The 205,301-nt window shown below is 38.7% G+C and overlaps 4 protein-coding genes across 7 annotated transcripts; 3 read left to right on the top strand and 1 right to left on the bottom strand.

Annotated features, from left to right (window-relative positions):
• Positions 1-4,822: 4,822 nt before the first annotated feature.
• LOC309959510 (high mobility group protein B2) lies at positions 4,823-5,751 on the top strand (the record flags this gene model as incomplete). The annotated part of the gene is made up of 1 exon (XM_082835836.1): positions 4,823-5,751. The coding sequence occupies exon 1, from the start codon at positions 5,326-5,328 to the stop codon at positions 5,749-5,751; it is 426 nt and encodes a 141-aa protein (XP_082691962.1). The 5' UTR covers positions 4,823-5,325.
• Positions 5,752-17,444: 11,693 nt separating this feature from the next.
• On the bottom strand, positions 17,445-21,073 carry SERF1B (small EDRK-rich factor 1B). Its single transcript, XM_082837501.1, has 3 exons — positions 20,892-21,073; positions 19,986-20,094; positions 17,445-17,712 (listed from the first exon to the last, which is right to left on the bottom strand). The coding sequence occupies exons 1-3, from the start codon at positions 20,896-20,898 to the stop codon at positions 17,640-17,642; spliced, it is 189 nt and encodes a 62-aa protein (XP_082693627.1). The 5' UTR covers positions 20,899-21,073; the 3' UTR covers positions 17,445-17,639.
• Positions 21,074-25,403: 4,330 nt separating this feature from the next.
• Positions 25,404-113,707, top strand: BDP1 (BDP1 general transcription factor IIIB subunit). Of its 3 annotated transcripts, XM_082835238.1 has the most exons (39): positions 25,404-25,796; positions 28,495-28,771; positions 30,404-30,513; positions 31,738-31,797; positions 33,505-33,633; positions 35,353-35,486; positions 36,465-36,559; positions 45,213-45,267; positions 48,156-48,299; positions 50,746-51,024; positions 52,124-52,271; positions 55,880-56,038; positions 58,894-59,053; positions 60,723-60,814; positions 62,831-63,026; positions 63,949-64,082; positions 66,405-67,449; positions 68,151-68,338; positions 68,791-69,013; positions 71,213-71,391; positions 72,109-72,313; positions 73,617-73,753; positions 75,579-75,780; positions 76,038-76,228; positions 77,060-77,447; positions 81,851-81,976; positions 86,548-86,584; positions 87,068-87,160; positions 88,473-88,695; positions 89,045-89,196; positions 94,672-94,822; positions 95,031-95,211; positions 97,354-97,408; positions 97,799-97,976; positions 98,727-98,931; positions 103,640-103,679; positions 105,146-105,410; positions 107,154-107,400; positions 111,029-113,707. In XM_082835238.1, the coding sequence occupies exons 1-39, from the start codon at positions 25,585-25,587 to the stop codon at positions 111,158-111,160; spliced, it is 7,227 nt and encodes a 2,408-aa protein (XP_082691364.1). In that variant the 5' UTR covers positions 25,404-25,584; the 3' UTR covers positions 111,161-113,707. The 3 variants fall into 3 exon arrangements, with proteins under 3 accessions (XP_082691364.1, XP_082691363.1, XP_082691365.1); XM_082835237.1 differs by lacking the exon at positions 111,029-113,707 and having other exon boundaries at positions 107,154-108,510; XM_082835239.1 differs by lacking the exons at positions 98,727-98,931; positions 103,640-103,679; positions 105,146-105,410; positions 107,154-107,400; positions 111,029-113,707 and having other exon boundaries at positions 97,359-97,408; positions 97,799-97,910.
• Positions 113,708-120,893: 7,186 nt separating this feature from the next.
• Positions 120,894-184,870, top strand: MCCC2 (methylcrotonyl-CoA carboxylase subunit 2). Of its 2 annotated transcripts, none has more exons than XM_082835244.1 (17): positions 120,894-121,136; positions 124,506-124,572; positions 131,979-132,063; positions 134,353-134,454; positions 136,609-136,736; positions 139,689-139,801; positions 151,046-151,159; positions 157,897-157,961; positions 162,891-162,990; positions 163,101-163,196; positions 167,050-167,122; positions 170,057-170,133; positions 172,994-173,060; positions 176,485-176,641; positions 177,524-177,638; positions 179,471-179,556; positions 182,259-184,870. In XM_082835244.1, the coding sequence occupies exons 1-17, from the start codon at positions 121,008-121,010 to the stop codon at positions 182,374-182,376; spliced, it is 1,692 nt and encodes a 563-aa protein (XP_082691370.1). In that variant the 5' UTR covers positions 120,894-121,007; the 3' UTR covers positions 182,377-184,870. The 2 variants fall into 2 exon arrangements, with proteins under 2 accessions (XP_082691370.1, XP_082691371.1); XM_082835245.1 differs by having other exon boundaries at positions 170,057-170,137; positions 172,998-173,060.
• Positions 184,871-205,301: the final 20,431 nt, after the last annotated feature.

The raw sequence follows: 205,301 nt of genomic DNA, 5'->3' as shown, positions 1-205,301 counted from the left end.
GGAATTAGCTTTAATGAATTGTCAGCTGTTTTAAATGGCAAGTTCTTTGTTGGAAAAGTATTTCTACTTATCAGGAAGTAGATAAGTAGATTTCCACCTACCTTGTTCCTCAACAAAAATGAACCTATGGCATTTTTGTCCTCAAAGAAAACATGTTCTTTTTTTCTTGATGGTGACATCCAGATTTGAATCACCATACGTATTTTACAGTTATTCCATATGATAGACAAAGCACTCAAAGCATAATGTAGAGGATTTCCAAAGGAAACCGTTTCATCAGATTTGAAGGCACTTACGTAAACATTAAATTTAACTGTATGATCATGGGGGGTTGCCAATCTGAGTACCATGCCTGGCACCTGGCAGGTCCCCCATACACATGGCTGAATGTGTAAGTCCCCCAGCTGCAGGAACAGCTCCATTTTCTGAGGGCCCCCCCCCGCAGGATTCTTACAGGCTAGTCCTTATGGTTCTGCCTTGTACACACAACACTTTATTTTCGTATTCTGTTTTCCCTGCTAGCAGCCCCTGTGACCAGGCGTCTTCATGTTGTTATCTCTGTACCTCCTACAAGGCCAGACCAGAGTAAGTGGTGCCAGAAAAGTTTGGTAAATCAATGAATTGTGGGAACCCAACCCAGCTCTAGCACTTTTGTCTGCAGGCTAGTCTACCAGATTCAAAAAGAGGAAGGTTATTCACAAGTGCATAAATTGCACTTGCATAAGAAAGAATCTCATTAAGTAGACCTCCATAACGTTCAAATTTTGATGATCTGGCCATATCCGAGGTGAAGCTTACCCAGCTTTATAATGAATTTGCTGGAAAGTCACGTAGATAGTCCAGAATATTTTTTAGAAAGCACTTATCTGCCCCCAGGCGAGCAGGAAAGGAAGCTGGGAGGTACAAGAGAGGCCCCAAAGAGGGTCTGTTGGGCCATTTCTTAGCATCTGATCCAATTGGTGAGGAAAGTGACAGCAGTCCAAAGAAGACTCAAAGAAACAGAAGTTTTGGGTTTCCCTGGTGGAGCAGTGGTTGGGAGTCCGCCTGCCGATGCAAGGGACATGGGTTCGTGCCCCGGTCCGAGAAAATCCCACGTGCCGCGGAGCGGCTGGGCCCGTGAGCCATGGCCGCTGAGCCTGCGTATCCGGAGCCTGTGCTCCGCAACGGGAGAGGCCACAACAGTGAGAGGCCCGCGTACCGCAAAAAAAAAAAAAAGAAAGAAACAGAACTCTCTGCTGGCAATAGCTCTTTTGCCTAAAGTAGCCTTCCCACTGTCACATGGTGCAGTTTTAAAGGTATGGTGAAATGCTAACAGGCAGTTTGGATTAAAGTTAACAGCAAATCATGGCTTCACAGATTAATTGCTGCACAAATAAATTGATGTATAAGTATTTGCTTTTAAATCTTACATGGCAAGAAGTAAATTAGAAGTCAAACCATTTTTTTCTCCGAAGACTAAAAGGACAGAATGTCTTTGATGACCTTGAGAACAGCATACTGGTTTCAAGGCAGACTGTTGTTGTGTAATCTAACCAACAATGATGTAGAACGTTTTAAAATTTTATTTATTTTATTTCTGGATGTGCTGGGTCTTCATTGCGATGTGGAAGCTTCTCAGTGTGGTGGCTTCTCTTGTTAAGCACGGGCTCTAGAGCGCGGGCTTCAGTAGTTGTGGCACACGAGTTTAGTTGCTCTGTGGACTGTGGGATCTTCGCGGACCAGGGCTCGAACCCGTGTTCCCTGTGTTGGCAGGCAGATTCTTAACCACTGTGCCACCCTGTGAAGTCCCTGATGTAGAACTTTTCTTAACACGGTTATAAAATAAATCTTAGAAGAAAAAAAAAATAACTTCATGAACTGGAACCAATCTTTGCGCATATGGAATTCTCATACCAAAAACCTACATTCGGCGACTCTTGGAACTTGCTGATGATAAAGGATTCAAATGACTAGTGATCAAGTTTCCAGTTAGGATAATATATATTGGTACTGTCATGTAGAATAGCGAATAAACAAAAGAGAAGGCCAAAACTAATTAGTTCCTTACCCTTACCTTACCTTCAGAGTCTAGGGTCAGGAGATTAGAGATGTGTCAGTGATTTGTGGACAAGAATGCTCACTGATTGGGACTGACATACGTACACTACTGTGTATAAAACAGATAACTAATGAGAACCTACTGTATAGCACAGGGAACTCTACTCAATGCTCTGTGGTGACCTAAATGGGAAGGAAATCCAAAAAAGAGGGGATATACGTAAACGTATAGCTGATTCACTTTGCTGTACAGCAGAGTGAATACAACACAATACTGTAAAGCAACTATACTCCAAAAAAAAAAAAAGACTGCTCACTGAACTATTACTGCAGCAGAAAGCTGAAAATTCCAAATGATGTTTTGGAAGAATATTTGAATGATATTATGGACAAATGGTAGTATAATTCATAAATGACATAGATCTAATTAGTCATCCAATATGTAAGGCTTGGATTCATTACCCTCACATCATATACCAAAAGACATTCTGGGTGACTTTTATAAACTTGGGATGGAGGAGATTTTAAGATAGAAATAAGAAACTATGCAAGGATTGAAAACTCGAATACATTTTGGGGGTCAGGCAGGTAAAGGAGATGAGTTAAAGAGGAGTAAGCAATAAGGGGTGGTGGGTACTGTAATCAGTTACCTTGAGACTATCCCTCCACACACCCCCCAACTCATTCCACCCACTCCCTGCCCAAAGGCATTCAAGTTCATATTAAAAATTCTAGAGGGGGGGGGAGGGATGGAGTGGGAGTTTGGGTTTAGCAGAAGCAAGCTATTATATATAGAATGGATAAACAACAAGGTCCTACTACTGTATAGCACAGGAAACTATATTCAATATATTGTGATAGACCATAATTGAAAAGAATATGTATATATGTATAACTGAATCACTTTGCTGTACAGTAGAAATAAACACAACATTGTAAATCAAGTATACTTCAATTTAAGAAAAAGTGGAAAAAATTTTTTTAACATGTCAGGACAAGTCTGTGGGCTGTCAGTCTGCATCTTCAGTTAATAAAGAAACTAGGCATTTAATTAAAAATTACGATGAGGTATCACCTCACACTGGTCAGAATGGCAATTATCAAAAAGTCTACAAATAATAAATGCTGGAGAGGGTGTGGAAAAAGGGAAACCTCCTACACTGATGGTGGGAATGTAAATTGGTACAGTCATTATGGAGAACAGTATGGAGGTTTCTTAAAAAACTAAAAATAGAGCTACAACATGATCCTGCAATCCCACTCCTCCTGGGCATATATTTGGAGAAAACCATAATTTGAAAAGATACATGCACCCCAAAGTTCATTGCAGCACTATTTACAATAACCAAAACATGGAAGCAACCTAAATGTCCATGGACAGATGAATGGATAAAGAAGATGTGGTATAGGGCTTCCCTGGTGGCACAGTGGTTGGGAATCCGCCTGCCAATGCAGGGGACACGGGTTCCAGCACTGGTCCGGGAAGATCCCACATGCCACAGAGCAACTAAGCCCGTGTGCCACAACTATTGAGCCTGCACTCTAGAGCCTGCGAGCCACAACTACTGAGCCTGTGTGCCACAACTACTGGAGCCCGTGCTCCGCAACAAGAGAGGCCACCGCAGTGAGAAGCCTGCGCGTGGCAACGAAGAGCAGCGCCCCCCCGGGCCACAACCAGAAAAAAGCCCGTGTGCAGCAATGAAGACCTAACACAGCCAAAAATAAAATAAATAAAATTAAAAAAAAATAGATGTGGCACATATACACAATGGAATACTACTCAGACATAAAAAAATGAAATAATGTCATTTGCAGCAACATGGATGGACCCAGAGATTAACATACTAAGTGAAGCCAGAGAAAGACAAATATCACACGATATTGCTTATATGTGGAATCTAAAAAAAAAACCAAACAAATGAACTTATATACAAAACAGAAACAGACCCACAGACATAGAAAACAAACTTATGGTTACCAAAGGGGAAAGGGAGGGGATAAATTAGGAGTTTGGGATTACCATATACACACTATTATGTAAAAAACAGATAACCAACAAGGACCTATTGTATAGCACAGGGAACTATACTCAATATTTTGTAATAACCTATAAGGGAAAAGAATCTGGAAAAGAATAGGTATATATATGTTTAACTGAATCACTTTGCTGTACACCTAACACAATACTGTAAATCAACTATACTTCAATTAAAAAAAAGAAAAAAAAAAGAAACTAGGCATTTGATCATGTGAATAAAAATTCTGGCAAAAGCAACATAAATAAAATGAAAGGACAAACAATAGTTTAGAAAATATTTGTAACGTAAGAGAAACGAATATTCTTTTATATTAAAGAAAAACTCTGTCAAATAAAAATAACAGTAAAGCAAGCTATTCATAGAAGAAAAAACCAAAAGGGCCAATAAATATGAAGATATGCCCATACTCTGGAAGCTCTGTATTCTGTCTGCTTGGATTTATATCCTTAACCTGCCATTTACTAGCTGAGTGACCTTGGGTAAATTCCTTAACCAAAATCTCAATTTGTATAAAATCTATAAAAATGGACATAACTGTAGTACCTATATGTGAAGACTAAGTGAAACAAAAAGCATAAAGTAGAGAGAAAAAACATAGGTATTTCACAAAAGGGAAAATCCATGGGACTCCCCTGGTGGTGCAGTGGTTAAGAGTCTGCCCCCAATGCGGGGGGCCTGGGTTGGATCCCTGGGCAGGGAACTAGATCCCATATGCATACCACAACTAAGAGTTTGCATGCCACAACAAAGGAGCCCACGTGCCACAACTAAGACCCTGTGCAACCAAATAAATAAATGTTAAAATATACATATATACCCCCCCCCCAAAAAAAAAGGAAAATCCAGGGAATTAATTCCTTGGCAGTCCAGTGGTTAGGACTCAGTGCTTTCACTGCCAGGGCCCAGGTTCAATCCCTGGTCGGGGAACTAAGATTCTGCTAGCCACATGGCCAATCAATCAATCTGATAATAAAAATAAATAAAAATTTAAAAAGAAAGAAAATCCAAATGTCCAATAAATATATGAAAAAATGCTCAACCTCTCTGGTCAGAGAATTGCAAATTAAAAACTAAGATACCAGGCGCGGAGAAGTCTGCAAAACAAGAGGTGGAAGATTGGGTTAGCGACGGAACAGTTCGCGCCGGAGCCACGGGCAGCAGTGTCGAGGTCTGACCTGGCCACTGCGCAGTACTCTGAGGAAAAGCTACCGCCAGGTGGACGCGCCACCGCCGCAGCAGCAGCACCATCATGGGAAAGGGCGACCCCAACAAGCCGCAGGGCAAGATGTCCTCATACGCCTTCTTTGTGCAGACTTGCCGGGAGAAGCACAAGAAGAAACACCCTGACTCCTCGGCCAACTTCACCGAGTTCTCCAAGAAATGTCCTGAGAGATGGAAGATCATGTCTGCCAAGGAAAAATCCAAGTTTGAAGATATGGCAAAAAGTGACAAAGCTCGCTATGACAGGGAGATGAAAAATTATGTTCCTCCCAAAGGTGACAAGAAGGGAAAGAAAAAAGATCCCAATGTGCCTAAAAGGCCTCCATCTGCCTTCTTCCGGTTTTGCTCTGAACATCACCCAAAGATCAAAAGTGAACACCCTGTCTTATCCATTGGAGATACTGCAAAAAAAGTGGGTGAAATGTGGTCTGAGCAGTCAGCCAAAGGTAAATAACCCTATGAACAGAAAGCAGCTAAGCTAAAGGAGAAATATGAAAAGGACATTGCCACATACCGTGCCAAGGGCAAGAGTGAAGTGGGAAAGAACAGGCTCCAAGAAGAATGAACCAGTCCAATGTTCATAGCACCACTATTTACAATAGCCAAGATATGGACACAATCTAAGTGTCCATCAACAGATAAATGGGTAAAGAAGATGTGGTCTGTGTGTATACACACACACAATTAAATACTCAGCCATAAAAAAGAATGAAATGTTGCCATTTGCAACAAGTATGGACTTAGAGGGTATTATGCTGAGTGAAATAACTCAGACAGAGAAAGACAAATACTTATGTTATCACTTATATGTGGAATCTAAAAAATAAAGTAAATTAGTGAATATAACAAAGGAGAAACAGACTCACAAATATAGAGAACAAACTAGTGGTTACCAGTAGGGAGTGGGAAGGAGGGAGGGGCAAGATGGAGGTAGGGGATTAAGAGGTACAAACTACTATGTATAAAAGGAATAAGCTATAAGTATATATCACAGGGGATATAGCCAATAATTTATAGTAACCAGTTTTTTTTTGGCTGCACTGCGCAGCATGCAGAGCTTCCCTGACCAGGGATCGAACACTTGCCCCCTGCATTGGAAGCACAGTCTTAACCACTGGACCACCAGGGAAGTTCTATAATAACTATTAATGGAATATAATCTTTAAAAATTGTGAATCACTATGTTGTACACCTCAAATTTATATAATATTGTAAATAAACTATATCGCAATTAAAAAATAAAAACATAAAATGTGGGAGGGGGAGAAAAAATGTAGTGTTTTTAGAATGTGTTCAAACTTAACCACAAACCAAAAACTTAAAATAGATACACAAGCTATAATACTAAAGAAATATAGTTTATATATCGTTATATAGAATATATATAACTCTATACAAAATCATCAAACTACAAGGGAACAGACAAAGAGAAAAATAGGGAACAGAGAAGAACTACAAAAACAACCAGAACAATTAACAAAATGGCAATAAGCATGTAACTATCATTTATCACTTTAAATGTAAATGGACTAAAGACACAGGGTGGCTGAATTGATTTAAAAAAAAAAGACCAATCTATATGCTGCCAACAGGAGATTCACTTCAGATTTAAAGACACACTGACTGAAAGTGAAGGGATGGGAAAGGATATGCCATGCAAATAGAAACAAAAAGAAATCTGTGGTAGCAATACACATATAAAACAAAACAGACTGTAAATAAAGATTATAATAAGAGACTAAGAAGAGCTTTTCATAATGATAAAGGGGTCAATCCAAGAAGAGGATATAACATTCATAAATACCTATGCACTCAACATAGGAGCACCTAAATACATAAAGCAAATATTGACATAAAGGGAGAAATTGATAGTAATACAATAATAGCAGGGGACTTTCATATCCCACGTGTATCAAATGGATAGATTATCTGGACAAATCAATAAGGAAACACTGGCTTTAAACAACACATTAAACCAGATGTACTTAATACATATATACCGAACATTCCAAAACTGCAGAAGGGGTGGAATCAAGATGGCGTACTAGGAGGATGCGGAATCTACGTCTCTGCACAACTAGGGCACCTAGCAGGCACCAGTGGGGGACCACGGACACCAAAGGGGATGGGAGGAACCCCCACGTTGGGCGTGGGGGGAGTGAAAGGGGAGAAGTGGAGGTGGGACAGGACTGGTGCCCCTGAGGGGCGGCTGGGGGAGGGGAAGGGATCCCACGCCTGAAGGGGGAAATTGGGGAACCATTGGGAGGGCAGAGGATCAAAAGGGAGCGTGGTCAGGTTTCCCCTGCCCACTTGGACCCCCAGGAACCTGTTCAGATCCTGGGCCTGATCCTCTGCCCACCTAGGTCCCGTCCAGCCATGCGGGCCCTGAGGGAGTGGGAGGGAGGGAAGGGGGAGCAAAAGTAAAGGCTGGACCTCCGGGACTGGCACCCCTGAGGGATGGCTGGGGAGGGAAGGAGTTCCTACAACCAGCAGGACCCACCCATGGTCAGGGGTCCAGCGGCAACGGGGTAGACGCTGGGGGAGAAGGTGGGGGAGGGGCACGAAGGAAAGGAAGGGAACGCGGCCAGTGCTTTCCCTGTCCACTTAGGCACTGGGGAGCCTGTTGGGCCCCTGGGCCTAATCCTCTGTCCTCGGAGTTTCCCTCCTGCCATGCAGAACCCAAGCCTCGCCCCTACACGCCCACCCAGGGCCCTACTTTTACACTTGGAGACCCCCTTCAACGAGCTGGGCCTAAACCCCACCCACACACCCTCACTCAAGGCCCCAAACTCCAGAACTCAACACTCTAGAGACCCTCCTTTAGACATGCTGCCTCTCCCCTTCTGCGCAGGTCCTAAGCAGAGGCACTGTCCCATGCCTGAACGTCACCCCGCCTAGGCCCTGCCGCATGCTCAAACGTCACACCCCTCCCGCCTAGGTTCTGCCCCACCCTAAACCCCACCCCTGCCTAAGTTCCACCCCTTGTCTAAACTTCACCAGCAGAGACAAGGCTTTTTCTTTCTTCCTTTCTTAGATTGGGGTTCTGTTTTGCCTTGTTGATTCACTGCTGTTGATTCTTTCATATTTTTAATTTTCCTAATAAATCTTTTATTTTTCTAATTTTATTTTATTCCTTATACTTTTTTAGTGATCTCTCCTTTTGGCTTGTTCCCACCCCCCTTTTTTTTTTCTTTCCTCTGTTGTGGTTTTATTTTACCTTGTTGCAGTTGTTTCAATTATAATTTTTCCTAATATATTTTTTATCTTTATAATTTTATTTTATTTTTTATTCTTTGATATTGTACTTTTTTTTTTTTTTTTTTAACCCCACCACAAAGCTTGCATGATCTTGGTTCCCAGGCCAGAGGTCGGGCCCAGGCTCCTTTGGTGGGAGCTCCAAGTCCAAACTGCTGGACTAATGAAGAACCTCAGACCCCAGGGAATATCAATCAGAGTGAGGCCTCCCAGAGGTCCTCATCTCAGCACCAAGACCCAGCTCTATCCAACTGCCTGCAAACTCCAGTGCTGGACATCTCAGGCCAAACAACCAGTAAGACAGCAATACAGCACCACCCATCAAAAAAAAAAAAAAAAGAAATGACAAAAAAATATGTTACAGATGAAGAAGCAAGGTAAAAACCTACAAGACCGAATAAATGAAGATGAAATAGACAACCTACCTGAAAAAGAATTCAGAGTAATCATAGTAAAGATGATCCAAAATCTCGGAAAAAGATTGGAGAAAATACAAGAAACATTTAACAAGGATCTAGAAGAACTAAAGAGCAAACAAACTGATGAACAACACAATTACTGAAATTAGAAATACTTTAGAAGGAATCAATAACAGAATAACTGAGGCAGAAGAACGGATAAGTGAGCTGGAAGATAAAATGGTGGAAATAACTGCCAGGGAGAAGAATAAAGAGAAAAGAATGAAAAGTATTAAGGACAGTCACAGAGACCCCTGGGACAATATGAAACACACTAACATTTGAATTATAGGGGTCCCAGAAGAAGAAGAGAAAAAGAAAGGGTCTGAGAAAATATTTGAAGAGATTATAGTCGAAAACTTCCCTAACATGGGAAGGGAAATAGTCAATCAAGTCCAGGAAGCACAGAGAGTACAATACAGAATAAACCCAAAGAGAAACACGCTGAGACACTTATTAATCAAACTATCAAAAATCAAATACAAAGAAAAAATATTAAAAGCAGCAAGGGAAAAGCAACAAATAACATACAAGAGAATCCCCATAAGGTTAACAGCTGATCTTTCAGCAGAGACTCTGCAAGCCAGAAGGGAGTGGCAAGACATATTTAAACTGATGAAAGGAAAAAACCTACAACCAAGATCACTCTACCCAGCAAGGATCTCATTCAGATTCAATGGAGAAATTAAAACCTTTACAGATAAGCAAAAGTTAATAGAATTCAGCACCACCAAACCAGCTTTACAACAAACGCTAATGGAACTTCTCTAGGTAGGAAACACAAGAGAAGGAAATGACTTACAAAAACAAACCCAAAACAATTAAGAAAATGGTAATAGGAACATACATATCAATAATTACCTTAAATGTAAATGGATTAAATGCTCCAACCAAAAGACACAGACTGGCTGAACGGATACAAAAACAAGACCCGTACATATGCTGTCCACAAGAGACCCACTTCAGACCTAGGGACACATACAGACTGAAAGTGACGGAATGGAAAAAGATATTCCATGCAAATGGAAATCAAAAGAAAGCTGGAGTAGCAATTCTCATATCAGACAAAATAGACTTTAAAATTAAGACTATTACAATAGACAAAGAAGGACACTACATAATGATAAAGGGATCAATCCAAGAAGAAGATATAACAATTGTAAATACTTATGCACCCAACACAGGAGCACCTCAATACAATACACCTCAATACATAAGCCCATACATAAGGCAAATACTAACAGCCATAAAAGGGGAAATAGACAGTAATACATCAGAGTAGGGGACTTTAACACCCCACTTTCACCAATCGACAGATCATCCAAAATGAAAATAAATAGGAAACACAAGCTTTAAAGGATACATTAAACAAGATGGACTTAATTGATATTTATAGGACATTCCATCCAAAAACAACAGAATACACTTTCTTCTCAAGTGCTCATGGAACATTCTCCAGAATAGACCATATCTTGGGTCACGAATCGAGCCTTGGTAAATTTAAGAAAATTGAAATCATATCAAGTATCTTTTCTGACCACAATGCTATGAGACTAGATATCAATTAGAGGAAAAAATCTGTAAAAAATACAAACACATGGAGGCTAAACAATACACTACTAAATAACCAAGAGATCACTGAAGAAATCAAAGAAGAAATTTAAAAATACATAGAAACAAATGACAATGAAAACATAGCAACCCAAAACCTATGGGATGCAGCAAAAGCAGTTCTAAGAGGGAAGTTTATAGCAGTTCAATCTCAACTCAAGAAACAAGAAAAATATCAAACAAAAAATCTAACCCTATACTTAAAACAACTAGAGAAAGAATAACAAAGAAAACCCAAAGTCAGTTGAAGGAAAGAAATCATAAAGATCAGAGCAGAAATAAATGAAATAGAAATGAGAAACAATAGCAAAGGTCAATAAAACTAAAAGCTGGTTCTTTGAGAAGATAAACAAAATCCATAAACCATTAGCCAGACTCATCAAGAAAAAAGGGAAGAGACTCAAATCAACAGAATTAGAAATGAAAAAGCAGAAGTAACAACTGACACTGCAGAAATACAAAGGATCATGAGAGATTACTATAAGCAACTATATGCCAATAAAATGGACAACCTGGAAGAAATGGACACATTCTTAGAAAAGCACAACCTTCTGAGACTGAACCAGGAAGAAACAGAAAATATAAATAGACCAATCATAAGCAGTGAAATTGAGACTGTGATTTAAAATCTTTCAACAAACAAAAGCCCAGGACCAGATGGCTTCAGAGGCAAATTCTATCAGACATTAAGAGAAGGGCCAACACCAATCCTTCTCAAATTCTTCCAATATATTTCACCGTGAAGAACACTCCCAAACTCATTCTATGAGGCCACCATCACCCTGATACCAAAACCAGACAAAGATGTCACAAAGAAAGAAAACTACAGGCCAATATCTCTGATGAACATAGATGCAAAAATCCTCAACAAAATACTAGCAAACAGAATCCAATGGCACATTAAAAGGATCATACACCATGATCAAGTGGGGTTTATCCCAGGAATGTAAAGATTCTTCAATATATGCAAATCAATCAATATGATACACCACATTAACAAATTGAAGGATTAAAAACCATATGATAATCTCAGTAGATGCAGAAAAAGCTTTTGACAAAATTCAATACCCATTTATGATAAAAACTCTCCAGAAAGTAGGCATAGAGGGAACCTACCTCAACATAATAAAGGCCATATATGACAAACCCACAGCCAACATCATTCTCAATGGTGAAAAACTGAAACCATTTCCTCTAAGATCAGGAACAAGACAAGGTTGCCCACTCTCACCACTATCATTCAACATAGTTTTGGAAGTTTTAGAAACAGCAATCAGAGAAGAAAAAGAAATAAAAGGAATCCAAATCGGAAAAGAAGAAGTAAAACTGTCACTGTTTGCAGATGACATGCTTCTATACATAGAGAACCCTAAATATGCTACCTGAAAACTACTAGAGCTAATCAATGAATTTGGTAGAGTAGCAGGATACAAAAGTAATGCACAGAAATCTCTTGCATTCATATACACTAATGATGAAAAATCTGAAAAAGAAATTAAGAAAAAACTCCCATTTACTACTACAACAAAAAGAATAAAATACCTAGGAATAAACCTACCTAAGGAGACAAAAGACCTGTATGAAGAAAACTATAAGATACTGATGAAAGAAATTAAAGATGATACAAACAGATGAAGAGATATACTATGTTCTTGGAGAGGAAGAATCAACATTGTGAAAATGACTCTACTACCCAAAGCAATCTACAGATTCAGTGTAATCCCTATCAGACTACCAATGGCATTTTTCACAGAACCAGAACAAAATATTGCACAATTTGCATGGAAACACAAAAGACCCCGAACAGCCAAAACAATCTTGAGAAAGAAAAATGGAGTGGGAGGAATCAGGCTCCTGGACTTCAGACTATACTACAAGGCTACAGTAATGAAGACAATATGGTACTGGCACAAAAACAGAAAGATAGATCAATGGAACAGGATAGAAAGCCCAGAGATAAACCCACGCACTTAAGGTCATCTTATCTTTGATAAAGGAGGCAAGAATATACAACGGAGAAAAGACAGCCTCTTCAATAAGTGGTGCTGGGAAAACTGGACAGCTGCATGTAAAAGAATGAAATTAGAACACTCCCTAACACCAAACCCAAAAATAAACTCAAAATGGATTACAGACCTAAATGTATGGCCAGACACTATAAAACTCTTAGAGGAAAACACAGGCAGACACTCTATGACATAAATCACAGCAAGATCCTTTTTGACTCACCTCCTAGAGAAATGGAAATAAAAAGAAAAATAAACAAATGGGACCTAATGAAACTTAAAATCTTTTGCACAGCAAAGGAAACCATAAACAAGACAAAAAGACAACCATCAGAATGCGAGAAAATATTTGCAAATGAAGCAACTGACAAAGGATTAATCTCCAAAATATACAAGAAGCTCATGCAGCTCAATATCAAAAAAACAAACAACCCAATCCAAAAACGGGCACAAGGCCTAGACATTTCTCCAAAAAAGATATACAGGTTGCCAACAAACACATGAAAGAATGCTCAACATCACTAATCATTAGAGAAATGCAAATCGAAACTACCAGACAGAGTGGCCACTGACAAAAAAATCTACAAACAATAAATGCTGGAGAGGGTGTGGAGAAAAGGGAACCCTGTTGCACTGTTGCTGGGAAAGTAAATTGATACAGCCACTATGGAGAACAGTATGGAGGTTCCTTAAAAAACTAAAAATAGAACTACCATATGACCCAAAAATCCCACTATTGGGCATATACCCTAAGAAAACCATAATTCAAAAGGAGTCATGTACCACTATGTTCATTGCAGCACTATTTACAATAGCCGGGACATGGAAGCAACCTAAGTGTCCATCGACAGATGAATGGATAAAGAAGATGTGGCACATATATACAATGGAATATTACTCAGCCATAAAAAGAAATGAAATTCAGTTATTTGTAGTGAGGTGGATGGACCTAGAGTCTGTCATACAGAGTGAAGTAAGTCAGAAAGAGCGAAACAAATACTGTATGCTAACACATATAGATGGAATATAAAAAAAAAATGGTTCTGATGAACCTAGGGGCAGGACAGGAATAAAGACACAGACATAGAGAATGGACTTGAAGACACGGGGAGGGGGAAGGGTAAGCTAGGACGAAGTGAGAGTAGCATTGACAATATATTCACTACCGAATGTAAAATAGATAGCTAGTAGGAAGCAGCTGCATGGCACAGGGAGATAAGCTTGGTGCTCTGAGACCACCTAGAGGGGTGGGATAAGGAGGGTCGGAGGGAGATGCAAGAGGGAGGGGATATGGGGATATACGTATACATATAGTTGATTCATTTTGTTATACAGCAGAAACTAACACAACACTGTAAAGCAATTACACTCCAATAACGATGTTAAGAAAAAAAACAAAAAAAAAAAACCCCAAAACTGCAGGGCATGCATTCTTTTCAAGTGCACATGAAACACTGTTTAGGAGAGATCACGTTAGGCCACAAAACAAGTCTCAATAAATATAAGGAGACTGAAATCATATCACACATCTTTTCCAACCACAACAGTATGAAACCAGTAATCAGTTGTAAGAAGAAAACTGGAAAACACACAACATGTGGCGATTAAACAACTTTTCAGTAAACCACCAATGGTTTAATGAAGAAATGAAAAAGGAAATAAAAAAATACCTTTAGACAAATGAAAATGGAAACACAATTTTCCAAAATCTATGGGACACAGCAATAGCAATTCTAATTGGGTAGTTCATAGCAATACAGGCCTGCCTCAAGAACAAGAAAAATCTCAAATAAACAATTTAACTTTCCATCTAAAGGAATTAGGAAAAGAAGAACAAAGCCCAAAGTTAGTAGAAGTCAGGAAATAATAAAGATTAGAGCTGAAATAAATGAAATAGAGGCTAAAAAAATCAATTAAAAAGATCCGTGAAACTAAGAGCTGGTTCTTTGAAAAGATAAACAAAATTTATAAACCTTTAGCAAGACTCATCAAGAGAAAGAGGGGCCCCAAATAAAATCAGAAATGAAAGGGCAGAAGTTACAATTAATACCACAGAAATACAAAGAATCATGAGACTACCACAATTACACCAACAAACTGGACAGCACAGAAGAAATGGATAAATTCCTAGAAATGTACAATTTTCCAAGAATGAATCAGGAAGAACAGAAAATCTGAACAGCCTGTTTACTAGTAATGAAATTGAATCAGTAACCAAAAACTGCCAACAAATAGAAGTCCAGGATCAGACAGCTTCACAGGTAAATTCTACCAAACATATAAGGAACAGTTAATTAATACCTACCCTTCTCAAACTGTTCTGAAAAACAGAAGAATAAGGAATGCTTCCAAATTCATTCTATGAGTCCAGCATTAACCGATCCAAGCCAGACAAAGACAGTATAAAAAAAGAAAATTATAGGCCAATATCACTGATAAACAAAGATGCAAAAATCCTCAACAAAATATTAGCAAACTGAATTCAACAATACATTAAAAGGATTATACACTATAACCAAGTGGTATTTACCCCAGGGATGCAAGGGTGGTTCAATATCTACAAATCCATCAATGTTATATATCATATTAACAAATTGAAGAATAAAAATCATATAAGTAGCTGCAGAAAAAGCTGTTAAGAAAAATTCAATGATATGTCCAATAAGGGGTTAATATAAAAAATACAGAGAGAACTTACACAACTCAGTATAAAAAAAAAAAGAAACAATCTGATTAAAAAATGGTCAGAGGATCTGAATAGATATTTTTCCAAAGACATACAGATGGCCAACCAGTCCATGTAAAGAAGCCTACCACCACTAATCATCAGGGAAATGAAAATCAAAACCACAATGAGATATCACCTCACACTTGTCAGAATGACTTTTATCAAAAAGAAATAATGAGCGTTGGTGAGGATGTGGAGAAAAGGGAACTCTTGTGTACTGTTGGTGGGAATGTAAATTGGTATAGTCACAATGCAAAACAGTATGGAGGTTCCTCAAAAAATTAAACATATCTGAAGAAAACAAACACACTAATTTGAAAAGATTTATCTATCCCTATGTTCATTGCAGCACTTACAACGGCCAAGATATGGAAGCAACCTAACTGTCCCTTGAGAGATGAATGGATAAAGGAGCTGTGGTGTATATGTACACATATACAATGGAATATTACTCAGCAATAAAAGAGAATGAAATCTTACCATTTGTGACAACATGAATGGACACAGAGAGTATATGCTAAGTGAAATAAGCCAGACGGAGAAAGACAAATACCATATGGTTTCACTTACATGTGGAATCTAAAAAACAAAACAAATGAACAAACATAAACAAAACAGAAATTCACTCACAGGTACAGAGAACAAACTGGTGTCACCAGAGTGGAGGAAGGTGGGAAAATGCACAAAATAAGGGAAAAAGATTAAAAGATACAAACTTAGCTATAAAATAAAAAAGTCACGGGGATATAATGTACAGCATAGGGAATATAGTCAATAATACTATAGTAACTTTTTGTGGTGATGGTGACTAGACATTGTGGTGATCACTTTGTAATGTATAAAAACATTGAATCACTATGTTGCACACCTGAAACTAATATTCTTTTTTTTTTTTTTTGTGGTACACGGGCCTCTCACTGCCATGGCCTCTCCCGTCGCTGAGCACAGGCTCCGGACGCGCAGGCTCAGCGGCCATGGCCCACGGGCCTAGCCGCTCCGCGGCATGTGGGATCCTCCCGGACCAGGGCATGAACCCGTGTCCCCCGCACCAGCAGGGGGACTCTCAACCACTGCGCCACCAGGGAAGCCCGAAACTAATATTCTAAGTCAATTATACTTCAACTAAAAACAAAAAACATTAACATATCCACACACACAAAAAAAAGGCACTCTTAGAAGGCAAAGAGTGAATCCTAATGTAAACTATGTACTTTGGGTGATAATGATGTGTCAATGTAGGTTCATCAGTTACAGCAAGGGTACTACTCTGGTAGGGGATGTTCATAATGGGGAGGCTATGTATGAGTAGGGCCAGGGGGTAGATGAGAAATCTAAATTTTTTTGTGACCCTAATTTTGCTCTATAAAATAAACTCTATTAAGAAAAAAAAAGGCAGGGGCTCCCCTAGTGGTGCAGTGGTTAAGAATCCACCTGCCAACTCAGGGGACATGGATTCGAGCCCTGTTCTGGGAAGATCCCACATGCAGCAGAGCAACTAAGCCCATGTGCCATAACTACTGAGCCTGTGCTCTAGGGCCCGCGAGCCATAACTACTGAGCCCACATGCCACAACTACTGAACCCGCATGCATAGAGCTCATGCTCTGCAACAAGAGAAGCCACTGCAATGAAAAGCCGGCGCACCACAACAAAGAGGAGCCCCCATTCGCCGCAACTAGAGAAAGCCCACATGCAGCAATGAAGAACCAACACAGCCAAAAATAAATAAATTTCTTTAAAAATAAAAAAGAAATTCTTTTTTAAAAAAAGGCACTTATTCCAGAAAATTTTAAAGCTGTAAGTAGAACTCTTACTGAGACCTCATTTAGTTTATGTTCATTTAGTTGCTATTCCAGGTGGGTTTTACTATTTTTTGTAAATTTTTCAAGCAAACTAGTTGATTACAAAGCAAAATTAGATAAATGTATCTTAAATTCTATTATACAATAAAGTTGACTTTAAAGATATACTTTAACAAAGTTTATGACAAAGATTCTAGATTTATATACAATATCCTGTTACCTGATATTACCTCTCTAATAAATTGTATAAATGCTCACTGGTGATAAAAAACAATGTTCACCAATATGTCACATGCACGGTTAGTGTTTTATTCTTTGAAGAATGGTTCTGAAACATCACACTAAGTCAGGCTGAAAGGTAAAGTTTAAAATAGTTTTACAAGGATATAACATATGTACTGGCTGTTCACTCTACAAAAATCTTGATCATAGAGCTTATGATACACTTAGTTAGCAGCAGCACCCAGGTTTTCCAAATAGTCATCATTTTTCTCTTGTCTGCATAGACTTCTTCTCATTGGCTGCCTTCTGCTTTTGTTGCATGATCTCAGAGTCCCTATATGGGGGGAAAAGGCTGTAAGTTGTTACAGGAAAACTGATTTTTATGTTCTCATTTGTTTTCTACAATAATCCATTCAGTATATTAGAAAACAATTTAAAAGAAGATATAAACTTTCATGTCTTTCCATTTTCATGGACGGAGATAGAATGGTGAAGATAGAAGGTGAAGAATGGAAAGGCTTTGAAGTCAGATCTTATTTTGAATACAATCTGTACTGTTGTCATGACCTTGGATAAATGACCTCCAAGTCTTTTCAAAATTAGAGTAATACATATCAGGTTGTTCTGAGGAACACATACACATACACATACACACACACACACACACACACACACACACACACACACACACACACACACACGCACACCATCTGACATGAGGCAGCTATATGTAGAAATAATGGCAATTAATCTTGGTTGTCAACAAAGTTAATTCACAATAAATTTTTTCGTGAATGAAGGGGCATTTCAGAAGTCTTCTAGATATCCTAAGTGGTACCTAGGGTTAGAACATAGATGTTATGAATCAATTCAGTTTCTTACAAGCCAAAAAGCAGGATATTCAGGGCATTTTCTTAACCCTTTGTGTCTCTGGCTGAACCTTCACAGACTGTGAACTAAAACCAGATTACCTGGGCTGGATGGTCCATGAGCCCATATTAAAAAATATATTAAATGGCTATGTATTCAACAGCTACTATGTGCCAGGCACTTTGCTGGCTCTGGATTAAGTCCCACGACAACTTTGAGTTATTGTCCCTATGTTTCAGATTTAAAAAAAAAGTTAAAGGCTTAGAGCTAAATAATTTGCCCCAAATCACACAAAAAACTAAGGTCTGTCCAATTTCAAAGACCAGGCTCTTTCCTATGTTATTATTGCATATATTTAGTATTAGATTTTAATTCAGGATGAGTAGCTCTGTCCATGTTAGTAAGACATTTCTGAGAGGCCAATAGCAAAAACAAGGAATGAGAAGGAAGGAAAAACAAGACAGCTACAAAAAAAATGAGGTGTCCTGAATAAAAACAGTAATAGTTATTTTTCTGTTTGTAACCAAACTCTGCTGTGCTTGCTGTGTGATCTTAGTAATGTTACTGAAGTTCAGAGCCCCAGTCTCTCATTGCATGTATTGGGGCTAATAGCACTTTTCACAATTATGATGAATAGAGGTAATAAATATAGAGCATCTAGCACAGAGCTTTGTAAGCAGTGGGTAGTCATTAAGCAGTGACTATCACTGAGCCAAACTACACTAAGTTTCTCAATAAAAATATTATTTCAGGGTTACTGATCTGTACCATTCCACTGATTGGTTCACTTCTACTCCAATGTAAGTAAACAAATTTAAAGCAAAGCTTATCACTTTAACAATAAATGTCAATAGAAAGACAGTGTGAAGTGGTAATGAAGGGCTTCAACTTCATTAAATTCTGACTGCATATCAGAATCACCTGGGGAGCTTTTAAAGTCAGGTTTAACTTAAGTATAATAAAATTTACCTAGAGCACCTTTTAATGTCCAGCCCCACACCAATTAATTCAGGGCTGGGTGTAAGGCACAGGCTTGAGCAGACATCAAGTTTTCCCAGGTAATTCTAATGTGCAGCCAGCCTTGAGGACCACAGAGAAGCCACGATGGAGCCTGTGTAGTCAATTCTTCACCTGGCCTCCGAGTTTCACATGAACAACAAAATTTGATTTTAGAATAAAATGAAATTTGGCTAACTTTTTTTAGAAACATGAATGCTTTTTTTTAAAAAACTTAAGCTGTAGTCTCAAAGTATTGATATTTCTGTAGCAGTTTTGTATTGTCACTTGTATGTCAAGGCAGTGCACCTGCATTCTCTCCAATCCAATGGATCTTCAGAAGTCAGTATAACTACATATACTTTGTGTCTCTTTCAGAAGTTATCAATATAATTGGTGACCTGTCACCCAGAGTAGTATGAGTAGGATGTCTGCTTACAAAATGTTTACCCTCAGCACCTAACAATGCCTTGCACATGGAAGCTAAATGAAATTCTTATGGTTGTGGTGGAGTTGCATGAGATTCTCTGCAAGACAAATTATAGCTTGAGAGCTTTAAATTCTTCATCCATGGGTTGGGATAATGACTATCGCTTATAATTTTAGTATGCCTGGCACACAACAGATATGCAGCTGTTACCCCTTCCTTGCAGGCCTAGTTCTACTAAGGATTTTAAAACTGCTTTCCATTCTCCAAAATGAAAACTTCTGTGACTTGAGAATTCCTTTAGCATAACTCACCTCTGTTTCCTCTGAGAGGCAGTCAAGCTATCCTCTTTTCTTTTTCCCTTACTAATTTCCTGGGATTTCTTCATGTTTTTCTGGCGGGCAAGTTCTCGTTGATTTCCACCTACAAAGAGAAATAGTGATGTTATTTTTCCATCTCCAAAATTAATAATTCCATTCTAAGGGTCTTATTTAAATGCATCTGAAGTTTCCTTTTTAAGAGATAAGCCAGCAGAGTACTGCACTGAATGGTGTTCCAGGGATCTGATGACAAGGAGGAAGCTTAAACGTAAACACTAAAGTTCCTAACAGTATTATGATACCAGTTAAGGTGTTCACTGGCTATAAACACCAGATCTCTTAAAGGAGGCGTTCCAATCGTCTGTCTCTATGGGCCAGTATTCCAAAATAAGTTCTGGCTTTTGAGAGGTGTGGGTGAAGAGAGAAAGATACACCACAGATTACACCTCGCACACACACGTTGGCCCATCATAATTCAACTGTTAAGCGAGCATTACAGATGCTTGTAAAACATTACCTTCGAGGGCCAAACAAAAGAACTAGAGAGGAGACTTAGAGTTCCCTGTCCTCGTTAGGCCTCACGACCTTAATTAAGTATTAAGTACCAGCTATAAACCACCTCCAGACCAGGATCCCTCCCGGGGCTCCACACACCTCACCACCGGGGAGGTGTTCCTTACCGTGTAAACTCGCACCCTAGGGGCAGGCACCTGCCCGACCTTTCAGGCCGGACCGGAGCCAACCGTCCCTCTCCCTCTGCTGACTAAAAACCGGGTCACCACCGCGCCGGACGGAAGGGGTTTCACCAGCTGGCCCCAGTCTGCCCGCCCGCCGCGCCTTGGAGCTCGACTTCCTCGCCGGACGCTCCCCGCCGCTTCCCCTACCCGTCCGCATACTCACGGGCCATGTTGACCACCGGACCGAGCCTGGAAAAGAGCGACTCGGAAAAGCAAAGACTTGTTCGCACGCTCAGCGGCCGTCCCCACGCGTCGATCTGGAAGCCTAAGCCCGCGCGGGCCCTCAGCAGGGACACGCCTGTGCTCGGTGGACGGCCCAGCCCAACGAAGCCAGACAACAGCAGTCGCCGTGGCCGGCGAGTGACTGCGCGTGCGTGGCTGGTGGGGGCGGGGGCGGGGGCGGGGCGGGGCGGGGCGGTGCCCGACTAGGGCCCAGGAGCCGCAGCTCCGGGGTTAGTCATCCGTCCCCGGGGCGTTTCGGCCGTTTAAGTTTGCTAGAGTCGAGAAAGCGGGCCCTGTGTCTGAGCGAGGCATAGACGTGTGTGGATTTTCCCTGTGTATACCGGTCACTGGGACTTAGCCAGCCCCTATTTTTTTGATAACGACGTTAAACGCTACAATATCTAACTTTTCGAAAAGGAAAGTTAGCATTTTTACATCCCGTTGCAGAGGCGGGGACAGAACAGATTGAGGGTTAACTCTTTGAAAGCCAGTGTTGGCCCTTCATAGTTTCCTTCTTTTTTTTTTTTTTTTTTTTTTTGCGATACGCGGGCCTTTCACTGTTGTGGCCTCTCCCGTTGCGGAGCACAGGCTCCGGACGCGCAGGCTCATTGGCCATGGCTCACGGGCCCAGCCGCTCCGCGGCATGTGGGATCTTCCTGCACCGGGGCACGAACCCGTGTCCCCTGCATCGGCAGGCGGACTCTCAACCACTGCGCCACCAGGGGAAGCCCCATATTTTCCTTCTTTATTCACGCACCAAGCCTGCAAGGTAGACTTCATTGTTCTCATTTTACGAAACAGGCGACTGAGACTCTGAGACCAGAAGCGCTGACCTAATAGGTAGGGACGGGTAGAAATAAGATTCAAATTTAAAACGGACTCTAAAGTCTGTTCATTTCCCGTTTGATCCCAGTGCGCTTGTCACGGTCGACAGTACTTTAGGAGTTCTGTGGCTCTGTGCCTGGGTTGTGTGATGGGGAGAGAATGCTAGGGAATGCAGTCTTACCACGAATTCAGAATAGCCCAGAATAACCTTAAACCTATGTAAAAGCTATGGAGCTATCTGCCATTGCTAGAAACAGACGTGTAAAGATGCTTGATACTTATTTTCTTCATCTATTCCGTTAATTATTACAAACTGAGAAATGTGTAGAGTTAGTCTGGACACCCTGAAATCACCCTTTTTTTTTTTAAGTTTTTAATTTGGAAGATTTCAAACATATACAAAAGTATAGAAAATACTATAATGGACCTCCAAGTATATAAGACCAAGCTTCAACAATTTTTATTTCATCTCATAAAAATTACCTGAGGGTGTTGGAGATGGAATGTCTGGGTTGAAAGCCCAGCTCTCCCAATGAGTAGTTGTGTGAACTTGGGAATGTCATTTCATTGCATTAAAGCTTCCTTACTAGTAAAATGGGGAGGTAACTGTACCTCCTTCATTAATCAAATTAATATATGTGAAGTAGTAAGTGCCCAGCACAGGATAGCACTCAACATATTAGCTATACTTGTCATCATTCTTTCAACCTCAGAGAGCCTTTCATGCTTATCACTCTCCCTATGTCCCACCCCTCCTCCTCAATACTGCTTACAGGCCAGGTGTCTCCACTTAGGGACCTCTTCTGCAGTAACTTGAGCAGGGGAAAAGATTGACTTTCTGGCCAGGCTCTTTATAGAGATAAAGAGACCATCTAAAGAGGAAGGGAGGGAAGGAGTTTGGGATTGAACTTAAGTAGAGTTGTTTCTGTATGTGGTCTTAAGAGTCTAACTGAGCTTTTTCTTTGCAACTGAAAATACAGGTTTTGAGTTGTAGGGATACACATGATGTATCCCATGTATACAAGAAATGTTGGGTGTGTCTGCCAGAGAAAACTAGAGACTTTTAAAATTACTATGATGCCGTTAAGACTGTACAAACTAGGAGGAATTATGTGACCGCCCAAGGTCACACAGCTAGCCGTGAGCTGAGCCACGATCAAAACGCGAGTCTCAGAATTATTTTAAAATGATGAATTGGGCGATTGGGATTGACATGTATACACTGATGTGTATAAAATTGATGACTAATAAGAACCTGCTATAAAAAAGTAAATAAAATAAAATTCAAAAATTCGAAAAAAAACACTGCACAAACTTGGGATGTGTAACAAATAGCTTATGATTTTATGTTAAATAGTAAAATTGAATCTGACTCTGTTCCCATCCCTTTACAAATAGGAAATTAAATCCTAGGCATTATTTACTTCTTTACCTGCAGAAATGTGGGAATACCATGGACTCTTAGGTGAAACAGAGCATTTGGGGAAAGGCCTTATGTCTTCAGTCTATACTGGAATATGTTGTTCAAAGCTGTACGGTTCTGGCAGTAGCGCCAAGATTCCTGAGATATCTGCAGCAGGGGTTATTTTTCTCAGGTCCTTGAGCTTCCTTGGCTGTGTTTGAGGTCCTATTCCCTCTCCAGAGTACTGGAGGGAGCCCACAAACCTCCATTTCCTTCCCAGTCTTGAAAGAATCTTTTCTCTCTGTACTTTCAGCCTTGCTTTCCTACTCTTAAAAACACTTGTCTCTCTTCTTTCTCCTTCTGGACCTAGCAATCTCTTCAATCAGTTCGGGATTTTATTCCTTTGACATTTTGTCATTAATGTAGCAGGATGTTCTTGTAGAATTTTCTTCTCCTTCCAAGGAGGAAGTCAGGCCTTTGTTTTCTATGCATCAGGGGAATTGTACTACTGGTTCAAACACTGGCCCATAATCTCTAGAGTCAGCCTCATCTCTGGACATTTTTCCTCTCATCATAGAGGACTTCCCTAACCACCCTACATAAAGTAAACCAGCCTCCCATTAACCTCTGTCATATCACCCTATAAATTTCTTTCATGGCATTTAATAATTCTTAAATTATCTTGTTCATTTGTTGAATTTTCCTTTCCCACACAGAATGTCTTATTGCTCAGTTGCTCTCTCCTGAAGCAGATTAAGAATGCTCACGTTAATTTACAAAGTTTTGGGACTAGCCTGGTGGTCCAGTGGGTAAGACTCTGAGCTCCCACTGCAGGGGGCCCGGGGTTCGATCCCTGGTCAGGGAACTAGATGCTGCATGCATGCCACCAGTTAAGATCCCGCATACCACAATGACGATCCCGAGTGCAGCAACTAAGACCCAGTGCAGCAAAATAAATTAGAAATATATATTTAAAAAGTTCCATGTTTCTCCCAAAATGAGCCTAATAACATATTTTTTAAAAAATTTACAAAGTTTTAACCATATTTTTTTCCTTTTTTTCTTCTTTTTAAACTTTTGGCTGTGCCGCAGGGCTTGCGGGACCTGTTTCCTGATCAGGGATGGAACCCATACCCTCAGCACTGAAAGCGCGTTGTCCTAGCCACTGGACCGCCAGGGAATTCCCATTAACTATAATAATTTTTGAACAGGTATTACATTCACATTAAAAAGTAAACAAGGATATACAGTGAATGTTCTTTTTTCCCACGATGTGTTTCCCAGGAACTCAGTTCCCTTCCTAGGAGTTATCTATTATCACTTTCTTCACACTTTAATTTCTAATCTATGTTCTACTCATTTTAGAATTTTTAAAAATATATATTTATTTATTCATGGCTGTGTTGGGTCTTCGTTGCTGTGCTTGGGCTTTCTCTAGTTGGCGGTGAGCGGGGTCTACTCTTCGTTGTGGTGTGAGGGCTTCTCTTGTTGCGGAGCACGGGCTCTAGGTGCGCGGGCTTCAGTAGTTGTGGCACAGGGGCTCAGTAGTTGTGGCTCGCGAGCCCTAGAGCTCAGGCTCAGTAGTTGTGGCGCACAGGGATCTTCCCCCGCCAGGGCTCAGGGCTCGAACCCGTGTCCCTTGCATTGGAAGGCAGATTCTTAACCACTGCGCCACCAGGGAAGCCCCTCGTTTTAGAATTTTTAAGCCTTAGGGATGCACTGATGAACAGGCAGCGTTCTACCGGACCCTCTTAAAAAAAAAAAAAAGCCAGCAATTTGTTTTTGTTTTTGCCTGCATTCTCATCCCCCCCACCCTCAGCCCCCCCTCGCCGCGCAGCTTGAGGGATCTTAGTTCCCAACCAGGGATGGAATTCGCACCACCCCCAGTGGACGCGCGGAGTCTTAACCACTGGACAGCCAGGGAAGTCCTACGGCCAGGGATTTTAATAGTTCCTGTAAAAGTTTGGACTGAAGGACTGCCTACCTCCTTCTGCTCTTTTGAACAAATCCTAAGGAGCCCTGGAGAAGGAAGAGTACACCGTCTGGCGTCTCAATTTCCGGTTCACCGGTAACCCAGGCTCCATAACTTGACGGTTACCATGGCTCCGGTGCTGTGCGTCATTCCGCGGCGCTGGATGATGACGTAATCAGTTCCGGCGCCCTCTGAGGGCGGGGGAACGAGGTACCGGGGGAAACTTAGCTATTAGTGTAGCAGGGTCATGAAGAAGAGGCGGCGGCGGGAGATCGGAGGCGGCGGCGGGGGAGTAAAACTGCGGTAGCTGCCCGCTGGGCTGTTGGTGTGGCTTTGTGGGAAGGGCGTAGTTCCTAAAGCCCTCTCCAGGCAGCGGTCGGGGCTCGGGGTTGAGAGCGGCCGTGGGGTCGCCTCCCCGGGCCCCCTGGCTCCGCCATGTTCCGCAGGGCACGCCTTAGCGTGAAGCCCAATGTCAGGCCTGGAGCAGGCGCCAGGGGCTCCACCGCCCCCAATCCACAGCGTGAACGAGAGGCTCCCAGGCCGCCGGAGCCTGCAGCGGCCTCTGTCCCAAAGCCAGCGGAATCCACAGATGTGCCCCCGGTGGATTGTGGGGAAAAGGAGCTCCGAGAAAAGACTCCCAAGAGCAGGTAAGTACTTGCAGAGGGGAGCATTTTCATCTGCCCCGCCTCTCCGGGCGTGTCACCTGGAAGCTGAGCAAAGAAACTTTACCGTAGAAGTACCCCCTCGCTTGTACTAAGCCTGACAGTTGAGGCCGAGGAACACACTGCCAACTGTAGTTGGTCCCTCTAACCACGGTGAGGCAAGTGTGGATTTTGTTACAGCGTGTAGATTCTCGGGGAGGCGACCATGTCTTCAAGTGGTGGTGGGAGGAATCCAGGTCTAGCAATCTTCAAGAAAATCCACACGTGGTACTATTCATTAGAGCATTTAGATTACCGCAGTTTTCATTCTTTTGGAGTACTTTACGGGAGTAAGTTGTTTTTTTTAAATCTTGAAAACATTTTTTTTTTAAAAGAAGAGCAGTGTTACTTTGATTCTGCTGATTTATGTCAATGGAAAGGAACTGGTTACTTGTTTTGATTTGAGGGTGTGCCCCTTTAACTATGGTGACCATGTTTTCTGAACAGAAAAGCATGTGTCATGTACCACATTTAGATTCAGGATTCTTCTACTTAAGTTAACAGTTTATGGACTTTGCCCAGGCAGAATGTACTCATCTGCAAAATGGGGATAATGTAACTCTTTATTGTGGAGATTAGAAATAACTGATATAAACTGTCTTGCACGGGACATGACAGAATAGTTGCCTACCTTTAGGTGTTTAAAGGTGATGGAGCAAAGTAGTTAAAGTTAAGACATGTTGAGCTAATAATGGCCTCTGTTTTTATACTATAAATGTGAGGAAACCAATGAAAATCAACCCTATTAAATAACAGTGAGATGGTATAAATTTATACTGTGACAGGAAGGTGACAATTTTATTCTTTTCTCTTTTGGCTTGGCTTCTGTTGACCTCAGCTGGTGCTTAGTATAGAGTATTATTTTGATAGCTTAATTATGCTTAGTAATTTCCAAGTTTCTTACATGAATTTGTTTCAGAATTTCTCCCAACAGTGGAATAGAAATACCAGTTACTGTTAAATTAATAAAGTTCACAGAGATCCTGTTAACTTCATGTGAATGTATGATTATTGATAATTTAGTAAATTACTTATTCTGTAGTCTTGAGACATTTAAGCTCAAGGATATTGCTTTCTTAGACTTGACATTTAGGGACTATACTTGGTTTTTTATCATGTGTTTCCTTTTTTTTTTGGTGGGTCTTTGCTAATTGTAAAAATCCATAGGGTAGGGCTTCCCTGGTGGCGCAGTGGTTGAGAGTCTGCCTGGCGATGCAGGGGACACAGGTTCGTGCCCCGGTCTGGGAAGATCCCACATGCTGTGGAGCGGCTGGGCCCGTGAGCCATGGCCGCTGAGCCTGTGCATCCGGAGCCTGTGCTCCGCAACGGGAGAGGCCACAACAGTGAGAGGCCCACGTACCGCAAAAAAAAAAAAAAAAAAAAAAAAAAAAAAATCCATAGGGTATATGTTCTGTCCTTATGCATTCATGTTGATTGGGTGAAATGCAAATGGCACATGTATCACATTATAAGGGCTGAGATAAGAATTTAAATTGGATACTTTTTGGAAAAGTTATTCTATAGTTTAGGCATTTTTTCACTTTTATTTTAAAACTAATCATAACATATGAAAAAAGTAGACTGCTTTTAATTCTTGACTTACACCCTCTTAATTTGCTTTCAGGCCATTCCTGAAATATTTATATCCAATCTGAATTTGGATATGTAATTTGAAGTGACTGAGTACTTTTTTTTTTTTTTGCGGTACGCGGGCCTCTCACTGCTGTGGCTTCTCCCGCCGCGGAGCACAGGCTCCGGAGGCGCAGGCTCAGCAGCCACGGCCCACAGGCCCAGCCGCTCCGCGGCACGTGGGATCCTCCCGGACCGGGGCACGAACCCGTGTCCCCTGCATCGGCAGGCGGACTCCCAACCACTGCGCCACCAGGGAAGTCCCTACTGAGTACTTTTTTTGAGTGAAGAGTTTATTTTGATAGCTGAATAAGTAGAGTTATACCTGACAAAAGATAAATGATTTTTGCCTCAAACAGAATTTGGTTTGATTAATGTAGCTAAATGAATGTCTTCAAATACTGCAATACAAATATTTCAGAGGTTTGATATTTTGTTTGGTTTAACTGATCTCAAGTTGATAATTAAAGTAAAATGCCAAAAATTTAGATCACTTTAGAAAGTGTCAATGTGGATTATAAACTTAATTTTAAAAAACAACTCTCATTTAATGGTGTACAGTCTGTAAAAATACTGAATCACTATGCTGTGCACCAGAAACTAATATAATATTGTAAATCAACTATATACTTCAATTAAAAAAATTTTTTTTAGAACTATCAAAAGAAAAAAACCTCTCAGTTATCGAATAATTCAAATTAGGCAAATTAAGCTTTGTTTTGTAACTTAGGTTTTTTTTGTTTGTTTTTTGAGGTACCTAGCATGAGCATAAAATTATGTGCTATAATGTTCTTAGGGATTTGAAGTTTGAAAAGGATCATCAGTCTTCATTAGAATTCCATATCTGTTAAAAAGATGTACTGAACAAAAATTTTATTGCAACCTCTGTTGAAGTCATTGATTATTAATAATGAGATTTTGCTCTTTTGGGTTTTTGTCAGACTAGTTGTTAAGGCTCAAATATTTAAAAGAAGATCCATGGTGCCCTTATTTTTTTCTTTTAAAATTTCAACAGTGATGAAAAGACTGATGGTGGGAAGGATGTTGAAGAATCCAGTAAATCTTCCTCTACTGTTTCACAGAGAAGAAAGCGAGTATCAAGTACTTTTAGTCTGGTTAAACCTAGTGTCAGTGTTCCTTCAGAACCTCATCCTTTATCTACAGTTAATCAAGAAGCTCCACAGCCAAACCCTGTTCCAACAAAAGAGAAACAGCCATGCTCAGACAGATACCGAATATATAAAGCCCAGAAACTGAGAGAAATGTTAAAAGAAGAATTGAGGAAAGAGAAGGTATGGTAGAAAAATCAGAATTTTGACTGTTGCCTGCTAGATTTCTGTTTTTATGTTAGGCATCATTTGGAGGAAGAACAAGCATCTGTAGCATTTTGATGAGGGAAACAAAACCAAGTAACATCCCTCATGGTAATAGAATATCCCCTTTTGTTTGTTTGTTTGTTTGTTTTTTGGCTGCTGGATCTTTCCCAGCCAGGGATTGGACCCGTGCCCCCTGCAACGGAAGCGCAGAGTCTTAACCACTGGACTGCCAGGGAAGTCCCAGAATATCCCCTTTTGTTAACAGAACGATTGAGAAGCACTATAGAGTTAATAAGCTATTTTTTCCACGATATTAATTTTTGTATATTTTTTTCATCTATATCTTTCATTGTTTTTGGCGGAGGCCACAAATAGAAGTTTCACATGTGTGCACACACATATACAGATACGCCTACAGATGTATTTATAAACTAAACCTTCAGTGAGATTTTTCCTGAAGATGTCCAATTGACGCAAGTTATATTCATTTGAATTAAGACAAGTGTAGTTGAGCAAAATGAATTGATGTTTTCTAAATTGACAAATTTAAACTAGTGTCTAGCAAATAGTAAGAGCCCGACAAATGTCAGCTCTTATTATTAATTTATAGAATGCCCTCCTTTTTTTAACTAAGAGGAAGGCACTTATCTTGGTGCTTTTTTTTTTGGCCGTGCCGCACAGCTTGCAAGATCTTAGTTTCTTGGCAGTAAAGCATGGAGTCCTAAGCACTGGACTGCCAGGGAATTCCCCCTTGGTGCTTTATATTCGTTATCTCGTTTAAATATCTCAGCTGTGCGAAGTGGCTATCACTATTTACACAGGAGGAGGAGGAAATAAGCTCAGAGAGGTTGTTTGCTTTGTGTCAAACATCAGTGGAGGATATGGGATTTGAATTCATATCTTCTAAAATCTAAGCCTCTAAAAATGTTCTCTGTTTTTTAGAATCTGCTTAGTTAGATTTATTTGGGGGAATTAAAAATTAAACATTTGCTTCAAGATTTTTATAAAATATACAGAATTCCAACTCACTACAGGGCAAATAAAAGCTATATATAAATTTTCAGTACACTATTGTAGTTAGTCATCATCAGTAAGCATGATTTTATACATTGAGCTTTTATGCAGTCCCAGTCACTTTATTTATTATTTTTTAGCTGTGCCACGTGGCACACGGGATCTTAGTTACCTGACCAGGGATCGAACCCCGGCCCCCTGCAGTGGAAGCCTGGAGTCCTAACGACTGGACCGCCAGGGAAGTCCCAAGTCCCAGTCACTTTAGTGTTTTAAAATTCCTTTATGTGCTACAGCTTTTTAATATAAGTTTATAAATTTTTTCCTCAAATTAATCATAATTGTGATAGGAATAATCTTCAAGCATTTGCAATGAATACAGCAGTAGGCTGTATACTTAAATATATACATGTAAAATTCTTCTTTTTTAAAATTTTTTAAAATTTATTTTTATTTTTTTTATTTTTAAAAATAAAATATTTTTTAAAATATTTTTATTTTTTAAAATAATATTTTTATTATTTTGGACTGCCAGGGAATTCCCCTAAAATTCTTCTATATTTATAGAAGCGTATCTCTGTGTGTTTGTGTATCTAGAAGCAATGGAAAAACAAATATGCTGTAAATGAAAGTCAGAGGCCACCAGATCGGTCCAAAATGACTATGAGAGACTTCATATACTACCTGCCAAATAACAATCCAATGACGTAAGTAAACTTTATTTCTATTTTACTTTCTTTGAGTATATAGTGATTTAAGTAAGTATCACTTTTAAAGTATGGTTTCATGTTTTCCAACAACATGTTGACAAAATTTATAGCACATATGATGTCCTTTGGATAAGAATTTTATAACAAAAATTAGTGCTATTTTGGACTTCCCTGTGGCTCAGTGGTTAAGAATCCGCCTGCCAATGCAGGGGACACAGGTTCGATCCCTGGTCCAGGAAGATCCCACATGCCACGGAGCAGCTAAGCCCGTGTGCCACAAATGAGCCTGCGCCCCAGAGCCCATGAGCCTGCGCCCCAGAGCCCGTGAGCCACAACAAGAGAAGCCCATGTGCCTAGAGCCTGTGCTCCGCAACAAGAGAAGCCACTGCAGTGAGAAGCCCGCGCACCACAATGAAGAGTAGCCCCACTCGCCGCAACTAGAAAAAGCCCGCACAGCAATGAAGACCCAATACAGGCAAAAAAACCAAAAAAACAAAAAAAAAAATTAGTGCTATTTCAAGTAACTGTTTTCTTGGGATGGTAAAGATGCCCTTTACCTCTGAGATTAAAAAAAATTTTCTTTTGTTTTATTACCGAGATGCAGTAAAACCAACTAAACAACTTTTCTCTAATCAAGTTTGCCATTTACATTTCTTACATACTATAAGGTGATCTAAAGGGGTGATCTTATTTTTATATCCTACCTCCTCGTTAAATACAGTGACATTTGATTAACAAATCCTCCAAGAACAAAGCTTCTTTAGTCAAAGTTAGCCTGGGGAGGCAGAGAGTTTATAATAAATCTCCTCACTGTGTTGTTGATGGTGTAGCAGGTGGATGTAGGAGTAATGGCATATTTTCAGTGTAGTCTTTTTCAGGCTCAGTACATCTTTGGCTTAGTTAAGAGAAGAGCCAGAAACCTAGGTTTTGAGTTGTTTGACATCTAGGAGTTGGAAACAAGCCACTTAGGTTGTTTCATGCCTTCACTGAGGAATTAGAGGGAAGAGTATTCCCTACTTAGGGCCTAACAAATTATTTATATTGATGACAAAAGTTTTTGACTGAAAAATGGAGTGTTGGACCACACCATCATTAATGGTAGTGTTATGGTATATCATAAAAAAATTGCAAGTTAAAATTATTTGCTTCTTCCTCAGATAGAATTGACAAAATGTAAATTACTTATTTATTAAAAGGTATGTTTTGACTTGTGTTTAATAGTTCTTCACTGGAGCAAGAAAAGAAAACTGAAAAATCATTGACACCAGTCCAGACAAGAGAGTAAGCATCTCATCTGTTTTGAATATATTCTGTTATGGGTAAATTTAAAACAAAATGAAATCAGGGCTTCCCTGGTGGCGCAGTGGTTGAGGGTCTGCCTGCCGATGAAGGGGACGCGAGTTCGTGCCCCGGTCCGGGAGGATCCCACATGCCGCGGAGCGGCTGGGCCCGTGAGCCATGGCCACTGAGCCTGCGCGTCCGGAGCCTGTGCTCCGCAACGGGAGAGGCCACAGCAGTGAGAGGCCCGCGTACCACAAAAAAAAAAACAAAAAAACAAATGATGCTTCCTGTTTTAGTTAAATTACATGTGATAGGAATTTTTAAATGGAATCACAAGAATAAAAGTTACTGCTTGATTTAAGTCAACATGAAAGCCTCACACTCCTTGTGTATTACATGTATAAATAGAGTTATGATTTTAAATTAAAGCATTTAGAATTAAAAAGAGTTTTGTTTCAGAATAATAATATTCACATGGTACAAAATTCAAAAGGAACAAAAGTGTACTGAGAAAAGTTTTCCAACTTTGTATTTCTGCCGTCTAGTCCGTCTTCCTGGAGGCCACAAATGTTACCACATTTTTAACTTATCTTTCTAATTCTAGTCTATGTCTATCCAAGCAAACATATAGGTCTTTTCTATTTCCTCCTTTTTCTTTCCTTTCTCCTTTCCCCTTCCTTTTCTTTTTTTTTAAGCATTTTGTATACACTTTCCTTCAGTAGGTATAGTTTTGTTTTTTGTTTTTTGTTTTTTCAGTAGGTATAGTTTTGATGCCAGTTAGAGAGTCTCTTTTTGTGTTCAAGCCTTCACTGTCATATATTAGTTTATTCCTAAGAAATCCCTCCAAGAGACCTCCTAGGAAGTTATTGTAGACTTGTAATTCAAGGTAGGGAATTGTGGAAAATTAGCAGAAACATTGGGACTTTCTGGTTGTTGCTTCAAGTAACAATCATTAAGTAATGATTACTCTTTTTTTTTTTTTTCCACACCGTGTGGCTTGCCGGATCTTAGTTCCCCAATCAGGCATTGAACCCGGGCCACGACAGTGAAAGCGCCAAGTCCTAACCACTGGACTGCCAGGAAATTCCCTGTAATAATTACCCTTTCTTAGAATCCACATTGTTTTAAAGCAGAACTCACAAGCTTCAGAAATAGGTTATGTTTTTACAGATTTATAGGTTATGTTTCTTTCAATAAGACCTTAAGGAGATAATGTAATTGAATGGAAAGTATATGGAATTTGGAGTCATTATTTGGAAAACTGTTTGGCTTCTTGGTCTGTTCTTACTGTTGTGTAATCTAGAGCAAAAGTAATTTATCTTCTCCAAGTTTCAAATGGGCATGAAAAACTAACCCCCAAGGGTTGTTCTGAAGAGGTAATAACATGATCTGGAAACTAATGCTGTAAGGGTTATTTTTGTTAATTCCATACTATTGGACGGTTTACTCTTATACTCTATTGAGATAGAAAAGATGAGCATTTATTTCTCTTTAATAGAGTAAAGACTCCTATTAAATGCTACTAGATAAAATTTGAGAAAATCTTATAACCATGGCCTTAACAACACATAGTATTTTCAATTAGGTTATAGGGAAAGTGGGAAATAGCTAGAAGGTTGAAAGTGCAGTAATTTGTTTTAGAAGTTCATAATGTTCAGGGAATATTTCTCATAGCTGTATGAATTAACCTACCTTTACATTTGGTAGGCAAGAAGGTAAGAGTACTCCTGATGGTGAAGATAATGAAGAAATAGAAGAGGAGATGGATGATGGGCCATTGCTGGTTCCTCGAGTAAAAGTGGCAGAAGATGGTTCTATTATTTTGGATGAAGAAAGGTAAGTTAAAAAAGAGAGAGAGATAGATTGTGGTTTTATGAGAACAAATGAGCTTTGTCTAATGAGACATTGAGTTTCTGTATTTGTCACTGTCACTTAGACTCTAATGTTTATATTTGCATAATGGATGTTATAAATAGAAAGATGGGTTACATTCATTTATAATTTTCAGAAATTTTTATAATGCTGTCCTTTATATGAGAAGATGGTACTACTGACCTGCCACCCACTAACCTACTACCATTGTTTTACTAATTTTACTGGTAATTGAGATGAGCTATTGAACTAATCACATGATGTCCTCCACTGAGAATATATTTCGAAGATTGACTCAGCCTTGATGTCAATATTCAAGCTATGTATTATTAACTAATACCATATTCTGGTGTGTGGTGTTAACTATTGAAAATACAATGAAACATAGGTTTAACATATTTTATGATTTTTAATTGACTTTCTGGCTTAATTTCTTAGTTATAACATTAAATTTCTCAAATTTGGCATTGTGGAATTTAGTTGTCTTTCCAATGTGGTTTTTTTTTTTTTTTCTTATGTGTGTTTTTAAAAAAAGAAGATAAGGGACTTCCCTAGTGGACCAGCAGTTAAGACTCCGTGCTCCCAATGCAGGGGGCCCAGGTTCGATCCCTGGTCGGGGAACTAGATCCTGCGTGCCGCAACTAAAAGATTCTTGCGTGCCACAACTAAAGATCCCGTTCGAGGGTAAGAAGATCTGTGTGCTGCAACTAAGACCTGGTGCAGCCAAATAAATAAATATTTTAATTTATAAATTTATTTATTTGTTTTTGGCTGTATTGGGCCTTTGTTGCTGCACACAGGCTTTCTCTAGTTGTGGCGAGCGGGGGCCGCTCCCTGCTGCGGTGCGTGGGCCTCTCACCATGGTGGCTTCTCTCGTTGCAGAGCACGGGCTCTAGGTGTGTGGGCTCTAGGCGTGCGGGCTTCAGTGGTTGCGGCCCGTGGGCTCAGTAGTTGTGGCTTATGGGTTCTAGAGCACAGGCTCAGTAGTTGTGGTGCACGGGCCTAGTTGTTCCGCAGCATGCAGGATCCTCCCGGACCAGGGATCGAACCCGTGTCCCCTGCATTGGCAGGAGGACTCTCAACCACTGCGCCACAAGGGAAGCCCCAAATAAATATTTTTAAAAATAAAAAAAGTTAAATTAGTAAGGAAATAAAAAAGAGGGATGGAAAGTCTTCTGACAGTTTTATTAGTAATAAATTGTTTTATACTATGTAAATTCTATGATAAACGTAAATGTAATGCTATTAATGATAATTGTTTTTGCATATTGTTTCCACTATTTGGTGATGATGATTTTATTGGTAATTAAATTCTTAAAAGCATATTTAACTGCTTTGTGTGCAGGAATATAAAATGTAAATATAAAGTGCTTATATTTCGCAGTATCCCCTGTTGGGTATTGCATGATAAGATAATATATATTAAATATAGGGGGCATGCAGAAGTCAGTAAAAAAACAATTATTTAGGTGGCCTAAAGATATTTTGTAAATTTTATATTGCTGTTAAGGATTTTGAAAAAAAGTTGACATTTCTTTTTGCTTCCTAGAGTGAAAATCTGCAGATTCTTGGAAAATATGCGTACTTCAAATGTATATTATACTTTTGATATGATTTTACCATGGTAAATTTCAAAATATAGCTATTAAAATCTCACTGTTTGTTTCCTTACTTGTTTTTCAGTTTAACTGTAGAAGTTTTAAGGACCAAAGGCCCCTGTGTTGTTGAGGAAAATGACCCCATATTTGAGCGTGGTTCTACAACTACATACTCCAGCTTTAGGAAAAACTATTACTCTAAACCATGGTCAAATAAAGGTAACTGATTTTCATTTTAAATTGTGTAGATTATTTATTGGAAATAAGGTGAATTATTTTCTCGGTTTCTGAATTAAACCAGGTCTCCCCTAAGTAAAAAAAAAAAACAAAAAAAACCAAACTAGCAAATTTTTTTCTCTAGCTAGTTTTATTGGCACCTTTCCCCTGCCCCCCACGATGGGACTATACCTCTGACTTTATCTTAGAAATCTTTTGAGGAGTTAGCATTATGGTCATTTTGGCTGGAATATTCTTTGTCAAATCCCGGTACAACAAATACCATTTTAATGAAAAATGAACAATATTTTTAATGCTCCTAATAATGTTCTACCTCAGTATTGTGTAACACAGTCTTAATGATAAAAAGTACACAGTTAGAAAAGTATATATTACCTATTGCAAGCTGTTGCTTAGTACTTACTTTTATTATAAAAATAATACAGTTTATTTTGGGAAAAAATTCAGACACAACAGAATGAAAAGAAAGATTCACTTCTTTGACTTCCCCAATCCTGTTCTCTTGAGGTTACTTCTATTAGCAGTTTCTTGTGTATTTTTCTAGCTACTTTCTTTCACATACTACTTAGAACGTCTTAGTTGCCTACATAACAGCAGTATTATACTGGTTATGACTGACAGTTTTCTTCAAGGCACTTGAGACCAGATAGGCAGAATGTCTTTTTAAAAACTCCAGCTGCTTTGGTTTGAACATGCAAATTTCTTAAACCATGTTTCTATATAAAAGTTTAAAGAAGGTGTTTATAGATCCATGAGGTTCCTTGCAGTAAAACTGAGATATGTCTATGTACGTGTATGTAGATATATATTTCTATGATAAAAGATTTACTGGACTTTAATAAAAAACTTAAGTACTGTCAAATTTATTTTTAACTCAAAATATATACTTCGGTAAGATTTTTTTCCTCTGAAATATTTAGAAGATTATTCTCAGTCTTTCTAAATCTTTTACTTTTACAGAAACAGATATGTTTTTCTTAGCCATCAGCATGGTAGGAACTGACTTTTCTATGATTGGACAGCTTTTTCCTCACAGAGCAAGGATAGAAATTAAGGTAAAGTAAACCCATTATGTTTGTTGATCGAAAAGAGACTAAAAATTACTATTTTTTTAACCTTTGGTTGAAATGTCAGTCCATCCTTTTTCACTACTGTGTTTTTGGTACATCTGTCCTTCTTTATAGCTCAAAAAGTAATGTAGTATTTCTCAATTCTAAAATGAGTACAGGGCTTCCCCGGTGGCGCAGTGGTTAAGAATCCGCCTGTCAATGCAAGGGACACAGGTTCGAGCCCTGGCCTGGGAAGATCCCACATGCCGCGGAGCAAGTAAGCCCGTGTGCCACAACTACTGAGCCTGCACTCTAGAGCCCGCAAGCCACAACTACTGAGCCTACGTGCCACAACTACTGAATCCTGCATGCCTAGAGCCTGTGCTCCGCAACAAGAGAAGCCACTGCAATGAGAAGCCCGTGCACCGCAACAAAGAGTAGCCCCTGCTCACCACAACTAGAGAAAGCCGGCGCGCACCAACACAACCAAAAATAAAAGAAACAAATAAATAGATAAATTTTAAAAAATAATAAAATAAAATGAGTACAATCTCTTTAACCTCAGTATTATATTTTCTTATTTATATTTTCCTATTTCTAAAATGGATTTAAGGGAGTACCAATAAAGCCAGTGAAACTAAGATAAAAGAAGAGTTAGGTAATGAAAAAGGTAGATAAATGTACCAGAACTTTTGGGTTAAGGGTATATTTTGAACACAAAATATATCTCTGAATTTCCTAGGAAGAGAACATGCTGAGTTATATAGTTCTCAATATCTGGTCTAACTGTTGCTTTCCTAGGCCACCTTAACTTTGGGGGCAACCAGTGATACTATTTTTCTTTTTTCCAGTGATACTATTAACAACAGCAATGATGTTAATCAATTAGTGCTTTAATATGCCTAAAAGAATGATCTTTCTCTATCTTATAGTTCCTTTTGTTGAGAAACTTCATTACAAGTTTCCTGGGTTGGAGTGCATTTGAGTGCACACCATGTTGCTCTAGTGCATTTCTAATTCATAGTGAGATTTTTATCTAACCATGGGCTTTTTCTTTCATTAATTAAAGGGACCATTAAGAAAGATTTTTTTTTTTCTTGAACTAGACTAGGCATGGACTGATTTACTGGGAACCAGTGTACAGTGTAATAGTCATTCTATTTCTGCAAAAGATGAGGGATTTTTTATATTCTTTATGTTCCTTTTCAAATGTTGATCTCTGATATAAGGAGAACAGAATGTTAAAGTTCTGTGAAGGCTAGAAGTTGATCGTATAGGGGAGCCCTCATATGTGACTAATGATAAGTTTGTCAGTAGACTATTTCTTTTAGAAGCAGTTTAGACTCTTCCAGTAAAAGTTTAGTGTAGTCCCAGCAGGTCTTTGGGCAAAGTATAGAAAAGTAAAAATGGACTAGTGAATTACATCGACTTTCAATTTTTTAAAAAAAATTTATTTATTCATTTTATTTTTGGCTGTGTTGGGTCTTCGTTGCTATGCATGGGCTTTCTCTAGTTACGGTGAGTGGGGGCTACTCTTCGTTGCGGTGCACAGGCTTCTCATTGTGGTGGCTTCTTTTGTTGCGGAGCACGGGGCTCTAGGCACGCGGGCTTCAGTAGTTGTGGCACATGGGCTCAGTAGTTGTGGCTCACGGGCTTAGTTGCTCCGTGGCATGTGGGATCTTCCCGGACCAGGGCTCGAACCCATGTCCCCCTGCATTGGCAGGCGGATCCTTAACCACTGCGCCACCAGGGAAGTCCTTGATTTTCAAATTTTGAACCAACCTTGTATTCTTGTGATAAATCCCAATTAGTCATACTGTATTCTTCTTTTTATATGTTGCTGATTTTTGTTATATTTTCTTGAGGATTTTTTGCATCTTTGTTCATGAGAGTATTGGTTCATAATTTTCTTTTAGTGTCTTTGTGTTTTTGGTACCAAGGTTATGGTGGTCATAGAAAATGAGTTAGAAAGTGTTCCCTCTTGTTATCTGAGAAAATTTGTTTAAGATTAGTATTATTCCTGCTTTTAATGTTTGATAGAATTTACCAGTGAAACCATCTGGGCCTATGGTTTCCTTTGGAGGAAGGGTTTTGATTATAAATGCAATTTCTTTAATACATACAGGGGTATTTATAGTTTCAGTTTCTTCTTGTGTCAGTTTAGATGCTAAGTTGTTGAATTTATAGGCATAAAAATTTCATACTATTCACTTACTATTTTAATGTTTGTAGGATTTATAGTGATATATCTCATTGATTAATGATTTTTCTTTCTCTTTTCTTTTTTCTTGTCTTGCTAAAGGTTTTTGACTTCCAAAAGTCTTTTAATGAGCCAGCTTTTAGCTATGTTAAGTTTTCAATTGTTTGTGTGTTTTCATTGGTTTTTAAAAAACTCTTTAGCATTTCTTTCCTTCTTCAGGCATACCTCGTTTTATTGCACGTCACAGATACTGCGTTTTTTTTTACAAATTGAAGGTTTGTGGCAAACCATCTGCATTGTCAGATGATGGCTAGCATTTTTTAACAATAAAATATTTTTTAATTAAGTATGTACATTGCTTTTTTTAGACATAATGCTATTGTACACTTAATAGACTACTTCACTGTAATGTAAATGTAACTCTTGTGTGCACTGGGAAACCAAAAAAAAAAGAAAAAAAAAAAACCTGTGTGACTTACTTTATTGCGATATTCACTTTATTGCAGTGGTCTGGAACTGAACCTGCAATATCCTCAAGGTATGCCTGTATTTACTTTGGGTTTAATTTTCTCTGGTTTTTTCTAGCTTCCTTAGATGAAAACTTAGAACATAGATTTTAAACCCTTCTTTTTTAATGTAGACATTTAAAGCTATACATTTTCATCTAAGCTGTAAATGTATCCCATAATATTGATACACTGTTTTCATTATCATTCTGTTAAAAATATTTTCTAGTTGCCCTTAGATTTCTTTTTTTTAAAATTTTAATTAATTAACTATTTTATTTTTGTCTGCATTGGGTCTTCGTTGCTGCGTGTGGGCTTTCTCGAGTTGTGTTGAGTGGGAGCTACTCTTCGTTGCAGTGCACCTGCTTCTCATTGCGGTGGCTTCTCTTGTTGCAGGGCATGGGGTCCAGGCACATGGGCTCAGCAGTTGTGGCGCATGGGCTTAGTTGCTCCACGGCATGTGGGATCTTCCCAGGCCAGGGCTTGAACCTGTGTCCCCTGCATTGGCAGGTGGATTCTTAACCACTGAGCCACCAGGGAAGTCCTTCCCTTGTGATTTCTTCCTTGACATGTCAATTGTTTAGAAGTGTGTTTAATTTCCAACATTGGGACATTTCTAAATATCTTACTGTTATTGTTTCTTTGACATTCTGAATGTCAAAGGACATAATCTGTAAGATTTCAAGCTTTTTGAAATTTGTTGAGATTTATTTTAAACCCTATCATACTTGCAGCACTTCTTTGGTGGTCCAGTGGTTAAGATTCTGCACTTCCACTGCAGGGGGTGTGGGTTCGATCCCTGGTCGGGTTATAAGATCCCACATGACACACCACATGGCCCCCAAAAATAAATAAGTAAAGCCTATCATACTCTCACCTTGGTCAGTGTGCACTTGAAATGAATGTATGTTCTGCAGTTGTTGGGTGTGGGGTCATCTAGTTCTGTCAGTTACTGAGAGAAGAGTTGACACATCTAACCACAATTACAGATTTGTGTTTCTCTCTTTAGATTGATCCATTTTTTTCCTTTCCTTTTCTTTTCTTTTTTGGCACGGATCATTTATTTTTATTTTTTAAATTAAAGTATAGTTGATTTACAATGCTGTGCCAATCTTTGGTGTACAGCAGTGACTCAGTTATACACATAGAGACATTCTTTTTTTATATTCTTTTCCATTATGGTTTATTATCACAGGATATTGAATATAGATCCCTGTGCTATACAGTAGGACCTTGTTGTTTATCCATTCTAAATGTAATAGTTTGCATCTACCAACCACAGACTCCTAGTCCATCCCTCTCCCCACCCTCCAACCCCCCAGGCAACCACAAGTCTGTTCTCTATGTCTATGAGTCTGTTTCTGTTTTGTAGATAGGTTCATTGTATCTACAGGAAATGTTCATTGTATTCTTATGTTGCCCCCGATAAAAATAAAACAAAATGTCTGTTTTACATTTCTGTTAACAACTTAGTTCATTTATGTTTAATGTGATAATTGATATGGCTCTGTTTAAGTCTACCATCTCACTATTTCCCATTCATTCCATCTGTTTTTTACTCATCTTTTCCTGCTTTAAATGGGGTTAATCAAATTTTTTTAGTATTTTATTTGTTGTACCTTTTTACTCTTTACATAATATCCTCTTAGAAGAAGAATTCTATTTACCTTCCATCCTTCATTCTATTACATGTTTTACTTCTGCTTATAAACCCCACTACCCATGAACTTATTTTAGCTTAGAGAGTCTTTTGTTTTTAACGGAAATTTAGTAGATTAAAGATACTACAGTTAACCCTTGAATAATGCAGGGGTTAGGAGTGTCAATCCTCCTTGCAGTGAAAAATCTGAGTATAACTTATAGTTGGCCTTTCATATCTGCGATTCCTCTGTATCTGCAGTTACGTATTCATGGATTCAGCCAAACTCGGATTGTGTAGTACTGTAGTATTTACTATTGAAAAAAATTCACATATTTAAGTGGATCCACACAGTTCAAAGTTAGGTTGGTTGTTCAAGAGTCAACTGTAGTCTTTAATATTTAGCCACATGTTTACCATTTCTGATGCTTTTCACTCCTTGTAGTTCTGAATACCCTATCTGTTGTTGAAAAATTCTTTCAGCTTTCATTTTTCTGAAAGACTTTTTTGAGTCTCATTTTTGCTAGGTATACAAGTCTGGTTGGATAGTTTTTCCTTTCAGTGCTTTTAAAATGTCATTCCATTGTCCACTGGCCTCCAGTGTTTCTGATGAAAAGTCAGCCATCACTCATGTCATGAATTGCTTTTCTTTTTTGTTTTTAAGGTTTTCTTTTTTTTTCTTTTTTTTTTTTTTGCGGTACGCGGGCCTCTCACTGCCGCGGCCTCTCCCGTTGCGGAGCACAGGCTCTGGATGCGCAGGCTCAGCGGCCATGGCTCACGGGCCCAGCCGCTCTGAGGCATGTGGGATCCTCCCAGACCGGGGCACGAACCTGTGTCCCCTGCATCAGCAGGCGGACTCTCAACCACTGCGCCACCAGGGAAGCCCGGTTTTCTTTTTTTTTTCAATTTATTTTATTCAAGTATAGTTGATTTTCAGTGTTGTGTTAATTTCTGCTGTACAGCAGAGTGATTCAGTTATACATATATATGAATTGCTTTTTATGACTGCTTTCAAGATTTTTTCTTTAACTTTGGTGTTCAGCAGTTTGTTTATGATTTGCCCAAGAGTTGTTTTTTAAAATGTTTTTTCTGCTTTGTTCCCTGCTTCTAGTACTCCGCTTACCTGTGTTAGTTTGCATGACATTGTACTACAGATTACCAAAGCTCTGTCCATTTTTTTTCCCAGTCTTTTTTCTTTATTTCAGTTTGGTTAGTTTCTGGTATCATGTTTATAAGTTCACTGATCCTGTCTTCTGCTATCTTCAGTCTGCTGTTAAGCCCATTCAGTGAATGTTTCATTTCTGATATTATACCTTTCATTTCTGTGATTTCACCTTGGTTATTTTTCTTAGTTTCCATTCCTCTGCTAAGATTTCTGTATCTGCTCATTCCATATTTTCCTTCAAATCCTTGAACATATAACAGGTGCTTTAACTTTCTTGTCTGCTAATTTCAACATCAGGGTCATATTGGGATCTGTTTCTGTTGACTCTTCATTTCCTTGACTGCCTCACATTTTCCTGTCTTTTCTCATGTCTGTGAATTTTTTTTTTCAGTTGCATGTTGGACATTGTGGATATGTCGCACAGTGTCTGGATTATGTTTGTTTTTATTTTGTATTTTTTTCCTTTAAAAAGTGTTTAGTTCTAGAAGGCAGTTAATATATTGCCAACTCTCCTTCTTCTTCCCAAGGCTTGATTTTAGGCTTTATTAAGACTGGTCCTTACTCTAGGTTTCTCATCTGAACTACAGAAAATAATTTGTGTTACTGTTTTCTAATTTTTTCTAAGGGTGGTCATATTACACCATTCTAGGTGTACAGGAAAGAAGGTGATTCATTACATGTAGTATATCCCTTAGGGCATTAGGGCTTAATTCTCATGCTAGAACCTCAATTGAGAAAGGCTACTCTAGGGTGTGATCCCTGTCTCTAAGTGGTGGTTGTTCTGGTGTCTGAGGTGAATGTTTGGATGTTAACAAAATCTTTCCATTCATGTGGGAAGAACCCTGTCATCTCACTATGTTACGTGACCTCTAGTATCGTCTTTTTGCTCCTGTCCCTGAAGTAGCTGTTCTCCACTAGAGCTTATGCTCTGGGCATATGGAACCCAGACCAACAGCCTATGGGATACTGCTACCAGGCTTGTGAGACTCCTCTTTAAATAGCTCTCTTCTCTGTAGAACTCTGCCCCTAAAGATTATCTACTTCCTCATCTCAGTAGGATCTCTGTTCTCTATTTGGCCTTTTTCTCTCTTTCATTGGTTAGGAAATTTAGCCCAGGCAGACAGCCAGTGTGAACGTTGGTACATCTTTTGTGTTTCCCTTCTCTCTGGGATTGTGGGATTGTAGTCTTGCTCTGCCTATTGTCTAGTGCTTGAAAATAGTTGATGCATTTATTTTGTTTGGTGTTAAAATTATTTACGTTGGGTTGGATATGTGGAAAAAGCTCGTTACCAGTTTTTGTCAGGGCCAGAGATGGAAATTATGGGATTTATTTTATAATTGTGGAATTTTGCCTACAGTGGTTCCTGCCTATGAATTCAATGATTAATATCCGGGAATTCCCTGGTGGTCCACTGGTTAGAATTCTGCACTTTCACTGCTAGGGCCTGGATTTGATCCCTGGTCCAGGAACTAAGATCTCACAAGCTGTGTGGGGTGGCCAGAAAATAAAAATGATGAACATCAATACATTCTTCAAAAATATTTTAACTTGTTCTGGATTATATTCTCAATGAAGTAAAATATGATGTAGCAATGTTTTAGAATTGAATAATGCCTAAAGCCTACTGTTATTTCTCTCAGGATGTTTAATTTAGTAATTGTAGTCTGTCACTTTTTATGTGACTTTTGTTACATGTGGACCTGACTTTTGTTAACTTTTGAGGAAATGTTTAAAGAATAATATGATCTTTTAAGGGAGAAAGATGATCTTCCTTGAAAACTTCTATACTACTTGGTAATAAGTTTTATGAGGAAAAATAAAGAATGGAATAGAGGGATAATCTGTAGGTTGAAAGATGTTAGTCACATGAAGTTTTAAAAAAATAGGAAAGGCTAAATTATAGAGCTTAAGGATGTACGCTTGGATGATAAACAGTGAGGAAATGTAAGAAAGTGATTGCTTTAAAGTCAGGTTAGGACTTCCCTGGTGGCGCAGTGGTTAAGAATCCACCTGCCAATGCAGGGGACTGTGTCCCTGGTTTGATCCCTGGTCTGGGAAGATGCCACATGCTATGGAGCAAGTAAGCCTGTGTGCCACAACTACTGAGGCTGTGCTCTAGAGCCTGTGAGCCACAACTACTGAGCCCACGTGCTGCAACTACTGAAGCTGGAGCGCCTAGAGCCTGTGCTCTGCGACAAACGAAGCCACCGCAAGGAGAAGCCTGTGCACTGCAGCGAAGAGTAGCCCCCACTCGCCGCAACTAGAAAAAGCCTGCGCGCAGCAACAAAGACCCAACACAGCCAATAAATAAATAAATTAATTAATTAATTAATAAAAAAATATAAAGTCAGGTTAGTGGGTAGTTTCTTTTGGAGGGAAGAACGGGGCCATGAAGAGGTTCTTTATTTTGTGTGATTTTTCTTTTTTTTCAATAAAACAATATTTGTATTTTTAATAAAAGCTTTCAGACCACTGATCTGTAGAAGGGAGAGATTGGCTGATCGTTCCCTCCTGCAGGGTGTGTTTGTGTATGTGTATGCCCTCAGACTTTCTAATGACCTTAGGATGCATTGAACCCTAAACCTTAACCATCTCCATCTTAAAGGAGGTAATCTGGAGTGGAATTGGGAATGGGGCTCTTCGGTGCTCAGAAAAGCATGAGGAAATGTTCTTAATATAAAGAAGTTTCTAAACATAAACTTGGCCTGCTTCAAAATTTTGCTTAGTTGTTTCTTTACAGTTTCCCCTCCATGCCATTAAAAACAGAATAATAATGTAAGAGGTTTAACCTGATATGAATATACTAGTTTTTAAAGAGTTAATACTGGTTAGCTTAATTGATTACTGTTTGATCTGTTTCCACGCTAGTTGACTTTATTTTTTTTTCTATCCTCTGTAAATCCAGTTTTCATTGCTAATTCATGTTATTGATCATAAGGAGGAGCACAGAGCTCAGTATAAATCTTTCATTTCTATTTTTTAAAAGCTAAGGGTTTAAGTAACTCGCCTATTAGCAAAGACGTATTATTTATTAGAGAATCATATGTTATTATAAGAATTTTATTTTGATGCTTTTTTTAAGACATAATCTGCACTTGTTTAATGGGAGAAAATTACCAAAGAGTTTTTGTTTTTGTTTTGTTAACAGAATAAATTTAAACGTGAAGAGAAAACAAATGGATGGAGAATAGACAAAGCATTCCGTAAGTATTAAGACCTCTTTCATGAGGAATCATTTGGAGATTCTAAAAAATGACCAATGTTTTGTCTTTGGTTCCAGTGTGTTTTAGATTTGTTTCATCCCTATATTGTCATAGGAAGAGTAAGACTGGAAATTTTTCTCTTTAGCAGTTCAGGTCTGGCAGTTCATATAGATCTATAGGCAAGGGAATAGCTAAAACATCAAGAAGCAAGTAAACAGAGTTCTGAGTCCAAGAAATTAGGGAGACTGAAGATACTATTTCTTTTTTTTTTTTTTTTTTTTTTGCAATACGTGGGCCTCTCACTGTTGTGGCCTCTCCCGTTGCGGAGCACAGGCTCCGGACGCTCAGGTTCAGCGGCCATGGCGCACGGGCCAAGCCGCTCCGCGGCATGTGGGATCTTCCCGGACTGGGGCACGAACCCTTGTCCCTTGCATCGGCAGGCGGACTCTCAACCACTGCGCCACCAGGGAAGCCCCGAAGATACTATTTCTAAGTGCTCTTTATTCTGGGGGAATTGTACTGAAGAAGAGGTTAATTGTTTCTGGAAGATATTACACTATAGATGATTCCTTACCTACTGTGGTAAGTCTGTCATTCAGTCAGTAATACAGACCACCTGCTGTGTGCTAGTCACTGTTGTTGGCATTGAGGATATCATGGTGAACAGGGCAGATGGAGAATCCTGCTTTTAGAGCCTTAAGTCTAATTGGGTGGAGGAGGAATATAATTGGTAAGCAGGATAATTTCAGATAGTGATTAATTTCTAAGAAGAAAAAAGAGGGAGTTAGGGGGTGGGTGTTTAGATTGGGTATTAAGGGAAGTTCTGTCTGAAGACGTGATTTTTTTTTTAAATAAATCTATTTGTTTTATTTATTTATTTTTGGCTGCATTGGGTCTTCGATGCTGCTCACGGGCTTTTCTCTAGTTGCGGCGAGTGGGGGCTACTCTTTGTTGCAGTGTGCTGGCGTCTCACTGCCGTCGCTTCTCTTGTTGCGGAGCATGGGCTCTAGGCGCATGGGCTTCAGTAGTTGTGGCTCGCAGGCTCAGTAGTTGTGGCTCGTGGGTTCTAGAGCACAGGCTCAGTAGTTGTGGCACACGGGCTTAGCTGCTCTGCAGCATGTGGGATCTTCCCGGACCAGGGCTCGAACCTGTGTCCCCTGCATTGGCAGGCAGATTCTTAACCACTGTGCCACCAGGAAGTGCCTGAAGAGGTGACGTTTGAATTTAGACCTGATTTGAAGAAATGATGTATAACTTTCAGCTTTTAACTAATAGCCTTATTAAAATGAACGTTGTTTCTTTTTAAGTCCAGAGAACTACATCAAGGGACCTGTAAAGAAAAACAGAGTTAAATGTACTATTTAGCGTAGTTCCTGTATTCTTTGTTTGGAATATAATTACCGACGTTTCATGATTAATAGGTGTATTCAGTGTTCATTTGCCATAGTGCTAATCTTAGAAAAAAATTCTAAAGAGAAGTACTTAGATTGTATAGCATGTACATTTATTTTATGAGTAGACACAAAGGTGGATGAGTGGACCCTATACCTTACAAATGTGGTATTGAGTCCTCAGGAAAACCACTTCTAGGAATGGCTTCTGGAAGATCTGGAATATTTTAGTCCTCAACCCTCTCCATTTTAGAGAAGTGGTCTTGAAACTTTTCGTTATGTTTAATGCATTATAATCAGAAAAGAGTCCATAAATCTATAAACAGTTTATGGGGTGTGGAGCCATTGTTAAAACCATTATAATAGAACCTTTAAAATTCACTGTTTGATGCTTTGTAGTGGAAATTGTTAAAACACAAACACAAAAAAACCCAAATGGTATTTTTTAGAACTTATATTTTAATTCCTCTGAGAACTTTATGGATTATTTTCGTGCTGTGGTTTTCAGAATCATTTGTGTGGAAGGTCAGAACAGATGAAAAGCTGGATCCACAATAAAATAGGGCTTTCAAGAATCTCAGGTTTGGGCTTAGTTTCCTGAGGCTAATTTACTTTTGTTTTGGTATATACCTCTTTTTCTGAGGCCATCTTGTAATCAAAACAGTCTTGGAGCACCATTTTCCCTGTATTCACTTCTCTGTATTCACTGTATTTGTAGACACAGCTGAGGCAAGGATTGACTCCTGGAGTGGATTCATTTTGGTTTGTTCATAGATTACTCTTTCTGATATAATACTGTTAATGGGTATTTAGTGAGAGTGGTCCTGATCAATACTCATTTACTATCCTCTTCGCTGATATTTGGAAGAGTAAGAGTTAATAGTGAAAGAGCTGTAATAAAGTGAGGACATAAAGTGGTGGATAGGCTTTTGCAGACTTCTTAATCATCCTAGCCTTTTAAAAAAGTGTATTTATAATTATGGACAGTGCAATTTATAGTTTGAGTTTTGACAAAGAGTACACCTGTGTAACCACCACACAAAACAAGCCATGGAACATTTTCATCACTCCAGCGAGGCCACTTCTTTCCCTTTCTAGTCAATCTCCACTCCTAATCCTGACCCAGGCAACTACTATTTTCATTTGAATCATCATAGGTTAGTTTATCTTGTTCTAGAACGTCTTATTCATAGAATCATACAGTATATACTCATTTGTGTTTGGCTTCTTTCACTCAGCATGTTTTTGAGATTCACCAATATTATTGCTTGTATCAGTAGTTCCTTTTCTTTATTTTTTAAACTAATATAGTTTGTTCCTTTTTATTGCTCAGTGATCTTCTGTTGTGTGACTGTACTATAGTGATTAGAGTTCTTTGTCCATTCTGCTGCTAAGCCCATTCGCTTTTGGTATTACACTTAAGAAAAATTAAAACTTGCAAGTTCTTTTCCTTTTTTTAAAATAAAAACTTGAAGTTTCTTTTTTTTTTTTAAACAGAGGAAAAGCGCCCTTTTGACTTCGATTTTTTTGCTCATTTGCTTCAGAAAGTTCTTGCTGAAGAAGAGAAAAGAAAACAAAAATCTGTTAAAAATCAGACTTTAAAGGAGAAGAAGTCCTCTAAATCACGGAAAAATGTAAAAGGTATTTATTTAAAAGAAAGTGTGTTATTTTACTTAATAATAATAGGCTTGCAATATTGTCCCTCAAGTCTTAGGGTGTTCATATGTAGTTCAGGTAGTTGAGATCATCAGGACATCCGATTGGAGGGAACTGATTTTTCTTCAATATTCTAGTTATCTGGCCCCAAACAGCAGCTCCCTTTTACATTTTATAATTGGATGGCTAGGCTATTTAACATCTTTCTTGCATTGAGGGCATAGTTATAGCTAATAAAGGAGCATCGGAATATTGGGGTGTCATGTTTGGTTACTTATTATCATTTTTCTCTGTAAAACAAATCTGGCACAAAAGTCTAAAAAAAAAAAAAAAAAAAAAATGGAACTCTAATACTTTGGGCTTGTGACTCAACTGTATTGTTTGAGCACACCTTATTTCTGAAGGTTAATGTTGACTTGTACCAGGTAGGAAATTGTTCATATGTGAGTATTTCTATTTTTAGGCTTATATTTTCTTAACTATTTGAATTCTGATCTGAGGACAATGTTTAGCTATAATCACATAATTTAAAGAATCTTTGAACTACAGGGAACCTTATATATTAGTTATACATTCCAGCCCCTTTCCTTTTGTTTTAATAACCCAGAAATAACCTCAGAGATCCTAAGTCATTTTTTCCTAAGGTCTCACAGTGTTAGTAGTGGTAGAGGCAGGACTCAAGCTAGGACTGTGAGAGCCTGTGTAGGGGGACCCCAAGAGCACCCCCAGGTTCAATTATTTGCTAGGACTCACGGGATTCAGCATATAGTTGTACAGACAACGAGATTTATTACAATGAAAGTATACAGAGCAAAATTGGCAAAGGGAAAGGCACATAGGTCAATGTCTAGGGAAAAGAAGTAAAGCTTCCAAGAGTCCTCTCCCAGTAGAGGCACACAGGATGTGCTTAATTCCCCAACAACAAGTAGGAATGAGGTATGTAAAAAGCTGTCTACAAAAAAAAAAAAAAAAAAAAAAAAAAAAAGCTGTCTACCAGGGAAGCTTGTTAGAAACTCAGCACCCAAGATTTTTATTAGAGGTTGGTCATGTAGACACCTTCTTCCTGGAATGTACCAGAATTCAAAACTCCCAAAAGGAAAGCATTTGTTCAGCATAAACCACATTGTTTATTTAAACAATTTAGGTGTAGCGAGCCACTTTTGTCAGTTAGGCTGGTGGGAACTCTCCCCAAACCCAAGTTTCCAGACGCAGCCCAAGGGCCAACCTTTTTAAACAATTTTTTTTTTTTTTTGCGGTACGCGGGCCTCTCACTGCTATGGCTTCTCCCATTGCGGAGCACAGGCTCCAGATGTGCAGGCTCAGCGGCCATGGCTCACGGGCCCAGCCGCTCCGCGACAAGTGGGATCCTCCCGGACCGGGGCATGAACCCATGTCCCCTGCATCGGCAGGCGGACTCCCAACCACTGCGCCACCAGGGAAGCTGAGGGCCAACCTTTTAAGCAGGCCTTTCAAAGGAGAGCAGTGAGGTCTGCTTTGTTAACTCCTTCTGCACAGAGCCAATATAGAACTTCTTTTTCTAGAGCATAGTGCCCCTATCTTTTTAAAAGTAGTATTGATAACTGCAAAGTTATTTCATTCTTTAGTCAATTTTTTAACTTACATAGCCTTGGGAAATTAAAATAGATATATTAATCTATCACTAGTCTTGTGGTTATTATGTTACAGTGATAGCATAAGTAACTCACTGTATCTTATTTAATGTGAGAACTTTTCAGGTACTTTGTTACAAGTCTCAGAATTTAAAAATTGCTGATGATTATTCTGATAAAGAATAAATCCAGCATATTTTCTTAGTTTTAAAATCTTGTTTTGACTTTTTTTGAATAAAAATAAGTAACATTTTATTATTTTTGTTTTTTAAAATGTAATTCATTATTTTCATCTTTTGATACAGTTAACTATTAATATGCCTTCAAAAAAAGGCACTAGAAATTGTTTAAAAATATTTGTTAATAAGGTTGTTCATTGAAAAACAAAGGATACAGAAAATAAAATACTTGAACTCTCTCTTGTACCCTGCCCTCAAAGTCTTAGCTTTCTTAGGGATGATTGTTAGTAAACTCTTTTCTATGCCTATAAATGTGTATGTGTCTTAGAGTATATGTAATTGTTTTTCTTAAAATAAAAGTGTGGTAATACTGTATATATTGTTCTGCAACTTGATTTTTTTTTAAGGCAACAATATTTTTTGAAATCTTGTACATGACTACGTACAAACCTACCTCATTGTTATTTGCTGCATGGATTTCTATAGCATAAATATATTATAACTTATTTAGTCATTCTCTATTGAACAGTTTAGGTTGTCTTTAAATTTTCGCTCAGACATCCTTACGTGTTTATCTTCTCCACCTTTAAGAATTTTTCTGTAGGCTGTTTTTATATTTATAACAATTTCTCTTACTTTAAGTGAAAAAAGTCTCCAGTGAAAGAGTGACTGATAATCCAGATGAGTCTGTGAGCACTAGAATTTCAGACACAGAAGGATCTCAAAAGGATGCTCAGACAGTTGAAGAAGAACAGTCTCTGACTTTATCAGGACAGGATTCAGAACAGAATGCATTAGAACAAGATATAAATCAAAAGAAAAGGAGAAGAAAGAATCAGGATGAAAGTAGTGAACAAGAGGTAAATCTTTCAGGAAATGCCACTGTTCAGCCAGGCTCTTCTAAAGGAGAAAACCACAAAAGTAAGTGTATTACATATGTTAATAGCCCCTATATTACTTGTGAAGACACGTACACTAATATGATGTATAACTTAACTACTTTTCTTCTGGATAGTAGCAACTACTAATGCTTATTAATTGGTTCTGTATTCCTGGTACTGGGTTAAACCCTTTTACTTTTAATTTAAAGAAAAAATGTTTATTAAAAAAAGAGTGAAATAGGGAGATATTTCTCTCAAGTTTGTCTCTGAGATGTGTTACCTCCTATGTGTTCACATTAACAATTATTCTAAGTCACGTGCATATAATTAAACATGTATTGTGTTTGTTAATAAATCACAGGTTTTCATGTTCTGCCTCTACAGAGCACCTCTATGAACCCAAAATAAGTTGTTTAATTTGTATAAAAGGTACTAGAATAAGTATTCCTCTCATTTTTCTTTCTTTTTTTTTTTTTTTTTGTGGTACGCGGGCCTCTCACTGCTGTGGCCTCTCCCATTGCGGAGCACAGGCTCCGGACATGCAGGCTCAGCGGCCATGGCTCACGGGCCCAGCCGCTCTGCGGCATGTGGGATCCTCCCGGACCGGGGCATGAACCCATGTCCCCTGCATCGGCAGGCGGACCCCCAACCGCTGCGCCACCAGGGAAGCCCTCATTTTTCTTTTTTAAAGCTCCCTAGAATACAGACATTTTGACACTTGTGAGTCACTAGGGAATGAGAGCTAAGAGTTTAGGGAAGTCGCGGTCTCTTTCTTGAAGAATTCACATATAGATTACTTAAAGCAGATAACCAAGTAAACAGAGGAGAAAAAATAGTAACAGATCAGAACAACCTTTCTGTAGAATTTAAGTTTTATGTGGTTCAACTTCACCAATAAGATTTTAATAAGTGAATCCTGATAGATAGCATAGTGTGATTTATAAGCATCATAATATGCTCTTTGTGGCTTACTAGTAAAGACATTACATATAAAGCAGAATAGCTCAACTTGTAAGAAATTGGACTTTGGGATAATTTCTTAATCATTACATGACAGTGTTATCTGTAAATTCCTTTGTGCTTTAAATATATATGTTTTTGCTATCATTTTTATAATAATATGCATTTTGTATTAATAGATAAATGCCTGTCTTTAAGTCCTGAGATAAATGAAGATGAAAGCCATAAGGAACAAAAGCTTCCCTGTGTACAGAACACAGATGACATTGTGGATCTATCCTCTAATGAAAAGGCTGAGAAAAGAACTGACCCTGCTCTTTCACCAAGGTATTTTATGTCTTTACTCACTTTGTCTACATCTTCTATCAGTTACCAAAGGAGTGGGAAATCTCCACCTGTAATTGTGAATTTGCTTATTTCTCTTTTCAGTTCTATTTGTTTTTCTTCATGTCTTTTGAAGCTCTTTTGTTAGGTGTATACATATCTAGGATTGTTGTATCTTCTTGGTGAAATCACCCTTTTACCATTTGTGTGATATCATTCTGGTATTGCTCTTTGTTCTGATGATTGCTATGCCACTACAGTTTTCTTGTGGTTAATGTTTGCATGGGTTCATCATTTTCTATAAAGGTTTTCTCTTGATTTTTGGTTTTCAGCAATTTGAATGTGATGTATCCTGCTGAGGTTTTTTTGTTTGTTTGTTTTTACTTGTGGTAAAAAACATAACATGAGATCTGCTCTTCTTACGAGTTTTTAAAATGTACAGTGTTGTTAACTATGAGCACAGTGTTGTACAGCAAATCTCTAGAACATTTTCATCTTGCATGACTGAAACTCTGTATCTTTTGAACAGTAACTCTTTATTTCCTCCTTACCCCAGCCCCTGGTAACCACCATTCTACTTTCTATGAGCTTGGTTACTTTAGATACTTCATGTAAGTGGAATCATAAATATTCATCCTTCTATGAGTGGCTTATTTCACCTAGTATGATGTTTTCAAAGTTCATCCATGTTGTAGCATATGAAGGATTTCTGTTTTTATGGTCGAATAATATTCCATTGTAAGTATATAGCACATTTTGTTTATTCATTTATCTGTCAATGGACATTTAGGTGGTTTCCATCTCTTGGCTATTATGAATAATGCTGCAGTAAACATGGAACTGAAGATATTTCTTTGAGACCCTGTTTTCAGTTCTTATGGGTAGATACCCAGAAGGGAAATTGCTGGATCATATGATAATTCTGTTTTAAATTTTTTGAAGAGCCTCCATACTGTTTTTCGTTGTGGCTGCATTTTACATTCCTACCCACAGTTCATAAGAATTCCAGTTTTTCCATACTCTTGCCAGCATTTATTATTTTCTGTTTTTCTAAAAAATTAATATATATATTTTAATTAATACATATTTTTAATTACATATATATTTTTAAAAAGTAATGTTAGTATAATATAACAGTTCCTAACAGGTGTGAGTTTTGATTTGCATTTCCCTGATGATTGTGATGTTGAGCATCTTTATTTTATTTTATTATTTATTTATTTATTTACTTTTGGCTGCGTTGGGTCTTCGTTGCTGCACGCGGGCTTTTTTTAATTGCGGCGAGTGGGAGCTACTCTTCGTTGTGGTGTGCGGGCTTCTCATTGCAGCGGCTTCTCTTGTTGCAGAGCATGGACCCTAGGTGTGTGGGCTTCAGTAGCTGCGGCATGTGGGCTCAGCAGTTATGGCTTGCAGGCTCTAGAGCACAGGCTCAGTAGTTGTGGCACACGGGCTTAGTTGCTCCACGGCACGTGGGATCTTCCTGGACCAGGGCTCAAACTCGTGTCCCCTGCATTGGCAGGCGGATTCTTAACCATTGCGCCACCAGGGAAGTCCCTTGAGCATCTTTAAATATTACTTGTTGGCCATTTGCATGTCTTCTTGTGGAGAAATGTCTATTCAATTCCTTTTCCAGTTTTTTAATTGAGTTATTTGTTTTTCTGTTACTGAGTTCTAGGAGTTCCTTTTATATTTTGGATATTAAGCCCTTATCCAGTATATGGTTTTTTCTCCCATTTCATAGGTTGCCTTTTGACTCTTGATTGTTTCCTTTGCTGTACAGAAGGTTTTTGGTTTGATATAGTCCCACTTGTCTATTTTTACTTTTCCTGCCTGTGCCTTTTGTGTCATGTCCAAGAAATTATTACCAATACCAATCTTATGAAGCTTTCCCCCATGTTTTCCTTTAGGAATTTTATACTTTAAGGCGTTACCTTTAATGCGGTGGGCCTGGGTTCAATCCCTGGTTGGGGAACTAAGATCCCACAAGCCACGTGGCATAGCTGAAAAAGAAAAAAATAAAAGGTGTTACCTTTAAATCTTTATTCCATTTTGAGTTGATTTTTGTGTATGGTATAAGGTAAAGGTCCAGTTTCTCTTTTTTTGCTTATGGATATCTAGCTTTCCCAGCATCATTTGCTGAAGAGATTATCCTTTTCATATTGTATAGTTTCGGCACCCTGTCAAAGATCATTTGACTGGGTGCATGGGTCTGTTCTGTTCCATTGGTTGGCATGTACCCTCTTCTGAAAATTTTGATGAAAACCATTTATTTTCATGTAGAAAAATACCTATATGCACCTGTGCCAATTTATTCACACAATACAGAAGATTAATAATTTCTTTGAAGCCAAGCCATAGACCTCAGGCCCTTAACTTGCTGGGTGACAGACATCTAAATTCTGACCTCAGAGACACAACTAATTTCATAGACTATGCACAAAACAATACTGATGACTTTTTTAGGGGGGAAAGCTACCCTGTAATGATTGTTAAAATACCAGTTGGTTTTGTAAAACAGTGAGCTGATTCTTATTCTAAAGTTAGAGTAATTAAAAGAGTGTGGTACTGGAAAAGGCCAGACAAATTGACTGAGAGGAAAATTGGATGTAGAATCTAGGAAGAGAAATTTAGGCATCATTTAGATGGCAGAGGTAGCATTAGAAATTAGTGGGAAAGACTGAATTAACCATTCATTAAATGGTGCTTAGATATGAAAAAGATAATAGTAGATCCCTATTTTACCCTATGCACTAAGCTCCTCATAGATTAAAGGCTACATATATAAAGCAAATCTTTAAAACTTTTAGGAGAAAATGTAGAAAAATAGTTTTGTGATGTCAAGGATTTCTTAAGACATAAAAAGCACAAACTTTAAAGGATGAAATTGATAAATTCAACTGCAGTAAAATTAAATACTTCTGTTGACAAAAGGCTCCATGAAGAAAGTAAAAGGCAAGCTATTGATTGGGAGGTTTTATATGTAACATCTAGCCAAAAAAGAATATAGAAAGAGCGCTGGGAAAAGACAAACACCCAGTAGAAAAAAAAGAACAAAAAAACAAAGCATGGCTGAATGTGAATTTGCGTTGAAACTGAGTGCTCGTTAGTACATGGCCATCATTTATATTATTGTTAGTTGAAGTATTTCCTAATGCAGCAGTCCTCTCTTTGCACGCTACAGCATTAACTGCAACTTGTGCATGTTGCAGCTGTGTCTTCGATTTCCATGGCTCTTGAGTAACAGTACCATGCAAAGCAAAGACTGCCAATACAAAATTTTAATGAAAGATAATTCCTAAACATTACTATGATTTTACACATACATTTGATTTGTGAACCCCATGTAGTTATGAGTTTTTCATTTTGTGACTTCTTGAGCACTTTCCCTATTCATTTGTGACTGTTATTATCTCCTAAGATACAGTGTTTTAATAACATGGTGCAAGGAGGATCATAGAGAAACCAAAATATCCATTTTGATTATTCCGTGATATGAAGGATCATCTTCCAGAGTTTTGGCTTTGTATATTTTAAAAAAATCTTTTAAATAATTAGTATAAAATGTGCATTACTAAGAGTTCTTTTCCCCTGATATATTTTCATTTCCGTAGTAGTCAACAAGATGCCGTATCAGTAGCAACTGAGACTTCAGAATCAAGCACTTCATATTTGCCTTCATCAGAAGGTGGAATTAGAGCATTGTGTGAGGTGAATAATGCTGAGAGTAGTTGTACAGAAGAAGGAAATGTTGACCTAAAAGATAAAGCACTGTAAGTATTTTACATGGTAGGATTTTAAAATTTGTTTTCAAAATTTTGATAATTTATTATCATTTAAAAAATGATAATAATGTTGCTTCCTTTAGGAATTAGGAGAGGACTGTAGACCATTTAATATGTAATTGTACTGTGGTCTTAGTGACATTAAGGTTTTTCACTTTATATTTCATTATGGAAAGATTATCTTAGTGATACGAGTTATAGCAAACTGGTAACTTACGATAAAATTCTAAAATAATTTGGAAGCCTAAATATTTGCTATGAGATTTAACTTTTACTTGGTTTGAGTTATTTTTCATACCTGTTGTCAAAGTAGTAGATTTTGATATTGATGACTTTAAAGAGATTATGTATTATGTTTTCTAGTATGAAAATACTGATTAAATTAATATCTTCACTAAAAACAGTAGAAGCACCACAAGAATCTCCCTTTGAAAAGATATCTCAGAAGTTCAGACTTTCTTTTTATCTCCTTCATAACTCCTCATGTGGGCTTAAAAGTTTAGTTTATGAATTCTTATTTTCAGTAAAGCATAGTCACATTGAGAATCAAACTTTTTTTTTAAAGATGATTTTTAAATTTATTTATTTATTTTTGGCTGCGTTGGGTTTTCGTTGATGCGCATGGGCTTTCTCTAGTTGCAGTGAGTGGGGACTACTCTTCCTTACGGCGCACGGGCTTCTCATTGTGGTGGCTTCTCTTGTTGCGGAGCACAGGCTCTAGGCATGTGGGCTTCAGTAGTTGTGGCATGTGGGCTTCAGTAGTTGTGGCACGCGGGCTCAGTAGCTGTTTCTTGCGGACTCTAGAGCGCAGGCTCAGTAGTTGTGGAGCACGGGCTTAGTTGTTCTGCGGCTTTTGGGATCTTCCCAGACCAGGGCTTGGACCCTGTGTCCTCTGCATTGGCAGGTGGATTCTTAACCACTGCGCCACCAGGGAGGTCCCAGAGAATCAAACTTATTTTTTTTAATAAAAATTTAAACTAGTCTTTGGAATAGGCAATATATTCCTGTGGTTCAAACATCCAAAATTGTAAGAAGGTATAGAGTGAAGTATCCCTCCTGTCATGTCCCCATTTACTCTAACAAGTTACCAGTGTTATTTATTTCTTAGTCTTTCAGAGATTAAAAAAAAAAAAGACATTAAAGCTAATACAAATACATAAAGTTTATATATATCTTACTCTTTTTAAAACTCTAATGGTAGCATAGTATAATACCATTTTGTAATTTTTTTATCTTATATCGTCATATCTTTACTTAAAGACCTTTATTCTTTTTTAGTTGCATAGTGTTCTGTTGTATGGATGAATCACACTTTATATTATCGGTGCCCTGTTGATGGCTATATATGTTGTTTTTACAAACAATGCTTAGAAACTTATACCTCTATCTATCACCTTTGTGCCAGTCTATTTGTAGGGAAAGTTCCTAAAATGAAATTGCTAGCCCAAAGGACACATTTGTATGTGAGTGTGTGTACATTTATACATTTATGATTTTGATAGATACTTCCAAAATGCTCTCCATAGGAGTTACTCTAGTTTATATTCCCACTAACAATGTAAGAAATGGCTCCCTACCAACAGTGTTTTCAAACTTGGATTTTTGCTAGTCTTGATAGATTATAAAATAAAATAATATCACAGTATAGTATATATACCCCAGTCCTCCTTTTCTGACAGGGGTAGATAATTCTATTTTTTTCCCCTTCAGTTGCTTACTTAAAAATTTTCTAACCTAAGGAAAAGTCAAAAGAACAATGCACATCTGTATATAATTCCCCTTAGATTCTCTGATTCTTAATATCTTTTCACATTTGTGCTTGCTCGCTCTACTTTTTTTTTTTTTAATCTTTTTTTTCTTTTTTGGCTGTGCTGTGCGGCATGTGGGATCTTAGTTCCCCGACCAGGGATCGAACCTGCACCCACTGCGTTGGAAACACAGTGTCTTAACCACTGGACTGCCAGGGAAGTCCAGCTCGCTCTACTTTTAATTTGTACATTTCTTATTGGGAGTGAAGCTGAGCATCTCTTCACATTTAAAACCTATTTTTTTTTTGTTTTTTTGTGAGTTCGTATCCTTTGTCCAGTTTTCTAATGAATTACTGGTATTGTTCTGTAGGAGGTCTTTACATTTTAGAGAGGTTATTAGCCTTGTGATATGAGTTGTAAAACATGTTTTCTTGGTTTGTAGTTTGACTTATGACATATGTTTTGGCCATGTAAAAGTTTTTGATTTTTATGTTGTCAGATCTCTCTCCTTTTTTTTTTTCTTTTATGGCTCCTGATCTTTTAATCAAGTTTTAGAAAGGCTTACTCTACCTCAAAGTTACAAAAGAATTCATTCATGTTTTCTCTATGGTTTCACTTAAATCTTTGATTCATTTAGAATATATTGTGAGTACAGTGCAAGGAATGGAGCTAATTTTATTTTATTCCCCAGTATTACTAGTTTTCCCATCACCGTTAATTTAATTTAACATTTATTTTAAAAAATATATTATTTTTGTGGTCATCTTATTCTATTTTGAAATGACAACTTTATTGTATACTAAAATCATGTATTTTGGAGTCATCATCTCAGTTTTCTTTTGTGTTTCATTTATCTGTTATTCATGTGTTAGTACCACAATATTTTAATTATTGCTGCTAAGTAGTATATTTTTAACATCTGATAAATTAGTTACCCTTCATTGCTCTTCTTGTTCAGTCTTCTTTGCTACGTTTATTGTAAGTAAGCTTAAAGGAGTTCTTTTCTAGCTGTGAATGGATTTTTAAAGAATTTTCCAGAATTTCTTTTGAATATGCCTGCATGTTGGTACAATTTAAATAATGTTAATTTTCTAGGGAAACTGATCAAACAGAAAGTATTAAACCGAAGACAAGAGGACGACTCCAGAGACCTAAACCCAATTTATCAAGGGCAGTTGGGAAGAAATCAGTTCTTTCACAAGGGAAAACAGATGCAGAGAACAAGAGTTTACATACAGAAACTTCAGTTGAAAAGGTATGGAGTAAGAGACTTAATGGAGATTAAAATTATAAAGTATTTTTTCTAAATAGTTGGGAATAAAAATGTTTAACTTATAATTACAAAGTAATGTTACCAATAGTAAAGCCAAGATATGAGAACTTCAAACATTAATATTAAATTTGTCTTACTAGTCTCATGTTGTATACATTTTCTTTAGAATATAGGATATATCATTTCGAACATCCTTAGCAGTAACAAATATGTCTTTTGTTTACTTATATAAAATATTTATTCAAAATATTTTATATTAAATAAATAAAGCCCGTGCAATAATAAAATTATAACCACAACCCTCTTATCTATATACAGAATATTCCTTTGTTTGTCCTTCATAAACTTTATTTCTCTTTTTATGGAAGTAAACATTTTTGTAGTTTTTAGCCATATATAACATTTAAAACATCTTTCTCTGAAACTATCCATTTACCTTTCTTGGGGTTAATTGATCTTTTTAATGGCTGCATCAGGTTAACATTATTATTAATTTACCTAACCATTTCTCTAATGTTTAGGTTTTTTCCATTTTTTTAACCGTTGTAAATAAAAGCAAACAATTTTGTAAATAGGCAAAGAATAAATTTCCAGAGGTGGTGGGATTAATGTGCCAAAGTATTTTAAATATTTTTTGGCTCTTGTTAGGCATTGTCAAACTGTCAAAAAAAGGAATCTTGGGAATTCCCTGGAGGTCCAGTTGTTAGGACGCTTTTACTGCCTGGGCCCGGATTCGATCCCTGGTCGGGGAACTAAGATCCCACAAGCCCCGTAACCAAAAAAAAAAAAAAAAACCAGAATCTGTTTACATTGCTTTAAGCATTAAATGAATGTTCCTGTTTCCTTATATCCTTGCCAGCATTATATTGTTAAAAATGTTTTATTTTTGCTAAAATAATTTTTTAAATTTTAGTCTTTTTTCCTCTTATGTGAAATCTTTTTAATCTTAATAATATAACTATATTATTATAATCTTATGAGATGTTTTTAAATTCTAGAAAATTGGGAAAATACAGATTCATGTAAAAGTTAAAACAAAAGTTAATTTTATTATCTATATGCAACCAACCTTTTAGACTATATCCTTCCAGCTTTTCTTTTACATTCTTGAGTAGTAGTATTAATTCACTTTTGTATCCTTCTCTGGTATTTTAACATTTCATAAATATATTTCCACATCATTAAATATCTTTTGAAAACATGGTTTTTAGTGACTTCATAATATTCTATCAATGGGTATAACTGAATTTATTTAACCGTTTATTCATTATTGGATATTTTGTCAGTTTGCAGTGTTTGCTGTTTTGCATAATGTTCCAGGGAACAACCTTGTACTTAAATCTTTGTCTAGATATTTTTTTAGAATAGAGTCTTAGAAATGATATTACTGGGTCAAAGAATATGAACATTATTAAAGTTCTTGATTCATGTTGGCAAAAGGCTTTCCAGAAAGGATATACCAATTTGTGCTTCTATCAGTGACGTACGAGATTATATGTTTAAAAGGTTCTCATCTGCCTTTATGATTTTAACAACTCTCTTTTAATAATTAGAAGTACAAAAAAGTGAAATTTTATTGTTTTAATTTCCATTTATTACAAAGTTTGAACTTTATGTTAAGTAGATTAAATATAAAAAATTAAATTCGTAGAATCATATGGAAAAGGATAAAATGAATACACTTGGTATTTCTGCAATGGAGAATAAAGAGAAAGAGAATCCAGAAGCTGACACTGCATCTAAGTAAGTATTTAGGAAATAGAATAAAAATAGTAACTCTTTGGAATGATTGTAATGACTTATTTTCTACCTAATGTCTGCATTTTATTTTCAGCTAGTGTATTTAAGTCCATTTTTAACTATAGGGATTGTTGAAACATTTTAATAATGATCTTTATGCTTGGTATTGTAGAAATAAATTATAGTATGGATCCACTGGTGAGCAATTACATTTCTCCCTCAACTTACTAACAAGATTTTAACAAAGTCTTGTTAGATGAATTATTGGTTAAGATATATGTTTCTGGATAATTTTATTTATAGCAAGGGGTTTCCAAAGGGAATATTTAGGGGAATTCCCTAGTGGTCCAGTGGTTAGTGCTCCATGCTGCTACTGCTGGGGGCACAGGTTTGAGCCCTGGTTGGGGAACTACGATCTCACATGCTGTGCAGTGCGACCAGGAAAAAAGGGTGGTGGGGAATCTTTAACTTGGAGTAGAGATCTAGAATAGGCCTGCTCCAATATAAATCTGAACCAGTGGATTCTGGACTGTATGTTTATTCCATAATCTGTGTCCAGTGCCCTGGAGGTGTATGTACACAATGGTGTCCTGAGTGGGGAATAGTATTCCATGCTTGTCAGGTATAGATTTTTCCCATTTTGTGGTGACAATTTGATTTTAAAATGCTTTTTTTATAGTCATGCTTTTAGGACTATGTCTGTTCTAGAGGGTTAAGGTATAGAGGTGTGTGTTTCTTTGAGGGTGTTCTTAAAGACACTTGTGAATTATTATTATTATTTTAAACATATTTATTGGAGCATAATTGCTTTACAATGGTGTGTTAGTTTCTGCTTTACAACAAAATGAATCAGTTATATATATACATATGTTCCCATATCTCTTCCCTCTTGCGTCTCCCTCCCTCCCACCCTCCCTATCCCACCCCTCTAGGTGGTCACAAAGCACCGAGCTGATCTCCCTGTGCTATGCGGCTGCTTCCCACTAGCTACCTACCTTACGTTTGGTAGTGTATATATGTCCATGCCTCTCTCTCGCTTTGTCACAGCTTACCCTTCCCCCTCCCCATATCCTCAAGTCCATTCTCTAGTAGGTCTGTGTCTTTATTCCTGTCTTACCCCTAGGTTCTTCATGACATTTTTTTTTCTTAAATTCCATATATATGTGTTAGCATATGGTATTTGCCTCTCTCTTTCTGACTTACTTCACTCTGTATGACAGACTCTAGGTCTATCCACCTCATTACAAATAGCTCAATTTCGTTTCTTTTTATGGCTAATATTCCATTGTATACATGTGCCACATCTTCTTTATCCATTCATCTGTTGATGGACACTTAGGTTGTTTCCATCTCCTGGCTATTGTAAATAGAGCTGCAATGAACATTTTGGTACATGACTCTTTCTGAATTATGGTTTTCTCAGGGTATATGCCCAGTAGTGGGATTGCTGGGTCATATGGTTGTTCTATTTGTAGTTTTTTAAGGAACCTCCATACTGTTCTCCATAGTGGCTGTACCAATTTACATTCCCACCAAGAGTGCAAGAGTGTTCCTTTTCTCCACACTCTCTCCAGCATTTATTGTTTCTAGATTTTTTGATGATGGCCATTCTGACTGGTGTGAGATGATATTTCATTGTAGTTTTGATTTGCATTTCTCTAATGATTAGTGATGTTGAGCATCCTTTCATGTGTTTGTTGGCAGTCTGTATATCTTCTTTGGAGAAATGTCTATTTAGGTCTTCTGCCCATTTTTGGATTGGGTTGTTTGTTTTTTTGTTATTGAGCTGCATGAGCTGCTTATAAATTTTGGAGATTAATCCTTTTTCAGTTGCTTCATTTGCAAATATTTTCTCCCATTCTGAGGGTTGTCTTTTGGTCTTGTGAATTATTTTGTATTCCAAATGGTTTACTTATTTATACCTGGGAGAAGAGAATACTGAAGACAAGCATGTATGTGATATACAAGTAATCTGACTTCAGAATAACCATTGATTTTATTCCTTTGTAATTACTCTAGTTTGAGTGAAAAAATTTGTCTGCAGGAAGATGATCAACTAAAGGCTTTCAGACCTGCACGCCTAATGAGGGGCTTATTGCAAAGGCCAAAGCCAAATGTAGGTAAAGCTGCTGAAACAAAAGAAACTGTTACATCACAGGAAAAAATTGGGGCCAGTGTAGAAAAGAATGAAAATGAGTCCTGTATCGATAGAGATGTAAGTACTCTGATGCCCTCCAGTTTTTTGTTAAACAAATACATAAGCCTCCTTTCATCCCCCGTTTTAAACAGCAATACTGTATACAATTATGTATATTGTTCTTTAAATTTAATGCCCAAATCTCATAGCCAGCAGCTTTGCTAATTGTGAAGGCACTTAGCTCTCTGCTCTGTGGATTTTAAGCATTTATATGATGAATCATCTGCTTTCACCTTACTCATGTTTGGACTTGCCTTCCCCCATCACTCAGCAGGTGTTTGAATTCTACTTCCTTTCTGAAAATATAGCTATGTATATGAATTTGAATACTGACTTAAACAAAATAAAATGTTAAAAGCTCCCTACTAAAGTGTTCCAACAACAAAGATGATAAATTTTAGATTATTTACATAGTAACTGGTCTTTCTGATAAGAGTAAGAGTTGGCATGATTTGAGATTTGAATTTCTTCTATTATGATTCCCAGGGTCTATAATGTGATTGTAATAATCAAAAAGATTTAGAAAGTTAGACCCCAAGGGATAATTTTAACAGATCAGACTGAAGCAGTTACTTGCTTTCTGATTAGGAGGAAAAGAATGGGGGCTTTGAGATGAGGTAAAAGGTGTGGCTTGTGAAATTTCCTATATCTAAAGAACAAACATTAAAAAGTGCCCCTTAGGGAATTCCCTGGTGGTCCAGTGGTTAGGACTCCGTGCTTCCACTGCAGGGGGCCCGGGTAAGATTCCGCAGGCTGCATGTCGTGGCACCACCCCACACCCCTGTCAAAAAAAAGTGTCTCTTGAGTATCATTTTATAATTTTGAAATGTTTACCATTTTCCTTGTACTCAAGTCATACATAATTTTCAATGAAGTCTTTTATAAATGTGTGTTACATTGTGAGACCTAAAACTTTTTTTAAAATGTGTTTGTTATTAAGACTCCTGAACAAATAGAAGATCAGGCATTTAAAAATTTTGATTGTGAAGACATCACATCACAATCTGAAAAAAAAGATACTTCTTTTCAAAATGTGCAGTCCGATGAGCCCAAGGTGCTTAATGAATGTCTGAGGTAAGCATCATCTTATTAATGATATAATAGTTGAATTATGTGTAAAGTTTTAGAAATTCTTAATCATTTTTTAAAAATAGCAAATCAGACTGATTTTGTTATCTGTATATCAAGTTACATAATATTTACAAGTGTAAATTCACCTTTCAAGGCAGTTTATGTCATTGCCTTCGTGTTGATTTCTCACTTTTTGGTGTTTTAATGAATTGATTTACCCATCGCAAATTAGACCTTGAGTTAACATGGGTAGTATTATCACTTCACATGCATAGTAAATTACATGTTCATATCCAGATGTGAAAATGTTTGTTTAATATTTGTTTCTTTGGGATTAGATTGATTAGATTGTTTCTTTGGGATTAGATTGATCACATATTACCTTTATTTAAGGTTTATGTAAATTTTAAGTAAAACTCATACTTCCCATAGCCAAAGCTCTCTGAATTTGTTGTTTCCCCTCTGCAGGATATTAAACCAGATCAACGGAATTATTAGTGTGCTTTTAAAACTTTTTTCCTTTTGGGAATATTCAATGCACAAAAGTACTGAGAACAAAATAACAGACTCCCATGTACCTACTATCTAGTTTCAACAATTATTTATACTTTACCAATCTTTACATTTAATTTTCTTTTTTTTTTTTGTGGCATGTGGGCCTCTCACTGTTGTGGCCTCTCCCGTTGCGGAGCACAGGCTCCGGACGCGCAGGCTCAGCGGCCATGGCTCACGGGCCCAGCCGCTCCGCGGCATGTGGGATCTTCCCGGACCGGGGCACGAACCCGTGTCCCCTGCATCGGCAGGCGGACTCTCAACGAATCTTTACATTTAAAGTCTGGCCTATTGTATACTTTATTACAGCTGTATGAGCCTGTTTAAATACTACCCAACCTGAGAGTGAAAGCTAGGTTTCCTGAACTACTCAAAAGATCTTTATTAGAAGACAGAAGAATTCCTTTATTCCTCTCTTCTTTCTCTATTCCTTTGTACCCCCTCCCTACACCCCCAACCTATTTTACTTCTCTGCCACACAAACTCTGGGTAGAAGCCTGTACAACTGCATTACTGCATTGTTGCATATCTCTGATACAAATATTAATTACGGATACCTGACAATTTGGATATTTTGTTTGTATTTTTTTAGTTTAAACCAGACTCCATTTTCATGTGGCTTAGTAGAAAACCAAGTTTTCCCTGAGTGGCCTTTGGGTTTTAGAACCCTGCTGGATTGTTCATAACTAATATCCAGTCTGATATCAACAACTTTCCTCTCCAAAGGCAGTGACCTTTCTGGCCTTTGAATCTCCAGTATTCACAGAAACAATTCTAAGATTCTGTGTTTTATCAAATCATATTCCTGTTTATATCCAGTAGGCAGTTTCCCTCCTCCCCAGTCTCAAACACTTTGAACTGTTCAAGATGCTATGTAAGAAACTGAAAGAAGAGAAATATCTACACAAGAAAAGGGCCTCAGAGGTCAAAATCTTAACCAGTCACTAAGTGCTCTTTCATTCATTTGTATATTTTTATTGGTTGTACTTTCTGTTATTATGATAAAGCACAAAGGAGAGCATGCTGCTGCTGTTTTGAAGAACAAGGTGCTTATACTAGATAGTGATTGTTGTGTGCCCAGTAACATTCAACAGACTGCAAAATGTTGTTGTTTATTTACTCTTTTCTTTCATTCCCACAATGTATTATGAAATCACAAGCTTTTAGAAAAGTGACTGTACAGGAAATCTCATTTTTAATTGTTTTAAAAAGTGAGGAGGGGCAGACCTAGTTTTTAGTCATAAGACTGTACCTTATTCAAATTATACCTCCACCCAGCTATTTGAGATCCTGGTTAGTTCTGGCCATATAAATGAGTTCTTTAACTCTTACAGCAAGACATATGTCTGGATAAAGGAGAGTAGGAGCAAAAAGGTAGGAATAGCAGCCACAGATTGGTCTAGCTCCGATGTAGAAGACTTGGAGAGTCTTTCTCAGCCAGTATTTGCCAAGGTTGATGTGGATGACAATTAGAAAGAGACTATTTAGGCCTGATTAGCTGCTACTGTAACTGACCTTATTGATAGATTTCTCTGTATATATGTCTCTATGTAATAAATATATTTAATTTTTTAAAAAATTTACTGTAATTTCCAAGGATAGAATTTTTTCTCTACTTTAATTTTTAAATTTTGCCCAGAGGTTCCTGGTGCTTCATTAATTTTTTTTTTTTTTTGAGAATTCCTGGTTTTTCAGTAGTGACTTCTCAACCATATCTCTTCAGTTGGCAGTCTAGTTTACAATTTGATTGTGTATCTTTTTTTTTTTAAATAGTATTCAAGAGGATAATAAAGCAAATAAACAAGTTCAAATTCTGAAGACTCGATTTCAGAAACCAAAGCCAAATATAAGAAGAAGAACTGGAAGAAGAGAAATTTTCTCAAAGGAAGAAGAGGTACCAAAGGAGGTTCTTGCCTCTGAGGAGATGACAACAGCTTTGAGAGAAACTGCAAGATTGGAAACCTCGCCAAGGGAAAAGGTACCTGTGGAGACTAACACTGCTAAGGAAATGGAGTCAGATTTAAAAGAAACTGAAAGGAAAGATATCTCTCCCAGGGAGAAAATACCAGAAATGATTGATGTCACTGTGGAAATGGAGACAGATTTGAGAGAGACTGGAAGAGAGATTTTCCCAAGGGAGAAGATAACAAAGGTGACTGATGCCACTGAGGAAAGAGAGACAGATTTGGAAGAGACTGAACGAAGAGAAATATCTCTACAGGAAAATGCCCCAGAGGAGGTCGATACTATTGGTGAAGTGAAGACAGGTTTGAAAGAAACTGGAAGAGAGATTTCCCCGAGGGAGAAGATACCGGAGATGATTGATGCCGCTGAGGAAGTAGAGACAGATTTAGAAGAAACTGAAAGAAGAGAAATACCTACACAAGAAAAGGCCTCAGAGCTCAAAACTATAGATGATGAAATGGAGACAGATTTGAACAAAATTGGAATAGAAATTTCCCCAAGGGAAAAGGTACTAGTGGGGATCAGTGCCACAGGGGAAAGGGAGATTGATTTGGAAGAAACTGGAAAAAGAGACATTTCCCTGATGGAAAAGGTATCAGGAAAGATGACTGCCATTGAGGAAACAGAGGCAGATTTGAAAGAAACTGGAAGAGAAATTTCCTTTAGGAAAAGCCGATCAGAAGAGATCAGTGCTTCTGAGGAAAAGGTGGCAGATTTGGAAAAAACTGGAAAAATAGACATTTCTCTAAGGGAAAATGAACCAGAGGAGACTGGGACCTCAAGACAAACTGAGACAGATTCATTGCAGAGGGGTAGTAGTGACTGCAGTGCTGTGCCTTCACTAAATATTAAAGTATGTATTTTTCTGTCCTTTAAAAATATTTTTTGAATACTTTTTCAGAGAGAAAAATATCAAAATAATTCCAGGATTATTGCCCTTAAGTCCAACAACATTTAAAGTCTCTAAAAGCATAATGTCTTTCCCAGCCCTAAATTCTGTGTTTCAGGACCTTAAAGAAATTATATATATATATTTTTTAATAATTGAAAACATTTTATACTTGTAGAAAAGTTACTGTTCTTAATGTCAGTTTAAAGTTACTTTTAGATAAAAGAAATACAAGAGATTGGACTGAATTTGTGCTAATTCTAGTATGAACATACCCTGGAATTATTTCTTTTGACCATATCTGTATCAGTTTTTCTCTTTATTTCCTGTTCCACCCCACTTCACTCCACTTTTAAAAGTTCATCTTATTAAAAGTTTCCAGTTAATTGAAGTTGAAGCAATTCTAACATTTTCCAGTTTTCTAACTTTTTTTTGGATAGGCAATGGCATTTGTAGTTTGGAAAAAACATATAATAATATGCAATATAGAAAGAAGAGTTTTCCAAATTCTGTGTTTTAGCATTTGTAAATTAAATTTTATTTTACTTAAAAATTAAAACCCCCCAAACTTCTGGATTTTTAAAAACAGTGTGAAGAATATAGGCTTTTGTTTGAAATGTATGACATGCTTAAGGAGTATTTTATATGTGCTGATTTATTTCCAGGACATTAGCAGTGAAGTACAATCCGTGGTGGATGTATCTGTAGAAGAAAAAAGAAATTCTGAAAAGGAAATATCAAGTCAGTTGAGTCATTTGAACATTTCTTCGCAGACTTCTGAACTTGATAAAATAGAAGACCAGAGGATGCGATCTCCAGATGTTCCAGAGCAGTTTTCAGATATTAATTTAAGGTACAAGTATATAGGTCTGTGTGCTTGTAAAGAGGAAGCATATAAAGTTATATTTGCAGATTATGTTAAACTAAATAAGGTTTTAAGACATATCATCTATAGCATAGTGTTGAAAATTTTAAGCTGGTTTGGGGAAGACTGGGAGAGATTTGAGGTCCTTCTGACAGTAGATTGTGAGAATTACTAACATACAAAATTGTGTACAACACATACTTTTAAGTCAGTACAGGTGTGACAAACCTGTATTTTCTTTGTGCGAAGATGATATAATTCCTAGGCTTATACCTGGATTGTACCACTCATGTTTTTCAGGATCTACCAAATAGTCTGATCTGTTTTCCTGTTAAGAATTAGAATTAAATATTTACTGCCAGTCTCTAAGGTTGTGCTAAGACTCCGCTCCCACTGCCCCTTCATTTCATCCTAAAGCTTGATAATCCTTGTTCCAAAAGCAAATCTCTTCCTCAAGAACAGAAGCCATTTGAAGTGAAACCAGCACCTTTTGTGAGAAGTAGATTCAAAAGACCAAAACCAAACTTAGCAAGAGCAGCTTCAAAAAGAGAGACTATAGAAGCAGAAAAACATGCACCTGGGAAGAAAGTGGAAGCTGATAAAAAAGGGACTGTTGTGATACAGCAGAATGGGGAACAAATGAGAACTCTCCCTTCTCAACGTGTGAGTGTTATTTAAGATGGAGGTTTTCTGTTTTAGTTATTATAATTACTAAGGTAAAACACTTGGAATTAAAAATTCATAAATATTTCCTTATGTAATTTTTGCTGTGTGTGATATTGGTGCTGTACTTAATGTACCTCATTGTTCCATGTGGTTTGTGTAAGAATCTTGAATCTCTGATGGTGGGCAAATGTGTCATGGAAAGGATTTTAAGAGGCCCAGGCTCTAGTTCAAGTCCTGACCTTTATTCATTATGTGACCATAGCTAAATGATGCAACTAGTTTCTTCACAGGAAAAATGAGAATGAGAGTCTGTCTTTATTTCACTCTGTTGTGAAGGTGAAATAAAAAGTTAAAAGCTTTATATGAGTTAAAAGGAGATTATTTTATTTACTTGATTAACTTGGTCTATAAGAGATTAAGATGTGTGATACAGCATCAAAAACCTTGAAATGAAACGTTAACACTCATAAGTTGAGCGTTTAAACATATGAAGTACTTTTTGAATTAAAGTTCTTCTTTTACATCTTAGCTCAGTTCTTACTGTGCTTGAACATTTGTACTTTTTCCTCCTAATCTTATGTTTAAAAAGGATAAACCATGGGAATTCCCTGGTGGTCCAGTTGTTAGGAATCTGCACTTTCACTGCCGAGGGCCTGGGTTCAGTCCTTGGTTGGGGAACTAAAATCCCACAAGCTGCGAGGCATGGCCAAAAAAAACAAAAACAAAAAAACCCACCACTTTCATTTATTTATTTAATTTAATTTAATTTAATTTAATTTATTTATTTTTTGGCCATTCCATATGGCATCTTAGTTCCCTGACCAGGGATTGAACCTGTGCCCCCTGTGGTGGAAGCACAGTCTTTTTTTTAAATTTATTTTTTTCGTTGCATTGGGTCTTCGTTGCTGCGTGTGGGCTTTCTCTAGTTGCGGTGAGCAGGGGCTACTCTTCGTTGTGGTGCATGGGCTTCTCATTGTGGTGGCTTCTCTTGTTGCGGAGCACGGGCTCTAGGTGCACGGGCTTCAGTAGTTGTGGCACGCGGGCTCAGTAGTTGTGGCGCACGGGCTTAGTTGCTCTGCGGCATGTGGGATTTTCCTGGACCAGGGATTGAACCCGTGTCCCCTGCATTGGCAGGTGGATTCTTAACTACTGTGCCCACAGGGAAGGCCTAAGCGCAGAGTCTTAACCACTGGACTGCCAGGGAAGTACCCAAAATCACGTTTTATTGATTATTTTAAATGATTATAAAAATTGCAAATTGGGAAAAATATGTCATCTAAAAAGTTAGAGTCCTTTATAATATTCCATCTTTCCCTCCCAAGTTAGTCCATCTCTCCCTCCCAAGTTAGCAATTTTAAATATGTCCACCTAAACTTTTCTGTATACTTATTTATATAAATAATAAAATGTGCGGGTATTTATTTTCATTGTTTTACAAAAATGGCATCATATCCTGCCTTCTGTTTTTTTTTACTAAACACAGTATTGTAAACATCTTTTTTTTTTTTTAATAATTTATTTATGGCTGTGCTGGGTGTTCGTTGATGCACACGGGCTTTCTCTAGTTGTGGCGAGTGGGGGCTACTCTTCGTTGCGGTGCAGGGGCTTATTGTGGTTGCTTCTCTTGTTGCAGAGCATGGGCTCTAGGCGCATGGGCTTCAGTAGTTGTGGGCTCAGTAATTGTGGCACACGGGCTTAGTTGCTCCGCAGCATGTGGGATCTTCCCGGACTAGGGCTCGAACCCATGTCCCCTGCATTGGCAGGCAGATTCTTAACCACTGCGCTACCAGGGAAGTCCATGAACATCTTTTTGGATCAGTATATAGAAATTAAACTTCTTTTAAATGACTCTGTACTGTTTCATTGTAAAGAAATTATAATTTATTCAGTTCCCTACTGATTTGTCTTGTTTCCAATTTTTTGTTTTTCCTTTTCTTTTTCTTTCCTTTTTTGGGGGGCTATTATATTGCTGTAATAAATATCCTTGTGTATAATTTTCTAGATAGTTATTTGAGTGTTTTTATAAGATATATTTCTAGAAGTAGAATTGCTGGAAATTAAAATTCTTGATAGATATTGCCCTGTTGCCTACAAAGACCATATCAGTTTATTTTTCTAACAGTTCATTAAAGTTTCTATTTCCCTATACTTTTACCAACCCTCGATGAAATTTTTTTTTTCTAATCTACCTTCTAGGATGTGGCTTCCCTAATGGCATCAACAGAAAAAGACAAATCAGATCACAGTCAAGAGGAGGCTGTGATATTACCATATGTACAGACTGAAAAGGACCTTTCCCCTTCGAGTTCTTGTGAACCTATAGAGGAGTCTCAGTCTACACAAGCCCAGGAAAAGGAGTTAGTTGTCTCTATGGGGTAAACAGTGATAGTTTTATTAAAATCTAAAATAGGAGAATTATTTCAAATGGTTCTTCATTTTTTTTTAAGAAATGTGTTAATGTATTTTGAAAGTGAGTATCAAGAATACTTGGTTTATTTTTATTCATATGGCCTAAAATACAAAATCAGGTTGAGTTCAACACCTTTTAACACTTGCCTGCTTATATTCACTGTTAGCTGCTTAAGATCTTATACAAAGCAATGCATTTAAAAATATATGTATATAAGGTATGTATTCATTACCTTTTTAAAAATTGTAGTAAGATACATATAACATAAAATTTACTATTTTAACCATTTTTAAGTGTACAGTCCAATGGCATTAAGTACATTCACATCGTTGTACACCATTACCACCTTTCATCTCCAGAACATTTTTCTTCCCAAACTGAAACTCTGTACCCATTAAACAATAACTTCCCATTCCCCCTACCTCCAGTCCCTGGCAGCCACCATTGTGCTTTCTATTATTATGAATTTGAATATTGTAGATACCTCATATAAGTTCAGTACCTTTTGAGAATTGAAATAACTTTTTTTATAAAATGAGGTATAATCAGAAAGTAATTTAATTTTCCTTTAATGTACAAAATATTTTTACAGAGTTTATTGGATTCAAATTTTATATTTTTATAGTAGTTTTCATCTTTTTACAATCAAGCTTTCTGTCTTTTCTCCTGTCCCCTTTTCTAGGACTTATCATACAAACACTTGCGAACAAGAAATGAAGGAAAGCGCTATCCAAACTGCTCCACCAGTAAGGGGCCGACTTCAGAGACCCAGTCCAAACTTAAGAAAGGTTGGACAGAGGCAAGTAATAGAAAAAAATGAAGCCAAAGAAACAATTAAGGAAGAAAGGACACTACAAAAAGATGAAACTAAAAAATTCCTGACTGTGGTGAGTTATTGCTATGTAATTAAATCAAGCCTTTTAATGCATATTAAAATATCAAATGGTAGCTCAGACTTGGCTTAGAATATAGGCATCTGATACTTACTCTACTTCATACATAATGTGGCTAGTTTTGTTTCAGATTTACCATTGTAGATATTTTTTTAATGAAAATAGATTTTTTTTTCCTAACTAATGAACCTATTCATTGTGAAAATGTTCAATCAGTACAAAATAATATAATAATTACCCTTAGTCTCACCACTCTGAAGTAACCACTGAAAACCTTTTGACATATCTTACCGGATATATCTCCATGCATGCATGTGTGCATACTCATGTAAATTTAAATAATAAAATCATTGTAGTCATGTTATTTTGTGACTTACTGTTTTTCACTTATTATATTAAGTGGCTTTCCATGGCATGAAATATGGAGATACATCATTTTTAACTGCTGTGTAACATACTGCTATTTGGAATGATGGTTTAATCTCTTATTGATGGATCTTTTGATATTAGAAGCAAATCTAAGTAGTTTAATGCCCATTTCAACAGATCTTGTTTTTCTGTCCTTTTCTCTACCAAGGGAAAATCTACATTTAAAATAAAGTGATTGTAATCCTTATTTGACCCCCCCCCAAATTAAAAAAAACACATTGAACTTTTTGGGAGGGAGGTTCACAACAGATGGTTATTGTAGTTTTTAAAGCATTGTGTGAACATATTACTGCAGTAATCTTTGAAACTTTCTCTGTGAATAGGAAATTTTGTTTTGGGCAGCAAAACATGAACATTGCATACTCAAGTTTGAGACTTCATTTTAAAAAACTAAATACCTTTCTTTTTTATTATTAATTAATTTACTTATTTATCGCTGCGTTGGGTCTTCGTTGTTGCGCGTGGCCTTTCTTTAGTTGCGGCGAGCAGGGACTACTCTTTGTTGTTGTGCACGGGTTTCTCATTGCGGTGGCTTCTCTTGTTGTGGAGCATGGGCTCTAGGCGCATGGGCTTCAGTAGTTGTGGCACGCGGGCTCAGTAGTTGTGGCACACGGGCTCAGTAGTTGTGGCTCACAGGCTGTAGAGCGCAGGCTCAGTAGTTGTGGCACATGGGCTTAGTTGCTCCGCGGCATGTGGGATCTTCCTGGACCAGGGATTGAACCCGTGTCTCCTGCATTGGCAGGTGGATTCTTAACTACTGTGCCACCAGGGAAGTCCCTAAATACCTTTCTTAATGATTAAAATATTTTAGGAGGTATGTTCTGTTGTTAAAAAAAAAAAAAACAACTAATATAGTTTTGCATTTCAGCCAAATTCTCAAATTGCAATGGAAATTGAAGTTGTATCCTCCAAAGTTTCAGAAGGCAGAATGTATGAAAACCAGAGTCACGTTCTTTTAGAAAACCTTCATGTTAACAAAATAAATGTTTCAGATGAAAAGACGAGGTGAGTTTGCTTTTAATCAGAAAAGCATAAAACTTTTCAAAGATAAAGGTTGGATATTTGAATAATCGATTTTATGTAATTTCACATTTAGTAAGTTTTATGAAAGAAAAAAGTAATTATGAAACTAGAATAGTTTAAATCTGCTGAACAGCAAAGGGGGCCAGTGTGAAACAGGGGAAGAGAGGAAGAGTCGTAGATATATGACAGGTAAAGGCTGAGTGGGGGGAAGCGCAGATTATGTAGGATCATTCTAAGGATTTTGAGTTTTACTCTAATTGAGCCTTTAAAGACCAGTGACCTTTGAGGTCAGCCTTTCCTAATGCCTTCATTTATAATTGACTTTATGAATCTGGAGGATTTAAATGGCTTGCTCAAAGTAACATTGGCAGTTTAGTTTTTAAACTTAAGTTTTCAGGATTTATGACTTTAAGACTAGCAAATTCCTATAGTTTATAGGCAGAGCTTCCTGAAAGAAACTTTACATGTTTCAAGAGATTTTATGCTCAGCGTTTGCATTTTTAATGAGCAAGATCTAACTTTCAAATTTCCTGTATAGAAACCCATTACTCACCCACCCCTCTTTTTAAAATCTTTTCTGTTCATGAAGTTTATTCAAGCTTTTAGCTTTATCATGACTGATACTTCCTTCAGAGTATATATTCTGCATACTTTTAAGTTAGCTTATTCTTATGTCCAGCAGTTTCTTACCCCCTTTTAACGCCAGTAGCACATTGAGTTTATATATATGTGTGTGTATATATATATAATATATATATATATATTATTCTTAAGTACCATTGTAGAATCACACTTGATTGTAAGTAGCTTATACTTAAGTTAAATATAACATGTTTTCCCAAATACATTAGCCTACACTGGAATGTATTAACAAGCATCATTACTTTGTTAGAACTTCCTGTGAACTTCCTTGGTATTTCACTGCTGGAAGAACTTAGCAGGATTGGAACATTTGGAAATGTAACTAACTACTTTCTCTTGTAGGTAATTTATTACAAATATTACTTAAGATTAGTCTTTAATACAGATCTTTCAGAGAACTTATGATTGATACTTACAGACCCAATTTTTCTTTATAAGTATCCAGATTTATATTAGTTTTAAACTTGCTAATTCAGATCCTTGCCAGTTATTAAATATTTTCCAGGAAACCTTAAGGCAGCTGTTTGTGTTGCCTTGGGAGTTATGGCTACTGTATTGAATGTTAAAACCTTGTCTTTCTTTGATTTGGCAGATACAAACCTTGTCTTTCTCTGATTTGGCAGATATATTGAGATCCTTATGACACTGTTGTCAATAAACACTTTTCTATGAAGTGACAGGCATGTGGTAGGAGAACAGACTCTAGCTTTCAAGCCTGCTCTTGAACAAGAAGGACCAGGGTTGTTGTGACCATTGTATATTTATTCATGCTTCAGAGCCCAGTTGAAGCATTTGTTTAAAGTGTCATTATGAAGTCCATCTTCAACTACTGACGTTTTTGTTTTGTATCTAGTTATTTCTCTGAAAATTACTTAAAGTAGCATACAACGACACACCAGAATCAATGAATGAAAGTAAAAAAAAGATTACATATTATTGTGAAAGTATTCCCCAGGCTATATAGAAAATGGAAGTTACAAAAGCTTCTGTGCTCTTTCTTTCATATCAGCATGTGTGGTTTCATTTTATATGTTTAGTTTTATAACCTATTTATATATAGTCCTTCGCACATAGAATTGGTTTGTGCCCAAAAATTGTTTAACAGCAGATACATCAACAGGAATTATGATTTTCGTTCTTCAACATGATTTGTATTTCATTCTAGACATGAACATAAAACGTATGTTTCTAGTCCACCACAAATGATAAGAAGCCAATTCCAAAAGGCTAACCCAAATTTGGGAAGAGCACAAGGTAAGAAAGAGGAATCAGGCATAGGAACAGACAGAGCAGATCAGAGTAAGGCAAGGAAGCCAGAAGATAATTTGCTGCAGCATGGAGATTCTGACACCCAGCTTCTTCCAAAAGTAAGTTTGAAAAAAATAATTTAGTAGTGGGCTCAATTTTATCAATATCATGAAGGAGAACATTAAAAAAATAGTTTTGCCTTTTGTACTATAACTATTTTCATGAAAATTGATTGACTTTCCAATATTATGAAAGTTTAGAAACCAGTCACTTGTGTATATGTGTGTAAGCTTAGCGTTTTAGGCCAAACTACCAAACCAAATTACCATACAGATTGTTTCCATGGTCATATTAATTGTTTCTTCTCAAATTTAAGGGAAAAGCTGAGTTTCTTACATCTCTGGAGATTTCAGCAAGAAAAGGTTCTGTAGGTTCCAAGGAGATTGGTTTGGCAAAAAAAGATGCTCAATCAGAAGTTGGACCATCAGGAAGTGTTGGAGAGAAAACCGTAGGCAATAATTCTATGTGTTCAGTTGTCGAAGAGCAGTATGTCAGTAAACCAGCAAGGTAAAGTTTTATTTAACAAGTACTTTCAGAATAGTAAATACAACTAACTTATTCTTAATGGATGTCCTACTCTAACTTATTGATAGAGTAAAAAGATGGTTTGTTAACGGAAGTATTGGTTGTTTTTTATTGGCAGGTCTGTTTCTTTCCCACTTTTGATTTTTATTTACTAAAATTTCCTTTTTTTATGATCTTCTCAGAAAGATTTTTCTTTCCTACATTTAAAATTTCTGGGTGTTGAGTATATTAGACATGAGCAGAAGCCTGACGAAAGAGTAGTACATATTACCTAAATAACTAGGGTGCTGATTCAAATTGGAGTCACAAACACAAGTGAAGGGTACCTTTCTTCCACAGTTTTCAAGGAAAGTGGAAGGGACCCTAAGTTCTAAAAAATGTTGTTCTGTTGGATTTCCTCATTCTCCTTTTTTCTTTTGACCTAATCTGTTTACCCAATAGGATAAACCGTATCACTTTTTGGTCTCATATTCTGTATTTATTGGTCCAGTGTTCTTGATCCCATTTTCTTCTAACAATTTCCAGTGTTGTATTTCATCACCACTTAAATAGCAAGGGGGAAAAATGGCTCAGAATTTAAAACGTACTGTGAAAAATTTGTAGGTAGATAACTAATATTTAACTTTGAGTGAGAAACTAAATCCTAACAGTAAATTCCGTTCATTCTTGTCGTAGCATTAGTGTTTGATAGAATGGGTGGCAGGCATTTTATATTAATGGCTTGAATTGAGATTTCACTTTATAAGTTGGGTTTTCATTAAAATTATCCTTATGCATGTAATGACTATGTTGCTATTTTGATTAAACCTCCAGCTCTCCACAACTGCTAAAAGAATCAAATTATTCTAAAATTGCTGTGGATCGAAGAACAGCTCTCTCTTCTGCCTCTGAATGTAAGATAGATCGTAGTGAAAGGAGAATGCGTCGAAAGATTAAACCAAACGTCCCCAAAGGGCGTGGATCAAAACGAATTCGGAGTAAGACCTCTAAAAAGGAACCTAGAGCTTCTAAGCCTGTGCTGGTGACTCTTCGAGCTTCCCAGGAAGAAGACGAAGATGATGCGGAAGACTTTGAGTCTGACTATGAAGAAGAAAGCTATCATCTTGCTCCAGAAGAAGTAAACAAAGCTCCAGTGTTTGTACCTGTTGGTCTCAGATCTCCTGAACCGGTTTCTGCTCAGATTGAAGAAACCATGGAAGAGGTAGTTTGAATTTTGAATCCTTGGAACTTTATCTTACTTGTTTCTTGCTTTCAGTGGATCATTATCTCTTCTCTTAGTGATTATTAGGATTTGAAGATTATTAGAGTAATTTGTTTGGGGCCTGCTGCATAGCCTAGGAAATCAGTAGAAATAGGCTTGTGTGATCTCCTGTGTTTACTCAGCCCCTGCAACCCAGGCCCAGCACAAGGTAATCAGTATAACAATACTGAGAGAAATCTAATTTCACTTGTATCTGGGGGCTACTTAATTTCCTTTCTGGTTAATTTTTAAAAAAAACAAAAAACTTGGCAGATGTTTTCTATTAACTCTTTGTGGTAAGCTCAAGTTAAGCTCTTGTTGGTAGAGAAGGTAGAAGGGACATATTTCTTTCTCTTTCTCTCTGTCTCTTTTTTTAAAATAAATTTATTTATTTTGTTTACTTTATTTTTGGCTGCGTTGGGTCTTCATTGCAGTGCACGGGCTTCTCATTGCGGTGGCTTCTCTTGTTGTGGAGCACGGGCTCTAGGTGCGCGGGCTCTAGAGCACAGGCTCAGTAGTTGTGGAGCACGGGCCCAGTTGCTCCTCGGCATGTGGGATCTTCCCGGATCAGGTCTTGAACCTGTGTCCCCTGCATTGGCAGGTGGATTCTTAGCCACTGAGCCACCAGGGAAGCCCTCTCTCTTTTTTTAATTGTGGTAAATTACAGGTAACATAAAATTTACCGTCTTAGCCATTTTAGAGCCTACAGTTCAGTGGCATTAAGTGCATCCATCCACAGAACTTTTTTTCATCTTGAAAAACTACAACTCTGTACCTATTAAACAATAATTCTGATTATTCCCTCCTCTCTAGCCTGTGGCAACCACTTACTCTAGGTCCCTCATGTAAGTGGAATCATACAGCGTTTGTCCTTTTTGTGACTGGCTTATTTCACTTAGCATAATGCTTTCAAGGTTCATCTACACTGTAGCATATGTCAGGATGTCTCTTTTTTTTTTTTTCCTGGCTGCATTGGGTCTTCTTCTGGCTGCACACGGGCTTTCTCTAGTTGCGGTGAGCAGGGGCTACTCTTGTGGCAGTGTGCGGGCTTCTCATTGCGGTGGCTTCTCTTGTGGAGCACGGGCTCTAGGCGCACAGGCTTCGATAGTTGCAGCACATGTGCTCAGTTGTGGTGCGTGGGCTCTAGGGTGCGTGGGCTTCAATAGTTGTAGTGCACGGGCTCAGTAGTTGTGGCTCGTGGGCTGTAGAGCGCAGGCTCAGTAATTGTGGTGCACAGGCTTAGTTGCTCTGCGGCATGTGGAATCTTCCCAGACCAGGGATTGAACCTGTGTCCCCTGCATTGGCAGGCAGATTCTTAACCACTGTGCCACCAGGGAAGTCCAGGATGTCCTTTTTAAGGGCTAAATAATATTCCATTCAGTATATACAGTACCACATTTTGTTTATTCTTCTGTCAGTGGACAGTTGGGTTGCTTCCAACTTTTGGCTATTATGAAGAACACTGCTATGTACATGGGTATACAAATATCTCTTCTAATCCCTGCTGTCAATTCTGCAAGTGGAAATGCTGGATAATACAGTAAATTGTAAATCAATGTTTAATTTTTTGAGCAACCCCCATACTGTTTTCCATAGCAGCTGCCTTATTCTACCATCTTATCAATAGTGTACAAGGGTTCTAATGTCTCCACATCCTTACCAACACTTGTTTTTTCTTTCTTTTTTTTTTTTTTTTTGATAGTAGTCATCCTAATGGGTTTGAGGTAGAGGAACATATTACTTCAACTTACTTTTTTTTTGCGGTACGTGGGCCTCTCACTGTTGTGGCCTCTCCCGTTGCGGAGCACAGGCTCCGGACGCACAGGCTCAGCGGCCATGGCTCACGGGCCCAGCCTCTCTGTGGCACGTGGGATCTTCCCGGACCGGGGCATGAACCCGTGTCCCCTGCATCAGCAGGCGGACTCTCAACCACTGCGCCACCAGGGAAGCCTGTCAACTTACTTTATTATGAAAGCTCCTTACTCTTTTGCCTCTTGGTCTAACTTTGTAACCTCAAAAAGTTTTCTGTTCTGCCTCAATTTTCAGTAACTTATTTTGCTTATAGAGCATCATATCTGAATCAGTTTTGTATTCATGGTAGATTCAAAAGCCATTTGAATTACAAATAGAATTCCAAACTCACCTTTTTTTATTCATTGTTAATAATACCATGCTAAATGTTATAAAGTTAGTTGGAATGGTTGAAGCTAAATAAAAATGATGTGAAGTGGTTTCTTGTAATTAAAGTTCAAAGTAAAGATAATGAATTTAAATTTTGGTTGAAACCAAGAAAAGGTAAAAGGAAAGTTAATTTTGTGCAAGGACGGCTGGTTACCACTGCATGAAAATTCATTTAGCTATATGTTTTGTATTTTACAATTTCTTTGGGTGAAAGGCAAATTGCTCGTGAAAACTAATACTAGAAATTAACTTCTGAAAATCAGGTTCTAGGATATATCCCTGAATTAATACAGAATGCCTTCCTTTTTTAAAAAATTTATTTTATTTATTTAGGCTGTGTTGGGTCTTCGTTGCTGTGTGCGGGATTTCTCTAGTTGCGGTGAGCGGGAGCTACTCTTTGTTGCAGTGCGTGGGCTTCTCATTGCAGTGGCTTCTCTTGCTGTGGAGCACGGGCTCTAGGCACACGGGCTTCAGTAGCTGTGGCACGTGGCCTCAGTAGTTGTGGCACACGGACCCTAGAGCACAGGTTCAGTAGTTGTGGCACATGGGCTTAGTGGCTCCGCGGCATGTGGGATCTTCCCGGACCAGGGCTTGAACCCGTGTACCCTGCATTGGCAAGCGGATTCTTAACCACTACGCCACCAGGGAAGCCCCACAGAATGCCTTCTTAAATAGCATTGATTATAATAATTGAGCAAGGAAAGCTTAAATTGTATTCTTAATGGCCAGTTTACTAAGGCAGGGAAATTTGTTTATATGTTAGAAAATGTCCCCTTTAAAAAGCATTGAAATGCAATGGCATATTATTAAATCATAAAGGGATCTAAAATATTGATGTATACTTCAACATGAACCTTGAAAACATTATGCTAAGTGAAAGAAACCAGTTAACAAAAAAATCACATATTATATGATTCCATTAATATGAAATGTCCAAAATAGGAAAATCTATAGAGACAGAAAGTAGATCAATGGTTGCTTAGGGATTTGGAGATGAGGAGTTAAAGGAATAGGTATAGGGTTTCTTTTTTGAAGTGATGAAAATGTTCTAAAAGTAACTATGTTGATGGTTGCACGTATCTATGCTTCCATCACCAAAAAACATTGAATTATACAATTTAAATGGGTGAATTGTATGGAATGTAAATTATATCTAGATAAAGCTGTTAAAAACATAAAGCTTTGAAACTGTGTAGTGCTTACAGAACCAACTTTCAGTTACCTAGAATATTCCCATTATCCCCCCAATCCCAGCTTTTCAGAAAATATTTTGTCTTTTCAAATCACTCGAACTTTTAAAATTCATCCCAGGCCTATAGGATATTAGCAAAGATTTTTCTCTGATTGCATCTGAGCAGACAGACACAGAACACATAGGTGTTACTATAATAAACGTCTCAAAGGAAGATTTTCAAACTTGACTGCTCAGTTCCTACTGAATCACAGTCTTTTATACTCATCTCTCTGTTAATAAGGGAATAGAAGCCAGACTCCCTTGTTTATAGTCTAGGAGATAAATTTTAGTGTTTTTAACCCCCAGACTGTAGGGATCTTTGAAATAAGCCTGCTAAATGAAGAGTAAATGTGAGTGGACTCGTTATTTTACATGGCCATTCATCGCTATGAAGAATCATACAGGTTTTGGGGTTGTGGGAGAGAGTAATTACCTTGGTGGGTCATGTGTACGATAAATCTTTTTAAGTGCTTTCAACTCATCTCTATGATAGCACTTGGAGCAGTGTATAGTTGGTTACATGTCTGTGTTTCTTAGATTGTGAGTTCCTTGCAGGCAGGGACTGACTTGTCTTATTGAGCTTTGTATTCTTGTACCTGTAGCCCTCTAGTTTTTAGGAAGCGTTTCATAAATGTTGACAGACTGATGAGAGAAACTGTGGGAAATTTGGGACAAACTGGGGATAATGGAAAATGCAATGCTAGGTACTAAGTAGATTAGCTCTGGAAGTTTTGCTTATTGTTTGTAAGAATCACAGACGCCTCAAAAACATTAAATGTTTCACTTTTGCCAAGTTGATGTCAATCAGTTTAAGAATTACTATATTTCAGTTTTTTAAATCATGTATAAATGTGAATTCTTTCTTCAGTTTAATATTTTATTTTATGATTCATTTTTTTTTCTGTGATGGTATGCCAAAATGAAATAATGAAACTTTTCATTTTGACAGCTTGAAATACCCATGAATATCCCAGATGTAGGATGCATAGCTGTTGTTGAACATCAGCTCTCATCAAACATAGATTTGACTACTGAGGAAATGAAACAAGAAGAAAATCTGAATGCATTATCAGTTGTAAGCATCCATTTTAATATGTTTTGTCTTTAATTCTTTGTTTACTTTTAAAAGACTAAGTTTATTTTGAAAGCTTTAGGTTTACAGATGGTTCTTAACTAGTATGATAGAAATTATTCTATTATTTCTAGGAGCTGTAAGTATGAATGGTAGAAACTAGTGAATAATTCATAGATTTTTATATTTGACTTGAAAAGCATAGATTCCTGTGTGTGGGCGTAGCTCAATATCTTCATAGACTTATGTTAAAATTCTGATGCATTAAATATATACTAAATGTAAATTATTTAAAACATATTTAGTTGCCTTTTGCTTGGCACTCTTCCTTATTTAGTTGGTATTTATCTTGTTTTTGTAAATGAAGAGTTACAACTTTTTCAAAAACAGTTTTATTAAGATACAGTTCATACACTATACAGTTCATTCATTTAAAGTATATGATTCAATGGCTTTTAGTGTATTTACAGCTATATGCACAATTTTAGAACATTTCCATCACCTCAGAAAGAAGTCTTATGCCCAGTGGCAGTTGTTCCCCTTTTTGCTTCCAGCCTTCCCCAGGCCTAGGCAACCAATGATCTACTTTTTGTCTCTATAGATTTCTCTATTCTGGAGATATACACACAGTATGGTCCTTTGTGCCTGGTTTCTTTCACTTAGTCTAGTGTTTTCAAGGTTCATTCATGTGGTAGCATGTATCAGTACTTCATTCCTCTTTGTGGTCAGATCATATTCCATATGAATATACTACATTTCCTTTATTCATTCATCTGTTCATGGACATATAGGTTGTTTCCATCTTTTGGCCATTATAAGTAATGCTGCTATAAACATTTGTGTACAAGTTTCTGTATGGACATATGTTTTCATTTCTCTTGGGTACATTTCTAGGAGTATAATTGCTGTGTCATATGGTAACTTTGTTTAATCCTTTGAGGAACTAGCAAACTGCTTTCCAAAGCTGCTGCACCGTTTTATATTCCTACCAGCAGTGTATGAGGGTTCCAATTTCTTCACATCCTGACAATATTTATTTGATTTTTTGGATCTAACCATCCTAGTAGGTGTGAAATGGTACCTCATATGGTTTTGATTTGCATTCCCTATTGATTAATGATGTTGAGCATCTTTTCACATGCTTTTTTGGCCATTTTTATGTCTTCTTTGGAGAAACGTCTATTTTGAGTCTTTGCCCATTTAAAAATTTTTTTGGTCTATTTGTCATTTTTTTATTGAGCTGTAAGAATTTTTTTATATTCTGGATACAAGCTCCTAATCGTATATGTGATTTTCAGATATTTTCTCACATTCGGTGGGTTGTCTTTTCATTTTCTTGATGGTTTCCTTTAGAGCAGGGGTCCCCAACCCCTGGGCCATGGACTGGTACAGGTCCGCGGACTGGTACAGGTCCGCGGCCTGTTAGGAACCGGGCCGCACAGCAGGAGGTGAGCGAGTGAAGCTTCACCTGCCGCTCCCCATCGCTCCCCATCACTTTCATTACCACCTGAACCATCCGCCCTCCTCCCCCATCCATGGAAAAATTGTCTTCCACGAAACCGGTCCCTGGTGCCATGAAGGTTGCGGACCACTGCTTTAGAGTACTTGGACTTCATTTATCTATTTTTTTCTTTTGTTGCTCATGCTTTTGTTGCCATATCTAAGAATCCTTTCCCAAAGCCAAGGTCCTGAGATTTACTCCTGTTTTACATTTAAGTCTTTAATCCATTTTGAGTTAATTTTTTTTTTTTTTTTTTGGCCACGCCACACAGCTTGCGGGATCTTAGTTCTCCGACCAGGGATTGAACCCCGGCCCCCAGCAGTGGAAGCACCAAGCGCCAACTGTTGGACTGCCAGGGAATTCTCCCCATTTTGTGTTAATTTTTTATATGGTGTGAGATTAGAGTCCCACTTCATTCTTTTGCATATGACTATCTAGTTGTTGCACCATTTCTTTGAAAAAACTGTTCTTTCCCTATTGAATTGTCTTTTATTTTTGTCAAAAATTTGTTGGCTGCAGATACGTGGACTCTCAATTCTATTCCATTGATTTATTTGTCTGTCTTTATGCTGGTGAGGCTCTATTGATTTGTGGCTTTGTAATAAGTTTTGGAATTAATAAGTGTAAGTCATCCTATTTTATTCTGTTTTTAGGATTGTTTTGGCTATCATGGGTCCCTTGCAATTCCATATGAATTTTGAAATCAACTTGTCAGTTTCTACAAAGACATCAGCTGAGATTCTGGTTCGGATTGCATTGAATCTGTAGATCAGTTGGGGGAGCAGGTGTTGCCCTCTTAACAATGTTTGAGTCTTTCAGTCAATGAACATGGGATATTTTCCCATTTACTTAGCTTTTCTTTGATTTCTTTCAACAGTGTTTTGTAGTTTTCAGAGTATGAGCTTTGCATTTCCTTAACTTCATTTTCAAGTATATTGTTGTTTTTGATGCTATTGTGAATGGAATTGTTTCCTTAATTTCATTTTTGGTTTGTTTATTGCAAGTTTATAGGAATACATTTGATTTTTGTATATTGGTCTTGTGTCCTGCAACTTTGCTGGACTCATTTATTAGTTCTAATACTTTAGTGGATTCCTTAGGATTTTCTACATATAAGATCATGGCCTATGTGAATAGAGATAGTTTTACTTCTGTCTTTCTGTATTACTTTTGTAGGGCTGCTGTAACAAAGTACCACGAACTGGGTGGCTTAAAACCACAGAAATTTATTCTGTCATAGTTCTAGAGGCTAGAATTCCAAAATCAAGATGCCCCTGGTGATGGGTGCTTCTGGTGGCTCTGAGGTAGAAATCATCTTGGGCCTTTCTCTTACCTTCTGGCACTTGCTGGCATTCCTTGTCATTCATTGGCTTGTGGCAACACAAGGTTAACCTTTGCCTCCATTGCCGCATGGTGTTGTCCCTGTATGTGTGTCTGTGTTTCTTTTCTTATAAGGACACCAGTCTTATTGGAGTAAGGCTAACTCTAATCCACTATAACCTCATCTTCACTTGATGACACCTAGGAAGACCCTATTTCCAAATAAGGTCACCTTCACAGTACTGGGGGTTAAGACTTCAACATATCTTTCTGAAAGACATAATTCAGTTTATAACACATTCCAGTCTGGATGTCTTTTATTTCTTTTCTTGCCTAATTACCCTGTCTAGAACTCCAGTACAATGTTGAATAAAAGTAGGGGAAAGCATCCAGTCTTTCATCATTAAGTTTGATGTTAGATGTGGTTTTTTTCATAGATGCCCTTTTTCAAATTGAAAAAGTTCCATTCTGTTCCTAGTTTGTGTGAGTGTTTTATCATGAAAGAGTGTTGGAATTTGTCATATGCTTTTTCTGCATCTCTTGAGATGATCATGTAATTGTCTTTTATTGTATTGATATGATGTATTACATTGATTAAATTTTGGATGTTAAACCAAAAGTTGCATTCCTGGGATAAATTCTACTTAGTCATGGCATATAATTTGTTTTTGGATATTTATTTATTTTCTTTATTTTTTTGGCTGTGTCAGGTCTTCGTTGTGGCACATGGGCTCAATAGTTTGTGGCGCGGGGACTCTCTTGTTGAGGCACGTGAGCCCAGTAGTTGTGGCACACGGTCTTAGTTGCCCCGCGAAATGTGGGATCTTAGTTCCCCGGCCAGGGATCGAACCCCCGTCCCCTGCATTGGAAGGTGGATTCTTTACCACTGGACCACCAGGGAAGTCCCCATGGCATATAATTTTTATATGTTGTTGGATTCAGTTTGCTAGTATTTTATTGAGGATTCTTTTGTCCATATTCATAATAGATACTGGTCTATTATCTCTGATGAATCTGACACCAGGTTCTTGTGGTATTAGGAGCTGAAAGCCCTCCAAATGGGGCCTTCAGGGAGAAGGGACCCTGTTTTCCTGGCCGCAGCAGTCTGAGGTGGAGTCTACCTCACTGAGCTGGAAGGAGGGAGAGAGCAGTCTTAGCTCAAATACCACAGACTTTCACCTTTGTTACTGAATTTTCAACAATTTTATCGAATATATGTGCATCTTACGCCCTTAGGACCATTTCCAGAGGCTTTAAATGGTGGTTCTTTAATAAATTTTACCAGTTTCATTGGGGAGAGGGTCAGCAGAGCTCCTCATGCTGTCATGCTGGACATAGATCCTATAACTTCTTAATTTATTAAAATTCATTTAATTTTTAAGCCACCTAGTAGTGTAAAAAATTTGTGATATTGTTCAGACCTTGGTTTCCATTGAGTCAAAACTAGCAGCAGATGTGACTAAAGTTGAAGGATTATGAAATTGAAGAAGTAAGAAAGGCAGATGCTTGTTGCATATGATCAGAATTAAAATTTGCATATAATATAAGCAAAAGGTAAAAGAAGGAGCAAGAGATGAAAATATTTGGCTTTTAAATGATTTCTGTTCTTGTTTATGAAATTTTATGAATAATTATAAATTTCCACTCCACTGTAACCAAAAGCATAGAAAGACCTGTAAAATGTAGTGCTTTGAGATATGGAACATGTGTTTGGGAAAATACCTAAGCTATTACTTTTCTTTTCCTCTTTTAGGAAATTAACACAGGTGAACATTCCCAAGCTGAAACAGGTAACTGTTAATAAGGAAACAGCTAAAAATACTTGGTTAACACCAACGAACAGAGTGATTTAATAGTGGTGGTAATTAGTAAATGAGTCAGTTTGCTGGAGAATTGAATGAAAAGGTCCAGCAGTTTGAATATGTTATCTCTAGGAGAAATTTGGGTTCTTGGAATGCTACTTTAGAGAGTGATTAAATGTTTGATAAAGAAGTATTTATTTTCTCTGATTTGCACAGATGTCTTTCCTTTGAAGGTATTAAGTTATTTAACGAGAAGGAGGCATTTTCAGTGAGTAAAAGTCAGCAGTTGATGCTCTATTTATAGTATATAAGCTGAATGAAACACTACCCTAGTAAGGGATTAGTGGTATGGAGGGTTTTGAAACTTGTTACTAGAGGATAAACACCTAAATTAAAATTCTTTTCTAAGCAACCAAACATAAATTTCCCGATTCATTTTTCTATTTTAATGTTGATCTGGTTTTTCACAAGGTACCAACGATGGAAGCACTGAAGCTGCCATAACTTTACTTACGATGGGAGGTCTGGTGTTGCAGTCAGAGATCAGTACAGAACAGAGTGATGGTAAGAATGAAAGATAAGTCCTACCAAAAAAAGAAACCTTTAAAATCCAACTTTTAAGAAATATACCCATATTTGAATATTAAGTGAATATCTGCCTTTTACATTTGAAGTTGGCATCACTGTGTTATTTTTCTGGAAAAGGTAATATGTATGCATTGATCCATCCTACTTACTACTTACTTAGCCCTCTAATGGCCTCCATTTCCATATAGTGCACTGGGTTTATTAAGGATAATTTGTATTTGTAGAATAGTTAATCTAGTGAATCCTCTACCTTTATCATCATAAACATCATTGGCTAACTGAACTCCTTGACCACTGATCTCTTCACACATGTTTCTTTAGTGAAGGAGCCACTGCTTTAGATAGTCTTCACAATTACATGACAGTCAAATACAGTATGAAGGGGCAAGATTAGTTATTGAGATAATTTAGTTTAGACTATTCTGTTAGTTTGGACTGAGCCAAAAAATATGTCAACCCAGAATCTTAGTATTTTATTTTCGGCTATGGCCTTTACTATCAAAGTACCTTCTACTTTACATTAAATGGATAATCATGTTACTTATAATCCTGTTAATCATTTTAACTGCTGATGAGTGACCTGCCATTTGTTTTAAGTGTCAGATTTCTTGGCCCATAACTATATATTTATCAGGAAAGTCTCTGATTTGTGTTCCCTATAGGGCTCCTTTTTCAATGGCAGAGTATCGCATTGTAGCCTGTCACAAATATCTAGAATGTAAAATACAGGTTTTAAAAAATTATAAATGAAGATAATCCTATCTGGATATTCATCTGAGGTTATATAGTTACTGAAAGTAACAAAAAGATTTATTTTTAATTATAATAACAGAAAAGTTTCAGTCTATAAGAATTATTAAACTTAGCACATGTCAAATCTCTGGCATGAAGTATGAGGTCATAAATTTAAACTTGGAGCCAAAAAGAGCAGACTTTAAAAATAACATAGATAGTTTCTCAAATGTGTTTTACCCATTTTATCATTCTGCTAGTCCTCTCCTAATGAACTGAATAAATCTTTAACACATTGTTTACTCAAAAAAAAAAAAAAATTAGGGAATTCCCTGGCGGTCCAGTGGTTAAGACTCCCCGCTTCCACTGAAGAGGGCACGGGTTCAATCCTTGGTTGGGGAACTAAAATCCTGCATGCCACGTGGTGCGGCCAGAAAAAAAAATAAAAATAAAATAAAAATAACATAGAATTTTACCGTTGCTGCATGTTGAAGGATTTATTTGGACATCTGTTTGTATTTGGTCAATTTTAATTTTCTGTTTTTTTCTGCAATAGGAGTATGTGTACTTCCTGATGTTCATTCAAGCGATAAAAACCATATTCCTTTTTGCCCAGATAATACAAATCTCAAAATTGTTCATGAATGTCAGGAACCTTCTTCACCTATCCGTAGTGCATCTCCATCAGTAGAAGAAAACAAGATTATATTGGATGAACAAAGTACTAAAGAAGAAATTGGTTTAATGGAAGAAGTAAAGGAAAACTCTATATCATCCAGGTTTATTTTGCTTTATTAAACTATTATTTTTTGAGTTTGACAAAATAAATTAGTGTTCAATTAATAAATATATAAACAACCATCAATTTGGCCAATAGCTTTGAGTAACAAATAAATGTAAGGTGGGCAGTGCTGATTTTTCACCCTTTAAAGTAAGGTTTAGCAGATTTTGATTTTAGTTTAATGGTTTGCATATTAAAATTACCACAATGGGTGTTTTAAGCATTATTGAAAGAGTTTTATGTAAATATAGTCCCAGTTTTACAGACATGGTCCAGATTCTTACACAGAATCCTGAGAGAATTCTTACACAGTTGATTAATTTCTCTTTCTTCCCATCTCTTTCTAGGACAACTTCAGAAGTGACCAATAATTTGAGAATGAGAAGTAGATTTGCCAAGCCTAAGCCAAATCTTAAGAAAATTTTAGGGACCAGCAGGTTTGGTGCTCATCGGGAAGTTCCCAGTTTGTTTGTAACTAAAGAAGTGGAAATTCAAAGAGGTAAACTTTATTGTTCCCCTGAAAGTTACAAAATTACTTTGACCCAAGAAATTTCATTAGCATTTCAAATGGAATATTCAGTTGTTACAATTATTTTAACTATTAAAAAGTTAAAACATACAGAAAGTAGAATGAGCTATAAAATAAATACCCATAAACCCGCCAACTAGTTTGAATAATTATTACCCTTTCACTATATTTACTTGATCAGACTTTCTCTTCATATATATTTTTTTCTGTATGTGTTTATACATGAATACTCAAGCAAACATCTCTTAGGCATACATTGCATGTGGCAAAAAATAAGACAGTACCCAAAAGTCAAAAATTTTAAAACCTCCCTCTTCCTTGGTTCCCAGCCCCTAATCCCATTTCCAGTATCAGTTTTTATTGTAGACTTCTAAAAATGTTTTATACACATATGCATCTAAATAAGGGTGTGTGTATATACACACAAGCACCCATATATATACATACACACATACATATATATGTATACATATACATACATACATACATACATACATATGTATACACATGTCCTTTCAGCAAGAACAAAAATATATGTATACTATATCATATATACTATTCAGCACTTCTTAAAAATAACAATTTTATTGAGATAATTCACATACCATAGAATTCACCCATTTAAAGTGTACAAATCAGGATTTCCCTGGTGGTCCGGTGGTTAGGACTCCGCGCTTCCACTGCGGGGCACGGGTTCGATCCCTGGTCAGGGAACTAAGATCCCATAAACTGTACTGAGTGGCCAAAAAAAAAGGAAAAAGAAAAGTGTACAATTCAATGGTTAGTATATTCAACTTTTGAGTATTATAAATAATGCTGCTAAGAACAGTCATTATAAGTTTTTGTTTGGACATATATTTTTATTTCTCTTGAGTTTATACCTACAAGTAGAATTGTTGGGTCATGTGGTAATTCTGTGTTTAACCTTTTGAGGAACTGCCAAACTGTTACAAAAGTGGCTGCACCATTTTATATTTTCACCAACAATCGGTGAGGGTTTCAGTTTCTCTGCATCCTCCCAGACACTTGTTATTATTTGTCTCTTTGAGTATAGCTATCCTAGTGGGTGTGAAGTGCTATCTCGTGTGTGTGTGTGTGTGTGTGTGTGTGTGTGTGTGTGTGTGTGTGTGTGTGTGTTTTAATTGGGGTATAATTGCTTTACAATGTTGTGTTAGTTTTTGTTGTACAACGAAGTGAATCAGCTATATGTATACATATATCCCCTTCCTCTTGGACCTCCCTCCCACCCACCCACCCCCAACCCACCCATCTAGGTCACCACAGAGCACCGAGCTGAGCTCCCTGCACTATATAGCAGGTTCCCACTAGCTATCTGTTTTACACATGGTAGTGTATATATGTCAGTCCCAATCTCCCAATTCATCCTACCCCCCCTTGCCCCCCCCGTCCATGTCCACACGTCCGTCCATTCTCTACATCTGTGTCTCCATTCCTGCCCTGCAAATAGGTTCATCAGTACCATTTTTCTAGATTCCATGTATATGCATTAAAATATACAATATTTTTCTCTTTCTGACTTACTTCACTCTGTATGACAGATTCTGGGTCCACCCACATCTCTACAAATGACCCAATTTCGTTCCTTTTTATGACTGAGTAATAGTCCACTGTATATATGTACCACATCTTCTTTATCCATGCATCTGTTCATGGGCATTTATGTTACTTCCATGTCCTGTCTATTGTAAATAGTGCTGCAATGAACATTGGGGTGCATGTGTCTTTTTGGATTATGGTTTCCTCAGGGTATATGTCCAGTAGTGGGATTGTTGGGTTGTACTGTAGTTCTATTTTTAGTTTTTTAGGGAACCTCCGTACTGTTCTTCATAGTGGCTGTATCAATTTACATTCCCACCAACAGAGCAAGAGAGTTCCCTTTTCTCCACACCCTCTCCAGCATTTACTGTTTGTAGATTTTTTGATAATGGCCATTCTGACCGGTGTGAGGTGATACCCCATTGTAGTTTTGATCTGCATTTCTCTAATAATTAGTGATGTTGAGCATCTTTTTATGTGCCTCTTGGCCATTGTATGTCTTCTTTGGAGAAATGCCTATTTAGGTCTTCCGCCCATTTTTTGTTTGGGTTGTTTGTTTTTTTTTGATACTGAGCTTTATGAGCTGTTAGTATATTTTGGAGATTAATCCCTTGTCAGTTGCTTCATTTGCAAATATTTTCTCCCTTTCAGAGGGTTGTCTTTCTGTCTCGTTTATGGTTTCCTTTGCTGTGCAAAAGCCTTTAAGTTTAATTAGGTCCCATTTGTTTATTTTTGTTTTTATAGTCATTACTCTAGGAGGTGGGTCAAAAAAGATCTTGCTGTGATTTATGTCAAAGAGTGTTCTTCCTGTGTTTTCCTTTAAGAGTTTTATAGTATCTGGTTTTACATTTAGGACTTTAATCCATTTTGAGTTTATTTTTGTGTATGGTGTTTGGGAGTATTCTAATTTCATTCTTTTATATGTAGCTGTCCAGTTTTCCCAGCACCACTTATTGAAGAGACTGTCTTTTCTCCATTGTATAGTCTCGCCTACTTTGTCATAGATTAGGTAACCATAGGTGTGTTGGTTCATCTCTGGGCTTTCTATCCTGTACCATTGATCTATATTTCTGTTTTTGTGCCAGTACCATACTGTCTTGATGATTGTAGCTTTGTAGTATAGTCGGAAGTCAGGGAGCCTGTTTCTTCCAGCTCCGTTTTTCTTTTTCAAGATTGCTTTGGCTATTCGGGGTCTTTTGTGTTACCATATAAATTGTAAAATGTTTTGTTCTAATTCTCTGAAAAATGCCATTGGTAATTTGCTAGGGATTGCATTGAATCTGTAGATTGCTTTGGGTAGTATAGTTATTTTGACAATATTTATTCTTCCAATCCAAGAACATGGTATATCTCTCTGTTTGTGTCATTTTTGATTTCTTTCATCAGTGTCTTAATAGTTTTCTGAGTACAGGTTTTTACCTCCTTAGGTAGGCTTATTCCTAGGTATTTTATTCTTTTCGTTGCAGTGGTAAATGGGATTGTTTCCTTAATTTCTCTTTCTGATCTTTCATTGTTAGTGTATAGGAATGCAAGAGATTTCTGTGCATTAATTTTGTATCCTGCAGCTTTACCACATTCATTGATTAGCTCTAGTAGTTTTCTGGTGGCATCTTTAGGATGCTCTATGTATAGTATCATGTCATCTGCAAACAGTGACAGTTTTACTTCTTCTTTTCCAATTTGGATTCCTTCTCTTTCTTTTTCTTCTCTGATTGCCATGGCTAGGACTTCCAAAACTATGTTGAATAGTAGTGGTGAGAGTGGACATCCTTGTCTTGGTCCTGATCTTAGAGGAAATGCTTTCAGTTTTTCATTGAGAATGATGTTTGCTGTGGGTTTGTCATATATGGCCTTTATTATGTTGAGGTAGGTTCCCTCTATGCCCACTTTCTGGAGAGTTTTTATCATAAATGGGTGTTGAATTTTGTCAAAAGCTTTTTCTGCATCTATTGAGATGATCAAATGGTTTTTCTTCTTCAATTTGTTAATATGGTGTATCACATTGATTTATTTGCATATATTGAAGAATCCTTACATCCCTGGGATAAATCCCACCTGATCATGGTGGATGATCCTTTTAATGTGTTGTTGGATTCTGTCTGCTAGTATTTTGTTGAGGATTTTTGCGTCTATGTTCATCAGTGATACTGGCCTGTAATTTTCTTTTTTTGTGATATCTTTGTCTGGTTTTGGTATCAGGGTGATGGTGGCTTTGTAGAATGAGCTTGGGAGTGTTCCTTCCTCTGCAATTTTTTGGAAGAGTTTGAGAAGGATGGGTGTTAGCTCTTCTCCAAATGTTTGATAGAATTTGCCTGTGAAGCCATGTGGTCCTGGACTTTTGTTTGTTGGAAGATTTTTAATTGAAGTTTCAATTTCATTACTTGTGATTGGTCTATTTATATTTTCTGTTTCTTCCTGGTTCAGTCTTGGAAGGTTGTACCTTTCTAAGAATTTGTCCATTTCTTCCAAGTTGTCCATTTTATTGGCATATAGTTGTTTGTAGTAGTCTCTTATGATCCTTTGTATTTCTGCCGTGTCTCATTGTGGTTTTGATTTCCCTGTTCACTAATGATGTTGAGTATCTTTTTATGTGCTTATTTGCATATCTTCTTTAGAGAAATGACTCTCAAGATCTATGCTCATTTTATTTTATTTTTTAAGATTTTTTTTTTTGATGTGGATCATTTTTAAAGTCTTTATTGAGGGCTTTCCTGGTGGCGCAGTGGTTGAGAGTCCGCCTGCCGATGCAGGGGACGCGGGTTCGTGCCTCGGTCCGGGAGGATCCCGCATGCCACGGAGCGGCTGGGCCCGTGAGCCATGGCCGCTGAGCCTGCGTGTCCAGAGCCTGTACTCCGCAACAGGAGAGGCCACAACAGTGAGAGGCCTGCGTACCGCAAAAAAAAAAAAAAAAAAGTCTTTATTGAATTTGTTACAGTATTGCTTCTGTTTTGGTTTTTTTTTTTTTGGCTGTGAGGCATGTGGGATCTTAGCTCCCCGACCAGGGATCAAACCCGCACTCCCTGTGTTAGAAGGCAGAGTCTTAACCACTGAACCGCAAGGGAAGTCCCTATGCTCATTTTAGAACTGAGTTATTTGTCTTTTTATTATTGAGTTCTTTATATGTTAGTGCTGTTTTTAAAGATTACTATATTGAAAAAAAATCTTTCCATATGATTGCATAGTGCTCTTCATTTTTTCAATAGCCTCACTATATTTTCCATGTCCCCTCCCTGCCAAGGTCCCAAGGGTACTAGTGGGAGCAGGAAAAGCAGTGTAAGTGGTAGGCTGCCTAGATTATATTCAACCCCATATGTAGAAGATCTGGATGGTTAGCATCGTCTTTTCCCTGTTTTGGGGTTCTTGATCTCTGGGATTTTCTTTTAGCCAACAATTCCTGTGGTTCAGTTAGTTAATTCATTACTCTGGCTTGATCGGTACCCGGAAGGTCTCTCAGTGTGCAGACCCCAGTTACCTCTTTTATACAGATGTCATTTTCTTCCATTTTTTGACATTATTCATTACAGAACAGCTCCCTCCCCAACACTTCCCCCAAGGTGGAACCAGCCAGGCCTCATGTGTACCCACCTCTAAACCTCTTCTGTATATGGGTTTCTGATTATACTGCTATTACAGTGAAGTAGAGATACAATAGCTGTGGCTGCCAGGAGTGAAATATGTGCAGTGCAGACTCGTTAATTATCTCATTTATGTTAAAAAGTGTAATTGATCCAGACCACCTTTTTGCCATGTGAATAAGCTTGCTTTTTGGATTAAGGGAAGTTTGGAAGAGCCACTATGTAGTGATCTTTGAAAACAGAATATGTTTCTAATATGGAGATTTTGACTTTACTATTTTGGGCTATATTTTAAATGTATTTTTTATTTAAGAAACTGAGAAAAATGCTTCTAAAGGGAGAGAATTAGAAGATAAAAACCTTGAATCAGTTACAACAGCAGAGAGTAAGGAGCAGAGCAAATTGGCATCTGTACACGGTATTGAAGAAACCAGTATTTCACAAGAAGCACGCCTAACTGGAAGGTAAAAGAGGAAAGATATTCTGGGATTTGATTTATATTCTTTGTCAACTATAGGCATAAGCAGTAGCTATAAGAATTTGTTCGGCTGCATTAAATCTATCTTAAAAGTTTGAAAACCATTAAATTAGATGAACTTTGACATACCTAGCTCTAAACATAGTTCTGTGGTTGTCTCCTTGATTTCAGATACATACTAATCTATCTTTCAGAGATGAAGATGAAGAAGGGAGGTCTGCAGAGGTTCAGCTGTCTTCAGTTGCTCCTGTTGTTTCGTCCGAGTCAAGGCCCCACACATTTGGTTTGGGTGTGGGTCTTGGTGAGAGTTCTGTCGAAGAGCCCCTGGGAAAGGACTCTAACGGAGACAGTGTGCTTATACTTCATGTGCCAGAGGTAAAAGAATGTAAAATATAACGGGGTGGCCAGCTGTTTATTCCTTATTTAAAACGTTAAGTTCTAATTTACACAATAAACTTTATCCTTTTTAGTGTTCAGTTCTACAGATTTTCATAAACATTTATAATCATATAACCAATACATGAACAATTCCATCACTCTCCAACTTTTCCAGGGTCCTTTTTAGTTACTCCTTCTCTCCACCCCCCACCCCTGACAACCGTTGATCTTTTTTCTTTCCCTATAATTTTGCCTTTGCAAGAATGTATTGAATATGTTTTTATTCTCTGGAACATAGAGATAAAATAACCAATACCTAGCTTTGTTGTAAAAACTTTGAAAAAGGAAGTGTTTTGTACAGAGAGAACTCTTGCTTCTTAGCCCCTGGATCTGAGAAGTTCATTCTCAGAACAAGTGTTTATTGAGATGTTGCGTGTGCAATACTATGTGAGATACTTGGAACACAACCTTGTGAGGAACAGGTTAGTAAATGAATGGTTAAACTCAGTCTGATAGGTGTTATGAAAGAGAGTTGTGTGAGACTCAGTTGGAGTGGCCCTCAACCCACTCCAGCGAAACTAATCTGGTGGGGGCAGTGGGCGGAGCCCAGGCATTAGCTTTTTTTTTTTTTTTTAAAGTTCCCCAGCTTATTCTAATGTGCATCCAGCACTGAGCAAATCCTTGATCTGGAAGAACAAGTATGAATTAGCCAGTTACCGGGAGAGGAACATGTACAAAGAACAAGTGTGAAACAGTATGACATGCTCAGGGACTGTATAAGTAGCTATGAGTGGAATATAAATGAAGAAAGTGCTTAGAGATGAAGTTAGGTAGCCTGGGGACAGATCATAAAATGAATTTTTATGGCTTGCTAAGGAGTTTGGGGTACATCCAAAGTTATGGGATTTTCCCCTACCACCCAACTTTTTAATTTTTACTTTTTATTTTGAAATAATTTCAAATTTAGAGAAAAGTTGCAAGAATCTTACATAGAAATCTGTTAACATTTTGCCTCATTTGCGTGCATACCTAGCTCTAAACATTATTTTCTCTCTGTGTTGCTCTCCATCTTGGTAGGTACTTTAAAACAACTAAACCATCTGAAAGTAAGTTGTAGACATGAGTCTTCACCCACAAATACTCCAGCTTGTATCTAAGACCAAGGACGTTCTCTTACAGAAAAATGACAATACTATTACCACACTCAGTATTACCATACTACCTAGCATTGATTTAATAATAATGTGTAATATACAGTTGCAATCAAACCTCTTACAGTGCATTTAGCTGTCATTTCTTCTTACTTTTTTAATCTTGAGTAGTCCTCTTGCCCTTTTTCCTCTTTTCTGTACTTGACATTTTAGAAGAGTCCAAGTTAGTCTATAATCTGGATTTCTTTTACTGCTTCCTCCTTATTAGATTCAGGTTAAATGTTTTTTTGCAAGAGTACTACATAGGTGATGTTTTGCTCTTCTTTTGCATCATATCAGGGGACACATAATGTTGGTTTGTCCCATTATTGGTGTTGCTGACTGATCACTTGGGTAGAATGGTACCTACCAGTTTTCTCCATTATAATTGCATCTTTTCCACTTAGTAAGTAATTTAGTATGCATTGATGGTTCTTGCCTGAGTCAATTACTGACATTGTTGGTTGCAAAGTGAAAGTTTTAAGATCTTAAGTAGAGAATTACAATTGGAATTGCATTTTAGAGAAAACAATATTTACAGTTTTGTGGAAAACAGATTGGAGGGAGCCATGCTGGGGGCAAGGAGACCAGTTTGCTTCCATATACATGTCACCTACTAATGGTACAGTGGCTGCTGTGATGGGGATAGAGAGAAGGTTGAAGTGTTTGGATCTCCCTTTTCTGTTACTTCAAAAATCATTTCATAGCCTACACGTATTTAACAATTTAGTCATAATTCCCTTGTGTATATATATGTGTTTATTTAAAGGAATCAAAATTCTATTGGTACAACTAAAAGTTTCAAAACACTTGAAAAATTCTGTATATAGGTTAGATAAGTTGTTGACTTTTAAAACAATAACTGTTCACAGTATCACATTGTCAGGAAAACTTTTTAAAACTGAGATTTGGTCAACCTCACTCTTTCATTTTAATTTTTTTATGGCAGTGTAGTATTCCAGAAGTCCAACAAGAGAATATAAACAATCCTCAAGACCTAACAGGTATGATAATCTGCTTCAGTGGAGTCTTAGAACCTAATATTATGTTTTTTATTGCCCATTTGACTATGGAAAAACAAAGCAGTTTTTGTTGGTCTATGATGGCCTTATATTTAAAAAAACAAAAAAACTTGAAGTATTTTGTATATAAGTTTTGTTATTCAGAATTATAAATCTTAAAAAAAAAGGAATTATAAATTTTCTCCATAGTGAATCATCTTTATCCTTTACAAAATTTTTATTTATTTGTTTCTTGAGGGGTATAATTTAGTTTTTTATTCTTCGGGATAAGTTGCCATGAGACTTTTTAGAAGTGAAATAAATTAATGATTTTCTGTCATTTCATGGTTCAGCTTTTCATTACTAACTTTTAAACTTTGATAATGAATCTAGTTGCTAATGTACATCAAGAAGGTGAGGATGAACAAGCATTCATTTTAACTCTGGTGGAAATCCCAACCAATGCAGTAGAAGAATTTGCTGATACCACTATGCAGTTAATGCCAAACCCTTTACTGCCAGCCCCCATATTGGTCAAATCAGTGAATACAGAGGAAAGGGGGGACATGAGGTAATGAATCAACTAAACTGTTTTTGCTACGGGGAAGGGGTGCTTTATGAATTGAATAATATTGATTGAACAAGCCATTCACCAACATTATTTGTAATTGTCATGGAGATCTTATTTAGTAATTATGTGGTAAATTAGAGAAGAAATTACTGATTTTATATCTGATAAAGATGCCATTTAAATGTATAATATAATACTTTTGTATGAAACTTTTGGTATTTTAAGTATTTTGAAAGCTAAAAAAATTTAGCAATCTGAATCATAAAATAGCATCTGTTAAAGGTTACTTTGTATACATTTATATATTTTTAAAATTCTGAAATAAATATACATTCACAGAAAGTTGCAAAAATAGTACAAAGGATACATTTTTAAATATTTTTGATATTTATTTTAATTCTTTGCTGTAGAATTCTTAAGTTGTATTTTAATAGTCATTGGTTAAGATGCTTTATTGTCTATCAAGTAACATTAGAAATTGAAGCGTTTTATATTAGGAAGAGACATTTTAGACTAAAATTTAGCTTTACTGACAAAGAAAACATTATTTTTATGCCTCAGATTTAATTCAATATTATGGAACTTAAGTTGTGAGTTTGTAAGTATGAATGGAGCTCAAAACTAACATTTTTGTGGCCATGGCCATGTATATATTAGTTACTTTGAAGTTTTTTGGCAGTTTTCATTGGAATAGCTCAGGCTTTAACCTCATAAAATAACTAATTTAATGTGTGTGTATTTTCTATGCAGTATCAGTTTTCCAGTAACTTCAGCTGGTCAGGATGACATGTGTTTATCTAATTCTGGAAGAGATGATTCTGAAAAGCCTCCTGCTAATTTGGATCTTGTATCTAGGAAGAGATTTCATTGTAGGCTTGACGAAAGTGACCATGTTCCTCCTGCCAAAAAAAGTTCACTCACTTTAAGAGATGATTGTCAAAAATATACCTCTGAGGTAAGATGGAATCATTAAGCAAGTAAGACGGCCATATTGCAACGGATCTATTTTTCTTTTTCCTTTAGACTCTTTATATAAAGATAGCTCTAGGGGCTTCCCTGGTGGCGTAGTGGTTGAGAGTCCATCTGCCGATGCAGGGGACACGGGTTCGTGCCCCGATCCGGGAAGATCCCACATGCCGCGGAGCAGCTGGGCCCGTGAGCCATGGCCGCTGAGCCTGCGCGTCCAGAGCCTGTGCTCCACAACGGGAGAGGCCACAACAGTGAGAGGCCCGCGTACCGCAAAAAAAAAAAAAAAAAAAAAAGATAGCTCTAATACGTTTTACCATAAATAATCCAGATAAAACCAGTTTTGGATTTTTACTTTCAACCAGTTCTAGGTGAAAATTGATGGATATTAATCAGAAAATCCATTCCCAGCTCAGTGTCATTGGCTAAAAATTAAGCTGAAAGCATCATACAGATGTGGATCTTGGCTGTACCACTTAACAGCTGTGGGATCTTAGGCAAGATTCTTCACTTCTCTGAATGAGTTCCCTGCTGTGTAAAATGGTAATAGTGATATCATCACTACCATTATCATAATGCTTAAAGTTTCCCATTGCTCTTAGGAATAAAACCAGAACCTCTAAGGCACTGTTTTTGTTTGGCTGTTTTCTGTGTCTAATCTCATCTTGTGCTGGTCTCTGCCCCGCTAGCCATATTGACCATCTTTCAGTTTCTCAAATGCACCGTACTCCTCATGTCCCAGGCTTTTCTTTTGCTGTCTCTTCATTTATGAAACATTCCCTTGCAAAACACATACTTCTTTAGCTCATTCATCACTACCTCAGGGACGCCTGACAATACAGTGCAGATTCAGTTACCAGCCACTGTGTTGTAAGTTTCTTAAGCACCCTCTTGTTTTTGTTTCTGGTAATCATCATAAGTTACTACACTATAGAACAACACTATGGAAAAATTAGAATCTATATTCTCAAAGGGACAGTTGAAGACCAATAGTCCTTAGATGATAGTAGACAACAGAGGCGGTGTATTCTGCCATATCTGATAGGTTAAAAAGTGGTATCCTGGAATAGTTTTTAATTTCTCTTATTATGAGTAAGGTTGAACATCTTTTCATACGCTTAAGAACCAGTTGTATTTCCTTTGACGTGACTCTATACTCTTTACCCATTTTTCAATTGGGTTTGTTGATCTTTGTCTTGTAGATTTGGAGGAACTCTCTGTTTTGTATGTCTGTGATATGAGTTGCAAATTTTTTTTTCTCAGATTGTTGTCTTTTAATTCTACTTTTTGTGATTTTCTCATACAGACTTTTTTTGCTAAACTTTTTAATGTGAAAGTTTTCAAACATTTAAAAAGGTAGACTGGCACGTATAATGTATCCCTATGTATCAGTCATCCTGTTTCAACATTTTGTCAGCATTCCATGCAGACACTGTTTCATTTTATTTTAAAAGTATATTTAATGACATGGAAAAAAGATCAGAGTACATCATTATATGCAAAACTAGGTCACCAGTTTAAAATAGTCCATTTAAAAAATGATAGATATACATTGCTGTGACTGAATATATAAGAAAAGTATGTATAGTGTCTCTTGGGCCTGTTTGTGGCTTTTATTTTCTAAACTGTTTTCAGCATTTTAATGATAAAAAATTGCTTATAAATAGCCGAAGTTATAATTTTAAATTCTAGAATGTATATACACTGTACTCAGACATGCAAATACTTTTTTTCTGTAATCAGATATATCAGTGTTTTGGGGAATTCCCTGGCATTCCAGTGGTTAGGACTCGGGTGCTCTCACTGCTGGGACCTGGGTTCGATCCCTGGTAGGGGAACTAAGATCTCGCAAGCCGTGCAGCATGGCCAAAAAAGAAAATTTTTTTTTATTAGCCTTTTTTTTAAAAATTAATTTATTTTTGGCTGCGTTGGGTCTTCATTGCTGCGCGCGGGCTTTTTCTAGTTGCAGTGAGCGGGGGCTACTCCTCCTTGTGGTGCACGGGCCTCTCATTGCGGTGGCCTCTCCTGCTGCGGAGCACGGGCTCTAGGCACACGGGCTTCAGCAGTTGTGGCACACGGGCTTCAGCAGTTGTGGCACACGGGCTTAGTTGCTCTGTGGCATGTGGGATCTTCCTGGACCAGGGCTCGAACCCGTGTCCCCTGCATTGGCAGGCAGATTCTTAACCACTGCGCCACCAGAGAAGTCCCTATTAGTCTTTTTATGTATAGCTTATGGAGTGTGTTATACATTGAAGGTCTACCTTGAATTTAATATAAATTCTTTTAATTAATATTATTGATTTGTATAGAATTTATTTTGGTTTTAAGAACAGTGGAACCAACTTAATTTTCACCAGATGCCTATTCGTTTGTCCCAGCACCATTTATTGAATAATTCATCTTTTGTCCGCTGATTTAAAATTCTACTTTTGGGGACTTCCCTGGTGGTCCAGTGGTTAAGGCTCAGAGCTTCCACCACAGGGGGCAAGGGTTCAGTCCCTGGTCAGGGAACTAAGATCCTGCATGCTGCACGGTGTGGCCAAAAAATAAAATAAAGGTGTATTTTAAAAAAAATAAAATGAAATTCCACTTTTGTCAGATATTAAATTCCCATACATATTTGGGCATATTCCTGAACTTTCCTTTCTTCTTCATTGATTTACCTATTTGTTCTGGGGCCAGTATCACACTGTTTTAATTATTGTAGCTTTTAAGTGCTTTACTATCTTAAAAAGGGATAGTCTGGGGGTTTCCCTGGTGGCGCAGTGGTTAAGAATCCGCCTGCCAATGCAGGGGACACGGGTTCGAGCCCTGGTCCAGGAAGATCCCACATGCCGCGGAGCAACTGAGCCTGTGCACCACAACTACTGAGCCTGCGTTCTAGAGCCCGCGAGCCACAACTACTGAAGCCCTTGTGCCTAGAGCCCGTGCTCCACAAGAAGAGTAGCCCCCACTCTCCACAAATAGAGAAAGCCCACGCGCAGCAATGAAGACCCAACGCTTCCAAAAGTAAATTAATTAAAAAAAAAAAAAGAGATAGTCTGTCCCTCTCCCCAACCCCCAATACAATTTTCTTCTTTTTCCAAGTTTTTCCTAGTCGCTTACGTTTTTTCTTTTTTCTTGGCTGTGTTGGGTCTTCGTTGCTGCGCGCAGACTTTCTCTAGTTGCATCGAGCGGGGGCTACTCTTCATTGTGATGCACGGGCTTCTCATTACAGTGGCTTCTCTTGTTGCGGAGCACGGGCTCTAGGCGTGCAGGCTTCAGTAACTGTGGCTCACAGACTCTAGAGCGCAGGCTCAGTAGTTGTGGCACATGGGCTTAGTTGCTCAGCAGCATGTGGGATCTTCCTGGACCAGGGCTAGAACCTGTGTCCCCTGCATTGGCAGGTGGATTCTTAACCACTGTGCCACCAGGGAAGTCTGCTTATATGTTTTAAAGTTTATATTAATTTCAGAATTAGCTTATTCAGAGCTTAAAAAAAAAACCCTATTGGTACTTGTGTTAGGATCATACTAAGTTGACAGATGAACATAGAGAAAATTGACATCATAAATGTGATGTTGAATCTTCCTGTCCAGAAACACAGTGTGTCTTTCCAATTGTTTAAGACTTCTTTTGTGTCTGTCTCTCAGGGGTATTTTAAGTTCTTCTTCATATAAATCTGGTACATTTCTTATTGGATTATATCTAAGAATTTTATCTTTTTTGTTGCTATTATCATTGAGTTCTTTTTAATCTAGAGAGCTTTACTGAATTACCCTCATTGTGTGTAGTAATTTTTCAGTTGGTTCTCTTGAGTTTTCTTAGTAAACAGTCATATCATCTGCAAATATAATTTTAATTATTCTCTTCTACTTTTTACACCTTTAATTTCTTTCTTTTCTAATTATATTGGGTAATATAACTTTAAAAAATCAGAAAATAGTCCTGATAGTGGACAACTTTTTCTTATTCCTGACTTTAATGGGAATACTTCCAGTGTTTATGAAGTGGGATGCTGCCTTTCGGATTGCAATAGTTGTATTTTACGGTGTTAAGAAAATGCCTGTCCAATTTTACGGGTTTTTTTTAAGAATGATATTATTGGACACTTTTCCTGCAAATAGAGAGATGATATTATTTTTCTCCTCAAATCTGTTGATTTTTATTAATATGTTTTATAATATTAAATCATCTTTGTATTCCTGAAACAAACTTTTTTTTTTTGGCTGTGCCTCCAAGCTTGTGGGTCTTAGTTCCCTGACCAGGGATTGAACCCGTGCCCTCAACAGTGAAAGCGTGGAGTCCTAACCACTGGACCGCCAGGGAATTCCCAGACAAACTCTATTTGATTGTGATGTTTTAGTCTTTCGATGTGCTGCTAAATTATGCTTGTCATATTTCATTTGATATTTTTGCACTGATTTGAGACTGGTTAGTTGGTATCAATATGATGCTTGATTTATAAAAGGCATTTGGAAGCTTTCCCTCTTCTGCTATGCTGTGGAATAATTTAAATAATAGTTGCAGTGTCTTTTTCATAAATGTTTGGTAGAATTCCCATAAAACACGTCTGACCCTAGCTTTCTGGGAAATACAGGTTTTCTTTACTTAAAAAAGAAAGAAAGAAATAAAATTAAGAAAGAAAGAAGGAAATAAAATTAATTTTATTTGACAAATAGATTTCTAATTTTTTTTTGTAAATTTTCTTAAAACAGGTGTGTTCAAAGGAATTACTAAATGTTTTGGAGAAAACAGGTGAGTAAAATAAATTTTAATGTGGTTGCATTTTGCTAAGTACCCCTGATTATTTTTGATATATCTTGTTTAAATTTGGGATTGAAGCAGAGTCTTGCTCATTTTTCTCTAAGAATCACGCCTTTATTATTAGAGGTTTTTCTTCCCTTCTGAGATCTTAGATTTGGCACTTTGGTGGCCATGAAAAGCTACTTTCATCCTGTATTTAATAGAAAATCATATAGCTCCAGGATTTCCTGTAAAAGCTCAACAACTACATTTAAGGAATTAGAAAGCTGGGTATTAAGGAGTTTTTATATGTCCTTAGCGTTATCCTTTTTTGTTTTTAATTAATTTTTATTGGAGTATAGTTGATTTACAATGTTGTGTTAGTTTCTGCTGTACGGCAAAGTGAATCAGTTATATATATGTATAACTGATACATATGTATATGTATAATTCCACTCTTTTTAAGATTTTATTCCCATATAGGTCATTACAGAGTATTGAGTAGAGCTCCCTGTGCTATACAGTAGGTTCTTATTAGTTAGCTATTTTATATATAGTAGTGTGTATATGTCAATCCCAATCTCCCAATTTATCCCTCTCCCTACTCCCCGCCCTTTCCCCCTTGGTAACCATAAGTTTGTTTTCTATATCTGTGACTCTATTTCTGTTTTGTAAATAGGTTCATTTGCACCATTTTTTTAGATTCCACATATAAACGATATCATGTGATATTTGTCTTTCTTTGTCTGACTTAACTTCACTCAGTATGACAATCTCTAGGTCCATCCATGTTGCTGCAAATGGCGTTTTTCGTTCTTTCTTATGGCTGAGTAATATTTCATTGTATATATGTACCACATCTTCTTTATCCATTCCTCCGTTGATGGATATTGAGGTTGCTTCCGTGTCACGGCTACTGTAAATAGTGCTGCAATGAACATTCGGGTACATGTATCTTTTCGAATTATTGTTTTCTCCAGTTATGTGCCCAGGAGTGGTATTGCTGGATCATATGGTAGCTCTGTTTTTAGTTTTTTTAAGGAAGCTCCATACCGTTCTCCATAGTGGCTGTGCCAGTTTATATTCCCACCAACAGTGCAGGAGGGTTCCCTTTTCTCCACACCCTCTCCAGCTTTTATTGACTGTAGATTTTGTGATGATGGCCATTCTGACCTTAGCTTTACCCTTAATTAGAAAGTGATCACTTTTTCATTTTGCTAGTTCAAGAATATTTATGGAGAAAGCTTTTCTAAGTCAAAATATATTGATACGGCTATTTTACATCTGAAGGTAGAAGCTGTTACCATAGCTTTTATCCATTATAATATTCCTAATAGTCCACTAATTTTTAATTTAGCTTACTCTTATTAGGGTAGGTTCATGATAGAATATCATGGGTTTTCTTCTTCAAATATTGCAATTTAATTGGATGTATTAATTTCCATATGTGTGCTTACCATTTATTTTCTTTTTTGAAGGAGAGTCTTACAAGGGACAAGGTATCTTCCCTACCTCAGGAAACACACATACAATTCCAGAACCTCAGAAAGAGCAACTTGAACCAACTTTTCAGAGTATCAGATCTAAACCTCTTGATAAAATAACAGATACACAAGAAAAGAATACATCTCAGTTACCTCAGGATGAGATAGGGGTGTCTGATAAGGAAAAAAGAACTTGTGCTGCTTCTAAGTCTGAACAAATGGATAGCATCACATCGTCTTCAAAAACCCCACTATCCAGGTATCATGAGAAAATCTTTAATAAATGTTTCTCTCTCTCCATTTTTCTCTCTCAGTATATAAATATAACCTATATGGAATAGGTGTAACATGTATAACGACTAAGTCCAGTACTAAGGATGGTGTTTTGTAATCATACCCCTCTGTCAGAAATGTAAAGGGAAGGGGTGTCACCAAAGGAAATACAGTAAGGTCAGACACTTTTGGAGGACATTGCATATGACTAGAGCTTAACTTTAAGTGCTGAAACTTTGATTTTAGATAGAAAATCTTTAGAATTTAGTATTGCACCCTTTCTTTTCCAGATTGTTCATGGTTATTATTTTAATAATTATTTATTCTACCATACAGTAGCTGCCAGTGCAGACGTAGATGGTCTGAGACATAGGGCTAACATCAGAAGTAGCTCTGGAGGTTGTTTTATTGAAGTCCCAAATACTGTGTGCGTTTTTCTCTCTTGTGGCATACCAGAGAGGTAAACCCTGGCTTTCTCCCTATAACACTAAGTGTGGAATTTAAGCCCAAAGCCAGCCTCTCCCACATTATTTCCTCATACTCTAGAAGTGAGTCTTCTGGGTTATGGATAACTATTGGCTTGTTGGCAGCATTCAAATCATTAACGTGGAGTTGGTGAGTTGGAGAGGGAGGACATGTACTAGTCTCCACGAAAGGAAAGTGGGGGAAATGACATGTATAACTTGAAAAGGCATATTTAACGAACCTGTGTTTTTGTTATATAAACTACATCTTTTCTGGCATAGAGATGTGCTGAAAATAGAATGAGGGTAGCATCATGGGGGTTTGGGTTAAAACAGTTGAGAAGCAGTATTCTAGAACAAGGGTCAGCAAATTTTGGGGGCAAAAGATCATGTAGTATATATTTTAGGCTTTGTGGGCCATATATCTCTGTTGTAACTACTCAGCTACTCAACAGATATGTAATCACATCTTTTTACATATATGGTTACATATTACATATGTGGTGTGTATATATATAATATACCACATATGTAATATGTAACCATATATGTAAACAGATGAGCATGCTGTGTTCCAGTAAACTTATTTATAGAATCAGGTGGTGGACTTCACTTGGCCTGTGGATCATAGCTTGCTGACCCCTGCTCTAGAGCCCTTCTACTCAAAGTGTGGTCCTGGCACCAGCAGCAGGGACATCATTTGAGAACTCAGTAGAAATACAGGACTTAGGCCCCACTTCCCCACCAACTCAGTCAGAATCTTCATTTTGATAAGATCCCCACGTGATTTGTGTGCCTTTCAGGCTTGAGAAGTACTGCTCTAGAGTAAGCTTTGACCTTTGTCACAAATATACATCATGGCAGAGTGATATCAGTACTTAGTATATCAGTATTTAGTAGGTGTGCCACTCCTGTGGTATCATACCTGCCATTTTAGCATTCATGGAAAGAAGTTGGCATTAAGAATGTGTCTTCCTGGGACTTCCCTGGTGGCCCAGTGGTTAAGACTGTGTGCTTCCAACGCAGGGGGCATGGGTTTGATCCCTGGTCGGGGAACTAAGATCCCACATGCTGGGCGGCATGGCCAAAAAAAAAAAAAAAAACTTTATACAGATATAGATGTCCTATAGAACTTGGCACATTCCTGCTTTCAGCTTCTTTGCTGCAATATCCTGCCTATGAAAAATTTAGTGAATAAATATTAAAAAAAAAAAAGAATGTGTCTTCCTGGATATTGTTGAATATCTTTACATTTGCATTTCTAGACCTGGCAGAAGACCCCTGGGATTTTTGTCTTTAATATGTTCAAAGAATAGTTTGGAGTCTGATGAACCTACTCAGGTTCGTAGCAAGAAACGCCTGAAACCTCTTATACCTGTATCAAGACAGAATCTGAAAAGATCTAATCCGCTCAATACAAGCCAGAAAAAAACTCAAGAGTCCTCTGATCTTCCATCTCCAAGTGTTGTTGTTAATACTCAACCTAAAAATATTGATAGTTCAGCAACTCAGGTATGTGATAACTACTCTTTGTTTGTTTATTTGTATAGAATGGGTTGGATATCAGACTCAACTTGGAAAAACATGGCAATTGTATTTTCATCTGAATATCAGAAATTATTGCAGAGCAACTCCACTCCATCTCCTCCCTATCCTACCCCACTGTACTGGAAGAAGATAAGGTGTTGAATTAGAAAGTTACAGCTAGTTTAATATAGAGCCATTGAACTAACCATAAATGGACACTTAATTGCCATTCCTTTACTGCAGAGACCCTTCTGACCTGTGGAAGCAAAACAAAGCAGTGCTTGCATTTTATTTCCTTTGGGACAAATGTCATGACACCTACAAAAATTCAAGGAACAGTAAAATTAGAATTCGTTTGCATGTTTCATTTCTGTGCACTCTGAAGCTGTAATAGCAGGTACTGGGGCAGAAAATTTTGTGAACTTGTATCAAAGACTTTGGAAGAACATTGGGGTGACTTCAGATCTCAACAAGGAAAAGGCTGGTGACCATCTATTGAATAGCATGAGCCTCAAAGGAAGGAGTCCTTTTGTAAAGAACATTTTTAACGTTTTTAAAATATTTTAAATTATTTCCTACAACTATATTCTGAGACCAGGATTTTATGAGTCTTTATTATTATTGCCAAATTACTTTGGAGAATAGTTGTAATTACCAGCAGTGTAACAGTGCGGTTTAATCACATTCTTGCCAGTCTGAGATATTACTCTTTAAAATACATTTGTTTTCCTTATTTAATATAATGGTGGTGGGGTGTTGGAAATGTCATTTCATTTTTAAAATTTGCATTTCTTCAGTTATTGGTGAGTTGTGTTCTTTCCCATATATTTACTAGATTTTCTGATTTTTTTTCTTTTTTTCTTTTTTGTTCCCATCTTCTGCTGATTTATAGGTTTGGGGATCTTAGTAGTTTTCTTACCAATTTGTATGAGATCCTTATGTATGTAAATAAGCCACGCACCTCTTAGCTCTTTACTGCAAGTATTTTTTCCAAGTTTATATACTTTTTTAAATTGGGGGGAATTTTTGTTATACATGACTTTTAAATGTTTAGTCAAATCCATTACTTGTTTCTTTGCAATTTGTTAAATTGCTTTTATGATGAAAAGTTTTTCTTCAGAGGTATAAAATTTTAAAACTTTAACTCTGTTCACGGTTATTGACTTTGGTATGTAGTGTGAGGGAAGAATTTAAACTAAATGTTATCCTCAAATTGCTTCTTCAGTTTTTTGAGTAAGCAATATATTCCACATGTCTTAAAATTCATAACCTACAAAAGAGAGTTTATAGGGAAAAGTTTCCCACATCTGTCCCTTAGCTTCCTAGTTCCTCCTTTCCACAGGTATATGGTATTATCAGATTTTGGTTTACTTTTCCAGAGACATTTTAATATACACAAATATAAACATTTTTCTTCTTTTTTACATAAATAATAGTGTATCAGTCTCTGCTTTGCTTTTTTCACCTAATAGTATGTCTTGGAGACCTTGCAAAACAGTAGATAAAGGGCTTCCTCCTCTCTCTTGCTCTCTTTAAAAAATTTAAATTATTAACTTCTTATTTTGAGATAACTGTAGATTCACATGCAGTTTTAAACAGCTATACAGAGAGATCCCATCTACCCTTTACCCAGTTTTCCCCAGTGGTAACATCTTACAAAACTCTCCTATAATATCACAACCACTATATTGCATTGCTGCAGTCAACATACAGAACAGTTCCATCACCACAGAGATCCTTTGTGTTGCCCTTTTATAGACACACCTACTTCCCTCCCGCTCCCCACTCTCTCTCTATCTGCTGGCAAGCTGGTTGCCATTAAATTCGTCATTGCAAGAATGTTATATGAATGGAATCATATGTTTGGGATTGGCGTCTTTTCACTCAACGGTAGTTCCCTAGACAGTCATCCAGATGATTTTATGTATCAAATAGTTTGTTTCTTTTTATTTCTGAATAGTATTCCATAGTATGGATGTACCAGTTTTGTTTATTCATTTACCCACCAAAGGACATCTAGTGCTTGCTTTTATGAATAAAGCTGTGAACTTTTGTATACAGCATTTTGCATGGACATAAATTTTCCTATTTTCACGACTAAGTGCCCTCATTATTTTTAATGACTACATAATATTCCGTTGTTTGGATGTACCATAGAGTGATACTGGCCTCCCACTGGTAGGCATTTAGGTTATTCCTACTTACTACAAATAATGTGGTAACAGCTAACTTATAAATGGACAATTTTTCACATTTATAGGTTAAATTCCTGGAAATAGAATTGCTGTTCTAAAGGAATGATCATTCTTTTGCCAGACACTGCCTGATTGTCCTGCGTAGGGATTATATAAGTTTCTGTTCTTATCAGCAGTATATGAGAGGGCCTTTTTCCTTACATTAGCGTATTATCAGTGTTCATTTTTGACATTCTTCATAGACTTAATGAACACATATGTCTGTGATACAGGTTGTAAATTTTTCTCCCTCTGTGGCATTTATCTTTTGATTTTGTGTATGGTGGTTTGTGCCGTGCAGACATTTTTTATTTTTACGTATGTGAATTTATCAATCTTTTATGGCTTCTGGCTTTCATGTCATTGCTTCACACTCTCTCTCCCCAACTCTAGGATTATAAAAACATTTTCCCATGGTATTTTATAGTAGATTTTTTAAAAATGTTTTTACATTTAAGTTTATTGATTCATCTAGAATTTATTATATATTGGTGAAGTATAGGTCTGACTTTTCCTTTATGTGAGATAGTTATACAGTTGTCCAACATAATTTATTGGATCATCCAACTTTTCTCAAATTTTTTTGGAAATATCACTTTTATCAGATACTAAATTTCCATCCATATGTGTTAGGGATATTTCTAGTCTTCTATTTCATTGATATGTATGTCTGTTCCTTTGCCAATACCATGCTGTCTTCATTTTTTCTAGATTTATAAGTATGCTAATTTTTTTTTTTTTTTTTGCGGTACGTGGGCCTCTCACTGTTGTGGCCTCTCCCGTTGCGGAGCACAGGCTCCAGACACGCAGGCTCAGTGGCCATGGCTCACGGGCCCAGCCGCTCCGCGGCATGTGGGATCTTCCCGGACCGGGGCATGAACCCACGTCCCGTGCATCGGCAGGCGGACTCTCAACCACTGCTCCACCAAGGACGCCCAGTATACTAATTTTTGATAGGATTGCTTTAATTTCTGTTATTTCCTTACGTACTGTTCTGTTTCATGGGTCCTTCTATTCTGGTCATTAAAATGTTTTCATTATCGATTTAATAATGTTATGTTTTTCAGTATTTATTTTTTTTCACAGAAATTAGGGTGAAGTAATCATGTGTACACTACAGTCAACCTAATCATGTTTTGTGTTGTATATTTGTTGATTTTAATTTTATTATAACGAATGCTACAATTTTATCTCTTACTATGTTTAGGATTATTTCCTTAATATAACAGCATAGAAATGAAATTATTGGGTCAGTGAGTATAAACATTTAAAACTCTTAATATTTATTGCTATATTGCTTTTCAAACAGATATCGATTTAGAATACCACTATCAATATATAAATGTTATACTGCATACTTATTTTTATTATCTTTTTAGGTTTCTTGTAATCATCCCTTACCGAAAGGAGAATGTAAAGATGTCCAAAACCGGCTACCGGAAGAGGAGCCAATGACAGTCTCTGAATATTTCTTTAGTGATATCTTTATTGAAGTGGATGAAACAGAATAAAAGTCTTCTCTTTTTTTCTTTTATTTTTTCTAAGGCTAGGATTTCCACAGTCAGTTATATCAACAAAGCAGTATCTAGCAAAAAGCCTCACTGGCAATTTTTCTTTAGGTTGATTTTGAATATTTAATAGGCTTGATTTGAAGCTTTTGTAATCAGTGAAAAACATTGCTGAGGTTCCTTTCCTTCTGATTGATTCAGCATTTTGGAAATACCAAGCAATTAAGACTGCTTTCTCAGACAGAAGTAACAGCTCTTGTTTACATTTTGACTCTTCCTGTGTTGAATACACATGGACATCTTGGAATGTTGTGGATAAATGTCTCTGTATAAATCACAGTGCCGACGTATTTGGAGATGGATTGTAGTTAACATTTAGCAAACCTTTTGTGAAGGTTTTTTTCTGTTTGTTTAGTGTTTTTTGGTTTTGTTTTTTGTTTTTTTGGATGGTGAAGGCCTTTTCAGTTGCCTCTAAGTGTGTGAAAGGAAATTGTGAAACTCCACTTTAGTATGGTAAATGTTAAAAACTTTTCTATTATCAGCTATTTGACTGAAAAATGTGTATTTTTCTAATTCATGTTGATGTAACATTAGTCCTAATTGAAGAACTAGTATTTAAACTTACTATTTATAAAGATAAAACATCAAAAAGCTTATTTATTTTTAAATTTTTTATTTAAAAGAATATTCAGTTTTAATTATTTTTACCCCTGAGATTATGGGTAAAGAAAGCATTAACAAATTTATGTTTGTCTCCTTCCCCTCTTTAATTTTAAAGGTATTTAAAGTGATAAAACTAAATTGTTTGGATAGTATATACTTTTTGAATACATTTTTTTCTCATAGTTTAGTATTTTGACTTTGTACTGTGAATTTTTTGTTTTTCTTATTTCTTGGATAATCTCAGGATTTGTATGGGAAAAAAATCCTTAAATTTATTTATGAGGCAAATTTCCATACAAAACTCCATCTCCATTACACACACATATGCTCACATACACACATTCCTTTTTTAAAAAACAATTTCTTGGTAGTTTTTTTTCCCCCCATTAAATTCTCCATGAGGAACTAAGTACTTAGACCTTTATGCACAGAACATAATTGTGATGTTAAAAACAGAAAATAAGATAATAAGACTTTATTAAGTCAGTGATTATCATCAATATGAATTTAAGGGTTGGTTTTAATTTTGAGATTTTGTGATTTACATAGGTAATTCTGTTACCCACCCAAGCAAATATTTGGTGGTTCAAATTAAACTTCTGAAAGAACAGATTTACTCTTTTATTTGAAAAGCCTTCTGGGTTGATTAGATCAGGAGTCAGAAACATTTTCTGGAAAATATTTTCGAGTTTGTGGGCCAGATGCCCTCTGTGGTAACTACTCAACTCTGCCACTTCAGTATGAAAACAGCTACAGGCAATACTTAAATGATGGACATGGATGGGTTGGGTTTTTAGTTTGACCCATACATTAGACAGTAGTTTTCTTACCTTAAGGTGCCGATGTCATTACCTATGAGATATTTGTCACTGGAGTTGTGAGTTGTGCCTAACACTTAAACCCTTGATTGCATTATGAAATCAGTATTTCAGTTGGGAAGATATTTTAATGTCTAATTCTGTTTGTAATTTGAAAAAAATGGTGGCCAGTTTTCAAGTTCATTAGTAAAATTGGATTTGGCTTGGCGAGTATAACAGTAATCCTAATTTATGAAAACAATTGATATTAGAGCATTTCTTATTCATTTCCTTATAGTGAAATTTGCAGTTTAAACTTTTTTGTCATAAAGGAGGATCTATAAGGAAATTCTCTATAGATATGCATTTATTTATTTCATGGGGTTAATGTGTCACAGAAATCATAGTAGCAAATCACATAGCTATTTTAATGCCCTGTTTTTATAAATTTTAAAAATCTCATATTCTGAAAAGGCTTCTTTCATTTAGTTCATGTTAGTTTGGGTGTTTGGTTGTCATAGCTAAACTATTATTTTATCCCTTGTTTAATATTACTTTTTAACTTTGTTAACATCTGTCTCTTGTTCATCTACAATGAGCTAATTTTATGGAAGATGTAACTTCTTACTGTCTGAAGGATAATTTTGTCTTTGGGCATTCATTGTGTTAGAGAATCAAGTCAGACAACTAAATTATCCTACTATTATGTCCTTAAAACTACTCTTGGAAAAAGAAACTTAATCAGTGTATTTACCTTACAAGGTGGAAAGACTTGTTCACACCTGTGTTTAATCTGACTCATGTAAAGATGATGTTGTGAAGAATTTGTATTTTATAAATCTTAAAAGAGATATGATTAAAGGTCTTTATTTTTTTCTTGACTTTTCCTCCTGAACACTTACGTCTTAGCAAGTGATCAACATGATGGCTTCAGAGCCTAATTGTTGGTAAATGATTGAGGCACATAAAAATATGAATATCCACTGTTTACCACCATGTTTTTTGAAATAGAAGTGACCATGTATACTATCTTGCTTGAAGAAGTCTTTGACAAAAAGCAATATCTGTCATTGTAAATTTTCTTGTTCTAAAGAAAGCAGTTATATTCTATAGATGTAAATTATGTAAATAAAAGTTATTTTATATTATTTCTGTTGTGTCCTTTTTTTTCAAATTGACTTAATAAAGATATTAATGTGTTAGTGAGCAAAAAATAGTTTTGTAAGTACAGCTTACCCTTCCTTCCTTCCCTCCTTCCATGAGAGTATAGTATATTTGGGAGAATTAATTTTTTTCTTATGTGCATGCTCTGAAGGATATTACTGTGATTTTGCAAGAATAAAAATAGACCTTCCCCCCCATTTGGGGCATAAGAAGTGTCGCTTACTTTTTTGTTTATTTGCTCCTTATGCAATGAATTTTTGGCTAAAAGAACTCAACCTCTTTTACTCTTTTTTTTCTTCCCACTTTTTTTTCTCTGTAGAGAAAGACAAATGGGAAACTTTAGTTATGGATATACTATAAACCTGGACTTTTTATATGGTCAGTTGACCTTTTATTATGGTATATAAGGATTTTACTTTCTTACAATTCTCCTCCTCACTCTTTTCCTGCTTTCTCCCAATGTTAATCACAATTTGGGGTTAATCCATATTCAGTATTTGTACTGTTTTAATTGTCATTTTTCACTGCTGTACCACCTAATGAACTAAGATGACATTTCCTTTCTGGTACAACTTTTTGTTTTTCTTGGAATTAAGAAGTGTTTCACTTTTTCATTTGCTTTGGGTTTGTTTTTGAACCTGTGGCTTAACTTTCAACATCCTCTGGCAAGTCTGTTTATACTTAGTTATAAATGCTCTGTTTATACTTTTCACATGGTCAAGCTGTCAGATAAACTGTTTCCTTCTCCTTTTTTCCTGGAAAACTTTATGGAGCTCTTCCTTCCTGCTTTAATCTGGACTGAGGCTTCACAGGTCTCCATGTGCAGTGCAGCTGCCATGCTGGGACTTCTCTGAATTCCCTACCCATCTTTTCTGGTTTGGATTCCCTATTCTGGAGCCCGTGTCATTGTCTTTCTTGAGGAGAAGCACATCTTCCACTGTTTACTGCAAAAGGTGCATGGATGATAACATAACTTGAGACTTTACATGTCTGAGAGTTCTTTATTCTACTCTCTCACTTAGTTGGGCTCTGAATAGAATTCTTGAATAATTTGAAAATAATTTCCACTTCATTTCAAAGTCATGCTCTGGTTATATTCTGGTTTTCAGTGTTTAAAAATCTTTTGCCATTCTGATTCTCTGTCCTTCGAATGTGGCCTATTTACATATTCTTTGACCCTGGTATTCTGCTCAGTAATGTGCACCCACCCTTTCCTGCCCCTACATTCATGCTGCTGGGCATGTCATGGGCGTTTTTAAATATGGAAACTCATTTCCTTCCCTTCTGGGAAATGTCCTTGCATTATTCCTTTGATAATTTCTCTCTTTCACTTTCACTGTTCTTATATCTGGAATTCCTATTAATCAGATTTTTAAATCTCCTTTACTTGTTCCCTAAGTTATCTTTTCTCTGCTATTTTCCATTTCTCCACCCCCTTCTCTCTCTCCTCATTTTTTTGTTTGCCCCTTTTTTTGCGGGGGGGAGATTTTCTCAATTTTTACTTCTATTGGAGAAAAATCAAGTGTCAATTCCTTTTTAGAAGTAACTGTTAGTCAAAAGCCGTAGAGAGAAGGCTAAGAATCTTTTTTTTTTTTTTTTTTTTTTTTTTGCGGTACGCGGGCCTCTCACTGTTGTGGCCTCTCCCGTTGCGGAGCACAGGCTCCGGACGCGCAGGCTCAGCGGCCATGGTTCACGGGCCCAGCCGTTCCGCGGCATGTGGGATCCTCCCGGACCGGGGCACGAACCCGTGTCCCCTGCATCAGCAGGCGGACTCTCAACCACTGTGCCATCAGGGAAGCCCTATACTTTCTTTTTTTAAAAATTAATTTATTTTTGGCTGCGTTGGGTCTTCGTTGCTGCACGTGGCTTTCTGTAGTTGCAGCGAGCGGGGGGGCTACTCTTTGTTGCGGTGTGCGTGCTTCTCATTGTGGTGGCTTCTCTTATTGTGCAGCACGGGCTTCAGTAGTTGTGGCTCACGGGCTCTAGAGCGCAGGCTCAGTAGTTGTGGCCCGCGGGCTTAGTTGCTCCGCGGCACGTGCTATCTTCCCGTACCAGGGCTCGAACCCACGTTCCCTGCATTGGCAGGAGGATTCTTAACCACTGTGCCACCAGGGAAGTCCGCAAATGTACTTTCTCTAACATCCTCTCACAGCCTAGTCCTTGGAGCTATTAAAGCAAGATTTTTTTTTTTAAAGTATTATAGGAATGCTCTTTGTTCTTAGCAAACAGACTTAGAAACTGAATTATGATGATAAGATAAACAGGATAAATATAAACAAGTAAAAATTTAAGTAACTATAACATTAAATAAGTATAAAATGTAATGCCAATGGGAAATATTTGCTAACCTCTCATTTATTTAATAAATTTAAAGGTTAGTAGAGTATCTTATCTCCTTAGAACATCTGTTTTCCCATCCTTTTAATAATTTCTCCCTAGGGAATTCCCTGGCAGTCCAGTGGTTAGGACTCCCTGCTTCCACTGCAAGGGGCACACGTTCAATCCTTGGTTAGGAAACTAAGATTCTGCATCCTGCGTGGCACAGCCAAAAAAAGAAAAAGAACTTTCTCATTAAATGGGTAATTAAACTCTGTAACCTCTAGCTTTTGTTACATTTTCTAGACAAGGAATTCTTATTTATTTATTTATTTATTTGGCTGTGTTGGGCCTTAGTTGCAGCACACGTGATTTTTGTTGCGGCACATGGGGTTCTTCGTTGCAGCATGCGGGCTCTAGAGCGCATGGTCTCCGTAGTTGTGGCACACAAGCTTCTTAGTTGTGGCACACGAGCTTAGTTGCCCCGTGGCATGTGGGATCTTAGTTCCCCAACCGGGGATCGAACCTGCGTCCCCTGCATTGGAAGGCTCTTTCTTAACCACTACCACCAGGGAAGTCCCCCAGCCAAGGAATTCTTGATTTTATATTTTTTTCAAAAGCTTTTTAAAATTTTTTCATAATCCTGGTCTTTGATGGATGCAATATATTTTCATTTCTCCAAGGATGTTATAGTTTCTTCTGTTCCTTGCCCTGATGGTTTCTTTTTTGTTTGTTTGTTTTCTTGGTGGTAGTGGGTGTCTTTTTCTTTTCCTTTTAAACATTTCTTTCTTTCTGTTTTTTTTTTTTTTCGTATTGAAAGCTTTCTTCAGAGTCCAGAGTGTTAACCATTATGGAACTGCAACAGAAAGCTTTCTTCAAATGCCCACTGATCCTTGGCTATCCATGCATATGTTAGAGAAAGTGTCTAAAAAAGCTGATTAGGAGCTTTTTACAAGCTTATTGGAGGGTAGGTAGGATATGTCAGTTTGTAGGTTACACTGTAGGTCAATTTTCTTCTTTTTTGTTTTTTTTCTTTTCTTTTTTTTTTTTGCGGTACGGGGGCCTCTCACCGTTGTGGCCTCTCCCGTTGCGGAGCACAGGCTCCGGACGCGCAGGCCCAGCAGCCATGGCTCACGGGTCCAGCCGCTCCGCGGCATGTGGGATCTTCCCGGATCGGGGTATGAACCCGTGTCCCCTGCATCTGCAGGCGGACTCTCAACCACTGCGCCACCAGGGAAGCCCCAATTTTCTTTTTTAAATGTTGCTTTTTTTTTTTTTAATTGGCTGCACTGGGTCTTAGTTGCAGCATGCAGTATCTATTTCCCTGACCTGGGATCGAACCTGGGCCCCCTGCATTGGGAGCAGGGAGTCTTAACCACTGGACCCCCAGGGAAATCCCTGTAGATCAATCTTCCAGGGAGTTTTTTCACTGGAGAACCTCAAATGTCACTTTGTAGATCTTTTCTGTAAAATGGTAAGGTTTCTCTAGACTCCCTTCTATATAAATCTGGTAGCCAGCATTTTGGAACTGGGGGGGAAAAGAGACTTGAGGGGAGGGGCTCTCTTGATTTGGCCTTCAGACTGTCACTTAATCTCTCTGGTCTCAATTTGGCACTTCACCAGTGCCTAGTGTCCCTAAATTTGGAACATTTCAGATTCAGTTTCTCCAGGGAATATATATCTCCTGGACAGACTCGGGGGTGGAAACCTGGGGTTTTAACTACTTCTGCAAATTTTCAAGTAGTTCCACCATTTCTTGGTCTCTACCACCTTTCTCCACTTCTATGCACATATTTCTCTGTACCTGGTACCACCAATTCCTGGTACCACCAATTCTGAGAGGCAAATTGACTTGTTACTTGTTTGTATTTTCCACTGCAAGCACTCAGATTTCAACTTCCTTTATTTTGCCAAATTTATTATTCCAATTTTTGCCTATTGTCTTTATATATCCCCTAGTTTAATTGAAGGTGGGATATGAATTATTTTTTGTGTTCCTTTGTTGCTCTGGGATCATTTCTGACAGAAGGAGGTAAAAAATACCTTTATTTTCATGATAAAAGTTGAATTATTGTATTCCCTTAAAAATGAAAATTAATAAAGAAAAATGTAAAAAGTAAATCTGAATACTACGGACAACTGAACACCAACAAATTGGATTATCTAGATGAAATGGACAAATTCTTAGAAACAAAACCTACCAAGACTACATCACAAAGAAATAGATAACCTGAATAGACCTATAACTAGTAAGAAGACTAAACAGTAATCAAAAAATCTCCCCACAAAGAAAAGCACTGAATATGACGGCTTCACTGGTGAATTCTACCAAACATTTGAAGAAGAACAAATACCAATCTTTCTCAAACTTTTCCAAAAACTTGGAGAGGAGGGAACACTCCTTAACTCATTCTATAAGGCCAGTGTTATCCTGACGTGAAAGCAGGACAAAGACGCTACCAAAAAAAAAAAAAAACAACCCCCCCCCCAAAACTATAGACCAATATCCCTTATGAACACTGATACAAATATCCTTAATAAAATACTGGCAACTGAATTCAGCGGCATACTAAAAGGATTATATATCATGACCAAGTGAGGTTTATTCCTGAAATGCAAGGATGGTACAACATAGAAAAAAATGATCAATGTAGTTCACAACATTAACAGAATGAAGGAACAAACTTCACATGATCATCTCAATTGATGCAGAAAAAGTAGATGACAAAATTCAAACTTTTTCATGATAAAAATATTCAACAAACTAGGAATAGAAGGAAACCTCCTTAACATCATAAAAGCCACATGTGAGGGACTTCCCTGGTGGTGCAGTGGTTAAGAATCCCCCTGCCAACGCAGGGGACATGGGTTCGAACCCTGGTCCGGGAAGATCCCACAGGCCGCGGAGCAACTAAGCCTGTATGCCACAACTCTAGAGCCCGCAAGCCACAACTACTGAAACCAGCTCTCCACAACTACTGAAGCTCGCGCGCCTAGAGCCCGTGCTCCGCAACGAGAAACCACCACAATGAGAAGCCTGTGCACCGCAACGAAGAGTAGCCCCCGCTCACCACAACTAGAGAAAGCCCGCGCGCAGCAATGAAGACCCAATGCAGCCAAAAAAAAAAAAAAAAAAAAGCCACATGTGAAAAACTCACAGCAAACATTACACTCAATGGTGAAAGGCTGAAAAGTTTTCCTCTAAGACCAGGAAAAAGGCAAGGATGTTCACTTTCACCACTTCAATTCAACATAGTACTAGAAGTTTTAGCTGGAGCAATTAGGTAAGAATGAGAAATAAAAGACATTTAAATTGGAAAGGAAAAAGTAAAATTATCTCTATTCACAGATGACTTTTACAAAGCCCTAAAGATTACAAACACACACACACACAGACACACAAAACCTGTTAGAATTAATAAATGAATTCAGCAAATTGGCAGTGTACTAACTTAGCATGCAAAAATCAGTTGCATTTCTATACACTAATAATGAACAAACTGAAAAGGAAATTATGAAAACAAGTCCATTTACAATAGCATCAAAAAGAATAAAATAGGAATTAACCAAGGAGGTGAAAGACTTGCGCAATGGAAATGAAAAAACACTGCTGAAAGAAATTAAAGAAGACATAAATAAATGGAAACACATCCCATGTTCATGGATTGGAAGACTTAATATTGTTAAGATGTCAATGCTACCCAACATGATCAACAGATTCAATGCCATCCCTATCAAAATTCTGGCATTTTTTGCAGAAATAGAAAAACCTACCCTAAAATTAAGATGGAATCTCAAGGGATCCTGGATAGCCAAAAAAATCTTGAAAAAGAACAAAGCTGGAAGACTCACACTTAATGATTTCAAAACTTAATACAAACCTACAGTAATCAAAAAACTGTGTGGTACTGGCATAAAGACAGACATACAGACCAATGGAACAGAATACAGAGTCCAGAAATAAATCATTGCTTATGAAATAATTTTTCACAAGGGTGCCAAGACTATTCAATGGGGAAAGGACAGTCTTTACAACAAATGATATTGGGAAAACTGGATATCTATATACAAAAGAATGAAGCCACACCCTTACCTAACACCATATACAAAAATTAAATCTAAGACTTAAGTGGACCAAAAGAAGATTAATTTTTTCTCACTGTCCAGTGGATGAGAAATTGTGAGGAAGCTCAGATTTGTTACAGGCAAAGTTTTAGAAGTACGTTATAATTGTACATCTAAGTTGTAATTTATCACTATTAGAATTTTTATTTACTTGTTTATGTTCTCTCCGCTTTATAAAAGAGGACACTGCCTGTTCTCCACTGTATTCCCCGCTCCAGAAGAGCACTTGATAGGGGACATTAAAGACATATTTGATTAATGAATGGTTATCCCCTTAAAGAGTTTCTTAGGGCAGCTTAATAAGCCTGTTCAGTTTCCAGCTCTCATATAAGGATAAGCTTTTTCAAGCCCCGGAACACCCTTCGTAGCAGCAGGGGAAGAAGAAAACAGCACATAGAAAAAGCACAGAGGCCGACAGCAAGCAAACTCAGCCGCAGCTCCTAAGCTCAGCATCTCGGGAGACCGGGAGGACGCAGAAGGGTCGCTCCACCCCGGGAACCGCAACGCTCCGGGGCTCGCGATGGGACAGGCCTCGCGGGGCCGCACTTCTGTCCCTTATTCGCTGAATTCGGGGGGCGTGGTGCTCAGCGCTGACCAATCACGGGCGGCGTGCGCCGGCACGTGCCGAGGCTGGCCTCAGAATCGGGGAGGTTTCAGGCGGGTTGGGACTGCAAAGCCCTGGGCTGAGCTATATCCCGAAGCGTGGGAGTTGGAGGGGAAAGCCTCGGCCCCGGACCGGCGCAGGCCGCTCTCTCACGCTCCTTCCTGCCTCTGTGCCTGCTGCCATGTGGGCCGCCCCGAGATTAGCTTTGCGGCGGTGCGCCCGCGCCGCTGCCCCCGCGCCGCGCGCCTATCATGGGGACTCCGTGGCGACGCTGGGCACCCAACCGGACTCGAGTTCTGCTATCTACCAGGTAGGGCGGGTGAGCGGCCCGGGCCTGGAGTACCCAGCCCGAGTCAGTGATTCCTCTTCACCGACGGCACAAGGCGTTGGCCAGACTGGGAAGCAGGTACAGGGTAGGCACACTTCAGCAGTCGCTGCTGTTTTCTCTGGATCCCCAGTCATGATTCTGGGACGCACCAGGGGTCGTGAGGTTTGAAAAAGAAAACAATTCCAAATCAGGTACATTTTAGTTCACTTTTAGCACTGGCACTATACTTTGTATCTTTAAAATCATTGGTTCGCAAAACCAGTGGCTCTCTGGCTTAGCAGTCACCTGGGAGCTTGTTGAATATATGGCTGCCTTAGCCCCACCCTGGACCTTTTCCGTCTCTAGGGTGGGGTCCTGGTGTTTGCATTGTTAATGAAGTTGTTGAGAGGGGAGGGCAGGGCCTTGGTGGCAGCCAGCTTTGGGAACCACTGGCCTAGCACAGCTGACCCTGGGTTGTGCTTACCAGACTTGAAATGGTTGGTTACGTTAATAGAAAATATTTACCTTTAAATGACTTTTCTTGGAATTGGGAGGTATCACAACGTTAAAGAAACAACTCCTGGTTTGTGAAATATCAGAGCTGGAAATTTTCAGTCTGTCCCATGGTTTCTAAGCCTGAACAGATAACATTTAAATTGTGCAAATAACTTTCAGAGAAGACTTTTTCTGGCTGCGCTGCTGCGGCAGGTGGGATCTTAGTTCCCCCACCAGGGATCGAACCCGCACCCCCTGCATTGGAAGCTCAGAGTCTTAACCACTGGACCGCCAGGAAGTTCCCTCAGAGAACACATTTTAAATAAATCCTGCCTTTGGGAAAACAAGGAGGTTGAAAGGAAATCAGCAGGCTGAGGCAGAAACAGTATCCAATGGGAGACTTCCAAAAGTCTTTAGATGTCCTGGGATCAGGAGAGAATGTTTAATTCAGAAACATCAAGTGGTTACTGTGGTCTAGCCACTATTTTAGATATTTGGAATAGATGTGTAGGAATGGAATCATAATTTTGTGGGGGAGACGACAAGAAAGCAATGCATTGTGATGAGTGATGTCTAAAGCTTAAAAAAGGTGGTTGCACATGGGAGGCAGTGAGTGAGTTGGATCTTGAGTTGGGTAAGAACTGGCCAGGTTCAGGATGGAGAATGGGAGGCAAGATTATACAAACTAAAGGAGTTATGAGAACATAGGTACCAAGTTATGAAAGTGGTTAGTGGGAGTGAGAACTTGGAAGCCCCGGCCAGGGTGACGAATTCATGGAGTAGATGGGATTGCTTATGCAGCCAGGTAGAGGAGGGAAGCCATGTGTAGAAGCCACATTTAGATTTCACTTTGCAGTCTGTCTGCTAAGATGTTTAAGTAGAGAAGTGGCATGATCCTATGGACATGGTAGAATAATCAGTGTGGCTGCAGTGTGGAGAATGGGTTTCCCACCATTCTGAATATGGCTTCTTGGCTGGGTGTTCTCTTGGTTGCTGTAGACCTCTGAGTGTTTTCCAGAGCTCCTGTAAGGTTACTTTAGCCAGTTTGGGGTTGTTTTGTGATGTCTCTGTGGGGGAATAAGGGCCTGGAGCTTCCTGCTCTGCCATCTTTTTGAAGTCAGGTCTCGGCTGATGTATTTGATGGTGGCTGCTAGCTAGGGGTTAGGGAGTGTGAGCCTGAGATTATAACTTCTTTCTCTATGTAAAATGTTTTATGTTCTGGTTCAGTCTGTGCACCAGTAATTAGAATAAGAAAGTAGCTGTGCTGTGGTGGAAAAAGCACTGGCTTAGTATTTCATGTATGTTTAAAAGCTAACAAGCAACATATTTCCATAGGGGGAAAAAGACCTGGTGGAAATGTGCTAAAGTGTCAACAGTGGCCCTTTCAGTGGGCAGAAGAGACATTGTAGCATGTTGCTTTAAGAGTGAGTTTCTGGAGTTGGTGGATTTTGGTTTAAATCCTAATTCTACTACTTGTTAGCTGAGTGACCTTGGACTAATTACTGTATTAGCCAGATTTTGCTTCAGTAATGCTGAGTAGCAACCAATCCCAAGATCTCAGTGTTCAAAAGAACAAGTATTTATTTTTTGTGCTTGGATCTATGGGTTGGTTGTGGCAGTTCTGCTCTAGGACTGTAGTAGATTCAGGTCTGCTCTACTTGTTTCTTATTCCAGGACCCAGAATGAAGGGGCAGTGGCTGCTGTGGGATGCTCCTCTCGTAATGGAAGGCTGGGGCACAAAGAGGAGAGCATGGAAACACTTTGTCCTTCTTAAAGCCTCTTCTTGCAGTTGGTACACTGTCACTTTTGCCCACATTCCACTCATCAAAGCAAGTAATACGGACAGATTCAGAGACTGTGGGGTAGGGAAGTATAATCTCACAGTGAACCTTGGCTAGGATGGGAGGGAAGGAAGAATTTAAAATAAGTAGTACAGTTTACCTTATGGTCTAATATGGCTGCTTAAGCTCCAGCTATTGTGTCTGAGTTCCATGTGCAAAGGAGGAGAAAGGGTGAATAGGTAAAAGGACACCCTCACCTTCTTGTCCTTTTTTTTAAGGAGCCTTTCTAGAAGTCATACCTAACAACTTCTGCTTATATCTCATTGGTTAGAGTTTAGTCACATGGCCACACTTGTCTGAAAAAGGAGGCTGGGATTATTTTATTTTTTTATTTTTTGGCCGTGCCATGTGGCTTATGGGATCCTAGTTCCCCAACCAGGGATTGAACCCATGCCACTGGCAGTGAAAGCCCAGAATCCTAACCCCTGGACCACCTGGGAATTCCCCCCTGTTCTTTTTTAAAATAGGATCCATTTTCCCCCTGGGCTTTGTTTTTAATTACTTACTGTAAGTAAGTAATTACTGTAATTTGTCAGTAAGTGTAAAACAAGTATTTCTGCATTGGTTGGAATCTCCTCACGATAGTGGTTGAGGGGACAGAAAAAATAAGATGGCATTCTAACCCTCAAAGGGCTTATATTCATTGACAAAAGAAAACAAATACTAGAGATCAATTAAGTTCTGTAGATGTGTAAGGAAGGAAGTTGTTAAAATGAATGGGAGTAGCCAGAAATTGTGTTGGAGATGAGATGGAACATCAGTTAGGCTTTAAAAGGGGGGTGAGATTTGGATAGATGGACCAGAGAGGGGGGTGGTAGTGCAGAAGAGCTTGAGCAAAGACAGAGAGGCACGAATTAATCTTTTTTACACGTTGGAGTTGGCCCAGCACAGAGGCCACACAGGTGGCAAAGTGGCCCAGTGTGGAGGCCACATGGGGTTGGCATGTAATGCTGTTCTCCTTAACCCTTATTATGGTAAAAAAAAAATCATTGCTTTCCTATAATACTCTCCCTGTTTTTCTTTGCTTCTGTTTTAGGAAAACTACGAGCAGATGAAAGCACTAGTAAATCAGCTCCGTGAACGAGCACAGAACATCAGACTGGGTAAGCACTCATTTATTCTTCAGTTTATGCTTTTAATTAAGATGTCCCTTATAATTATTCATTTTAGGAAAAACTAGTAACATCAGGCTTTTGACTCTTCAAGACTGTGCATTTGCTGTTGGTGGGAATGTAAATTGAGGCAGCCACTACGGAACACAGTATGGAGGTCCTTAAAAAACTAAAAAGAGAGCTACCATATGATCCAGCAATTCCACTCCTAGGCGTATATCTGGAAAAGATGAAAACTCTAATTCAAAAAGATACAGTGTACCCTAGTGTTCATAGCAGCACTATTAACAAGAGCCAAGACATGGAAACAACCCAGATTTGGTTTAAGATGTGGTATATATATCCACATAAATATATGGGTGTATACTCAGCCATAAAAAAGAAGGGAATATTGCCATTTGTAGCAACATGGATGGACCTAGAGAATATCATACTAAGTGAAGTAAGTCAGGAAGAGAAAGACAAATATTATATGATATCACTTATATGTGGAATCTAAAAAATAATGCAGATGAATCTATATACAAAACAGAAACACACACACATAGGAAACAAACTTGTGGTTACCAAAGGGGAAAGGGAAGGGGGGAGAGATAAATTAGGAGTATGGAATTAACAGATACAAATTACTATACGTAAAATAGATAAGCAACAAGAATTTACTGCATAACACAGGGAACAATATTCACTATCTTGTGATAACTGATAATGGAAAATAATCTGAAAAAAAAATATAAAACTGAATCACTTTGCTGTACACCTGAAACTAACACAATAATATAAATCAACTATACTTTAATTTAAAAAAAAAACGCATTTGTTGGCATGCAGACATCTTATTTTTTCCTATTACTTGGCCAGATTTTCTGCTCTTATAGCACTGCCATTATTTGGGAGAAAGTAGATTTCCCCCAAATCTCCTGGATTAAACAAGTTTGGGATTGAACCTGGGCCACGGCAGTAAAAGCACCAAATCCTAACCACTAGACCACCAGAGAACTCCCTTGTCAATTTTTAAAACTATTTCTTCTTAAGGTTTTTATTTCAGCCACAGCATCACACTGAAATTTTTGTTTCACTTGAAGCAACTAAACCATTTTCTGTCCATTAGTCATATTCATACTACATACTACATTTTGCGTAATTGTGAATTTTCTGCTGTGTCATGTAATTTGGAAATAATTTCTATCTGGGTTTATTGCTAATTAAATAAATGAGAGATCCTAAAAACTTTGTAAATTGTCATTTTAAATTTTTAAATTGTGGACATAATAGACATTTTTTTGCTTGGAAGAAATTGCATCATAGGGAGGAATATAAAATATTAATGTATAAACAAGTACCACATCACATTCTATTGTGCCCTTATTGGTATATATGACAATTTAGAAGGCTATGTGACTTGAAACTATTGGCCATGTCCAAAGTAAGAGTCTTAATATATTACAAGTACCTAACTGAGACGGAACTATATGAATTTTACAGCCTTCATTTAAAAAGAATTCTCCCCAATGTCCTCATAAAGAATCTATTTTATCCGTAAACCTGTGGTTTAAGGGTATTGTTTCATTCCTGGGTATAATCTTATCACACTCAGAGGACAGACTTTCAGTAGAAGTCATTAGTGAAATAATTTAGCAAAACCTTGATAGATTTCTCTTTAGTTTAAATAAAAATGTTTTTTATATTTTTCTCCTCTGAGGATTTTACGGATGGAGGCAAGGTAATTAATTAATGGCAGATGAACAGAAAGACCATCCAAAGTTGTATATTCACTTGTGTAGGTGTTAGGGAAGAAATAAGCTCAGTATTTTGGTCCTTTGTAGAATTTTGAGGGTGGAAGTCTGGACTGGTTACTCTAATAATTAAGCAACTTTGGTCCAGTTATTTAATCCCTCTAGTAAATTTTCAGTACCTCATTCCTAACTTGAGACTTAGGAGTGGGTCTGTGAATTATAGGCATTATTCATTCCAAGCACACATTGCTGTCTTCTTTTGACTTAATAGATTAATCAAAATTAATTGAAAAGACCAGAAATTAAATCCATTTGGAATATCTTGGTCTCTGTCTTTTGTACTATAGTAGTTTAGGGTCAAAATCAATTAAATCCTGTAAAAGTTACCATGACATGAACAAATAGATATGCAACTCAGTGTGGGACCAGTTGAAGCAAAGACCTCATTCAGATGGCAGTAATTGCTCCCATTCTATCTATGATCTATGACAGTGCAGGGGAGAATTAAAAAAAAAAAAAAGTGAAGAGCATAAACTTCATGTAGCTCCTTCTAAGTTAGGTATTTGTAATATATGAAGCATATTGTTTTGATGATGGCTGTATTCAGTTCCTTTGGATTTAAGTCACAAAAATCCAAATCAAACTTGTTTAATCCAGAAACCAACAACCAAACCATGGAAAGAAAGTGCTGAATGAAGCGGGGGGCTCCAGCCCCAACAGGACTCACTGTCTCTGCCCATCTTCTCTCATTTCAGGATGTGTATATGTGTGGACTGCATTCTCTCTGGCTTCTCTGTGAGTTGGGGAACTATGTTGCTGGTAGGTCAGGGATTACATTCTTACAGTTTACAATCTGAAGGAAAGATCTAGTTATCCTTTCATCTCCGATTTGGAAAACTTTGATGGGTTCACTTGGGTCCCATGTTCATTCTTTGGCCCAGCCACTGTATCCAGGGGGATATAGTACTTAATGGTGCCAGCCTGGACCCATGTCCACCAGGGCTAAAGTGTACTGTGGCTGGCAGCTCCTGGAACTTCATGGTGGTGGCAGTACTGTTTTCAGGAAAAGGGGAAAGGAAAGCATGCAGTCAAAAAGCAAAGATGTCAATTACACTGTCCCCAGACCACCCTAATTTCTCTCTAGGGAGAGAGGGGTGTAAGTAGGAGGGTGACTTGTGCAAACAGGGGTAGTGGATATTTGCCATCCTTTTTGACCAGGTAGCTCTCGAACCCCTGTGCTAAGTGTGAGGAAATGGTGTTAAAAAATGACATGAGTTTTTGTCTACTGGGTATGATTCGAGAGGCAAAATATCCTGCTGGCAGGCTTTTCAGAATGATGACTAGAATGATGACTAGAAGCCATCTTGGAATAAGGTCTTGTCTCCTGAAAAAGAACCAAAACCCTTGTTGAGATGAAAGTATGTTTTGTTAGGGAGCAGAATTGATGAATTGATCATTCCCTTTGGATATTAAGACTAGAAGGTTTGAATAAGAGGTGGAAGAGTCCTCCAGCACTGAGCATCTGCTGGGGATGTGACGCTCTGGTCTCTAAAGGGGAAGACGACTGAGCAGGGCTCCTTGGGAGGGAAGCCAGGAAAGGACAAAGCCTTCTTCACAGTGTTGCCTGGGACTAGTACTGTTATGCCAGGAAAATGGATATTACACAGATATGTATAATTTAAAAGTAATATATGCTTATGTTATATAATATATATATTATACTTACAGAAATTTTGGAAAATAGAGAAAAGTATAAAGAAGAAAAGAACAAAATATCACCTATCAGTAATACCTCTAAACACATTAAAAAAATTATATTATTCAAGTATTGTTGATTTACAATGTTGTGTTAATTTCTGCTGTATAGCAGTGATTCAGTTATGCATATATATATGTATATATATATACACACACTCTTTTTCATATTCTTTTCCATTATGGTTTATCAAGGATATTAAATATAGTTCCCTGTGCTATACAATAGGACCTTATTGTTTATCCATCCTATATGTAATAGTTTGTGTCTGCTAATCCCAAACTCCCAACCCATTCCTCTCCAACCCCCTCCTCCCTCAGCAACCACAAGTCTATTCTCCGTGTCTGTGAATCTGTTTCTGTTCGTAGATAAGTTCGTTTTTATCATATTTTAGATTAATATGTGGTATTTGTCTTTCTGATTTACTTCACTTAGTGTGATAATCTCTAGGTCATCCATGTTGCTGCAAATGGCATTATTTCATTCTTTTTTATGGCTGAGTAGTATTGCATTGTGTGTGTATATATATATTTTGTCCAGATATATGCCCAGGAGTGGGATTGCTGGATCATATGGCAACTCTATTTTTAGCTTTTTGAGGAACCTCCATACTGTTTTCCACAGTGGCTGCACCAGTTTACATTCCCACCAACAGTGCAGGAGGGCTCCCTTTTCTCCGCACCCTCTCCGGCATTTGTTACTTGTAGACTTTTTAATAATGGCCATTCTGACTGACGTGAGGTGGCACCTCATTGTAGTTTTGATTTGCATTTCTCTAATATATAATTAACAATGTTGAGCGTCTTTTCATGTGCCTGTTGGCCACCTATATAGACATCCTGACTTTTATTTATTTATTTTAAAACTAAATTTATTTATTTTATTTATTTATTTTTGTTTGCATTGGATCTTCATTGCTGCATGTGGGCTTTCTCTAGTTGCGGCGAGCAGGGGCTACTCTTTGTTGCGGTGCGTGGGCTTCTCATTGTGGTGGCTTCTCTTGTTGCGGAGCATGGGCTCTAGGCACATGGGCTTAGTAGTTGTGGCACATGGGCTTAGTTGCTCCGCGGCATGTGGGATCTTCCCGGACCAGGGCTCAAACCCACGTCCCCTGCACTGGCAGGCAGATTCTTAACCACTGTGCCACCAGGGAAGCCCCATCCTGACTTTAAAATTCATAAGATTTCCTAAGTAATTTTCAGATAAGAAGGAGTGACAGTGTTTCAGGTTGCTTTGAAAGTTAATCCTTGAAGTTTTCATTTGATAGAACTTGTGATAAATAAAAAGGTTGACAATAATGAGTGGACTCTTGTCCTCCTTTTTGTCTTTTCCTTTCTTTCTGCCTCACTGCTACCTTTGTTTCAGATTTCTTCTCAAGGCACCGTCTTTGCTATCCTCTTTGGTTCTTGTTGGAGCATGTAGGATTGCTGGGAGTGGCTTAGTCATTTCTGTAGGTGGAACAAGGATTAACCCAGCTGTGTTATTCGTGGTAGCCAGAACTAAGTACTTTGATTAACACAAGTTAACTGAAGGGCTCTAAGTGTTTTGATAGATTCAGAAGTGCTTAGTTTTTCTAAAACTGGGTAATAACTTTATTGATATAGAAAAACACAAGTAGTTTTTGGTGGTTGAAAAGGGGTCTTTTAATGACCTTAAGATAAGGCTTGTGTAGTTTTTTTAAAAATTTATTTTACTGAAGTATAGTTGATTTACATGTCATGTTAATTTCTGCTGTACAGCAAAGTGATTCAATTATACATATATATACATTTTTCATATTCTCTTCAATTACAATTTATTACAGGATATTAAATATAGTTCACTGTGCTATACAGTAGGACCTTGTTGTTTAAGACTTGTGTAGTTTTTGAAAACCTTTGGAAATTCAAGTTAAACTGCATGCAGGTAGTTCCAGCAATGCATATAGCACCGTTGAAGTGACCACAGTTAGACATTTGAGCTGTGCACCCAGAGGCAGACAGCTATGTTGCGACTGCCCCCTGGTGACAGAGATGAAAAGATGCTATAAACTGTAAAATGCTTCCTGATTTTAGGGGTGTTAAAATGTGAACAAAATGTGTGTTTTAGAATCAGTGCAATGTGGTAAATGAGATAGAAGGAAAACATCAGGCTTTTCTGGCTCTGAGTCTGTGAGAGTGGAGATAGTTAAAGCAAAATCTTTTAAGAGTAATCCTTGGAAAACTAAGGTGCTGTGACATTCTGTCTTTTTGTGGTGGTCCACATATCCTAGGCCAGTTTAAATGCCAGAGGAGCTGAATTCTGTGACCTGAGAATCTGTATCAAGGATAGCACTCTTTCTGGTTTTTCCTAATAAAAACAGAATTCACTAGGTGCTCGGAATAGCAAAGTGAAGCTCTAGGCAGAATTAAGAATAGTGTTGCTCTAAGTACTAACAAAACAAAACAAAACACAGATACGTTTTCTTATCTCTTTTTCATCCCACCCTCCCCTGCCATGCTTTTTCCTGCTATCCCCTTAGTGGACGCTTATGTCGCCAAACTCTCCAAAGACCCTCACCCAAGCCTGGTCTTCTTTGCAGTGTCTTAGGTTTATTTTTCTTTAATACTTACTTTTAAACAGCTTTATTAAGGTATAATTGATATACAGTAAGCCGCATTATTTAAAGCTTACAGTTTGATGAGTTTTGACATATGTATACATCCGTGAAACCGTCACCACAATCAAGACGATGAATGTGTCACTCTCAGAAGTTTCCTCTGCCCTTTGTCACTCTCTCGTCCTCCTTCTCTCCTATAACTATACACACCTCAGTAGGACACTCTGGAGAAAAGAGGAAAGCTGTTTGATTTAATTCATACTATCTTGTAAGGCTTTCCCTCCCAGAATAATTTTCATTTTAAAAGATTAGATGCATGTTATGATTTTCTTGGTTACCTTAAGGCAGATTTAGTCTTAAAAATATACCCTCTACCTTTTCAGAAAAAAAAAAATCCCCTTAGACATAGGAAAGTCCTGATTTGAAAATAATGTTGCGCTACTTGGAGGCTTGTTTGAAATCTGTATGAACTTATTTTCTCACCTAAAAAACAAATAGCTTTCTTCAACAGCTGAACATTTCAGTAGACAAGGAGTATATTAAGATGGAATTCTTGGGCAACAGTGAAGGTAAATATATTAAGGTACAATTTTATCGTCTGTTCTGATTATTTACCGTGGTTTGCTGAGAGTGGGTTGTGGATATTCCCCAGGTACCGAACCCAGCCGTTCTCAGGCTGGATGAGGTTTGGTGTACCCCTCACCTCAAGCAGCCTCACTGGGTTGGTTACCCCAGCGGACTCTTCAATTATTGTAATTTCCTTTAGTCTGGAGCAATGTCAGGAAACATGGAAGATCATCTCTGATTCAGGATACTAACAAAAGGGGACTTTTAAATTGCTATATAAGGTGTTCAACTCTCTCCTATTTGTGGGCTTAAAAATAGCACCTTTAGCTAAGTTTTTTTGTGCTTATTATGGAAATCATTTCTAAAATAATGCTTTTTACCTGGTACAAATGAAGTTAGGAACTTTTCAAATTTCACATAGCATATAGGACAGTGCTAGTATTTATAGTAGGTATAATAAGTGTGGTGGAGATGAGACAGTATTTGCAATGTATGAGATGCAGAGAACAGTACTGCATTATTTCCTTAAGTAATTACTACTGAATTTAGAAAATATATAATATACTGTGGGCTCAGGGATAGATTGATTTTTAAAAATGCCAGTTTCAATGATTTGAAAAATTAGCTGTTTATCACAGGATATGTTAAATTTTTAAAAAAGTACCATATTTTGGACTAAGTGTTATATGTTTTTCTGATATTAAGTTAAATGGAGACCTTATAATGAATTCATCTAATCGAATCATATTTTTTATCACAGGAGGTGGTGAGAAAGCCCGAGCACGTCACATATCAAGAGGAAAACTGTTACCAAGAGAAAGAGTTGACAATCTTATAGACCCAGGGTTGGTACATACCCAAGTGCTGGCTCAGGGTGTTCTCTATTCCATGGTGCTTTCTTAGACAGTCTTTTTTGTTTTTGTTTTGTTTTGTTTTTTTGCCGTGCCACGTGGCTCGTAGGATCTTAGTTCCCCGACCAGGGATTGAACCCAGGCCCTCGGCAGTTACAGTGCAGAGTCCTAACCACTGGACCGCCAGGGAATTCCCATCTTAGATAGTTTTATAAATAAATGATTTTAAATTCTGGTTCTTATCGTAAGATTCAACAACAGATGTTTATTGCGAGGCTACTGTGTGTCAGGTGCTGTTCTAGGTGCTAGTGACACATCACTGAACAAAATAGACAAAGTTCCCTGCCCTACTGGAATCTACATTGTAGCAGGAGGAGATAGAAAATAAACGATAAGTGTCATAAATTATATAGTATGTTAGAAGGTGATAAATGTCATGGGAAAAAGAAAAGATAGACCAGAGTATGGGAGAGAAAGATGAAGGTCAAGTTGTAGTTTCAAATGAGGTGGTTAGAATAGGCCTCACTGAGGTGGTGACATTTGAGCAAAGATTGGAAGGAGTGAAGAGAGATGGGCTCTGAATATCTGGGGAGAGAGCGTTGCAGGCGGAGGGGAGTGTTCAGTGTGAAGGTTCTGCAGTGGGGACAGGTCACAGATGGTGATATGGAAGGGACTGGAAGGTGGTGGGGTGGCGGGAATACACGGGGGAGTAGCAGGAGATGGGTGATTTTGGTAAGGGTTTTGTAGGCCGGTGTAAGAGTTTGGGCTTTTACTCTGACAGAAATGGGGAGATTTTGTAGGACTTATCTGACTTAGGTTTTAAAAAGTTATTCTGGCTGTTGTCTTGTGAGTAGACTGTGGGCCTTGAGGGTGGAAACACCAAGACCAGTTAGAGAGAGGGACTTCCCTGGTGGTGCAGTGGCTAAGACTCTGGGCTGCCAATGCAGGGGCCCGGTCAGGGAACTTAGATCCCACATGCTGCAACTAAGACCCAGCGCAGCCAAATAAATAAATAAATAAACAAACAAATAAATAAATCATAAAAAAAAAAAAGACCAGTTAGAGAGAGAAATGAAGGCTCAAAAGTATTGTTTCGGGGGACATGCACACAGACGCCCAACCTGGAGACAAACACCGCTAACACCTAGTGTGTATCCTTCTACACTGTTTTTATGCAAATGTGAATCACTTTTTTTTTTTATTACACACAATTCACTCTGTTTTTTATTGAGCTATAATTGATTTACAATATTATATTCGTTTCAGATGTATAAAATCTTGATTCAAAACTTTTTTTTTTTAAAGAAAAATGGAATCATACTAAATGTGGTGTTTTATAACTCCCTGCCCACCCCTGTCCCCCGTCCCCCCAGTGTATCCTGAACATTTAAGTGACAATAATACAGTGGTTAAGAGCCTGGTCCCTTATTACGGAGCTTATTAAAACCCAGCTCTGCCACTTACTAGTAGTTGTGTGACCTTAGACAACTGACCTAATCTCTGTGTTTCAGTTTCCTCATCAGTCAGTGGGGATCATAATAGGATCCATATCAGGAGGTAGTTCTGAGGAATGAATGAGTTAGTGTTTCTGAAGCTCCTAGGAGAGAGGCTGGCATGTGGTAGGTGCTACGTAAGTGTTAGGTGCTATTCTTTTTCTATATTAATAAACACATCTGTACAACATCTTTAAAAATAAGAACCTAGTGTTCCTTTGTATGGCTATACTGTATAAATCCCCAGGGTGGTCACACTAGGTTTTTTTTTTCTTTTAAATTTATTTTATTTCTTTATTTTTGGCTGCATTGGGTCTTCATTGCTGCACGTGGGTTTTCTCTAGTTGCGGCGAGCGGGGGCTACTTTTTGTTGCGGTGCGTGGGCTTCTCACTGCGGTGGCTTCTCTTGTTGTGGAGCACGGGCTCTAGGCACGCGGGCTTCAGTAGTTGTGGCGCACCGGCTTCAGTAGTTGTGGCTTGTGGGCTCTAGAGCGCAGGCTCAGTAGTTGTGGCACACAGGTTTAGTGGCTCCGCGGCATGTGGGATCTTCCTGGACCAGGGCTTGAACCTGTGTCCCCTGCATTGGCAGTCGGATTCTTAGCCACTGCGCCACCAGGGAAGTCCCCTAGATTTTGTTTTTGACATTCTTTTTGTAGATTTTATGTCCAACACGCATATTTGAAACATTGCCCCATTAAAGAAGAAAATTTCCTTTTCCACGTGTTAACTGTTTAAATATGATTTTTTGAAAAACGACATTAATTCAAGCAACATCTTTTCTTCCGTTCAGGTCTCCATTCCTGGAATTATCCCAGTTTGCCGGTTATCAGTTGTATGGTGATGAGGAGGTCCCTGCCGGTGGCATTATTACAGGCATTGGGAGAGTGTCAGGGTGAGTATTCTGCCCACACTCAGCCATGTGGTTCAGGAAGCAGGCCGAAGAGGCAGGGTGTCCAGCACTCACTGCTCTGCATGTGAGCATATGAGTTTTATGCTTGTGATATTATTTAGGACTGAGGCTTCCTACCCAGACATGTGTTAGATTCATCTGTGGAGTGTGTGCATTTTAGCTGTTGAGATTCCATGGAGGCAAGGGCCAGGGCAAGACTGATTTTATTTTTCCACTAGAGCTGCTCTAGTGTTGGATAGTATGACTGAAAAAGAATTCACTCGTTTAAAAGGTCTAAAGTAGTACTTCATAGTAATTGAAATTGACCTTTCTTACATAATCGTATGGTTGAATGTGGTCAGCACTCTTTCTCTGGCAGATGATAGATGTGCAAACTAGTTAAAAGCAAAAAAGAATTTATTGACTCTCTTAACTGATGAGTCTGGGCCTAGCTGGGTCGAGGAGCACAAACGGTGTTACCAGGTCACAGGCTGCGTTTTGGTTTTGTTCCTAGGCAGGCCGAGCTGGCCACAGGCATCCCCAGCTTCTGCGCTCTAAGCTTAGCAGCTGCAGTGGGCTGAGAGCTCCTGAGGGTGAAGGCCAGGGACCAGAGCCCATTGTTGAGCCCACGGCGTGGACGCTGAGTAGAAAGGCCTGGTCCTTGTGCTCACATCTGAAGATGGGCTTTGGGGTCAGTCCCGCTAGAACCTCAGGGATCAAAAATAGAGAAAGGGCAGTTTCTGAAAGAAAGTTTAGTTTTGTTGCCAAAATAATAGATGCTGGGTAGGCAAAACCAATAGATGTCTAATACAGTGTTTTTGTGGACTAATTTTATTTCTCATTCTGTAACGTGTCTGTGACCTTTTAAAAAGACAAGTAAAAGTGGTTATGTCTCTTGTCCAAGGTCGTATATATAGCAAGTGGCAGAGTCAGAATTTCAGCCTAGCTTTGTCTGACTTCATAGCCTGGGCTCTTTCCTGTACCAGAGCTTCTTAAGCTTTTCTAGTGCAGCATCCCCAGGATGGAGGAGTGACCATACTCTGGAGGTGTGGGGGGTATGGCTCAGCACCCGCCAAAGCCTAAATTCCATTTGAAGTCTAGTTTGTTCAATGTTAAAGTCATTAGAAATGTACATCCCACTCTATAAAATGTTAATTATAATGTGGAAAAAGGCTTTATATATAACCTAGTGAATAAAATTGATGCTCAAAGGAGAGGAGCCACATACCCTAATAAAAGAAGTACAACACCACCTGAGGCTGTGTGCTCAGTTGCTGTTCTCTACTTCATTTTCAGCAAGAATTCAATAAGTTTCTTTTTAGAATTCTAGAGAATATAAAGTGAGGTAACAAAAACATCATAAATATAAAGATTAAATTTTGTAAAGACCACACTGTTGTTCTCTCCAGTTTCAAGTGAGCCTCTGATCTTCGGGTTTCCTGGCAATGCTAAGCAGGCTCCCTTACTGGCCCTCTTCATTCACTTACTTCCCTGCTTCCTGCATGTTACTTGTGAGCCATGGTACCTGACAGGCTGGTTTTGGTGAGAAAGGGCACCACTAATGTCTCATTATAGTATATGCTTTCAGACTACTATTTTAAAGTTTGTACCTATTGTTCCTTTAAGCAAGATAAGTGTTGTACTTTAAACTTCTTCTAGTTTTATAGAAAAGCATATGGCAGTGACATGAAGAAAATATGAAAAATAAATACTTTTGATGGATCAGTTTTCCTTTTTGAAAATTACCTTCCTAAAGGGAAATTTTAAAGGTTTACCATGTGGGATTTTCTCACCCTGAGACTTGGATTCCTTGTTGTTGTATTATCTTGTATTATCTTGTTAGGACCCCTTCCTTCAAAGAACCATTACAAAATGTGGCTTAGGTTGTTAGTTTTCCTCTACTAATATGGGGTGATGATTCTTTAAAAATCAAGTTAGAGTTTGTAAACTTATTAAAAGTGATTCATTTTATATAAATAAATATGTGAACAGTGATTAAAACTTTTATATCATAAGATTGTCTACTAATGGCTGTCCCTGGGGATATGTACTAGAAATTGCCAGGCTGTATTGGGAGTGTCTTGTAATGAGATGCAATTGGTCTTTACTTGAAGAACTCTCTCATGTTCTCTTTCCGATGAAATTTCTGCCTTTCAGAGTAGAATGCATTATTGTTGCCAATGATGCCACTGTCAAAGGAGGTACCTACTACCCGGTGACTGTGAAGAAACACTTACGGGCACAAGAAATTGCAATGCAAAACAGGCTCCCCTGCATTTACTTGGGCAAGTCACGAGAATTGTAAAATAAACTGTTATTAGCTAGAAAAATAATAAGATTGTTTAGAAGACTATATATATATGACATTATCAATGGATATTTTTAAAAAACTGTTGGCTTCTCTTATAATTACGAAAGAGATGCACATTCTTTGCTAAAAACTCCGGGAGAAAAAGTAAACAAGCACTACCCATAATAACATCACTGAGGAAGAATCCCTGAAAGTATTTTGGGGTTTGCCATTTTTTTCTCTACATGAGTGCTGTTTTTTTCTTCTATATATTGGGTGGGCCAAAAAGTTCCTTTGGTTTTTGAGTAAAAATAAAAGACATTTTTCATTTTCACCAAGAACTTTATTGAACAATGTAGTCACCATTTTGTTCCACTACCTTCTGCCATTTTTCAGGCAACTTCATAATTCCATCTTCCCAAAACTTTTTATTTTTTTAAGCAAAAAACTGTTCCAGGTGCTTTTTACAGTCTTCCAGGGAATTGAAATTTTTTCCATTAAGAGAATTTTATAAAAACCTAAATAAATGGAAATCCGAAGGCGCAGTGTCTGGTGAATATGGTGGATGAATCAGAACTTCCCAGCCAAGCTGTAACAGTTTTTGCCTGGTCATCAAAGAAGCATGGGGTCCTGCGTTATCCGGATGGAAGATTATACCTTTTCTGTTAACTAATTCGGGACGCTTTTCCTAGAGTGCTGCTTTCATTTGGTCTAATTGGGAGCAGTACTTGTTGGAATTAATTGTTTGGTTTTCCAGAAGGAGCTCATAATAGAGGACTCCCTTCCAATCCCACCCTATACACAAAATCACCTTCTTTGGATGAAGACCAGCCTTTGGTGTGGTTGGTGGTGGTTCATTTCCCTTGCCCCACGATCTCTTCCATTCCACATTATTGTACGGTATCCACTTTTCATCGCCCACCACAATTTGTTTTAAAAATGGCATGTTTTCATTATGTTTACGTAGAGAATCGCATGTAGAAATACAGTCAAGAAGGTTTTTTTCACTTAACTTACGTGGAACCCAAACGTCAAAGCGATTCACATAACCAAGCTGGTGCAAATGGTTTTCAACACTTGATTTGGATATTTTGAGTATGTCAGCTATCTCCCGTGTGGTATAACACTGATTGTTCTCAATTAATGTCTCGATTTGATTGCTGTCCACTTCAACTGGTCTACCTGACCATGGACCATCGTCCAGCAAGAAATCTCCAGCACGAAACTTCGCAAACCACTTTTGACACATTTGATCTGTTGCAGTGCCCTCTCCATACACTGCACAAATCTTTTTTTGCATTTCAGTTGCGTTTTTACCTTTCTTGAAATAATAAAGCATAATATGCCGCAAATGTTGCCTTTCTTCTTCCATCTTCAGTATTAAAATGGCTACACAAAAATTCACCAATTTTGATGTTTTTTTTTAAAATGCACTGCTGATATGACAGCTGTCACAATACAATCTAACAAAATTGTTTCGAATGAAGTTAAAGTCAACTAAGCACTAGTTAGAACCATGTTGTGGAAAAAAACGAACGAACTTTTTGACCAACCCAATATTTTGTTTTTCTGTTCACCATAATGGGTTCAAACCATGAAAAAATAATAGCTAATATATATGGGTCTCTTGAGTGCCAGGTACTAGGTTAAATGCTTGATTATGTACATAGTTTGAGCAGATGTAATTTAAAGAAATTTAATATTCAGTGAAAGTAAATTTATATTTGGAATGAAAGTACATTTAAATCTAAGGATATTTTTAAAAAGACATAAAAGCAAGGCAGTTTACAATTGGTACTTCCTGGATATTGGCTTAAATTGGTTTGTAAAAACGCCAGTGTATACTGTTCATTTTTATGGATATTTGAACAGGTACTGATGAGATTTTTTTCTCCTGTGAAAGTGAATTTACCTCGTTGATTCAGAGTGTGAACTGCATCGCACGTATAGAAAACAGCAAATGAGGCCCCACTGCTTGCAGGTGCTGTGCCCAACACTGTAGGGGATGCAGTCAAGAGTATTGTGTTGTCCCTGTCTTTAATGTATTAAATATCAATAGAAGACTTAGTGGTTGCAGGCAAGAGTGATAGGTATAAGACTAGCTAACTTTTTGTAACGTTCACTCTGTGCACTCACAGTATGTGCTGAGCTGAGTGCTTCACATACACTATTTCATGTCATCCCAATAACAACCCTATGGGATAGCCACTGTTACCTTCATTTCACTGGTGGGGAGACCGAGGCAGTAGACTGGTTCGGAAACACACCTGTGATCACACAGCTGTGAAGTAATGAAGCTCTGTTTTGAACTCAGCTGACATTCTTATCCACCACTGTAATCTGCAGTAAAAAGAGTACCAGAGGCAATGTGCAATAAAATTATCACATGAATTCTGTAGATGATTTTCAGATTGTTTTAAAAGAGAGAAAGATCCAATTTTAGCTGAACTGGTTAAGGAGTTTTGGTGTTTCTGGGGCTAATCCTCAAGGGAGAGAATGTCCTAAACATTTCAAGTGGAATTCTGCACAGGGGTAGGAGAGCCTAATATGTTTGAATAAAACAGTACATTTTTGGGGGCTGTGTTGAAAGATTGGAGAAAGAGGCTGTAGAAGAGTTTAGAAAGATAGGGCAAGTTTTTTGCGAATGTAATTAAGAACTGATGTTTGGGCTTCCCTGCTGGCGCAGTGGTTGAGAGTCCGCCTGCCGATGCAGGGGACACGGGTTCGTGCCCCGGTCTGGGAGGATCCCATATGCCACGGAGCAGCTGGGCCCGTGAGCCATGGCCACTGGGCCTGCACGTCTGGAGCCTGTGCTCCGCAACGGGAGAGGCCACAGCAGTGAGAGGCCCGCGTACTGCAAAAAAAAAAAGAACTGATGTTATCATTGAGATAAGTCTTCCTGTGTGTAGCATGTTTTGTTCATTGAGATGTACTTATTTCTCTTCAGTTGATTCGGGAGGAGCAAACTTACCTCGACAAGCAGAAGTATTTCCAGATCGAGATCACTTTGGCCGCATATTCTATAATCAGGCAGTTATGTCTTCTAAAAGTATTATACAGGTAATTTCTCATTAATGAGACGTATTGCTTTTTGCATCAAATGTCTTTGCTAACCAGGTAGCCTGAGATGACTTAAAACAGAATTTGTTTTTTTTTTTTTTGGCTGTGCCATGCAGCTTGCAGGATCTTAGTTCCCTGACCAGGGATTGAACCCAGGCCCTGGCAGTGAAAACATGGAGTTCAAACCACTGGACCGCCAGGGAATTTCCAGAACAGAATCTAATACAGAATTTAGTCTTTTTCCACAGAAAGCATCATAAAGATATCTCTAGTCAGATTCATCTGCTAAATATGGGAATACTGTTATGCTATAATAAAGGTTATTTACCAAAGGAAAAGAGTTTTTAAAAAGAAGGAACACTGAGTAAAGTTGCTTTTTTAGGACTATACTCTGGAGGAATTCTAGTATATGTATGAGGAGACATGTACAAGGAAGTTCCTTGTAGCATTGTTTGTTATAGCAAAAGATAAAACAAAGTAAATGCCCATTCATAGGAGAGTTATAATAGTTACTAGCTGTTAAAATGAATGAACTAGAATTGTGTGCGTCAACAGAAATAAGTCTCAAAAAATATGTTGGGTAAAAAAAAAAAGTGTAGAATAAATGTATAGCAAATTGCTATGTATGCAAGTGTTAAATATGTCAAATCTATTATGTATAAACAGGTACATGGGAATGATAGACTCAACTTTAGAACAGTGGTTACCTTTGAGGTGGGAGGGAGGAGGAGAATAAAGGCCAAGTAGGAGGTCTATAGAGGCTTCAACTGTATCTGAAATATTTTATTCCTTTAAAAAAATTCAGAAGTAAGTTTGACCAAATGTTAAGATTTATTAAGACTGGGTATTAGGTAAAGAATATTTATTTTACTATTCTAATCTTTTTTGTATGTTTGAAATACTTCATAATACTGCTGCAACTCCTTTGTTTTTGTTTTGTTATTGAATTTCTTAAGTTTGTAGTATTTTTATTAGTATTCTAATTAATAGTCATCACTTGCAATTATTATCTCTCTTCTCTATAATCTACCAATACAATGTGTTGTTATTATTTATTATATATTTTACTGTTATGTGGCGACCTTGCGTATATCTATGCTTTGTTTATCTAAATAGAAACTTCAACTTTGCTCACTTTTGCACAGATGGCCCTTGCATCCATTATCTGTTATGAGATTCTTATTGTGATCTTTTGTCTTATAGGGGAAATTAGCCCATTTAACCTGGTATTATAGTTTATATAGCTATACGAAACTTGTATTAGTTTCCTAGGGCTGCCGTAACAAATTACCACAAACAGAGTGGCTTAAAATAACAGAAATTTATTCTCTCAAGTTTCTGGAGGCTAGACGTCTGAAATCAAGGTGGCGGCAGGGCCGTGCTCCCTCAGAAGGCTCTAAGGAAGATTCCGTTCCTTGCCTCTTTGAGCTTCTGATGGCTCCAGGCGTTCCCTTGGCTTGCGGCTATGAGACTCCAGTCTCTGCCTTGGTCTTCCCATGGTCTTCTCCTCTGTGCCCTCTCTCCCTTACAAGGATACTTGTCAGTCGATTTAGGGCACCCCTGGGTAATCTAGAGTGATCTTATCTGAAGATGCTTAACTTAATTACATCTGCAAAGACCCATTTTTTTTTGAATAAGGTCACATTCACAGGTTCCGGAGATTTAGGTGTGGACAAATTTGGGGCACGGAGGGGCACCATTCAACCCACTGTAGACCTCTGCCACCTTGCATGCTTAGTCCGTGCTCTGTCTTTCTCTTCATGTAGCTTTTGTGGGACTATATAAAACGTCAGCCAACATCTAACATATTTATGGAGAAGCTACTCTAAGCCAGGCCCTGTACTAGATGAATAAAACCAGGTAGGGTCTCTGCTCCTGTGGAACCTGAAGCTTGAAGTGCTTTAAGAACTAGGTCTTTTTAAAATTAAAAGTGTCCTTATAATTTTGAATAAGCAATATCTGCTTATGATAAAAAAATCTAAAATATCTAAGGGGCATTTGACTGAATGCCTTCAGTTTGCCTATTTAATTTTTGTTTCCTAAAAATTTTAACATCAGTATTTCTTTAACTGAGCCACTTCTCAGCATTTATTTTTTCTATTTCACCCCAATAGGAAGTTTGTGGTTGAGGTTTGCCTTCTTATATTCTCATGAACCTCGTGGAATTAAAAAAAAAATCTAGTTGTTATTGTATCCTAGTGTCCATGTTGCCTCTTCTCATCTTTTCCCCAATATATGAACTATAAACCTGATATCGCCACTGAAGCTATTGCTTCGTACTTTACTGAGAAAGTCATGTGTGAGCACTGTTCTATTAAAAACAATACTGCTTACTCTGTCGTTTTTTTTAATCCCAGGAAGAATTGTCTTTCTTCTCCAAGACTAGACTTGTCATTTATAATCTTAATACTGATCCCTTATTTGTGCTTCATCATTAATCCTTTCTCTCTTTTGCTTTAATATTTCACATCCACTTAATTTTTTTTCTCACAGCCAATAATCATGTTGACTTCCTCTTTTTTTTTTTTAAAGGAAAAAGTAGCAAAAAATGATGCACAAAGAAAAGGACCTTTTCTAGCTTCTGCTGTTTTTGAAGCTTCTCTCCCTCCCTGGATTACCAGACTTCTTAAGGATTGGCCCAGCATCTTCGTTCCTGACCACTCACTTTCCTAAAAACCTTGCTGCCCTCGGAGGGTCCCGCTAACCTTAACCTCCTAGAGATTCTCACGCTGTACAACCTGTTGGTTTTGTTATTTTTCCCTTTCTTGAAATTCTCCTTAGGCTTCGTGCCACTGGTTTCCTTCTTCTCCCACTCTCTTCATTTAATCCTCCCAACCCCATTCAAGAACTTGTCCTTAGTAGTTTAATAAAATCTAATGACATACCTGTCACTTCCATGATCATTCTCTGGTCCTGGCCTCCCTCCACCTCCACCTACCCTTGAGGTTCTGTTGTTTGGTTAGATTTCCTGCTGGTACCAGAGGCTCAGAGTAGACATTCCGTATTTAGCTGCCCCTGCTGATTTGTTCCTTCACCCATGTTTCTGTGTGCTGTTGACGGTACTTCCTTCTTGCTCTTTTCTCTAGGATTGAAACTTTGATGTCATCATTGACTCTTCTCTGATTTTTCCCCTACTTAATCCTTTTAGGTCAGAAATATATATCTTCCTTATTTTTGTACCCCTAGGAGCTCCTTTGATGCTGGGCAGGTAATCAATACATAGTAAACCTTTGATGAATCAAGTCATGTTGGTTTTTACCTTTGGATTGGTCCTCTCCACTCCATTCCTACTGCCATCACCATAGTTAGTTCAGGCATTTTCTGTCTATTGTACACATTACTATAAGGTTATTCTTTATCTAGTTCCCTTGTTCCAGACCAAACTTCACAGCCTGATACTTAAGACCTCGTGTGATCTGGTTGCAGCCTAACTTTCTAGCCTTATTGATCATGCACTGTAAACTGCCGTCAGTCTGAAGTGCTTGCTATTTTTCATGTGCATCGTGACCTTTAAGAGTTTCTGCTCAGGTCCATGCCGGACTCTCTTTCCCCCAGTCCTTCCATATGGGTTGATCTGAGTCTCCAACCCATTTTCCAAGGTGCATCTCAGATGCCACCTTTTCCAGGAAAGCTTCCCAGAATCCCTTACCGGAAGTGATCTTCCCCCCCACCAACTCCCATAATTCTTGAGCTATACCTTACTAATGGCATTTATCCCTTTTATCTAGACATATCCTGACTAATTTCCTTTACTAGACTCTATGCCACTTGAGATTAGAGACAATATTGGATTGTTTATATCCCAACGCATTTACTTACCTACTTAATAATTTATTATTTGAGTGAAACTCCTTAATAACCATTAAAGTGATACCTAACATACTGAGTAGTTCTATTTCCTATATTTTAATGTAGTTTATTATTATTATTATTACCATCATCATCATTATTTTTGGCTGCGCCGCATGGCTTGCAGGATCTTAGTTCCCTGAGCAGAGATTCAACCCAGGCCATGGCAGTAAAAGTGCCGAGTCCTAACCACTGGACGGCCAGGGAATTTCCAACATATTTTATTATTTATTTAAAACTTTGGTTTAGGTGGACTGTTAGCAATTTTTTGTATTTCCTACATAACGCAATAACTGTTGTAACTGCAGTTATGTTACGTGTGCATTTTGATAGTGAGCACTAGCTTCCCTTACTTGTTCAATCACTATTCCTCCCCAAGGTTGGTTTTTATTTAATGTTATTAACCTTGCCCTTTGTAAGTCCATTTATCCACTGATTTCTAAGAAGTATGTCTCTTGACAACCATATCTCTGTTTTTTCCTATATTTTTGCGGCTGTAAAGATGTGGCCAGATTCCTACAGACCTCCCAGTTTCAACAATTTTGTTTTTGCACTTGAGAAAAAACAGTTAACTAGGTAGTTACCTTTGTATTCTCTTCTGTGTCATTTTTCCTTACTTTCTGGTAGGTTTTAGGACCCTGGTTTGTTTTGAAGTTTAAAGACTTGGCGTATTGGTGTCCAGTGGTCTTTCTCTGAGCCTCGTGTCCTGAGGATACCTTCTCTGGTCCTTCTCCAGATCCATGCCTGATGCCGTGATGATCTTGGGGCTGTGCTTCTTTTGTTTTCCTGATGTGGTTCCCATGTTGCTGGCTTTTTAAATGTGAGACTTATAGTTCTCTTCAGAAGTGGGATCTTGGTGTTTGTTTTCTTCAAGTCTTACGTTACCATTAAGTTTTATAGTCTAGTGAGAGTCTAGTCTAGACTGGTTTTGCTCTGATGCATTAATTCTCTTCCTCATTTTACTGTAATCCTTACCACACCAGCAGCAAATGTTTCATTTTTTATTAACGGTTTATTTCTTCTGAAATATCTGTTATTCACCTAGCTATGCTTAGTTGCAGCTCCTCAGGCCTTTCCCCCTATTTTCTTCTTTGCACTTCTGCCTGTTTGTTCTTCTTTTTGGAGATGTGCCTAAAATTATTCTCAAGTGTCCCTCCCTTCCTCTTTTCTTAACTTTTCCCTCTTCCCTCCTTGGCTTAGCTCATTATTTTTGAAATTTATTTTCTTTGCCTCAGACCTTGGTAATTGTTTTGAGGGTCCTAGTTAGGATAAACACTGTATATTATTATTTTTAAAATGCATTTCAACCTTCTCATGAAGCCAGATAGGGTCAGGGGTAGAAGAAACCACTCTTTTTTATTTTGTTTTTAGGCTCTCTGATAAAAAGGTTGAGGAAGAAACAGAATGTTCTGAGTGAGATGGACTTTTTGTTTTCTGTGTACACTTCATCCTATCCAGTGAGCACGGATAAGTATGCACGTTCTAGAATCAGCAGTGTGATCGTTGGTATAGTTGATAATGTTCTTGAATTCTGGACAGCCATTGAATAGATATGTGTGTATTATGGCTTTTATTTTTTAATGGTGACTTTAGGTAGACGAAGAAAAAAGTGATACAGGCAGTATTTGCTTTCTACAGTACTTTGAATGGAAAAAGAAGAAAGATGAGAGATTTAAAAAGCATATTATAATTTTAATGGCTTTTCCACCAAGCAACTGGAAATCTCCCTCCCCAAGTTCTATTACATTTATCACAGAGAGCCTTTGAGCTAGATAGTCTTTGGCAATTTTTCAGTGGAAAGATGGAGGTCTAAAGTTCACACAGCTTCTCAGAATTGGGTATAAAACCTCTTGACTCCCTCTCAGACACCCCTTCCATAGGGCAGGCTGCTGACCTACAATATGTAATTTGTTTTTGGTGTGACGAGAACCAGTCTCTACTTGTGCAGGCAAGACCTGGAGGGTAATGAAATTTTGTCCAAAGTTTTTCCAGATTATTACCTCTGTTTTGTAGCCTCTCGTTTCTTTTCACTTCCAGCTTTTGCTGTGCCGTCTGTGCCAGTGATGACAAAGATTGTTACTGTCAGTTACACATCATTCTTAGCCTCCTTGCTGTTTTCTTGCTCTGAATTCAAGTTTTTGAGTTGCCATGGGCCTCCTGACCCTGCAAGAGGGATTTCTTGGCTTGTCCTTGTCACAGAGCAGGCCCACTTCTCCGGTGACAGGGTGGATGGTGGCCTCTCAGTGGAACTCGTGGGAGCTGTCTTTTGTTCTGATGCAGATGAGGGGCGCAGTCATGTCTCTCCTGACATAGTGCCTGGGATTTGCCCACACAGCCAAACCTGTACTCTGAGCATGGTCAGAACAGCTTGTGGTCACGCAGCTTCCTTATGTCCCTTTAATGTCCCTTTAGTAGAAGAAAGCAGCAGAATTATCTTTCTGGGGTTCTGAATCATTTGTCCAGTGTGGCGCAGTGTAAGGTCTTGATTGTACTGCAGACAAATGCTTTGGGATGTGGAAAGTCATCGGTGCTGTTTGGGCCCTGGGGTCCCCATGCTCTGTGAGAAGCAGCAGTAGACACAGTGGCGGAGCTCTTGGTGCCCGTTCACTCTATTTTGTGAGTGAAGAGCTCAGAATTAAATGCAGAAGAGGAGATTGTGTGACAGTGGTGACTTAACTGTTTTCATTTATTTCTATTGAGCAATATATATATTTTATAAATTTATTTATTTTTGGCTGCATTGGGTCTTCGTTGCTGTGCACAGGCTTTCTCTAGTTGCAGTGAGCGGGGGCTTCTCATTGCGGTGGCTTCTCCTGTTGCGGAGCACGGGCTCTAGGTGCGCGGGCTTCAGTAGTTGTGGCACTCAGGCTCAGTAGTTGTGGCTCACGGGCTCTAGAGCGCAGGCTCAGTAGTTGTGACGCACGGGCTTAGTTGCTCCGCGGCATGTGAGAGCTTCCTGGACCAGGGCTCAAACCCATGTTCCCTGCATTGGCAGGCAGATTCTTAACCATTGCGCCACCAGGGAAATCCTTGCTTTAGCAGTAGTAAGTTTTGTGTCTGTTAGATACTTGGAACTAGAATAGCCTCTCTTTCTCATTGATGAAAAATTTGAGAATTTTGATTCCTGTATACTTAGTAACTCTAGCTCTTGTATTTTTTTAAATTTTATAAGTTTTATTGAGGTGTAATTTATTGAGCTATAATTCACATACCATACAATTTACTCATTTAATAGGTATAATTCAATGGTTTTTAGAGTACTTACAGGGTTGAATCAATTTTAGAACACTTTTATCACCCCAGAAGGAAATGCCATGCCCACTGGCAGTTAATCTCATTTTTACCCAGTCCCTCCAGCCCCTGGTAACCTATGGATTTGCCTGTTCTGGACATTTCATATAAATGGAATTGCACTAAGTGGGCTTTTGGGCCTGGTTTCTTTCACTTAGCCTAATGGCTTCAGGGTTTATCCACGTCTTTCTCTTGGTTTTTCATCATTCTCTGGGATGGTACTAATGCTAATGCTGGTCTGTCTCCCATCTCTGGACTAGAGGAATAGTTCACAGATACATTAAAGAGCAACAACAACAAAGCACTTCAGAGACTATCCTAGGTCTTCAGATGGGCCTCAATTGTAGTCACTTAAGGGAGATGGTTTTTGATCTCTGTATTAGTTCTCTATTACTGCAGAACAAATTACCCCCAGACATAACAGTTTAAAACAACAACATTTATTATCTCACAGTTTCTGTGGGTTAGGGGTCTGGGCACAGCTTAGCTGGATCCTCGAGCTCTGCACTTAGCTGGATCATGTGACTGACTGCAGTCCTCTCAAGGCTCCGCCCCCTACCTCATTCATGTGGCTGTTGGTAGGATTCAGTTCTTTGCAGAAACCCCTCAGTCCCTTATGAGCTGTTGTGGGTTCTTTCCTTTGTGGGCCTCTCCATACAGCATGTCACAGCACGTCAGCTAGCTGCATCAGAGTGAGCAAGCAGGGGGGCGAGAAAGAGGGCCAGCAAGACAGAAGACGCGGCCCCTCACACCCTGAGCACAGCAGTGACGTCCCATCACTTGCCATGTTCCATTCATTAGCGGCATGTCACCAGACCCACCGCACGCTCAAGGGGTCGTGATCATACAGGAAGTGAATACCAAGAGTCTAATATGACGGGGGCGGGGGGTGGTGGCGTTTTAGAAGCTGCCTACCACAGTCTCCTACTCTGTTACTGAGCAAAAGTCTTCTGTATATGTTTGTGATGCCTCACCTGGTGTCTGAGAAGTGGATTGTTGATTTCCTTGACTGCGGAGATTCTGTGGCGAAAAGGCATCTGAAGTGTTCTTAGGAATATGGTAAAATTTGTTTTGTGAGAGAGCATTTGTGATAGTTAAAAAGGGGCTTGGAGGTCTCAAGCCATAAGTTTTAACAACAAGATAGGGGAGAATACAAAGTGAGTTGGGTATTCTCTTCCCCACCCGTGCCCTCACCCCCAGTCTAGGTTCAGAGATGGGGGAAGATCAGCCAGCAAGACAGAGAAGAATCAAAGGAGGTGGGACTGGGGTTTAAATGGGTCCCTGATGTGGAGCCCGGCAGCACTGCCCCTTGGAGCTGCGGGGTACAAAGGGGCTGCAGCATGATCGAAACCCTGACTGCCCATCTCAGATGGACATTGGAAGATCTGAGGGCTGGAGAGACTGTTGTTTGCCTTGTGTGCTAATAATTTGTCAGCTAGTCTCTTGAGAGACTTTTCTGCTAAATTGGTACATCTTTTCTCTCCACCCTGAGATGACAGGATGACATTTAGTTTCATTTCCCTCATTTTTGTCTTGTGACATTTTGACAGGATAATTTGTCTTTGTTTGCTCCATCCCCACCCCCCAACCCCCAGTCCTCAGTCTTGGGACACCACTTGCTGGCAGTTGCTCTTCTTTTCTCTCCTTTTGCTCAATAGTTGTTTTCATGGAACCCTGCTGTGCCTCTTTAGTTCTTTAGAGCTTACTTTTGAAAATTGTCCCCTTTTATATTCTCACATCATTGTGACTCTTCTCTAGTTCCTTGACTTCTTTTTTTGATAGTGGATTCTAGTGTTCTAGTGCAGAGAACAGGGTGATAAGGTGAAATTGTGTCCTTTGCTTCTGATATAAACTTAAAGAAAAACCCATAAAATATTTCAGACTTGAAGAAAGTACAGAGAATAATAGACCAGAACACTCATGTATCCTCCACTTGGATTTATGAAGTACTAACCTTTCCTGTGTTACTTTTTGCCCCAGATTTTTAAAGAATTTATTTATCCACAGTATCCCTTTCAAAATATTGTATTGACGGACATGTTGGCTATTTGCATATTTTGCTATTATGAACACTGCTATGATGAATGTTTCCTTGTGCTTGTGGGCAAGAGTTTTTCTAGCCATAGATATCTTCAAAACAGACTTCTGTGGGGAGGTGGGGTGTGGGTGGAGGGAGAGAAATAGGTGAGGGGGATTAAGAGGTGCAGATCTCCAGTTGTAAATGAGTCATGGGTATGAAATGTACAGTGGGGGGAATATAGTCAGTAATTATGTAATATCTCTACGTGGCGACATACTGTAACTAGACTTATTGTGGTGATCATTTTGAAATGTATAGAAATATCAAATCCCTCTGTTGTATTACAGTAACTAACATAGTGCTGTAGGTTGATTATACTTCAAAACCAACCAAACAAACAAGCCCATAAAAAAAGAGATCAGATTTGTAGTTACCAGAGACGAGGGATAGGGGGAAGAGGAATTGGATGAAGGAGGTCGAAAGGTACAAACTTCCAGTTTTAAGATAAATAAGTAATGTGATGTAATGTGCAATATGAATGATATAATGAACACTGCTCTATGTTATATATGAAAGTTGTTAAGAGTAGATCCTAAGGGGTTTTTTCATCATAAGAAAAACATTTTTCTTCTATTTTAAAAATTTTGGGGACTTCCCTGGCGGTGCAGTGGTTAGGCTCCGCTTTTTTTTTTTTTAATTTGCCACATGGCATGCAGGATATTAGTTCTTCCACCAGGGACTGAACCCGAGCCCCCTGAAGTGCAAGTGCGGAGTCCTGACTACTGGACCGCCAGCAACGTCCCTGATGGATATTTTCTAAAACTTACTAAGAATCATTTCATGCTATATGTAAGTCAAATCATTATGCTATATACTTTAAACTGATACAGTGCTGTATGTCAATTATATTCCAATAAAACTGAAAGAAAAAAAACTGGGTGATTGATAAGCAAAACCATAAGTGGCAAACACTTCTGTAGCATGTTGACAAAGAAATGTTACAGCCATTTTTCATAATGTTACATGAAATAGGGGAAAATGCCTTTTGTGACAGCCATTTAGATGGAAAAATGTTAACTCATGCTGCCTTTCACTTTTCGATTAATACTAGTGTGGCTTTTTTCTTTTTTTTTCCAGAACAGATACTTGTATGACTAGAAGGAAAACTGATGGCATATTGGAATTAGCAAAACCTACTTTCATGTGATAATTTAAGAAAATATTCACCACATACTTCTCTTATTTTTCTCTGTGATATTGTTTATTCCTGTCTAGGGGTAATCAGCAAAACCCATATTTATTATGTGTCCTACTAATCTCTAAGCAAGAATTTTTTAAAAGCTTTTATCATGGAAAATTTCAAACACACACAAAAGTAGAGAACATAGTACTGTGAACCCTCAGGTATGCATCACCCAGCTTCAACACAATGGACTTTCTTTTCAGCAAGATTTTCAATTGTGACGCTAACATTAGTTTTATATTTAGAAGGTCTTATGTTCCGGATGACACAAAATTAACATTACTCACTTGGAGAATTATTTCAGTATTCCTTTGAGGTATGTGGCAGTTGTTTAGAGGCCTTTTTATTACTGTTATTATTATTAGATTTAAAAGCTGTCCTTTTAATATAATTTTGCCAATTTATGGATGGATTGTGAGTTTCTTCTCTCCATTAGTTGCTCAGGGTAAAGGTCTGTTTGGCCAGTCTTCTCTTTAACAGGGAGATTGTCCACAAGCTTTGTAAAGTGTGACATAAGTCCTTCAAAATGCTTTGATACAAAAGTTAGGAAACCATTCTAAACACTTAGAGGACTCCATTTTAAAAATGAAACACAGGGAATTCCCTGGTGGCCTAGTGGTTAGGATTCTGGGCTTTCACTGCCGTGGCCCTGGTTCAATCCGTGGTCGGGAACTGAGATCCCACAAGCCGCATGGCACAGCCAAAGGGAAAGAGAGAAACACGGGTACAAGCTAGTAATATCCCCTGGTACTGCAGTGTTTGTGGAACTGTAGATCCAGGGACTGTGTAAATTCACTGTCAGAGCTGTACTGCATGAGTTTCTTGTGTGCTTGGATTCCAGATAGCAGTGGTCATGGGCTCCTGTACAGCAGGAGGAGCTTACGTGCCTGCGATGGCTGATGAAAACATCATCGTACGCAAGCAGGGTACCATTTTCTTGGGAGGACCTCCCTTGGTAAGAAGCTAGTTGTTTGTTTGTTTCTTTTGGGTAAGAACATAGTCTTGTTTGCTTACTTGCTTGATTGATTGAAGTAAAACATGCATAATATAAAATGTACCATTCTAACCATTTTTAAGTATACAGTGCTCTGGCATTAAGTATATTCACTTTGTTGTGCAACTCTCACCACCATCCATCTCCAGAATGTTCTTATCTTCCCAAACTGAAACTCTGTCCCCATTAAACACTAACTCCCTATTCCCCACCTCCTTCACTGCCCTGACAACCATGATTCTACTTTGTCTATGAATTTGGCTACTCTAGGAACCTCATTTAAGTGGGATCATATAATATCTGTCCTTTTGTGTTTGGCATATTTCACTTAGCAAAATGTCCTCAAGATTTATCCATGTTGTAACGTGTTTCAGAATTTCCTTCCTCTTTGAGGCTGAATAATACTCCAATGTATGTACATACCACATTTTGTCTGCTTATCCATCAGTGGACTTTTGGGTTGCTTCTACTTTGAGGCTATTTGGAATAATGCTGCTGTGACCATGAGTATACAAATACCTGTGTGAGTCCCTGCTTTCACTTCTTTTGGGTATATGCTCAGAAGTGGAATTGCTGAATCATTTGGTAATTCTATGTTTAAATTTTGGAGGAATCACTTCCTTCCTCTTTATGGCTGAATAATGTTTCATTGTATGGATAGGCTGCATTTTGTTTATCCATTTATCAGTTGATGGACATTTGGATTGTTTCCACTTTTTGGATATTATGAATAATGCTCCTATGAACATTCATGTATAAGTTTTTATATGGGTATGTTTTCATCTCTATTGGATATAAACCTACAAGTACAATTTCTGGGTCATATGGTAGCTCTAAGGTTAACATTTTGAGGAACAGCCAAACTGTCCAGAGCATATTTTACCTTCTTGCCAGCAGTGTGTGAGGGTTCTGATTTCTCTACATTCTCTCCAGCACTTGTTCTTGTGTGTCTGTTTGACGGTAGCCATCATAGTGGGTGTGACATGGTATCTCACTGTGGTTTTGATTTTCATTTCCCTAATGGCTAATGAAACTGAGCATCTTTCATGTGCTTGTTGGCTATTTGTGTATCTTCTGTGGAGAACTGTCTATTCAGATCCTTTGCCCATTTTGTAATTGGGCTCTTGTCTTTTTATTGAGTTGTAAGAATTCTTCATGTGTTCTGGATACAAGTCTCTTATCAGATGTATGATTTGCAAATATTTTCTTCTATGGGTTGTCTTTTCACCCTCTTGATGGTATTTTCCTTTGAAGCATAAACATTTTAAATTTTGATGAAGTCCAATTTTTATATTTTTTTCTTTTTTTTTTTTGCTTGTGCTTTTGCTGTCCTATCTGTGAAGGTATTGCCTATTCCAAGGTTGCAAAGATTTAATCCTTTGTTTTCTTCTAAGAGTTTTATAATTTTAACTCTTACGTTTGGGTCTGTGATCCATTTTGAGTTGTTTTTTGGTGCGGTTTCAGGAAGGGGTTCGACATTTTTCTGTACGTGGACATGCAGTTGTCTCAGCATCATGTGTTGAAAGGACTGTCCTTTCCCCCTTGAATGGTGCTGGCTGAAGAAAAATACTTTTACTTATCTTTTCTTCTACTCAAGGTCAATAACAAACCAATACATTGTTAAGTGAAAACAGCAAGGTGCTTACACACAGTGTGTTAACTTTTGCGTAAAGTGGAGGGGGGGAATTATACATTTGTAAGCTTGTATATGCATAAAGAAACTGAAAAAGATAGAGTAAATGTTGTTTAAAAGCAGAGGAGATGAAGCCGGGTGGGAGAGAGACCTTTGACTTTCTGAGTCTTGTGAAAACATCTTTTCAAAAGGTTAAGGCCCCCCCAACCAAGAAAAAAGAGTTAGAATAGCTATGAGTGGTGCTCTAAACTTTTAATACTAGCAAGCTTTATGGATCACTGGTAGGGCAGCTACATGATTTGCAGACCCCAGTGCAAAATGAAAATATGGAACCCTTTTTTCAAAAAGGAGAAAACTACTGTAGAAGATACTAAAATATGAAACATGTTCCCTTCTTCTGTGGTCTGTCTACCAGTCATGGTGTTTTTATTTGTTATTTAATGACAGGCCCCACCCCACCCCTGCCCCCGCCCCCGCCAGGCATCTCTACTTCCCATGGGCCCACCATGTCCCCAAGGAGGTGCTGCCTCCATGTGAGAATGTGCTTGGTACCCAGATGGGGAACGAGCAAAAGCCTAGCCCTTAGCATCCCCCCCCAGCCCCCCCTCCCCCAACACGCAGAGTGGCCTGTTGGAGAGCACACCTCAGCAGCACACCTCAGCACTGCCAGCCCAGGACAGTGGTGGGGCTGCCATGCTCTTCCCTGAGACACCATGGGGGGCACACCTGACCTCTGATCCTCCCTACACCTGTGTCAGGCCCCCAGTGGGGGCGGGTGTACCAGGTGCTAGGCAGGGGTGGGGAGGAGAAGGTAGGGCAGGACCCAGGGCCCAGGCACCAGTCAGCAGGGAAGCGGGGAGCCAAGAACCCATCCCAGGGAGATGGGGGGAGGCAGACTGCACAAGATCTGAGGCTCTAAACCTCAACACACATGCTCCGTTGTCCCATCAGACTTCACTTACAGAACACAGATTCAAAGATAAAGTTAGTTAGACTCTCACTAGGATGACCACTGAGCATTAAACTCCAAGCACAGGGCCCTTCTGAGAGTGGGACCCTGTGCAACTTCGCTGGCCACCTGCCCGTGATGCAGGCACTGAGGACTGGATTATGTCGTCCTCGGCTCTTCCTCATCTCTCCTCTGGACGCCTCCATTGTGATTTTCAGGAAAGCAGTTGTCACCCTGCTTTGCTTATGTCACAACATGATCCTAGACTTCAGAGTGATAAAGAGAGGCTCGGTGAAGACACAGGTAATTTCTACTGGTTACAACAAAACATCCCATTACGTAAGTAAAATCCAAGAATATTGAATAGGTAAAAAGAATAATGTCAAGGAACTTCTAAAGCTATAATAAACCTACAAGTGGAGTAATTCAGCCATAAAAAGGAAAGAAGTTTTGACACATCCTACAACATGGACAAACCTTGAAAACATTGGGCCAGACACAAAGAACAAATATTGTATAGTTACCCTTCTATGAAATATGTAGAATAGGCAAATTCATAGAGACCGAAAGTAGATTAGCTGTCGCCAAGGACTGGGAGGGGGTAGAATGGGGAGGGACTGCTAATGAGTATGGGGTTTCTTTTGGGAGCGATGAAATGTTCTGGAATTAGGTGGTGGTGATGGTTGTTATACAGCCTTGTTAATATAATAAAAAACACTGAATTGTATTCTTTTAAATGGTGAATTTTGTGGTATGTGAATTATATCTTAAAAAGTAAGTTTATTGCTTCAAAAGTCTATCAAAGAATTATCTAGTTTTGGAATATTAACTCAAGTTTATTAAAAAGAGTATATTAAAAGATGTTATACTTTGATGTTAAATAAGTGTATTTTCCAAATGATTGTGTTAATTTTTAATAACTTTTACTGAGGATCAGATAAACCTGAAGAGCTGCCTTTTCAAATGAATTAAAAGTCTCAAGGCATTATTCAAAACCCCTGCAGCATAATATTAAATATTATTCTTCAATATTTCTCTAGCTATGTGTGATAGCAATCGTTGGTTAATTTACCTATGTGTAGTAAACTTTCCTGGGTAATTCTTGATTATTTTTCACTAGAGAATAAGTAAAGATATGACTAAAATTTTAAAACATCTTTTTGGGAATATAGGTAGTATCATAATACTGAAATAATGCTAACTGTTTTCAAGAGAAGATTTTGTCTAAAGGTCAGCATTACAATGTCTATTCAGTGGATTCAGATTTAACTTGTGCCTTAGAAAGAAGCAACGTAGCAGCTGAAGTCTGCAGTTCTGTTAGAGAACTAAACCTTGTTCAGTAGTCTACCATCAAAAGGCTGTATTTACAGGCAGAAAAAGCAGCAGCAGCAGCCTTACCTGCTTGAGAATTCTAAATTTTGATGCTTGTTTCACTGAAAATTGAGAAAAGGCTTTGTAGGTTTCACACATAATGTGAGGTTGTAGCTTTCAGTAGTTTAACGTGGTTGGAAAAAAAATGCATGCTAATAAGGTAAATTTTTTTAACTTTTTATTTTATATTGGAGTATAGTTGATTAACAATGTTGTGATAGTTTCAGGTGTACAGCAAAGTGATTCAGTTATACATGTATCTATTCTTTTTCAAATTCTTTTCCCATTTAGGTTGTTACATAGTATTGAGCAAAGTTCCCTGTGGAATAAGAAAAATTTTTGAAGGGGTTTTTTAGTTCTCCTACCTTTTGTTTATCATCCGAACTTGTTATTTAATAGAATGAGCAGCTTTCATTTTCTCTTTGACTTTTATCATCTTTATACCTATCACAGTTTCAAACATGTTGTGGGTGTTCCATAGATATTAAATCTTTATGACAAGATTTAATATCTTGTCCATAGATAAATGTTCCATAGATATTAAATCTTGATGACAAATCTTTATTTTTTCAGTTGATATCAGTCAGTTCCCTGAAAATGAATTATCATATGTCAGACGTTTATTCGTTTTTACAACTTTAAATATCCAGACACCTCTTATAAGTAGCTATTGTCTGGACTGAATGTTATTTTACACCAAATTTTTTGGGAAGAAGAGAATCAAGAATTTAGTTCTGGGGCTTCCGTGGTGGTGCAGTGGTTGAGAGTCCGCCTGCCGATGCAGGGGACATGGGTTCGTGCCTCGGTCCGGGAAGATCCCACATGCCGCGGAGCGGCTGGGCCCGTGAGCCATGGCCGCTGAGCCTGTGTGTCCGGAGCCTGTGCTCCGCAATGGGAGAGGCCAGAATAGTGAGAGGCCCGTGTACCGCAAAAAAAAAAAAAAAAAAGAATTTAGTTCTGGGGGTGCATAATTGGAGGTGAAAAATTTAATTACCTGGAATAGTATTTTATTTAAGACAGAGCTTTTGATGTAGTGAATAAGTCATTTCTATGCTGTATTTTAGATTAGTGTTCATTATTCTCATAAAAGCTTTTCTTTTATTACTTGAAGAAAAAGAAACAAATTGACCAACCCAAAGCAGTAGGAATCAATAAATGATTCCTAAGGGATCAGGTTCACATTTAGCATTAAATGATTTTTCTTGCTTTTTCTTGTTCGAATTTCTCAGGCTATAATTGTCATTCTTTTTTAAAATTATTATTAATTAATTAATTTATTTTTAGCTGTGTTGGGTCTTAATTGCTGTGCGTGGGCTTTCTCTAGTTGTGGGGAGCGGGGGCTACTCTCTGTGCGGTGCACGAGCGTCTCATTGCGGTGGCTTCTCTTGCTGCGGAGCACGGGCTCTAGGTGAGTGGGCTGCAGTAGTTGTGGCTCACGGGCTCCAGAGCACAGGCTCAGTAGTTGTGACGCACGGGCTCAGTTGCTCCACGGCATGTGGGATCTTCCTTGACTAGGGATCAAACCCGCATCCCCTGCATTGGCAGGCGGATTCTTAACCCATGCGCCACCAGGGAAGTCCCTATAATTAAGTCATTCTTAATTTGTTACTTAAGGTTTCTTTCTTTTTAGTCATATTATGCTGAATCTCAGATGTGGGTAATCATGGAGATTTTTTCCTCCCATCTTAAAGCTATTATACCTTTAAGAGTTTGTTTTTGACAGTCACTGGAATTTTTCAACAAAGGTGAAAAAATAGCATTACTTCAATATATGTATTGTGTCCAAAGATGAATAAATCACAGTTTCTGCCATCAAGGAACTCACAGTATAGAGGAGATGACAGAGACACATGCAAATTACTGACATATAGTCTGGTAGGCACCATGTTGGAGGTGTAGGTGGAATGCTCTTGAACCACAGATGAGCAAACATTGCTCTGTTAAAACCATGGAGTGTCGTTAATGGTTAAAAGGCCTGGGCAGGTCAGGGAAAGCCACACAGAGCAGATAGGGCTTGAAGGATAATTGGGGATTCACCGGGTGGTTGAGAGGGAGAAGGGAGCCCAGCAGTAGGATCAGCATGTGCACAGACACAAAGGCTTTAACGTGGGTGTGGAGGCAGAATAATGTAGGGGAAAGAGAGTGTGCTTTCAGACCAGGAATGTCTGGGTTCAGATCAGGTTCCATCCCTTGCTCAGAGGCTGTGGGCAGGTTCCTTAGTGACTGTGGGTTCACATTTCTCGTCGGTAGACTAGAGACAATATTATCTAGGTTTACCTAGGTGGGTGGGATGAGAAACAAAATGTCTAGTTCTATGGAAGAAAGAATGGTAGATATAATCAGGTTAAGAGGTGTGTAGGACAGCATTTTAATACAGTAATTCCCTTACATACGAACTTTCAAGTTGAGAACTTTTGAAGATGCAAACGTGCCCCTGTATGCCAGCTGTTGTACTGTACTACTGTACTTTTCAAGGTACTATACTGTAAGATTAAAAATATTTTCTTTATTTTTTGTGTTTGTGTGTTTTTTATGTATTATTTATGTGAAAAGTATTATAAACCTATTACAGTATAGTACTATATAGCCGATTGTGTTAATTGGATACTTAGGCTAACTTTGTTGGACTTAACGAACAAATTGGATTTACGAACGCACTCTCAGAACGGAACTTGTTTGTTTGTAGGAGACTTTACTGTATCTCTGATGGAGAAAACTCACCATTGACTTTTATCCTTGTTGTAGGTTAAAGCAGCCACTGGAGAAGAGGTGTCAGCTGAGGATCTCGGAGGTGCTGATCTTCACTGCAGGTGAAACAGAAGCAGTTGTTTCTTTCCAGGATTGATTGTCACTTGTTTGTTTAAAAGAAGTGTTAAATTATTTTTTCCAGGTGTTAAACTTGCCAGATCAAACCAGTCTATTTGTTCTAGATCCGCTCTTTTAGGGTCCAATTCTTTAAGAGTTCCGTTTCTAAGCAAGAACATCAACTTTTTCATTATAGCCTAGAAAGACTGGAGAAACAGGTTTCTTATTTATTTAACAAACATCCATTGAGCACCTGTTATGTGCCAGGCACTGTTTAGGTATTTGAGATAATAAGATAGACATTGTCTTTGATCTCAAGAAGCTTATAGTCTAGTCAAAGAGGTGGGCAATAAAGAAATAATCAGCAAAAAATTCTATAAATATGTATACATGATAAGGGCTACAAAGAAGTATAGGCATATAGAAGATGGGGCTAACCCAGTGGTGTGCAGGCATTATGGCTTTGTTTAATTAACACTTAACAAAGTGGAGGACAGGATGCTGGATGGTGAGCCGTGGTTCAACAACAGACCACAAGAGAATTTGAAATAGAGAAGTTTATCAGTCACAGGTTCTGGAGGAAGTACACAGCACACCTTGAGGGGCCACATGAGGCGGTCTAGGCAGAGTGCCCAGAGAGAGAGACAGGACCTGGGTACATGTTTTTATTAGGGTCCATGGTTGGAGTGCTTTGGGGTCCCCTGACTACAGCTTGATTGGTCAATCAAATCAGAAGATTGGGGTATTGGTAAGTTCCATGGGGATTTTATCTAAGCATACAGGTGCAGAGAGGCAGGGGAGACTGTTGATCTTAAGAGCTGTTGGGGAAGTTATATGAGGACTTACATTTGCTTGTGACTGAGCTGCTATCTAGGGCTTGCTTGAGGAGCTAGTGTCCATTTAAGGTCCGTGCAGGCTGCTTGCAATGCTGGGGAGTAGCTTAGCTAAATGCTCAATAGCAGGTAAATGCTTAGCTGATTCACTGAGGAGGGAAAATGTCCTGCTTTGCGGCATCTGCCAATATCTGTGGTATGAATTATCCCGCCATAGCTGATTTTAAGCTACCAGCGGGACACCACTGAACATGGAATCAGGAAGAGATGCACACAGCTGGCCCTTGTGAGTCAGGCATGAGCCGCTCCTTCACATTGCTGGTCTTCCCATTTCAGGTTAGAGTTCAGGAGTAAGAAGATCATCTACCTCCTAGAATTTTGTGAGAATTAAATGAGATGGTATGTGTAAATTGCTTGAAACAATACCTGCTTTAAAATAAGTACCTGTAATTGTTAACTGCCATTATTATTATTGTTTATCATCGTAAGTGGTCATTCAATGTTTTGGACTTTTTCTTTTATGAGCAATTAGGAAACCATCGAAGAGTTTTAAGGAGAGTTTGTGCTACTATTAAACATTTCATTAGAAAAAAAAAATCCCTCTGTCTGCTAAATGGAGAATGAATGCTTAGAGGGTTGGCAATAGTGTGTGTGAGGGACCAGTTGGGTGGTTGTATCAGTAGCATACAACTATTGCTAGAGTTGGCTGAGAGGTGCCGGTGGCTTAGATAATTATGGTGGTAGTGAACGGAGGACGGGAGTAATCAGATTTGTGCTCTATTTTAGAGGTGGAATTGAGGGACTTGTTGATGGATTTCATATATGGGGCACAGGAAAGTGAGGTGACAAAGATGATGACATGAAATGGTTTCATTTCCTGAGATTGGGAAGACGGGAGGAGGGGCAGAGTTGGGGATAGGGCAGGGGGATCAAGTGTTGCTTTTGAACCTGCTAAGTTAGAGATGATCCAGACATCCAAGTAGAGATGCTGAATAGGCAGTTAACTGTAAGAGTCTGGAGCCTAGATCTGTGCTCAAGAACCATCAACATGGAGGTGGAATTTAAACCATGGGACTAGGTGAGCTCACCTTGAGGTGAGTGTAGATAAGGAAGAGGGCCCAGAACTAGACCCTAAAGAACCCACACATAACTGACAGGTAGATCTAATCATTGAGCTCAGTGGCCTGGGAGGTGCAGTAAACCTTTCTTTGCTTTGCCAAACCATAAACCAGGGAGGCAGGTGACTGTGGGAGCAGTCCAGTAGGTGGGAGATGGAAAATAGGTACAACATTTCCACCCTCCTATCAAAGAACACTGCCTTGCCTTTTGAAGAGTTGGCTAAGGAACCTACCTTTGCCTCAGTTTTTCATTCACTCCTTTCTTTTTGAGCACTTATTTGTGGATAGATTGATTGTACTAAGTGTTATGAGTAATACAGAAAAATTTCAGGCCTAGTCCCTGCCGTCAAGGATTTATAATTTAACTCGGCAGGTAAGAGATATAAATGAATGAACTAAAAAACAATTACAAAACAAATAAGCTATTATGCTTCCAGTTTTACAACTAGAGGCAAAAGGAGGAATGATTAAGGGAAGAGCTGGAGCAGAATTGAGGTAGGCAGAGAGAAGCTTCGAGAGCTTGAGTTTTCTGCCTGGGTTTAAACAGAAGACTTGCTTATTTTGGTGAACACTACTGTGAGCAGAGATGCAGCATTTCTCTCTTATCTGGTCATTTACTGACCATTTCAGGGAGACAGTGAAGTAGATGTTTCAGCCTGGAGAGAGAGAGGATGCAGGTAGAATAGAAACAGGACAAAGTGGGCTGCCACTGTTTGTAGGTGCTTAATCAGGGGAAGGAGATGAAGATAGTATTTGAGGAGCATTAATTAAAAAAATTTTTTGACAGTTTAAAGAAAGTCATCTGGTGCCCGTAAAAGCTGTAGGTGGTATATCAAGTTAGGCATGTAGGTTCTAGGATTCATCTTCCGTTTGCCTCACTTGTTACCCTTGTGACTAGACAAACTACATAACTTCCCAGAGCCTCATTTCCTCTTCTGTAAAATGAAGATATGAATAATTCCTGCGTCATAGCACAGTGTCTGTGGCATACTAAGCGCTCTATTACTTTTAGCTATCATCATTCATAGTAGCCTGTTTAAAATCATGGGACAGTGATTAGATGGTGATGGCTTTTTTGGGAACAGTGTCATAAAATTTACTAGGCACAACTTGCTCTGGGTTCTCTCTGTCATTGTAAATATGTATTTGTACATCTCCGATTCGTCATCCTTCGTAGTTAATTTGACACAAAGCTTTACATAGTAGTGTCTCATCAAAAATTTTCCCTTTCCTGTTGTTTTGGTAAATGCTAGACAGGTTTTAAAAGAAGGCATTTTAGGACTTCCCTGGTGGCACAGTGGTTAAGAATCCACCTGCCAATACAGGGGACACGGGTTCGAGCCCTGGTCCGGGAAGATTCCACATGCCACGGAGCAACGAAGCCCGTGCGTCACAACTACTGAGCCTGCGCTCTAGAGCCCGCGAGCCACAACTGCTGAGCCTGCGCTCTAGAGCCCGCGAGCCACAACTACTGAGCCTGTGCTCTAGAGCCCGCAAGCCACAACTGCTGAGCCCGCGCGCCTAGAGCCTGTGCTCCACAACAAGAGAAGCCACCACAATGAGAAGCCTGTGCACCACAACAAAGAGTAGCCCCCGCTCTCCACAACTAGAGAAAAGCCCATGTGCAGCAACGAAGACCCAATACAGTCAAAAATAAATAAATAAATAAATAATTTTTTTTTTAAAAAAGGGCATTTTATTTTAAATATTTACTGATTTGGAAGCAGTCCCTTCTGCTTTTCTTTGCTTACTGAGTTACTACAGTGTAGCTAGAAGTCAGCAATTGTAGCTGGGATTTGTGAAGCATTTGGAAGACACGGTCAGTTGTAAAATGTCCTACCAAATTAAAGAAACTGAAGGGTCTGCTATTTGCAAAGGGTTGGAGGAGCACACATGGTCCTTGCTCTTCTTGAGGAACACCCAAGCCCGAGGTGGACAGTGACGTGAAACCACTGTGAGAGCCCAGTTCTAAGACGTCTCCTAAGGATTTGGTGTGTTCCTTAGACAAGACATCAAAATTTAGATGGCGGCAGCTTAGTTCTTGCTCATTAAATGAACTAAAATTCTGTTTTTTCAGGGGTTGTGTGTGTGTGTGTGTGTGTGTGTGTGTGTGCGTGCGCACACACACACCTATATATATATATTTTTTTTCCTATTTTTTGGCTGTGCTGCGTGGCACGTGGCATCTTATAGTTCTCCGACCAATTGAACCTGTGCCCCCTGCAGTGGAAGCGTGGTGTCTTAACCAGTGGACTGCCAGGGAAGTCCCTTTAGGTGTATATTTTTGCCTGACTTTATAGTGTTTTTTTTTAATACTTTATTAGAAAGTCATAGTACATCTACAAGTGAAACAACAAGCCATCTAATTGGAACCAGAGCACGCCCATGCTTTATTCACGTTGAACTTGAAATTGAGCAGGCCCTTACCACAGTTCCATATTATCAATACCCATTTTCACCATTGATCTGAGGAACAGTGTTTTCAAGCCTTCGTGTGTGCTACCTGCAGCAGCTTACTCTTGGGGTATAACGTGGTAAGGAAGGCCTCAGCAGTCTCTCAGAAATGAGAGGTATAAACAATTTTTGTTACCAACTACATCACGAAAGCGTGCCAGCTGTGGTTGAACTTTATCTATCATATACGATTTTGTCTGAGGTGTACGGGATGAGCATTAAATAAGGCCCTGTGGTCCAGTAGAAGAAGGTCAAGATTGAAAAATAGAAGGTGTGGGTTCTTATGCAGGTACTGGTGGTCCTAGGACAAGGTACTTAACTTTTGTGTACCTCAGTTTTTCCTGTTTGTAAAACAAGGTTAATACGTTTTGCCAGGGACATTATGAAGATCAAATTAGATGACAGTTATTAAAGTGTTTTGGAAGTAAAAAGACGTCATCCTTAGATGAGAGAAGATACTTGGGGTTTAAGATATTTAATTATTTTCCTTTTCCCTGTTCTGATTCTTTTAGTGTGCTTTACTCTGTAGAAAGTCTGGAGTAAGTGACTACTACGCTTTGGATGATAATCATGCCCTTCACTTAGCTAGGAAGATTGTAAGGAATCTAAATTATCAGAAGAAAATGGATGTGAGTTGGATCTGTTCTTATATTTTTTATTTTCCCAAAGCATTTTGGCTTATGTCACCTTGAAATAATGTCTTTAAATAGGCTAATGTGATTGTTGTATATTTCTGCAGGTTACCATTGAACCTTCTGAAGATCCTTTATTTCCTGCTGATGAATTGTATGGAATAGTTGGTGCCAACCTTAAGAGGAACTTTGATGTCCGAGAGGTGTGTAAAGTGGAGCTGTGAGCCGTAAGCTATGCTATCATAGTTTATGCCATGTGTTTAAACTTTGTTTGAACTACAAGCTGTGTGTATCCATTTTCAGAGCTGAAGTCTGTTTTAGATATGTTCATCCCTAAACTAAGGGACTGTTGTGGGTCTCAGTAAGGAGTGACATATAAGGGAAAGATACGTTACTAAAAGAGGTGGGGGGAACCTCTTAATTACTGGAAAGTTTTCATTGCACGATGACTAAGCTTGCTTTGTCCATATTTAGTACTCCATATTCCTGTGGACATTAGGAATGATGTAGCACAACTTTATAATTTCCAGCTATTTCTTTTTTGGGTTCTTATTTTGGGAAATGGATGAAATGTCAGTAAGTTGTTCAAAGGAAAAAACATACCCTTTTAGATCAATATGACAGGAGCAAAGATTAGACATTTGATTGCAGTTGAAGATGTTGCTATGGTTACAGACTGTCTTCTGTAGTTTAGATTGACAATTTTTAGTGCTTGCATATAGCATGTAGTCTTTTATTTTGTTCAGTATCCATATCTGGTAGGATACTTTCTAAATTAGGAAACTGTCCTAATATCAGATTCTGTGCCTTAATATTTTGTTATGTTTCCCCTTGACTATAAAACTATTGTGTACTAACTGTGAAAAACATAGAAAATACAGAAAAACATAAAATTGCTTGTAATTACACCATGCAGAAAAAGCAGCCAATATTTTGGTGTTTTGGCTTAGCGTGTATGTATACATTTTTATGTAGTTCAGATAGTATATACATACATACATATATTGATATATATATATATATTTAATTCTAATTTTTCCAGTTTAAATTATAAACATCTCCCCATTATTTAAAACTTCTTCACGAATGTTTTTTTATGGTTAGGTCCTGATTCTTATACTAGTACCTGGTGACATGGTAGGCACTCAGTAAATATTTTTTTGGATGAATTAATGAGTGTAATATCCCACTTATGGATATGTACAAATATTTCTTTAGGCAATACCCTATTATTGTTAGAGGGTCTTAAGTGCTGGATTTTAATGGAGCTTCAACTGGTACTTCACTTTAGCAAGGTAATTTAGTTAACTATAAGTTTTAGAATTAGGTTTTTTTTTTTTTTTTTGCGGTACGCGGGCCTTTCACTGTCGTGACCTCTCCCGTTGCGGAGCACAGGCTCTGGACGCGCAGGCTCAGCGGCCGTGGCTCACAGGCCCAGCCGCTCTGCGGCATGTGGGATCCTCCCGGACCGGGGCACGAACCCGTGTCCCCTGCATCGGCAGGCAGACTCTCAACCACTGCGCCACCAGGGAAGCCTGGTTTTAGGTTTTCAGTTTGACTTTTTAATCAATTACAGAATTAGGTTTTCAGTTTGACTTTTTAATTAATTACAGGCATAGAAAAAACTGGCACTTACAATCTGATGTGCCTGAAAAATGAGTTGTTCTAATAGTCAAGTTTTCTAGGTGGCTAAGGATTCATTCTTTCAAGCATAATCACTTTTTGCATTTATTCCACAGTATTTATTGAGTGCTTTTTCCATGAAGGTATTGTTTCAGGCACTAGGGGTACAGAAATGAGCAAAACAGATGTGAATCCATGCCTTCATGGTAGTTCAATTTCATTTTAATGGATATCGTTTTATAAAGATAGACTTCTGCCTTCTTAAATTGTATCCTGGACTTCTACCTTTTGCTGATTCATGTTCATCATTGTGATGTTAATTTATTATATTTTTCTGTAATTGCAAATAAGCCTTGTATGGAGGTCTTACTAGTATATGGAGCTGTGGGACAACATTGAGATATTAATTGAAAAACCCAGGTTCTAGGGCTTCCCTGCTGGCGCAGTGGTTGCGAGTCCGCCTGCCGATGCAGGGGACGCGGGTTCGTGCCCCGGTCTGGGAAGATCCCACGTGCCGCGGAGCGGCTGGGCCCGTGAGCCATGGCCGCTGAGCCTGTGCTTCCGGAGCCTGTGCTCCGCAGCGGGAGAGGCCATAACAGTGAGAGGCTCGCGTACCGCAAAAAAAAAAAAAACCAAAAAAGAACCCAGGTTCTAGTTCTTGTTTCCCTAGTCAGTGGTACTGGGGTTGAACCTCTCTGAGCATTGATTTCTGCTCCTAGAAATAGGAGTAGTGCCATATGATATGTCTGCTTCCTAAAGTTTGAGTCTTTGTGCAGATAAGTTAGTGTATTTTATGTGGCTGAGTGGACTTCATCGTAAAGTAAATAGAAGGGGGTTCACGTTAAGTGGCCCTAGGCTGCTCTGACCTTTTGAGTGGCTTTATCTTTGTATGGAAGAGTGGTCGTCACTATGTGTTTGTTTTTCAAAAGGTGTAATTTTGGAGCCACATAGCACTTTAGACAACTGTTATATCCCCATTATTATTTGACCTTTTAGGAAAGTAGCTAAAACATAATTCAAAGTAAGCTATTCACTCATTTTTCAGCCTTTGCAGCTTATAAAATAAGGCTTTGATTGATGTGGTAAACGGGAAAAAGGAAGCTCAAACTGGATAGAAAAAATGATGTGTAGCATCTAAAATAGTTTCTGAAAAAATTTGGAATATGCTTCATGTTTAGAACACTTTGAAATAGTCCTGATGTGTAATGATGAATATGGAGGATAAGCTAGTAACTTTGTGTAGATTAATTATATGTGTGTGTGTGTGTGTGTGTATATATGTGTATCAGATTCAGAATCAATGAACCTTTATTGAAGGCTTAATAATAATAGCTACCTTTTGATGAGTACCAGGCAATGTTATTAGCTCTTAAGTATTATTATTATTGTTATTACTTTATTTTTTTAAACAGATGAGGAAACTGAGGCTTCAGGGATTTTAAGTAACCAGCCTGTGACTCTAGTTTCCCAGTGGTAGAGCTGGGAGAAGCTGGGAGTCAGAGCTGGTTCTTCATCTCAGCATTATTTTCTTAGGTTCCTTTATTACTAGTTCATCATATCTTCACAACTTTGTTCCATCTTTGCAGAAGTGAGAACCGAGACTCAGAGGGGTTAAATGCCTTACTCTAGGACACATAAATCAATAAATCATATGTTATACCCTAGATTGGAGCCTAAGTCTTCTGACTGTAAGGCTGGACCTTGCTTTCTTTCTTCTTCTTTTTTTTTCCTTAATAAAATCTTTTAATTAAAGTATAGTTGATTTACAATGTTGTGTTAACTTCAGGTGTACAGCACAGTGATTCAGTTTTATATATATTCTTTTTCAGATTCTTTTCCCTTATAGGTTATTACAAAATATTGAGTATGATTCCCTGTGACATGTAGTAGGACCTTGCTTTCTGATTGAATCCCTGACTCTTGGCCAATACATTTGACAGCCCCTGAAGCTGTGAGTCTAGCAACCAGCCCATGTAGTCTCTGTGCTTCTCTGGTATACAACATGGAGCTGTTGCTTTTTTTTTTTTTTTTTTTGCGGTACACGGGCCTCTCCCGTTGCCGAGCACAGGCTCTGGACGCGCAGGCTCAGCGGCCATGGCTCACGGGCCCAGCCGCTCCACGCCATGTGGGATCCTCCCAGACCAGGGCACGAACCCGTGTCCCCTGCACCGGCAGGCGGACCCTCAACCACTGCGCCACCAGGGAAGCCCGGAGCTGTTGCTTTTATAGTAAAGTGTAAAATCAGGGCCAAGAATGACTTCAGGGCATTAACCATGCATATCAAGTGAAATTCTATTGAGAAGATTTTCTGAGTAGGTGAAATTTTGTGAAAGTGACAACTTCATTACAAATTTGTTTTCCTTACAAATAAGTTGAATGCAAAAATTCTTTTATAATATAATTGCTCAGGGACATTGTTATTTTTCCTCTTAGGTCATTGCTAGAATCGTGGATGGAAGCAGATTCAATGAATTTAAAGCCTTATATGGAGACACATTAGTTACAGGTATAAAGATGAAGAACTGAAAATGTGAACGTTTTATGCTGCTTTGAAAATAAGTGATCTCTTGTCTCACGGCCCTGATGCACTTGGCATGAGCTTTGTTATTTAGAGCGGTATAAACGTGTGAGTCAGTACTCAAAAGGGGCTGTTTTGTAAAGATCACTTGTAGCTGAGTGCCTTCATGGATCCAGAATTTAAAATGATAAGGGCAAGATGCTCTGGTCCAGACCATTATTCTGTGACTTTGTAGCATTAGCTGTATAAAAAGGCTCTTATCATAGTAAAATTAACAAAAATATTTGTAGTTTTTAAAATTTCTCTGGATGACTATAATTATTTTGAAAATTTCAGCACTGTCTTCTTTATTCTTTAGTCTTCAATTCGACTGTGAAGTTTCGTGTGATGTTTTAGTTTCCCAGAAGACTGTAGACTGAGTTAAACCTTCTTACCGCCTCTGTGTAGGTCTTACGTTGATCCACACAGAGACTAGATTGAGAATACAGGACAGAATACCAAGTCTGAAAAAACAAAATAAGAGTGTTTATAAAAGTTAATTCATTCACCTAAACTGTTACGTTCGTAGGCCTTTGAAGAAATATTTGAAACATAGACACCAGGTCCATAGTAATCTATTTTGGACAAATGGCAAAACAAATTTGGGCATTTTACTTGGTCCTAAAGAAGCTCCAAAATGTAGTAGTTAATCTGAAGACAGCATACCAGAGTAGGACAAACAACTAGCTGCAAAAATCCAAATTGCAAATATACATAGAGTCTCGAGGATAAGTCACAGCAGTTTCTCCTGGTCTGATTTATGAGCAAGAGAAGGGTTCACACTGGAAGTGGAATTTATGTGTTTGTATTTAGGTGTTTAAGTGATTAAGAGCTTTTTCTTTGATATATAGACAGGATTTGTCCCCAAATAGCTCAGGATGTAACCCTCATTGTGCAGCCGTTTAAAACAAGTCAGAACTGTTTCTGCTTCTTTCTCGGAGATGGATGGGTGGGCTTTGTCATCTGTTTTTATGTATTTGCCCTGGACTTGCTAAAATACTTGTGGTACCTTTGCTCCCTAAAATACCAGGGGTAGATCTACCAGATGGTAGATCTCCACCTCTTCTTGTCTTTACTGGAATTCAAATAAGGTTTGGGTGGGCGGGGGGCAGTGAGAGGGAGAAGAGAGGAATGAGAGGGCGAAGGGGGAATGAGAGGGTGAGGAGGTAGTAAGAGAGGATGAAAGGGGGTATGAGGGGGAGGGGGCATGAAAGGAGGAGGGAGGGATGAATGCGGGGGCCATGAGTGGGAGTGAGGAGGGAGAAGGACAGATTTTTGTAAGGATCAGGTGTCTCTGGCAGTTCTTACAGCTTTCCTCCTGCCCCTGCACTTGCCATAAGTAGGCCTAGGAGTTTCGTAGACATTTTGCTTTCTTGTTTGGCCGATAGGAAGTTGGTGAAGGTGCTCCCTCCATGGGTGACCCTAGTGTAGTGGGGCATGCGCCCTACTCAGCAGGACTAAGGGTGGATGGAAAGTTTAAACAGCTCACAGGGCAGAACACCTTCAGGAGTAGCACCGTGCTGCTGAGACACGTGCTGGATTCCCAGCTCTTTTTATGGGATGGGTCAGGACTCAGAGTGGATTGTTAGAACTTTGGGGAGGTTTGCCCCTTTCTGAATTGCCTCTGTAAGTGGCAGTGCCATTTAGGGTGTGTAGCCTAGGGTTTGGGCTGGGATTGTAGGTCTGAAAGACCAAGAGAAATCAAGGTGACCAGCAAATCAGTGTTTCATTTTAACATATTAAATAAACATAAGGATTTTAAAAAATAAATCAAGACAAAGCCAGAGTAAAGAACAAAAGTAAGTTAAAAAATTCGGTGTTCTGGCTTGTCAGTAGGTTGACATTCTCTCTTATCCATTCATTCTTCGAGCACCTGCTTTGTGTTGGGCGGCCCACGCCAGGGGTCTTAGTGGCAGCCTGTCCAAGCTTGAGCTTGGACACAGAGCCTGGTCCAGGAACTTTGGCATTGAGCTTCCTGTGACCCCTCTCACAAGCACAGTTTGTTGACACTTGGCTTCCAAGTATTTGACACCTGAAAATCACTCTTGGGAATGTCTCCAGTCACGTCCTTCATATTTACAAAATAGCCTCCTGGAATCACCTAAAGTGTCTACTTCACAAAATAACAGGGTTTTCTTCCCCCTTTTTCTTCTCTCTTATTTCTCTGTGTGTGTGTGTGTGTGTGTGTGTGTGTGTGTGTGTGTGTGTGTGTATGTGTGTGTGTGTGTGTGTGTGTGTGTGGAGTGGTAGTGGAAGTGATATTGAGACAAAAACCAAACTTGTGGAAAGGAGAAAGAAAAAGATGCAAACACAGAGAAAATGAAAGTGTAGTGATTTATTCTTCTAAGCTTAACTGGATTTCTTACCTTAAACTCGGTTACCACCAGGCTTGACTGCATTCCTGCTCTTTAAAAAAGTTTGTCTTTGCTGAGTTTATCCCTTTTATTTCAAGGGCCTGTCATTACCTCAGGCGTTTTAAGGCAAGCTAGTCACCTGAAACTGGCCGATGGCTCTGAACATTGACCTTTAAAGGGATCTGTGTCTCTGATTTGTTCTATATCAGAATACCCTTCGTGTCTGGTACATAGTAGGCACTCATATATGTTACATGAACGAACGGATGACACTAATCCAATCATCTAACCAAACTGGTTGGTCAGACAAGTGGATAACTTTATATGTAACACACCCCTTTCAAGAAAGCAAAAAACCCAGACTCCAGTACCTTAGAAATAAATTATGCCATGAGCTATTTTGTACCATAGACGAAATCTCTACATTTTAAACATTGATTTGAAATTAAACAATGTATAAATATGTCTGTTTGTTGTGAATTAAAAGCCCTCTGAAATAAATACATATTTTTTTCAATTTTCTTTTGAGGATTTGCTAGAATATTTGGATACCCAGTAGGTATCGTTGGAAACAATGGAGTTCTCTTTTCTGAATCTGCAAAAAAGGCAAGTACTGTTAAAAATGTTTCAAGGTTTTTCTGTTTTAATTTAAACATTATCAAGTAATGAATGAAAATTATTGCATAAAATCTTTAAAATATTTAACCAGATGCCTTAGCAAACAGAACATTGTGTGCCTATACGTGTGAACATGTATGTGTATGCGTGTTAAATGTTTGAAACAGCTTTAGGGAGGTTTACGTGAATATGATGAACTGTCTTGAGCACTGTTAAAAATACAAATGTTTGTTTTAGGAAAGTTCTTTTAATACTTGAATTATAACTGCTGTGGTTGATGTATACATTTTCTAAGAATACAGGAATACTTGTCTTGAAAGTGTTTCATGCATTCGAGGGGTTCAAGCATACTGTTCGTATGGTTCTGAGACATGACCTGCTCTATCCTATCCCATAATCAGTTTAACTTGATTATATTTTCACTTTTTGGAAACAGAAAGATAGTGGGTCTTGTTACTGAAGCTCTGGTTTTAAAAGAGGGAATTCATGAATATATTTTGGCTTAGTATTCAATTTCATACATCATTGTCTCAGATTTACCTAAACTTGGATAAATGTAATTCATGTACTTATTTGATAAAATATTTTCTTAAGAAAATAAAAAAGTTTAGCCCTGTTTTTCCTCTTCAAATGATAGAGTGAATAACAAGGTAAACGTTCTCTTACTGGGGCAGGTAACAGGCAATTAAGCACTTTCATACCCTAATTAGGAAGAATTTGTCTTTGGCAGAATGTTTTATTAGTAAAGTTAGTTTCTGGATTTTGCTATTCATTATTGTTCCCCCACTGAGATTATAAGACGAAAATAAGAGAGTAAAAATAAAGAAAATAAAAGTCACCTACATTCATGCCAGAAATAACCTTGAGTAACATTTTATTATGGTTCCTTAGTTTTTTCTATTCCTCCTCTTTTTTTAAACAAAATTGTTTTTGCCATATATAGGGAAGTTTTGCTGGTTTTCACTTAATAGTATGTATAGTGAGCGTTTCCAAAATATTAAATATTTCTAATACACTGACCTTTTTTTAAAATTTATTTAATTTATTTATTTTTTGCTGCATTGGGTCTTTGTTGCTGAGTGCAGGCTTTCTCTAGTTGCGGTGAGTGGGGGCCACTGTTCGTTGCGGTGTGCGGGCTTCTCATTGCGGTGGCTTCTCTTGTTGCGGAGCACGGGCTCTAGGCGTGCGGACTTCAGTAGTGGCTCGTGGGCCCTAGAGCGCAGGCTCAATTGTTGTGGCGCACAGGCTTATTTGCTCTGTGGCATGTGGGATCTTCCCGGACCAGGGCTCGAACCCGTGTCCCCTGCATTGGCAGGTGGATTCTTAACCACTGAGCCACCAGGGAAGCCCCTAATACACTGACTTTTAATGACTATATAATATACTTATTTCAATAGAAGGTATGTCAGACTGAGGCCAACAAACACCGCCTTGTTTTATTTGTTGGCTTGTCACAGATAAATACAGGAGGAGAGCTATGTTTGGCCTCTGTCTGACATTTCATTTGTTGAGGTAAGCCCCACAAGTCTGTGTGATTTCCTCGTTCTCGTATTTGAGGTCGAGCAATTGCTTTGCAATCTTGTACTTGCCAAGGCATTTCCAGCTAAGTTAAAGGCATCTGCAAATAGAGAGTAAAATATAAAGGAAACAGCTTTAAGTGTTTTCTTACTCACATAATCTTTAGAAGATAGAGAAAGGAATAGTTTTATATATATATATATATATATATATATATATTTTTTTTTTTTTTTTTTTGCGGTACGTGGGCCTCTCACTGTTGTGGCCTCTCCCGTTGCGGAGCACAGGCTCTGGACGTGCAGTCTCAGCGGCCATGGCTCACGGGCCCAGCCGCTCCACGGCATGTGGGATCTTCCCAGACCGGGGCATGAACCCGTGTCCCCTGCATCGGCAGGCGGACTCTCAACCACTGCACCACCAGGGAAGCCCCTGGAATAGTTATATTTTTGTGTCATTAAATAACTAATTTCCTAAACTCAAGGTTAAAAGGTGTCTAGCACTCATCTAAAATCCCATTTGGGCTTCCCTGGTGGCACAGTAGTTAAGAATCTGCCTTCCAATGCAGCGGACGCGGGTTCGAGCCCTGGTCTGGGAAAATCCCACATGCCACGGAACAACTAAGCCCATGTGCCACAACTACTGAGCCTGCACTCTAGAGCCCGCGAGCTACAACTACTGAAGCCCGCGCACCTAGAGCCTGTGCTCTGCAACAAGAGCAGGCACCGCAATCAGAAGCTTGCGCACCACAACGAAGAGTAACCCTTGCTTGCTGTAACTAGAGAAAGCCCACGTGCAGCAATGAAGACCCAACGCAGCCAAAAAAAAAAAAAAAAACCCCTTTATTTCAAGTATGTTGGTAAGAAAGATATATTTTTACTATAATCTTGGTGCATGAAAGAATTTCAAGTGATCATCAAAACGTAGGTATCCCAGAAGGGTTTATATTCTATCTTTTTTAAAGTGGAGAACCAGAGAATTGCCTTCTGGTGAGGCTCAGAAATTCTCATTGACAAGCAATTCCTTCTTCTCTGTTCCTGAAGTTTCACTTGCTGTTTGGAATATTAGTGGTTGACTTCATCTCTGATACAGGAGTTGGCCTGCAGTCATGTGCCAGTGATCACACAGGTGCCTGTGCAAAACAGTGCAAATTGTAATCACGTTCCATTGACAGTGGGTCCCCATGGTAGTATTATTATTACTGTTACTATAAGGTCAGACTAGCCAAGCAAAGGGTGCTCTTTCTTCGACCCAAATGTGTTGCTTGTAGGGTAAATGATGATTAAATTTGTTAACCTCCCACTAAAAAGATTTTTATTTTATTTGCTTATAGGGAGCTCATTTTATCCAGTTATGCTGCCAAAGGAATATCCCTCTGCTGTTTCTTCAAAACATTACTGGTAAGAAAGTGGCTTGGACTTCCCTGGTGGCCTCGCAGTGGTTAAGAATCCGCCTGCTAATGCAGGGGACACAGGTTCGAGCCGTGGTCCGGGAAGATCCCACATGCCACAGAGCAACTAAGCCCGTGCACCACAACTACTGAGCCTCTGCTCTAGAGCCTGCGAGCCACAACTACTGAGTCCATGCCGCAACTACTGAAGCCTGCATGCCTAGAGCCCGTGCTCCGCAACAAGAGAAGCCACCGCGATGAGAAGCCCGTGCACTGCAACGAAGAGTAGACCCTGCTGTCAGCAATTAGAGAAACCCTGCACGCAGCAACGAAGACCCAACGCAGCCAAAAAAAAAAGAAAAAGAAAACAGCTTAACCAGTTTGGGTGCATTTATTCAAGTGCTGCAGTGTCCAGTATGGCTCATGTATTGGACAGTGCAGACATAGAATGCTTCCATCATAACAGAAAGCTTTATTGGACATGCTCTCTCTAGATTATCTTTAAAGGTTAACACTTCAAGAATCTTAAATATCTGGGGGAATTTATCCATGTTTTCGAGTGAAGCAATTTCTGAGTTTCAAGTGTATCAAACATTTGAGTGGCCTTCCTTTACTCCTGCACATGTGCACCCACCCACCCAGAAAACAGCAGAGTGTTCTCAGCCAGTAACACTCTCATTAGTGCTAGAGGGTGTTATCTGACCCATGGTCTCTTTCCCAGTACTTTGTTCCCCATAAAGGATTTTAAGTACATGCTGTGGTCCTCCCTTTTCCTTATCTTTCATCGTGCAGTTAATTCTACCTGAAGCAACATCTTAAATGGACATGCACATCCTGAACCAAAGTCTGGGATTTGAGGTGTTTTTTTTAAGATTATTTATTTATTTAATTTTTGGCTGCGTTGGGTCTTAGTTGTGGCACGCAGGCTCTTTCGTTGCGGCGCACAGGCTTCTCTCTAGTTGTGGCGGGGGGTTTTCTCTCTCTAGTTGTGGTGCGCAGGCTCTGTGGCACATGGGCTCCAGAGTGCATGGGCTCTGTAGTTTGCAGATGCAGGCTCTCTAGTTGAGGCACACGAGCTCAGTAGTTGTGGCGCACAGGCTTAGTTGCCCTGGCATGTAGTATCTTAGTTTCTTGACCAGGGATCAAACCCGTGTCCCCTGCATTGTAAGGCAGATTCTTTACCACTGGACCACCAGGGAAGTTCCGCGATTTGTGTTTTGACTCCAGAGAATGATAAGACCAATGTCAACGGTCTGATTTCATGTTCCATGGGTGATCCTAACATGGCAGGTGAAATGATTTTTAAGGGCTCTTAGGGTTCTAGAGTTCTTCTTCCTGGCATTCTGTGGTTCTCCTATTTATACTTTTTGTGTGTTGCATGGTGCCTGACAGATAGGAGGCACTCCGATATGTTGATGAGCTAAAAAAAATGTTTCCCCCAGTCTTCTAAGTCAGGGGTTCCCACCCCTGGGCCGCGGACTGGTACTGATCCATGGCCTGTTAGGAACCAGGCCGCACAGCAGGAGATGAGTGGTGGGCGAGGGAGTGAAGCTTCCTCTGCTGCTCCCCGTGGCTCACATTACTGCCTGAGCCTGCCCCCCCGCCCGCCGCCACCCCACTCGTGGAAAAATTGTCTTCCATGAAACCGGTCCCTGGTGCCACAAAATGTTGGGGACCACTGTTCTAAGTCATGTGTGGTTATCTCAGGTTCAAAGGAAGAAGTCCTTAATTAGTTGTTGGGATCAGGCATGCCTTTATGAGAAGGAGTTTGGCCTTGGCAGTCAGCAGGGCTTTACATAGTACTGGTGCTAAAACATCTTCATCTGGTGCTGTTCTTAAGTTTAAGATATCTGGTTAGATGACTCTTGAGAGGAGTTATATCCAGGTGGCAGCCAGAGAGGGCCCTATGTGGCAAACCTTCTAAGAGGGCATGTAAAAGTACTCTGAAGCTTCACTAGGCCAGAGACCTTGTTTCCAATAATGACTCATGATTTATTAACCACCAGTAAGTTAGACCGTGTGCTTGGAAGATTCCTACATTTTCGCTGTGCTTTATTTTTTGTTGGGTTGGGGTCAGAGAGCAGAGTTTGAGTTTGGTTTTTCAACATTGCATTTGAGGGACCTCAAATGTATCCATTTGGAAATATATGGTGGGCAGTTGAAAAGTCTTGAGCACCGAAGAGGTGTGTTAGCTGGAGGCGAACGTGGAGACAACCTTAGAACATGGAGATGGTGTTTAAAGCTGTGGGAATAGATAACACCCAGAGAGAAGAGAAAGGGCTCAGGGATAATCTTTGAGTAACTCTAATTTCTTCCACAGAGATGAGAGTAAAGGAAGAAAGGCAGCATGATTATGTTGTTCTTTATGGTGAGAAACAGAAGGGTTAGAGAAAGCCAAGTGAGATGGCCTCGGTATTCTTTTTCAAGGCAAAAATCACTCACGGGGACTAGAGGCACAGTGAGGTGATAGGGTGGTGGGTGGTGGGTGAGGGCTTTTAAAGAGAGTCGATATTTGAGATAGCTATTGTGGGAATGTTACAGGGAGTCGAGATAAAATAGATAAAGGAGTCTCTGAGCTATTCTGAGGGCCCAGTTCAGAGGGCAGGGAGGTGACCAGAGGAAGCAGATGGTGCCTGGTTGGGGCAGGGCTTGTTACATCCGTACTGTTGTATCCACAGCAAGTACAAGTGATCCATAAAAAATGGTTTAATTGAATTGGATTACCCATTATGGAGACTTGCAAAGCAAGAACAGCGACCATCACTTAGGCATGTGCGTCTGTGGGTGCGGAGGGAGACAAATGAAGCCTGATGCAACGTTTATAGGGTGAAGAGGAAGAACCCCAAGGCCTGGAAAGCGCAGTGACGCTGCAGACCAGTTTCAACAGAGCCGGGGGTGGGAGCTTGGAGAAGTAGAAGGATCCTATAATTATAATGAGAATTCTTTTATCTTGCTATTGAGTCGCTGACAGGGACTCAGCATCTCTATGAAACATTAATTTTATTTCATCAAAGTTTTAAAGCAGTGCTTCAGAAGGAATAATCTATATTTTAAACCAGGTCAGTGAATCCTAAAGCCCTCACAGTTGGGCTTGCCATAGTACTTTTTCCTCAGCTTGCCGTATCCTGTTCTTTCATCACCAAGCTATTGTTCTGAGATAATTTCTTGAAGATACGTTGCATTCTTATCTTGTTTGAGGATCTCTGTGCGCATCCAGATGAACCACTTAAACAATGTTTTAAATGATCAGAGAAAATTTTATTTTACCTTTTAATGCAAATTTGTGGGGGGCATATTTCACATATAAATATTTTATTAGGGTGAGAGGCCTGTGGTGAAATATAAGGTTGGCAAGACGTCCTTCTAGCACCTTGGTGAAAATGACTTCTGCACACTAATCTCATCACCCTGAGGCTCTCTTTCTGTTCTCACAGGATTTATGGTTGGTAGAGAGTACGAAGCTGAAGGAATTGCCAAGGATGGCGCCAAGATGGTGACTGCCGTAGCCTGTGCCAATGTGCCGAAGATAACTGTCATTATCGGGGGCTCTTACGGGGCTGGAAACTATGGGATGTGTGGCCGAGCATTTAGGTAGGTGGTTGTCATGATTTTCTCTGAAAGCATGAATCATACCTCAAGGATCATTATGAATGGTCAGTTTACGTCAAGGCTATTTGAAATACAGAATGACATTCACAAATCTTAATCAGTTATACCATAATCTGTATCATCTGGAGGCGTGAAATGAAATTTAATGCTAAAAGTACCACTTGGAAGAAATCCACAGTGGGAATCAGGAAATATTTTGGAATGGCTGATAATGAAAATACTACATGTCATAACTTGTGTGATGTGTCTAAAGTCTTGCTTTGAGACAGGTGTGTAGACTTAATTATATATTATATACTGGAAGAGAAGTAAGGCTGAAAATCAGTGAGCCAAGCAGCCAGCTGAAGAGGTTCAAAGAAGAGCAGCATATTAAAACAAGAAAAATAAAAACAGGACATAATAAAGTACAAACATTATAAAGATAGAAGAATCAGGAAAGCCCAAAGTTGCTTTGTTTAAAAGGGTTAACAAACTTGAGAATCCCCTGTTAAAACTAAAAAATAAAGGGAGAAGGCACATATCACCAATTTTAGGAATGGAAAACAGCACATAACTGCACATAATGAGAGGATATTTTGAATACTTTTTTGCCCAGTAAATTTGGATGAAATGGAAAAATACTATTTATCAAAACAGACGTCAGAATCACCCGGAGAACTTAAAAATTCTACCATGCTGAAGCCCCACTGCTGGAGATTACTCTGGGGTGGGTTCTAGGCATTGTTTTTCTTTTTAATCCCCAGATAATTGTAATGCGCAGCCAGAATGAAGAACCACTGATTTAAAAGGTAAACATGGGCCTCTGAAAATCTCTGTGTAGTACAGTGAATTCATTTGATCATTCTTTCCTTTTTCCCCCCATAGCCCAAGATTTCTCTACCTGTGGCCAAATGCTCGCATCTCAGTGATGGGAGGAGAGCAGGCAGCTAATGTGCTAGCGACAGTAGCAAAGGACCAAAGAGCACGGGAAGGGAAACAGGTAAATGCTGTTTCTTTGTCTCCAGGTTTGACTTTCACCAGAACACTGTGGAGCCAGGGAGCAGCATACCCAAAACCCCTCCAAGTCTGTGGCTAGGATTCCAACATTCAGGGCCTGGCTTTATCTAGAAGACGCTGACCTTGAAATTGTTTTAGCAACTTACACTTATACATTCTCCATTTCTCTTTTTAGAGCCATTTCACTTGAAGTACCTTCTTGTGGTAATTTACAAGCTTTTCAGAATCTCCAAGAAAATACTTAACAAACTCTTTTGTCTCTGGGTGCCTGAGGCATAAAGATGTTTGATTCTTAGTCATTTGCAGTTAGTGAGATTTAAATAAATCTGACTTATGTCTTTGATTTTATGACCTAAAGCAGCAGAATTTTGTGTTTCCTATTTTACTTTTAGATTGTTGTTAAGGATACCTCTAGTGGGAGGGCCCCGTTGTGTAATGAGAATTGAATACCATTATTATACTGTGAAAGTATCAATGAAGAAGGAGGGAAAGGGCACTGGAAGCTTAATGAAAAGCAAATCAGCAAATAGCTGCTTTTGAGATGGATTCTTTCGTTTGTGGCTCTGTTAGAGATTCATCTGAAATTTTGCATTACATTTTATTATAACTTACAACTATTTTATGTAAACAGCAGGCCTATAAAGTGATTGGTGCATGTTCCTAAAGTTGCTTAGGTGCACTGTTTCATCGTAACGAGGCATAATGTGGAGGAGGCCCTGCCTTCTCAGGCTCTCACTTCTGCCATTTAGAGATTGATCATCTGGTCAACCGCCTAGTTTGTAGAGTGGGGATAATATAAAGCCAGAGGGTGGTTCCTGCCTCCCTGAATGTATCTCATCCGTGCCTCACATCCCCAGCTATCTTTTCCAAGCAACAGTAACTCTGCAGACTTAAGTTGAAGTTTCAGATGCACTTTAGTACTAACTAGTATCCAAGCCAGAGGAAAGTTTTACTTTTGTGTGTATGTAGTGGGGAGTGGGGGATATGAAATTCTACCTGATACTTTGAAGGCATGTCTTAAATTCTAGCCCAGCATGGCAATATCTTATTAAATAGTTGTGTTTTGATTAATTTGATATACAGATATATGAATTCATCTATTTTTATATGTGAAAGGAAAGTATAGGATTTTAGTGGTTCTCCCTCCAAATTCTGGACCTATAAATGATATTAAACGATGGAAGTACATAAAAGGTTGGATTTATTTGAAGAAAAAATCACTTGGTTTTTGGTGTGGAATATTTTTTAAGTTGAAAATACTTTTCAGGATTTCAAAATTAGTTTGCATAAAGATTTTAACATCTGAATTATCACTTGTTTCTGGCAGTACGGATGGGCAAGCCATTAAATTTTTAATTAGGGAAAAGTCTCTCTCAGCCATCTGGAAAATCGAAGAGGTTATTTAAAATGGGCCTTATTGTTTTATCCCTTTAAGCTTTAAAATGTTTAAAATTTTAGCTATTTTGAATGAAAATATCCTACTTTTCCACCTCCTTATACAGAAACTGCAAGATGTAATATAGCCCTTTGTTATATTGTATAATTCACATCCATTGCTATACCCTGCTGGAATATGTGATACCTTTAACAGCCTCAGGACATTGGCTCTGATAAGGGAGATATAACAGCACACTAATTTGATACTCATGTCTCAGGTGAGATCATGTATGGTAAAGCATCACACGTAATCAATGTGCAGGTGTTGGTTGTAAGATTATCGTTCATGAAATCTGTTGCCCCTTTTTTCTTGAGGTTCTCTTGAGTGGATCTGTTGTTCCCCTGCATCAGACTTACTCATTGTCGCTTTTCTTTCAGTTCTCCAGTGCTGATGAAGCAACTTTGAAAGAGCCCATCATTAAGAGGTTTGAAGAGGAAGGAAACCCTTACTATTCCAGTGCAAGGTGAGAGCCAGAGAATAACTGACTCCTTGATGGGCACATCTTGGCAGTCAGGGCAGCAACTTTACAGAGATCTGAGCAGTTGGCATGGTCCAGCCCTCATGGGAACCAAAAAATAACATTTGGACACAATTTTGTACTGTTGTTTCTATAATGGGAATGCTTACTGCTGAAATGCTGCTCCTTCTCCCAGGCTGGGCTTTGGATCCATCACTATTGGTGTGATTCTGCCACTCTCCACCCCTCTTCCCTTATCCCGGTCCTAGTTGAAGTGGTCCAAGGCCTGCAGGAGCACTGTGGCCAGAGGTGGACCGCACTGGGGCTGGGAAGTTGAGAATTATAGTCCTGGCTGTGTCACTTTCAGGAATCAGTTCTGCAGTAATGGGTTCCTGTCATCCTCCTCTCTGATGATTTTGTTTTTACCCCATTTAAAGATGAAAATGGTTGAACACTTACTGACACTTGTTAACAAGTGAGCTTGTGCATTCAGAAGGTGATTATTCATGGCCAGGATCCACATGTCAACACTAAGCAACTACCTCACACACCATGGCGGTTCTTGTTCTGTTTGTTTCTTACACCACTTAAATGAGGTAATAAATTATCACAGCTGTCCCCGTTGGAGACATGCGTGTGCTTTCATACCTCTTTTTTCAACAACTTCAATGTTCTACATTCTGAAGAATAATTGAAGCTTCATGTTTTTCTTTTATCCCTTGGGCAGATGGAAAAAAGAAAATAACTATTTGTGTCCTTTAAAAATTGGGTTATGCTGTGATTTATGCCATTTATTGTGAAGGCAGACTGGAGAGGAGGGGGAAAAGAAAATCGAATGTTAAAATCCATGTCAGCTCCTCAAATGCATCTTTTGTGGCAGGCACTGCTCCTGATGTTGGGGGGCAGGAAAGATTGAACATATTTATTTCTCAGAGCATAATTAGTTTCAAAATTCAATTAATACCATTTGGGATTTTTGAAAAGCCTGATTCTCTTCTTGTTAACATGTATTTCTGCAAGCAAAAATGTACAGGTATATTTTGCTGTGGTGGGTCATTGATTCTCTTAATTGAGAACAAAATATTTTGTAGTCTTTGATTTAAGAAATAAACATTCTTTTTATCATCATTTAAATAGGCTTACGTAGTAGCCAGTAGAAGCAAAGAGGAAATAGAAAATCATATAAAAGGTTAAAGAGAAAATATACATTGTAAGCTCACCTACAGTTTTTTGTTTGTTTTTACATAAGACTTTGAAATTCACAAGGGCAGTTAGAGTATTAAACTTTGAAAAATAGCATATTTTGTGTGAACCATTAATTTGTTTTTCAGCCCTGGCTAAGTCATCTCTTAAGAAAGACTGAATCCTTTATTATTTTCATACTTAGATTATTATTGTTTTTAGTGGATGATATTCAAGACAGGAGAGCATATGGCCCAGATAGACTTATCTTTGGAAATTAATATTGAAAAACAAGGTTTTTCTTTTAATTTATAGATGTTTCACCCTTCTGTTGAAACAGTTGGTGGCATGGAGACACCAACTTTGTTTCAAAGATGAAAGGATTTTCCAGCCAGCTTATGGCACCTTCCTTTGGTTTAATAAAGCTCAGCTTAACAATAAAACTCTGTGGTCTGTTTAGGCTTCAACATGGCTAGACCTGTCTTTTCAGAGAGCTCTGTCATCATCTGTACAGTGCTGTAACCTCCTATGTTTTTCTTAATCCTTGCATGTTACATGTACAGCATGCCAATTTTCTTCTGCTCAGTTGTTTTTATAATCAAACTTTTCCAGACATTTGATTAGGGCCTCTTACCTGGAACAGCCCCGGCACCATCGTGCTTGCTATATTCCTCTGCTGTAGGCTTCAGAAGGGAGTGTAATCAATTGACCGGGTTACAAACTACAAGAGTAATTTTTTTTTTTTTTTTTGGCTGTTGATACTTTAAGATCCCTATTGTGAATATTTTACGAGCAATGATTTCATTCATGGTCTGTTGATGTAAGTATGGTTTAATAATTGATGCTATGTCCAGATACTGAAGGCAGTTTGTTTAAAGAAGGCAAAACTGCCACCCACTAATGACCTTTAAAAAACAATATTTCTTACTCATTTTTTTTTTATAAATGTGAGGTTGTCCATGAAAAGCAAACTAAGATTTCTACTTGAGTTTCTTCTGAAAGCAGTTTAAAGCCATTACTTGTTTTTCCTATTGTAGCAAAAAATAAAGAACTACATATGAAGGTATTTATTTTATTAATAAAATGTACTGATGTCTATTCAGTAATTTTCCTAGTTTCTTAAGAGTTTGGGGGAATATACCTTTTCTAGTAGGGACTTTGGTTGGAGACTGTTACCTTGGTTTATGCGGTTCTTCATAATAATAACAGTAATATATCAACTTGACTTGTATGTTTGTGTGGGCGGAGGAGGGACAGGAAAGCTTTTCCTGAAATAAATAAAACCAGGGTTTATTTTGAAGTTCCTTGTAGTAAGCTGTTCCTAAAGCTGTGTAAGAGTCATGTTATTTTTCTTTCTCTCTTTATTCCCCTCTTGAACATTGTTTCCATTGCGAGATTATAGTAGCCAATCAGTAAGACCCACATATTACCTGAAGGAAAACCTCCTCGGCATTTCTGGGCATAGGGTGTATAACTGGTGGTTTGGTGGTGGACTCCTAATCACTCGGTTTTTGTTCTTTTATCAGGCTGTGGGATGATGGGATTATCGATCCAGTGGACACCAGGCTGGTCCTGGGTCTCAGCCTTAGTGCAGCCCTCAACGCACCCATCCAGAAGACTAACTTCGGTATCTTGAGGATGTAATTGGAATATAAAGCATCTTCCGTTGGACATGTACCAAAAATTAATAAATTAGTAGCATTAAAATTTTAGACTTTTTCAATATGTGGCTATTACAGTAAAATTGTTTTCTTAACACAGTGCATTATACTTTTCTACCTTTAAATAAAGAATCAGTGAAGATACTTATTTGATGCAGCTCAATTCCTTGTAAATTCTCTTAGAGAAATTTTTCTATGGCTCAGCTTTACCACCCTGAAAAGGAAGAGAATAACTTAGAGTTATCCTTTCTAAGCCATAAGTACTATGAAAAGTTCTGTAATCTGTAAATTCCAGGTATTGTTGAGATTTTTAACATAAAGTTGTATTTCCACTGAACTGATTGCGTTGCAGATTATGCGTGATATTTTAATGTACTTTTAAAAATAAACATCTGTTACTTTTCCCTCCAGCCACCACCGTCCTCCTCTCCGTAGTTGTCAGACTTCTTGTCTGCACTCTGGGCTCTGTTTCCTACCCGTTCTCTCCTCACCCTCTCGTTTTCTGGCTTCTACTGCCAACAGCCCTCTCCACGGTCACCACTGACCTCCATGTTTCTGAAACCAGTGGGTCCTTTTCCGATTTTACCTGATTTAATTCTCTGGCGCATTCAAATCAGTCAAACACTTCCTCCTAGAAATTCTGTCCTTAGCTTCCATTGCTGTAACACTCTAGGTTTTCCACCAGCCTCCGTGGCCATTCTTGTTCAGTTTCCTTTGCAGGCCCCACTTCCTCTGCTCATTCCTCCTTCCCTTTACCATTTGTCTTGATTTTTCATTAGTCATATGTGAATGCATTCTTATTCTGAAAGATACAAATAGCACAAAAGTATCTCCTTATTGTTTAATTATTCTTATTAAAATAATAATTGTGGTAAAATATACATAACATAAAGTGTACCATTTTAACCACTTTTTTGTGTGCAGTTCTGTGACATTTAAGTACATTTATATTGCCACCATCCATCTCCAGAACTTTTCATCATCCCAAATTGAAACTCTATTATTAAACAATAACTCCCCATTCTCTCTTCTCCCTACCACTGGCACATTTCCTTTTTCCTTTTTTTTAATTGAGATATAATTGAATATAACATTATATTAGTTTCAGGTGTACAACATAATGATTCAATATTTATATACACTGCAGATGATCACGAAAATAAGTCTAGTTACCATCCATCATCAAGCACAGTTATAGACTTTTCTTTTTTTTTCCTGTGATGAGGACTTTTAAGATTTACTCGCTTAGCAACTTTCAAATATGCAGTACAGTATTAACTATAGTCACCATGCTGTATGTTACGTCCCCAGGACAAGCTGGAAGCTTGTACCTTTTGACCCCCCACACTCATTCTGTCCACCCCATGCCCCTCTCCTTTCTGGCAAACACCAATCTGTTCTTTGTATCTATAAGCTTGGTTTTCTGTTTTGCTTTGTTTGTTTTGTTTTTTAGATTCCACATATAAGTGAGATCTTATGGTGTTTGTCTTTCTCTGTCTGACTTACTTCACTTAACATAGTGACCTCAAGGTCCATCCGTGCTGTTGCAAATGGCAAGATTTCATTCTTTTTTATGGCTGAGTTTTATTCCTCCTCATCCTTGAATGTATGTGTTTTACATGGCTTGATTTATTCTCGCTGGGCCATTTCAGCCCTTCGTATGGTTTTAGTTGCCATCTGAATGGGGATGATTCCTGTGTTGACAGTTCTTAACATAGTTCTCCCCTGAGCTCCGGACCTGTCTATCTAACAGGTCTAAGGAACCTCGGACTCAATCATCAAGTTCTGTTGATTTCGCCTCCTAACTGTCTCTTGAATTCCCCTACTATTTTTGTCTTTTATGCAGGCCTTAGAAGGGGTCTACCTGCATGCAGTCTTACCTAGTCCAATCTCTCCATCACTCTGGAATTAGAATGGCCATTCTAAGGTGCACATCTGTCATGCTGCTTCCTTCCTTACTTCTTTCACTGGTTCCCTGAAGTGCCAAACCCCTAATGGCCTCCATGGATCTTGATCCTCAGCTCTTCAGTCTCATCTCCCTGGCTCCTCTTTTCACACTGGGTGCTCCACCCATTCTAGACTTCTTCCAGTTCCTTAAACCTACGAAGTCCTTGCCCCCTTAGAGTCTACGAGGTTCCCTGTGCCTGAACTGTTCTCTTCTCCCTTCTACTTAAACACCTATCTTTTGTCTCTGTGATTTCCCTGGGCTGGGTTAGGCACCTGTTGTGTGCCCTTGTAGAGCACCATCTTCTTCCTCTGTCACTTTCTCTGTCTTATATGTTTATAAGAAGTATAAACATTTCTTTAATATTGCCCTCCTGCTAGAATGTAAGCTCTGTGAGAGCAGGGATCCTCCTGTTTGGCCTGTATCTCCAATGCCTGGCACTTGTAGATGCTCAAATATTTGTTGAATGAATGAAAAGTCCATATTTTAATTGTATCCTCAGGCCACATCATTTTAAAATAAAGTGATTGATTATACGATCTAAAACAACTATCAAATGCTTTCCTAATAAAATTAATATTTCAAACATTTGTGTGTGATGTTCAGTTTAGGCTGCAGTGTGTATCAGAAGTCAGTTTAGTTTTTTTTTTTTTTTTCTGTACGCGGGCCTCTCACTGTTGTGGCCTCTCCCGTTGCGGAGCACAGGCTCCGGACGCGCAGGCTCAGCGGCCATGGCTCACGGGCCCAGCCGCTCCGCGGCATGTGGGATCTTCCCGGACCGGGGCACGAACCCACGTCCCCCTGCATCGGCAGGCGGACTCTCAACCACTGCGCCACCAGGGAAGGCCTCAGTTTAGTTTTTTGAGAAGTATATAGATAGAAGATCATAATTCAGGGGTAAGCTGCATTTTCAGAAGAATGTTTGAGGAGGTCATGGGGAGGACGTGACTGCCAGTTGACCCCTGACCCGCTAGATGACCCCTGACCCGGAACCAGCCAGTCAATCGTTGGCTCCTCCCCCTCTCCCCTACGGCATGCCATCCCCATAGCTTGCCGGAGGAAGCCTTGAGAGAGTAAGGTGTTGCTGAGACCACCTGGACTACTAAATACGTGACTGAACCCCGATAAGGCCTCTATATAAACTTTGAAGACTCTGGCTGGCGGGCGGGGAGACGCCCTCGTCTTGCGGCTGCCACCGCCAAGCCGCGTTTGTGAGTTCCCTGTCTTATTAAACCTGCCACCTCCCAACCTGGAGCGGCTGCCTCTTTCCTCAGCTCTCCTAGGCCTGCGCGTATGGCGGCTAGTTTGCCAACCAACAAAGGAACACAGTGAGTATTTTTAAATAGTAAATTATATTAAAATTTCGGTTAACATTTACAACCAGGTCAGAAATCAAAATGATTTTTTATCAAGACTAGTTGGTATTCCATGGGTAGTAACCATCCACAAGTCAAAGATTCATGGATATTTTAGGAGTGTTTTTACCTTTCTCTCTTTAGGAAAAATCACGGTCATCGCTGGCACCACACTTAAATTAATTAAATTATTTTGTATGTTTTATCTGATAAAAAACATTTGTAACATTTTACCAAAATAGGCAGCCTTTTTTGTCTGCCCTTCCGGCTTTATTTACATAGAATTGGCATACACCCTTATGTAGCTGTAAGGTATACACTGTGATGACTTGGTACACATATATTATGAAGTGATTACCACAGTATGGTTACTTAGCACATCCATCACCTCACGTAACTACTAACTTTTTTAATGAGAATTTTTTAAACATTTTAGTTATTAAAAATAATTTCAGCCAGGATAATATGCGTAACTTAGAATTTTGAGAAATGTACAGCTAATTAGTCTCTAAATTAGCCCTTCTGGGCGCTTACAGTATGAAAAAGAGACAAAATTACTTCTATTTTTCAATTTTCAAGAAAAATGTTTTCAAATGAGAATTTGTCACACTAGCACAAGGCACTATTGACTGTGCAAGTGAAAAAGTGATCATTTACCAAACATGCATGGTTACGTGCAAGGCATGACTAGAGGCTGTATATTACGTTTACAGGGGCAAGAGCAGGTTTTTGAATGATTTCATTAATAAGACTTTTGGGAGGGGAGATCACGTAGTTCTTGTTAATTGTAAAATGTATTGATGATGGTGTTCTGGAAGGGTGATTGTTGACTGTCCTGATCAAAACTGGATCTCTAGTGATGGGCTCTGAAATTCAGTATTTAGAAAAATGGCAAGAAAATGAACTAGACACTTATGGTCTCCTGTCATTTATAATATTTATAAATGGTACAAATTAAATACAACTAATAATTAATGATGACATTTTGTTGTTGTTGTTTTGAAAAAAGCCTTTCGACAAACACTTAAAAATAATTTATTATTTAATGTGCCTTGGATTCTCTTGTATCTGGAATCAGGATGCTAAGGATAAAGTTGTTCTTGTAGCTAAATGAAATTTCTGTCTGCCTTTGACCTTTGTAGGCAAATGTGCATTCCAGATGAGGAGGCTTATAATCAACGTGACTGTATAATTGGCCATGCACTCTGGGCGGGTTGAGAGTGAAAGGGCCCTCCTGCTAATAATTACACTGGGAAACAGGTGTGAGCCAGGGCTGATCAGGCAGCCTGGGATGTATGGTTGCTCTCTCTGTAACTCACTATCATGGACTGAGTATTGATGTTACACATCAGGTGTTGATGATTCTTACAAGCCAGTATTCCAGATAGCTGCTTTGTAGCTTTCTTTTTTTAAAAAAAATTTATTTGATTTTTGGCTGCGTTGGGTCTTCATTGCTGCGCATGGGCTTTCTCTAGTTGCGGTGAGCAGACTTCTCATTGCGATGGCTTCTTTTGTTACAGAGCACGGGCTCTAGGCGCATGGGCTTAGTAGTTGTGGCGCGCAGGCTCAGTAGTTGTGGCGCACGGGCTTAATTGCTCCACAGCGTGTGGTATCTTCCTGGACCAGGGCTAGAACCCGCGTCCCCTGCATTGGCAGGCGGATTCTTAACCACTGCGCCACCAGGGAAGCCCTGCTTTGTAGCTTTTTAGTGGCTTAAAACAGAATTATTCTCTTACAGTTCTGGAGATCAGAAGTCTAAAATCAAAATAGCAGGGCTGCATTCCTTCTGAGGCTTTGAGGGGAAAATCGAATTCCTTGCTGATTTCAGCTTCTAGAGGCTGTCTGCCTGATGTGTAAATTTTAATATAGATTTCAGTATGATATCAAACACATTGATATGCATTAATATTCTAGAGAACTATGTAAATGACTCAAGAGAAGAATTTACCATAAGGCAGGGGTAATTTGATTTTCTGTCGCAGCCAGCATTTCAGTATGTCTGGAAGCTTTTTCCTTCACAAAGATGACCCAAATCACAGGTTTGAGCTTATGTTAATGGAGAGGAGTGTCTGAGAGAGGACAAGGTCTTAGAAGGTGGGGATTTAATGGAGAACTTATTGAAGAGAAAACGTGACCAAACTACCTGTCAGAAGTAAGCTGGAGAAAGACATTTCTTTTTAATGTGTAATTGAGCAGATATTAATTGTAAGATGTGAGCAAGTAGAATTTTGGAGAACTCGGACTAGTATCAAGAGGTTTCTGTAGAAGATGTACTTGACATTTTCAACCATAGCTCTATCCATCACATTCCTATAGCTGTAGGATAATTAAAAATAACTTTTGTTGCAAAATTATTTATAATTAAAAATCCAACAATGTTATTTGTAAAAATTTAGACAGTGAAGAAAAGTGAAAATTCTCTGTAATTTCACCACCTAGAGATAACTGCTATTAATATTTTCTTGTATACTATTCTCTTTTTTCTATCTGTAGGAATTTTTTTCACAAAAAGGTTGTTCTGTAATCTGCATTTTCACTTAATGTAGTATAAATGTGTTGACATGTTTTCATGTCATTTAATATTTCCTCTACAATAATTTTGTTGTTGCATGATATTACATTGTATAGATGCCCTGTTTGATTTAACCACTCCCTTATTGTTGGATACTTAGGTTGTTTCTGGTTTCCCACTATTATAGATAATGCTGCAACAAATATCTTGTACTTTCTCTATATGACTGTGATTATTTTGTTAGTACAAATTCCCAAAAGTGTATGTAGACCTTTAAGGCATGTTGCTAAATTGTGCTCTATAAATGTACATTTATGGTACAAGTACTGCGGGATATAATGATGACCCTGGTGCTTTCAGATACTGAGATAGCTTCTAGTAGAATTAAATGGTTTACAAACTGTTTCCTTTAATTTTTAAAAATTGTGTCTAGGTGACAATGTCACATCAGTAACAAGTTATGAAGACTCAGCATAAATGCATGGGAGGCATCGTGGTCGTGGAAAGAACACTAGACTGAGAAGAACTGGGAGAAAACCAGTTCAGTCCTAGTTCTGCTACTAAAAAGTTGTGTGAACTTGGGGAAGATGGCAGGGGACCAAAATCAGTTTTCTTTCTTTTTCCAGAGGCCCAAGTTTTCTTTCCACCTCCTCATGTCCCCTTTATCTCTGCCAGTGCTAGGGCAAGTGGGCAGAGGAGGTGAGGATTTGAGGGAAGGGAAGGTCTTAGAAGGTGGGGATTTAATGGAGAACTTTCTGAAGAGAAAACATGACCAGAACTACTTACTAGAAGTGAAGCTGGAGGGGAAAACAAAAAGGGCGTGCTAAGGACTTTTTAAATTTTACACGTGAGTGTATGCACTAGCTGGCTTGGTGAGACTCATGGTGGAGAACATTTAGCAGGATGATGATGCATTCTTCAGCTTCGTCAGCTTTTGTCAGAGTTTATTTTATTCAAATGAACAAACACTTACTGAAGGCCTACTGTGTGTCTGGCTTTGGGATGGGATGCAAAGATAAGCAGAACATGGCCCCTGTCCTCTTGCAGCAGTGAGGCAGTGACTTGGGAGGGTCTTTCCACCTGCCTAGTACCCCTTCAGCTCCTTCTGCACCTTCATTCTCATTTGGGAACTACCCCTCTCCTGTGCGATCTTGGTGAGCATGTCAAGCAGAGAGCCCTGGTCCCTAGCCGAGAGCTGGACACGTGACCGAGGCTTGGCCAGGCTGACTCTCTCCAGTGCTTTGACTCTTGAGCAGAGGGACAAAGATGGAAGGCGACTGGCCCTGAGTTGTTCCAGTGGAGTTGATGAGGCTGTTCATTCATTCTTGCTCTGGGCTCCCTGGCACTAACCTGGTTGCTGGACTCTGTGAGCCCAGGGTATCCTGGCATCCTACATTTTTCCAACAATCTTTGAAAAAAATTTGCCAGCGTCAGGCTCCAGAGCTTGTAGCAACAAACACTAACTGGTAGCATGTTCTGCAAGCCATAGGTTAAAATAAATTCCTCTATATTTTCCAACTTGGTGAAAGCTTTACTGCCTGCACTAAAAACAAGACTTTTCAGAAATGAAACCACTGGAACACTGAAACTAAGTAAAAAAGATAATGTAAACAGAAAATTAAACTTAAGGTATTGACCCTCAGACTCAGAACATTCAAAGGAGGGTTGTAACTTCCCACCACCGTCGATAGTGAGGCTGGATTGGGTGTTTAAATTGCCACAAGGGAAACTCAATTTTTTTATTTTTAAGAACACTGATTTATTTGAGTATTTCTACTTTGTATTTTTTAAAAAGATTTGTTGTTATTTATTTATTTTACCTGCGCCAGGTCTTACTTGCGGCACACAAGATCTTTGTTGCGGCATGAGAGATCTTTTTTTTTAGTTGCAGCATGTGGACTCAGTCACGGCATGCGGGCTTCTTAGTTGCGGCACACATGCGGGATCTAGTTCCCTGACCAGGGATCGAACCCAGGCCCCCTGAATTAGGGGTGCAGAATCTTACACACTGGACCACCGGGGAAGTCCAAAGGAAACTCAGTTTATTGCAACCTTTTGATTGCTGAAATAAGTCACTGAATAAGACTTTAGGTTACTTTTTTATTTTTTTTTTTGCGGTACACGGGCCTGTCACTGCTGTGGCCCCTCCCTCCGCGGAGCACAGGCTCCGGACGCACAGGCTCAGTGGCCATGGCTCACTGGCCCAGCCACTCCGCGGCATGTGGGATCTTCCCGGACCGGGGCACGAACCCGTGTCCCCTGCATCGGCAGGCAGACTCTCAACCACTGCGCCACCAGAGAAGCCCTAGGTTACTTTTAATTGGCAATCTGGTTAAAAATCTGACAGTCTTCCACTGGGGATAATTTAAAGCCATACCAAGAGACAGAAAGTAGAACTAAGTGACTTCGTAGATAGCCTTAAGTGACCTTTTGGGTAGCCTTAAGACCACAGTGCTGGTCTTAAATGAATGGTAAATATATTGTCCATAATCCCTTCTGAAACGAAAACACTTTGCATTTATTATATGGATGTTTGCAAGTATTTGTGAGGCTTCTTTTTTTTATTTTGGAGCCATTGGTATTTTTATTTTATTTTATTCCTACTTTGTCTTGATTTTAATGTGGCCTGCCTTCTAACCTTCTCCTTCCACCATGAGGGATATAGGAAAGGTAACCAGAGGATCAGGTTCCTAGAACTGAGCCCTATAAGTAAAGGGACAATGGAGTCTTCAGACTGGGTCACAGTTTAAATCTATACTAGAATGGATCTAGCATTCTGAGTAGGAGAACTTGAATTGCTTGCTGGACAGAGAGCTCAATTTGGGATCAAGGGATTTGGGCTCTTTTCTAGCGGGTGGTACTAACTAGCTGTCTAATATTGGGCTAGTCTTTCCTTTTCTTTTAATATAGGGGTGGGACTAGATTAGTGGTTTTCCACTAGAAACAGCTGAGGAGGTTTGAAAAAAATCCTTGAATCAGAATCTTTGGGGCGTGATGGGATATTGTTTAAAGCTCACTGTAACTGCTCTAGAACAATGGTTCTCAAATTCAGCTGATAGCAGAATGGCCTGGAGGACTTCTTAAAATGCAGATCGCTGGGCTCCACCTCAGATTCTGATTCCGTAGGTCTGGAGTGGGCCCCAAAATATGCTTTTCTAACACATTTCCTGCTGATGCAGAGGTTGCTCATCTGGGTATTGTGCTTTGAGAACCACTGACTGCTCTAGATTATCTTGAAGTTCCTTCTGAAGTTTTAGGATTCTAAGATCAACTTCTGCTTTGGTGATATGGTCATTCTTGTATGTTTTTGGTTAGGTACATTTCTCTCCCTCTCCCATTTTCAGGGTAGGGTGAATTTGTCTTAAATTCTAAGCCAGTGATTCACAGCCTGGACTGAACATTAGAATCACCTGAGGAACTCGGCTTACAAAAAAATTCTGCTGCCCAGGCTGGACCCCAGATAACTAAATCAGACTCCTTTTTTTTTTTTTAAAAGCTGTGGTTTTCTTTTGAAGATGTTGAGGGTAGGAGTTTATTAATTAATTTATTTTTGCTGTGTTGGGTCTTAGTTTCTGTGCGAGGGCTTTCTCGTTTCTGTGCGAGGGCTTTCTCTAGTTGTGGCAAGCGGGGGCCACTCTTCATCGCAGTGCGCGGGCCTCTCACTATCGCGGCCTCTCTTGTTGCGGAGCACAGGCTCCAGACGGGCAGGCTCAGTAGTTGTGGCTCACGGGCCTAGTTGCCCTGTGGCATGTGGGATCCTCCCAGACCAGGGCTCGAACCCGTGTCCCCTGCATTAGCAGGCAGATTCTCAACCACTGCGCCACCAGGGAAGCCCCAAATCAGACTCTTTCAGCTCAGGATGCAACTCGTAAAGCTCCCTCAAGTGGTCTCAGTGTGTGGCCAAGGCTGAGAGTCACTTCACAGGGTACGGCTAGATCAGGAGATTTCAAAATGGAGCCACTGTGCATCTCGAGACACTTCCATAAATTTACAATCTTAAATTTCAGATCGTATTTTCCTTTTTTTTTTTTTTAGGTATAGCTCACAGCTCAGACAAAAGTTTGCCTTATTTTAACATCTTTATGTACCTTATTTCAGGCTATTTGCTGAAAGTGGTTACCCATAGCTAAAAGTTTCTAATGAGATTTATTCAAGGTGATGGAAAGAACTAGGATCAGAGCAAAAACAAACACCTGAAAACAGGAGACGTATCATGGGCCATAGCAGCAGCTGATAGTTTGCTTCCACAGAATTGTTTTCTGAGTCAGTTCTTTATGCCTTAGTGACTTTGTTGTCACTTCTCAGTGAATTAAACAGAGGGTTTAAGCCTCTGACGACTTCCGTCAGTTCCTCGCTCCCAACCAACCGTAACTAGATAAAAAGGGGAATGTTCATCCACATGGATGGTTGATAACTTGAGGTACATTTAAAACATGTTTTGTTGTGGCAAAACATACATAAAAATTTTCCATTTTAACTATTCTTCAGTGTGCAATTCAGTGGTATTAGGTATATCCACACTGTTGTGCGACCATCACCACCACGCATGTCCAGAGCTTTTTCATCATCCCAAACTGAGGCTCTGTATTCATTAAAAAATAATTCCCCATTCTTCCCTTTTCCCCAGGCCCTGGTAACAGCTATTCTATTCTCTGTCACTATGAATTTGCCTGTTTTAGGTATCTTATATAAGTGGAATCACACAATATCTGTTCTTTCGTGTCTGGCTTATTTCACTTGGCATAATATCTTCAGGGCTATCCGGAGATTATTTTTGATCAATTGTATCTGTGCCGCAATTGAGTTAGGTCCATAAAGCTATCAGCCTCATTTCAATTAAACACACACGCAGGTGATGGAGAATACTCCTATTTCCCTGGAGCCTTTAGGCAACCATATGGGATGGGCTGAGGCAGTATATGGGATGGTCCTGCGCCAGGCACCAGCATCCTCCTAGTTGCTCAGTCCAGATGCATGGGTGTCACTGTGATTCTTCCCTCTTCCTTACCCTGACATTCTTATTCTTGCCCAATAAATGTTATTGATTCTACCTCTCAGTAGCTCCCTAAATCCTCCTTCTTTATCACTCAGCCAACCTCAGTTCAGACCTCCATCTATTCTCACCTGTATCAGTACCAGAGCCTCCTAACCGGTCTCCCTGGTTATCACTGCTATCATTCATTACATCATTAATTCACTCAACAAATATATTGCACGAACATTTCTTGTCAGGCATTGAGCTGGCTTCTTAAGTTACAGAGCCTCGTGTATAGCCATTTGAGCCATTTGTCTCAATAACAAAAATCTGATGGTACCCAAGCATGTCTGATTCTAGAGGCTAACTTTCCCCAGTCCATTTACTGCCTTCCAATAAAGGATGGACTAAAGATTCAAGACTCTTGGCAGGTGAAATTAAGGAGTCAAAACATCAAGAGGAATTTTAAGTACATATATGTACATATATATAAGTACATATGTACATATATATAAGTACATATGTACTTATGTAATAAGTACATAGTCCTACATCTAATTCTAAAGGAGGATAAAGAGCTTATGTATAGAACTGGGGAAACCTGGCTTTGCAGCAGTTCATATGGAAAAAAAAAGACCCTGAAGTTTTGGTTATCGGCAGGCTTAATAAGGATTAACAGTATGATGAGACTCCTTATAAGAGCTAGTCACACTTTAGGCTGCTCTAATTATGGGCCATAATAATGCCTATATTTAAGGCAAAGCATTGTCTTCAGCTCCATAAGCTGTATTCTAGGGAGAATATTAACAAACTGGAGGGCATGCAGAGCAGTGGTTCTGAGGCGTAGAACTGGGCCTTGGCTGAACTTGCGGAGTATGTAAACAACACAGATTCCTGGGACCTACCCCTGGGTATTTTCAGGTGATTCCAATGCACATATTAGGTCAGGGACCACTGATATCAAGGAAATAAACAGTATGATCTGGAAAATATTGAAGGAACTTAGAGAGGGAGGACTATTGGGAAGCGTAATAGGTGTTTCCAAAATCTGAAGGGTTGCCATTTGCAAGTTGAGATGGCAGCCTGAGGGGAAGGTGTAGAATGATCAGGGAAGCTTAGTAAGAATTTACTAATAATGAGAGCTGTGTGGGTATGGACCTAGCTGTCCCAGGAAAGATTAGAGGAGCCCAGATGTCAGGGATGCTGTAGGGTGGTAATTCACACTTTAACGTGCCTATGCATTGCCTGGGGATCTTATTTATTTATTTATTTTTTGCGGTACGCGGGCCTCCCACCGCCATGGCCTCTCCCGCTGCGGAGCACAGGCTCCGGACGCGCAGGCTCAGCGGCCATGGCCCACGGGCCCAGCCGCTCCGCGGCATGTGGGATCCTCCCGGACCGGGCACGACCCGCGTCACCCGCATCGGCAGGCGGACTCCCAACCACTGCGTCACCAGGGAAGCCCTGGGGATCTTATTAAAATGCAATTCTAAACTACTAGGTTTGGGTTAAGACCTGCGGCTCTGCATTTCTATCAAGCTTTTACCGATGCCAAGACTTCTGGTCTGTGGGCCACACTCTAGTAGAAGACTGTAGGGGATGCTGGTCCTGGTTGGCCAGATGACCTAGAGGATGTCTCAGGGCAGAGTGGGTATTTAGGAATGGTTCGTTAATTGAAGATGGAGAAAGCACGCTACCAAAGCTACACTGGTATCCTTCAGAGCTTTTGGTGTGGACCATGCTTTAACTTGTTTAGCTTATTTCTTCCAATTCTCTAGAATCTAGTTATTGTAGATGAGTGACCAAGAGCATGATCTTCAAAATCAAATAAACTTGAGTTTGTGTCTTGCCTCCCTCATTACTAGGATTATGAAGCTGAGCAAGTAACAACCCACCTGAGCCTCATTTTCTTCATCTCTGATAACCCCTCGCTGAGTTTTTACGAACACTTAGTGTGCTAGTGTATGTAAAGTGCTTAGTGTAGAGCAAGTGCTTGAGGAATGCTGTCTGTTATTATATTTATTATTCATTTAAACATGCATGGGCTCTGCACTGTTGCCCTTCCTGTGCCTCCTATGTTCTTGGAGGATTTTTGACCGGTCTGCCCACGGAGTGTACCTGTGCGATCTCAGAGGCCAGGTGTTCTCCCAGATTTCTGTGAGATTAACTGGAATTACTTTTTTGTGGGTCTTATGTCCTTACTGTTCGCATTTTCTTACTTTCACCTTCCAAAATCAGGATATTTTCTCTACTGATTTTGAACAAAATTACCAGTTAATATAGTTTGATTTCCTGACCCCATAAGTTAGTTTTTCCATTGAGATGTTGTAATGGATGTCTGCCCAGCACCCATCCTCCTGTTTTCTCTCCTGTGGAGCTCTATTTGTTTTTTTCTTCAGTTGTTCATACCTATGAATGCATGCACATGCCTCAGGGAAGCCGGTCAGTGCTCAGCTCCAGGTGGGCCTGCCTGGTTTACAGGTTTCTCATTCTCTTTGCCAGTGATTAGCCCAGGAATTGGCATGGGAGGAAGTCTGTAGAGGGGTGGTTCTAGGAGATGTTTCTTTGCTCCACGGAAGAGCCAGAAATGTGGTCTCTTTCTTTTAATGGATCTTGTCTTGTGGGGATGTGGCTCTGGGATTGGAGACTTGTTGCTGCCCATCAAAGGATGAAGCTGACATTGTGTGTGGCACAGCAGGATGAAAGGATCTGTGTCCTTGGTCACATCGAGTCACAGAACCACCATTTTGAAGCTCTTCCCTCCTCTCTTTCTTCATCCATTCATACCACATAAATATTTGGATTAAATTTTTGTTTGTTTGTTTTAGTTTTTTTTTTTTTGCGGTACGCGGGTCTCTCACTGTTGTGGCCTCTCCCGTCGCGGAGCACAGGCTCCGGACGCGCAGGCCCAGCAGCCACGGCTCACGGGCCCAGCCGCTCCGCGGCATGCGGAATCCTCCCGGACCGGGGCACGGACCCGCGTTCCCTGCATCGGCAGGCAGACTCCCAACCACTGTGCCACCAGGGAAGCCCCCAGACCTTTCTTTTCTTTTTTTTTTTTTTTTTTTTTGCTGTACGCGGGCCTCTCACTGTTGTGGCCTCTCCCGCTGCGGAGCACAGGCTCCGGACGCGCAGGCTCAGCTGCCATGGCTCACGGGCCCAGCTGCTCCGCGGCATGTGGGATCTTCCCGGAACGGGGCACGAACCCACATCCCCTGCATCAGCAGGCAGACTCTCAACCACTGCGCCACCAGGGAAGCCCCAGACCTTTCTTAAAAACAGTTTTTGAGCATACCATTCTCTTGCTTAAATACTTTTGTTGGTTCTCTGTCACTCAGGGATAAAAGTTACATGTCTTTCCTTGGTATCCTTGAGTGTTCTGGGCCTGGCTTAAATTCTTTAAAAAAAAAAAAAAATCAAATGATACCAACAAATGGTTAAAATAAATAGAACAAACAGTCTCATAATAGTTCCCTGATCCACTTTTCTCATCCATCTTTATCCACAGAAGCAACCACTTTTAATCATTTCTATTTTGTTCTTTTGCTGATATCCCTATTTAAAAGCTTATATTAATATTTCTTTGCTTTTCAGCTTTAGAAATCATCTCTTTAGTTCTTGCTATAATAAATTAAAATTTTAGCTCTCTTATACAGTGATCCCCATCTCCTCTTTTTCTCCCCTCAGTATAGTTATATTATCACAAGTTCATAATTTTTTATCAACAGTTTTAAAATTCAAAAGTCTGTGAAATCTGAAAGATTTTTTTTTAAATCTTGGTGTCAAAACCCATTTGCTGGCAAATTTAATCTCTAACCTATCTCATGTGTGGTCAATTGTGATGAAGCATCTACAGAAGCAAGTATCCTTGGGAACAAGTGGCTGCTGCACTTGACCATTGTGGCAGTAATGATGGCTACAGAGGACAATAGCCTGGGGTGGATTCTTCTGGGTACTTGGGAGCACTTAGAGAAAGAAAATGACAAGCTTAGATGTTTAAATTCTCAGCTCTAGTTATAGAGAACCAGAGAGCTTCTAGGGCAGCCGTAAAATAATCTCTTATTTCTTATAGCCACGAGCCAGTCTAGCTGAAAATGAAATACAAAATTTAACTGAATTCGCAGCTCTGCCATGTCTCTCTTGTGACAGTTAGAACACTGAGAAGGAGTGAAATCTTAAGACTTGGATGGGGACATATTATGGGCTCAGGTAGAGTTGAGAATCTCAAATCCCCAAGTCATTTCAAGCTTGCCTTGTTGGTGGAAGCAGGCTACCCTTCTGCATCTGAGAAGACTAATCTTCTCTAGCTTGAAGATAGTAATAATTTTACTTGGGGAAGTTGCCTTACAAGAGGATGCCAATCATTGTCAAGACCCATTCCAATCTCCCCTTGTTGTCACTAGATCCATAATTAGGTTGACAAGCACAAAGTCTGACATGGGAGGAAATAGCTAATACTGCTATTGTCGAACACATAAAAGATGTGAGCTGCTGCAACTTGCTGTGTCCTCATTTAACTTTGCTCTTTGGCCTTTGAAGAAGGCAGAAAAATCTTGGAGAATGACTGTAGATGATTGTAAACTTGATTCCAATTTTACATGCTCTTTCAGGTATGGTGTACATGCTGGAGCAAATTAATACAGCCCTGGGCACCTGGTATTCAGATATTGACCCGGAAAATGCTTTTTTCTCTTTACTACTTTGTATCACCAGCCCCAAATTGCTTTTATCCAAAAGAACCAACCGTATATTTCCCCAGTCTTGCCTCGGGTCTACACAGTCTGTTCTGTCTTCTGTTATAATATGGTCCACCGAAGCCTTGGACATTTTGACATTCCATGCAACATTATAATGGACCACAATTATGATGCCGATATTAATTAGATCTGATGAGCACGAAGTAGCAAGTACTTACGATGCCTTGATGAGACATATGTGAACCCAAGGTGGGAGATAAAGCCTGTGAACATTCAGTGGTCTGTCTCCCTAGTGGTTTCTGGGGGTCCAGTTGAAGCAGCTCCTGCAAGGTAAAGAGAGGTTGCTGTATCTTTCATTATCTACCAATAAAAGGAGGCACAGCACTTGGTAGGACTTTTTGGATTTTGGAAGAAACGTATTTGAGTATGGTATTACCACCCTTTGTAACTTTTCAGTTTTGGATGAATAATAGAGCAAGAGAAGGGTAATGATCTGGCTGCAGAGTCTACTATGCATGGTGTTGTGAGAGAATGTTTGCTTGGTGAACTGAATTTCAGCTAATTCCCAGGTAAGTCCTGCCCCTTTCCTGCTGTCCTTCACATTCTGAGTTTGGAGCCTATTGTACGTAGCAGAAGCACCACATCCCTGCAGCTCACCACATCCCTGCAGCTCACCTCTGAGTTCACCTGCAGTTCCAGTTCCTGTAGATACCAACAATTTCCTACTTCAGGTACCTGCCTTTCCTTGCTTGGAGGCTTTCTTCTGGGCCAGGAGGGCTTGGCTCAGCAAGCAGGGCAGCCTGAAAGTGCTGGAGGGTTAAAGCCTCCAGGGACATCCTTCAGCCAGTGAGGGATGGAATTTGTTAGATAAATACTCCAGCTCTGAGGTGCATTACATCCCCATCGGGATGGAGCCCTAGTTGCCTACTAATAACCTTCAAATTAACATGCACTTGACTGGCTTTTTCTCCCTTTCTTTCCCATCTCCCTCATTATGCTTTTTTGGGCTCACCTTCCAAATAAACTACCTGTACACAAGTCTTTGTCTCAGGGTCTGCTTTGGGGAAACCTCAAACTTAGATGTCTGTCATCTACTCTGCTTCATGAGTCAACACCGTTTCTAGTGCTTTCCACCTTGATGCATCCACTGATGACCTCCTTTCTGTATCTTTGTTTTTGTTGGCTTCTTCCTTTTGTGCTCCTTTCTGTGATTTTATTGGCGTGTGAAGGGGGCGAGGAGACACATGTCCTGGCTTAGTTTGCCTTCTTCAGTCAAAGCCTGCCTAATCTCTTTCACCTGATTTCCTGTTCTGCCATCATTTGCCCATAGTCCCACAGTCATGGAACCCTCAAATCTGTTTCCCTCTTTCATGCCTTTGCACGTGCTCACTCCCAACTTGGAATTTTATTCTCCTTGTTTGACTGACAAACACCCACTAAACCCTAAAATTTCTGCTCAAATGTCAGCTCTTCTGTTACATTTCCCCTAAATGTTCCCTCCCTCTTCAAACAGTTAATGATTATGAGTTCACTATCTGTCTCCTTTACTTGGTTGTATGTTCTGCAAGGGCAGGGGCTATGCCTGTTTATCTAGCACTGTATTTCCAGTTCCTGGCACAGTGCCTGGGCTGGCACATAACAGGTACTTGATAAATATTTGTTTAATGAACAAATGAATTCATTCGTTAAGGGTAAGAAAGCCAACTTCGCTTGACATGTCAGCACTAGGGCGAGATCTGGTACGCAGGTGGACCCTCCAGAGTGACTGCAGGGGAGCTGTCTCTAACTCTTTGGGGGAAGTGTTTCCAAGATGAACATTTGGGCCAGTCAAAGAGGCTGTGGGGACAGCAGATTAGTGGTAGGGACATGAGTAAGAAGTGAGGTTGCTGTGTTCTGTCCCAGTGTTTGTGTATTGTCACCTTGAAATTGGTGCTAAAAATGAGTTGACTTTGGGATGGCTCGGTCTCTCACCATTCCTTTACCAGAGGCTGCGTGGTACCAAGGTGAAGAGCTGGAGCTGAGTCTTGGGTTTGAAACTTCAGCTCTGTCACTTCTTCATTTTGTATTTGAGGGGAGGGTACTCAAATTCTCTCTGTCTCAGTTTCATTATCTATTGTGAGGATTAAGTGAATATGCACTATTATATTATTATATATATGTATGTATTATTTATTATACATATGTATTATATAGTCACTTAGAGCCCATTCAGGGCACATATTAAGGCCTAAGTATTAGGTTTTATTAATATAATAATTACCAGTGACTAATGTAAGATTCTAGGAGGCCAGGTGGTTTGCCCATAGCCACAAAGGAAGCCTGGGATGGGTCTAGAGTGACTTTGACCTCAATACTTTGAGATTGATGAACCATTAAAAAAAGTCCCAGCTGCCAGAGGCCTGCAGTCCCTGGCTGCACCTCACTGAACAAGAGGACTTGTCAGAGGTATATGCAGAGCTGTGCCTGGATCCAGGCAACAAAATGGGATGATTCATAAAGTCTGTTTCATTTCCATCACCCAAGCGCCGATGTATTTGGCATCAACAGCTGGCTGTTCCTGAAGGGCTCATTCAAGCCCAAGTCACTGTGTTTTGTCTCTGTGGACACATGGATGCAAAAAGCAACTGAGTCTTAGAAAAATTTATCCCTTGGTATTGAAAATGCCAGCTGACTTCCCCTTTGGTTATCAGACATTAAACTGTATTAAAAAGTGCATCTAAAATTTCTTCAGTGGTGATAAACATTGTTAAAATTGAAATAAAAGTGATTAATGTCAAAGCTTCAGGACCCAAGCTTCTCTGGTTAAGTCACAGGCTCATGAGGAGGATACCTGGCTCTCATCTAGTTCAATTCTCTCTATGGACCCCTATGGACTATTTGCCTATGTCCGTTTTCTTTAAAAGTTTGCTTAGGTGGGTTTGGTTGCCTCCATATATATTTTAAAAAATTTATTTATTTACTTTATTTATTTTATTTTTGGCTGCATTGGATCTTCATTGCTGTGTGCATGCTTTCTCTGGTTACGGTGAGCAGGGGCTACTCTTCGCTGCAGTGCGTGGGCTTCTCATTGCGGTGGCCTCTCTTTGTTGCAGAGCACAGGCTCTAGGCACGTGGGCTTCAGTAGTTGTGGCATGTGGGCTCAGTAGTTGTGGTGCACGGACTTAGTTGCTCCATGGCATGTGGGATCTTGCCGGACCAGGGCTCAAACCCATGTCCCCTGCATTGGCAGGCGGATTCTTAACCACTGCACCACCAGGGAAGTCCCAGCCTCCATATTTTGAGTTGAAAGGTGGGACTAAGGAAGTAGACCAGAGTCAAAATGTTAGAGGATATTTTTAGTCCTGGAAGAGCAGCAGGTGAAAATGGTGAAGTCGGCCTGCATCTCTCAATGATGAGTCCTTCCTTTCTTTATTTTTTATTATTTATTTATTTTAAAAAATTTTAAAATTTTGTATACAATTTTTAAAGGTTTCACTCCATTTATAGTTATTACAAAATATTGTAATATTCCCTGTGTTGTACAATACATCCTTGTAGCCTATCTTACTCCCAGTAGTTTGTACGTCCACTCCCCAGACTCTATGTTGCCTTTCTTCCCCCTCTCTGCACTGGTAACCACTATTTTGTTCTCTATGTCTATGAGTCTGCTTCTTTTTTTGTTATATTCACTAGTTTGTTGTATTTTTTAGATTCCACATATGTGGTAAGATACAGTGTGTGTCTTTCTCTGTCTGACTTATTTCACTTAGCATAATGCCCTCCAAGTCCAACCATGTTGCTGCAAATGGCAAAATTTTGTTCTTTTTTATGGCTGAGTAGTATTCCATTGTGTGTGTGTGAGTGTGTGTGTATACCACATCTTCTTTATCCATTCATCTGCTGATGGACACTCAGGTTGCTTCCATATCTTGGCAATTATGAATAATGCTGCTGTGAACATTGGGGTGCATGTATCTTCTCAAATTAGTGTTTTTGTTTTTTTCAGATATATACCCAGGAGTGGAATTGCTGGGTCACATGGTAGTTCTATTTTTAGTTTTTTTGAGAAACCTCCGTATTGTTTACCACAGTGGCTGCACCAATTCACATTCCCATCAAGTGTACGAGGGTTTCCTTTTCTCTACATCCTTGTCAACATTTGTTATTTGTGTTCTTTTTGAAAATAGCCGTTCTAACAGGTGCAGTGATATCTCATTGTGGTTTTGATTTGTATTTCTCTGATGATTAGCGACGTTGAGCATCTTCTCATGTGCCTGTTGGCCACCTGCATGTCTTCCTTGGGAAAATGTCTATTTTTCTACATATTTTTTAATCAGGTAGTTTGATTTTTTTGATGTTGAGTTGTATGAGCTGTTTATATATGTTTGCTGTTAATCCATTATTGGTCATATCATTTGCAAGTACTTTCTCCCATTCAGTAAGTTGTCTTTTCATTTTGTCAATGGTTTCCTTTGCTGTGTAAAAGCTTTTAAGTTTAAGTAAGTTCTCTCTTTCTTTAAATATCAGTTATTACTTTGAATCATATAATTACTGTCTTGTTTCATATTTTTTGTTTTAATTATTTAGTAGTTGCTCTTGGGTCTACAATGTGCCTCCTATCACCTTTTGCTTCAAATAATATTGTACAACTTCTTGAATAATATAAGAACATTACCAGAGTTTGCTTCCATTTTCTCCTGCCATCTTTTGTGTTATTATTGTCATATCTTTTAATTTTACTTCTGTTATAAAACCTACAATACACTGTTATTCCTTTTTGCTTTAAATTTTAAATTATCTTTTATAGAAATGTAAAAAAAACAACAAAAAGTTGTTTACTCACTTATTTACCTCTGATGCTCTTCATTCCTTTGAAGAGTTTCCTGAATTTCCATCTGGAATAATTTTCATTCAACCATAGGAACTTCTTTTTACACTTGTTTGTAGTGTAGGTCTGCTAGCAACAAGTTCTTTCAGCTTTAATTTTTCCAAAAATGTCTTTATTTAAACTTCTTTTCCTTGGAGGGGGGGAATAACAGTTGGTTAAATATATACATCCACAGAATCAAACATATGTAACTGTTCAATGCAGAAATGTATTTAAAGACATTTGCTGTGTATTAAGTGGAAAACAGCAGTTTGTGGAGATGGATATACAGTATAATGTCATTTTATATAAAATTATGTATGTATATTTAATCACAGAATAACCCTGGAACAATATACATGGGACTGTAAACAGTGGTATTTCAGTGAAGTGTCCTTTTGCGTATTGGAATTTTCTAAAATTTCTAAAATGAACCTGCCTCACTTTTATCATTAGGAAGTAAAGTTTATTTGTTTAACCTATTTGGTTTTGCCTTCAAACCTTTTCATACTATTAAAATGCATAACTCAATAAAAGTAAATGTCATTTAAACTGTCTCCTCATAATACAAATGTTAATTGGTAGGATTAAATTTAAAGCATGTTCATGGATTCTGGGCTTTGCAAATATGAATGACAGGAAAAATGAGACATTTTGTAAGAGTACTGGGAAAACTAAAAGGGCAGTGCATTGACTTCACATACTAATCAAAGTTGAAGAAAACTTTTTAAAGAGATAAAATATTAGATAAAATATTAGGGATACAGTTCTGTTCAATTTCTTTTCTCCCCTCCCCCTCCTGAGGCCTTGTTTCCCTAATGAACTGCTTTCAGCAGCTAGGTGTAGCTTTCCCTAATGAACTGCTCTCCGCAGCTAGGTGTAGCTTCTTCCAATCCGCATAAAAATACTTTTACATAATACATTTATATGCTAGTAGCTAGTACGTGGTACTATTATAATATATATGTGCTCTTAAAGTTTCCATAAATGATATCTTACATAAAATTCTGCATCCTTTTTTCCCCATTCACATTTTATTTTGACATCTATCCATTTTGATTCCAATAGAAATACAGGCAGCAATGTGGTTAGGGCCACAGGATCTGAAGTCAGCCTGTCTGGGTTGGATTCTAGACCTACCATCACTAGTGTGTGACCTAGGGCAAATTCCCTATTTTCTTTGTGCCTTAATTTCTTTATCTGTGACAGGCATGTTCTCGTAGTCTTTACTTTATTGCGCTGTTGGAGGAGAAATTGAGTTAAACGTGTAAAGCGTGTAGAACAGTGCCTGACACAGAAAGAGCTCAGTAACTGCCGTTTGTTGTTGCTGCTATTGTGAAAGATGCCCCTGGCTGTCCATCACTAAGACAAAGATGCTGAATTATTTATTTCTATCACTGATACAGATTTCCACAGAATCCCTCTTGTGTTCTCAAGCAAGCATTACCAACATTGCTGCATGGGGGTGGATTTGAAATCATTAGCCATAGAACAGAAATTTGTCCAGTTATTCCATGGTAAGCACTTGATAAATGTACAGTCTTGTAAGCATCTATATCACTTCTTTTAACTGTTGTGTAGTATTCCAGCAGAGCAGTACATTTCCTTGGGGTGGGCATTTAGGTAGTCTCCTTTGGTTCTCTACTAAACACAGTGCTGCAATATTCATCCACGACCATGGGGCGTTGTGCACGTGAGAGAGAATAGAATTGCTGGGTTGGGACTGAACCCAGACCTGTTTAATGCCAAAGCCCTCAGTTATGATTCTCTCACTTACAGGGTCCTAGGTAGAGACAAACAGTACATTCTGAGAATGATGATGACCCACGACCAATGGAAAAATCCCCCAGAGGAGAACATTGTCCCGGAGAGGCAATGGCAGCAGTCATCCAGAGGGGTCTTTGGCCAGGGAGACATCAAAAATCTCCTCGCTCCATAAATGAATCCATGTTGAACATTTAGCTGAATGTGAACACGTGAGACCAACAGAAAAAAAAAATAGATCTACAGCAATATTGTCATACAAACAGTTTTTATTGATCCAAGAATCAGGGTTTGTTAGCAAACAAAATTTTAATTTTATTTATTCACTTGATACTTAATTGTAGATATTTGCTGTAGACTTGAAAGAGTGGTGATTTGTGGGGACAAGATGTTTTAGACGTTCTTTTTTTTTTAACATCTTTATTGGAGTATAATTGCTTTACAATGGTGTGTTTGTTTCTGCTGCATAACGAAGTGAATCAGCTATGTGTATACATATATCCCTATATCTCCTCCCTCTTGCGTCTCCCTCCCACCCTCCCTATCCCACCCCTCTAGGTGGTCACAAAGCGCCGAGCTGATCTCCCTGTATAGACGTTATTTCTTTTTCAGTCTGACATAGTAAGTCTTATTACTGAGCCAAAAATTATTTAGTTGTTCATATATCAAGGAGGTCAAGAAATTATTAGATGCTGTGGCTAAGAGGTGGAGTATTTCAAAATGTCAAATTAGTGAAGACTGGAGGAAAAGGAGAAAGAAAGGGGCAGAGAGAAGACGAGAAAGAGGACTTCACTGGGGTGGGGATGGGGCAGTA

Source organism: Leucopleurus acutus (assembly GCF_964270905.1).
Source record: "Leucopleurus acutus genome assembly, chromosome: 3".
NCBI lineage: Eukaryota > Metazoa > Chordata > Mammalia > Artiodactyla > Delphinidae > Leucopleurus > Leucopleurus acutus.
This window is presented reverse-complemented; position numbering and strand designations above follow the sequence as displayed.

What these genes read in the sequence shown, in the direction of transcription:
- MCCC2 (XM_082835244.1), top strand. Translation starts at nt 121,008, where the DNA reads ATGTGGGCCGCCCCGAGATTAGCTTTGCGGCGGTGCGCCCGCGCCGCT. An exon ending in CGAGTTCTGCTATCTACCAG is followed by an intron (nt 121,137 to 124,505) that starts GTAGGGCGGGTG and finishes CTTCTGTTTTAG; the next exon opens with GAAAACTACGAGCAGATGAA. An exon ending in TCTTGGGAGGACCTCCCTTG is followed by an intron (nt 151,160 to 157,896) that starts GTAAGAAGCTAG and finishes TCCTTGTTGTAG; the next exon opens with GTTAAAGCAGCCACTGGAGA.
- BDP1 (XM_082835237.1), top strand. Translation starts at nt 25,585, where the DNA reads ATGTTCCGCAGGGCACGCCTTAGCGTGAAGCCCAATGTCAGGCCTGGA. An exon ending in AAGAATTGAGGAAAGAGAAG is followed by an intron (nt 28,772 to 30,403) that starts GTATGGTAGAAA and finishes TTGTGTATCTAG; the next exon opens with AAGCAATGGAAAAACAAATA. An exon ending in CAGAAACTTCAGTTGAAAAG is followed by an intron (nt 59,054 to 60,722) that starts GTATGGAGTAAG and finishes TTAAATTCGTAG; the next exon opens with AATCATATGGAAAAGGATAA.
- SERF1B (XM_082837501.1), bottom strand. An exon ending in GCCTCTCAGAGGAAACAGAG is followed by an intron (nt 17,713 to 19,985) that starts GTGAGTTATGCT and finishes CCCCCCATATAG; the next exon opens with GGACTCTGAGATCATGCAAC.